The 288,358-nt window shown below is 39.5% G+C and overlaps 1 protein-coding gene across 2 annotated transcripts; it reads right to left on the bottom strand.

Annotated features, from left to right (window-relative positions):
- Positions 1–22,842: 22,842 nt before the first annotated feature.
- Positions 22,843–199,844, bottom strand: ADAM23 (ADAM metallopeptidase domain 23). 2 transcript variants are annotated; one of them, XM_059168274.1, is made up of 26 exons: positions 199,275–199,842; positions 197,883–198,100; positions 156,834–156,910; positions 110,972–111,035; positions 100,702–100,784; positions 99,601–99,664; positions 95,333–95,405; positions 91,333–91,409; positions 89,507–89,572; positions 75,783–75,854; positions 73,579–73,742; positions 72,608–72,692; positions 71,568–71,658; positions 69,095–69,143; positions 66,888–66,987; positions 63,528–63,599; positions 62,719–62,808; positions 61,338–61,418; positions 55,575–55,625; positions 54,554–54,617; positions 52,750–52,855; positions 49,754–49,873; positions 48,245–48,413; positions 46,155–46,266; positions 34,107–34,197; positions 22,844–27,133 (listed from the first exon to the last, which is right to left on the bottom strand). In XM_059168274.1, exons 1-26 carry the CDS (start codon positions 199,486–199,488, stop codon positions 27,085–27,087), a joined length of 2,502 nt encoding a protein of 833 aa, XP_059024257.1. In that variant the 5' UTR covers positions 199,489–199,842; the 3' UTR covers positions 22,844–27,084. The 2 variants fall into 2 exon arrangements, with proteins under 2 accessions (XP_059024256.1, XP_059024257.1); XM_059168273.1 differs by lacking the exon at positions 34,107–34,197 and having other exon boundaries at positions 22,843–27,133; positions 199,275–199,844.
- Positions 199,845–288,358: the final 88,514 nt, after the last annotated feature.

The raw sequence follows: 288,358 nt of genomic DNA on the forward strand, positions 1-288,358 counted from the left end.
GCCTGCTGTAATAAAATTAAACCATATAGGGGCCCCTGGAAGGCTCAGTCGGTTGGTTGGGACTCCCACTCTTTATTTCTGCTCAGGTCATGATCTCATGGGTTGTGGGATCAAGCCCTGCCCCCCACTGTTTGAAGATTCTGTCCCTCTGCCCCATCACCCCAACTCTGTCTCTCTATTAAAGAAATAAATCCTTAAAAAATTAAGCTACATAACACTTTGAAATTATGATGTTACACTTCAAACAAGTGCAATGAGAAATAATGTCCTTAAAATAATACTAATCTAAATTTTCTTTTTTCCGAGGAAAAAAGCTTATCTGACTCTTTAAGACCACACAAAATCACACTTAAACAACTCTAACATAAAGAAAAAACAGGAGGACATACACAGCTCCCTTTCGGTTTTATCTTGTATTTCCAAACCTCTTAGATGTGAGTATCACGAAGGCAAGCAAGGCACAGCTCATAGGAATACGTCTATCCTGGAACATTTAAGGATACCACCGTAGGATTGAATCCTTCTCTTCTACACAGCAGCAGAACATACCGAGGCACCCTTAAATCAGTATTTCAGAAATGCCTTTGAACATGCTCTTTCCCATTTGGAAAAGACAAGTTGAGATTCAAGGCTATTCAAAAATATTTCAGATCACTTACACAGGATCTCTCCCTGAACAAAACTGTATCCAATACGTCCTCTTCTGAACTAAAATATCAAAGTCAAGTTGCCCCAAAGGCTGTTTATCCTTCGGGGACACTTCCAAGTCGTCAGAGGTTATTGGAAGACAGAGCGCGGGACGCTGTCCACTGTGCTGAAGTTAGTGTAGTCCGGGACTCCCTGTCTGCTCGCACCACAGCACTCATCTTACTGGCTCTTTTAGGTTCCCTTCTCAGGACAGTTTTTCCCCCCGACCCTGGAAGTTCTCAACCCTGGGGTCCTTCGTGCGTCCCGCTACCAGCCCCGCGCTGGGCTCCCTGCGTCCCGATCCCACACCTGGTTCAATGGCCTAATAATCCTCTTTAGGGCGGAGATACCAAGGACCGGCTGTGTCTTTTGTGCCCCATTATATTCTTTACACCGATGCTCAACTCCCAGGTTGTAGGAGGGCACCCCTTCGCACTTACCTGCTCAACCCTCCCCGGATTCCCTGGAGTGTGTGAAGAGGAAAAGCGCAGGCTGCTTCCCGAGCGAGTGACGGTCCCCAGCCCCGGCGTCCTGAAGGATACCGTGCCTCTTAAGCAGTGGGAGTGTTCGGCGCCTCTCCAAGTCTACGTCAAAGCGCCGGGAACTGCCGCCACCTCTCGCCCCCAAGTCCATCTCCGGAACCCTCTTCCTCCGCACCCCCTTCCCCTGGAGATCTCACTTCAGGTAACCAGCAGGCTTAGGCGCACTGACCCTGACGCACACCTACCCTCCACCCAGTGGAACTGAGTCTATATGCGGTTTGGCTTCCCGGTCTTACCTCGGAAGGCGCGGAGCTCCCGGCAGGAACTGGAAAGTTGGGACTTAGCTCCGAGACAGTCTAGACGCAAGTGGGGCTCCCCAGATCCCCACGCTTCAGGCGTGCCTTGTTTGAGAATAAAAAGGGAAACCCCGGGACTCATGGGGTCCGAAAGGGCTCTGAGGAAATAGGGCGCCTCCTAAAGACATCTGGGTGTGAATTTCTCCTGCCTACCTGGAGTCCTCGGCTGGGAGGAGAAAAACGCACCTGGGGCAAAGACGGAGGGAGGAAAGGACATGGCCTTGCTGGCGGCTCTCCCTGTCTGGGGACAGGAGACTCCATTACCTCCAGGCTCTGTGGCCTGGATCCCCTCAGGAGTCCGTGTTGTTGCGGGCATCACTTAGGTCAGTCCACCCCTCCAGATTCACAGCCGGGGCCCTGCTTTCCGCCTGGGACTCCGTTTTGGTGTTCCACTCACAGTTAAGATCTTACTGTGGGGCTAAACACTGTCAAGAGTCCAGGGCCCTGTAGAACATTTGTTTCCAATTCAACTGAAACACACCCAGCCTGGGGGCCTGAAGCAAAAGTTCTACGTTTGCTTTCTATGTTTGCTTTCTACGTTTGTTTCCAGGGTTTGCCCCTCACCTCAAAACCTTCTAAGTGTCCTAAAAACCGCTTGTAGTCTCCATTAACTGAAGGCTTTTGTGCCTGTTCAGTAGTATCCATGGTTACCTTCCAGAAGGGCACAGGGAGGAGCACAGGCTTGTGGCAAGGTTTACTAAAGACAAGAACTGACCAGCTACCCAGGGGATAGAAACAGAGCTCCAAAAAGGACTCCTGAGGGGTTCTGGGTTTTTCTCCTGCTGTGAAACTAGATGGAGTGTACTTCAGTTTCTCAATCTATGAACTGAGCATGCTAACGCCTGCTTCTAATTATACCCTAAAGATGGGGGGAAGATAATAGGTGAGGTCTTGAACTTGCTTCCTGGACTTCAACATGCTCTCAGCCTTCTGGAGAAGTTCCTGAGAGAAACGCAGGGGTGGGAGCACAGGGAGAACCTTGTGGAGAGGAAAGGGAAAAGAGAGGGAAGAGCAGTTATTTTTGAGGAAGTGACCAATGAACTTCTTGAAGAAGAAATTATATAGGTGTCCTGGGCCAAGAGGAGAGGGGCTAGTCTCCTCTGGGCAAGGAGATCAGCATGAGCAAAGACGCGGAGGGAGCATCCAGCAGTTCTGTGTTTCTGGGAAGAAAAGGAAAGGAAAGAAGTATGGAGAGAGAAGGAAGAACAGAAGTAAGGTTTAAGGATTTAATTCTGGTTTGGGGCATGTTGACATTTCCTTTGAAAATACTGGTATATAAATATGCAGTGCTTACTTTTTATCCAGTGCCTATGTGCCAGGTGCTATTCTAGATGCTATGTATGCAGAAGGAACAAAACAAAGTCCCTTCACTCATGGAGTTTACATTCTAGAAGGAGTGGGGAAAGAACATTTATATTTTAAGTTAAAAATTACACAAACACACACACACACACACTTGGATGGCTCAGTTGGTTGAGCATCTGACTTTTTTTTTTTAAGATGTTATTTACTTATGAGAGAGAGCGAGAGTAAGGGCAAGTGAGCTGGAGATTGGGGGTGGGGGGAGAAGCAGAGGGAGAGGAACAAACAGATTCCAAACCCAGCACAGACCCTGTGGCCAACTCCAGGCTTGATCTCAACACCCTGGGATTATGATCTGAGCAGAAACCAAGAGTCTAGCCTTTAGCCACCTGAACCACCCAGGTTCCCCTAGCATCTGACTCTTAATTTCAGCTCAGGTGCTGGTCTCAGGTCCTGGGGTTGAGCCCCTCTTGGGGCTCAATGCTTAGTGGGGAGTCTGCTTCTCTCTCTCTCTCCCTCTCCCTCTCCCTTTGCCCCTCCCTTGCTCATGCTTCTCTTTCTTTCTAAAATAAGTGGATAACTCTTTTAAAGAATTACATATATTTATAATGATTTGTGTTTCCAGTTTCTGTGTCGAACATTGAGTTTACAGCTATATGTCAAATACACTTCACTAGCTAATTTAATAAACAAACAGTGCCACGTATGAGTCCATAATGAGAGTCTATCATTCCGAGGCCCTCCAAAATGTACATTTGGTGAAATGTGTCAGATATGGTAAGAAAAAGGAAAAGATCATGAAAAACTAAAGCAGGATTGGAAAAGGATGTGGAGAAGAGCTATTCTATATAGAATGCTGAGAAGCCCTTCCTGGTGAGGAAATATTGAATAAATTCTATTAAGGTGAAAGAGTGAGTCATACATAAACATAGGAACAAATGCTCCACGTGAGGTACAGGGGAAGAATGGAACAAGTGTGTTGTGAGGAGTGTTTTCTGGGTATAGTGGTAGGAAGTGAGGCCAGAAAGGTGGTCAAAAACTGATTCTGACTGCTCAATAAAGAATTGACTATATGGGATAGGGCAGAGGCAGGGAGTACGGTTGGGAGCTGCTACGAAAATTTAGACCAGATATGGCAAATTCAATAAAAGTGTAGCAATGGAGTTGATGAAAATAAGTGGATTCTGAATATATTTTGATGATTTTAAAAAACCAAAAAACAGGACTTATTGATGTCCTGGATACAGAGTGCAAGAAAAAAAGAGAAACTGAAGATGACTTCAACTTTTGAGAGCTAACCAACTGGAAGTTTGCAATTACCCCAGCCAAGAGAGGAAAAGTGTTTTACGGAATAAGTTGGGGGGAAAAAATCAAGAATTTGGTTTTCAAGATGTCAGGTTTGAAACGACTGTCATCCAAAGGGAGATGCTGAATAGGCAGGGCAAATATGGAGACTATAAACACTTGGGATACAGCATTCAAGAAAAAAGTCTAGACTTGGGATTTAGGTTTACCTGTAGACAATAGTTAAAAGTTCACAGAAAAGTATGTAAAGTAGGTAAAATAGTAGCCAGAGGATCGAAAGTGAGATATGCCCACATTTAAATGATTAAGAAACAGAGTTAAGGAAACCAGAAATGTGTGGTGCCTTAACAAGCCGAAGAGATAGAGATTTTTCACAAAGAAGTAAGACATCAGCCATATCACACAGATTCAGAAAAGGGGTCAATAAAATGAAGACCAAGAATTTTCCATTGGATCTGCAAAATAGGAGGCTGCCAAGTTTGCTCCTAAGGAGAAAATTTCAAAGGAGTGTTCAGGGAGGAGCAGTGGGCTGAGGAGAAATGGAAATGAAGAAATGCGGACAGCCCCTATGAAGCGCTCTGTGAAGTTTAGAAAAGAAGAGAAAGAAGGGTTGGAACGGAAGATTAGGCATTAGATCTTCATTGTATTCATAGGCTGAGGGAGATAAACCATTAGAGAGAAGGGAAATTGAAATTCAGGGGAGAAGGACGACTAAAAATCTCAGAGGAAATAAGAAGCAAGGGGAATAAGAAATTTTTTTTAAAAAGTGGTTAACGGAAAAGGGCATCACTTGCTCTATGAACAAGGAAGGGGGGGGCTATCTCTGGATATGGATATGTCTGTAGGTAGTATGGGGGGGGAGAGGTGCAGGAGTTGAAAGAGATGGTGAGAGATGGTCTCAATTCTCTTAATTAACTAAGATGCATAGTCATCCACAAGAATGAATGAGGGGAGCTGTTTAGGAGTGAATTGAAGAGTGAAAAGACTTCGGAATAATTATTGAAGAGAAGAGAGGAGATAAGACAGAAAGGGAGACTAATAAAGTACTAAAAGCTCAGGCAAAGTTTGAGACCATAAATTTGTAACAAACAATTTTGTATGCATCCCTGGTTTTTATGAAGTGAAATAACTTAACAATGAAGACTTTAATGCTCTGTATCCAAATTGCCTGGGTTTATACTGTATCTTTCTCACTTGCCATATTTCATTGATGCTTTTTTTTTTTCCACATTTAACACTGCTGAAATCAGAATGTATCTATCAGCTGATGGTATCTTGCAATTAGAATTGCAGCATTTTCTTTTGCTTTTTCAAAATAATGGGATGTCTACAGCTGATTGTATCTTTGATTTGATGTAAAATTGTGGGCAACTTAACCCCTGTGAAACAGTTTTCCTGCCTGTAAATGGGCAAAAATCTCTCTTATGGCTCGTGGAAGTAAAATTAGATCATACATGGAAAATAGTTAAAATGCGGCTACATGTAGCAAATAATTGAAAAATGCTGGTTAATACTTTTTCTCCTGCTGTGTTCATCCAGCTGAACGGAGAAGAAAAGAATGGTCATGATCACATTGATTTAGTGTCAGAATTTTGTGGAGCAAATGCTGATGAAGAAGGATGCAAAGGACTGACCGTCCTGAAAGCGAGTTAGCGGAGGAGCAGAGGCTGGGACGGCGGAAGAAACACTAGAAAGTGGAGGAACCTGGAGGTCTGGTGAGAAGGGGGAAAAGGGCAGCTGTGAGAGGCATAAAGAAGGTTCTAGTCGGGGAGAGGGACGTTTATGTTTCACACTTTAGAGGTGGAACAGCTCTGAATTCTGAGCACAACCACTGAAGTGAGGGACTGAAATGGAGTAAAAGTAGAGACACTATAGAGGAGCTCCACCTTCCCTTCAGTCTGAAGATAATGAACTGAAACGGTCCCCTATTTAGAGAAGCTGAGGGTGTGCAACACTGCTGTCCCAATGAGGTGGCCTGTACCACTTTTACAATGAGAGGAACCGATTTAAAAATATATTGTTTAGAAGTCTAGCTTGTGCCTATTCATATACTTTTTTTTAAAAGATATAATTACCTGGGACTAGATGTTTTGACCTTCAGTAAAACTTTCACAGTACCACACTGGAAAACATCGCCCTGATGAAACATTTCTCATAAACACAATTTGCCACCGTGCACTCGAAAATTAGTCATCTTATTGAATACTTTTATTTAGAAAGGGATCCTAAGGACTACATACTTTGTTGTAACATCTATTTAGTATTCCTTCGTTAACAGAGAAATCTGGAGAGATTCTTGGGAAGAAACATATGTCTTTCATCTGAACCTTATAATCAGCTCCATAATTGCAGGAGAAAAACAGCAGACTAATTCTCGAATTTAGATAAAACAAAAGCTGCCACCAAATGATTTGAATTAAACACTTTATACTCTGTTTAACCTGTACAAATGTTTCGTTGGGTATCTTACCCTTGTGGCGTCATTTTCATAAACTAAACTCTCCCTAACAACGCTGACTTCTTGTCAGCAATTACATTTTACAAAACATCATTTTCATATAGTTGGTTTCACGTGACCCTAAGGAAAACATATCTTATCCCCTTCTTTCCCCATTTGCTGTTAAGATAAGGGGTTTTCTCTGGGTGACATAGTTGGTAAAAGTTAGAACATGATCTGTTCCAAAACTTAGCCTTATTCATTGTCATTTATCTGTCTTACATAGCGCGCTTGCACAAACACACGCACTATCTGTCACTCTCCGTCCTCTTCATTGGATAGTCTATCCTTCTCCCCTACTTGTTCCCCAGTACCAATTTGGGGGGGAGCATATGGCAGGTCCAACGTAGAGAATCATTTTAATAAGCTTACATCTGGAATCACTCTATAACATCATCATTCTAACTTGTTACAAATATTCAGGAAACCAACGGGTCATTTAAAATTACATGATGCCAAAAAATTAAAAAAAAAAATTGGTTTGACTACCATTTGTCATCCAAAGAGTTATTTCCGTTTGATGCGGTTGCCGCCTAAGGGCCAAAGAATGACTCCTTGAGACGTGAATCGCAATTAGCTGAATGAGCCCCATGGGTCGATTTCCTGATTTTTGCCACTTGAAGCAATTCTCAAAGACATTAAAGGGACTTCCGATTAATTTTAATGAAATTCGAGAGCTGTTATATGGTAGTTTGCATCTTCAACGGTACATTAATTTGCAAATGATGGGGACAGCCTTTAAGAATTGGATGCTTCTTTAACATTTAGGATCAGATAGTAAAAATAATTACTTTCTCTCATTCTTTTATGCTTTTCCATAATTTGAAGATGGCCATAAACAAGGACCATTTCCTGGAATGCCCAGGAAATGGGTGGGTGAGTCATTCTTTAAGTGTTATCAGATTCATAAGGACCCATTGCAGTGAAGTAGTCAGATGATATTGGACATTGATTCTAAAATGTGCAGAAAAGGAAAGTTACTCAGCATGCAGGAATAGTTCATTCATGTTTTTCCTGCTTGTCCAAATAAAGATACAAGTTGTGATCCTGGGCATGGTGGTGGTTTTTTCCAAAGGTACCTCTCAAGATACATCTATCCTTTGCTCATCCTTTCCATTAGGTTGTAAAGCCCCTAGGGATTCTTATGGCTTTGTCAGGAGTTGAGCTTCTCTTGCAATAACCCTAGTCATTCAAAAGTGACCATAGCAAGGCCTGTCTTTTGGGCAACTCATTTCCAAAGGAGACGACAATACCAGTGACTTGTTTTCAGTTTGGTTTATCACCAAAGCAACAATAATAAAAGTCTAAGGTTTTAATGATCGTAAGCTTCTTTTTCTAAGGCTTCAATCATGGCAGAGTAGCAAAAAAACAACATAAAAATGCTACTTCACACATAGGGGCAATAGAGGGGTTCACAACCAGAAAGTCAAGGGCCCAGTAACAATCATGCATTTTTGCCAAGAAGAAAACTTCTGTGAAAAGATCAAATAAGTACATAGACCTACATGTTGAAGGCATAAAATATTTCACTCTCATGGTATGAGCAGGGCTCCTGGGATGCGGAACTTTTCCTAAACTCATGTGCCTCTAAGTTAGCTTTTCTCTGCACCAGATTTTGTTCATACTTTGTTCTGCCACAATTTTTTTTCATACCTTGATGATGCACTTACCATCTTTTAATTGACATACATGCTTATCTGTTTCTCCTCACCTTCCTACTCCTACCCTAACCATTCCTTCAGAATGGGAATCAGGTCTAACTACTCTCGCTTCAGAGCCCAATTCACACATAATAACTTCTTAATCAATGTGGGTTTAATTTATTTATGAGAATAGTCTCATTTTGAACCTGAGACTACAGCAGCGAGTATCATTAATCAACTTTGGGTTGGTCAAATTTCTTTTTTTTTTTTTAAGGTTTTATGTATTTAGGATAGAGAAATAGCAGGAGAGAGAACACAAGCACAGGGGAGGTGGAGAGGGAGAAGCAGGCTCCCCACTAAGCAGGGAGCCCGACATGGGGTCAGTCCCAAGATGCTGGTATCATGACCCGAGTCAAAGGCAGACAGACACTTAACGACTGAGCCACCAAGGTGCCCAGCACTGGTCAAATTTCTTATGTCTGGACAAAGAAATTAAAATGTCAAGCAGCCAATTTTTTTTTCCTTTATCCAGAGCCTCAAGTTTTTTATCATGCTTTTGCTGAATGGAGTTATTACTTTGAGATGATTATGAATACATCCTCTGAAATGAAGTTTTTGCTTGAAAGACTATAATCTAAAGGTAAATGCTAAGGATGAAAGTACAAAATCATTTTCCCTGAGGAAAAAACATCTCCCATTCAATCATAAGATTTTAATTTTTAGTCATTAGAAAATGAGAAACATTAAACCTAGTTTGAGACCATTTTTGTAACATGCTGTATTAGCTAGAAATACCTTTAACTACAAGTAACAGAAAGCCTGACTATAGTAGCTTAAATTAATAGGGATTTATTTTTCTTATCCAGTAGGAAGCCTAGAGTGGTCCAAAATATCGGGTCCTACATTTCTTATTCCCTTAACCTTCCCTTAGACTCTCAGGTTGGCTACCACAGCTCCAGGCATCACATCTACATTTAAGGTAGGATGTCAGTAGAAGGATTGTTCCAGCCTACTTTTTAATCAAGAAATTATCGGCTCGGGTCATGGTCTCAGGGTCCTGGGATCGAGTCCCGCATCGGGCTCTCTGCTCAGCGGGGAGCCTGCTTCCTCCTCCCTCTCTGCCTGCCTCTCTGCCTACTTGTGATCTCCGTCTGTCAAATAAATAAATAAAATCTTTTAAAAAAAGAAAATGAAAATGAAAACATTTCTAAAGCATTTATCAACAGACTTAGACCTCAATTCATGAGCTTCACCTAGGTCATATGGTCATTTATGAATGCAGGTAAGTTTGGGAGAAAGAACTCCAGTGGAAGGGGGTAAAGTACTTTGTCCAGGGAGTTGGGAATGGCTTTGGGGGAAGCAATCAGCAAAGGCAGCCCCAGAAGACGACATGAGCTGATGGAAAATCATGCAATCTTAACCCTACATTGGGATAACTCTTTGGCTGCTTATTTTTTATTTTCTTAGGTCTTAATGTCTTTATCTTAAACAAGGAGTTCTTATTATTATTCACCAAACATTACATATTTGAGAAAGAGAAGATGTTAGTAAGAATGCAGTGATGGTAATATAAACTATTTGGGGATGTATATGAAAGCCCCTTCTTCTAGGACTTTTGAGCTAACCATTTCAGCTGTCCTATGCATCAATGTTTTCTGAAAATTATATGAGTCCAATTAGATAATCCCAAAATTCTTTTCTGTTTTATCAATTACCTATGATTTGTGGTAATAATCCATTTATTAAATAAGTATCTAGAAATCTTGGGGCTTAGAACATTATTGAAATCAAAAAATTTGAAGTGGTATAATCATTGTAGAAAGGAGTTACAGATTTCTATACCGCATGAGTAAGTATATACTTTTCAACATAAACACCAGAGAAATGCTTGCACTTGTACACTAATAAATATGTATAAGAATGTTCACAGACACACTGTTCATATAGCAAGTACCCAGAAACAACTCAAATGTCTAAAGAGTAGGGAATAAATAAATTGTAGTGCTACTTCAATTACTACTTCACAGTAGTTACAATGAATGAAGTACGTCTAGTTGGAACACTATGGATGGTTTTATAAATAAAATACTGGGAATGAAAAGATAAGTCCTGAAAGTTTATATACAAAATGTCAATACCATATTTATAAAGTTAAGACAACTAAAACCAAACAACACATTATTAAGACTATGTAAAAGAATATAACTACATGCTTCAAATGGCAATGGAATTATTATTATAGGAATCAAGGTAGTAATTACATTAGGAGGGAAGAGTTCAATGTACAAGATGGAGGAGTTATCACAAACAATATTAGTTATCACATTGGAAGGTAGATTTATGGATATTTATTATAGGATTTTAAATAAATATGTAGGTAAGTAAATAGATATGTACATGCATACAAAAGTCCAGTGGACTAATGATAAAGTATATCAAGAATTGATTCAGATTATTTATATTTCAAGTAAAAAAATTTTTTCCTTTTTAAAGACTTTATTTATTTATTTTTGAGAGAGAGAGAGAGAGAATGAGAGAGAGAGAACATGAGTGGAGAAAGGTCAGCAGGAGAAACAGGCTCCCTGCCAAGCAGGGAGCCCAATGTGGGACTCGATCCCAGGACTCCAGGATCACGACCTGAGCTGAAGACAATCAAGTAACCAACTGAGTCACCCAGGAGCCCTCAAGCAAAAAAAAAAAAAAATTTTAAGTCCATACCACTTATAGGAGGTCTTTAAGATAAAGACCTTATTAAGCTATGTTCTTCCTTTCTCCTATAAAACAAATGATACAGAACTTCATTCACCAAAAATAGAATTTCTTTGTTATTTAGAATGTCTTCTACTAGAGCACCTACTCATTTAACCAGTGCTAATAAAACAAGGTGGGAAACCAGAAATGTACCGTAACAACCTGCCCTGAACCCTAGTCCCTCTTGGGATGACCACATTCTATTCTCTTTGACCACCAGTCTCATCCCTGTGCTCCTTCAGGAGGGAAGTCAGGACGATGAAATGTGAGGGTCCATCCATGGCATCTTCCTGAGCAGAAAGCAGATTGTTGAGATGAATACTTGCTGTTTCAAAGCACGTCCTCTACTGGGTGCAATCAGGCTGTCAAGATATGCTTTAAACTACTCATAAATCCACAAGTTAATGAGGAATACGGTAGATGAGGAAAAGGACAAGGAATTGAAATTTACTAACACATATACCCAAACCCAAGCAATTCATTTATTTGTTCAATATAACACACACACACACACACACACAGTGCCATTCACTGTTATGGGCATGGGGATATATATATCTATATATCGCTAAACAGGATAAGAAGAATCTTTGCTTTTGTGGAAACTCCATTCTACTGGAGAACACTAACCATACTAAAGTAAACACGTAAACAAGATCATTTGAGCACAAGAGTGAAATGAAGGAAATGAAATCATGTATTGTAATAGAGATTGAGAAGAAAAACATGGCTTTAACGCACAATTGACTTCAGTCTTCTAACCTTTTTAGGTCTTCGATCTACAGAAACTTTGAGATTGCGTTAGTATTCATTAGAACAAAATCATGGCCCCTTAGGCTTGTAAAATTGGCTAGTATCAATCAACCAAATTTAAGTGTTATTAGGCAAACACACGTGAAACTATTGAAATCTATCAAGATATGTGGAGAGCATATGCCTCTTTGCCAGTCGGCCACTCTGCAATCAGGCCTCCGTTTAACCCTTTCCCTACCTCTTCCTTGAAAACCTTTCACATGAGAGGAGAACCACCCTTTCTGTAATGACCAGCAGCTCCTGAAGAATGAATTTCTTTTAACAGGACCCATGCTTCTGACATAGCTAATCTTTTTATTCTAAGGGAATTTAAATTTGTGCATAATTTATATAGGCACAGATTTGGAAAAGCATGTTACATATTCAAATATATATGCATATATAGTTGCTTGGTTATATGTGTGTATATGTATACATATATCCATCTCATCTTGGGATTCCCTATCCAGATGAAGTTTCATACCTAACTGACACCCTCCAACTCCCATTCCTACACGGTTTTGAATTAGCACCCATGTAGAAAACTTCTAGACTCTAACGAAAGTGTGACATCAGCCAAGACATCAATTAAATCTTAGCAAAAAGTTTACCGATTCCCATGTGTACGTTTGTGATTGTTTTCAACATGTAAACCTGACCCAGAGTTGCTATCAGAAAAATGACCAACTCTGCTCTCAAATATGACATCTACATTTGATATCTAACATAACTTGTCATCCCCAGCTGCAAATTTTGATTTTGGAACAAATTTCTTGAGCTTTTAATTCAACATCTGTTATTCACTAGGTAACAGGAGTGAGAGAATTTTCTAGAAGATCTGTTATACGACCATTGCATTGACCCATTTCAAAACCAGAAAGATGTCAGGCAACAACTCACATACAAGCAACATTCCTATTGAACATTTCATCAACTACCTGGCAGTTGTTTTTTCTTTTCTTTTTTTTTTTTTTAAGATTTTATTTATTTATTTGACAGACAGAGATCACAAGTAGGCAGAAAGGCAGGCGGAGAGAGGAGGAAGCAGACTCCCCACTGAGCAGAGACCCCCGATGCAGGGTTCGATCCCAGGACCCTGGGATCCTGACCTGAGCTGAAGGCAGAGACTCAACCCACTGAGCCACCCAGGCGCCCCCTGGTTGGCAGTTTTTGAAACACTGTGGTGAGCTGCTGGTCATAAAGACTATAGAACTGGGGTGCCTGGGTGGCTCAGTTAGTTAAGTGTCCGCCTCTTGATTTTGGCTCAGGTCATGATCTCAGGGTTGTGAGATTGATCCCTACATTGGGATATGTGCCCAGTGTGGAGCCTGCTTAAGATTCTCTCCTTCTTTCTCTGCCCCTCTGTTCTCTTAAAAAAATAAAAAATAAAACAACTATTGAACCTGTTCTTTACCTGCCTCAGATGTAAATGTTTCAGACATCAAAAAAGAAACAAACAAAACAAAAAACCCCAGTAAAATAGAGGAGGAAATCAAAACAGCAAACAAAGTTAAAGCCATTCTCATCTGCTAAGAGACTCATGCCCTGTCTCTCTGGACATTTTTGAAAAGTCCTATTTATAAACATGGCCCCCCTCATTTCTAAATAACCATAGTTCAACCATACTCTGTCCAGAACCATGATCCCAGTAGATTGTTTACACCGCACTTCTACCTTTTTCTAAAATGGTTCCCATGAGAAGCGTTAACCCCAGAACACATTCTATATAATAGCCTCCCTCACAGTGAAAAGGGAGATGGAGTCATTCTCAGGCTCTCATGAAATCTAGATGGGGAAAAGAGTATTAGGAGGGGTTGGGACTATTCTGTTAGGAGTGTTTCCAGGCTTTAGTTTTTCTATGATGGGAAAAAATTACTTGTTTCAAAAGCAAGATGTCAATGTTATTTTTAGCTATCAATCACATTTTGTGCAAGGAACTCAGTTTTAGATATCGATCACTTTTTGTGCAAGGAATTCAAAATTTATCTTTCTCTTTTACTATAATAAAAGTAAATATACACAAAGTGTTCCAACCAAACTAATTTCAGAGCTATTTAACTAACCTTCAAAATAAGGTTTTTCCAAACAAAGAGACGATCTATGTTATAGCCCAACAAAGGGAAAGTCAGCCAAACAAAGAGATGATCTATGTTATAAAATATTTGTAATAGTCCACTAATATAAGTGATATGTGAAATGTGGATATATGAATTGTTTGCCTTTCCGGGTAACTAACTGGAAATTGTACAAACTTTGATAGTCAAAGGACTTCTTCCAGGGACATTCATCTGTAATTCATTCATCTGTAAAAAGTGAAAGGCTTTTTATTTTATATGGACAGCTACCTACTCGGTATCTATGTCCTGAGAACAAAGCCAAAATGGACTGAATTGACTACATTCTCCTCCATCCATCGGAGTGTTTGGTCTCATATAAATATTTGAGTACAAGGCCTTCTCAGAGTTTTTTTTAACATTAATAAAGAAAAATTTATTTCTTCATTTCTAACCATTGCTAATGAAATGTGGCTCTGGGCAATACATCACCAGGAAAGGAGGGGTTGTACAACTTTCTGAGAACTCAATGAAACATAGAGCCATTTTGATGATCTGTAACCATGATTCCCTACTTAGATTGGCTTCTTTTATTTCCTTTGTCCAAATCACATTTCTCAAAATGTCTGATGAAATGTCTAAATATCTTACCTCTCCTCTGTGTGGTACTGAGAATGTAATTTGAGGAGTCAAGAACAATTGCCACCTTGCTGTGTTCCATCTTGTACCACTTGCTCTTAAATCATTGTGGCCCAGAAGTAATACTTTCCTGTGAAGAGTCACCATGGTGTTATTAATAAACAGCTACTCTGCTGATAAATCAATATCTGGCTTCTAATAAGTAGGGGAGTGTCATGCTCATCTCTTGTTCCTGGAATGCCAAATGTTTATAATTTCAGTTTTGGACTCAAGAAAGTATAATTACGGTTATAGTAATGGAAATGAAAGGATTTTTTTTTTTTAAACCCATTCTCTTGTTATACAGAGATATTGTCAAAAGTTTCTTCAGGTTTGGATATCCCAGTTTAAATATATCCCAGTGAATGGGATGCCTCAGTGGCTCAGTTGGTTAGTGGCTACCTTCGGCTCAGGTCATGATCCCAGTGTCCTGGGATCGAGTCCTATATCGGGCTCCTTGCTCGGCAGGGAGCCTGCTTTTCCCTCTGCCTCTGCCTGCCTCTCTGTCTGCCTGTGCGTGCTCGCTCTCTCTCCCTCTCTCCCTGACAAATTAAAAAATAAATAAATAAATAAACAAATACATCCTCGTGAAGAATTTAAATATATTCAAATATATCCTAGTGAAGCTCCCAGAATTTGGGGAGATTGATGTTGCCCTTTATGGAAAGCCACTATTGATTTCTTGGGGGTTGGGATCATGGCCACAGCAGGAAGACTGGATTCACGTTTTCTTGCTAAGTTCTGACTTGGGACCAACAGAATTCAGTTCCTCTGCCAGTATTATCTTCGAGCACATGGTGCCAAACTCACAGAAGCAATCTTCTCCCTCTGCTACATTTACTCCATATTTCAGCCCAGTTTCATCAGGTCTTCTTCTCTCCTGCTCTTTCCCTTTCCCTTTCCCTCTCCGTGGTACCTCTTCAAGAATCTGCCTTGAACTTCATGGCTTGAATTATTACATCTATAGATGGTTCTGAAGTAAATATTTCCGTCCTAAACCCTCCAAGGTATTCTATATCTTTGTTTCAAATAACATGCTGGACATCTTCACCTGATTTCTTTCAAGCACCTCAAATTCAACAGATCCAAAATGGAATACCTCTTTGCCTCCCAAATCAGGATTTCCTCAGGCTGTCCCCATCCTCCCAACTACTAGGTATCAAACCTGGCCTTCATTTTTTACGCTTCCTTCTCTCTTGCTTCCCACAACAAGCTGCTCACTTTTGTTGATCCTACCTGTGTGAATCTGTCCCTTTCATTCTTTTTTGCCTTGCCAGAGCCCTATTTCAATTCCTTCTGATCCTAGACCTGTGGTAGGGGCCTGGTGTCCTAACTGGTTTGGATACTACCTCCTGGCTCTCTGGCCCACACTCCGTCTTATAGACTGCCGGACTGCTTCCACTACTCTGGTCCTCAGAAAACTGCTTCCTGCAGTTGCCTAAGAATTGAGCCCACACACCACAGTTTGTAATTGACAGCTTTACCCAAGGCTACAGGTCATTCCTCACTTCCTTCCTTTCTGTATACTCTATTCTCTGATAAAACCAAGCTGCTTGGCGAATGTTCCAGATGGAGTCTCCTGGGACGCAGACTCTGAGGCAAAGAATAGGGACAAGTGGTTTACTAGGGAGGGAAGGAAGTAGGGTTGGGCAGATGAGTTTCCTCGCAGGCCTTGGAGGAGGAGGTTTGGGAGGTGGTCAGGCCCTGAGAGATGTCCTGAGTTAGGGCTAGAGGTCTGGGCCTTGATAAGCCCTCACTAATCTACCACTGGACATGGCCCACCTCAGCAAAGGCAGTTTTCTTCTGTTGAGGCAAACCCCAAAACAGCCAACAGCTGATACCCATCTTCTGGTGGCATTCCCAGCAGTTAGAGGAACAAATCCTTTCTACTCCCTTTACTCCTCAAAGTGGATGTGAGCAACACATCACACACACACAACTGAGGGGCTGCCATCCACTCTCATGACTCACCAACCTGTTTCTTTAGGGATAATAGGCCCGGCCCATTACATTCTCCAGTCTCCTTTGCAAAGGGCTGTGACTAAGTTCTAACCAGTGCCTGTGAAAAAAAGTGATCTGTGCAACTGCCAGATTGGTATCCGGAACGGGTACTCTGTCCATGTCTCCATCTTCCTTCCTGCTTCCTGGAAGGTGGGGGACGGGTGGCACAGGGCACGTGTTTCATGGGACACAAGCTATGTACTAAGGATGGCACGCGGGAGGATGCACTGGGTTTGGAGTTAACATACCATCTCCGGACTGCTCATGGAAGGGAAAAAAAAAAAAAAATTCCCATCTTGCTTAAGCCACTGGTATTTTTAGTCTTTGTTATTTTAGCTGAACTTGTACATCCTATCTAGTTCAAGCAATGACACTTCTCTTCCTCATTTCCATGTGTCCATAGTGCACCAATTGTTCAAAACCAGTTCAAATGCTACTCTACCCCGAGAAGTGTGTGGATCTCCTTTCTTCACCTCTGTAGCAGGAAGGAGCATTTTCCTCTGCTGATCTTCCATAGTCATCACAAATAGTCATTCTTTCCCTAGTTCTCAACTCCTCTATAAACTGTGATATACTGCAGAGCAACATCTGAGCATTGGAATTCCTGATCCACCATAATTTTAACCAAAGGTCTTTCACTGGGAGATGTTCATAGTACTCATGGACTCAATGGAGTTCTTTTTCATATCGGATTGAGCATGGCATTCCTATAATCTTTCACTCACCAGTTTTGTAACAGAAAGCTGTTACACTTGTCAGAAGTAACAAAGAATCCCATTTTTTTTCTCTCACTCAATGCCCCACACATACTTCAAGCTGGTTTACATATTCCCTCTTAGGTGGAGTGCCATAGGAATACGTTCTCAGTCCTGCTGCTATCTTCTCTCTCTCTAGTTCTAACAAGAGGTTAATATTTACATTTAGAGAAGAGAAGATTTTACCAAACAGGTTCTCTGAACTGGGATACTCCCTCTCTCCCAGGGGTGGGAGTGAGTAGTGGAGTAGTTAGTTGTTCCAGCAGCTCTGCTGGTTGGCTCAGCCCACAGAGGTAGGCAGCAAGTGATTCTCTCTGAGGATCTCCTGTTAACACCCTCCTCCTCCTTTTCTTGTGTTACAAGTGCTTTATTCCATGCTTTCTTGGGTTCAGGGAAAGATCCAGAACTGGACTGCCTGTGTCCTGAGTCTGGCCTTGTCATTTACTATAGAATGGTGATCTTTAATGAAGGTGTTCAACCTCTTCAACATAGAGGGGTTTTTTAACCATAAAATGGGAATAAAAGAGGGACAATAAAATGTGATTAGACCATGGGCTCTGAAGCTTAGAGTGCCTAGAAGTTTCATTCCAGCTCCACCAGTAGGTGTGCATGTCCATGCATACCTTGAAAGCAGTGGAAGGAAGAGGAAAGACTTCATTAAGAAGGTGACACTTGAGGTGATGCTTGGGGGTGCATAGGAATTTGATTGGGCTGTGGGAGGAAGGAGAAGTCTTCTTAGCAGAAGACTTCCCAAGAGATTAGAAAGGACTACCTTGTCCTAATGATCTGACTGTCTCATCCTTTTCTGGAGCCCACAGGATACAAAACATGGTAGTAGTGGGCATGCAAGCGTGCACACACACACACACACACACACACACACACGAATGCACACATGCACACGAGCAGGAGAATGAAAACACAGATCCTCAGAGAGACCCACTTGCTGCCTATCTTTGTGGGCTGATTCTGTAGCAGCGAGAGAAAATGAAAGATTCAAGAAATTAACAAAATATAGATGGAGCTATAGCTTGCTGATTAGATTATGATTATTTTAATTTTCTTTAAATTTTTGTTTGTTTTTCAATTTTTCTGTACTAGACAGGTAAATTTTCATAATTAATCAGAAAAAAAATTTAAGTTGTTTCTTCCTGCTGAATTTTTCAGCTTCTGCATTTCTTTGCTCAAAAAAAATCTTTTTCATGGGGCACCTGGGTGGTTCAGTGCATTAAGCATCTGCCTTTGCCTCAGGTCATGATCCTAAGGTCCTGGGATAGGTCCTGGGACTGGCCCCCAAATAGGGCTCCCTGCTCAGCAGAGAATCTGCTTCTCCCTCTCCCTCTGTCCCTCCCCTCTGCTAGTGCTCTCTCCTTCCCTTCCTCCCCCCTTCCATCCTTCTCTCTTTCTAATAAATAAAAATCTTTAAAAATATCCTCTTAAAAAATATTTTTCTTATTCCCCTGGATCCAGAAAATTACGTAGGACCTCTGAATTAACTCGATTGGCTGATTCACCCCTAAATTCAATTGGTTTTGAGAGTCAAAGACTGAAAGAAAGACTGTCTTAAGATTTGTGCGGCTCTAGTCTGGTACTTCGGGTTGCCAGGTAGCAGACATTCATCATCAATCACAGCACTGTCTCTAACAGATTGGCACACATTGCTTAGCATCCAGGCAGCCACTAAGCTGCCTTAGTGAGCATTGAGACAAAGCCTATTTGCGGATGTATTATTAGTTAGTTGCTCACAAACAGGCACATCTGCATAAGCTTAGCTCACAAAACACCACCAAAAGGAAGGACCCCTGGACAGGCCACTTTCTGTAAGTCAACACTGCAAGTAGCAACTCATGTGATCCCTTGCCTGACTTCCACTTGGCAACTTGCTGCCCGGACTGGAAGCAAGGCCATGTCTGGATACTCCCTGGAGTGATCAGGCGATTTCAGGGGGCCACACGTGAAAATGTCTTACTAATTAGGGAGAAGTTCCATACTGGGGGCCAAGAGGTTCAATCCTACACCAAGATAGTTTCTGCCTGTACCACCTGGATCCACTCAATATTTTTAAAGTATGAATTGGCTGCACCATGTAAAAAATAGGAAATTTTGTATATATGTCTGGATTTCTAGCTCCTCTGGAAAAATAAATGGAAAGGGCAATCAGGAGCCAATTTTCCACCTGTAATAAATGGCTAGAACTGAGGAGAGATAGGGCACGTGCTCTCCAGACCAGCTCCGTTTCCCCACCCCTCTGGTTTCCTAGGCTGCACTGTTCTGCTCATTTGGGTAATTTCCCGAAAAAAAGCCCTTGCTTTATGGCCATTTCATCACCATAGAAAACCTACTGCATATGGTCTATGCGCTATCTCTGTGGGACTTACAATGGCCCTATAGTCTTGCAAAACCTACTGCATATGGTCCATGCGCTATCTCTGTGGGACTTACAATGGCCCCATAGTCTTGCTGCAGACTAGAGGCGGCTCTGATGTTATTTACAATCCAAGTTACCTTGAGGCCTGGGCCTGAAGAAGCAAGGAGCTTTGCTGCTAGCTCATTTACCCCCTGAAGACTAGAAGCTATTTAAAGCTCCAAAGAGATCTGAAGAACCCTTGAAATACTCCTGATTGTTCAGGACAAAGATTTTTTGTTTTGTTTTATTTTGCTTTGTTTGCTTTGTTTTGCAATGTTTTTATAGGACCAATTGATTGACTCAGCTAATTCGGCTTTCAATGATCATCACAGTCAGATAAATGTTTTCCTAAGAGTGGACTCTGTAGGGTCACAAGTGTAGTCTTTGCAGCCACACCAGGGCAAGTATGAATGCACAGAATCCTCTGACAAAAGAGTATCAGTAAACCCCAGCAGGACAATTTTCTGGTAATGAGAGATCATGGCATTTGCTTTCTCTCCAGAAGTCACATCTAGAACTTATTCTAGTCAAGGAGCCAGACCTGCTGACAGGTTTCAGAAAAGCTCAAGGAATGGCAATCTCTCCAAAGCATAAAAGACGGATAAACACGAACTTTACTGGACCGGAAATGCACCCACACTTAGAAAATGATTTTGACCCTTCATTAATCGGAGGACCCACTAAATGATGCATTAAAAATATTAGTGGTTTTTATCCATCCCCTGCTCCAGACTAAAATTAAGCCAGGGATCTTTATGTGAAGAAAATATTAGAAATTTACAGGTCAGGTCAAAAAGCCCTCATTGTCATCACTGACAGCCCCAAACATTTAAGACTGAGCCATGGTGAGCAAGCACACAGTGGGAAAATATTTAAAGAATACAAGATTCTGGCAGAGAATCTTATAGTCATTATCTCCACACAAGCTGGAAGAATTCAGATAGCTTCAAGTTAGACTCAATGTTATAGGTTGTTCTTCTTCAAGGAATTTATGAGTGGACTTCCACCAACCAAAATGAGTGCTGGTTAACCTAACAATAAGTTATGATGACATTAGGTCCAATGGCTCAGCTTTTTTCTCAAATGCTGAAGGAGCAGGAGGCTGGCTGAGGACAAAGCAAAGGCTGGCGCCTTGCACCCCCCCTTCACCCGCTCCCCTCCATATGTGTAGCATTCCTCAGGCACCCCTGACTGTACCACCTGGATCCACTCAATATTTTTAAAGTATGAATTGGCTGCACCATGTAAAAAATAGTTACGATAAATAGTTAACTTGCAGAGATCACAGTCCTGCAAGGTAGGAGTCTCCCTTGGTTTGCAAATGTCCTTGAGATTTACAACAAAGAAGTTACCTTATCAATAGCCCTAATGTCACCCTCCCCTCCATGAAAAACCGAAGGAGGTGGAGGTAGAAGGAAAAGTAAATACTTCTAAACCTAAATCTCATTAACAAGGATGCTTGATAGCAGGAATGTAACATTCCACCAGGAGACTTCCAATTGTCTTTACTTGATAGTAACCAGGCCTTCAATATCCTGATAGTGCTTTTCTCGCATGCGTGGGCTAACCGGCCAGTTCTGCTTCTGTAAGATTGCTTTGTCTGCTTTCGCATGCGGGTCCCCTGACCCAATCCACTGACGCCAAGTATGCCTGTTCAAACTATCAATCAATCAGCTCAGCCCCACCCGAAACTTGTTTGTATCTGTCTATAAAAATCCTGCACCGACCCAGCTCCGGACCTCTCGGCGTTATCGGCAACGAGCGGCGCAGGGGTCCAGGTTCGAACCTGCAATAAACGACCCTTGCTGATTGGCTTTGACTCACATCTCTGGTGGTCTTTTAAGGTGGGGGTAATACTCTATTGGCATTTCGACGCCACCTCCCCTGTGAAGCCCTTCTTGATCTCAAGGGCAGCGATAGAGTCTCCCTCCTCTCTTCTGCTGACGTACCTAATACTTAACATCTGCCAGGACACTTAGCACATTGTATTTACATGTTGCATTTTATTTCCAAGATTAAGAGCTCATCGTTGCGTCCCTGAGACCTGGCACAACACTGTACGATTTTTAGAGACCAAGTGTTCGTGAAACATAGGAGGCAAAGAAGGAAAAAGGGAAGGAGCAAGAATGGAAGGAGACATGGACACGTAGCATTCCTTAACCAAAGTGTGAGCAGCTCTTGCTGGGTCTTGACCCATTGCTTCCTGTGCCTTGCGCATGCCTCCCACTTTCTTAGACGAGTAGTTCAAAAGTCACTTCTTTCGGGAAGCCTTCCTGCATCCCTCTCCCACCTGCCCCGCATCAGTTCTCAGCTCCCCCAATCATGATATTTTGCATCACGTTAATCCTGTCTCTCTCTCTTCTAAATTGTGAGCAACTTTAGACCAAGAATTTCCTATTGTTCCTTCAATTCCCTCGAGGAGTTCCTGGCATAGAGGCTTCCGAAATAGTTCCTGAATGAGTAAATTGACAAATGGAAGTCCCCAACCCTTGCACATTAACCTAAAGGGTGCCTATCTTAAATTTCAAGTGACTTAAGAATTCCATTTTAAGGGGTGCTTGGGTGGCTCAGTCAGTTAAGTGTCTGCCTTCTGCTCAGGTTACGATCCCAGAGTCCTGGGATCCAGCCATACGTGGGGCTCCCCACTCTGTGGCGAGTTCACTTCTCCCCCTCCCTCTCTCTTGGCACCTCCCTCTCCCTCTTCCTCCCACTCGAATGTGCACACACACGCTCTATCTCAAATAAATCAATAAAATCTTAAAAAAAGAATTCTATTGTAAGCATATGGATCATCTACTTAATTATTCACATCAAACTTTTCACTCCAGGGCTGCTGTTCTGTGTCTAGGAAGTTTCTGGTTTCAGACCTCCTTTCTCAGTCAGCATCCAAGGGAGCATGGGGTAGAACTCATTTCAATGTCAACCTCAAAAACAGAACGATTTAAAGGAAAACACATCAAAAAAATCAGATAACTTTTCTAAAGTCAAACTTAAAATGATACTCTAAAATTTCTTCTGGTTTAAAGTATGATACTTGTGTTATTTTAAAGTGTTACTATATTTTTTATTACATGAAATGACATAGAAACAAAGAGATTATGGTGAATGGACATAAAATTTCCAACAGATTATTCAGCTTGGGTAGCAGAGGCTCTTGGAGGGGAATCTTAAGTTAGGGGACTGAGAGGATAAGCCAATAGAAAAATAAACAAGGTTGAGGCTGTGAAAGGCAGGCAGATGTTTTAGTTACACTATTAAGTTTGAACTTCATCCTAGAGGATATGAAGAACCCCTCCCTGCAAACTTTCAGCAGAACGATGTGATCAGATCAGCCTCTCTGCACGTCAGTGTGGTAGATATACGTTGAGTTACCTGAGTCAGCTGAGGTCAAACCAAGAATGGAGGAGACAGACTGAAAGACACTTGTAAAGAAGGAGTATCATTTGGTAACCAATTTCATGTAAGGTGTGAGGAAATTTCTTTCTTTGAATGTTTTTGATAAAACTATTTGTATAACCAAATACTTCTATTTTCTTTGTAGCTTGTTTGTAAATTCTGTACCAGGTCAGAAGTGTGGATCTTATCCCTAGTTACCCCCTTTAGATGAAGAAGAGAGAAACTAAAGAAAAAAAAATTGATAATTGTATGATCCTGAAGTGAGCTCCCCCCATTTATAAGAGGTAGAGCATTTCCAATAACTCCAATGAAACTGATCTAATCAGGAATATGTTTGTCATGAATCAGAGATTTTATTTGGCTCCATTGACTGCTTTAATTTTCAGTGAGCCTTTGATTGAGAAGCCCGTGCTAAGAAAAAACTCTTGATATCAGGCATGTGGCCATTTCATCAACACCACAAGATAACACAAAAAAGGGGGCCTAAGAAAACTGGTCAAAGCATAAAGCTACAACAATCTATCTTAGCAACGATTTTAATACACACTGGACTAAAAGATGCGTACAATGACCACTGAATCTCCATTCATAGGCAGCCAACGAGATTATGAATGAATTTATTAACTTCAAACAAAACTTCAGGTTGTACACTTAAAAAATTACAAACCATTTAAAAACAAAAGTTAACAATGGAAGCAACCATGACTATAAAATATGATGGGATGACTTTAAAGAAAGGTTCAAGTATTATTTGTTAAGTTCTTCAGACACTGGAGTCTTTGAGAAGTTTGTGCATTTCCCATCTTTGCATAGTGGAAACAAAAATGAAAACAAAAAACACACTACTTGGTAAAACTCCACAGCTCTATGTGATTCATGTTTCATAACATGCACCTATGTGTACTGCTCATTTATCTAATAGGAGTAGCACTAATTCAGTGGGCTCATGCAGGATCCCAGGTGAGCAATGAAGTTAGCGCACACCTCCTCATCCAGGTGTCGTTAATTAATGCGGCAAAGAAGAGCGGATGAAACGGGAACTTGTCATCACTGAACACTAACTCTTGTTGGGTAACAGTAAGACAGTGACACATTTGGACTTTGAGCTCAAATTAATAAAAAGGACTATTCTTACCACAAAAATCAGCAAATGAATGGCATGTGCAAGAGAAAAAACAGCAAAGAGTTTGGAACGACATAACCGAATACCACCCAAAGTAAGTATAATCCATTGTTTACGGTTGGTATGGTTGCATTATCTTTCATCTTCATACACAGGTAGCTTAAAGCTTGTGTATTTTACATATACACACAGATAATTGAACATTGGAACATAGGTGTGGTTACCTATGAAACTGCCAGTGTAACAAAAAGTTACACTGACATTTGCCATTATGTACATAATATTTGGGGACCACTGTGGTCTGATTTAAAACGTAACATCGCACACTTACAATGTTGTCTGTGAAATGCTCAAAAGTTAATAATAGAGATTTAACTTGTTTTGTAACCACTATGGTTTGGTTCTGTGAAGTCACATGTGGTGCCTCCCAAAGAGCAGTGAAATGTGCGTGGTGTAGTCAGTAACAGATGGATTCCGCCAGCAAGTAGGATCCAGCAACAAAGACATAAACAATACGGTGACAGGAAGAGATGCCAAGTAATCTGAGTTTTCTCTGGACTGAAAGAGCCATCGCCACTAGGTGGAGGGATACAGCCCGTGTCTCATGAAGCTGAGGATAAGGCTGATAAACCTTGGAGATAGCCCTGTTGTTAGGACATAAATGTACAGCTAGTTCTAGAGAAAGACTGCTGACCTGGGTAGCACCTATTACTCAGAAAGCAGTAACAGGATTGAGGTTAGGTATTGATCTCCTGGAGCATACTGAAAGTAAGGTTTCTGCTCTGAGACTGTGATATGGCCACAATTCAATATACCAGAAGAAAAAAACTCACAGTTTTAAGCAGTACATTTTTAGCACGTTATCCTTTCCAAAATCGAAGCAAAAATTGTGAGACTGGTGTCATGAATCTTGCTGAAAAGGGGCTGAAAGCCAAATCTAGCAATTCATTTGGTTGTCATGAAACGAACAGACGATGGCGTGTCCTGTTCCTGAAAAGAGGGTGTGAGAGAAGTGCAGGCTCTTGGGCTGGGGAGGGGGTGCTTCAGGAAAGCTCATCTGCAAGTGTCTAAGTGGGTGCTGAGTGAAGGACTCACGTACAAGTTTCTACATTCAAAACCAAGTCAGGACCAGATTTCTTCATTCACTGTATATACTATGCCCTTGAACGGACACTATCTTGACCCTAAATGGAAGAAAGCGGTGTCAGTGAAGGAAACTCAAGAGGGACTTGGGAACCCAGATTACATTGGCACATCTGCCTGGAGGCCAAAGAAGATGGACAAATTTGTGAACAGCAGAATCCCATCGCAATCCAGAACATTCCACAGACCGGTAACACACTACGGGCTCCTGACAAGATTCATCTGAAAACACACCACACAGACGTAAAGCCCACGATAGCAACACTCACAAGAAGGCAGCCCCTGCTGTGTGTCCATTACCAGCTTGCCAGTGGGGTTCTACCACGTCTTTCGAGGCGGGGAGAGGAAGCATGGATGAGATATGGACAACAACAGCTGTGAACGAAATGGAAAGTGTAACTTTCCCCCCCAGTTTTTTAACCTTGAAAAGTTATTTTTTAATTTAAGGCTTTAAGTTCATTCTCCTTTCACATTAAAGACAGGGAAAGAAAAACTGTCAAAACCAAAAATGCAAATCATGAGCTTGGCACTTTTGTGATTCCTTTGAGAGGGTGTCTACTTTCTTACATTATATACATACATGTATAATGACATCACAAAATGTTAGACTGGTCAGTACATATATTTGCATTTACATAATTTTTGTATTTTTAGTATGGGTTATTTAGTTGTTTGTGTCCCCCCCCCCCCGCCCCGCTTTTGCTCATTTTTGGTTTCAAGCATTTCATTTTGTTCACGCATTTCCTTGTTCACTTGTACCTGCTTTGTGCCCAAACTCCCTGCATCTGTGGCTACATCTGTCTTTTTTGAAGCAAGCCCCCAAATCACTGAACAACACGTTACCAGAGAAGAGAGAGAGAAAACAGCGAAAAGAACCCAAAAGATGGGGAGCAAACAATAAACTCCAATCTACAGAGAACTTTTACAAGAAAAATATTCCAGTACAGACAAGTGAAAATGATGTCAAAATCTCTTATTTCCATATTTACATTTATAAAAGAACTATACAATAGCATCATTGTTCAAATTCCAGCTCCCATTTCCAAAGGATGCTTGGTCCAGGCGAGCACACGGGGAAAAGGACTCAACATGAGCAGGGGTCCGTGGGGTCTCTCGTGGCTGGCCTAGACAAGGGGGTGAGGGCCGGACAGCACCCCCCTGTTCCCCGGCCGGTTCACCTCGGGAATTCAGCTGCAGGTTTTGCTGTGGATGGCTTGCTAGCTGCTTGTTGTAGATAGGCCATGCGGATTTTACCCTTTCGAAAATTAGATCTTCATGCCACTGGAGTGTGTCATTGGTAGGAAAAGAAAAGAAAATCATGCCAAATCATTTAGAAGGTAGTAAGTGCCAGCAGGCTGAGGAAAGAAAAAAAATCTTTTGCTATTTTTTAATGGTTCTTTTATTGCACTTAATTTTCCGTTATTGTTCCTTCTTCCTTCAGTTAGAAAAAAAAAAAGATTCTGAAATAGTTCTTTTTATAACATTGTCTTTGATCCCCTTTTCTTGACAGGTGGTAAGAGGGGTTCTTTGAAATGATTTCCCCAAAGGACAGTTTCCTGTTCCCCCATCCCTGTCCCCCAACTTCAGTGCTGTGGTCGTTACCACCCAGTGGTCTTGCTTACAGATGCAACAGCTCCAGCAACGGTGCAGCGGGTCTGTCGCACCCAGAATCCACCGGTGCGAGGCACCGCTCACCCGCTGCCGCTGCAGACTCAGATGGGGCCCTGCTGGGTGGGATCGAATCTCCTCTTCTTGACATTTCTTCCAGAGATGCAGGCAGAGAGGGAAAAATCCACAATATTAATCAGATCATGATGAGAGCAGGATGATGAGAATGACAACAACGCTAGTTCCAGAGCAAAGTAATCAACTCACACGGGGGGGCGGCCTTCCCAAAATAACTGGAGATGTGGGGCAGCTCACATGTCTGAGTGTCTTTACAACATCTCTGCTAGAGTCCTTCCATTTGTAAAGACCCAAAGAAGCTTCGAGTTGTGCATTTTAAATCATTGGAAGCCTCCGCAGCCCAATCAGTCTCTTATTTCAGAAGTAAAGGCTACGGGCTAATTTTAACCAGATGAACATAACAGGAAGTGCTCTTCCCACATTCTAGGGGCTTATTAGGGGAGCTACATGAAACTCCGAAGGGCTTTTAGCTGCCTCCTTCCAGGACTTGAGAGTTCTCCATCAGTGGACTGGCCTTTGCCAAGAGGGCCAAGAGCCTTGTTATCGTGTTAGAGATAGCGTGATAGAGAACCAGTTATCATGCTGCCTTGATGTGTGAGCTCTTACCCCACCATGGAACAAGCATTTTTCATATCTAGAAAGTTGAAAACCAGAGTGCACGGTAAGACAGTACACTCCAAGGAGAATGGACACAGGCTCGGGTTAGTTAAGCAAATGCAGCAGTTAAGCCTAGTGGAAATAAGCAAGTTAAAACGCCTCGCTCACAGTGTCCAGTCTCCTAAAAAGTGGTTCCTACGTTGAAAAAGAGAAAAAGAAAAGAACTGGCAAGACACTACAAGGCAACAACAGAAGTTGGTTGCAACCTCCCCATGGTCTGGCTTCATGTGGGGCATCAAGCAAGGGGCTCATGCATTTAGTCTGCGCACTGGGCGGGTGCAGCGCTGCCATCGGGGCTTCATGCAAGACTGGAGCCCGGGGAGGCCCCGAGATTCCTCTCCCCTCTGCCCTCTCAGGGCCAGCCGGATCTCCTTTCATTCCTAAGTGCCAAAAAATTACAGCATGTTCCTCCTCCTCCCCGCCACGTAATTCAAAATAAAAACAATACCAAAGCTCAAAATATGTATAAAGGCAGCCCACAAAGTTCTCATTTCTCCCAAGAGGACCACTTTGATACTTCTCTTTTGAAAGAACAAAAATTTTAAAAAATGAAACTTGAAAGAAAAATCTCCCTTTGCTTTTAGAAGGTTTCATTAAAATGGCTTCATTAATGGCCTAAGCCTGCGGTCTGTTGGCTAGCCGGTATTTCCAACAGTGCCACTTCCTTTTTTCCCCAGTCCCCGTCACCTTCAACAACCTTCTTTTGAGTCAATGTTCTTGATTGCTGCTGCTTGGGGTTCCAAAAGGGACCTCTCCCATAATGTATCTGGCAGAGTGTGTTTGCTTCAGAGCACTGGACCTGTGCCTACTACCCACACTCACAGCCCTTAAGGGTAGGTGTATGGTGTATAAGGAACAGCTCTACCCGTGAATCACATGGGGAAAAGCAAGCACTGCTTGACCTTGCCAAAGGACCCTGAAGGACCAGGGGTTCCAGCCAATTTAGCTATCTATTGTTGGAAATGAAGAGAAATGTGAAACTCATGCCCCCTCAATTAAAAACGAATACAGAGGAAAGCTCAAGCCAGCTAGTGCTGTGTGCGTAAATGACTGCACTGTTCGTGTCTAAATTCCCTTATTCAAATTCAGGGAATGGCAGATAACTAGCCATGTCCAAGGTCTTAACTGCAATCCAGCTCATTTTTAAAGGGAGATACGAATTCCCAGTTCAGCCCGGCACACAGTCAACCTCCAGTGTCCAAAAGCTTGTGCTCCTTTTCAAAGTCAGTGTTGGAAGTTCAGATTGCATTATTTTAAAGAAAATCTATTATACGGGGTGAATGAGTTCCCAGGTCAGACCAGGAGGCCATGCCACCCTGTAGAACCATGTATTTATATGGGAAAATGGACCCTGACTACCAACAGGGCACTGTATTTCCCCTACAGACGTCCCAGAGGGAGGAAGGCAGGGCCTTGTGATGAGCACAGAGAGGAACCCTCCTCTAGCAGGCTGACCGTGAGGGCTCCTCCCGTATCAACGGCAAAACTACTAAGGTGAGTTGTAAGAATTCACCATATATTGAGAACTGCCTGCTCTGAATTTTCTATATGAAAAAAATCTTTTTTTTTTCCATTTTAATGTGAAAGTGCAACTATCACGGGTAGATAATTGCTGTCTCCCTTACACACTGTTTCAACTGAATTCCCTCCGCTCACTAGGATTGGGAAGGCAACAAACTTTCTCATCATAACCCTTAAGGTATTTCAGAATCATTGTATAATATTAACATAATCCATAAGTTTTGCTTTGACCCAGTTTTCACCAATCTTGATGATGTCTGAAAAACCTGTACTTTTTTCTACAACATATGTTATATACCTATATAGCTATACAACATCAAAACAAAGCTCTTTAAGTAACAACAGCCATCTCTGGTCTGTAAAGCCTCTAGTTCTTTCAAAGTTATTTACCCACTGCTATCACCTTTTTATCTTTCCACAATGAGTTATCACTGCTCACCAAGAATCCATCACTCACGACCCCTCCTAGGGGACCGTTGTAAGCTACCTTTGACAGCGCTCACTTCCCCAGAGGGCTGAGTCAGGGCGCTGATCTTGGATCTTCCTGGCCAGGCCACTAAGTCTGAGTGAGAAAGTGCCTAACCCAGGAGCTGCAGGGTTTAAGAAATTAGGTTCCTTGTTCCCCACTGGGATATGGTCATGGGATTCAGATACGCAGCAGCTTGGTTTTCCTCATAGGAAGACTACCTACAATTAATTCCATTTCCTAATTCTATAAAAATAAAAAAACAAAAGATATTTACTCTTTTGAGAAAAGAGAATGAGCAATATTAAATTCCTTCCGAGTTTCATCCAATTTGATATTCAGAATTTCAACTTTCCTTGTGACAAACCCAGATATGATCCTTTACATATCATTCCTGTGAATACCTTCTTTTTAACCTGTTCTTTAGCACATCCTCTGAAATGATCACAGAACAAACAGAATTGCTTATGGTCGAGATCAGGCTCAGTAAGAACTTGTAACCCAAGTAACTTCTCATAGAGAGGAAATCACGGTTACTATACAGATTTAGTAAAGTAACACTTTTAACATCAAGAGCAGCTCTGCCAAACGTATGACCACTACTGCCACTGAATTACATTGAGAGAGCCAGTGGTAGAAAAGGGACATGGTAGCAGGTCTCCATAGTCTGAGGCGTGGTAACATGGTTGCAAGAGCTCAAGGCTCATCCTCAAATCCAATCAACAAGCTGTCTCTGTTACCTTCACGTTCCTTTCCTATTATCACCTAGAATTTCTCTTTCTAAGCACCGTGGTTTATGGTGTTCACATACTTCCTTGGCATGTAAATAGCTATATCGCTCACATCTCATTCCTATATTCAAATTTAGGGAATATCCAATAAAAAGCCAGGTCCAAGGTGGCAATGGCAATTCTGTTCATTTTCAAATAGAAACTTCAAGTTGTCTTTTCATGTATTTTTTACCTTTCCTAAGATTTAGAGAAGATGCTACAGAATGGCCCTTCATCTACTTGTCTACATCTAGTGTCTAGTAAAAGCAACAACCCTAAAAATCGAATCAGGCAGCATTACTATTCAAAACTGAACAGAGGCCATGAGTCTTTGTGAGTCAACCAGGACCAAGGTTTGCAATACTCTGCAGCACAACCCTTAGCTTTAGTCTGTGTGTATAGGTGATGGAGAGGAAAAGGAACATGGAGGCACTGAGCTTGTAAAAAGATGCAAATTTGGGAGAAAAGTTGGACAATTCAGTGTGCCAAGAAGCTACCTTCATTTTTCACAGGATTTCTCAGAGAAATGAACTAATGCTCTGAAGACTGGGAATCCATAAAAACTACTTCCAGAGTATGTGTTACTACACATTACCCTATGTATCAGGATGTGTTCAATAAAATAGCCTACCAAATAAAGTTTTTTTTTTTTTTTCATTCTTGGGAGTTTTACAACATTGCTTATGGAAATCTTTTTTGCATTAAGCAAAGCTTGCAAACTATTATTCTGCTAGAAAAAAGTCATCTAGATGTGTATTGGTTTTTATCACAATTATCCTGACCAAACTTCATTATCACTTATTCACACAAAGGTGCACACCGTCACACGTGCATGCACACTCACAGAGACTCATGCTTTTTACCACCTATTTCAGAGGAAATATGGCTTAAGAAAAAGTCTGTAGAGAATGGCAGACATTGTCAGGGGTCAGAGCAAAGCTGTTTTCTCCCTTACACTTGAACGGGACAGGTATGGTATGACACTTCTTCTACATTTTAATGACTCACGGTGTTCCAGCCTAAGAAACGTGACTTCAGGAAAAAGCAATACTTCCGTTGAGCAGTTAACATGCTTTCCCTTGACCTAAAAGTTTAAGGACCCTCCAATTCTTCAGGCAACTTTGCTACTTGCTTTGCTTTTCTCTTTTAGTAAAACACGATTCCAGGAAAGATTACCAATGGCCAGATTTAGAGCAATCTCTTTTACAAACTATTTTCTATTTCTGATCCTAAATGACCTTCTTTTGTATTTACACTGAACTCAGTGAAAATCTCAAAGACTTTCAGTTCAATTAGCAAATAACTTCTAGACCAAGAGTCTCCAAAATCCCCAAGTGGGGGTAAAACCTAACCTGCATCATCGGGCACCCAAAGCCTTTTCTTGCAAAGTGGAAGTAGTGGTTTAACGTTTAATGTAAACCATGTGGCGACTGTTAAAATCTAAAGCTAATTCAGATAGCAATCAATAGTCATCACAAAGAGCAGTGGCTCCTCCAAGTTTAAACTTCTAAAATTAAAGCATTATTCTGGTTTTGCTTTTTCTTTGCTTTAGGTAAAGATACTTCACATTATCGTGTGCCTCCCTATAATGGTTTCCTTTACAGTAACTGTTAGGGTCGTAGGGCACGGGAAGGGGTATTGGCTTAGCACAGCAGTATGCATGTCTGCATGGTAGTCCCCACTCGGCGGTCAGCAGGGGCTGTTTCTCACCTCACTAGGTGTCCATCTCCCTTTCCTTTTCTCTGTTCTTCTGATGATCAGACTTATTTCTCACATGTAAATAATGTGCACAGGGCCTAATCCACTTATATACACAGTGATGAAGGCTTTTCCATTTTTCCCCAAAGAAACATGCAATTCAAGCTGTGCGCTAGGCCAGGCCACTGTTTTGAGGTCCTGCTACAGAACAGTGCTCTTGTCTCCAAAGGCCGAGATCGTCAATTTGGTGTTGTGTGTGGCTGGAGAGCAAAAGATGCATAGGACTGTTTTCCAGCTCTTGAAACTGAGGCTTCCTGATGCCAAGAAGGCTTAAGTTTGGGCACAAGCCAAATTTATTTTTCTTGAAGCATATTTATAAAAAGTTCAAGGGAGCATTATAAAATAATAACAGATCATGGAACTACCATAATATGCAATGACTTTTTAACAGGAATATGGCACTAAGAAAAAATTTTTGCTTGAATTAGGTTAGCCAAAACCAAAGAACAACAACAACATATATGTCTTTTGTTGTTGTTGTTAGGTATCATGACTGACTCATTATCTGGGCAACGTTTTGTTAATACCACAAGGAGAAATTCAAGTTTGAGCTGCCCATTTTGTGTGTGTTTTTGAAAACACAATGATGCCAAAACTACAGTTTCAGCAAACAAGTTCAAGTTTAAAAATATCTCTGTAAAAAGGAAGTGCCATTTGGTAACTACTTTCCAAGTTGAAGCCATTCAACAACTTGTAGGCTTACTCATTAAATGTTAATGTAACAAAATTAGCAGAAAATGTTGAATGTATTGAGATCATCATGTGGTTTGTTTCATATTCATATTCATATTCAGTTTCTAATAACATTTTACCTGGCTTCAATATTTTGAATTCAGGATTCAAAATGTAAAATAGCATAAAGTTCATAATTGATGCAATTATTCAGATAATTCAAGTAAAAAACTTCCTCTATTGAGTAACCAGATGGAGGCAGAGTGGGCTTTGAATTTAGGTAATGGTCTTATTTCCCACTTAAATTTGTTCCTATAGATCTGGTTGGGACTTAATTTATCACAGGGAGTATTTGACACAGGAATTTTTATCTATAAATCATAGTAACCAAGCCACCAAAGTATGAAAAGACATAAAAAGTAATTATCCAATGAATCTGAGCTATGAAAACACCTAAACTTGATAAGATAGCTTTACAGATTTTGATCATAATTAAGATTGATTTATAAATTTCTGCCATGTGTATTTGAACAAACTTAGTTCAGTGATCCATGCACAGTCTGAACTAAAAGGTTACTATGGAAACATACCAGTTAATTTGCAGTTATTTAGAAAATATTCAGGTATCACCACACCACACATTTTAAATTCCAATGTGAAACCAATTCAGTTGGTTAGGGAATTAGTAAAATTTTTAAATCTGTATTTTATAAAATAAGGAAGCTTTTCAAATCACAAAGTTATGTATAATGTTATGTGTGAAAAATAATGAACAAATAGTTACTTCGATTGTGAAAACCTCAAAATGTCAGTGGACTCTAAACCAGTTTTAAACAAATGCAAAGGATTTATATCCACTTAGTTCCGACTATCTAGTTTCCTAATCATCATGTATAAAAAACTTTATCTCAGGATGCTTACTCCTAAAAGTTGGAGTGTCTTCTCCTGAAGAACCTCTCCTTTGTTCTCCTGAAGCTTATGCATGTGGAATGCCTTCTACATTTCCTGTCCTCCTACGAGCCTGAAGACGACATCTGTGGATCCATGTTTCTTCTTTCCTAACCCATTTCTCAATAAAAATATTTACTTGTAGCAGTTTAGTGTTAAACCTGGCAATCTTGTAGCAGGAACTCAAAACTTGGTTATGTAAGCAGAAAAGAGAAGTGCCAGAGCCACTGAGAAGCAGACATGCGCTGTTGCTTACTTAAATCCCCATCCTGTGCCCCCAAGGACAATAGCTGCTACCAGGATGGCACCAGCGATGGAGCCTATTATGAGATTGGTGGCACTAGGACCTGTGACAAAGGATCATGGGAAGAAAGTCATATGAGCCAACGCCTGTCGTTACCACAAGGGAAAGGCAGTTAAGTGGTTTCAGGAAGTAAATACCCTGCATAAAAAAAAAAAAAATTGCTAAACACGTCAATCACCTTTATTGACTTAGCTTAATTGCCCTTCTGCTGTTACAGAGAGCTACTGCTTGGAGAGGAATGGCCTCCACATCTAGAGTGTCCGCACTGCTGACACTGAGCTTCCTTTAAATTCACCTGCCACCAAACTGGAAGCAAATGCCCCCCAACAGCCGGCACTGCCCGTCTTTCTTCTCCTTCTCCTTCCCAGTATCATGAATCAAACAAGCAAAAGAGCACATCAAGAACACAGATGGGTGTGGATTAGCCTGACTTGACTGGCCCATGAGGGCAGGAAAAGAGGGGCAAATATTCTAATCAAGTGCTCTTTCAAGCCCCGCACCAAGTGGTCCAAAGGCTACTTTTTTTTTTTTTTTTAAATCCCCCATGTGGAAACAGTTCACATTTAAAATTTAGAAGGAGGTTACTAATAAAGATCTGACTTTGAAGCCTTGCTCTCAGAGAGGCATTTCTTCACTGTAGGGATCCACACAGTATTGAAACAACAATGGCGGGTGGTTCCAAAGGCAAGACAGGGAGGAACCCTAAAATTCCTCTGGGGGATTCTGTGGGAAAAGGAAATGAGATTCTGCAGGTTCAGTGGAGACTGTCTTTCGAGTCCCCATTTGCAAGTTGAGGCTTGGAGATAAAAGGGAGCAGAAAGGAGAGTAAGACAGAAAACCCAAGGTGGAGTTTCCATCAGCCGTTGGAGTCAGAGGTGATACACAGGACAGCACATCCTCTCCACTCACAGGGGAAAATGCCTTACCTCGAGTTCTCAATGTAAGTGACTTTGACTTTATTACAAGAATTATTTTGAATATCACATCCTTCGGGATGCTGATACATGGGTACAGGGCCCCCATCGGCAGCATACTTCCAGGCCTGACTGAATATCCTGTTCCCGGAAGTCATAAAGCCCCTTTTGGTATTTTCCCTAAACCCCTCGACTTTGTGACTATATTCATTTCTGTGTGAAAAAAAAAAATTCTCTTTTCTGCTCACATTGGTGCCCTCAACTGTGTACATAAATGGATGCCACTTTGAGCAGCACTAAAATCGTGTGATCACACATTTTTGATTCAGAGACCACCCAGTGCTTGTCCGAGTGAGGGGAAAGGTAGGAGGAGAGCTCCGATGGGGGTTTGAGGATGTGGTCTCTTCAGGATTGCGGGCTCGTGACACCTTCTTAAGACTAACCGCTGAAGTCCTACAAAACACACATCTCAGTGGCCTTCAGCAATGCACAAATAATAATAACTAGTAATAAGAGAGCAAGAAAGGTAGGCTGGTCACTGTGCACTGAGCACTTACTATGTGTCAGGTGTGGTTCTAAGCACGTGACAAATATTAGCTCACTGGATCCTCACAAAAACCGTACGAGGTAGGAATGATGACTATCCCTGTTTAATAGAAGAAGAAACCGTGCCTTCTAGAACGTAGTGACAGAGGCAAGATTTGAAGACTGATTTGTCTGACTCTAAAGCTTATGCTATAAATCAAGGGTCAGCAAGCTATAGCCCACTGCCCAAATCTGGCCCCACTTCCTGTTTTTGTGAAGAAATTTGATTGGAAGACAGCCACACTCATTCCTTTTCATGTTGTTTACAAGTAGCTTTTGTGCGAAGACAGCAGAGTCACAGGTTGTGGCAAACATCCTGTGGCCTGCAAAGTCAAAACTATTTACCCCCTGGCCTCTTATGGAAAGTTCGAGAACCCCTGCTCTAACAAAACATTCCATTTATATGTATTTCCTTCCCACCCTTTTATACGGAAACACATTTTGAAACAAACACGGAGAAAATATTTATATTTCCGCGTACATTATGCTTTAGGCATGATCTGCCCTTTACTAGCTCAGAAAACAGGCTGGGTTAGAATCAATACATAATTCATGAGAAATGATTCCTGATTTACAGTTCTAAACTACAGAGTAGAAAAAAAAGCCCCCCATCCCCGCCCCCCAAGAAAATCCCAAACACACAAAAAACCCCAAACCTCTGTCCATGGAATCCTTAGCGAGTGAATGAACATGACACTATCAGCTAAGCCAGGAAGTTTTAAAACAATTTGTACTGTACCATTGTGGATTTTTAAAAATTTACATCTGTGATTTAGCAATTATGGCAAAATTTAGATATAGAAGGAAAACAATCAGCTAATAAAAATAGTGCATCAACCAAGGATAATAAATAACAAATCTATTTTTAGGAAAAAAATACACTCATATGGACTTACCTGTCACAACCAAAAATAGGCTCAAACCAACAAGACTGGAAGGGAGGATGAGAACAAAGGCTGGTGACAAGGGCCCTGCTTTACAACAAATGCCTTGGGGTTTGCCTATCTCTAAGGCTCAAAGGGAAAATTATTAAAATGCATCCCTTAGTTGGTACACTGCAGTACATCACAATTATGGTCAATAAATAATCTAAAAAACACCACTGGAAAGTTTGGGGTTTGTTTGTTTGTTTATTTGTTTGTTTTAGAAAACTACCTTTCTTTAAGGAGGAATTTCACATAAATGTATATAGAAAATTTCCCCTGGAAAAGGAAAGTTACTTCTATATATAATCCAGTCTGCAGATCCAAGGTGAGATTATACAATACAGGGTTTGTTTTCTCTAAAGGTATTCCCTCTGCCATACTACTTTCTTTTCTAACAAGTAGAGAGAAACAAAATATCTTTCCCAGTGTTTCTAGCTGTTCTGAGTTAACTACCTCACAGTCCCCAGCAGAAGGATGTGAGTGAGCAGGTTACAAGTCTAGTCAAAGTTCTTTAAACCAGGCAAGAGAAAGTTCAGGTACTCTTTAACACAGAGCAGGACCTTACTGATGTGCAGTGCCCGGCTCTCCTCGGCCCTGAATGGAAGAGCACCCGTGGGCTGTCATTACTGGGACTAAGGAGGAAACTGTGTAATAGGATCAACATGCCCGTAGTTTGGACCAGTTGAGTAGAGGGTATCCAGTGATTCCTTAAGACACTAGTACTTCATCCCTGGGCCACTGAGAAGTGTTACCACTGCCCACGTGAACACAAAGACAGCACATGAAGGGGTATTTCTGTCGTCTGTAAGTGTTCTCTAGAATTAGAGAGAGAGGGGGAAAAAATCACAATAATCTTTTAGTCTGCAGATTAGCAACCTCATGAAGGCAATATCCCATGGAGAACTGACACCTATTTTGAGGCTGTAGATCAAGTACAGAGTAACCTAAATGAAGGCACCAAAAGAGCTTATATTTCTGTCAGAGATCGACAGGCAAGTGACACACAATTTACTAGTTAATGCACTGGCTACTTTGAAGACAAAACCACCAGATAATTGGCAACTTTTCACTGAAGGTTTTGCAGGTTTGGATAAATACCTCTTTCTTCTTCATACTCTTAGGTCCCAAATATTTATGTAAATTTCTAATTTGAATTATCTATTTTATATAAAAAAAATGAAGGCAATATGTAGGATATGTAGGATATCTTCTTTGAAAAAATTAAGCCAAAGCCTCCCCTATCACTTTAATTAAATGGAAAATATTGACTATCATTCAGATTATCTTAAAAAGAAGCTACAGCTGTTGATAATTCTTATTTAGATACGTGGATCTATTTGATTGGTGAAGATCACATTCATTAAAGGAATCCTAATCAAACACTCATATAAAAGCATTTTTTTTTTTGCCAATAAAAAATAATGACAATAAAAGGTCTGTATCTTGAAATGGCTTTTGGTAAGTAGAGGAGCAATGAAAGCTTTTGGACCATCATCTTAATTCTGAAGACATCATAAGCACCCCGGTATTATTTTATGCCCCACATTGTTCCAGACAGGAGAAGGTTCTTCACTGCACAAGAAAACCACACGACACAAACATATCCAAACCACACCACAAGTTGCACTAGCATGGGAATCACGTCAACGAGACAACACACAGTAGGGGTCAGGTACCAAGGGTCAGCTCACACACCAGGAACCAAAGAGAAACACTCTGAAACTCACAAAGATGCTTACTCTATTCCCCACCCTGTGCCTCCAAAAATCACCCCCAGGGCCAGAATGGTGCCTGCCACAGCACCTATCAGCCTGCTTGTGGCCATGTTCACTGTGTGGAGGGAAAACGGAGATTTTTTTTAACATAGGAAATTAATTACACACTGATTTTGTTAATACACAAAATACTCTATTTAGTAAATCCTTTGAGTGTCACTTAAATACTGACATCTTTCCTTTAAGATTTGAGACGAAGGTCTACGTACACACTGAAAATACTTGAAAATAATTTCGGTGATTTTGAGGATAATTAAACCTCAAACTCCACAAACCCTTCTTAAAAACATCATCTCTTATAAATACTTTTAAACACATAAATAACCTAACTGGAATTAGAGTTCCTACAAGGAATGAGTTGGAATTAAAATGTTACTTAAATTGCATAACAGCAAGTCTGGATTTTAATTACAAAGTAACAAACCATTAATATACTTTATAAATTTCTCAAACTGCAAAATAAGCCTAAAGAGCTATGCATTTTTAAAATTCAGAACTTTTTACCCAATTTTGTGAAAATCCTTACAAATTTAAAACAGAATTATCTTTAAAATTAGGCGTATTTTCATATAGAAGAATGTATTTCACCTAACTCTGTGATGTTTGGGTTTCTGTCCCATTAGTTGGGCATTTAGGTTTTTTGTTTACAGTTTCCAGTGCATAAACTATTCACTGAGAGTAAGTTAGGGTCACTGGGAAGCTTGGGATGGCCCAGCGGTAGATGACTGAGTGGAGACACTCCATCCCCGCACATCACCCCTTCCACGCAGAGATTTTGGATACTGCAAAAAGGGTCCCCAAGATGCTCTCCACACAGGCAAGATGAAGCTTCGTGTTCAGGCAGGAAGCTGACTAGTTAAGATTGAGTGTGTGTGTGGGCGGGGGGGGGGGGGTGGGCGCAGGGAGATGGAAGCATGTGGACATACACACACTCTACCTCTTCTCCATGTGAATCAAAAGTACTGGCTTCAGATCACTTTACTAATGAAAAGAGAGGCAGCATCACACAGACCATGTGCCATGAGACAGTGAAGCAAAACAAAGAACCACAATCTGAACTCACAGTTTTTTTAAGGCGTAATACTGGTATCATTGACCTTTTTGTCTAACTGTGCTCCCACAGAAGAAAGAGAACCTTGGATCTCCAACTCTGGTGGGCAGCTGTACTTCAATTTATCAACTTCAATTTATCACAGGGCAAACAGTATGAGGGAGAGATTCTAGTTGGGTAGGCATGAGCTGAGTTGTTCTTAAAAAGCAAAAAAAAAAAAAAAGGGAAACACAACAACAACAAAAAAAAGAGAAAGTCTACAAGTCTACGGAGGGCACTGAGGGGAAAGTTAAGAAAACCAACATATAAGGTGGTGATGGTATTTTCCTACTATGACAATACATTATAATCCAAAATAACCTAAACTATATCTCAGATTTCTAAATTGTGGAGGCTAATACTGGAATGAAAGGTATTACAGATATAAATACTCATTTTTTTTTAAGATCATAAAAATCACTGCCTTCAGAATACTAAATTAACAAGGATATATTATTTTGTAATTGATTGATTGAATGATTGATTTTGCTTAAGATTTGGACATTGGCCCTCAGAGCCAAAAGGCGTGAAAGTCCTATTACCTCTTCAGTTTTTATATAAGCTACAACTCTTTATAATGCTGAATTGTAGAACACACACACACACACACACACACACACCAGCAAAATGTGGAGCTAAATGAATATTTATTAAATTTTAAAAACTATAACTGCATGAATGATGAATAGAATAGCAATTTAAGGAGGCTTTTGTGTTTGCTCTGGATGTAATTGCTCACTGTAGAATCAAGATGAGGCGATCTGTCCTGCGGGTTTTAGAAACCAACCAGAGGAGCAAGGCATTGCTAAGTTGCTTCAAATATGCATTCCACATAAACAGATACAGTCTATAGTCTCTGCCAAACAAGAATGATGATCTCCAAATTCTTAACTGATAGCCACTCTTAAGAGCAAAGCAAGATAAAATAAGTGGGAAAAAAGAACTTTTTCAAAAGTATCCCCTCCCGTTTGCTTGCCTTCTCTCCCACACTACCTTTCATTCTGGTATACTGAAAACGTATGTTAAGTACACTTGACTCTGTATCATGATACTTCACAGCCCTATCTTTTCCAGTGGGTCGTGACTCAAGCTGTGTTTAAGCTGACATGAATTAATCAAGTGGCTTGCAAGTGGGTAGATTTTTACAGGGGACAACTTTGAAAACTGAGGGTTCGGCTGCTCCTCATAGCTACAAAGGAGATAACTTCTCATTAAAACAAACCAACAAACCAACCCTTGAGCCTTCAGGGGCCTCTGCTGTCATTCTGCTTCTGTACTAATTTATTAATGACTTAACTGTCACTGTTCATTCATTTACTCCTTCATTTATTTGTCTATTAACAGTCCTTTTGTGTTCCAGGAGCTCCGGCAGGCACATGATGACACAGCTTATTTTTCTCTGCATCCCACCAAACCTGGAGATGGAACTTGGAAAGACTCCAGCCGCTAACGCAATTCCCCCATTAGGGATTTGACTCTGTTCCCTAACTCTTTAACGTACTTACCTTCACATTATAAGTTGTTTGTGGAAATTCTTTATTACCTAGCAGTATGTCTTCATTTTTGTTTCCTCATTAATCTCTGTTGTTTGTGGTTTATTATTATCACTGTTTTTCATTTGGGTTCCCTGCTATCTAGGATCACTCATGCTAAAAAGGCAGAATTTTTAGTAAGCATGTAATATTAAGGTACAAACTATATCCTTCCTCCTTTCCATGAGACTCTCTACATTATATGTAGAATTCTTCCACAGACAAGTCATGCTTCAGATAGTGTGAAACTGTGCTTTTGAAAATGAAGAGTTGGGTTTTTTTTTTCCATACTTTTAGAGAGTTTCTTAAACAAAAATGTGCATTATCTCATCCATGTGATTCTAAAGAGCCAAAGGGGCTACAATCCTGCATCCCTTAATACTTCAAAGGCAGGAGGCATCAAAGCCATCATTTGTACTCTATAAGCCAAAATTCTTTCTGCAGGGATTTATGATTTTGCCTAAAATTTAAGATTAGAAATAAATACTAAATACACTCTTTATACTTAAGAGTATAATATTGGCATGATGAGCAGATGTGTTTTCTAGCTCCGTATTTCAATGTTAAACACACAATCAGATCTCTTTACTCTTCTCCATAAAATTAAAAAAACAATTAAGTTCTTTTTCAGGTACATTGGGACAAATGTCTAAAAAAGATGAAAAACAAATTATTTCATATAAGAACATTATTTCAGTCAGTTCACATTGTCACTGAGAATGTCATGGAGTTTTTCTGAACTCAAACTCAGCTACTAAAAAAATTTTAAACCTGGTAAATTTTTAGGTTATTGAGGAGGCCATTATTAATGAAAAGAATACATAAGTGATATATAATTATACATGGGCATAACCATATATGGTAACATAATATCTAATGGTCTGAACTACAAAATCAAATATCTGTGCATTCACAAAGGAAGTTATCAACAAGATATATGGAAAAGGTACATGGAAACACTAAATAATATCCTTCAAGGTATTAACACTTATTAATAATTTCTAAGTATTAACACTTAGAAATTATTGTTCTCAAAATACTAAATGCTAATAACATAATACTCCCTTGGCAGGTAATGGATCAGCTAGCCAGCTTAATCATTACCTGGTTACTGTTTCACTTCTTCTACTTATTGCTATGCTGTGAGAACCAGCAGAATAACTGAATACTCAGCTTTAAATGAGGCAGAAAAACAGAAACAGAAAAAGCAATCAGCTCAAGATTAGGTGATCTATGTTTGATTCTTGGCTCTGTCCCCATCTAGCAGTTAACCTGGATTAAGGGTAGTTTTCTCCTTTGCAGAGCAATGGGTCTGGACTGAATGGCCACTAAGGCCCTTCTATCTCTGATTTGATGACTATGGACATAATGAGAGGGGCTGACCAAAACTTGCAGGAATGGTCTCTGCCCTTCCTTATCAATGACAACATGCGATATGTTTCAGTTTCTTCTCTTCCCTCCCATAATAGTGATGTGAATCATCCAATGAGAGATGTTCCATTGTATTGCATAAAAGCACCGTGCAAAGATGTCCATAAATTGTCAAAAATTACCAGTACTTCTACTGGTTCTCCCTGTAGCAGGTGGGACTTCCAGGCCCTTTAAAGGGTGCAAACTTGTACCCCATGAGGACAAACCAAAATAATTTCTCTCCATGAATTCAGTGGACACACGTCAGGAGAAGCACCAGAAGAGTTCTTCATATGTGAAATAAATGACAATGTGGAGAAGATGAGTGAAGTAATATGCAATAGAAAATATTTAAAAAAAAAAATCCCTGCTCACATGGTTTGTGCTTTGAAATGCTATTTCCTGTCTTTAATAATTTTGGTTTGAGAAATTGGAGGAAATAAACCAGTGTGCTTTAAACGGTGGGTCAACAAGTGCAGAGTGACTTCAATGGCATTATTTTTATGTGCTTTTTTTGTCCCTACTCAGATGGAGAGGTTGAATTTTTATTCTTCCAGAAACTTACTGTTAAAATAAAACACGCAAACCACATTGGCTCATTTCTGATGCCCCCAAATCAACTGAAGCAATGTCACAGAGTTCTCCTTGATTCTTACTAATTAGGCTTTGAGCCAGAGGCCTGCAGTTGGAGACAATTTATCCTTTATGCCCACGTTAGGAATAAAAAAGGCAACATTTTCAATTTTCCTTTTGAATTTTTTTCCTCCCTAACAAGAAAGCACACTAAACTAATTATTTTTTAATATGCTGTCACTGTATCTATACAGAAAACCTTCATTTATGGATAGGACTGTGGCCAGTCCTATCCACAGTCCACAGTGCAATTGAGAAGCACCTACTGTCATCAGTAAGATAAGTGCCACCCAAACTAATTCCATCATGAGAAAGAATATATGGCATTTAGAGGAAACCCGAGGTACTTCACAAGTTACTGAACCTACAGTCAAGAAAGTACAGATTGTTTCAATATCTGGGGTTCATGACCTCCTCCTCTTCAACAAGGCAATATGACATGATTACTGATAAACTGAAAATCAGCCCAAACGTGCACCATTTTATTTCCTTCACATGTTCCCAATGGAAAAGGATGTAATGTTTATTGAGAGCCTACAGCATGCCAACGATATGTGGTCGTTTGATTGTAGAGAGTCAATAAATATTTGCTATCTAGATAAAATTAGAGATAAAGTTCAGTTTCTCTATTACCATTTTCTTTTAACCAGAGTATCAAAAATAAAATCATAAACTCACTACAAGGTGTTAAACTTTCATTTCTGTTGTTTCTCGCTTTACTAGAGTATTAATGGAGTTTTCTATAGAGACTAGAAAGATATTAGTAACCATTATAGACAGAGCTATTATTTAGTCATACTAAAATTGTTTGCCTTTTCCAGAAATCTAATAATTTACAATAAGGACTGTTCTTCATTTATAGTAATTAATGGCTTTTTTCAATTTAATCAAGATTACCAGAGTCACGAGGATTTTAACAATTTTAGAACCAGTGGGGACCTTTATTTCCCCTAGTGACTCCACTGTCTTCATTAAAAATGAGAAAAGAAAACATGCAACAGAAAAGAAACATACCAGGGTGTGTATATGGATAACCTCTCAGTTGTGGAATTAAGCATGATTTTTATTTTCTTTTTAATCTTTTCTGTATTTTCAAACTTCTCTACAATAAGCATGTATTCCTTGAATGGTCTTAAGAGTTACTTTTAAAATATAGAAGAGTACCACAGAGACAAGGAAAATAAGACAGAAGCCAACTGTGAATCTCTTCTTCAGATGGCAGCTGTTGACGCCTCCAACTAAGCTTTCTAGGCATGGGTGGGCGAGGGAATGGGGAACAGACAGAAGTAGACACCTGATAAAACCCCCGCCTCACCTAATGAAAGAGGACAGAGGCTAAGCCAGTTGAGCTCTGATCATCTTTTCAGGCATCTTTATATATCACTTGAAGAGACAGCATCTAGAGCTTTAGGAGAATAAAGAGAAACTAACATGCCATGGAGAGAAATTCTGGAAAGCGTGAACATCTGCTTCCCTTGTAAGAGCCTTAAATCTGCTCTAAATCTAACTTCTGAAGGTGGATCCAAGAATTTTTTGTTCCAGTTCTAAAGTAACTAAAGACTGAATTTAAAAGTGGAACTGGTTCCTTTTTACAAATAGAAGAAGGAGAACAGAAATAGACTGTGAGGGCGTGACTATGATTCCTACAGAATTTTAATTTCATGGCCATATTCTGCAAATGCACGGAGAATGTTAAACACACCCACTATTACTGAACATTACACATGCACCCGGACCAGCTACATCTCTTCAGGAATCAAGGACCATGGAGCTTCATACATTTTTAAAGTCATATTTTCGCATATGGACAATGATACCATTCAGAGAGTTTAAATGAGTTTCATGCAAAAGTAAGCAGATCAAATGATACTATTTCTATATGTGTTTTTCCTACCTACAGGGAAAGCATCATGATAATTATTTATAAAATGCCATTAGTGGTACCATGTAAGAGAAGAAGACATCATACATCGTGATGTATGATGTCACTGGGATCTACCTTTTGTACTAGCGACTGCGGTTTCTCAGGTACAATGCTGTAGATGCTGTAGTAAGCCTATTGTAACGGATGCCTTTTTTAGATCTTTGAAAATCATATGAGGGATCGTGAATAGAAGGAATAATGAGAAAGTGATTACCATGTTCATGATGGCAAAGACTACACTATAACACAACGTAAAGGAAGACAATGAGCCTGATACTGGGCCCTTGGGTCCTGGTCCCAGACCTGTGTCTGGTTACCTGGGTAATTATAGAATGTCACCTGACTTCAAGGTCTGGGTTTTCTCATCCACAAAACGAGGGTGGTTCTCATGGCCATTGAGACGCCTTCCAATTCTAAAATTTTAAGGGGCACCCGGATGGCTCAGTTATCTGAGCATCTGACTCTTGACTCTGGCGCAGGTCATGATCTCAAGGTCATGGGATTGAGTCCTGAGTAGAGGGCAGTACAAAGTCTGCTTGAGAGTCTTTCTCTCTCCCTCTGCCCCTCCCCCTGCTCACTCTCCCTAAATAAATAAATAAGAAATAAATCAATTCTTTTTAAAAAATAAAAATTAAAAAAAAATAAAATTCTAATTTCTTTCCGTCTGATGGCTGATTAAGACAAAGTCCAGATCTTTCATGTTCTCTTTGAAGAATGAAAGTTCTGTGAAGATTTTCAACTTCTTTCTAATCAAAGCTGTGTTTAAACAGAGCACAGAAAACTGCCATCTCCCTCTGGAGGGAGGAATGAGTAGTCTCACGTCAGCCAAAAGACTCTATCTATTAGAAAACTGGCATAGCATAGATAAACTATAAAATGATTAACATATGTAATTATGGAAAAAGAAGGTTTAAAAGAAAGAAAGGAAATTGGAAGGAAGAAAACCGGTATACTTACTTCTTCCTCATCTCAGTTCTAAACTAAGAGGAAATTTAAATTTTTTTGTATTTTGTATTGGTATTTGTATTGAAAGCAACACATCATTCTAGAATCCTTAATTCTGCAGTAACATGAATTATATATTTGATTGGCAAAAAACCAAGATATTCTGATGTGTCTCCTTTCACATCTATTAAGTTGTTATACTGGCACCATTGGAAGAGTACCAACAAATTCAGTACGCAATGAATTGAAACCGAAATCACACAAACCCTTGGGTCCTTCATCCTTGGGAGGGTGAAGGTTCCTGACTGGATCCCGGATGCTGCAGTCTGTCCCTGCCCAGGTGAAATCACAGATGCAGGTGGCTTCGTTACTGCACACCTGTGAAGAACAAAGAACACAGAGAGCACATTTTTGCTGTGCTTTTCTGAATAATGGCAATAACAGTAAAAGAGACATGGGGCAGGGGGGCAGAAACTTTTAAAAACCATTTTGAATTTTTTAAGTCCCCCATGGTTGAGAAGGAGAGATGATGGATACATTAAATTGTTGGTGTTTTCTTGTTAATGAGAGAGAGAGAGATCCATTAAAAAGAAGAAACTTTCAACTAAATGTTAATTGTTGATGTTGAAAAATTATTTAAATGCACAAATGTCTGATGATGTAGTTTTTTTCAGAAGTCGTTGTTTCTAAGGAACATACTTTAAAAACATAAGCTTAATTCAAGAAATTAATAGATCCTGGGCTCCAGTGGCAAGGCCAGTGATTAAAGACCAGAAGACATAAATCACCAATGCCCTGTTTTACCTCACTGTGTCCAATATCACATTTGTTTGGTGGCACTGTCCCAACCAAATGAGCACCCCGCCCACCACCCTTCTCTCAGTCAGCCAGGCTGAAGACCCTCTAGCATGATCTTTGTCTCCTTTTGCTTGTCCTGGAGACCAAGCAGCATGCTGGAAGAGGCCTGTAATTTAGATGAAATAAATCACCATCTGCAAACCAGAGACAGAGGGGCTTAAACTCTTCTCTGTCTGTGATATACATTCAGAGACCAATCATTAGAGGTGGTAAATTGAACATAAGCTTATTGCTATAAGAAGCTTTTTAATCTGAAATGTTATAATATCACAATTATGATTAACGAGGCTGAATTTGAACTTTTATTTAACAGGACGAAAAAGTGGGAGGGGTAGTAGAGAATGAAGGGCCTTTTAGGGGTTAAGTGTTATGATGTGTTCAGAACAGTAACTGGAAAGTCTCTCTGGGGCTTTTATTTTGACAGAGTGATTGCTGCACATTGACGATGCTGAGCGCTTTATGGAAGGCATCTGATTCAATCCTCACTCTAGCAGCCCAGTGGCTGAGAGAGGGTAAGTGACTTACCCAAAGTCAACAGGAGAACAAGAAGCAGAGCCAGGACTCAAACCCACGGCTCCATCTAGCCTCCGAATCCATGCTCTAAATCACTAAGCTACCCTGTCCTCCCTCCGTCCCACAAGCCTAGTATTCAACCAAACGTGAAACTCTAAATAGTCACTGGGCATGTCCTCCTTAGGCCTTCTGCCTCTTTATCCTCCACATTGTCTGCTAGCTATATTCTGAATTATGTTTACCTTCATTCCAGCATCTTCCTTTTACATCAGCACTCTCAAAATTTCTTCATGTCCCTTTTTTTTTTTTTCCATTTCTAAAGTCTGTATTAATTTTTTGGAAATATCTTTCTTTGATTAAGCCACTTTAAATAATTATTAAAATTTGTTTCTAGATATTAAGCCTAGGTTTGCCAGGAAGTGTCTGCCCAACCGCTCCATAGAATTACAAATATAACTCATTCATAGTTCACGGAATTAGAAATACATGCAGGTTTGAGTAGAGACAGCCTCTTCTCTTCAGCTGGTAATGGTCTGAGCATAACTATTTGACTTGAAACATGTGAATTCTATCAGTGATCCAAGCTCTAGTCTATGCTATCTGGCATACAGGATACAGGCTGAGTAGCTAAAAGGGAATTACTGGGAGGAATGAAGTTATTTTGAATGGTACAAAGTAATGCACATGGGGGCTACAGCTCTTTTAGGAACTGTATCAATTTTCTTCCAACTCTTTAGATGTCAAGCTATAGACAATGTGGTAAATACAAATAGCCAGTGATAAAAGAAACAACAAGATAAAATCATATCAACACATATGGGTATTATCCTTAGCAGATAAGGATATGAAGGAAATCATTATAGTCAGAGCATAGAGACTGGCAACACTCACAAAGGGAGAATGGCTAGAATGAAAGTCTAACCACTGTGAACTGTGAGGATGCCAGCCCATAAAGGTTTGAACCGGAATAGAGATGCTTACTTACCCCATGGCCTGAACAGACTTTACCCTTGGAATCGAGTGGGCAGCTACTCATATTTAGGGCCTGAATCTGTAGGCACTTCCGATCTAAACACATCATGGATGGACCACATGGCGTTCCATCTTCTACATAGCCCACATCTGTATCATCATCTAAAATCACATGGGCACCACTAAAAGGAGAGAGATAGTCATACAACCATTAGCACCATAGCTAGAAAGAGAAAGTCAACATGAATGAGGGCTTGCTCTTCAGGAAACTAAAGAGGCTGTCAGCCGACACGAATGGCTCCTAGTATTTCTCCACTTTTCGTTTTATTTCTCTTGTCCCCACTTCCCCTTAATAAAAGAGCACATTGACATGAAACACTTCTCATTATCATTATTACACTATATGCCATCAGGAAAAAAAAATGACATTTATTCCAGGAAGGATCTTATTGTCTAAGACTGGTTATAATGGTGTTCAGAACAATTTTAAAGAAAAAAACAGGGGCGCCTGAGTGGCTCAGTTGGTTGTGTCTGACTCTTGGTTTCAGCTCAGGGCATCAGCGGGCTCCACACCCAGTGGGGAGTCTGCGTGAAGATTCTCTCCTTGTGCCCCCCCCACTGCCCACAAGCTCCTGCACACCCATGTGTGCTATCTTTCAAATAAATAAATGTTAAAAAAAAAAAAAGAAAAGAAAAAAAAAGCAGTCATTACACCAAGAGAATTTTATTCATTTTGTTTACCTAATCAATTTCCTAAATTTTATTTAGAAAAATTTTTGCATGTTTCCAAATTTTACATTCACTCACATAAGGTGAAGGTTTGCTACTCTAAGGATACTACAGATAAAAGTTTGCAGATGCTAAAGGCAGTTCTGTAGGGGAATCCCAATAGTGTTTTGGGCAACAACAATACCATCTGAATGAAAGCATAGCATCTTAGAATTATGACTACTTTGAAGGGAACTATACTTACTTGGAACATGATATGACTTCCTGGTTTTAAAAAAAGCTTCATACACCCTGTGTCTTGTTCTCACAGATATTTGGATATCAAATGTTTGCCTACAGTATAAATAGTATTTTAATAAATGCGTTCTGTGATTGACTACTCATTAAGCCATCATCTAAACCAGAAATATGTTATATGAAGTACAGCTTAAACTGCCTTTTTTGTCATAAAAAATAAAATACACATAGTGTTCAAATAGTGACCTATTCCAATGCTCAAAGCTTTAATCATGGGTCAAAATGGGTACTGTTAAGTCTACTTGATGACCATAATCACTGAGCGTCCCACTACTAAAAGTGGTCTGATTTGGGGGCAAATGTAATTTGCAAATCAATATGCAACTTTGTTGTTGTTGTTGTTGTTGTTGTTGTTTTTTAAATAACTCTAAAGGTGAAAGGCGATCATAAAATCAAAGTCAACATTCCTCTTGTGTGAAATGGAAAAATTTCACCGGATTTTTCTGAATTTGTAATTCTTGGGATTCATTAGGTTTTCAAACATTTAACATATTACCTGCAGTCAATCACTCGGCCTTGATGGTAGAAGGAAGTTGGGATGATCTCACCCTGAAGCTGACCAATACGCGGAGCTCGAGTAAGATTGGTACAGAGTAAAAACCCACAGAACACATCACTGAGCATGTTAAATAAAAACAAACAGAACAGGACAGGAAGAATCAAGCTCAAAATAATCATAACTATTCAGTCTGCATATATTCAAAAATTGAAAATATTTTCTCTCCTTCTAAATAAAAATGTGTGTTCAGATTTTGTTGGTTGGCTATGACTCCCCTCCTTCCTTGCTAACAGGATCACAGTTTTGTCTGGGCAGCAACATACACAGCCTCAAAGGACGGATCATGGCTGGTTGAAGCTAGTCATGGCAGCCCGGACTCCTACACCCGCTGTCCTTGCCGTCCTACTCTCCCTGCCCTAATAGAGCTAAAAGTGGCCTCTGGATGTTGAGATGTGAGAAGAAGCCAGCTAGGAAGTTGCTAGGGGAGAATGTTGCTTCTGGACAAGAGGTTAAAGCATGACAGGGAGAAAGACCTTTTGTTCTGACTCCCACGCTACCAGCCTTTGGATGTGCGGCCTTGGCATCCACCTTGCTATAGTGAGCTCACAGCCCAAGAATACACACTCAACATGCTAAGCATTCCAGAGCAGAGGGGAGAAATCATCTGCATCTTTAGTGACATCGTTAAATGACTCAGCCCACCTGAGAGCAGCTAAGTCCAGCCTCTCTGCTAAGTAAACAATGAACTCCCTCTTAAAAAAGGGCAAGAAATTGAAATGACACATTAAAAAAAGAGAGAGAGAGAGAGAAAGAGAGAGGTCCATATCCAATAAATGCATGAAAATGTACTAAATTCCATTGGTCATCAGAAAAATGCAATAAAACCACAATAATGTAGCAGTTTATACCCACCAGGATAGAGGGAAACTAGAAAGTTTGATGATACCGAGTGCTGGTTCAGTATGTAACTCCACAACATTCTCATGTACATATTATTGATGGTCAGGTTTACTATCAAGCCCATTTTAGAAAACTGTGACATCATACAGTGACACGGAAAATACACATATCCTTTGACTTAGCAAATTTTATTCTAGATGTAGGCATTAGAAGAATGTCTACAAATGTGCACTAAGTTACATGTACAAAAATACCCATGGCTGCGTGGTTCCTAACAGCTAACACATGGACACAACCTAAATGCCTGTTTTTGCAGAGTGGGGACTACATCATGGTATGTGAGCATGAATACAAATGATAATAAAACCAATGAACAATAAATATGAATAGTGACACACACCATGCCAGATGCTTAAAATGCTCAACTTAAGAGGCAAATTACAAAATAATACATGAAGTATGATTCCCAAACGTTATACCAAACTTTTAGGCAAAATACATCGTTTAGGGAGGAAAACTGAGGCAGCCAAACTCTAAAAGGCAAGAAAATAATTGTCATAAAAGTCAGGATGAGTAGTACCTCCCGGAGCAAAATAAGGGCACCTTGTGGGGAAGGATACATTTTCTGCAATGCTGTGAGTTCTATTTCTTGATCCAGGAAGGGATGACATGGGAGCTCATGTGATAATTATTTGGCAGACTGTCCATTTGTGTATTATTCACTTTCTCCTTCTATGTTCTATTTCCCAACTTTTGAACATTTCAGAAAACACACATTCATTTTCTTCAACTCAGTGGTGGTTGGATATTCTGTTAATAGCTAGTCAAAAGCTATCTTTACAACAATGACCCAATCCAGTGCCTTCCAAGCTTTTTGAAGGAACAAAGATACAGAGAAATGGTCAGGTTTGTTTAGGACATTAAGCTAATGAACGAAGCTAATGAAATCCAGGTGTTCAACCACATGGATTTTTACGACTTTAGGCCCCACTTCCTCCTAGTCTCTGGCACCTCAGAAAGAGGAGCAATATTTTGGAACATCTGTGCCTCACTCGTGAGACATGAGGTGTCCTATTATTTTTGTTTAATTTTTAAGAAACTATGGTCAAAGATTTATTGCCTCGTCAGACCTCATCCACCATCAAGGACTGCCTAGAAGAGCAAAGTTTCGCAAAGTTTCATGAAGCACAATAGACAGATCATTAACTAAAAAAATAAACCTTCCTTAAATCCTTCCTCGGCCTCCGAATTAGAAGAATCCTCACTGCTAGGGAAGGATAATGAAGGAAATTTGGCCCATAACTTGATGGTCCCATAGCTCCATGCCATTGAGGTAACCTTAATAAACTACTAAATCACAATCTTAATGTTCCTCAACTAATCCGGGGAAAATATTACCAATGTACTCTGAAAATATCTCATTTTCTCATTTCCTGAATATCTCATTTCCTGAAAAAAAAGATTCCTCTGGAATGCACTAACTAGATGATTTTTAGAAGGGGAAAAAAATTTGATATGGACATTAGATGTTTAATGAAATCAAATGGTGTTGCACTCATGGAATGATCAAAAATATATATTACTTTGGACTGTCCCCCAAATAGATACATAGTCTACATATTTTGCTTGTAGAGCTCTGTGCATACTAGGACATTCATAGGCCATATCTTCCAGCAAAAGTAGAAAATTAAGACCTGACAGCATTGCATAATACCTTAGCAAAGTGTCTTTTCAAAACAAGCATCAAGTAAAATATGACATATGAGAAATGTTCTGAAGTTTACAGAAATGTTGTTGAGTCTATGCTATGGTTAACAGCTTGGACCACAGCCATTTGCTTCTAGATATACTAATGTGTTTTTTGAAATATATACCTGGGAACAAGTCCCACTTCAGACTCCTTTGCTCATTGGAGAGTCTGCTTCTCCCTTTCACCTTCCCCCTACTTGTACTTTCTCTCTCTCTCTCTCTCTCTCTGTCAAGTGAATAAATAAAGTCTTTTTAAAAAATCATTAACATTTATTTTGTGCTCAAGTCACATTTGAATCAGGGCTTCCAAATCACTCCTCGTGCCCCCAAAGCTGAGCACTCACTGTTTGCTGCACTGGATCCAGCGGTCTCCGTCCCTCCCACAGTTCCCCTTCTCTGTGCCTTCTGTGTTCAGCTTCTCATAACAGAACTTGTCAGACCCGGAAGCCTCTTGGAGAAGAACACACAAAGACCATGTGTTTTAGTGGCCTTTGTTATGCACAACCAGCAGCGTGCATGTAAATGTTTAACAACTGATTCTCCAGACAAAGAAAAAAAAAAATCCGGACATATAGCATTTGCCAATTTCCATGGTGTAAATACCATCTTGTCAATTTCCATGATGTAACATATGGCTAATTTTAAGCTATCAATGGGATGGTGACAGGTTTCTGAAATTCCTCAGAATTTAACACTTGGCTCTTGCAAGCTACTCCAAGACAGCTCCAACAGGCTGCTGTTTTTAACTTGAGACACAAACTGATTCTGAATTCTTGATGGTGGGTTTGAGGGAGGGAAGGAGAAATGGTCATCAGCAGGAATTAGGGAGGTGGCAGGTAGAAAACGAAGAAAGATTCTTAGGCCTGTTTTATACAAGTATTAAAAGATATTATAAAGTCTTAGGCAATTAAGATTTTATGTCAACACTTGGGTTTTGGTATTTAAACATTTTAAAAGACAAATGCGCCTCTATTATCTTTCCTCTGTCAAAACTGAAGCACTGAAAGTAAATCTTTCAGTTAAATGATATTTGCCAAACACGGAAATCACTCCTGCAGGGGTTCTGTTCTCCTTTTGCGTGCTTTATTTTCCTTTGAGGGTGACCTAGTCTTAGCCAATCAGACAGACCCATTCCTCTCTGTAATCTGGTCCCCATGAACCGAAGTTCACAGGTCAGGCACTATAAATGTCAGGAAGAGAGTACACTGGGATGCCTGGGTGGTTCAGTCAGTTAAGCATCTGCCTTCAGCTCAGATCATGATCCTGGGGTCCTGGGATCAAGACCCATGTAGTCAAGGCTCCCTGCTCAGTGGAGAGCCTGTTTCCCCCTCTCTTTCCCCTCACCCTACTCCCATTCATGCTCTTTCTCTCTCTCTCAAATAAATTATTTTTTGTAAATCTTAAAAAAGAGAGAGAGAGAGAGAATGTGCATTAACATTCACGGAACATACTGAGAGCAAGGACCACGTATGCAAATCTCTGGGTCTGCACCCAAGGAAGGACCTGCATTTCTTCTCTTCAAAGTGAGACGATACAACTACAGAATTTAAAAAATAAGTCTGGTACTTCCCGGGGTAAAGGAACAGAAGGCTAATCTGAGGGGTAATGGTTAAATCCAAGGTACAGAGTGAATAACACAAGTGGTTGGATAATGAATGTGACCGCCACACTGAATTCAATCTTTGCATGTGCATGTGACATCCCCGTCACAGTGTGACATGGCTTTTTTTGGATGACCAGTCCCCAGCTTCAACAGATGTTTTCTGTGGTTCCGTGACTGAGATTCGCAGTTCTCTTTATTCTCACCCTTTCCTAGAGTTTTTAAAAAAATCATCACTTCAGGGGCACCTGGATGGCACAGTCAGTTAAGCATCCAACCGTTAGTTTCAGCTCAGGTCATGGTTGGGGGTTGTGGAATTGAGCCCTCCATTGGGATCTGCACTTAGCATGGAATCTGCTTGAGACTTTCTTTCCCTCTCTCTCTGCTCCCACCTTCTCTCTCTCTAAAATAAATAGATCTTAATAAAATAAAATAAAATAAAATAAAATAAAAACTCCTCTCCAAGCTATGTCTTCAGCAAGATTGGTAGAGCAGGATAACATCAGAGAAGCCCGTGTGTCATCACCAAGCAGGAAAATGCAACTTACTTGTCCCCCAGACATGCTGGCACTGGTTGTCCCGGGTCTTGCATTCCCCATTGTAACAGCGGCCCTGGGGACAGGGACACACATTAGGAGGCCCACACAGCCAGTTTCCTTGCCCCCAGATTTGGACTGCAAGGTCTCCTTTTGTTGTTTTTAGATAAGTTGATTCGTTTTTCACTCCATACCCCAATATTTTCACAGTGAGAATAAAAATCACAAACATCTTAAGGGAAGCAGAGTAGACAGTTAAATTCTAAAACTCAGAACAGATCTCGTAGTACAGCTCTTTAAGTCAAAATTAACTATCTGAAATTTTAAATTTTACAGAAAACAAACAATGGTATACTTCCTTGGCCGATTCCAAAATGATTTTTGCTTCTTTTGGGTATGAATGTTCTATCAGAACATGGCTTCGGAAAAGACAAAACCCATAAGATCACATATGATAACACATTCTAACAGTCATATTTTCCCACAATAGGCTGACATTACTGAAAGATGGTCGTAACTCAATAAATTAGATTCTTAATTCTTTAGTCATTATATTTTTTCCCTTGCCTTCTGGACAATTTGTCACCAGAACTTAATATCATTCTATATTTAGTAACCAGAATTTAATATCATTCTATATTTAGTCACCAGAATTTAATATCATACTCTATTTAGTATTTGATATGTCATGAAGTCACCTCGAATTGGAAGTCCATGACAATAATGTATGGTTCTCTGAGATGTCATTTCCCTTCAAAAATATATTCATCAGAAGGAAAAAAAAAACCCTCACAAACTAGTCCTTTTAAAATTACATCGAAAACTTATAGCCTGGCATGCCTGGGTGGCTCAGTTGGTTAAGCAACTGCCTTTGGCTCAGGTCATGATCTTGGGGTCCTGGGATCGAGTCCCACATCAGTCTCCCTGCTCATGGGGGAGCCTGCTTCTCCCTCTTCCCTGCTATGCTCTCTCCTTCTCTCTCAAATAAATAAATAAAATCTTAAAAAAAGAAAAAACTTATAGCTCAGCATACCTGATTTTGATTGCATGCGTATCCATCTTGCTTATGAAGGTTTGGTGGGCACTGAAAAAATAGAATGTTTTTTGTTAATGTTCAACATAAGTACTTTCACATTATGTGTATAATTTATGAAAATGCAAAAAAAAAAAAAGGAAGCATGGTGAATATATAATTGGGAATGTTTAGAAAAACATAAGTAACCTCTTAAACAGATTATCCAAACAATTTCTTCTACTATTGGTAAAAATAATAAATTCATCCATACAGTGAGTACTTTTTATTTCTCTGTCTTCCTTGAGGTGGACTAGAATAGGAGCTTGCATTCACTTGGCTACAGAGTCAAAAGCAGAAGGAATTAAAATGGACAACGAAGGGCATGAATCAGCTTGTTATGTAGGAGTAGACACATTTGGGTTCTAACTCACAGGACCTTTCTCGGACCTGGGAAATGTCAAATCTGCATTTGACACCCCTGACGCTCACTTCTAGGTCACATTACTGAAAAAGAAGAAACACTCTTTCAACTCAATGTGAGTGCTCATCTCTGTTACATCTCTGACCTCTCTGATGTGCTACTAAAACAATTGTGATGGGATGGTTATTTCTCTTTCCAGGTCCACTTATCGAGTCTTTGTTTAAAAGTACACTTCATTTTCCCAAACATCATCCTGAATGAATTAAAATTTTTGCTCCCCATGCACTTAATTTGCCACATTTGAGAGAATTGGAGATGGTTCAAGTCAAAGGCTCTGTAGTACAGTGTTCAAAGCAAATATGCAAAGAAAAAGCAATATACAGGGAAAGCAAGTGAGGAAGAAACACAGTAATATGCACCACAGTCTCTCCCAGAGTCTTTGCCTTCTCAGTAAAGGACAGTTCTGCTTTTCCCGTTGGTCAGACCCCAAACCATGAAGCCTCTGTGTCTCTCCTTCCCTCACACCCTTCTTGTAGTCGGCCAACAAATCCTACGAAGTCTACCTTCCAACCAGAATCACATCTGACTACTTTTCTCCGTTTTCACTGCCAACCCCCAGTCCAATCCGCCATCATTCCTCACCTGAATCGTGCATCAACCTTCAGCTGATGACCCTGCTTCTGCCCTCATCTGTTTCAGTGACTGGAGCGTCCTTCTAAAAACATAAATCACATCACACTGCCCCTCTGCTTGATGGCTTTCCAAAGTCCTCAATGGACGTCAGAGTTCAACATGATAGGCATATTTCCGTCCCAATCCATCCTCTCTCTGACCCCATCCATGCTCTGCCATGACCGAGCTGACTCTCTGGGAATGTGCCACGCATGCTTCTACCCTATGGTTTTGCCCTGCTCTTCCTTCAATCTTCCCCCAGGTTTCCACATGGTTTGCTCTCAAAACTGGAACTCTTCCCATGTTGGCCTTCTCTGTTCCCCATTGCCTGGGTGTTTTTCTTCTCCATAGGACTTACCACCTCTTACTCATATATGTTACTTATTTGTTTGTCTATGGTCCGCATCCCGATGTGAGTTCCACACACTCAGGGATGGTATGTGTTGTTCCCTGCTGCCCCCATCGCATCTAGAACAAATCTGGGCTCCATGGCTATGGAGGAGGTGCTCATTTACTGTTGGCTAACTGGATAAATAAATGAATGACCCACACAGACACAATTAAAGCTCCTCTGTTCTGGGGTGCCTGGGTGGCTTAGTTGGTTAATTGCCTGCCTTTGGCTCAGGTCATGATCTCGAGGTCCTGAAATCGAGCCCTGCATCAGGCTCCCTGCACAGAGGGGAGTCTACTTCTCCCTTTCCCTTTGGCCCTCCCTGCAACTTGTGCTCTCTCAAATAAATAAATAAATAAAATCTTCTTTAAAAATGTTACTCTGTTCGGCACATATCAAACTGTTTATCAGGTTCACTACAGAAAGGTAATAGAACTAATTTAGAATTTGTAATTGCTAAGAAGCACTAACTCACAAAAGAACACTTTGAGATAAAATGCTTTAGTTCTACATCTTTCTAAAGACTTTCATATAAGCTTTCATTGACAGCTTTTCAATCAATCTGATGGTGACTATTCAAAGACATAATTATCAGTACCAAAACCTGGCCTACTGGGCCAACAGCACAGAAACACAGATCCTTGTGGCCTTCTTCATCCAACCAAATCTACTCCAAATGCAATCAGTATCTTATTCATCAACTAACAGTAATTATTCACTTACTCCAAGACCGATACAATCACACTCAACAAAAATTCAAAAGAAATGTTGCTACTGGAATAGGTATATCAGGGTCTAAAATTAATTGATCACAGTTGGCTTTTGTGATGTTTCAATAAAAAAGTCATTTGTAGAACTTTTATTAATTAAAAAAAAGCCCCAATTATAAACTGTTGTAGCAACATGCAAGATTTCTAATCCATTTATTTTTTGTATAGGATAATAAAAGCAAGTTGCTTATCACTGAAATATTTAACATGGGAAATTATGGAATGTCTTACATTCTCTGGGGACATTTAAAACAGAAGAACCATAAATTTGTGTGCTTTATTCTGCCTGTGAGTAGAGCTCTTGATTCAGTCTCTAAATGCCATTCCAGCCCCCGGTTTCAGGCTGTGCAGGAAAGTTCACGGGAGGCAGGCTTCAACAGTGCAGTAGCATTTAAATGTGCTTATTTTTAATTGTGTTATGTCACCATATATCGCAGCAAAGACACATTTCCCACAGCTTTCAAAAATACCTTTATTATATCATCCAGTATCATTTGCCAAGGATTTCTCTCAGTTGCACAAGTACTGTTTATTCTGTGATAAACTGTGAATTTAAAAAGTAGCTCAGAGACCTCAGTAAAGGCTAATATCAAAATAAAGCAAAGACGTGAGATACAAGGCAAAAAGCCATAGTGTTGCCAATGGTGCCGATTCTCAAAGATGCAGATAGTCTCTGAGATCCCCTTCTTCCTAATCATAATTAGTATCATTAAATTCAAGGCTCACTGTCTATTACAAAGCAGAAGAATTCTGGGGAATCTTAACTCCCTCTACTCCAATTATCTATTTCAGGCACATTCTGGTCCTATAAGGAAATTACTGCTAAAAGAACATGTTATTCTAATATACCACTGAGAAATTCATTTAACAGCTCAATTTCCACCTTACATACATGAAGCAAAAAACATTTGGGGCGCCTGGGTGGTTCAGTTGATTAAGCATCCAACTCTCAATTTCGGCTCAGGTCATGACCTCAAGGCCTTGAGATCGAGCCCCACTTTGGGCTCACGCTCAGTGCGGAGCCTGCTTGTCCCTTTCCCTCTCTGAGCCTGCTCGCTCTTGCTCTCACTCCCACTCTCTCTCTCCAATAAATAAGATCTTTAAAAAAATGTTTTAAAAATTTAGACAGTAGACTATTAAGTTGAACACAGAGCCCTCATTATAAAAAAAACCTCACTTCCAGTCAGGAATGAAAGGCTGAAATGAAAAAACTGTACTTCGAAAATAGCTGAACACACAGAACCCAAACCATATATGATGGGTATAAGAATAGTAGTATTCTACAAAACGAAAAATAGAACTCAGTGAAACAGCACACCAGGATTGTCACAAAACATAAAACTTGGCACAAAACACAGAACCCACAATTCTAACACTTTTACTATATTCTAGGAAAACGCAAAGAAACCTATTTACATATCTAAATAGAAGAAACAGATATGCATAAAAATCAATACAGAACAGTGTGAACATATTTCACTGTATCACATCCTTAAAAGTGTCCCGGAGAATTGAATCTCAGAAAATATATCAAGAATGTTCAAAAAGGTTAGTGAGAAACCTTTGTCTCCCCCTAATCTTGTTCCTTCCCAGTGAAGGGAACTCAGCCTCCCTCCAGCTACTCCGCCCCCCGCCGACCCGAGCCAGGTAGAGTGACTGAATGACTGACCAACCTGGGAAGAATTACTAGCCCTTTGGCTCGCTTCTGCCATTCTCCTCTTGCCTAGCGACATAAATCATACTACCCTCACTGCTCCTCCAAGACATGTAAGACAAGGGCCCATCCCTGCAAGGAGAAGTCATTCAAGACCTACTTTTGTCAATAAGCTTTTCCTACAGCCTGAATCTAGGATCTATAAAGAAGCTCACTTAGCTCTCACACCAAGTTACAGCTTTCAACTTGGCCACATTCAAAATGAAAGATGGTATTTTGACCTCCAACCGTATTCTATTATGGGGAGCCCCTTGGAAACCATAATACCCGGCAAAAGACAACTCCATTTCTGGGCCATTTACCCTAAGGAGAAAACCCTGAACAAGAAATACTCGTAAAGATCTTCACTGCCATATGAATCATAATAATGAAAAACCGCCAACAACCTAAATATCCCCCAATGAATAACAAGTCCCAAGTCAACTAATGAATCCACATGACAGACTCATGCAATTGTAAAAAGCGTATTTATAAAAACTGTGGAATGGTACAGGAACATGTTTTTGAAGTCATAAAAAATAAAAGTAGAATGAAATTCAAAATTCTTACCTATTCCCTAACTGCCATGATTCCCGACTTCCTCTTGATTTTTTCCCCCACTACTCTTCAGTAATTCCTGCTCTCATTCCATTTCTTGAAGAAGCCAAGCTTCCTTACTTGCTGTTTTCAGACTAGATCTTCCTTCTGTGCCTTTCTATTTAAATACCAAGTCCTGGGGCGCCTGGGTGGCTCATTGGGTTTAAGCCTCTGCCTTCGGCTCAGGTCATGGTCTCAGGGTCCTGGGATCGAGCCCCGCATCAGGCTCTCTGCTCAGCGGGGAGCTTGCCTCCCCCTCTCTCTCTGCCTGCCTCTCTGCCTGCCTCTCTGCCTACTTGTGATCTCTGTCTGTCAAATAAATAAATAAAATCTTTAAAATTAATAAATAAAAATAAAAATAAATAAATAAATAAATACCAAGTCCTCCAGGAAAATACACCTGCGCACCCCAACTAAAGCCCCCCACCCCACATCCCACACTACCTTACGTTACACTTAGCACCACCAGATGTTTTTGTTAACTTACTTCTCCACCCAGCAGAATGTAAGCTCCACAAGTGCAAGGCCTTGACTATCTCGTTCCCTTCCGTATCCCAACATTTACAGCAGTGCTTGCCTGGCACGCAGCAGGTGCTCAGCAAAAGTCCATTTGAATGAAAAATGAAGACTCAAAAATAATGTGATTTAAATTTCTAAAACATAAGAATTATATAAAGAAGGAATGCTAGTAGACAACATTAATTATGTTATAGTAATAGGGGGCATGATGCTAGGACCTTGCCAGTGGGGGAGAGTTGGTGACAGAACCAAGAGAGGTGGACACCTGCTCCCGGTCCCTTCTTTAATCAGAGCAGTATTCCTTGTTCTCTGCTTTCTACAGTGGGCATCCAACCAATTTTTTTTCTTAAAAGAAAGGGTTTGGTGGCTTAAAAATGTTTGAAAACAGTACATTAATTTCTTCATCAGTGTGAATATGCTATTTTAGATGTGGGGACAGAAAAAAAAATCAATTCATTGGGTAGAAACAATATAAAGAAACTAATTATGAAGCGGAAATTTGGAGGAAAAAAGAGATCTAGGTCCAGGAAACACAATAAATATTCCTAAAATAAAGACATTTTGAAGATCTAGAAATTACTAGAAAATAAAGTAAAACAAAACAAAAAACAAAGAAACCAAATAATCATATTCACACATGTAGCCCAACTGAAAGCTTTCCAATGTGTACAAAACTTGCAAGTAAAATGTATTATTTAAAAACTCAAGTTTGTCATACCTGGCCAGAGTCTCCAGTACAATATTCAGTAATATCACACCCGTTGACAGCGTCCCGACATTCATACCCTCGTGGCTGAAACTGCACATCAAAATTCAATATTAGGAGCTACTGTTAATTGGTATTTCAAATACCCAGCATTGTTATATTCACCAATAATTCACATACTATCCCAAAGCCATTACCACACTCTTTTTATGAATTAGCAAGCTGGTTGCAGAACAGAGTCAAGGCCCAGATACCACTCTTTGTAGTAAATATGAGTCATTAACCAAGGCATTAAATGTTCATATTTTAAAACCCATGGTCTCAGAGTATTACTTTTGGAAAACAAGGTAACAGCAATTCTGTAAAGAAGATAGAGCAGTATGGCTTAAAACAGAAGAGCAAATCACTAAAATATAGACATTTAAGATCTCTCTGAAGATTGACAGAGACACCCAACCTTCACTAATTGTCCCTATTAGCTTGGATCTTAATTGTGCTTTAGCTAAATACATACAATCAAATTTCAGAGAATTCATATGAACTTCTTTCAGTGACACCAGTCACACTGAGGGAATGGGTGGAAGATGAAGAAAAGAGATCACTGATGTCAAGCAATTTATAATCTGGGGGGGGGGGCATAAGGCAACTAATCTAGAATTTCTTAAAGTACCATAATGCCTAATACCTCTTGGTACAGAATAAAATAATAAAATCATGTAACTTTATGATTATAAGGATAAAATAATGTAACATTATGGTTATAAGGAATACCAGAGATTTTGTAAATGAGAAAAAGGAAGATTTAATGAACGACTTCTTAAGAATTGACTAGAGGTTCTACCGATAAAAGCAAACTATGTCCATACACACATAAGATGCATATATATGCATATAAATATACACATGTAGATTACTTCTTTATGTAGCTTTATTGCCTTTATAGGGGATTTAAAAAATCAAGCATAAAAAATGTGAGCACTAGGTTTGAGGTTCATGGTCCAAAATAAATGTACATATACATAGCAGTAAATTTAAAGAAAAATGTTGTAAGTAGGTCATATTATTAAAAAGACCGCAGGAATTGCACCTCTTCTATTCAACCATTTATTCCGTCATTCAATGAGGTTTTTATCTGCCTTAGCAGGACAACTCTCAATGTTTATTTTGGAAGGAGTTTACGTATATTTTCTTAAGGGGGCGCTGAAGGACAGGATAGTTGACAGTGCATCCTGGTAAAGGTAAAGGGTTTGACCCACAGAATTTAGGTAGCTTTACTGATGCTACACAATTGCGAAAGCACAGGCCAATCAACAAATGTTTGGCAAGCTCTACAAATGCTCTGTGTACACTGTGAGAGATTTAGCCAACAAGACGGAAGTGTCCGGGGACTCACGAGACATGAGGTATTGTTACAGCACGGCCCGTCGCTGCAGTGGGCCCCGTTGGAGAGAGAGCACTTCTTACAGCACAGTCCATAGCACTCCTAGAGGGAACATTCACGTGCGTAAGTGAGAAAGCTTACAGGCTGGTCTTTCAGCCCACTCTCCACACGGGATGTACGTATAATCCACATGAGGAGACTTAAACAATAACAAGCAAATATTTTCAGGAAGTCATCACTTTAAACAATGATAATATTCCTTCCTGCCACATTTTTCAGCCAAGTATGATCTTCTGTGAAAGGGCTTCCCTACCAAAAAGTTAGCTTATTTCTTAGCAGGCGCCTCACCTTCAGTCAGTTCCAATATACTCTTAAGACTCTTTTTTAAAAATATTTTATTTTTAAATAATTGCTACACCCAACATGGGGCTTGGACTCATAAACCCAAAACCACGAGTCATGTGCTCTACTGACTGAGCCAGGCAGGGGCTCCCAAACTCATCTAGTTTCATAAAGACAAAAATAATACACACCACAGAAAGACTATTTTGTGATTTGATAATAGTTGAATGGGATGAATATGGACTATGAATTTTTAAGAGGTAGGAGATTTGATTAGAAGAATCTATTAGGTTTTTTTTCAAACTAGGTCATAGGGACATGATGAATTCTAACATGTCTGAGCTGGGATTAAGCACTGATGAGAGACATGAGAAAGATAGACAGTAAGACCCCAGAGAAGCACCCTGTAGACTTCTTGCTATTCTTGCTTGCTCTGGGGAGGAGCTGCGCTAAAGGCGGGAAGGATCTCTTATACCTACCACGTGTAAACCACAGTCACATTCCTCTCCAGCCTCCACATATCCATTTCCACATTCCGTGGGCTCAAATAGCTAAAAGAGATTAGGAAGAGAAAGGAAAAACATTTTAATTTATCACAGAAAATCAACACGCAAATAGGGCTACATACAGGGTCCTGTAATCATGTGCCATTTTTCTGTGATCTGTTGTTAACGGCATCTTACAAATGATGTCTGTGTGGTAACACTGTTCACTTATTAATAACACTTCGAATAACCCTATGGGTAGTATTTCTGGGAGGATTCTCTGGAGGTGGGCTCCAGAGATGACCTCTACCATTAGAATTACTTATTAATGGAAATGAGCTATCAAAAGGAATAGATCATTTATTACATTTGCTAATGGAGCTCAGATGCGATGCTAAGACTCACAGATACCTAATTTACTGACTTCTCTCCAGGCAGCTGAGAAAACATAAAAATTGTCAAACAGATAAAATGGTTCAGTCATAGCCACATGTAATGAATACAGTCAAGGAAATGCAAATAATTGTAGAAGAGGTGCCGCTGGAAATCCATGCCCATCATTCTCATTGAAAAGAAATCTATCCTGTCTAAAGTATATTAAATAAATGTGCAGACATATTCACGGAGGTATAGAAATCTTTCAATCATTCCTGGAACACTGGAGGAGTCGAATTTCTAGAATAATGCACTCCACTAGAGCTATGAACTTCCCTGCCAGACAACCTATATTGCAGCCAATTGTGGAGGCAGCTGAGCATTTATGAGAAACATTCCTTTTTCCCTCAGCTGGGGCAAGATCTCCCTCTGCATGCCCATTACTCTTACATGAGGACTGGAACAGCACATTCCAACCCAAACGCTCAAAGACAGGAATATGAGAGGGCAAGAGAGACTTCTCATCTAGAAGCCCCAAGGAAGGGTTGCCTTCCACCGAGGCCAACCCGATTATCCGTCCACTTCCAGGAAAGAAAACTCTTATTCAAAGCAAGAAAGTTCTCCAGGGTACTTGGGTGAGACTCCTCCATAGGAAAGTCCAATGAGTGAAATCAACAGTCCTAATCTCTGTGGTATTGGATCAGCAGGCAGGAGAAAATAGAAATGGGAAGCTCGGACTGGAACAGGGCTAGCACTTCCTTCAGGCCTCCCGTGGAACCAACTGCGAGATCTCGCTCTTAGGAGCCTTCTTCCAACCAGCAGCAGGCCTTGATCACAAACTGGGTGGAAAACACAGCAGGTGGGAAGGATCCCACGGCACAGAAAAAAGAGGCATGCAGATAATGTGGAAAATAACACGTGAGTCACACATGCGCACATTCATTGATGAAAAGCACTTAGAAAAAAAATGTCAGTTCTTTGATACATACGTACAAATTATTCCACTGGAATACACAGGGGCCTTTAAAAAAAATTCATTCTACCACGTAGCTTAAAAAAAAATCCGTATTTACTAACTTTTAAAATTGAAGATGTATCATTATTTTTATTTAGTTTTCAAGTTACCTGAACAGTTTTCTTTCTACTGACAGGCAGTTTCAGAAATCTAATGATGGATCCTTCCACACACACACTTAGAAACCTTAGGACTCACTGTTGTGCTCTCAGGCACAATACTTCTGATTGGCTGGTGAGACACGAGGCAGGTGAGATGAGTCGTGGAAACTTCAACTCGTTAATGCCAGCAGCTCCCATCAATTCATTACTACTCCTTTCCCCCATTGTGAACACTTGGAAGTTTTCAGATTTCTGTTCTGAGGGTCAATGCCATGAAAGGCAGACAGCTGAATTTAATGATTGCAAGGTCACTTTATTCCCGTTTCTTTTTCCTGCAGACTCACTGAGATTTTATACAGATGTCAGGCATCCAACTAACATCGCCTGACTACAGAAGTATCACTTAATTATGAGGATAGGAGTAAATTATTCTGTCATTTACACGCATTAGTCAGTGATTATTTTTCCTTAAGGTTAACATGATTTCATTACTCTCTCAATTTATAAAGGATTACACATTTTGTATAGCAAAAGGACTATATTTGACTTACGAAGAAGTATTTTCAAAAGAAACATGAAATGTGCAATGTTAGAATTTCTATATTGTCTGCTAATTAGCAGCAATCCTGCTTTTTCTGCCTGTTGAATAATTCATTTCCAAATATGTTACTAGAGTTCTACAGTGCCTTATGCAAAAGCTTTGTAGCCAGTGAGTTTGAAAATTCTGGCTTTGCTAGATTGTAGAAAGGTATGATGCACATTCTATGTAATAGCCCTGAGGAGCCTGGTGCATACCCTTTAATCACAAACATTTATATTTCTGCAGCAATACTTACGAATATTTATACTATGAGGGGTAATAAAGGTTTTTAGTCTAAGAGAAGTTTTACTGCCTGATGTGTTTTCTGCAAACTCATAAAAGAGACTTCAATTTTCAGAGCTTTTTGAGTTAAGGAATTAATGGATAAGGATTGTAACAATGCATATATGAATTTTGATGAGATGACAGTTGATACCATGGACCTTCCCACATAAAGAGACAATATATAATAAATAATAAATATGCATATGCATTTATGAGATCCATAAATACTTTGGACCGTCTTTTGGCTAGCTTCTGTGGGTATTTCCTATATCTATATCTATATCTATAATCTAGATATCCTAGATAGGAGAATAGACCACTCAAAAAGAAAAGAAAAAAAGCCAAGGAACTAGTTGTATTCTTTGAGAGAATGTCAATGGAAAATGGAATTTTCGTCAGGGAAACAGATTAAAGCGATATATGTTAATCTAACCCACAATCTCTAAGCAGCAGGTTGAAAATCCTAACATGTAAATTTCAAAGATACTTTGATTGAAGTATGTTTGTTTCTTTGTTTGGAGGATGAAATGGGAGGGGTACAACTAGCGCTGAAAAATCAGAGACTCACGGCAGCAAAACTATGGTTTTGTCACTCATTTACACAGGATCAGATTTCACATGATAATGGCTTTTATGACTAAATACTAATCAGACTGACAAATCCCCTTCTTCCCCAAAAGACCTGTTTTCCAAGACAAGTATCTGGCATTTTCCAGTGTTCCACTGTAAAAAGATATGTGAAGACATATAAAAAGATATTTGCATCTCATTTATTAAGGCATGAGCTACTTTTCAACATTTCCCACTGAGTAAAATGCAAACATGGCTTTTCAATCTTTTCCCGTAAGAGATATGTGACTGATGATTGTGAGCAGATCTGAGGTGTATATGATTTCTAGGGCTATGTTGCTTTCATGAATATTATGTACATTAAACAAATTTCTTAGTAGTAAAAAAAAAAAAATTAAAGAAATAATTACACTTCCTGAGTTACTAACCTTTGTTGGCCTGTTGAAAAGACAGGCTCCACCTCCTCTCTGTAAAAAGTCTCTATATTCCAAAATGCTGCACTTTGAGAACTTTCGGGAATGAGACACCCTGAGGAAATAAAAAATCAATTATGTAAATAATTTTCCAAAAGCAGTCATCAGAGAAGAAAATTAGAACCCGTGAATTAGAGCAACATGTTCACTCTGGACCTAGACGATTCTGCACGGGTTCATTTATGTTCAAATTTGCCAAATAAGTATGTGTGGTAGAATTTGCAAAAACAGATCGTCAAAGAAAACCACAGATTGGGAGCCAGGTTATAAGCTCCTCAGCAGCCTGGGCTTCTATTAGAAGGGTTTTGGAAAGCTTTTCACAAAGCTTCGCCACCTAGGCTATATTGTAAAGTGTGGTCATTTTTATTTGCTCTCTGTCAGTAAAGCAAGCACTTTTTTTTGCCTCTGTCCTGAATAAAAGATGCAAAGGAACCTATTAGATTTTACTTTGGAGGAAGGAATTGTGACAATCTAGTAAAGATTACATAATGCAGCTGCAGCACCACCCATGAGACCACAAGTTCTAAAGTATTATACTACACACACACACACACATATACATGCATGAATATACATATACATATATATGTATGCGTGTTTTTAGCGCATATACACTTAGTACAAACAGAATGAGGGTCAGCTCCTTCTGAATTAGAATTAGGTTATAGCTTCTCGGGCACAACTTCAAATATATTCATGACTTAGGAATATGATATGAGCCTTTTTGTGATTTAATTGATCCAATTACTATCTCTACGTCAGTATATAGGGAAATATTATACACATGATTAAGACGAAGCTGAGTCATACACACTGATTCTTCGGGCATATTTTTCATAGTACTTGATTTGAGAGTAACAACAGGCCACTGATTTTAGGATGCAATCCAAAAGTTTTTTGTATCCTGATGCATGAGGGTAGTATATGCAAGTAGGAAAAAGTTTTGCCATTGTTGACAGTGATCTCTTAAAGGGACTATGTAGAAATGTGTACTCAAGAAAATATATATATATTAACTTTAGTTTTTTTTTTTTCTATCCTCCAGTGGCCAGTCCAAAAATTCATTCAGAAATCAGGAGTTTAGAAGACAGAAAATGCCTCCTTCTAGAAGCAACACTATAAATGGCATTACCTTCCTATAATAGTCCTCAAAAATGCTGTTTAAGCCATAATTTTACCAAACTATGGCAGAACAGTAGGGGAGCATGAAAGTTAACGGTTTCAGGTTTAAAGTGCATTTCTAGAAACATATATTCTAAAGCAACAGGCAGAATTGTTGACATCTCTGCAAATCCTCATTTTCACACTCCTCTTTTCCCCATGAGCCCGACTCCTGGTGGGAACGTAGAGAAGGGACTCTGTACAAGTAGGTCAGGGCCTCCGGCCACTGGGATCGCTCAGGAAAGAAGGACCAGAAATGGGCCATATATTGAGCAGATCTCTGGCATGGGCAGAAGAAGCAGGACAGACACGGGTGAAACAATGTCTTCCATCTAGTAGGAGTGGGCTCTAGCTTGGGAGCCTTGGATTAGTGGCTCTCATGGGGGCAGAAGCCAGGTTGGGGGAGGGCGATGTTTCCAGGCCCTGGCTCCCAACCCCTCCCGGGCATGACTCTAGTTCTCAAAGTCTCCTCACAAGAAGAGAGAAGATAGGTGTGAAAATGTTCAAATGTCTATCAATAGATGATACCTATTTCAGACACAATAATTCTGTCTCAATAAGAAAAAAGCTCTATCGATTATATAAGCAGTATGGCACCATTTTTACTACACCACATATGTTTATTTGTGAGTTCCTTAAAATATGAATTGATGAAGAAATTGATTTTCACGACTGCTTCAGGCAGACAACAAGCTTGTATTCTAAGTGCACTAAAAAAATCAATGCCTCTACTAAACTTAGAAGCATTTAAGAATGGGCTTCTTCTAAAGGTTAATAGAAACAGAAGTTGTTATTATACTTTACTGTTATCAACAACTTTAAATAAAAAATTAAAATATAAGGTGAATCAGTCCTTTCATTTTTAAAATGTCAGAAAATTATGATTGAACTTCCACTGAGTGCTGAGCCTAAAAGACCAGTACCCAAGAGACTGGGTAGCACTTACATGTGGCAATGTCAGTGAAAGGCATAAATCAAATGCATGTATAATGAAAACTTACCCTGTTTCCTCCATGATGCAGCCGCCCCAGGATTCTGTGCAGTCACATTCTAGTCCAATGAAATAATAAAAAGCAACAGAAGAAAAGAAAAACAACAAAAGTCACATCTTTAATGTGCATTTCCACTTTTGAGGTAAGTCCTTATTACCAATTCCATGTCACGTAAATACAGAATGTGAAATCTCACCAAACAAAATCTATTTCCATTCAATCAATGTTTCTTTACATCCTTTCCAGAAGTATAGGTTATTTCCTAAGACAACAACTGGCGAGATATCAAACTGTCACTCTCTTCATTTTTGTAACTCAGAAAACACAACTGAGTTCCTAGTTCTAATGTTTAATGAAAAGTAGCCTGATCTGGAAATGAAAAGCCTGAGTTCTAGACCAAGGTCTACCTGAGTTCTAGTTCAAGGTCTCCCTGATAGGCAAGTCCTGCAGGCAAATGACCTAGTATTTCTTGGGTTTTAGTGTTTCCACCTTGAAAATGGAGAACAGCCTCTTTGCCTATCGCCCAGAGTGGTTCGAGGGCTCACTCAAGATGAGCGCCAGCACGCACTCTGTGAGCAGTCAAGCTCTACTGCACACATGTCGTGAATCATTCCTGAAACCTCCCCCAACAGAGCACATTGGAAGTTACAGGGGAGAAATCACTTGATAGATTCAAAGCGAGGTTTGGCCAGGGACTTGCAGAACACTATGCTCAAAGCTTTAGGAAAAGAGAATTCTTTTCTAAAATATAAGTGTAAATTGTCACTGAAACTAAACAACAATCGCCAACTCAACCGAGATGCCAGAGACTGACATACTGATACTGTTAATGGGCTGTTCATTTATTTTTTTTTCCTATTCTCTTTTCTATCATAGACAAAGATATTTTCAAAGAAAGGCTTCCAGATAGATTTTTTAAAAGTCAAAGTTCAGAACTAAAGAACTATCCACCTAAACAAACAAGTCACGAAGGAATGAAACATCTTAGGAAGGACCTTCTCCAGGCATTGGTCCTGAACCCCTACTTCTCACCCCATCCCCTCACCCAACTCCATAACATCTCCCAGCTGACCCCAGCGCTGGCCTCTTTCAGGCTCCAGGGGGTTCCCAATCAAGGTCATAAACCTGGCCCTACTCCCTTCTGATTTTAAGGCCATCTATCTCAGCTGATGAAACACAAAACACCTCCTTTAATGTGTACTATGTGATTCCTTGGAAAGCAAATACTCTGAGCAAGATTCCAATAAATGAAAGTTTGTGGATATTTGCTAAATGCCACCAGACTTAATATACACATCAAATGATGACTTAATATACCCATAAAGGGAATTGAGAAGCCCCGGAAATGTATTTTGTTTCAAATTTCCCTAACACTATGCATTAATGATAATTATTTGATAGTCACCAAGAAGGTATAAAATAAATGTAGGATAATGTTACAGAAGGTTTTTGTCCTTTTCTTCCTTGGGGAGCTGAGGTGGGCAGGGAGACCTTTACTTTTAGCATCTGATATTTTCACAGAGGGGAGCAGACTTCCACTTAAGAGAATAATTTGAGGGAATACCTTGGTCCTTCCGTCCACAGCACCCCATTATGACTTTTTTGGGTCTGAGGCACTTTTGCCCCATGCCACAAGAAATGTATTAGAAATTGTATTTTACTCCTTTGTTGGTCTAAAGAGAAATATAATCCAGGTTGGATTTTATTCTGATTTTTAAAGAAATTGAAATTTTTCATGGATTCCTAAAACTATTGTGGGCTTTGGATACTTGGCCACTGGAAGCTCAGCCCTGTCTTTCCATCTTCCTGTCTCTGATTAACGAAGAAAGTGCCATGAGCACTCACTCCTGCATTTCCCTACTGGATGGGATCTGAGGCCCTGTTTGGATTTCCCCTTGGCATGACTTGCCCATGAGAGGGGTATCCTCTACCACCTGTTTCCAGGCTTAAAGGGCCCTCAAAGCAGGGCTGCCTATAGGGGAGCCTTCTTCCTGAAACTTCCTGATGGGACCATGTGGGTGAGTTCCGAGATAGGTAGGTGGGAAAGTTTAATTAGAATTGGAGGTCCTCTTTGACACTAGATCTAAGCTATTTCCAGATCCAGCTGCATTATTATTATTATTATTTTTATTTCTTTTCAGCGTAACAGTATTCAGCTGCTTTCTTATCGACTCCCAAAGGAACTTTTTTGACACCTAGTGTCTACACTCCACTGCTTAGAGCACAGAGGGTGACAGCTCACCCTCTCCCTTAAAAAAAGCGAGTATGATTTTATGAATTTCAAAGGGGAATATCTACAACCCAAACAGATTGCGAATTACCTGCAGTTGCTCATTTGATCACCTTTTTGAAGAGGAAGGAGGTACACTACAATTAAGCTCTAATGACTTAGGAATGAAAATCATTTATTTATTAATGACTGGACATGCACTATACAGACAGAATGGCACATGAAAGTGAGTAAGAAGGTCAATGTACATACTTGGCTTTCTGCTAGAAGGTTCCCATTGGATTCCAAGGTTTTGAGCCAGGCTCTGCGATAATACTTGTGCCACTGCCATTGGAAGACCATACTGTTTTTCAGAGTTGAAAGTGTGTGGGAGACATTTGAGAGAGTGCACAAAGCTAGTTATTATTTCTTAATCATCACCACATATCATCTCAGTTCCCTAAGTAGAGCCTCACAGCATCAAAAGATGGCATATGCTCCTTATCACTTCTTCCTTGCAACTGGGCCCAAGAAGCAGAAAGCCTCTCTTCCTATGTGACGTCTCTCAGAACTTGATGCTCTCACATGGAAACATAAAATATAAGCCATAAAAGGCCATGCCCTGATTCAACTCATACCAAACCAAGAATAAACTCAACTTACTACAGGTACGCCAAGAAAGGTCTCGACTGAATGTTGGCTTTTGGGATTAGCTGGTATAATATATTCTGGCATTGATCAGGGTTTAGATACAGTTGGTTTGGCTTTTTGGGTGCTGTTGCCAGCTGGTGTAAGCATTTCCTTGATATAAATGAGGGTACTAGAATCCAAACAAAGAGACTAAGGAAATATTTGTTTCAATGAATTCTACAGAGGGATAGGTAGAAGGCATAAAGATGGAAAATTTATATAGAGAGAAAACAAAAATACTGATTAAACATAATCATAAACTCTTTGATTTAATTGAGTTAAATCCAACATGCGTAGGAGAGCATTATAGCTTAAAATTATCAGGAAAGGAATAATAAGTTTATAAAAGTTTATCCACAGAGGTGAAAAAAATATCTGGACCAATCTTTGGCATGCATTTGCCTGATAAACATGAAAAGCCATAATTATGAAATGAAGCAATACCTCTCTTCTAACACCAAAGACCACTTTGGGTTCCAGTTACTAATATAAATCACTCTATACTTTATTCTTATGTCATTGTTATTTTAAACAAGCCTAAGAGGGATAGAAACTAGGCCACAGGGAAGAAAGAGGTCAGATGCAAAGATAAAGCTCTACTTTAAGAAATTGATCAAATTTACCTCATTCACACCAACTCCCCGTGTGCGAGAACAGACACCTCCAAAGAAACTCAGACTGCTTCTCTTATAGTGGAATGTCATACGCCTAAAGAAAAAAAAGAAATGCTCCAGGAAACCAATGTAATGACCATCATATATACCCTCCCAAGACATGCCTACTCACTCTTCTACACTGAACACCCCAAAGCCATTCTCCCTCAAGAAACTGAAAATTATATTTTAAATACCTTTAGATTTATGTTATGTGAAGAAATCTCAGTTGAGATTAATTGAGCACCTACTAAGCACTGGCTGATTATTATAAATTACGATACATTTCTAAATCATTATACATTGCTGACTATCCACTGAGAGACAAGGAAGTAGGGAAATAAGGTGAGGCAAGGAAGGAAGAATCTGGTGGGTTTGATTCCAGGACAGAACACTGGACGACTGTCTGAAAATAGCTTTGCTGTGAATGGAGAAGAAATCCATCTAATATATCGAAAGACAGTATGGTCATCCTTTTCCTCACTGATAAAATCTCAATTTTATTCAATGGTTCACTTCCAAAGACTGTATTTCCTGAATGGTCTTGCAGCTCTGTGTGGCATGTGACTACGAGCCAGCAAATGATTCGTTGGTAAAATGGATATGTGCATGCTTTAAAAGACCTGACTCAGCTGGAAAGAGAGCTCTTTTGCACTCCTCCCTGCCTGTATTCCTGGTGCCTGTAATAAAGGCTGGTACACCAGCAGCCACCTTGAATCATGAGTTGACCCGGAGGATGGAAAGTGTTAGAGTAAGAACATGTTCCGAAAGTAAATCTTACGACCATGGAACCACCATGCCAGCACCAGACAGCTTACCTCCCTGCTACTTATATAACCAGAGAGAGGAAATCAATTCAAGATCCGTACACTGACGTATAACTTAACAGATTCAGTAAGGGGATAAAGGCCAATGTCAACCTAAAGACTGCAGGTACGTACGAGATGAGGTGCACGGCATCGGCGTGCTGTTTCATACGCTGCCGGTATTTGGAGAACTCATGGAGCATCTGCACAGGGTTGGTGGTGATCTCAATATGATCCTTCTCAGTCCAGGTCTCTACTGCTACCAGGACAACCCTGGTATTGAGCTGCTCCTTGTAAATCTGAGGGTATACAGGACAGGTGCAGGAGGAAAACACTGGGTCAAACATGCACAATCAGTGATTCAGAATCAGTGGAAGGACAGGAGGGGAGGTGAGAGGAGAACATGAGGCCACAATTAGCTCCTCATAAAGAATGTTCTTAACTTTCTCATTTCCAAGAAAAAAATAAAGACAAAAAAAAAAAGAAAAAACAATCACAAAATTCAGCTTCTCCTACAAGACTATTTTAATCCCAAATCAGCATATTCATTGGCCAGGCATCTCACTAGGGGATGGACAGTAGGGATGTCAAGATTCTACAGTCTGGATATAAATTCCGAGCAGGCGTTAGTAAAATCACCCGCAAAGAGTGGCTTGAGCCTGACCTATTGGCTCTGAGTAAGTGCAGTACCACCAGTCAGTCCTGCAGGATTGAAACAGACCATCAAACCCTTGCACCAGTACCCAGGAACATGGCTGGCTTGTCCTTGGAGGCCCTCTGCCATGACATGTAAAAGAACACTGGGAGGAAATCCTAGATTTGGGCCAAAAGAGGAAAAGCAGATTCATATCACCCACTTCCCCCTCACTGGTGGCCTTACTCCCAATATTTAAACTGTTTTTCTGTTCTCTTTCTTGACTTTTGGTCCAGTAGCTAAACAATTCACACAATTAAGCAATTTCAAAGACTGCTGTCATGCTGTCCTATTTTCAAGCTAATTAAGAAAATAATGGGTGATCTTTGAACACACTGAAGAAAAGGAATATCATCATGCCTAAATCAACCTGAGGCTATAATGATTTTACAACAAGCTAGTTAAATGTAATATCTTTTTAAAAATTAGTTGGCCAGCTTCAGAACCTTGCATGGCAACCCAAAATAAAAATTCCACTTTGCAAGAGGTGGTTCTGTTCAATCACGGTAGAATGACCAACACAGAGATGTTACCAAGTCATCAGCTTTGGCAACTTCTCTTTTCCATATTCACTTATAGCCTCCTCTGAGAAGACTGCTGACAAGAGCTGAAATTACAGAAGATTAATAAACCAGGTGTAAACTGGCTTTCAGAATTTCAGTCCCAACTCTATATGGTAGACTCTGCCCATCCGCCTGTATTACACCTTTACTCAACTGTGCCTACAGGTATGACATGTTGTGAGTATTTACATGATGAAAGGTTTGGGGACTATTTCGAAGGCAGTTCTTTGGAGGAGATAAGTATCATTTAGACAGTTGGCAATTCATAAAAAGTTGTGGTTTTTTCCCAGTTAAGAGGGAACATACCATAAATATCAGGTAAAAATAGACTTAACTGAACAAAATAGCACTTTACATTAGAAAACAAAGTAGTGTGCTGTATTTAATCTAGGACCAGCCAAACTGAACTATTCACTGGAACACAACAAATAATGTTCACATCTACGTAATTCTACCTAAATCATGGAACAGGAAGAAAATCTTAACCATTATTCTCTGTAGCTTAAAAATGAGAAAGAAAAAAATACCAGTATGAATGATTTATAGAGCTAGAAGTCTTTGTAAGGAGATATAGAACTTACTCTTCCAAATTAATTTTATTTGGGGGACTGCGCTTAATTGTCCTCTAGACATAAAATCTGAAGCCTTCACTACTAAGAAAATAAATCTCAGTTCTTAAAAAAAACCTACTCCACTTGAATCAATTAGCTCTCTTATACTTAAGACAATAAGCTCAATTGGTCATCAGTAACAAAGTCTCTAGATCAAGTATAAATTATGCTCTTTTTAGCAGTTAATTTTCTCTAGTGTCTTTGTCCTTTGTCACCTTCTAGGTGACAAAGAGGTCTAGACATCACTTAGAAGCAAAACTAATGCATCTTTTGGATACCAAGAATGACCATCCCCCAAACTCTGTTAATACTATTTTTTGTGAAGCAGAACACTCTATAATTTCTTAGCCAGATGAGCTTAAGGATGGTGTTTTTACTTTTGCCCAAGAAAGAACTAAAGTAAAAAGTAAACAAAGAAATATAAGCCATCCCATCTTGGAAAAGTATGTTCAAGAAAACTGGGATACTTACAGAATCCACAAGGTTGACCACGGACTTTGCAAAGTTATTGGTGTGTGCATGAGAAGAACGATACTTCTTATACTGGCGGGGGAAAGGATAAACCAGTCACTGCCAAATCATCATTTAATGGTAAATTTCACATATCAAAAAGCAGACATTTCAAAGAAAGCAATAGTACATATGGGGATTAAAAAGAGACAATTCGAAGTCCACCATATTGGATATGGTGGTGTTTATTAGGCAGCAAAACTCCATCTAAAACACCTGTACCAGTTCCAAGTATGGAGAGAATCTGTAGAAATCTGTGTGAGAACCTTTACACCTGAGAAATGAGTTGTTCACTCAGTCTTAATGACTACAAATGCAATCTTCTTGTGTTCACTGAAACAACCTTCACAGTTTACAAGGGGCTTAGCTAAGAAATTTAGTCCCAAGTGGACACGCTTCTCCCTTTAAACTCAAGACCAGACACAGATCACGAAAATATCTTGGGCAACACTTTAGATACTAATCATGATATAGATTGCATTTCTTATACACATTCATATATTCTTTCAGAAGAATGTCTCCTCCAAGGAGGCCAAACAGAGCCTTTGCCTTTCAACTGTTCCAAGTCAGAACAAAGGAGGGACCAAAGTAAAAATGAAGGGCATGGATACTTTAAGACTGTTTATGGTTATTTATGATTATTTAAGAAAATAAATAAAAATAAATCAATAAAATAATGCCATAACAAGATCTGGAGGGCTACGGTTTTAGCAAAGAATACTGAACAGTATGTCTTCGAGAGGACAATCGGAAACTGATTTGAATACTGATTGAAAACCATAGGGGGATCACGCCCTCTACTGAGGAAAAAGGAAAACATACTCAAAACTACTGAATCAGATTTGCACCATAGATCTTTAAAATCTGTCTTTAATCATAATCTCTAAAATAACACATCTTTCATAAAGAATAAAAACAGTTCTACACTGGGAAATCCAAGAAATCCTTTTTTTTCCTCCTCTGCCCACTTTCACACTATGAGTTTGTCAGGCTCCCTGCATTTCATTCTCTCTCTACCCCTGGTAGTAGGTTTTTAAAACAAATATTATATGTCTTCATGCTTACATACCTGGTATTTATTTTTTATGATACTTTATACACTGACAACCCATAACAGATATGCAATAAAATCCGTACTCTTATTGGTAGTATTCACTAATTTATCACCATTTTTAATTTATAAGATTTACTATAATGTGAATGTTTATATCCCCCCAAATTCATATGCTGAAATCCTAACTCCTGAAATGATGGTATTAAGAGGTGGCACCTTTGGGAGATACTTTGATCATAAGGTGGAATTCTAATGACGGGGATGAGTGCCTCAAAGGAAACTCCAGGGAGCTCCCTTGCTCCTTGTAGCAGAGGGAGTGGGCACAGAGCAAGGTACTACCTATGAATCAGGAAGCAGGTCCTCGCTGCCTGCTGGTACCATGATCTTGGGCTTCTCAGCCCCTAGAGTGGTGAGAAATAAACTTCTGTCATTCACAAGCCACCTAGTCTGCAGTGTTCTATTATCAAGGCCTGAATGGACTTGGACTCAGAATGAACTCAAACTTGATGTTACTGCTGTCTCCATGCATCATAATCTGATCCAAACTGTCTCCATGTGTTCTTTTATAGTAAACATCAATCTGTGCATGTAACTGGGCCAAAAACATCATATTGATCTAAGTATCTTCGGGCACTTTAACAGGGTTTTCAAACCTTGCACAAAGAAGTTGCTATAAAGAGCTAAGTGTTTTAAGTTGTCCAGCAAATTCCACATGCTAAAAAATTTCAAAGATATTTTTTAAAGTAAAAGCAAAAGCCTCAACATTAAGTCCCTTTGGGGTGATGAAAATAATATAAAAACATTAAGAAGCACACATTACAAAAAGATAGGAAAAATATCAACTGACCCCTATTCTAAGGCTGTGGTATTATATATCTAATGACAATTAACTTTACTGTGCTTCGGAACATTAATTTGTCCATTTTGGAGACTTCTTTTTGTAGAATAATGATCATGGGAAAATAGGACATGCAAGTTAAAAATTAATAAAATGAAGTCTTTTTTGCTGTTGTGATGTTTTTCACTTATTTCATATTTGTAATCTCCATGCCTCTGATTTCCTTTATAGAAAGCTCCCTCTGCTGTGGGGTAAGAGAATGAGAAAGGTCAAGCATGGAAGCAAGAGTCCAGGTAAAAGATTATGAAGGCTGGACAGCTGCAGAGAGAAGTGAGTGGGTTCACAGGACGTGCTGATGTTATAGGATGTGAAAAATAGGAAAGAGAAGAATTAAAGATGACTCCTAGGCCTTGAACTTGAATAGCTGGGGGAGTAGAGGTGTCATTTAAAATAATAAGAAAGACTAGGCAAACAGAAGCTTAGGACTAAGGAATCAAGAATGCTGATTTAGGGAGGAGTCAAGATGGCGGAGAAGTAGCAAGCTGAGACTGCTTCAGCTAGCCGGAGATCAGCTAGATAGCTTATCTAAAGATTGCAAACACCTGAAAATCCATCGGCAGATCGAAGAGAAGAAGAACAGCAATTCTGGAAACAGAAAAACAACCACTTTCTGAAAGGTAGGACCGGCGGAGAAGTGAATCCAAAGCGACGGGAAGATAGACCCCGGGGGGAGGGGCCGGCTCCCGGCAAGCGGCGGAGCAACCGCGCACAAAATCAGGACTTTTAAAAGTCTGTTCCGCGGAGGGACATCGCTCCAGAGGCTAAACCGGAGCGAAGCCCACGCGGGGTCAGCGTGGCCTCAGGTCCCGCAGGGTCACAGAAGGATCGGGGGTGTCTGAGTGTCGCAGAGCTTGCGGGTATTGGAACGGGAAAGCCGGCTACAGAGACAGAGCCGACAGTAAGCTCGCAGCTCCGTGTTACCTTGAACCGGTCGCAGGCTCGGTGAGCTCGGAGCGCGGCCGGAGGTCAGGCAGACGGGAGTAACTGGGCGCTGTTCTCTGAGGGCGCACTGAGGAGTGGGGCCCTGGGCTCTCGGCTCCTCCGGGCCGGAGACCAGGAGGCCGCCATTTGTATTCCCGTCCTCTGGAACTCTACGGAAAGCGCTCAGGGAACAAAAGCTCCTGAAAGCAAACCCGAGCTGATTACTCACCCCGGCCCCGGGTAAGGGCGGTGTAATTCCGCCTGGGGCAAAGACACTTGAAAATCACTACAACAGGCCCCTCCCCCAGAAGATCAACAAGAAATCCAGCCGAGACCAAGCTCACCTACCAAGGAGTGCGGTTTCAATACCAAGGAGAGCAGCAGAATTCCAGAGGAGGAGAAAGCCAAGCACGGAACTCATGGCTTTTTTCCTGTGATTTTTTTTAGTCTTGCAGTTAATTTAATTTTTTCTTTTTCATTTTTTTTTTTTTTTTTCTCGCCTTCGGGTAAAACTTTTTTTTTTTTTAACTGTTACCTTTTTCTTTTTTAACGATTTTTTACTAGTTTATCTAATATATATATATATTTTTTTACATTTTTCTTAGGTGTTTTCTTTTTTAAAAAAAAATTCTTTTCTTTTTTTTTTTTTCTTTTTTCTTTCTTCCTTTTTGAACCTCTTTTTATCCCCTTTCTCCCCACTCACGATTTTGGATCTCTTCTAATTTGGCTAAAGCATATTTTCCTGGGGTTGTTGCCACCCTTTTAGTATTTTACTTGCCCCTTCATTTACTCTTATCTGGACAAAATGACAAGACGTAAAAATTCACCACAAAAAAAAGAACAAGAGGCAGTACCGAAGGCTAGGGACCTAATCAATACAGACATCGGTAATATGTCAGATCTAGAGTTCAGAATGACAATTCTCAAGGTTCTAGCCGGGCTCGAAAAAGGCATGGAAGATATTAGAGAAACCCTCTCGAGAGATATAAAAGCCCTTTCTGGAGAAATAAAAGAACTAAAATCTAACCAAGTTGAAATCAAAAAAGCTATTAATGAGGTGCAATCAAAAATGGAGGCTCTCACTGCTAGGATAAATGAGGCAGAAGAAAGAATTAGTGATATAGAAGACCAAATGACAGAGAATAAAGAAGCTGATCAAAAGAGGGACAAACAGCTACTGGACCACGAGGGGAGAATTCGAGAAATAAGTGACACCATAAGACGAAACAACATTAGAATAATTGGGATTCCAGAAGAAGAAGAAAGTGAGAGGGGAGCAGAAGGTATACTGGAGAGAATTATTGGGGAGAATTTCCCCAATATGGCAAAGGGAACAAGCATCAAAATTCAGGAGGTTCAGAGAATGCCCCTCAAAATAAATAAGAATAGGCCCACACCCCGTCACATAATAGTAAAATTTACAAGTCTCAATGACAAAGAGAAAATCCTGAAAGCAGCCCGGGAAAAGAAGTCTGTAACATACAATGGTAAAAATATTAGATTGGCAGCTGACTTATCCACAGAGACCTGGCAGGCCAGAAAGAGCTGGCATGATATTTTCAGAGCACTAAACGAGAAAAACATGCAGCCAAGAATACTATATCCAGCTAGGCTATCATTGAAAATAGAAGGAGAGATTAAAAGCTTCCAGGACAAACAACAACTGAAAGAATTTGCAAATACCAAACCAGCTCTACAGGAAATATTGAAAGGGGTCCTTTAAGCAAAGAGAGAGCCTACAAGTGGTAGATCAGAAAGGAACAGAGACCATATACAGTAACAGTCACCTTACAGGCAATACAATGGCACTAAATTCATATCTCTCAATAGTTACCCTGAATGTGAATGGGCTAAATGCCCCTGTCAAAAGACACAGGGTATCAGAATGGATAAAAAAACAAAACCCATCTATATGTTGCCTCCAAGAAACACATTTTAAGCCCGAAGACACCTCCAGATTTAAAGTGAGGGGGTGGAAAAGAATTTACCATGCTAATGGACATCAGAAGAAAGCAGGAGTGGCAATCCTTATATCAGATCAATTAGATTTTAAGCCAAAGACTGTAATAAGAGATGAGGAAGGACACTATATCATACTCAAAGGGTCTGTCCAACAAGAAGATTTAACAATTTTAAATATCTATGCCCCCAACGTGGGAGCAGCCAACTATATAAACCAATTAATAACAAAATCAAAGAAACACATAAACAACAATACAATAATAGTAGGGGACTTTAATATTCCCCTCACTGAAATGGACAGGTCATCCAAGCAAAAGATCAGCAAGGAAATAAAGGCCTTAAATGACACACTGGACCAGATGGACATCACAGATATATTCAGAATATTTCATCCCAAAGCAACAGAATACACATTCTTCTCTAGTGCACATGGTACATTCTCCAGAATAGATCACATCCTCGGTCCTAAATCAGGACTCAACCGGTATCAAAAGATTGGGATCATTCCCTGCATATTTTCAGACCACAATGCTCTAAAGCTAGAACTCAACCACAAAAGGAAGTTTGGAAAGAACCCAAATACATGGAGACTAAACAGTATCCTTCTAAAGAATGAATGGGTCAACCGGGAAATTAAAGAAGAATTGAAAAAAATCATGGAAACAAATGATAATGAAAATACAACGGTTCAAAATCTGTGGGACACAACAAAGGCAGTCCTGAGAGGAAAATATATAGCGGTACAAGCCTTTCTCAAGAAACAAGAAAGGTCTCAGGTACACAACCTAACCCTACACCTAAAGGAGCTGGAGAAGGAACAAGAAAGAAACCCTAAGCCCAGCAGGAGAAGAGAAATCATAAAGATCAGAGCAGAAATCAATGAAATAGAAACCAAAAAAACAATAGAACAAATCAACGAAACTAGGAGCTGGTTCTTTGAAAGAATTAATAAAATTGATAAACCCCTGGCCCGACTTATCAAAAAGAAAAGAGAAAGGACCCAAATAAATAAAATAATGAATGAAAGAGGAGAGATCACAACTAACACCAAGGAAATACAAACTATTATAAGAACATACTATGAGCAACTCTACGGCAATAAATTTGACAATCTGGAAGAAATGGATGCATTCCTAGAAACATATAAACTACCACAACTGAACCATGAAGAAATAGAAAGCCTGAACAGACCCATAACCAGTAAGGAGATTGAAACAGTCATTAAAAATCTCCAAACAAACAAAAGCCCAGGGCCAGACGGCTTCCCCGGGGAATTCTACCAAACATTTAAAGAAGAACTAATTCCTATTCTCCTGAAACTGTTCCAAAAAATAGAAATGGAAGGAAAACTTCCAAACTCATTTTATGAGGCCAGCATCACCTTGATCCCAAAACCAGACAAGGATCCCACCAAAAAAGAGAGCTATAGACCGATATCCTTGATGAACACAGATGCGAAAATACTCAACAAAATACTAGCCAATCGGATTCAACAGTACATTAAAAAGATTATTCACCACGACCAAGTGGGATTTATTCCAGGGCTGCAAGGTTGGTTCAACATCCGCAAATCAGTCAATGTGATACAACACATCAATAAAAGTAAGAACAAGAACCATATGATACTCTCAATAGATGCTGAAAAAGCATTTGACAAAGTACAACATCCCTTCCTGATCAAAACTCTTCAAAGTGTAGGGATAGAGGGCACATACCTCAATATCATCAAAGCCATCTATGAAAAACCCACCGCAAATATCATTCTCAATGGAGAAAAACTGAAAGCTTTTCCGCTAAGGTCAGGAACACGGCAGGGATGTCCATTATCACCACTGCTATTCAACATCGTACTAGAGGTCCTAGCCTCAGCAATCAGACAACAAAAGGAAATTAAAGGCATCCAAATCGGCAAAGAAGAAGTCAAATTATCACTCTTCGCAGATGATATGATACTATATGTGGAAAACCCAAAAGACTCCACTCCAAAACTGCTAGAACTTATACAGGAATTCAGTAAAGTGTCAGGATATAAAATCAATGCACAGAAATCAGTTGCATTTCTCTACACCAACAGCAAGACAGAAGAAAGAGATATTAAGGAGTCAATCCCATTTACAATTGCATCCAAAACCATAAGATACCTAGGAATAAACCTAACCAAAGAGACACAGAATCTATACTCAGAAAACTATAAAGTACTCATGAAAGAAATTGAGGAAGACACAAAGAAATGGAAAAATGTTCCATGCTCCTGGATTGGAAGAATAAATATTGTGAAAATGTCTATGCTACCTAAAGCAATCTACACATTTAATGCAATTCCTATCAAAGTACCATCCATCTTTTTCAAAGAAATGGAACAAATAATTCTAAAATTTATATGGAACCAGAAAAGACCTCGAATAGCCAAAGGGATATTGAAAAAGAAAGCCAACGTTGGTGGCATCACAATTCCGGACTTCAAGCTCTATTACAAAGCTGTCATCATCAAGACAGCATGGTACTGGCACAAAAACAGACACATAGATCAATGGAACAGAATAGAGAGCCCAGAAATAGACCCTCAACTCTATGGTCAACTAATCTTCGACAAAGCAGGAAAGAATGTCCAATGGAAAAAAGACAGCCTTTTCAATAAATGGTGCTGGGAAAATTGGACAGCCACATGCAGAAAAATGAAATTGGACCATTTCCTTACACCACACACAAAAATAGACTCAAAATGGATGAAGGACCTCAATGTACGAAAGGAATCCATCAAAATCCTTGAGGAGAACACGGGCAGCAACCTCTTCGACCTCTGCCGCAGCAACATCTTCCTAGGAACAACGCAAAAGGCAAGGGAAGCAAGGGAAAAAATGAACTACTGGGATTTCATCAAGATCAAAAGCTTTTGCACAGCAAAGGAAACAGTTAACAAAATCAAAAGACAACTGACAGAATGGGAGAAGATATTTGCAAACGACATATCAGATAAAGGACTAGTGTCCAGAATCTATAAAGAACTTAGCAAACTCAACACCCAAAGAACAAATAATCCAATCAAGAAATGGGCAGAAGACATGAACAGACATTTCTGCAAAGAAGACATCCAGATGGCCAACAGACACATGAAAAAGTGCTCCATATCACTTGGCATCAGGGAAATACAAATCAAAACCACAATGAGATATCACCTCACACCAGTCAGAATGGCTAAAATCAACAAGTCAGGAAATGACAGATGCTGGCGAGGATGCGGAGAAAGGGGAACCCTCCTACACTGTTGGTGGGAATGCAAGCTGGTGCAGCCACTCTGGAAAACAGCATGGAGGTTCCTCAAAATGTTGAAAATAGAACTGCCCTATGACCCAGCAATTGCACTATTGGGTATTTACCCTAAAGATACAAATGTAGTGATCCAAAGGGACACATGCACCCGAATGTTTATAGCAGCAATGTCCACAATAGCCAAACTATGGAAAGAACCTAGATGTCCATCAACAGATGAATGGATCAAGAAGATGTGGTATATATACACAATGGAATACTATGCAGCCATCAAAAGAAATGAAATCTTGCCATTTGCAACAACATGGATGGAACTAGAGCGTATCATGCTTAGCGAAATAAGTCAAGCAGAGAAAGACAACTATCATATGATCTCCCTGATATGAGGAAGTGGTGATGCAACATGGAGGCTTAAGTGGGTAGAAGAATAAATGAAACAAGATGGGATTGGGAGGGAGACAAACCATAAGTGACTCTTAATTTCACAAAACAAACTGAGGGTTGCCGGGGGGAGGGGGTTGGGGAGAAGGGGGTGGGATTATGGACATTGGGGAGGGTATGTGATTTGGTGAGTGCTGTGAAGTGTGTAAACCTGGTGATTCACAGACCTGGGGATAAAAATATATGTATATAAAAAATATATGTTTATAAAAAATAAAAAATAAAAAAAAAATAATAATAAATAAAAAAAAAAAAAAAAAAAAAAAAAAAAAAAAGAATGCTGATTTAGAAATGTTAGAGATGTTAGGTTCAATACTGAACCTAGCAAGCAAGTAGACAGTTGGTTACGTAAGTATGGATTCAGGAGGCTAGAGGCATAAAGTAGAGAGCGATGAATTTAAAGTCATGATATATTTTTAAAGATTTTATTTATTTATTTATTTATTTATTTACTTATTTATTTTGAGGGCGGAGGGGCAGAGGCCAAGGGAGAGAGAGAGAATCCCCAGCATACTCCCTGCTCCCAATGTGGGGCTCTATCTCACGTCCCTGAGATCATGACCGGAGACCAAACCAAGAGTTGGACACTTAACTGACTGAGCCATGCAGGTACCCCTAATGTCATGATATTACTTAAAGGTTGAAACTGGAAGTGTTCACATTGGCACGAGTTATAGAGAGAAAAGAGAGCCCAAAACCAAGCTATGAGCACTCCCCTAATCTAGAGGCCAGATACAAAAGCCTAAGAAGGAAGGGCCAGTGAGGTAAGAAGAGCTGTTGTGTTAACAGAAGCCGAAAATATTTCACACAGGACAGCGTAATCAACTGTGCTGCTGAGATAGCACAAAAGACGACACCCAGGATACTCACAAGGTTTGTTCACTTGAACTTCCACTTAACTGAGCAGCTAGGATTTAGCAGGATCTATAGGTGTTTCTTCTACAGCAAATATTTCTCCTCACAACTCTTTGAGGTGGGTGTTATTAGACCATGTTAGAAAGGTGGACAGTGAAGTTCAGAGAAGACAAGGAACTTATCCAAGGTCACACAGCTGGAATTCAATGCCTACTTTGGGTTGAGATAGGAGATCAACTTTTTCAGTTAACAATTCTGATAAAATAGTTGATGTATATTCCCAAGAAATCAGGGTTCTTGATGAGAGCTCATAATTTGTTAATGTGCCCATAAAGGATAGTGGTTTTTTAAATAGGGTTTAAATTGAGGCTTAAATTGAAAAATATTTGAGCTATAACATACTTGCACTTGGACTTATATGTATGGATACAGCAAAATGTAAGCAAAACTTTTTTCATGCACTTTAAGATATTTCAACCAATTTTCTATTAGAATAAGGCTTTTCATATTTATATTTAGTTCAAGTGACTCAAAGAAATATTTGCAGACCCTTATCAAGGCTATAATTGGCTCACAAATTGGGTTCCACCAGCCAACTACCAAGATGCTTTCTACAAAATTGAGGGATTTTCCTTTCCTAATTGAAAGCCACTGATAACATGATGCTTGTTCAAAATAAGGTGTCTGCATTTTTTCAGAAAGCCAATATTAGGTTACTCTGAATTAAAGAGATTAGCTTCAATGTGAATGTAGGCAAAATGTTTCTATTTCCTGCATGAATAAGAAATAATTTTGCATACAAAGAAAGATGTGCAATCTCCATTTATGATAAAACTTACTTTTGCAATTTGTGATCACTGAAAATAATTTACATTTAAAGTGCCAAATTTTACTTTGCCTTCCCGAACAATTACAACCCTTAAAGAAATTTGTTTTTTGAAAAAAAAATAAAATAAAATTAGTGCTTGATTTTCCATCTGAGGGTGACAGTTATCAAAACAACTGTGCTGCCTCATTTAGCACAAAGAGTGTATAATGAGTCATTTCAAGGATGATCACTCTAAAACCCAACAGTAAATCTACAGGTATTAAAAAAACAGATGTTAATTATTCTAGTTCAGTTTTACTTTAAAAATGTGAACTTCAGGATTCCAATCCATGTTCTGATTTACTACTTCTTTGTGGTAATCAAATTCAAAAACAACCTTCATTTTCTTCATTTCATATAAAGCACACCTTAAAAAAACTTTTTTTCTCGCGTCTCAAAAGAAAAAATCCTTATAAAACGACATACTTATGTGGGCGTTGGATGCATCCTGGCCTCAAAGCAAAAGGAATATGTTGTCTTGTTACTCCAGATATAATATTTATTTAAATAGTAGAAATCACCTTAGGTAATTTCTTTCTACTTTAGGTATTATTACTACTCAAAATTAAAACTTTTTATTTCATTTCTCACTATGTATTTCTTCCAAGTTTATCAGTGAAAATTACAGTTCTTTTCTTCTAGTTTCAAAGACAGATAACATATCATGACTAGTTCTCACTCAATTTTAATAACAATAATAATAAAACAATTACCAAGGTTTATCGTGAACAAAGCTGGTAGTATAAAGAAAGTACCTTTATCACAGAATATATGGTATAATGTGCAGAAAATTTCCACATATGAAAATGATATTATAATGGGAAGGTGCTATTTTATATTCATAAGATAATGACAAGATTATTTAAATACTTCCATTTAAAAGGATTAAAAAATAAATCCAAAGTATATAATATTTATAAAAAATTGATGTTTCCAATTTATACAGTTACTTATACCTAATCTGACTGATAGCTTTATGTACCTTCCTACCAGAGTATGGTGGAACAGGAGATGCGGAGATACAAGTCATGGGTTGGAGAAGTGTTCTATTCATTCCCAGCTTTCTGTGAATGTACTTTGTGAATTTAAAGGCATTGCATGAATCATAATTATTCCTTCCACGACTTTAAAAAGTATTTGCATAATGGATATTAGAAAAAGGGGATGTGTCTAATGTCATAGTTTCACAACATGCCACAACGCTAAGGACTGAGAAGTACCTACAAGAAATCTCAATGTCCCAATCAACAAAAATAGTTCAGATGAAAAATTTTCTTGGGGTTTCAAGCAAATTAATGTCCTTCTGAAACTCTTAGTTTAGCCTTTATTATCTAAAATGGTTGTCTATATATTTGGTTTTCCTTCTGACCAGAGAGGACCTCTCCTCTCCTTCTGCTAACATATATCAAGCAATATATTTAAAAGCTACTGGTAGGGGCGCCTGGGTGGCTCAGTGGGTTAAAGCCTCTGCCTTCGGCTCAGGTCATGATCCCAAGGTCCTGGGATCGAGCCCCACATCGGTCTCTCTGCTCAGCGGGGAGCTGCTTCCTCCTCTCTCTCTGCCTGCCTCTCCCCCTACTTGTGATCTCTTCCTGTCAAATAAATAAATGAAATCTTTAAAAAATAAAAAAAAATAAAAAAAAATAAAAGCTACTGGTAAATAAAATAAATCTACATATATAATTAACAGGTATTCCACTTAATAATATTCAGCATAACTAAACCAGTACTTAGCAAGTAATAGAAAATGTCTGCTAATGTAGAGAGACAAGTACAAGTTTAAAAATAAATTAAGTCATATTTTTTAAATTTATGGTTCCAAGGCCTTTTCTTGAGTAGTGTCTACTAATTAGAATTGCATACTGTCATTTTACCCTAACACTTACTAACCTAATTTTGTCTCCTTAAAGTAAAACAAGGACTTAAGGATATATGCAAAGCAATGTGAATTCTTATTGCAATCTTTTACAAGTTTTTAACCCATAGCTGACTTTAAATATTTCTTAAAATATTCTCATCTTTCCAGAAATATAACTCAGTTTTCATAAAAACAGCTACACTCTTAGTTTATATAATTTCTTACATTAAATTATACAGTTACAAGAAGTATAACAAGCTTACACAGTCTGGAAGGCTCAGCAATGGGGTGGTGGAGTCAGCTCCCAAAAGTTCACAAGAGCCAAATGGATGCAACTTCTCCCACCTCCTCATTTAGTAACCTTACTCCAGTAGCTTGAAATCAGCCATGATGGTAGTATTTACACTACAGCTATCAGCAAACATTATAAACCAAGGCTGTTTTCCCCACAGAGCTAGGTGTTAAACATTTAATCACACCCCAAGTGTTGGCTATACTAGCAAACAGCCTATTGGACAAGACTCTTTAGAAAGCTCTAGGCTTCAGTCAACCTGTTTTACAAGGGATACAATTAACTAAAACACGAGTAAGAAGGTTTCTGCTCAGGGCACCTGAGTGGCTCAGTCACTTAAGCATCTGCCTTCAACTCTGGTCATGATCCCTGGGCTCACTTCTCCCTCTCTTTCTGCCCCCTCTCCCTGGCTCATGCTTGCTTTTTCTCTCTCAAATAAATAAATGAAACCTTTTAAAAAAGAAACTTTCTACTCCATTTTCAAGAACAGCCAATGGAGGCAGTAATTATTTTTCATGTCTCTTAAATGTTATTGAGATGACATATTAAATCACAGTTTACTTTGACATTAAGTAACACAATAGTACTCATCTTTCCAAAATTTAAAGGAGATAAGTCATCAAAGACTGTCTCTTTGGACATGCTTTTATTATACATCTTTACTTCCTATAATTACATCTGCCACAAGTCATAATAATTTGTAAGAAAAAAATGTTCTCAGAACAAAGACATGGAATCAAGTTAGAAAGTAGTGACCAAATACACAGATAAAGAAAAGTACAGCATAAGAATTTTAAATGAAGGTACGTAAAAGATGTCAAACAAATAGTTAAATCCATTCATTATAACCACTAAATATTCATCTGTTTATTTGAGTTGTGAAAATTCTATAAAGCCCAGTGTTTCCAAACACATGAAATAAATCAAGGCATTCAATAGTTCCAAAGAAATAAAGCATCTAAATATATTGGCCTTAATAAGTAACAAATAATGATTCAATATAAAGTGAAATGTATTCTTTCTTAAGCAAGCTTCTAGGTCTAAAACTCACTGGTTTGTTTGTTTGGTTTTTTTAAGATTTTTGTATTTCTTTGTAAGAGAGAGCATGAGAAGGGAGAGGGTTAGAGGGAGAAGCAGACCCCTGCTGCGCAGGGAGCCCAGGGTGAGACTCCATCCTGGTACTTCCAGATCATGACCTGAGCCAAGGACAGTCACCCAGCCAACCGAGCCACCCACGCGCCCCTCACTGATTCTTCATATTCTTACCGTTTTGTGATCATTAACAATCATAAGTTCCAAATATTTCATTTCTTCAAACACACCACGAGATGGCTGTGAAAAATAAAAATAATGTCAGAATGGTGGTGGATGTATCTATGATGCTATTAACTTGTGGACTGACTTTGAATTTCAAAAGAACTCTTTGTTGCCTGCTTTATAAACACCCTGGAAAAAGTTTGGTAAGCAAAATCAAAAACAGTGACTATAAAATGTGGATAAATGTTCAAGTATTCAGAAAAGAATTGTATTTAATTATCATTAAAATACTCATTAAGATAAAAGCCTATTTTTTTTAAGATTTTTTTTTTTATTTTTAAGTAATCTTTATTCCCAACATGGGGCTCGAACTCACGACTCCAAGATCAAGAGTTGCACCCTCTGCAACTCTGAGACAGCCAGGCACCCCCAGGTCATGTTATTTTTATATGATTTTCATATATAAAAATACTCTAGAGAAAAGTATACAGTATAATTCTGCTAAAATAAAACTTCCTGCCTACTTAAAACTTCAAAGGAAATCTACTTAAAACTCATTTAATAAGAATGGCACAGTACATGTGGAATAACTATCAATATAGTCAAAAGAAGCATTAACTCACTAGAGTGAAATTTTAATAACGTACTAAATCTTAACCACACGACTTCTCAAAGGAGCAAACATTGACAATTACTATTTTCTAAATGCTTCTAAATTTTGATTAATCCTTGGTAATTTTAAGAGCAAGTACTAAGCATTTTAATTCTTTTTTCACAGTTGAAAAACCAATAATGACTCTATTTCTTTACGCACAAGGTTACCAATCAGTTTATATTTGATAGGGGTGGAATGTAGTGAAATGTCAGTACTCTATATAAAACTTATTATTACCAACCACATCTTCAAGACTAAGAAAAAAAAAAAGATCTCTAGGTAAAAAAACAAAATTTGTATTCATAAGCATAAAAAGAGGATAATTTCACCTGTAACTAAGTTTCTGACGACTGGTGGTCTAATTTTTTCACAAAAAAATACATGCAGCAAAACATTATCTAAAATGTGCAATTTTCAGTATAATTACTCATTAAGTTATCTAGTAAATTACCATGTAATCTATATGCGGTAGAATTAATTCTCGGTTACATAGCATTCACTATGTAATTACGAAACAGTCCCCATCATTACAGCTTTCTAATCTATTATGAAAAAGACTAGGAACATAATTCCAGTTACAAAGCTCCTATACATTTATCAATACATGGGAGCTATACTACAGTCGCTGATTATATAATTACACGATTCTTATTTAGTAACTGTCATGACACTAATGGTCAAATAGATCCTCAGGAAAACATATCCAGCTTCAAATTTTGGTAAAACAGAGCTTTCAGTTTGAAAGAACTGCAAGCAAGCATCATTAGCCAACATTTCAAAACCTAACACTTCCCCTTACCCTTCTGGCTGAACAAAAATGTTTCAAACAATGTTATATAAGCCATATGAAAAAATCTGCTGTACTTTTAACAGAAAACAAAATGCACTGTAATTTTCATAAGAAAATGCTTTGAAAATGAAGCTAAAACAATACATTCCTTAGATGACATCAGGGTTCACAGGACGCTGTAACCAGTTTATATCAAATAGAAAAAGCTGACTAAAATGCAATATGCCTGTAAGACTCAAACCACAGGAAGAGTTTGGTTTGTCGTTTTGGTTTGTGAGAAGATGTTGTCCAAATATAAACTGTTTTAGATATGCTCAGATACCATGTGATTTCAGGCAAACAATTTCACCGTGTGAAGTGGCCCCCTCCGTGGTTCAACGCCACACTCACGTTCACGGCTCTCTTCCTTCTCCTTTTCAACCATTGCAATTCAGACAGAAAGGGCCACTGGCCACTGCTTTCCATACCTGTATAAAGGAAAAGGGAATACAGAAATTTATACTTGACTGCAGTCCAATGGGAGTTATGTTTTTAAAATAAGTGAAAACTATATGTATTTATATATTTATATATATATTTAAATACATATATATGTGTGTATTTAAAATATATGAAAAAAAAAACGAAGGCAGGAAAAAAGAGAAAACTTGAACAGACCAATTACCAGCATTGAAATTTAATCAGAAATCAAAAAACTCCCCCAAAATAAAAGCCCAGGACCAGATGGCTTCACAGGCAAATTTTACCAAACATTTAAAGAAGAGGTAATACCTATTCTTCTCAAACAATTACAAAACAGTAGTCAGAAGGAAAACTTCCATATTGGTTCTATGAGGCCAGTACCACTCTTGATACCAAAATCAAATAAAGACACCACACAAGAGAGCTACAAATCAATATTCCTGATGAATACAGAAGCAAAACTCCCTAACAAAATACTAGCAAACTGAATCCAACAATACATTTTAAAAATGCATTTAAACTCATTTTAAAAACTCATTTTAAAAACCCACAATCAAGTGCGATTTCTTTCCAGGACACCAGTGTGGTTCATTCAATATTCACAAAACAAGCAACATGATACATCACATCAATAAAAGGAAGGATAAAAACCATATGATCATTTCGATAGAGGCAGAAAAAGCATTAGACAAAGTACAACATCCACTGATGAGAAAAGCCCTCAACAAAGTAGGATTGGAGGGAACAGACCTCAACATAATGAAAGCATTATGTGAAAAACCCACAGCCAACATCACACTCAAGAGGGAAACACTGAGAACTTCTCTCTTAAGATCAGGAACAGGACAGGGATGTCCACTCTCACCACTTTTATTCAACATAGTGCTGGAAATCCTAGCCACAGCAATCAGAAAACAAAAAGAAATAAAAGGCATCTATCTTGGTAAGGAAGTAGTAAAACTCTCACTATCTGCAGATGACATGATACTACATATAGAAAACCTGAAACACTTCACAAAAAAATACTAAAACTGATCAATGAATTCTGTAAAGTCGCAGGACACACAATCAATGTACAGGAATCTATTGTTTCCCTACACACTAATAATGAAGCAGCAGAAAGTGAAATTAAGAAATAAATCCCATTTACAATTCCACCGAAAACAATGAAATATCTAGGAATAAACTCAACCAAAGGGGTGAAAGACCTGTACTCTGAAAACTATGAAACACTGATGAAAAAAATTCAAGATGATACCAAAAAATAGAAAGACATTCCATGCGCATGGACTGGAAGAACATATATTGTTAAAACATCTATACTACCCAAAGTAATCTACAGGTTTACAGCAATCCCTATCAAAATATCAAAGCATTTTCCACAAAACTAGAAACAACCAATCCTAAAATTTGTGTGGAACCACAAAAGACCTCAAATAGCCAAAGAAATCCTGAAAAAGAAAAACAAAACTCGAGGTATCATAATTCCAGACTTCAAGTTATATTACAAAGTGGTAGTAATTAAAACAGTATGGTATTAGCATAAAAGCACACACACAGATCAACAGACCAGAATAGAAAACCCAGAAATAAACCCACAATTATACGATGAATTAATCTTCAACAAAGGAGGAATGAACATAAAATGGAAAAAAGAAAATCTCTTCAACAACCGCTCCATGTAAAAGAAGGAAACTGGACCACTTTCTTCTGCCACACACAAAAATAAACTCAAAATGGATTAAAGACCTAAATGTGAGGGCGCCTGGGTGGCTCAGTGGGTTTAGCCGCTGCCTTCGGCTCAGGTCATGATCTCAGGGTCCTGGGATGGAGCCCCGCATCGGGCTCTCTGCTCAGCAGGGAGCCTGCTTCCTCCTCTCCTCTCTCTGCCTGCCTCTCTGCCTACTTGTGATCTCTCTCTGTCAAATAAATAAATAAATAATCTTAAAAAAAAGAAAAAAAAAGACCTAAATGTGAGGCCTAAAAACCATAAAAATCCTTAAGAGAGCACAGGCAGTAATTTCTCTGACATCAGCTGTGATGTCTAGATCTGTCTCCTGAGACAAGGGAAACAAAAGCAAAAATAAACTATTAGGACTCTCTCAAAATAAAATGCTTTTGCCCAGGAAAGGAAAAAATCACCAAACTAAAAGGCAACCTACTGACTGGGGGAACATATTTGCAAATGACATATCCAATAAAGGGCTAGTATCCAAAATATATAAAGAACTGATACAACTCAATACCCCCAAACCAAATAATCCAATTAAAAAATGGACAGAAGAGGGACAGGTGCCTCTCCCCTGTTTGTACATGCATGCACTCACTCTCTCTTTCTCTCCCTAAAAAAATAAATTTTTTAAAAAGGATAAAAGATATGAACAGACAGTTCTCCAAAGAAAACATCCAGATGCCCAAGAGACACATGAAAAGATGATCAATATCACTCATCATCAGGGAAATGTAAATCAAAACTATCACCTCACACTTGTCAGAATGGATAAAATAAAAAACCCAAGAAACCACAAGTGTTGGCGAGGCTGTGGAGAAACAGGAACTCTCCTGCACTATTGACAGGAATGCAAACTGGTACGGCCACTGTGGGAAACAGTATGGAGATTCCTCAAAAAGTTAAAAACAGAACTACCCTAAAATCCAGCAATCAGACCACAGGTATTTACCAAAAAAGTACAAAAACACTAATTCAAAGGGATACATACACCGCTATGATTATTGCAGCATTACTGACAATGACCACACTATGGAAGGAGCCCAGATATCCATCAACAGATGAAAGGACAAAGAAGATGTGGTACACACACACACACACACACACACACACAGGAATATTACTCAGCCATAAAAAAGAATGAGTTCTTGTCATTTATAAGAACAGAGATTGGAGCTAGAAAGTATAATGCTAAGCAAAATAAGTCAGTTAGAGAAAAACAGATACCATAAGATCTGAGTCCTCTGTGGAATTTAAGAAACAAAGCAAATGAGCAAAGGAAAAAAAAAAGAGAGAAAAAGAGACAAACCAGGAAACTCTGAACTATGGTGAACAAACTGATGTCTACTATAAGGGAGGTAAAGGGTGGGGGAATGGGTAAAATAGGTGATGGGGATTAAAGAATATACTTATCATGATGCAAACAATAAAATAAAATAAAATAAAATAAAATAAAAATATTATGTGAAGAAACAGCAACATCGATAGCATATATTATCTCAAAATCAAAATAAACTAAGGTGAAAAAAGTATTCCGATCACTAAACATTTCACATTCTCATGGTCACAAATCTAATTCTATCTGTAATGTACAAATTCTAATCTATAATTCAAATAATATTTTCTTCCAAACATCATCAAAAATGTAACGAGCCATTCAAGAGTCATTAGAATATGCATATTTGACCTAATACCTCTTGACCCTCAATATCTAAAATTCACTATGCTTAATTCATTTTAGGGTTAAAAATAATGTATGGCATAAGACTTTGAATGAATTTTTAAGACTTCTGGCATTAACGTACAGAAGCAATATCACATACCCCAGTAATCCAAAAGAAGCTTTGTCAACATCAATATGCTTAAGATGCCTCAGAACCAGAGCATAAGAATGAGAAAATACAAATTGTCTGAAAAGCAGGAAACTGCCAGAGAAATCTAAGCATGAGCCTCATTGCAAAACACCATTAAATTTAGCCACACTGTCTGGTTCCTAACAGTTTACTCCTGGGTTTCATATTTCAGTATTTCCATCGGCAAGGACTCTCCAGGCCTCATTCTACACCAGCCACAGTTCACGCCACTGCCCACCCACGTGGCTCCCTGCAGAGAACTTTTACCTCCTGCATGTGCATAGAGTTCCACCAAGGCCCGGCTCCTACTACATAAAACAAAATGGCCGTCTTAATTCAAACTTACTGAGATTCTTCATTTGCTTAGAATATTGTCCTGCCAAGGTTTTCTGGATTATATGTGGTTGACCGGTGCTTTTCTGAAACAAAAGCAGTTGTGGGCCATTAAAAAGCAAGATGTGATCAAGCTTATATGGAAGAGTATTAGAACTTTCTCCAATATCCTTCTTAAAATGGGAACATTTATATGTTAATGTTTTAGCTATCAAAAATGATGAGTATGTCTTATCGGAACCTTAATTTTTTTTTTTTTTAAAAAGAGAGCACTATCCAATTGCTCCAGTGTAGATAAAAACGTAGTTTTATTAGCTACTCTGAAACCTTAGCTTTCTTCAAAGCCATGAATAGGAAATTCACAAGAAAGAAACACAAACGGTCAATGAACATATTAAAAAATGATGAATGCTTTAATACTCCTTCAAAAGGCAAATTAAAAAAAAAAAGATATACCAATTTTGCCATCCAGTTGGCAAAGGTTTTAAAATTATGATAACCATAGTTAATTATGGTTGCAAAGTAAAAAGCACTCTCATACTCTGCGATAAGAATAAATTGGGAGCATAGTTCAAAGAGAAATTTAGCAATGTCTATCAATGACCTTGAAAATATTCATATCCTTTGCCCTAGAAGCCACACTTCTAGAAACATCTTATTTCCATTATTATTATTATTTACTATTAGCTTCCATTACTGAGCGCATAGTATGAGACAGACACCATTAATGTACTACACATTACCTGATTTAATCCTCACAAGAACTCTATATAATGCATATTTTATCTTTATTTTACATATAAAAATACTGTGATTCAGAGAGATCCACCATTGAGCTAAAATTCTATTACAGAATAATGATTCAATTTATTTTAAAAATATAGAAGAACATATCATTGAAAAACTGGAAGAATGTATATTGAAAGGTGAAGAGAAGTTCTCTCTCCAGGATGGGATCATGAAAACTTAAAATGTGGTGAAGTATTTGCTTATTTTGCTTTTCCAAATTTCCTATGCTGTATTAGTTTCATAAGCAGAAAACTAGTTATCAAAAAAGTGTTCTTAATAGATTACATATGAAACTCAAAATAATTAAGAGTTCTGCTATTCACTACTTGAGAGATAACATGAATTTATTAGAAATATTCCATCCATATTACTTGACTGGCTGTAAAGCATAATAAAACCAGTAATAATAAACTAAAAATCAACAAATCTAAATTCAACTTCAGTAAATTCTTAATTCTGATAACAGGTAAAATGATACTCAGAGCAATGAAACTCACAACTGGATTAGAAATACAATTTTAAAAGCTACTAAAGTTTCAAGCCCTGTTCCTTCTCCTCTCCCCATGGTGAAGATGAAGACAGATTGTTACATGAACAAAAAGGTAGGGAGCGAGGAGGAAAGTAAGAAAAAAGGGAGTAGGCATGGAACAGTCAGCCCCTGAAGAACATGATTATGGGTATAACAATATAAAACTGATGCTTTAAATACTATGACAGTAACAGTTTGTACTTATAAATTTCTTTAACAGTTTATTAAACATAGTCACATACATTTCTTAATTCATCAAACCTGCAAAACTGCCCTATTGGGGATGCATTGAAAAAAATCTTATTTTACATAGTTACATATTTTGCATATTTAAAAACTCTGAGTCTTAGGGAGTCATTATTTGGGGGTTTTGTTTTGTTCTTTTTTTTTTCTTTTTTAGCATAATCAGCACAAGAAATCAAAGTCAATTGTTTGCTGACCGAGTCAAATAATCTTGCTGTATACAAGTTATTTATCTATCACTAAAGTAGAGGAAAAACATTTTACTGAATCAAAATATCTTTATCTAGGGGTGGTTGTCTTTGTCATCCAGTAATTTTCACATTTACTGGTTGAAAAATGATACAGGTTTAAGCAAACATTAAACATTAAAATTTAATCACACCTCTGTCTCAAATTTGAAACTTACACTGTGTGTGTGTGTGTGCATACACACACATTGCAACAGTAAAAAAAAAAAAAAAAAAAAAGTGTGTTCAACTGTGACGATCAATAGTCTAAATGGCTCATGCCCAGGTCAAAATTTATCTATAAGTGAAAAAAGATAAAAGATCCTTTAAAAGTTTTCTGCACCCCATCAAATGATTGCAATATTCTGACTCAATCACTGTCAAAATACTATTTTCCCATTAGCAGATCTTCTCACTGATATGACTTCCCTATTGCTACCTCTCAGAGCCTTCATCTCCTACAACTCTCCCCTTTAGCTACTACTGTCCAACCTAGCTGGACTCCTCAAAGTTCCTATAACACACACTCCTACCTCAGGGCCTTTGCATTTTCTCTTCTCCTAGAAGGCTCTTCCAGCTCCCTAATTTCTTGAAAGTCCTCCTTCAAAAGTACCACCTCATTTTGCCCTTCCTTGTAATTCTTCCTCCTTGGCTTCATTTTTTTTCTCCTTAGCATGCTAGCTAACAATCAGTATGCAATTATTTACTCATCCTGGTTTTTTTCCCATCTACCTTTGTAGACTATAAGCTCCATAAAGGTCAGGCTCTATGTCTTATTCACCACTTTATCCCTAGCACCTAAAATAGTGCCCAGCATGCAGTAAGCCTCATTACAATACCTAACGAATACAAATCAAATTTCAGATTTGTTTCGATTCTATTAGTGAGCAACAGTAGTAGAGTATACGATTCCTTTTTTGTGCAATTTTATTGGGATATAGTAACATGTAATATTGTATAAGTTTAAGGTGTGAAATATAATGATCTATGTATATATTGCAAAATATGTAAGTGTAGTTAACACCCATAACACCACAATTACTCTTTTTGTTTGTGATGAGGACTTATAAGATCTACTGTCTTGGGTGATGGACACTGGGAAGGGTATGTATTGGGGTGAGCACTGTGTATTGTGTAAGACTGATGAATCACAGACCTGTACCCCTGAAACAAATAATACGTTACATGTTAATTTTTTAAAAATCTACTTTCTAAGCAACTTTCAAATATACAAAGATACTATGGTCACAAAGTTGTACATTACATCCCAGAATTTATTTATGTTATACCTGAAAGTTTGTACCTTTTGACCACCTTCATGAATTGCCCCCACTGGCTTCTGGTAACCACTAATCTGTTCTCTGTCTCTGAGTTCAGTACTTTTAGATTCCACATATAGGCAAGATCATAGAGCATTTGTCTTCCATTGTCTGCCTTCCTTCATTTAGCATAATGCCCTTATGGTTTCTTATCTAGGTTGCTGGCCTTTGCACGATTCTAAACATTATTTTTTTTCTCTATCTCTAAAAAAACTAAATGCTGTCTGATGTAATCGCAGTTCAACTACAAATTTTCCCACTGAAGATTCCCATAAAAGTTAAGCATAAGTCACATAATTATCTAAAGAAGAAATGAGCATAAAAGCTAGTTTAAAGGGAAAGAAGTGGGTCGGTACAAAACACAATGTCCTCTTTGCTCTGTAGACTGGAGAGAACTGCCTTTACTACCCAAAACCTAGATTTCTTGCCTCTTATCATTCCTTACTGGTGCGTGGTCTGGTGTGATGAGAAAAACAACTTGTATTTTTTCTGAGCTGCTGCCCAGGTATTTTACAGCATGATAACCTTGCTCACATCCAGGGTCTGGACATTTCGATTAAGAACTTGAGTTTAGGATTCCTGCTCTAAGTTCCCTCTTTGCTTTTCCCAAGGTATCTTGTTTTAAAAACCACTTAGAATTAAGCCCACTATACGTTAGAGCCTTCCATTCTAACCCTCTTTCAAGTAATAGGTTCTTGCTACCTGCTCTCTATCTCCTGCTCCCTCATGACCTAGAATGGAGGACTGCCTTCCTCTGGCTTACGGATCCCCACCCTAGATTCTGGAATCTGTATGTAATAAATCCCGTGACTTCACTTTCCCTGTGTGAGTGTGCTGAAACTGCACATTCAGTCAAAAGAACCATGGGCTTCACTTCCCCAACGTGGGAGTTTGGATGCTGACAGAGCCAACTGCCGAGCCCATCCATGTAGGTGGCTGATGTTCCCCCATGCAGCAGTTCATAGCCTGCACATTTCTAAATTCAATACACAAGCACCAGCTTCTCAACACACCTGGGATGTGCCATTTAAACTTCAAAATTCACAGTGTCATTCTACACTTGAAATAAGGTACATCTAATGTACGCTGACATCTACATTATGTTCCTTATGGCTCAAAGGCAAAGATGCTAAAAGAATGAAACACCATAAGGAAATTGAGGTCACAGACTTACCTCATTGTGAATCAGCTCCAGCGGTTCTATCATATATACAAAGGTATCATCTTCAAACATACCACTACAAGACAAGAAACCGCACAAGGAGAAAATTAACAAAATAAGGCAAAGAGGAAGAACCAGCAAATGAGCTTCCCACTACATCCTTAAAAATGAACACTATACCTGAACAAATTATCTTTATACTGCCCAAAACCCAATTCATCTACCTATGTGGAATCCCATTGTGGTCTCAGCATTGTCCTAGACAACAGCTAAGCTATAAAAGGTGTTAAAGGGTATACCATGAGCATATAAATTATAAATGTTATCATTAATTTTTGAAACAAAATGGAAATGTTAGAAGATGAACTTGGAAAGGACTATTCATGCAGTTCCAATGTGTCCCGTTATAATTCCAAGACACTCCCCAACTAGTACGAATTTCTTGTTACACAAATCCAGTACCACCTATAAGAAAATGGTTTCTTTGCTCGTTACCATCATCTCAAACCATCTTATTCTGCAAAGGCAAACAAGCATATTTGTGGCTTCCACCTCTGAATTTCCATTAAGCGGTATGACTCTGTGTTGCAAATAATTTTGAGAGATATAGGAAGATAAGATTTTCAAGATCCTTTTGCATCACATGGCCACAACCAGGTCTTTACATTGAGGGTTACCATTTGGGTCTCAAAGGTGCTTAGAGAGGTTTTTCTAGAGCCTGCCTTGATGCCAATATATAAGCTCCTTTCTTTGGCCCTCCCAACCCCCCATGGCCCATACCACCTGTCTGCGAAATTCTCGGGTGTACATCTTTGGGAAATCTCCCTAGACGAGATTTGGTCACCCCCATAAGTCCCTGACACTCCCCTTCACAGTTCCTACCAAAAGGGTAATTCAATATTAATCTCTGCAATCATGTGTTTAATCCCTGAGTCTCTTGCAGACTGTAAATGTTAAGACAGCAGAGACTATGCCCTCCTTGTTCATGACTCCATAGTCCCTAAGGTGCGACTGGCACAGCAGAGTCCCCACAACAAACGTCTGGGGAAGAAAAGATGGGAACAGCGCATGGCCGAAAGCAAGTCCGCGCTCCCACGGGAGACTCGCACGTACTGAAGTCCATTGCAGGTCGACAGAGCAGCCCTCGAGTCCTTGACTCCTCTGATGCTGCCGTGGTAGTAACAGTGCTCTCCGCCCTACAACACAGAAGAAGGTTTTGCTGATGAACAATGCTCTCTGTGTCCTCATTCACTATATTACCGACGCTCCTAGAAGCCAAAAAGAATTGCAAAGATGGTCCTACAAACTCCTCCTGGTTGGCAGGACGTCTCAAAGGGCACGAGGCCATTTTTCAACTTTTCAACAATGACACTGTGTTATTAAATTTAATGAAGGAGAAAAGGCTATTAACAAGAGTAAGCCACCAATGTAACTGGTACCACCTACATACCTTTCTTAAACATGTAAGGGAGTAGACACTTACCAGATATTGCTATGGAATAAGGTCTTCTATCAAACTGAGGAGAAACCCCAGAAGCATTGTTAATAACTGTGTTTGATGGGGGTCCCTGGGTGGCTCAGGCGGCTAAACATCTGCTTTTGGCTCAGGTCATGATCCTGGGGTCCTGGGATCGAGTCCTGGTTTGGGCTCCCTGCTCAGTTGGGGAGCCTGCTTCTCCCTCTCTCCCCACCAGCTCAAGCTCTGTCTCATTATGGCTCTCTTTCACACACACACACACACACACACACACACACACACACTAATAAAATGTTAAAATTTTTTAAAATGTTAAAAAATTTTAAAATTTTTAAAAAAATAATTGTTTAATAGAAAACTACCTAAAATCTTATGGTTTGCTTCCCTACCTTTTAAAATTCCTTTTAAAAATTTCTTAGAAGTATTACATGAACTTAATTTTCAAAGTCAAGTAGTAACTCTAAGTCCTATTTTAAAAACACAAGGGTGCCTGTGTGGCTCAGTCCGCTAAGTGTCCTACTTTTATTTTCTACTCAGGTCATGATCTCAGGGTCGTGAGATCCCCGCAATGGGCTCCCAAACACCTGGGATTCTGTTTGAGGACTGTCTCCCTCTTCCTCTGGCCCTCCCCTTGCTCACGCACCCGTGAACACCCTTGCTCGCTCTCTCCCTCCCTGCCTCTCTCAAATAAATGAATCTTTTTTTTTTTAAAGATTTTATTTATTTATTTGACAGAGGGAAATCACAAGTAGGCAGAGAGGCAGGCAGAGAGAGAGGAAGGGAAGCAGGCCCCCTGCTGAGCAGAGAGCCCGATGTGGGACTCGATCCCAGGACCCTGGAATCATGACCTGAGCCGAAGGCAGCGGCTTAACCCACTGAGCCACCCAGGCGTCTCTAAATGAATCTTTAAACACATGCACACAGCACTTACTTTCTCCCTTTCTCCTCACATCCATGACAATCATTTTTAACTCTTTTAACTGTTTCTTTCGCTGTTCACCTATGTATTTCTGAATGGAATATCGATACTGCTACATCCTGGTTAAACATATCAGGTAATTTATCACATCTATTTTATTCCAGGAGACAGTCCTCTTGTCCCCCTTCAGCCTCCCACGGGGCCTGACACAGAGCCACCAGCCAGGAGTTCTGTTTAGGGCCATCCTGGGAACTCTTCTGCTCCCTTCCATACATAATCCTACACCCCACATCTTTTCCCTTCATGATCTCATGATCTCTCCCCTGTTTTGAAGGTACACATCTTGCAGTACTTTCTTGGAAGAGTCACCATGGAATATAATTTGGTGAACACTTGTATATATAAAAATTTCTTTTTCTATCGTCACACTAGATCAACCATTTGGTGGATCGAAAATTCTAGATTAGAAATTATTTTCTCTCAGCATTTCAACACCATTGTGCACAGCTTCTAATGTTACTGCTGAGAAATGGCAGCTATTCTGATGCTAGTTATTGCCTATAAAATATAATTTTTCTCTTTTAGGAAAACTTTTTATTCATCTCCATTTTCATGAAATTTCAAGACATGCGTTAATGTGCGTCTTGGCTTATTCACTGGGCTGGCCACCCAGACAAAGCTTTTGATTAAGAAAATGTACACAGTTCATTGCTAGGAAACTTATTTCTCTGAAAATCCCCTCCTTTCCATTTTTGTCTATAAACAGAGCTCTTCTACTACAAAAGGGACGGCTGCCGGGCTATATGGGGTATGAAATGCATCAGGGATGTAAAAGCCCTCCATGTAGACTTTCAACCAACCTCTCTGTTTTCATGTGCCTTCAATTCCTGAATCTTCAATTGGCTTGCTTCTTGGGTTTCCCCTAACGGCACTTAGCAGAACAGGAAAAGCTCAAACTTGACAGTGACTCCTCATCCCTTTTCTTTCTCTCTCCTAAAATTGTATGAATACCTCTCCTCTGTAGTCTTTTCTTCTGTCTTTGTCCCTTGTGGGTTTATATCCTTTTTCTATTCTTTGGTATTTGACTAGGTTATTGGGAAGGAATAGAGATAAATATAATCATTGAATCTACACTATTTAACCAGAAGCTTCTTATTTGTTTTTTGAAATAGAATATACTGATCACTTTTCATTGATGGTTTACAGTCATTTTGATTGCTGTTCATTATAGTGTATTAAAATAGCCTCAGAGGTTATTTACAGTGCTAAGGACATCTACCCATATATCAAAGAACACTCCCCAACCAATTCAGTTTTTTCCCTCTTAGAAAGTATAATAGTACACATTTTCAGTGGTGGCAGTCTAAATTTGGTATTATAACTTTGTTAGTATTTTGTGAAAGTTTGCTTTTGTATGGGGCTTGATTCTCAAAAGGCAATCCTTTACAAAAATATTGACTTGTATGCAACATGAGAAGTTTTATTTGCATATTAACTCTGGAACTTATAAGGACAAATGGTATCACACGTCTCAGCGATTTGCAAATCCAGGTCAATACTCCGCAATTAAATTCGAGACTCTTCACGTGATTCTAAAAACAGCCATAGGTAACTGTAAATTCCATCAAACTGGTTATTTAGCACTTTGTATCACACCAAGAAGTTCTTTTAAGTCAGGTGATTATTATTAGTGCATAGCAAACAAGGTCATATTTACTTTACCTTTCTAAAAAAAAAAAAAAAAAAAAAGTTATATTTTCCTAAAAATATTTTTTCCCAGAAAATACTTCCAAGTCGTTTCTTAGATTTTATTTTAATTCACATTAGAAATTGAAGATTGATGGCCTCTCAGTATAAATGTCATCATTAGTTGTTTTAATTAAGGTAGGATATTATCTAAAGAAACCATTTCAATTTTCTGCATATTTGAAGGTAAACCACTGTATTTTCTGAACCTTAAGTAAGACTTGAGGTAACATGCAATCCCTAATCTATTATCATAACAAAGCTTGACTATCTGGATTATGTGGTTATAATTAAGCACTCTGAGAAATTCAGCAGGCTCTAATTTAGTTTTAGTATCTTGTAGTATTAGAGGATTTTCTGAGTTTCTTATTACTAAATTTATAACAAGTTTTTAAGAAAGCATGACCAGAAAAATACTATTTGGAATTCTCCAGATGTATGCTGCATTTTATAAATATTACTTGCAAAATAAACTCTCAAAGTATTTCGTATTCAAAAAATCCTAGTCGAAAAGGGTTATGGAGGGGAGGGGGGTGGGGGGCTGGGGGAGCCTGGTGCTGGGTATCAAGGAGGGCACGGATTGCATGGAGCACTGGGTATGGTGCATAAACAATGAATCTTGGGACATGAAAAAAAAAATTAAGATGTTAAAAAAAAAGGAATGGGAAAAAAAACAACCTAAGCTATGGATATGCTAAATAAAAGTCCAGCAAGTAATACATTTAAAAAAAAAAAAAAAAAAAAAAAAAGGAGGAGAAAGAAAGAAAAGAGGCATTCGCCCTTGGGTAACAGGGATAATGCGAGAGGACCAGTGCAGAACGGCCACTCCTAGACGGCGCTGTGAGCACTGACGGTGGAGAGTCCGCTCTGGGGGTGCCTTCCACCTAAGGATCTAACCATCTGCAACACTCAGTCACTGTCTCATAGTAACTACTACCTCCATGTACAGAGAAGGAAACAGTGACAAAGTGCGAAAAGGCTCTGATAAGGACAGCAAAAAGCCAAACTGAATGACACATTTTCAGTCTCCCCAGTTAGAGTTTCTTTCCCCAACAGGGAAGGCCACAGACAGTTCAGGAGCCCTGGCCAGCCACTTCGCAATCAAGGAGTGCATCACAGATCTGTGACCAGGCAAGTGGCAGGCAGAAGAACAAAAGGGGCTCATTCAGCACATGACACGCGTCGATGCGTGTCCACACAGGCATCAGTGTTTTGGGATTCATTACTGTCAGTGAGTTACTTAAAATGCAACAGAATGGAGCATCCAATAAGCAGAAGTTTTTGGTTAGTTATAGGAACTTAAAAATCCTGGTAATCTACCTCGTAATCCTACCACTTCCCCATATCCGAACTCTCCACAAGCCAGATGATGTTCAAATAATGGTAACCCTGTTCCATGAGGTTGCGGAGCTCAGAATCCTACTGAAAACCACTAGGCCACCCCTGCAAATGACGGAACCCTGACTGAATGTGCATCTTTGCAAACACTTCCTGATCAGAAGCGGCTTGGGAATACCCCTGTCTGCGTCCAGTGCCAATGACCTAAAGAGGAAAACAGATTTGGTTCCCTGGTATCATTGATCGATTGACAGAATCAGTTTGATTCTTTCTACTCAATTTCAATACAACCTGTTGGAAAACAGAAACTACTGTTTCAATTTGATTTATTTTAAAACTGCCCCACCTTTGTGTCTGTTTAATTATCTCATCTGCTCTTCAGTGAAGTTCAACCAGCCAGTCCTTATTGTATTCATCATTTAAGAACCCCCATAAACTCCTGGGGCACTGAGTAGCACAGATGGTTAAGCATCCAACTCTTGGTTTCCGCTCAGGTCACGATCTCAGAGTCATGATCTCAGAGTTGTGAGATCGAGCTCTGCAGTGGGCTCCATGTTCAGCATGGCATCTTCTTAAGACTCTCTCTCCCTCTACCCCTTCCCCACTCTAGCTCTCTCTCTCTCTCAAATACATAGATAAATCATTAAAAAAATAAAAAAGTCTCATAAACTCCTGAACATCTGGATAAACATTTGAAAAGAAAATACACAGGCCTTAGCTCATAAATGTGTACATATATTTTGATATTACAGCTTCTGAATGTAATAATAAAATAGAACACTATATTCAAATGATTATTCTACATGCATATCTTTAAATTCAAACTTTTCAATCATCTGGTTCTATTAACCTATTTACTACATCAGTAGGCTGATAGCAAAAGAGAAAAAGATCTCTTTAACCAGACACATATACCTGAATTTGAATACGGCAGCATAAGGAAATGAAAAAAATATATCAGACAATCAGGGAATTTGAGACCCCCAATACCAGTTTAATTATTTACCTTCATTAGACTTAATAGGAAAAAAATGTTCAAGTGTTAGAACAGTTTAGCTGTACCAATACTATATAAATTTTTAATAGTTCATACAAAATTATCCTATTCAAAATTAAAATAGCTTTGTGAGGAACCAGTGTTGTCTGCTCTCTTGATTTTTTTTTTTTTTAATTTCCCAGCCAGGAGTCATACCCACAGAGGCCCATTTCCTCCAATAGCAACCCTGCCAAGAACACTTCATGGAAGGAATGAGCTTCAACTGAGCCATGGTGATGATTCGATTTAAAAAAAAAAAAAAAAAAGTACAGAAACTTCTAGGAGAGTGATGTGATTACAGTGATAAAGCAAAGAATAAAGGTAGGTTATTTTTTTCTGCTTGGTTCACTGATGTACACCCAGTACCTCGAACAGGGACTAGATCACAGTAAGCTCAATCAGTTATCTGTTTAATGAATACGAATGACTTATTCATGAGCCTGAGTAACAAAACCAATCTGAAAGGAGCAAAGGATTCATGTTTGTTGAGAAGATGGGTAAATAAACCCACCTGTGGGTTTATTTTTCCTTTAGGATATAAGTGACAAGCCATAAAATTCACCCTTGTCAAAAGTGCAATGCAGTGGTTTTTAGTCCACTCACAGAGGTGTGCTACCATCACCACTAATTCCGGAATACTTTCATCACCTCAAAAGGAAATTCTGAACCCATGAGCAGTCATTTCCCACTCCTCCTCACCTCCAGCCCTGGAAACCATACCCTGCTTTTGGTCTTCATGGATTTGTCTATTCTGGACATTTTCAACAAATGGAATCATACAATATATGGTTCTTTGTGACTGGCTTCTCTGACTTAGCATAATGTTTACAAGGTTTATCCATGTTGTATCATGTACTTCCTTACTTGTTATGACTGAATAATATTCCCTTGTGTGGATATATCACATCTTATTTATACATCAATTGATGGCCATTTGGATTGTTTCCACTTTTTTGAATAATTACGAATAATGCCGCTATGAACATCTATGTACAAGTTTTTGCTTAAACATATGTTGGATACCTGCCCAGGAGTAGAACACCTGGGTCATAAGGTAACTGTGTGCTTAACTTTTTGAGGAACTGCCAAAGCGTTTTCGAAGCAGTTCCGCCATTTTACATTTCCTACCAGAAGTCTGTGAGGGTTCTAGTTCTCCACATCCTCACTAGCACTTACTGTTGTCCGTTGTTCAGATTAACAGGCATCCTGGAGCATGTGAGGCGGTGGCCACACAAGTTTAAAACCAAATGAGAGAGTGACCCAGGACTGAAACAGATTAAAGCTTCACCTTCATTTCTGCTAGTACTATACCAAAGGAGACGATCCACTGAGAATCCTGCAGGCCCGCTAATGCCGCACCCTGCGTTGGCTACATTGACCCACCCGAGGACAGACAACATGGAACGAGAACCACCCCCAACAACACACACACACCAGGCTGCCCCCGTGCAACTTAGATTACAGAAGAGTACAGAGAACGAGCTCTTCCTGTAGGAGGTGGATCTCATAAGAGAAGAGTATAATAACAACAACACAAACATACCCAACTCCTTCCCATCAGGTAAGTGGCTCTTCCTTCCCGAGAGAAAGTGAGCAAGGGGACAGGAAGAAGCCAAAGTGAGAAAACAGAGCTGAGAACGGGCATGTTCCCTGCCCAATAATGATAAAGAGGAATAAAGTAGAGGGAAGTAGGGATGGGAGCATAGCATCTATCCGTTCAGTTTCCCCCGATGGCCAGCTGAGACTTCTTTTCATAAGCAGAACTGAAACCAAAGTACTAGGAAGCAGTCCAAGTTATTGGTTCATCTCAAAGGAACTTAATAGAAATGATTTAAGTTGAAAAGGATTTTTACACTGTCCTATTGATACCTAGGTCATTTATACAAGAACTAAAATACCAAAAATTAACTCATTTTTAATAGGTTCATCAACAAAGTCAATCAACAAGTCACCAAAGTTGTTTCATTGCATGTTGTGTGCAGAGCACCATGTTGGAACGCTAACAAAAGCAACTGCTCTGCAGAATGCAGAACAAAAGTCCTTCCACACTCATTCACTGATACCTGGCCCCTGTCCTATATTGATTACTTAATTCATTGACCTCTCCAGTTCCTATCTTTGCTTCACAAGGAAAGAAGTCCTTCTAACCCACTTTCAGCCAATAAAAATAAAAGCCTAAGACACTGGCCTCTCTTGGGAAGACGTGGGAACCAGATAGGGGCTTGGTGGTGGGAAAGAGGGAAAACTCTGACAAGCTTCTTCAAAGTGTGGACTCATCATTCTGTTTGAAACTAACTCTCGGGATACTTTAAATATCTGCACTTAACGTTAAAGCCAAATAGGCCCGGAATAATTCTTTTCCTCTCTAATGAATAACACAGCGTGTGTGCACGTACTTTTGTCTAAGCAGTGTGAAATCTCTGGAGGATAGTCTGCACACTGGGTTGAACAGGTTTAATTAGCCTAAGCATCCTTACACGTTAATTTCCTTCACTGGTACTCTGTACAAAGATTTTGCTAACGTGGAAGGCAATCTGAAGTTCAAAAAAAAGGTTTTACAAAATATGTGTGTAATGGTAGGAAGAGTGTGGATCTAAACAAACCTTCAGAAAGAAAAACTACCAATATGTCCCAAACCCTTTAAAGTACCAATTCTTTGACTCAGAAAAATCCCATTCTCAGAATTAATCCTTAAGCAATTATTAAAGATGTGTTCAAAATGCATCAGGAGGGGCACCCAGGCGGCTCAGGCGGTTGGGTGTCCCACTTTTGGTTTCGGCTCAGGCCACGATCTCGGGGTCATGAAATCAAATCCCACATCAACTCTGTGAAGTCTGCTTCGGATTCTCTCTCCTTCTCCTTCTGCCCCTCCCCAACCTCCCCCGCCCCCTTGCTCTCAAATTAATTAATTGATTAATTAATTAAATCTTTTTAAAAAAATGTATTAGGAAGGCCTTTCCTTACAAATTATTTGTATAGTAATAGACTGGAAGCAATCTAATGTCTATTACTATGGGATTTTAAAATAAATTATAGCAAATGAATAGGAAAGGCTATTATGCATTTTTAGAAATAAAAGCTTAGCAGATTATTTAAGACATTTTAAAATGCTCATAATGTTACTAGGTTAAAAAATTTCTGCTTCAACATAATGTGCACCATGTCATCTTGGTTTTGAGGGGCGTATATACAAATACAGACGCATATAAAACAGACTGCTACCATGAATTCATTATATATGAAGTAGTAAGTTTGGGTCTATGACCTATTTGGAGAAAATGAGGAATAAATAAGGGAAAAACAATGAACACAAGAACAAACTACAATAAACACTTCCTTTGCCACAGCTGAAATACCTTTTGTTTTAAATTCTAGTTGTAACTGATAGGAGTTTTGATGGGCCTTATTTATAAGGCTTCCTTCTGGGACCTCAAATGACCTCTGGAGGCCAATTAGCTATTCTGCTTCTAAAAAAAAAAAAAAAAACCTGACTGAATTTGTTAGTGAGAAGTTTGACTCAGGTTACTGAGGCCCGCAAAGGTGACTCCTTTGCTGAGTCTGTCAAATTCTCATGGCATCGTCTCTCCTTGAGACTCATGATTCAGCCTCTGCAGTGCTCAGGGCACTGGCGCGGCGAACTGAAGCTTTGGTTTGTGCAAATGCCAGAAAGCACCGTTCCCAGGCCTGATTTTGCATTTCTGCTCATTTTCCACAGCATTCACTGTTAGGCAGCTTCAACAACCCCCAAGACCTAGCCTGAGGCAAGAACCGATAGAAGAGTAAGGACAATATCTGAAGTTCTTAACCTGTGGCATACAGTTCCAAGGTTTAAAACACGCACCGAATTACAAATGTGCCCACTGTTAACTGGACAGTTATAAATCCTGAGAAATCCCATAACCCCCTGGGCAGTATTTACCATGAAGGCCACCCATAAATATTTGGCAAGAAGCTATCCCCCTGAAAAATCCTAGTTCTCTGTGCCACACAGCCCAGCAAACCCACACACGAAAGGCCCACTTCTGTGCCCATACTCATTAGCAACATAGGAAAAACAACGTTTCCCATTATATTGTGTGTTCCTGTTTGCTCTCCTGTGCCCGTGGACCCTGCTTAGGTTCAGTGGCACTCTGTGGACGTCCTACAAATCAGACTCTCTGAATGTAGCCATCCTAAGGATTTTCATTCTGACAGGCAGAGTTCACTGTCTTCCTTACATGCAAATAATCTTATTTGCATCTAAACCCACTGGTTCCTAACTGACACTCAGTTAAGAGGATAGTTAATCTCCATGGAAGGAAATCAAGTACCCAATTAGCTTTCTATGACAATGCATGGTGGGCTTAAGCAAGTTTATTGGCCCTCTCTCTCTGCCTCAATGTCTTCCTTCCTTTGCATAACACAAATCATAATATCCATCTCCCAGAACTCTGGTGAAGATTAAGAACAATGTTCCTGAATCTCCCTTCCCTCACCTGTCCCCTGTCCTTCTTGGACACCAAAGTCTCTCAGACTAAATAGCCATTCTAGTCTCATCATTCAGACTCTATGACCATGAGCTGGTGATCTCCTACTTGAAGGTATTGCTATGGAGTTATAAAGCTCTTTATACCTTTCATTTACAGAAGATACTGTATGTATAACCAAAACAATAAACATTTCTTCATTGACCTGAATATCAGACTCTCTAACGTGATCCTGAACATTTATAAGTTTTAATAAGTTTCTCTAAATTTAAAATAGGACCATAGTACAAGAGAACAGTTAATTTTATTGAGAGAGACATCAAAACAAAGCAGTGTGCAATGAAGAATTCTACGAGCAAGTATGTTTATGCTACAGGATTTCCAGATGTTCTTAACTGTACCTTGGAGTGCTGTGGCTTCCCATTTTCGTAGTGGATCTCCACATAATCAGAAGACAGCAAACCACTACAGGGGAAAGAAAATAGAGTGATTTTAGCATCCGAGACACTTAGAGGTTTTAAAAATAATCAGCTCAGTAGATGTTGCCCGGGGCGTGTAGACCACAGAGCAACCTTCCACGGCAAGCACAAATGGGTTCTCATCAAGAGGCCTACACGTTCTCCAATAACAAATCATGCCTGTTAAACAAATTATGACTCTGAGAAAAAGACAAAAATATAGATACTATAAGGGTGAACTCTGTTTATACACATTATGTATCATTTGACTGATAGGTTAATTAATATGGAACCAACGGAAAAGGCAGGCAGGGAAAGGAGGAGACAGACCCTACAAAAATCCCACAATTATGCTCTAAGTAACTGGAATCTCAAAAACATTATCACTGAGGAAAAAAACAGCATAAAAGCCAGACAGTAAATATTTTAGGCTTTTTGGGCTACATGGACCCTGCCACGACTTCTCAACTCTAGACACAGACACAGGTGATACAAGCAAACGAGTGAAACTGTGTTCCTGTTCCAGTTAAGACTTCATTTATGGACACTGAAATTTGAATTTCACCTAATCTTCATGTGTCATGACATTTTTTCTTCTTCGATTTTTTCAACGATTTAAAAATGTAAAACACACTCTTAGCTTGAGGACTATGCAAAACCAGGTATGCTCGGTTTGGCCTGGGGGCCACAGTTTGCCAACCCCTGGAATAAAATAATAGTCAACAATAAAGACTTTGAAATCAGACAAAGTCGGAATGAAAGCCTAGCCCAGCCCCTCCTTAGTGCTGTGATCATAGGCCAGTTACCAAACTCGGATTTTACTTGAGTCAAACAAAGGCGACAGAGAGCATGAATCTCATGGGACATTGGAGGCGACATGAAAGCACAGGCCAGGCATAGCCCAGAACTTGGCACTAAGTCCGTCCTCAGCAATGAGAATGAGGCGCCACTGCTTTTATTTTAATTCAGTTTCTCCAAACACATTTCTCCCTATACAATGTGGAGAATGCAAACTATGAGCCTTGGAAAGAGCAGGCAACTACTGGGGCATCTGAGTTGCTGTTGGGCTCTGCCACTAGAAATAGTGATGACAAACGGTAAGCTTCATGTGTTGAACATTTACTAGGTCGCAGGCACTGTGCAGGGATTAGAATGAGGTTAACTCATTTCATCCTAATGGTAAGAGGAGGACAAAAGTAGGTTCTACTATGTATAAGCCAGATGTGTGCCCTAAATTTAGGCCTCCACGTCCTCTTCTGCAAAAGGAAGGGCTGGAGAAGATGACTCCTTGGGTCCCTTCCTGCTCTGACATTCTAGTTTCTCCACGTCTGCCTAAGTGTAGGTTTTCTTGTTAGGAAATCTTGACACTACTGCTTTAACAGAAGTATGGAAGAACTCATCATTTTGAGAGCTGCATCTGATGCAGGTCTAACATGCTCCAGTGAGGAAGGCTGGAGGTGGCTTGGGGCCAGTCAGCAGAGGCAGAGACACATGCGCACCTCCGGCCTGGTCTCCTGCACCAGCTGAAGGTCAAGCTTTACAACACACAAGTAAGGCAGATGCTGGTACCTTGGACAACTTATTCTATGGAAATTACTCATCAAATATATGTCTACTGATGTTTCTACATCTGAAACTAAATTGAGGTGCATCTACTCATTTTAAAAATCTAAGTAATACTCCAAGTAACGACAATTCTTAACTCTATATACTTGAAAATACCTGACAGGGTACAGAAACGTCTCTTTTCTCCTAGTTAATTAAGGCAGCAACTAGCACTGTGAATAGACATAAACAGGGCTGTTGATGGTAATATTTCTCTGAGGAACACTTCCACAACACCAAGGCAGAGAGAGGTTTCACTAACTACCTTCTAATTACCTCTCTCTACAGGTAATTCATTATTTTCAAAATTCTCAACCACACAATCACTGGAGTACGTCTAAGAATTGAAAACAAATTTATTTGCTTGTGATGACAAGGGCATATAATAGCTTTCTAATCATTAATTGCCAAATCTGATAAAGGTCACTTTAATTATCCTACTTACGCCTTTTAAAGGGCTTCCCTTCACCAACCGCCAACCATGGACATGACTGTTTCTAACATATGCTGCATTTGAAGATGTCTTAAAGAAGAAAAACAGCGACTTTTCCAGTCATGTGTGACAGACACTGAGCTGGACATAACACTGCATGCTCCTTTATCTGACCATTCCACCCTCCACCTCCGATAAAAAACCACCACCTCGGGCGCCTGGGTGGCTCAGTGGGTTGGAGCCTCTGCCTTCAGCTCAGGTAGTGATCCCAGGGTCCTGGGATCAAGCCCCGCATTGGGCTCTCTGCTTGGCAGGGAGCCTGCTCCCCGCGTCGCCCCCCGCCCCCCACCCCCCGCCTGCCTGTCTGCTTACTTGTGATCTCTGTCTGTCAAATAAATAAAATCTTAAAAAAAAAAAAACAAAATACCACCTTCCCCATTTGCTCCAGCCTTTCCTCCAGTCTGACCATGGCACACCCTCCCTTAACACTGTTGCTGTCACTCACCACAACATCCCAAAACCTGGCATAATCCCTAGTGCAAAGCAAGCACTTAATAAACACCCACCAAGTGTGCAAACATCTACTAACATCTACTGTGTGCTGGGATGAAGGACACAACTTTCTGAAACTGAAACTAAGCCAAATCAGCACACATGTATGAGATTGTTCATCTCACTCTAAAGCACCCTAAAGTATTATTTGTAATCTCCCTGAAAGTGAATTAATAACAAAATGTAACCTAATTAACTATAGTAGTCTTAAAGAATTATGAAATGAGATCTTTCAGTGACAGACAAGTAACAGTGGAAAGAAGAGTTATGCAAGTAGTGTGTCTCTGGCCCCACCCAGAGGGGAAGGAGTCAGTAATCTCCATCTCTGGATGCCTAAGGATGGGTTGTCCGGCAGTCTCTGCTTGCAGATGCTCTTCAAGGCCTTCCCCCACCTCTGTTTCTACTGGTTGCCCCAGAAGAACTTCTTGTTGCAAATGCTGATCTATCTGGCAATTGTGGTCCCAAGCATAAATGATCAAGTTGCTTTTTTGATCAGCCAACCGGGTGCCTGACCACCTCTAGAAACTGATAAAAAGTTTTGGAACACCCTAAATTCTGAAATAAACATCCTTTTTCCAATCATTTAAGTACCAAAAAGCTATTATAGGGCTACTACAATGCTTCTCGTCCTAGTTATCTGGTGAAAGGGGTGATTCTTGGAAGTAAAGGAATAACTGTAGGATGGAAATTCAAAGCAAGGTGGAAGAGAGAGGAAGACTTGGAGTCAGGAAATTCTCTTGAACCCCCCTACCCGCTGCTGCACTTGATGGTGAATCCATACCTCTGAGGTACAGTAAAAAGAACATGAATTCTAGAGTCAGACTAAATGTGATTTTACTCAAATATGAAGAACAACGGTAAACACCTTGAAGATCCTGAACTCTAAGAGCAAGAGAATGTAAGACTATTAAAACATGGCAAGGACGCCGAGAATCAAACCAAGGAAGGGAGCTGTGCTAAAAACGATGCTATGCAGCTACCATATCCTACTTCACTTTCCCCTTCTTAGCACGGTAAGACTACATTTCAAAGCTTCAAAGCTTCTCCAGCAGTGAGGTTAAGGCCAAGAGATTGAATTATGGCTCATAAGATATGGTGGGAAGTGATGTCTACCCTTCTAGTGTGGACATTATACTCCATGCATGATTATCCAAGCTCTCTCTTCCATGGCAACTCTGGAAGCCCCGTGCCCCAGATGGCATGGCTACAAGATGGGTGCAGCCTAGGTTCCTACATCATGATCTGGAGAAGAGCTTCTCAGGAAAACCACTCAACTTGTATTGGACCATAAGGTGGGTAAGAGATAAAATTCTATAGTGTTAAATCTCAAATTTCATCTTCATTACAGAGACATGGTTTCAACTACCCTAACTCCAAGCTTTATCACAGAGAAGAATTTAGAAATTTAATATTCAAAGAATTCCAGAATCATCAGCAGATATACAAAAAAAGCCACCACAAGATCTAAGCATTGGAAATTCAAACAAAGAGAGAAATATGCTTTGGGGAGATTTTTTCCTATATAAATAAATATATGTATATTTATATATATGTATATACATAAATAATTTGTTGGAGTCCTCAAGTTTGAAATTTATGTGTCTCACGAAAATAAGCCCACAAATAGCCAAGTGGTCAAAACTCCCAAAGGTTTGTATCTTCCACTTAGACTCATTATGGAGAAGCCAAGCATCCTAGTAACTAGGAAAAGTTACTTAATAGGAATCCCTTATGACTAAAAATCTTATTAACCAAAAAGGGTGGATGACTCCTAAGTTGTTTTTTTGGGGGGGGGAGGAGTTTGGTTTTTTGTTTTGTTTTGAAAATAATTTGAATCTCTTCCTTTAAAAAAAGGATGGTGGGGCGCCTGGGTGGCTTGGTGGGTTAAAGCCTTTGCCTTCGGCTCAGGTCATGATCCCAGGGTCCTGGGATCGAGCCCCGCATCGGGCTGTCCGCTCTGCGGGGAGCCTGCTTCCTCCTCTCTCTCTCTCTGCCTACTTCTGATCTCTGTCTGTCAAATAAATAAATAAAATCTTTAAAAAAAAAAAAAAAAAAAAGAATGGTATGCTTTCTTTTGGGTAACCCTGTCATGAAAGGCTGAATAGGCTAAATCAACCAAACTGTTTGGTTATGAGGGAAATGCTAGGAAAGACAAAGGCTGGACCACAAGGACACAATCTGGTCTACAGGAGTTCAAAGGCATTTACTTCCTTATAAAAAACGTCAAACTATCAGTCTCCAGAAGTGCACATCTGAAATCCATGTTCCCTGAAACTGAAAGACACTGAAATCTGTTGAATCCTCACAGTTCATACCCCTGACTAAAAAATTGTGTGGGTTACTAGGAGAAGAATGAGCTCTTCTAAAAGGACCTAGAGGCCAACAGGGCATCAGCAGATTTAAGGAAAAGTTGAGAACAATAGTAGCAAGCACCAAGGCTTACCAACTGAGTGGTCATATAATTTGTCATCCAAATCTGGCCATTTTGGCTCGTTAATAATTATGCCAGGACAACAGATGTAAAACCAAGAAGTTCTGGGACATATGGTTACCCTATCTCAAAGTCAAATTTTAGGTATGTACATCAAGTTCTATATGGAAAGTCAGGCTAGTCTATGAAATGAACATTATCCTAAAGCTGAGATGCTAGTAAGCAAGCAGTCTGTGAGTATGTCTCCTTCTCCAGTTGCTTTTGGCCTCTGTGATTATGTTTAGATGGCCAACATTTTAGGGCAACCTTGGGTAGTGCCGTTGGGTTCCGTCTCTGAGTGCGTAATATCAGGAGAGAGCCAGTAATCGGAGATAGGTGAAGTCAGGAAGCTACAAATCCACATTCACCACAGCACCCTGGGCTTGTCAGATCTCGACCAGCCATGCTTCTTGTCACCTGAGGTCTTCATTCTTAAGAGTGTGATAGCACAAATATTTTAATTCAGTCCTTAGTAGGCAAACCCAGAAGTTACTTCCATGTGTGTTCAAGACTGGGATTGGCACAGAAGCCAACATTTATATGAACAAAGAGTAAAAAACTGTGTGTAGAAAAACAAGACAGCCACTAATGTCTAGTTCTGTAATGTATGTTCACTCATCTGATTATCATCTGTTTGACAAGGCTTAGCTTCTCGGTGTTGTGAGCGCTGATCATGCCCAGGGACACCCTGATAGATCTACCTGAGAAGTCTCCTGCTGCCCTCTCCACCCAGTCTCATTCATTCATTTAATAACCAACGCTGGTCACTATGGAGATGAGCACCTGATTCATGGGGCTTCAAGCACAATAGCATTGTACAATGAAGCACCCTGCCTGTTCCCTCTTTACACTAGAAGCTTCTCTTTTCTCCTTGTATATACATACATGTTTTTAATTCATCAAATAATTACTATAACTTGTAATGAAGAGAGACACAGAATTTAAACTCAGTACATTCATACAAGCGTTAAGTTTGTAACCTTGTAATTATCCTCTGTCCTTATGTTGCTTTCCTTTTTTGAAAACAATAGGCTTAAAAGTCAAATGGTTTTTAAATAGCCACTTTTCTCAGGGTTTAGGAAAAAATTAATCATCCCACCTAAAATAATTTTTATACCGACAGTGTTTCAGCTAGAAAATGTATAATCCTTTGAATGTAAACAATACAATAAGACTTTTAAGCTGTGCTGAAAGATTAGACGCATGAAGAGGTTGGAATTTAAAAGAGTAGAAATGATATGTTAAGTGGGTAAAAGTAATTACAGATTGAATAGAAGCTTTGTGTTAAGTCAAACAAAGACAGCCTGCCAGGCGAGGGCTGGGAATGTGGGCATATTTCATAGGAGGGGAGCTGCAGGTGGAGAAAAGTCCGAGCAGAAGCAGGATGTAGGGGTGTAAACCTCTTTGAGGGTCACAACAGGAATTTAATGAGTTTCTAAGTCACATAAGAGGTTGTGGCCAAAATTTTAATGTGGAGGTGCTCTTGCATCTCTTAGGTGATGGGCCCGTGCACCATAATACTTACCTAATATAACAGGGAACAGCATGGGCAGGACTGCAAGTTAGCAGACACGGAAGCAGACAAAGGAGAAGCCAGGAGAGAAAGGAGGAATGAACTTGAGATGTAAACGCTGATGACCACCGACCAAGCTCGCTTGATCGACCAATGAGAGTAGCCAATTAAGAGTTCCCTTCTAAGGAGATGGCATCGACAGATATCTTTAATTAGATAAAAATTAATTTTTCCTCCTTGGCTTTGAAGCCAGACCATATGAAGGGGCTAACACGTTCTGAGGTGTGGCTGCCAATATTTCTGCAAGTATAGACCACTGATTCTGAGATTCCTCCATAATAGAGTCCCAAGTATTCTCACATACATGGTTTTACCCCCATATATCATTTAAAAAAAAAAAAATTTTTTTAAACACCGGGAAAACTGAATCCAAATAAAAATGGCACACCTTTTCATACCTCTTGAACACAATTACACGTAACTGAAATGCTTTGATGCGTAATTTAAGCTAATGATGAATACTACAGTGTGCTGAATATTGCTAATGCAAGTTCTCTTCCAACATGCCCCACACTTCTTTTTACAGCTATTAAACATGGCATCACACACAGTGAAATCGTGCAGAATGGGTATGGACCTGTGATCCGCCTTGCCTTCCTGTAACCTTGTCCAGGACAGAAAGCGTCCAACTCCTGCCATGTCGTAAGATAAGAACTCCCCGCTTCTTCCATTTTTCAGTTTATCAGAAAAACTGCACATCTGTTTACACAGTGTTCCATTCTTTCCAAGTATGCATGAAATGGTCAAAAGAATAAAAAAGAAACTAACAGAAAATCTACCAGAAATAATAGGCATTAAATAAGGTAGCTGGTCACAAGATTAGAATGCAAAAATAAAATATCCAGTTTTATGTGCACCAGCAAAAATCAACTAGAAGGGGGCGCCTGGGTGGCTCAGTGGGTTAAGCCGCTGCCTTCGGCTCAGGTCATGATCTCAGGATCCTGGGATCGAGTCCCGCATCGGGCTCTCTGCTCAGCAGGGAGCCTGCTTCCTCCTCCTCTCTCTCTCTCTCTCTCTCTGCCTGCCTCTCTGCCTACTTGTGATCTCTCTCTGTCAAATAAACAAATAAAATCTTTAAAAAAAAAAAAAAATCAACTAGAAGTAGTCTAGGGGAGAAGATTCTACCAATAACGATGAAAAGAGAAATGAATTTCATATATGTGTTGTGCCTGTAGATATATAGACATACATGTATATATGCATAGATGTACATATACTCAATAACTTTAATGTTAATTCTATGCAAGATCCAGTAAATTTTTGTAACTTGACAAAATTATTCCAAAGTTCATCTTAAAGAACAAATGCTTATGACTACCCAAAATTTTTCTTAAAAAGGGAGTTACAATAGGATATTATTATTTTATTTATATTACAAATATAATAACCAAGATACAGAGCACTGACCTGATGATACAGATGGCCCGAATGGGAGAAAAGGAATTCACGTTTATATAAAAATAATGGCATTTTAAGTTGGTTTAAAAAAAAATAATAAAGAATAAATATGCACAGGACAAGTGACTTAACATTTTTGGGAATGTTAAATCCCTAATCATATCTCACACCAAAGTAAAAATATATACATTAAAGATTTATATTTTTTAAAAGAAAGTTACAAAAATACAGTTGAATGTTAGGAACGAAAGGCCTTTTTAAGCATGATATTAAGACCAGAAATTATAAAGAACAACAGATAGGACTATAAAAAAATTTTTAAACTTCCATGAGTTAAAAAATACCACAAAATTTCAAGAAAAACTTAAGAAAAAACATATGTAAAACATGAAAAACAAAGGATTGCCATCCTTTACATAAGAAGCCAAAATTAAAACCACGTAAAAACAGATAAACAACTCAATAGAAAATAGGCAAGGATGTGGGCAGGCAATTAACAAAACAGAATGTGCGAAATGCAGTTCACAGAAAAAGAAAACAAGAAATACGAATGGTTCTCAATTATATACAATTGCACTAGTAATAAAAGACCTGTAAATTAAAACGACCATAAGAGACCAATTTTTCCCATCAGTTCAGAAAGTAAAAATGAATAATAACAGCCAGAGCTGGCAAGAGTTAGAAAAACGAGCACTCTACGCATTACTGTTGGGAATGTGTTATTAGTGTATCTTGCTGGGGACAATTTGGCAACAGCTATCAAAGTCCTAAAAACACACTCACCATTTAAATCCATAAGTTTTCATAATCTCCTAAGTGCTACTTAGTTAAAGGTTTCCTGAGGAAATAACTAAATAAGAGCACACACACACAGAAACAGACACACACACACACACACACACACACACACGCATGCGCAGGGATTCCCTGAAGATGATGTAGGTATGAGCTGGTTTTTTAATATGTGGTTTTAGAGACAATTAGAAAGATGTTTACAACATTGTTCAGAGAAAAAAAGCAAATAAATGAGTATTATTATGTTTGGTAACTTTTTAAAAATATGTTTCATTTACAGAAAGCAAAAAGTCTGCAAAGATAGACACTCAAATAGAACAGAGAGCTATTGTTTTCTGAGGAACTTTGAACGGTTTTTATTTTCTTTCTTTGGCTCACCCATGAATTCCTGGGTTTTTAACCTTGAATATATATTACCTTTTAATATGAGAAGCCACAATACAAGCTATATTTTTTTTTTTAAAGAAGAGGAACACAGTGCCTTTAGGAAGAATTTAATGAAGGGCTCATTTTAGGCTCGGGACAGGAAAGGAATCACAGCAACTGGCAAGGCCACCAGCCACCGTGTGGGGAATATCAGCCGGGCTGTCTGCCTCTGTCCCCCAACTCAGTGCTCCCACTGTTCTGTGAACAACTGGGGGTTATTCATGCTAGACCAACTGTGTGAGGACACAAGGGGGAAAAAAAAAAAACAACCCAGTCCTTACCCTGGAGGTGTTTATCATCTCATACCTAAAATAAGACAAAGCCACAGGTCGCCTGGGATGAATAACAAAGCATCAAGTGGCCCCCACTCCCACCCCCAAGGAGGAAATTCATTTCAACACTGATGATCAGGAACTTTTCAATAAGAAAGCAAGGCCAAGGCCCCTTCGTTACCCACAGGGAAACAGAGGCGGTAAAGAGCAGGTCTTACAGACAGAGGGACATGTCAGACATGCAGACATGTCAGACATGACATGTTAGGCCATGCAGACAGGGAGGCATATTCTGCTGAAAGTCCAGCTGGGCTAGGGCATCCATCATGGAAGAGGTTTGGGCCCAGGAAGGACACCGGGTTCAGCAAGGAGCTGTGACCTGGGGAAGAAGGGCGCGCTAGAATCGGGAACGCACCACTTCAGAGGCCAAACTCGGTTTTCTGTCCAAACGGAAAGCACGCGGTACATTCTGTGTCCTCAGAAGCTGCAAAGACTGTAGGGCCTAGGAAGGGCTGAATACAGATAAGGTTCTTTTACTGGGTCAATTAGAGCCATCTGCAAAGTAATTAATGTTAGCAGCAGGAGAGAACAGCAAAAGCCCAGCAGAAACGCTAAGAAAAGGCCTTCCACAGATGAAAACCTGTAGCCTTCACTTTCCTTCACTCATTCAATTAACGGCTGAAGATGGAGGGAGAAACAAATAAAACAGGCGGGGGACAACTAAAGGTTTCACGAAGACTATGTGATCTATACCTAAATGTTTCCATTTCTTTAAATGGTTTTACTGTAAATTGTAGCTATCTGTCCTATCCAAATGCTAGTGCGAACTCGCAATTTTATGTTCTTTTAATCGTTCAAGAAATAACACCGAGGATATTAGGAGATGGAGAGGAGAAGGGAGTTGGGGGAAATTGGTGGGGGAGACAAACCATGAGAGACTGTGGACTCTGAGAGACAATCTGAGGGTTTTGGAGGGGTGGGGGGTGGGGGGTTGGGTGAGCCTGGTGGTGGGTGTGTATTGCATGGAGCACTGGGTGTGGTGCCTAAACAATGAATTCTGGAACACTGAAAAACATTTAAAAAATAAAAATTAAAAGAATTACAAATAAAGAAATAGTTCAAGGACAATGAGATTTTTGTAGAAGAGCCGCAGTTATTTTTCCTATGCTTTCTTCCTCTTCCTGCTCTGTCTAGGAGGAGTCTAACCCTTTGTCTCGCTGGTGCTGCTCTATGCTGAGGCTGGATGGTGTCTTGCTGGCCAGACCGAGCCCCAAGCCGCAGAGCAGGTCCCACGGGAAAGGCTGACAACAGGGCTGCAGGGCCCTCCCTATAAAGGAAAGGTATTTGAAACTGTCATCTTAGATTTCTCTGTACTAAGCTGGAAACAACATTCTATGCAATAGTGGATCCTTCATACATAATATAAAGGGGATGTTTAGAGATCATAACCATAGCCTTTCCTAAATAGTACATGCTTTAAAGAAACTATCACAACGTAGCACCTAGAAACATACTTCTGCAGTAATATCAAACCAAGATGGCAGAAAAGAACACAGAACAGGGGCACCTGAGTGGCTCAGTGGGTTAAGCATCTGCCTTCAACTCGGGTCGTGATCCCAGAACCAAGCCCCACATTGGGCTCTCTGCTCAGTGCTTCCTCCCTCTCTCTCTGCCTGCTTCTGCCTACTTGTGATCTCTCTCTCTGTCAAATACATAAATAAAATCTTTAAAAAAAAAAAAAAAAAAGAACACAGAATGGCAACAAGAGGAGGAAAACAAGAACTTTTTAAGGGTTTCTTCAGGTACAAAATGACTAGTATACAAAATAGCACCCATTTTTAAAATTACCTCTTAAAAAAACAATCTTCAAATTCATCCCATACTTCATGGCATTGAAAACTGACCCTCTGGACCTTTGATTGTTTAAAAAAAAAAAAAAAAATCATGAGTTCCTAAGGTCCAACTAATGGCTCTGGCCAGAGAATTTTTCATACTTCCAAACTATATGCCATTTTGACATAATAGCGAGATCATGGGCCTCTGAGGAGTATAGAATTTACCAGAAAAACTATTTGTAGCTTCTGTGGAAATGGGATTCCACCCAACTGGTGTAGACTTTCAGATTCAGTGTAAGTCACTGTAGTGCTAACTTGGCCTTTTTCACTTTGCTCAGGGTTCTACCCTGAGTTATGAAAGAATGCCTGAACTAAACAAGCACCCAGATGTATGTATTGTAGACTGAATTAACGTCAATGAATGAACGAGTGAGTAAACGGGAATCCAGAGATCCAGTTCCTAGCCTGACTCTGACACTGACTGTCTCTGAGACCTTGGAGAAGTTCCTAATATTGTGGAACAATATTGGGTGAGTTTTCTTACAAAAAAACAAGAATGTTGGGTTATAGGATCCCAAAGGACTCTTCTGAATTTAAAGTAGTGATGTGAGTATGACTACCATCATCTTCTACCCTAAAAATATACCTGTGCTAAGCTGGGACTTGGGGGTCATTAACGCACATGTCTCATCTATGCGGTACACACTTTGTGAAATAATCAGCTGCCACGTACTGGAATGACTTCGGCCAACATTTTCAAGAATGGTGCTAGAAGAAAAGTTCCACCCATATTCCATATGTACTGTAAAAAACCTCTTTACAGTTTTCTTGTTAATTCTACATGTTCCTATGGACCTCAGCCAAAAAAGAACAAACACCTCAATTTCCAAGATGTAAACTTCTCTACAGATTAGATTAGTTTCTATGGGAAAGTTGTTTTTTTATTCATTACTAATCTAAGAGCTAATATTTAAGAAGCTGAAGCTATTATAAGTAGAAAAATGAAACTCGACCATTCTTTACACCATACACAAAGATAAACTCAAAATGAATAAAAGACCTCAACGTGAGACAGGAATCCATCAGAATCCTAGAGGAGAACATAGGCAGTAATCTCTTCGATATCAGCCACAGCAACTTCTTTCAAGACATGTCTCCAAAGGCAAAGGAAACAAAAGCGAAAATAAACTTTTGGGACTTCATCAAAATCAAAAGCTTCTGCACAGCAAAGGAAACAGTCAAGAAAACAAAGAGGCAACCCACGGAATAGGAGAAGATATTTGCAAATGACAGTACAGACAAAAGGTTGATAATCCAGGATCTATAATGAACTCCTCAAACTCAACACACACGAAACAGGCAAACATATCAAAACATGGGCAGAAGATATGAACAGACACTTCTCCAATCAAGACATACAAATGGCTATCAGACACATGAAAAAATGTTCATCATCACTAGCCCTCAGGGAGATTCAAATTAAAACCACAGTGAGATATCACCTTACACCAGTTAGAATGGCCAAAATTAACAAAACAGGAAACAACATGTGTTGGAGAGGATGCGGAGAAAGGGGAACCCTCTTACACTGTTGGTGGGAATGCAAGTTGGTGCAGCCTCTTTGGAGAACAATGTGGAGATTCCTCAAGAAATTAAAAATAGAACTTCCCTATGACCCTGCAACTGCACTCCTGGGTATTTACCCCAAAGATACAGATGTAGTGAAAAGAAGGGCCATCTGTACCCCAATGTTTATAGCAGCAATGGCCACGGTCACCAAACTATGGAAAGAACCAAGATGCCCTTCAACGGATGAATGGATAAGGAAGATGTGGTCCATATACACTATGGAGTATTATGCCTCCATCAGAAAGGATGAATACCCAACTTTTGTAGCAACATGGACAGAACTGGAAGAGATTATGCTGAGTGAAATAAGTCAAGCAGAGAGAGTCAACTATCATATGGCTTCACTTATTTGTGGAGCATAACAAATAACATGGAGGACAAGGGGTGTTAGAGAGAAGGGAGTTGGGGTAAATGGGAAGGGGAGGTGAACCATGAGAGACTGTGGACTCTGAAAAACAATCTGAGGGGTTTGAAGTGGCGGGGGGGTGGGAAATTGGCGTACCAGGTGGTGGGTATTATAGAGGGCACAGATTGCATGGAGCACTGGGTGTGGTGAAAAAATAATGAATACTGTTTTTCTGAAAATAAATAAATTAATTTAATTTTTAAAAAAAGAAGCTGAAGCTATATCTGTGTTAACACCAACCTATTTAAGTGGTATGCTAAAAACCAGATAATAATTACAAAATCATTACTTAATTGTAACTAAAAAAACCTCAAAGTCATACTAACATGCTTTGTTGTAAAGATACTGAAAAACGGGGCACCTGGGTGGCTCAGTGGGTTAAAGCCTCTGCCTTCGGCTCAGGTCATGATCCAGGGTCCTGGGATCAAGCCCCGTGTCCGGAGCTTTGCTCATCAGGGAGCCTGCTTCCCCACCCCCCACACCCGCCCCACCTGCCTCTCTGCCTACTTGTGGTCTCTGTCTGTCAAATAAATAAATAAAATCTTTAAAAAAAAAAAAAGATACTGAAAAAACAAAGATAACAGGGAATACTAAGTATCCTGCTTAAGTAGCTTTTGGTAAGCAAATCTGATGAAATTTCATGTCACTTTGAAGGATAGGTATAAAATAGTGATCACAGGTGAGCAATCTATTCCAGTCTAACTGCATAGTCTGAACATTTTGCATAAAGCTGAAACTGAATTTTTATCTCTTAAAAGCTACTCAAATCATTAACTATTGACACTTGATTCTCTAAATATATGCCTTTAAAGTCACTTTAAATAATTTATGGGAAGACACATTCCTTCTATTTTAATGTACATAATGTGTCAGTGCCAAAATCAAATCGGTGATAGAAAAAAGCAGAACAGATATCTAAAATAACAGAGTTTTAAAACAATTTCTATAAATGGGCTTTTCCTCTAGCCAGACAACTTCCATTAAATTGTCTTAAAATGTTAAGTCCATGTCGACAATCTTACCCACATTCACAATTAAAGTGCCCTTCAATGTTTGGATCAAAAGCAAAACCTTTATAAGATTCTAGAACCAGCCAAATCCCAGGGAGACTGACACAGAAAAAAGGAGAAACTATGCTATTTAGGTCCTTTCGGAGAAACTATTTTTAGTTTTATCTTAAAAACAGGCATTTTTAGAACCCTCATGAAAATTCTAACAGTTAACTATGGCTCCATAGTGGCAAATTCACTAAGTATCAACAGTAAGTTCTAGAATCACGAGTTGGAAATGATAGGGAACGAGAAAGATCCTGAATGAACTGATTCATACCCAGGTTTGGTAATTCACAATAGGGGTAGAAAATGGAGTAGACTACACTCAGAGAAAAATCCAAAAGCTACTAATCCAGGAGAGTCAAAACTCTGGGCCAAGAGAATATTCAGGAGTTGAAATGAATAGAGTCTAGAGATTATGCCAGCATGTGAACACCAGATAAGCAAAGAGACTCTTCAAACTACCATCCCATAGAAATGGCAGGTGCCATGTTATATCACAGTTTTTGGTACTATCACCTACACAGAAGAGGTATCCTGACAAAGCTCTGTGGATGATGAGTCCACAAGCCAGGAAGTTCAGAAGAAATAAAAAAGACAAAATGGTACATCACACCCCAGTCTGAGGAATCCACAGGCACTGAGGGTCCTACAAGCAGAGCTCAGCCCCACGTAAGGAAGGTGAGGCCTGAGATAATGCATGGCAGCAAGAAAACTGAGACTCGGGCTACTTTCTGTCCCTGTCTTTAGGTAAATATCCATAAGTCCAAAGCCAATCCCAGGCAGTCTGCCCACAAAGAGTGAGAATGTATGGCTAAAAGAAGGAGGAAGGGGGCGCCTGGGTGGCTCAGGCGAGTAGGGGCCGGGACTCTTGATTTCACTTCAGGTCATGATCTCAGGGTCGTGAGAGATGGAGCCCCTGTCAGGCTCCATACGGTGTGGGGTCTGCTAAACATCCTCCCTCTGCCCTTCCTCACCACCCCCCAAATGCTGCTCATGCTCTCTTCTCTCAGAAAGAAGGAAGGAAGGAAGGAAGGAAAAGAAAGAGAAGGAGGAAAGATGAGAACAGATGTGATAGTAAGATCACTCTAAGAGCACACATCTACTATTTCAACTGTTACCTGGAGATTAATGAAAGGAGTGTGTGTGTGTGTGTGTGTGTGTGTGTGTGCGCGCGCGCGCGCACACACACACATGTACACACAACTTCTTAATGGGCTCTCTATAACAAATTGTAAGACATGGAAATGTTACTAGTATGTATCCTTAAGGACCAGGAGTCAACGAGGTAAACAGAAGTTATGTGTTCTCTAGCTGAGCGCCCAATATAGGAAATTTCTAATCACTCCTTAGAACATCAGACAAAGGTATGCCGGGTGTCAGTCCACTGAATACTTTCATCGTATCCATCTGAAATCTTCATTTTACTCTATTTCTAATTTCAGTAAGTCAGCATCAACAGCTGAACCCTTTCAGTACTAATCCTCCTTACCATCCTACACAGCTTTCTTTTTTTTTTTTTTTTACGAAATGCAAGGAATAAACGAGCATCCACATTTTTTCATTTTCTTCTGAAAATTCCATTGTTATTACTTATTACTATTTTTCTGGTTTTCTCTTTGGTTTTGTTTTTAGGTAAACAAATAATCAAGCAAACAAACAAACAAAAAACAACTCCCAAATCTCCTATACAAACTTAGACACTAGGAATGTTCTCTTTCTCAACCTGCATGCTGAGTATATATGAAGGTCCATTTTATAATTATTCCTTAAATTGTAAAAACATGTTTTCATTCTTTTATGTATGATATTTCACAACTTTAATAGATTAGAGGAGTCCAAAATATCTGTCAATAATAGAAAGAGAAGAGCCCAGTCCAATTCTGACATTAAATATTTTTAATATGAGACAAAGGGAGCCAGAAGGGACCAAGGAAAACGTATCTGGAATTAGAAAGCTCTCACTACCAAGACCAGAGGGGGGAAATGTCTAAAGAACATGTGGGAAGTGAAAAGCACAGAGAGAACAAAAGACAACTTTCTCCTTCCCTAAAAATAGCAGGCTTATTAGGCCATTTTTAGATTCCAGTGTTCTGTAGGAGTCCATTTCTATTAAAGGAGTAAAACTTAGAAAGGAAAAAGAAGTTCTTGGAGAACACCAAAGTACAGAAAAGAAAAGTTCAGAAATATAACAAACTATAATAGACCACACAGGATTTGAAATATCTATGACTTTATTACCAAAATATTTAACCCTCGAACTAGACAGCTAATAGAACAGGAGATTAAAGGCATGAGACAAACAAAATTCTCCCATGCACCAATTTTCTGTGGAGCTACATAAGGACAGAGAAAGATGTATGTGGCTCAAGGTTAAGCAGACCCCACAGGGAGCTGCCGTGGCTGATAACTGGTTTCAAAGAGCATGGTAAGTGATACCAGCCCACACCCTTCACTGTAACAATCTACAAATATAAATTTGATTTAAAAAAATACTGGTTTTTTCAATCACTCTCGAAACTGCCTTGGCTGGAAAAAAATCACTCTCCATTGTTTTGATAGTTATTTTAAAGCACATTTCTGAATTCACAATGAATTTCTGATTTCTGAATTAACAATGCCAACAAACGTCTTCGCTTTCTCACTCCCACCTTCTCCTATTGTTTAAGAAATTTATTTGCACTATTGGGTATTTACCCTAAAGATACAAACGTAGTGATCCAAAGGGGCACGTGCACCCAAATGTTTATAGCAGCAATGTCCACAATAGCCAAACTATGGAAAGAACCTAGATGTCCATCAACAGATGCATGGATCAAGAAGATGTGGTATATATACACAATGGAATACTATGCAGCCATCAAAAGAAATGAAATCTTGCCATTTGCGACAACATGGATGGAACTAGAGCGTATCATGCTTAGCGAAATAAGTCAAGCAGAGAAAGACAACTATCATATGATCTCCCTGATATGAGGAAGTGGTGATGCAACATGGGGGCTTAAGTGGGTAGGAGAAGAATCAATGAAACAAGATGGGATTGGGAGGGAGACAAACCATAAGTGACTCTTAATCTCACAAAACAAACTGAGGGTTGCTGGGGGGAGGGGGTTTGGCAGAAGGGGGTGGGATTATGGACATTCGGGAGGGTATGTGCTTTGGTGAGTGATGTGAAGTGTGTAAACCTGGTGATTCACAGACCTGTACCCCTGGGGATAAAAATATATGTTTATAAAAAATAAAAAATTAATTAAAAAAAAATTTATTTGCACACAGGAAGGTGGAACTCCGGAGCAGTAACACCAACAATGGATCTAAGGAAAAGCAAGACCAGTATCACACAGTAATATACTCATATTATAAAGCCACTTCCAGATATTTTTTTGCTCAAAAAGATAAAATCTTTCTCAGAGTTCTTATTTTTTCATCAAAGAAAATACATTACAGTGCTAGAATATTTAGAACATCCAATAATTCTGGAATAGGTTATTCTACGTTTTTTTTTCACATGCATACTCAGAGGATCAGGTATTATCAATCCTCTATTTTTTATGCACAATTTTAAAAATCCTGAGGCCATGTAATGACACTCAGCCTTTTGCATGACTAATAATATCTAAAACCACAGGATGTTTTTGAGATGACTAATAATTTGAATACACACACTAAACTATCAGAAAGGATGAGTGAAATAATAGCATAATGAGGCTTTTTCCTTCTTTCTGTGCCTTACGCCTGATCATCCTATAATTCTTAACTAAAAAATAATTTTAGTTTGCTTATTCTTTAAGAGGATATTAAAGAGCTTGTTTTAAAAATGAAAGATAATCCTAATATTTTTAATCCCATAACTTCAGATAACAAGCACATGAATATCAGTTCTCTTCAGCTCTTTTATCTGCATTCCAGGCATTGCACTATTTTCTAATTGCCCAAATTTTAGCACAGGTGTCACTGAAGCAATGATCCTAACAGCCCCACCCCAGGCATTTTCACCCAGCATTGGATAACTCGGTGAAGGTTCCCAGCGAATAGATCCTCACTGTTACCAACTCATCCACTCTACAAATCCAAGGTTACTGCCATGATCACAATACCCAAGAGGAATGCATAATGGTCAAAATACTTCCAAGAATGAAAATATTTCCCTCCCTCTCATTTTCTTTCTTTTTTTTTTTTTAAAGATTTTATTTATTTATTTATTTGACAGACAGAGATCACAAATAGGCAGAGAGACAGGTGGAGAGAGGGGAGGAAGCAGGCTGCCTGCCGAGCAGAGAGCCCGATGCGGGGCTCCATCCCAGGACCCTGAGATCATGACCTGAGCTGAAGGCAGAGGCTTAACCCACTGAGCCCCTCAGGCGACCCTCCCTCTCCTTTTCTGTCTTAAGGCTATCATTGTTTTTTTTTTCCATGTCCCATTCCTTACACAGATTTTAAACCCCTCATACACAACAACTGAAGAATAAAGAAATAGAGGGAAAAAAAAAACACTACTCCACGTTCCCTATGAAAAGAAATGGTCTTATTTTTCAAATTACCAAAAACCATGAAGCTAAATACTGAAAACTCTGAGCCAACACGTATGTCCCCAGAATCTGAACTGCTCAAAGAACTTTTCAGATGTGAAATAAAGGAGTCAAAGGAAGGTAACAGGGCAAACTTCTGTTGAACACACAGAGCTCCCAGGAGCTCTGAAATGAGCTCAGCTAACCCCCTCCTGCCTCCAGGAAGATGGCCTCTCCCAAGGAGAGGAACCGACTGTGAAGCGTGAATAGGGCAACAAACCCCAACAGGCTGCGGGTCCCTGGGTCCCTCCCTGTTGCCACTCCCTCTCCTCCCCCACGACGATGCTTCAACAAACAGTTGGTCTCAAGCATGGAGTCATGAAAACCAAAAAGAAAGGAACAGGCGACTAGAGCATAAATACGGAAGAAGGAAAAGTACCGAAGCCAGGAGAGGTGAAGGATCTGCGTCACAAGGAAACAGAGGAAAAGCTCACATAAACACTTCCTTATGACCTCAAAGAAATTGTAGACATGGCCTCTTTTTTAAAAGGCTCTCAAAGAAACATCATAAAAAAAAAAACTGAAAAAGATAAAAAAGGAAGCTTGGCGAAGATCAGGATGAAAAAAATGAAATAAAAATAAATAAGTGTTCTAAAGATGCAAATCAAGCTGAAAACCAGAACAGAAAAAGCACAGTCAGGAATCAAGGAGAAAAATGCCATAGATCTGACAGATACAGAAGACCACTCCTACACACTGTTATTATTCCTGAAGAAGAGAATAAATAAAATGGAAGAGAAAGAAAAGACAAAAATGGAACATAGATTTCCTAAAATCAAAGAAAGCCTTGAGTTTGAAGCTCAGACAAATCAGTTTTCAGTTCCTGGAAAACTTGATAAAACACCATTTATACTGAATAGTGTTATTAATCTTGGGGAAGCTACGAATATGGGAAAATCATATAATCATGTTAAGCCAGAAGAAGCAGTCTCTCTAAGGACAGAAGATGAGGTTGCCTCTGATTCATCCATCCACGGCACTTCTCAACGTCCAGAGATGGTGGGGCCAGCCCCATATGGTGCCAGGGGAAGTACGCTCCAAAAATTTTATATCCAGCCAAGTTATTCTTCAAGTATAATGGCAATAAACAAACATTTTTGCACATTCAAGAAATCACGAGCTACAACACTCAAAAATCTATCCCGAACAACAAACATTTCAGTTAATGCCAGTCAAGCAAAATACAAATAGTTCAGGAGGAATGGAGAAGCCATGATAAAAAAAAGGACTCAAGTTGGGCGCTGAACCCCTTAAGTTTAAGTTAGGGGAATTGTAAGGTTTGAAAAAAATACAAGTGTTATAAACTGTGACTATGTAAAAAAATATATTATGACTAACAGGTAAGGAAGAAAGTGGAAGAAGAATAAATATATTAATTTCTTCTTCATTCTAATATACAATCCAGTTGAAACCTTTTTTTGTGTGTGTGTGTGTGTGTGTGTTTCTTTTTTTTTTTTTTTATTTTTTTTTATCTTTAATTTTTTATTTTTTATAAACATATATTTTTATCCCCAGGGGTACAGGTCTGTGAATCAGGTTTACACACTTCACAGCACTCACCAAATCACATACCCTCCCCAATGTCCATAATCCCACCCCCTTCTCCCAAACCCCCTCCCCCCAGCAACCCTCAGTTTGTTTCGTGAGATTAAGAGTCACTTATGGTTTGTCTCCCTCCCAATCCCATCTTGTTTCATTTATTCTTCTTCTACCCACTTAAGCCTCCATGTTGTATCACCACTTCCTCATATCAGGGAGATCATATGATAGTTGTCTTTCTCTGCTTGACTTATTTCGCTAAGCATGATACGCTCTAGTTCCATCCATGTTGTCGCAAATGGCAAGATTTCATTTCTTTTGATGGCTGCATAGTATTCCATTGTGTATATATACCACATCTTCTTGATCCATTCATCTGTTGATGGACATCTAGGTTCTTTCCATAGTTTGGCTATTGTGGACATTGCTGCTATAAACATTCGGGTGCATGTGCCCCTTTGGATCACTACATTTGTATCTTTAGGGTAAATACCCAATAGTGCAATTGCTGGGTCATAGGGCAGTTCTATTTTCAACATTTTGAGGAACCTCCATGCTGTTTTCCAGAGTGGCTGCACCAGCTTGCATTCCCACCAACAGTGTAGGAGGGTTCCCCTTTCCAGTTGAAACCTTTTTTTAATCACTTTAAACAATGTTCTTCACTGTTTAGCAAGTAACATTTCATTGTGAAGAAATATTCACCTGACTTTCATCAATTTCTTTCATTTCACTTCTTCTTTCATTAAATTTAATACTTATTAAATTCTAAGTTTGTTAAATTTAATCACTTATGTTTAAAATATCATTATGGGGTCCCTGGGTGGCTCAGTGGGTTAAAGCCTCTGCCTTTGGCTCAGGTCATGATCCCAGGGTCCTGGGATCGAGCCCCACATCAGGCTCTCTGCCCAGCGGGAGCCTGCCTCCTCCTCTCTCTGACTGCCTCTCTGCCTACTGTGATATCTGTCTGTCAAATAAATAAATAAAATCTTTTTAAAAAAATAAAATAAAATGTCATTATAGAATAACCTCTCGTTTGTAAATGATCTACCAAAACTTCCATCTGTATGCATAGAGAGTTCTCTGAATTAAATTTACTAATGTTAATAATGGTGACTTCTGAATGGTAATTTTTAACTTTTTCTTCTGTACTTTCTTGCCCTGACTTTGAATTTATAATAAGCAGTATCACTTTTTAAAAAAAAACAACAAAATATTTCCTTCAGAAAATTGCTGTCGATGTAATAACAGCTACTCTTCCATGGCTCAGAAGCACAAAAATTTTTGACAATTATAAAGAAACTAATCTAAACATCCTCCATTAGCTCCTTTTTATATTCAGTAACAACAGGTCTGCACCTTCAATTGAGGATAGAAGTAACTTGGAATATCCATGATTTTGTCACGGCAAGTGGCCCTTCTAATGAGCGTCTGCTTTTGGAAAGAAATCACTAAGACTGACCTTTGCCAGTGACCTCGGAGAGAAAAGCTAAGAGAATGATATATCAAGCTACTAAGGTGCTTTGTTACAAGTCCAATGCTGTTCCTAACTTCTCAGAAATAAGAAAAGATTTTTATACCTCAAAGGTACTTGAAACTTGGTAGGCGTTCAATGCATGCTCACACCTACTGTAAGAAGTAATACCTGAAAAGCAGAGGACTTTGTTGAGTCCTTTACTTTTCTAACTACTATTGGGAAAGCAATTTAAAATGAACTACGCAATGAAAGAAAAAAGACAGGAAAGTTACCTTTTTTATCTCTTCTTCACCCATTCTCTTCATATCCTTATTTCTATTGGAAAACAGACCTAAAAGTGAAGGCATTCCAAGCAGGCTACACAGTGATGCCTGCCCTATAGATTTGTGCTCTGTGATCACCAGCTCCTCCTAGCCTAGATATCAAGGGCTTGAATAAGTCTATCATGAAATAAAGGACATTCCTGCAAAGTTTAAAGACACCTACAAACTGAAAATCACGTTTGCATTTTTCTATCAGCAAGACCAAGCACAAGTGTAACATTATGACTTGAAAATACACAACATTGGACATTCAGACAAAATCTCCCTAAGAAAAGAAAACACACTTTTGAATGAAGCTCTTGGTGAAACTCCATAAAGTAAATCCCATCAGACAAGGATCTCACTCCATTTGTTACCTAGAATGTCATGACTTTATCAACTGTCAAAGCTTTCAATATGCTTTCTTTGTGTTAAAGAACAAACAAACAAAAAACCCTGTATTTATTTCTAACTATGTCAGTGTTAAAAAGCAAAATGCCCTTAAATAGATATGAATCTCCTTTTATGGCAAGATCATATAGAATCCACAATGTTTCTCAGATTCTGCACACTTTCTTACATTGTTGAAAATTATTTCGGCCAAGTCACCTCTTGCATTTATACTTCTAGGTTTAGCAGATTGTTAATTCAGGCAAATGTCTACTGTTCAAGGTCTAAATACAAGTATGGCAAACTGGAAAATAAGATTTTTTTCATTCCACATAGACAAAGCTTAGAGTCATAATATGCACTTGGGTTAAGAAATTAAATGTCTTGTCAGCAACAAAGAAATTAAATTTTTTTCCAGTTGATTAGAAAGCATAGAAGGCTTTATCTTTCCAACAGCAAACACCCATAAAAATAAAAAGATTGAATCTGCAACAATGAAGGTAAAATTCAAATGAAGATAGCCTTTTTACCTGAACAAGCAAATATGGATGTCAAGTTGTAATGGAGGAAAAGTCTGACAGAGTGAAGGCCAGAGTGGAAACATAGGAATATTAAGGTGCATGATGACTTATATTGTAAACCGGTGGAAGAGCCCAGGAGAAAGACTACCAAATTGAGATTTTCCTCTACCTAGCAAAAAAACATCATCCACTGCTTGCTGCACCTTGGGAACAGAAGTTTAAGACCACTACATCTTACTTTTCAGCGGAAGTTGCTACTGCTCGCAACCCTACCCTGTTCCCTCTTTATTCCCCCCCCATCATCCTGCCTTCGCCAGAGCCAGCACATGGTAACACATTCCTCCCTAGAAACCCTTTCCTCTGCAAAACTTGCTCAAATAGGACAAGGGATAACTGGGAACATGAAGATTCCCTTTTGTCTGTAGAGACCATAGTGATGAAAAATAATGCATGGCTTATCTAGAGCCTTGATAAGAAATTCCAAGGAATTTTTGGTGGCCTCTGAAAGGCATACGTTAACTTGGAAAGAAACAATGCAGTCTTGTGAGAGAACGCAAAACGTTTAAATCTAACCCTTCTTAATATGATGATCCACTTTGGGTCAACACCCAACTAGGCTAGACCCTCCTAGGAATCAATGTGAGTCTGCATTGCCTCAGAGATACCAAACTCTCTCTCTCGAGAGGAAAAGCTGGATGAAAACCTGGATTTCCCTGCAGATAGATGGGACTACCTCTTTAGAGAAACCATGTAGCTCTAGAGCTAATATATTGATTAAATCTCGGCTACCACTAACTAGATGTGTGTTCTTGACATGAAAAATTCTCTGTGCCTCGGTTTCATCATCTGGGTTCATCATCTCCTGGGTTGTAGTAAGGATTAAATGAGTCACTTCAGGGGCGCCTGGATGGCTCAGTGAGCTAAGCCCCTGCTTTTAGCTCAGGTCATGATCCCAGGGTCCTGGGATCGAGCCCCGCATCAGGCTCTCTGCTCAGTGGGGAGCCTGCTATCCCCTCTCTCTCTGCCTGCCTCTTTGCCTGCTCATAATCTCTCTCTCTGTCAAATAAATGAATAAAATCTTAAAAAAAAAATGAGTCAGTTCACATAAAGCACTTTTTTTTTTTAAAGATTTTATTTATTTATTTGTCAAAGAGAGAGCGAGCGAGAGCGAGCACAGGCAGACAGAGTGGAAGGCAGAGTCAGAGGGAGAAGCATGCTCCCTGCGGAGCAAGGAGCCCGATGTGGGACTCGATCCCAGGACGCTGGGATCATGACCTGAGCCGAAGGCAGCTGCTTAACCAACTGAGCCACCCAGGTGTCCCCACATAAAGCACTTTGAACTGTGTCCCACACTGGAAGTTCTCAGTAAGTCAATTATTATTGTCATTTTTGCCTGAATCCCAAATCTCACTAAGTTCATCTGTCCGAGTTAAAATTTTTATCCTTTTGCTGATAGTTCCGGAGGTGAAAACCAGATCTAAACTGTTGTTGCTAGAAGCCTATGGTTGCAAATATACCCACCTGAAATTTAAGTGCTAGTAGGTTTGATAGCCCTTCTTGATCTGCAAGCCACCTGGTTCTACCAAGTCAGGAGAAGAAACCTTATGGGAATCAAGTCTGGTATTTATTTAATACCTTGAAATCTACATTCTTAGTCCCAGAACCCTCATCAAATTTCTGATACACTCACTTTTCCTTCTATTTAATCTTCACTATTTAAATAACTTAAAAGATTTATTACAGGTGCACTTGGGTGGCTCAGTCAGTTAAGTCCCCGAATTTTGATTTCGGCTCGGGTCATGATCTCTGGGTTTTGAGACGGAGTCCCACATTAGGCTCTGTGCTCAATGCAGAGCCTGCCTGAGATTGTCTCTCTCCCTCTCCCTCTGTTCCTCCCCTGACTCATGCATGCATGCTTTCTCTAAATAAATAAATAAAATCTTTAGAAATAAATAAATAAAATAAAAGATTGATTACACAGTGTACAGTTTAATAATTCCAAGCACATAATCTATAATCACATACATAAGAGCCCTCCAGGCAATATACTCCATACTGGGAAAGGAAAATGACAAGAGCTATCAGCTGGAAATTCTAGGTTCTAGGACTCAACACATACCAGAGTCACCTTGGGCAAGAGTCTATTACTGAATTTCAGGGTATTCATCTGTAAATGGTAAAATTTGGTGCAAATTCTATAAATAACAGAGGATGTAACAGACTGATAGTTATGTTTCTAAAGTTATTCTGTTATCTGTTATCAAGTAAAATAATACCCCTTATTTTCCAGACCTCAGATTCCTGATCCTCTTAACCACCTGGAAAGTGGCCTTTGAAATCATTATTTTAAAGGCGGGGTATCTCTTACACTTGGCTAGAGAAGACTTCAGGTCTTTATTCAAGGTTATTAACTCTTGATTTACCTAAAATGCTAATAATTTTGGTTATTTCTTATTCTGGCTATAACATATTAAAAAGCAAAGGGGCTGGGATGACACAGCAGGTTCACTGGGAGCCAAAATTACAGCCCACAGCACAAAAACAGCCACGATGTGTAGTCCACTGCTGGTCTAGAAAGCAAACAATCTTGTATGTCAAAAAAAAAAAAAAAGTGAAAATACATCTAACATATATTCTATCAAAGAAACAAAAAATACCCATTTTGGAAGGATTCTTTCAAAAATAACTCATTTTTTTAAGGTTAGCATTTTAAGGAATAAACTAGTTATCTTCAAAACCGCCTTAATGTGAAACAATCCTGTCCCAGCAACCTTATATTTTCTAAGTTTCACAATACCAGACCTTTAAAAATAGCCCTTTCTAGGTTTTAGGCAATGGGAAAAGATAGGTGAAAATTTACATCATTTCAGTATACACAACTGGGTAAGTGAAGCTGTGATAATTTTGAGCGGTTTTAAAATAGAACCTTACTACAGCTTTCAATCAAGTGCTTCCATGAATAGAAAAATAGAAAACAAGAGACTGTTAGGAAATCCTTACACCAAGCAAACCCAGAATCAACTGATGACACAACATCGGGCAAGAGATTATGAAGCGTCAGGAAGGAGAAAGTGTACTTTGTTGGAGGAACGGAACACCTGTTACAGGTCTGCTCCACATGCCGGTCTCCCCCACACTGCCCCTTGGCTGGTTCTCCATGTACCATTTGATAAGCTAAGGCTCAGAGTAGTGCCATGATTTCCCCAAGTGACAGAATCAGAATGCAAATTGAAACCTTTCGCTCTAACCTAAAGCATACTTTCCACCATGCCACACTATTACTTTGCTCATTGCACAAATCCTGACTGCACCTCTCCCTTGCGTCCAGCAGTTCTCGATGCTGATGGGCCATGCATTCCTTCATCCCTCTTAGCATTCCCACTTCTTACCATCCAAACTTTTCTTTTTATCCCACAGTTACCAAAGGCTCTCTTGGCATATGGTATAACACTTCAAGTAAGTATGAATCCAAGGGTTTCTGGGTGGCGTAGTGGGTTGAGCCACCAACTCTTGATTTCAACTCAGGTCATGATCCCAGGGTGGTGAGACTAAGCCCCAAGTGGGGCTCCATGCTCAGCAGGGAGTCTGCTCTAGGATTCTCCCTCTCCCTTTCCCTCTGCCCCCACCACTCACTTGTACATGTGCACACTCCCACTCTCTCTAAATCTTCAAAATAAGTAAATAAATATGAATCCAATTCTCTAAAGGGAATATGCTTCTCCTCTGTAATTATGCAAACTTTTCAAATTAACACCGTGACAACACCAAACAACACAGTGCACTAGAAGAGTAAAATTTCCATTACCCTAAGGCTCAGGGCGGCCTGACCAAATTAATGCAATTCCAAGGGAACCAATTTATACCAAAGGAGATATGGATTTACCTTATAAGGTTTAATCTTACATTTCTGAAATCATTAACCAATAAAAATAAGCAATAGCTCCCCAACATACAGAAAATAATTATGCTTAGAGGAAAAAAAAAACACTCAGCCCACCCTACAAATGAATGGGATTTAAACACTCTACTGAGCATTATGCTTTGCTCAAGAGGACTATGGCAGACTTTCTGTAGGGCACTTCTGCAGTATTACATCAAACTATGTATACACATGTCCTATGACCCAGCAATCCTGCTACTAGGTTTATGCCCCTAAGAAACTCTTACACAGGAAGAGGGTCCACAGGTCCATTACAATATGGCTTGTGTTGTAGAGACCTGAAGGAAATCTAGATGTTGTCCCATGAGGAAATGAAAGAGTGTTAGATACCCTCCACGGGATACTCTCCAACAGTTAGCTAGATGGGAGAGATATACGCAGTTACAGGCATAGGTTTTTAAACATTGTTTTGAGTAGAGATCTGTGGTAAAACATTATTTATAAAATAAAATTAAATGCCATTAAAACTGTAATATCTGGGGCGCCTGGGTGGCTCAGTGGTTTAAGCCTCTGCCTTCGGCTCAGGTCATGATCTCAGGGTCCTGGGATCGAGCCCCACATCGGGCTCTCTGCTCAGCGGGGAGCCTGCTTCCCCCTGCCTCTCTGCCTACTTGTGATCTCTCTCTGTCTATCAAATAGATAAATAAAAATCTTTAAAAAAAAAAACTGTAATATCTATGTTTATAAGAACACATGCAAATTGGGGCACTGGGTGGCTTAGATGGTTAAGCATCTGCCTTCGGCTCAGGTCATAATCCCAGGGTCCTGGGATGGAGCCCCACATCGGGTTCCCTCCTTGGTGGAGAGTCTACTTCTCCCTCTGCCCTTCCCCCTGCTTGTGCTCATACTCTCTCTCTCTCTCTCTCTGTCATTCAGCTCTCTCTCAAGTAAATAATTTTTAAAAGAATTATTAAAAAAAAAAACAACTCATACAAATAAAGACCATGTCAAACACTTTAGGATGATTGCCTCATTAGGATAGGTGTGGGGAGAGTAAGATGACAGAAGAGGGACAAGAATGAAAACATTCTACAGTACTGGGCCTCATCCAGGCCAATGATGCAGTGTGCCATGAATGAGAAAGATGATTAACGGCATGAATGGCATGTGTGTACCTGAAGTTATGTGAAAATTAAGGGATATTGGTCATAATCACCAAAGCATGCTATTTATGAAAGCATGACTTCTTTTCTACTATTCTTCAAGTCAATGTGAAATACTGATTTTTACCACTAATATTTGTTGTACATAGTAAAGATTCAATAAATAGCATGTTATTGAAAAGAATACATGCATTCAAAAAATACTTATTTCATAAACACAGAGGAAATATCTTTGCTGGCTCACAGGTAACACAGAAGAAAATTACTAGTTATTGATGAAAGGTTTTTACATGAATTTATCAGAAGTTGGCCTGTTTTGAACAAAGACAAATGATCAAAAACTTGGCCAATTTAAAGTGCACACCCTTAAACACAAGGGGCTTGCTGTGTGCATGTAAAAAGAAAATATTCAATCAGATTTGGATACTATATCTGTTAAGAATAATAAATATAGGGGCACCTAGGTGGATCAGTCATTTAAGCATTGACTCAATTTCAGCTCAGGTCTTGATCTCAGAGTAATGAGTTTAAGCCCGATGTTGGGCTCTATGCTTGGCATGGAGCCTACTTTAAAAAGTAGTAATAATAAATATAAAAAATAATAAATATGAAAATATGTTCTTTATATATTTTGGATATTAAACCCTTCTCAGATACATTATTCACAAACATCCTCTCCCATTTGGTGGGCTGTTTGTTTTGTCGATGGTTTCCTTCAGGGTGCAAAAGCTTTTTATTTTGGTGTAGTCCCCAGTAGTTGAATTTTGCTTTTGTTTAGAGTACATTTATCGTGATGATACATTACACTGAGTAATGTAGAGAACTGTTGTATCATTATATTATAGACCTAAAACTAATATAATACTGTATGTTAATTATGCTATAATTAGGGGAGGGGTTAGGGAAAGGGTGGTAGAGTTATGGACCTTGGGGAGGGTATGTGCTATGGTGAGTGCTGTGAAGTGTGTAAACCTGGCGATTCACAGACCTGTACCCCTGGGGCTAATAATACATTATATGTTCATTAAAAATTTTTAAAAATTATTTTAAAAATTATGCTATAATTAAAAATATACTAGGGGCATCTGGGTGGCTTAGTCAGTTAAGCATCTGACTCTTGATCTCAGCTCAGGTCTTGATCTCAGGGTCATAAGTTTGAGCCTCACCCTGGGCTCTATGCTGGCTGTGGAGTCAACTCAAAAATATATTTATATCTATCTATCTATCTATCTAGAAGGAACTCAGTGTGCTTTTGATATTGTTCTCCCCAATATAATGGAATAAGATACCAATTAATTTGGGGGCATCAAGTTTGATTTTTAAAATAACCTACTATTATCTCCAAAGAAGACACTAAAAATATTTTTAAGTTACTGCATTTCAATTTTAACCACAACACTAAATCATTTTAACATATTTCAATGCAATTTTAGGGAAAAAAAAAAAACCTAAATTACACTTAACACATTGGGTCTTATGTCTACTAATGGGTAGTTACTAACTGTTCTCTTAATAGACTGATTAAGTTCAAGTCATCTGTAAAACACACTGAGACAAAAAATCTGGCAGAATTCATCCTCAGATTGCTTTCACCTTGCAGAAAGTTCTTCCAGACTTCAAAATACCATTTTCTTAAACTGCAAAAGGCTCCTGCTATTTAATAGTACTGAGCACTGGCAGGGAAAAACTATAAATAACTTCTTACACGTTTAAAAAAATAATACTTTCCAAGTATTACAAAAATTCTTTTTATAACTTTCCAATCTTTTCTTCTTGAAAAATTATCTGTATTCTTAGTTCATTTTCTAGGGAATACCTACAAGCAGACCCTTGGTTATTTTGAAGGGACAATAGCAATCTCATGACCAATTTCTAGACACTGCTGTCTAATTGAAGTAGACTAATACTCAGTCTCTATGATTGAGAGGCTTTTAAGTGCAAAGAGTGAAACTGGGAGGTAAAAAATGACAGAGAGATTGAAGAAAAGGGCTTCATCAGGCAGCCACAGTCTAAGAATGAGCTACCTCAGGCCTGGGGGTGTTCTGGAACATACTAGAAGACAACTCAGTGGGATAAGAAGGGATGTGAAAATCAGCTGGGGAGTTGGACTACATGCCTCTCAATGTATGTAAGTCCCATCTCTCATGATTCAAAGGAAGTTCAAGAAGAAGCTCTAAGTTGTTCTTGGAAACCAAATATACAAATATACCTGAAATCTCGCTCAAGAGTCACAATTACAGCCTTTGTAAATCCCTCCAATTTCAAAGTGGAGACTGAAAAGTAGCACACTTTAGCCAAATCAGCAAAGGCAGAAAGCTCACCTAACTCTCTCTCCTTTAATACAAGAAATAAGACCCTTCAAGGGGCATTTATTTTATTTTGTGTTTATTTCCAGTTTTTATTTAAATTCTATTAACATAGAGTGTAATATTAGTTTGGGGAGTAGAATTTAGTGGTTCATCCCTTACATATAACACCCAGTGCCCATCACAAGTGCTCTCCTTAACACCCAATACCCATTTAACTCATATCCCCACCCACCTCCCTCCGTCAACCCTCAGTCTGTTTCTCAGTAGTTAAGAGTCTGTTTTATGGTTTGCTTCTCTCTCTCTCTCTCTCTCTCTCTCTCCCACTCTTTCCCCGGCTCTGTCCATCAACTGATAAATGGATGAAGTTATGGCACACACACACACACAAAATGGAATATTAGGCATAAAAAAAATGTAATCTTGTCATTTGCAATGACGTGGATGGAGGTAGCGTGTATTATGCTAAGCTAAATAAATCAGTCAGAGAAAGACAAATACCATATGATTCATTCATATGTGGAATTTAAGAATTAAAAGGACATTTGTATCTTGACTTTAGACTCTGAAGAACAACCAGAATGGAAAATATTCTGTAATTAAATCCAAGTCTCAAAAGATAATTTGGACTACACTTTCTTCAAGTGTCAAGAAAACACCTCTATTTAAATTTATTTAAAATAAATAAATAAAAGCATGAGGGTGATACATTCAAAGCCCTAAGTGAGAATTGGAAGATGACCCAGGGGTCAATGGATGGAGAAGCATGGCAGGAAAGTATCCCCCACCTACCCAGATCCCCCTCCCAGGTGAAGGCAGATGACGGTGCATTCAGCTCAAAGACACACGTGCTTAACTTCTTGGTCTTGCCTTAGTGCCAAGAATGGAGTAAAGACTGACTCTCTGAATTTCACACAAAGGGAAGGAGACGGACTTCAACGATGCTCTAGGAAAAGCACTTTTACAGTGCTGTTGGTCAAATCATACTGAGAAAAACATTTGGATTCGAGGGTCTGTACTATCCGCTGCTGTGGTAGAGATTAAGTCTTTGCACCAAGTGAATGCAGTAATTATCATCCATTAGGACGGCTAACCACCCACATACCTGTGCATCACACCTGCTCAGTAACACCTAAGGATCTGTGGCTTTTTTTTTTTTTTTTTTTTTACTTTGAGAGCCATGTAATTTAATTATTACTGATCAGGAAGTGGACTTCAAAGAAAAAGCCAAAAATATCGGTTCTCTTTTGGCTTTCTATACAGCTTTGCTATAGGACAATGGGCAAAACATTATGAAATTCTCTACACTGACATTGATATCTCCTAATCAGTATAACTAGGCATTAAGCAACCTTCTAGACTGGGCCTTATAGGACGAAAAAAGAATTTCCTTCATATAAAACACCCCAAAAATAACTTTTTAAACAAGTTAGGCAATTTTTAACCATAAAGAGTACCTCCACACAGCAGCTCTTGAGGAGAGCTATCAAGTGAAAACAAGGAAAATGCAGTCTGGGCACAGTGGTGATGGTGCTGGGTGCAGAGATGCCTGCTGCCTTCAATCCACACACCTGAAAACCCTGACTCAAACTGCTCTTATCAAAATAATATCTAATCATGTCTTAGAGTTTGTTCCTTTTTTTTTATAGTTCACCAAATCAAAAGGACACAAAGAGCCCAGGTATTCAAAGCTGGTGAAAAGACAGATATAGCAGCGCTGTCACTAAATGTTTACATTCAGTCACGAGTACCTTAGTGATTATACAGGAACAAAGTTAACTAAACAAAGGGAAACATGCACATCTGCATTGCTAACCTTGGTGAAATATCAGTTCTCCATCTTTATAGTTCATGAAACTGCTCCTAGCTGGAAAGCTGGATCAGGTAGAGATACCAGTGAGAGAAGGATGCAAAATAACTCCCTGTATCAACAGTCCGTCACTCATATGTACCTGGTAAAGACTGTTCCTTAACAAACATTGACTCGTTGGCAAGAAAAAATGAGTGCTCAGAAGAGTTCCTGCCCCCACACCCAACCAAAAGCTTTATCTACTCATCCTTGAATTAGTCCTTCAAAATTCAGCTCAACCATCTCTTCCCACCCTGAATTATAAGAAGTTATATCTCATTCTTCTTTGTTTCCCCATAATGTAATAAAGCACAGTGGGACTGAGTGAGGGCTGGCGAGGCTAATAGTCACATAAAGAAACCCTTTACCATCATCTGAATAGCTTTAAAGAGCAAAGCATCTCCTCGGGGTCAAGTACCAGGTCAGTCAGTGCTTAATGAATAAATACTAACAGTGATGAGGAAGAGCCTCAGACGCAATTAAGTCTCTAAGAAATTCTAGGGATTTATAAGAGACATAGTCTTGTCCTTATGCTGCGAGATCCTGCCTGTCACATAGCTTAGCCTGATTTATTGCATGTGTGAAGTCATTTGGGCAAAAAATAAAGGAAGAAGAAATGATATGTGCACTCTACAATGTGTTAGAGATTTTCTGCCTCTTACTTGAAAAAATATGCCTGTAAGAAAGATAAATACATTTTTCATTTAAAAATTATCTTAATTGAAATAAGGACTTGAAACTACTGCAGAAATGGTCTTATGGAAAAGCTGTTATAGATTGGTTTTTAAATATAGCTGAAACATAAACCACATGGATATCATCATGGAAGATGAATTAGGTTGACTGTTTACAAAGATCACTTTTATAAGCAAATCATAATAAACAATAGTTAGGATTCTAATACTGGGGATTCTAATATTACAATTAATTTTAAAGGATTAGTGAAAATTACTCTAAATGATGATTCTAGCCTATGAATCATCAAAAATAATGGTTCTAGAAATAACACACTTCTTATTGGTATCAGATGGCCAAGAATCTTAATGAGCCCTTTTATCTGATGTCAAGCTCTTACTTTATATAAATCTATACTGTAGTAAGAGGAAATTTTAATATAGTATTGTTTAAGGCTAGATATACACAAAGTATAACAGTACTGAAAATAGAGATGTAAAAGACAAGTGATGCAGAATTTATTTATCTGAGTTCACCTTTGTAGTTTTTTTCAAACATAATTCCAGTGGGATTCCTTCATCACTAACAAGTGTCTCAACTCTCAAAGGCTGTGATAGTGGGCACCACTGAGTTCTGATGCCGGCTGTCACTTACTAGCTGTGCGATTTTGTTTCTTTCTCTAAGCCTGCTTTTTCTCTCACTCCATCTCTCACCTCTCTTGCTTACCTTCAGACCCTTACATTCTAACCCTCAAACCTTTGGCCAACTCCTAAGTCTCAGATCTGAGCTTAGACATCTAAGCTTCCCATCCATTCCCACCCCTACTACGTACGAAAAAAGCATCCTTTCTTCCTCCCCTCAAACCCTGCCCTGTCCCCGAACCCCACCATGGCACAATTCAGACTGTCACTTAAACAGCTATAAACCCCACCATGGCACAATTCAGACTGTCACTTAAACAGCTATAAAAAGGCAAGGACTTTTCTTTGATGGCTTCAACAATGTCTGGCACTTAGCAGGTACTACATACGCATTTCTGAAATAAGAAGTGCTCAGAATAGCACTTTATAAAAGGTTTCAATCCATGGAAATCTACTGATAAATCTGCCAAGGCTAGAAAGAACTTCATGCACTTGGCTAATAGAGAACGTCAACATGAAATGTCCATTTAAGTGTAATATTTCTTGTCATTCACAAAACCATGGTTGCAGATATTAACGATTATACAATCTAACATCGTGGCAACATCAGAGCAAAAGGGATGTTCCTCCATGACAGGAAAAAGTTTATATCTCGAGACAGACAGATAAACTTCTTTTATCAGATAATAGTAATTATACCCCCCAGAATGCGGCTTTTCTCACCTGTCAGAAAAATAAGATCTACATTCAGTAACTACCATGATTAACTCATCTCAGATGCCTAGTATCATCTAATCCTCTCTGCTTTTCAATTTTTTGTCAAGATTAACTTCTGCCACAATTTTTATAAATTTATCTGTCTTCAAAAGACCAAGAAGTGAAGTGCCCGGTTGGTTCAGGCAGGAGAACATGCAAATCGTGATCTCAGGGTCATGAATTCAAGTCCTACTCTGGGTGTGGAGCCTACTTAAAAAAAATAAAAAATAAAAAAGACCAAGAAGTGGCCAAAGAATTAATCAGATTCAAGTTTTACTTGCCCACACTGTGCCTTAGGGTGGATACCTGGGAAGGGTCTTTTTTAATCATTAGTGAAGACACAGTCTCTTAATTCATTAGATATGTCTTCTATTTCCTCAATTAAATAAATAGTGCAATATGATCCCACTGACAGTTAGATCCCTTTGATTTTGCTAGAAATTCTTAGATGACTTTTTTTTTTCTCTGTGGGACTAGAGGGTATAGCCACAGATTTCTCTTTTCTGGCCAATCACAGTATTATCTCTGGGAACTTAGAGTCTAAATCTAGCCCTTATGACCCTCCTTATTTCCTCAGCCTGGTGTTGCATTTCCCTGGGTTCCAACACCTATAACAATTATTGTCAATACGCAAGAAGGTATGGGATAAGAAAGTCTCATAATTACCACAGGCAGAGAGCAAACATCCACTGTCTTTAACCACCCAAGAGTTATACTAAATCTCATCTACCTATGGAAATAAAGAATCAGTACATAAATACCAGTGGCTTAACTCAAATTTTATTTTTAATGTTTCTGTTATTATGTTTAAATATGGGGGCACCTGGGTGGCTCAGTGGGTTAAAGCCTCTGCCTTCGGCTCAGGTCATGATCTCGGGGTCCTGGGATCGAGACCCGCATTGGGCTCGCGGGGAGCCTGCTTCCTCCTCTCTCTACCTGCCTCTCTGACTGCTTGTAATCTCTGTCTATCAGATAGGTAAATAAAATCTTTAAAAAAAAAATATGAAAGTCATTTCTCAAACTATTTTGAAATTAGGTCAGATACACATCCTAAAAACTGGTACTAGAACCTATTAATATGCAGGCAATATTTACTTTATTATACATTTTTCAAGTTTCTGGACCCGATCTACCAGCATATAGATGTGTCATCCAAAGCATCCAAAGTAATATGGGGTTAACTCTCCAACCAGAAATGCCAAGAGAGACCCAAAATGTACTCACCTCCTCAGAGAAAATATGGCAAAATGAAGAGCTACCCAGCACTACAGAATCAAAATGTTCAGACCTAGACAGGAAAAGATGCCTGCAGGAGAGGAAACCCTGCAGCAGCTCATCCCTGACAGCAATGGGAAACTTAGAACACTCAAAGGCTTCTAGGACATATGAAAATCAATATTCATCCGCATCATACTACACATGACACAGCGGCAATCAATACTTAGAGCAACTTTGAGGACCTCTACCTGTTAAGATTCCTCAGCATCACAGAAATGTCTTCAAAGCCACCAAAATAGTTTGGCCCTTCCTAAAGTACATAAATGCAAAAGAGACCAAAATCTCTCAAAACAGTACTTGGAAATTATAGTAGGAATATTAGCTAGGAAAGATCTACCAATTAATAAGTGGAAGCTTAATGCTGAATGTCTCACTGCAATAATAAAAGAATTAGGATGTGTGCTCATTTTTTAAGGCCACCATAACAAAGTACCATAGCCTGGCGACTGAAACAACAGAAACTTATTTCCTCCTGGTCCTGGAGATTGGAAGTACAAGATCAAGGAGTGCACAGGGTTGGTTTCCTCTAAGATCTCTCTCCTTGGCTTGCAGATGGCCACCTTCCCACCGTGTCTTCACATGGTCTTTCCTCTGTGCACACAGAACTCTATGTCCAAATTTCTTCTTCTTATAGGAACACTGGTCATATTGAGTTAGCACCTACCCTAAAGACTTCATTTTAACTTAATCACCTCTTTAAAGTCCTTTTTTCCAGTAGCCCGTGAGTTGCTCAGTCAGTTAAGCATCTGATTTCAGCTCAGGTCATGATTTCAGGGTCCTGGGATCAAGTCCCACACATCTGGTTCCCCACCCAGCCAGGAGACTCCTTGTCCCTCTGTCTCTCCACCAACTCATGCACATGCTCGCTCGCTCTGTCTCTCTCTCAAATAAATAAAATCTTAAAAAAATAATAATAAAGTCCTTTTCTCCAAATATGATTACATTCTGAGGTACTAAGGGTTAGGACTTCAACATATGAATTCAGGAGGGACATAGTTCAGCCCACACAGATGGTCTGCTCAACAAATGGGATTATTTGAAATCCTACTGGGGACGTCTGGGTTTTCTTTACATTGTTAAATTTGACTAAAATAGTTCAATTCTTTTTTCCTACTTAATGTGAACAGATGAGCAATCATTAGCATTATGCCCAGCTCATTTGTAATTTAACAGTCCAGTGCTGTGATCAAAGCAGAACTGAGTAAGACTCCAGACTGAATCCCATGCTGAATCCCAACACAGGACTAAATCTCACCAGTCCTCAAGCTGCTCAACTGTAAAATGGGGATTTTCACATCTTCCTCACAGGGGTCTAAAGGTATTTAAATAGGAGAAAATGGGTAAAAGCCTTAGCGGAGGGTCCATCAACATCATTGCTACTGTAGCAGAAAGCCTTCCTTCTGCAGACGTCAGAAGTCAGGAAATAGAGGATTTAACCTATGCATTAGGACCGACGGGCAGAAAATAAGATGGAAGTGGGGGGTCATCACTGGCGCACTTCACCAGCCAATTTTGGTTCAGAAGTCTTACAAATCCACAAGCTGAGATAGAAGACAGAACAGTTCAGTCTTGCACTAGCATACAGGCCATCTGCCTCATACTCTTCTTTAGCCACTCACTCCTGGTCCTAACTCCTGGTCCTATTCACTCATGAAAGGAAAATGGGGCAGGAAGCCTGTCTCTTCTCTACATGTTCCTTCTTACAAACCAAATTTAAGTTCAAATCTCCAAATCTGCAGAGCTGAAAGAGACTAAATTTTCCACTTAGAATCCAATGAATCCAAAAGGACAGTTTGCCTTCCATCTACTCCTTGATAGTTTCAGCTTCTTCGAGTGAAGGGGTTCGCCAGTCTTCACTCCCTACAGGAATCTGATGCTTTCCTGCTCCCCACACCTTTGCTCCTCCACTTCCCTGTGTGCAATGTGCTTTTCTCCCTCCCGTATCTCCCCAGCTGGAAAGCATGTGCATGTAGCAGACTCTGCCCTGCCCCACTCTGCCCTGGCCCATGGGGCAGTGTGGGGAGTCAGGGGATTGGGGGCTAGCTGCAAGCAGCTGACTGGGAAGACCCAGATCCTGGACCCAGGACATGTTCTCTATCTAAGAGGAGGCAACAGAAGTATTCGAGAATTATTGCCCCCAGAAACAGCCCTCAACCAACAACAGACTGGCAGTTGTTGGACAAAACTGCTGGTTTCTCACCCCTCAGTTAGATGACATCCTAGGGAAGAATTCCCAACTGCCAGGATTCCCTCAGCAGGAATGAGGCCCCAGTGGGAAATCAGCTTCTCTTCCACATCTCACTTCCCCACTCTCTGAAGGTATTCCTGGAATGTTTCCCTCAGGTTCTGCTACCAAGGCACCTGAAGCCAAGACAGCATCCTTTAAGATGAACCATCGAATCCCACCTTCCCAATAAAACCTCCCCTTGGCACCAAGGCCTCACTTCCTATCATGTTTTAATACTATTTGTATATATTTTAATCCCATTTTTCCTACTGTGGTTTCCCAAAGAGGAGAATTCTTTTACACAGCTCTGAATTTCCTGGGTCGCTCAGCACAGTATCTTATGCAAACAAGATGCTCAGTAAATGTTTGTTGACTGAATGAAGAATAAATTAACCATAATAATCAACACAAAAGTCAGGCACTTTATTTAACCTAACTGAAACTACATCAGTGTGGCTCTTTTCTTCTTTCAAAAGCATTGCATGAACTACTTTTAATGAGCAAATTACTGTGTGCATATATTTCTTTAAATAAGCATTTTCTAAATATTCATCTTAAATCAAACACCCCTGATTCCCAGAAAAAAATCAGAACAAAGACTTTTTCCTAAATCCAGAACTACCTTACTGAATGCATTACTTTGAGTTTTTCATCATGCCATTACACTTATCATTTCTTTGAGTGCCTCCCTTTCCATGTGGTGACACTAAAACTACTTTAACCATCTGCATCCTTACAGCACCCCAACATTCTGCACACACTCATCAGTACACATACCCCATCCCTGAGTGAAGGGAAACATCACCTAGCTCCACATAGAAGAGCATCATAGTTGAGGTCTGGGTACTTCTCTCAGCTGGGCATGCTACACTGATTTTTCTGAGATTCGGGGTGGCCCAATGTCAAATGTCACCACTACCTATGTATGTATCTCAAGGCCAAATCTCATCATGATCCAGGTCTGCAGTGTCTCTCATAGGTTTGTTGGAGGATACAGAAGGCTTAACCTTTGTTGGGGGGCCAGTTACCACGCCATGTTCTAACCAACAGAGTATGTACATAAAAGAATGGGGCTGTATGGGACGAGCTTTGAACCCCAAATACAATTTTCCTAATAAGTGACATTGGAGAATGTGGCTGTAGCCTTGGATTAAGGGGCTTTCCCATGAGCCCACAGAGGTAGACTGACTCAGCCTAGCTACCTGGTTCCACACAGAAGAGCTACCATAACAAGTACCTGAATATTTGTTCTCACTACTGAGTGGAATCTAGAAGCACCAAGCGATTCCCCACCTTTTCCAAAAATAGATATGCTGGTGTGAGACACTCTCAAAGCCTAGTTCCATCATTTTAGAAAAAGCAACCCTGTTAATACCCAGATTATGGCCCAGTGGATGTCAGGTTCTGCACACCCATGCTCACTACCTTCAGTGCGTACCAACCACAGGCTCAACTGTCTCTAATTTTTTCTTCAGTCCTCTTTCAGCATGGAAAAGATCATATGGTATACCACCCTCTTCTCATCTACAAAGTCAGAAAAAATGCTGACTGAAACAAAAATGGACTTAATGCTGTTCTCATCAGGTCAGAAGCTCGATGAGATCAATGACTCTTTTCTTTAATGCTGAATCCCCCAACACACACACACACACACACACACAGGCGCACGCACAGTGGGTGGGGGGGACTTTCTGATGTCTCTTCTTATAAGAACACTAATCCTATCAGATTAGGGATCTACCCTATAACTTCACTTAAACTAATTAACTCCTTATAGGCTCTATTTCCAAAGATAGTCATGTTGGGGGTTAAGACTTCAATACAGGAATTTTTGAGAGGCACAATTCAGTCCACAGCATTGGATGCACCCTTTCCAATTAGAAGACATGTAAGTACCACACATGATCTCATTTAATCCTTACAACAACCTGCAGCTTAAGAAGAAAACTAAAGCTTAAGAAGTTAATAATATACCCACACAATATAATATTATGTATTTCTTTATTTAGTTTTAGGAACTTCCTTCTCCTTATTTATTTGTTTGTTTGTTTGTTTGTTTGAGAGAGAGAGAGAACATACATATACACAAGGGGGCAGAGGAAGAGAGAGAATCTAAGCAGGATCCACAGGCAGTATGGAGCCAACTCGGATCTTGATCCCACAACCTTGAGATCATGACTGGAGCTAAAATCTAGAGTCAGACACTGAACTGACTGAGCCACTTAAGTGCGCCACAATGTCGTATTATTTGATGCAACATAGATGAACCTTGAAAACATTATGCTAAGTAAGAGGGGCGTCACAAAAGGCTACAAGTTGTATGAATTCATTTATATGAAATGCCCAGAACAGGCAAATGCACAGAGACAAAAAGTAGATGAGTGGTCGCCAAGGGCTTAGAGAAGAGGGGAAAGGAAAGGTATAGGATTTCTTTGTAGAGAAACAAAAATGTTCTGGAATTAGATGGTGATATAACTGCACAAGTCTATGAATATAACACAAACCACTGGATGGTACACTTTAAATGAGTGAATTTTATGGCATGGGAGTTATTTAAACTGTTACTAAAAAGAAGAAACTTGCCCAAGGTCACACGGCTGGTAAATGGCAGCCCCCAGATTCAAACTCAGGTTGTCTGATTCTAGAACCTGTGCTCTCAACCTTTATGTAGCTCTGATTACTGTTATTCCCTAAAACAGGTGAAGACACCAGCAAATTAAATGGTAGGTAATCGGTTTGGGCATAATTCCAATCACAAGTATGAAGGAGACAATCATTGGAATCCCCCGGACTTCCAGGATCAATATACACTAAGCACGGTTAATCTAGTAAAACTTCTTAAAAGATTCTGAACTTGTTAAACCAGTTAATCTAGAAGGGAAACAAAACAAAATTGAAAGGGGGAATATCCTAAAAGGAAAATGACCAAAAGTCCTGTGAGGCCGCAGCAAGGACTTTTTGGGGCTAAGTAACATGTAAATCCAACGGTGTGACATCCATGCTTACTGCCCGCCTATGGCTTTCCACCAAACACATCTCTGTAGATGCTCTGTGGGTGATGGCCCTCCATGACCTGGCTACATGGCTTCCTCTCGGCCTCGTCTCCTCATTCCACCCCACTGCACTTGCCCTCCCCACTGTCCTCAGCTTTCTAGCTTTGGGGGTGACTCATATTTGACAATCAGGTTTCAACTCAATGTCCCTCCTCTGACAGACCTTCTGGCTTCTGGGACATCCAAATCATGTTGGCCACCTCCACGTGTGGCTCCTCTGATCACATATGATCTGTCTTTAGTGAGTGAGTAAAGCTCTATGGTGGGAGATGGGGACCCTCCCCATCCTATTCCCAGCAGCATCAGCACCACTGTGGTCCCAGGCATACAATGGATGCTTGCTCAACATTTGCTGAACAAACACATCTCTGCCAAGATATGTCTCAGCAAGTCGGGGCCTTACTTGTCCACACTATAAAAGCACAGAGTCAGCAAGTCCCCCCTGTCAGGAACCCACCTCAGGTAGTCTTCATAAGCTGGCAGCACAGGCCTGGCAAACGCATGAACCATTTAGATTCCGTGGCCACCGCTTTGATTAGTTTGTGTTGATATCCATATGCTCTCATTCCTTCACTGAGCCCACATACTTACCATATACATTTTTCTTTCCTATTCTTCAACAATTTAAAATTGTTGTAAATAGCACGGCCATTCCATGGTAGAAATGGGATCCCTCTTTCCTCAAAAGCTCTTTCAGTTCCTCTGTGACTGATTAATTTAGTTTACTCTAACATGGATCAGACTTTTTAGTTAACCCCAGCCATTGAAAGTCACTTAAACTAGAGACATACCCAGTCCACACACATCATACTTTTATACAATTCCCCATCTCTGGGTCGCACCAGAATCGCACAATCATGCTGAGCTCAGAAGACCCGAGACTCTGCACCAGGGAGATATCACACAAGTACAGACAGCTCTCATGCCTCCTTTCCACTGCATTTACTTTTCCCTATAAAGACCTCCATTTTCTCCCAGCTCAGTCTCTAATCTCCACCTGACCTCATCTCTATTCTTGCCCAGCCCGAATACGGATACTTAACTACCCAAGTAATTCATCAGTATTCAAAGAGCTGTGTCTCCACTCTTCTTCCCCTATGCTACCACCAGAAAACCTGATCCACAATCTGCTTCCTTTTTTTCTTTCACATGCTTAACTGATGGAGCACACCAGGTTAAGGAGGAAAAAAAAACAAAACAAAACACCATCAGGAAGAATAACTCAAAGACTGACATGTAACACATCATTTCTGATGACGGTTGCTCATACATTGTTCAACACAACCTTGTTCACCCATCCCTCCAGCAATTAGCCTAAATTTTCATCATTTTCCTCACCCTCAACCCATCCTCCCTGACCATCAAATCCCCACGGCAGATAAGGCTATCCTCAGGAAGGAAATCTCAAGAGGCATTTCCCAAATGCCATTCCTTCACCTCCAAACCAATCTCTACGTGCATTTACCCATAGGTTGGGAATGCACTGTCCCTCCTGGTTCAAAACCACATTCTGCCCTTGTGCTGTTGGGTCTCGTGACTTTTTGTCCTCACCCAGATCTGGCTCCGTAAATTAACTCCTGTCTCTTCTGCATCTTCACCTCTCCCTCTTTCTAGCTCCCATTGCTCAGCCTGTTAACTTGCTGTGTTACACCTACCAGCCCATTGCTTGGCCCCAGTGTCTTCTACTGGCCACTGCCCTCCTCCTCTTTCCCTCTCACCCAAACCTCTTCGGTGGACACCTGCTGTCTTCACATCACCTCCTCTCAGTCACTGCCAGCCTACTGGGATGTGGCTTCTGCCCCCAGAGCTTCACCGAAACTTACTGCCTTCAGACCTGTCATAACTTAATGGATAAATACAAAGGGCATCTTGGCTCCTTATCTCATTAGATCCTTTTGGATGTGAGGCCATAAATCACATCTTTTTTTGTGAACTTCTCGATTTATTCCTTCTCCTGATTCTCCCCCCGCCATTTCTCTGAGCACTCAGTCTCTGTCTCTTCATGGGTTTCTCTTCCTCTCCTCAACTCTTTTTTTATTTTTTAAAGATTTTATTTATTTATTTGACAGAGAGAGATCACAAGTAGGCAGAGAGGCAGGCAGAGAGAGAGAGAGAGGAGGAAGCAGGCTCCCCGCCGAGCAGAGAGCCCGATGCGGAACTCGATCCCAAGACCCTGAGATCATGACCCGAGCCGAAGGCAGCAGCCCAAACCACTGAGCCACCCAGGCGCCCCCCGTCCTGGTCATTATTAACATTATATGGGAATAACTCCCTAAAGTCTCCAGCCCCCATCTTTCTCTCTCTTTTATTTAAAAATTTTATTTATTTGTTTGTTTGTTTGTTTGTTTGAGAGACCGAGTGAGTGAGAGAGAGAGGAGAGAGAGAGTGTGCTCACAAGCCACAAAAGAGGGAGAGGGAGAGAGAAGCAGACTCCCCACTGACCAGGGAGCTCAATGTGGAGCTCGATCCCAGGACCCTGAGATGTGATTTGAGCTTAACCAACTGAGCAACCCATGTGCCACTCCAGTCCCCAACTCTTCCCTGAGCTTCAGAGTATTTCACCACCGATCTCCTAAACATGGCCTCATGTATGTCCCAAACCCTTCAAATCAATTCCAATTTCACAGCTTTTTCTCTTTATCATTTAGCCAGTTGTTCCCTGTGTGCCCATTTCATCTGGATACAACCTTCTGCCTAGCTATCCAAACAAGGCACCTGCCAACTTTAACTCTTCATTTTGCTGTGTTATCTACATCCAAGTTTTCCTAATGATTTTTATCAATTGAAGATTTCTTGAGAGCATTTCCTTTCCGTGCCTCTTAGCACTTTCTGAGAGCAGAACTTCTGTTTATTCCCCTTACTTCATTTTTCAGACTCCAGAGGATAATGACCAAGATCTTAAGCATGACATACAAGATCTTCCATGAGTTGAGATGTCCCTGGGCCTACCTATCCTGACTCATGTCCCTCTGCCTCCGCCTTGTAATTTACCAAAAAGTTCAACAAAAATCTCATGCTTCCTGAACATGCCACACAACAAGATGCCCCTGCCTCCTTAGCACACACTCTTTCCTCTGTCTACATACAGCTCTCCATTTCCTCTCCCCCTTCCACCCACCCCCAACACTTCTCCCTCATGAACTCCTGCCCTCCAAGATTTAGCTCAACCATCACCATTTCCAGGATGACTTTTGACACTCCTCCTGCCTGCAGAGCTGCCTCTTTGGTGCTTGCATAGCACACCATGCTTATCTCTAGCACAGCAAATCTCACACTCTTCTAAAATTATGTATTTATCTATCAGTGTTTCCCAACTAGACTATAAGCTCTCCAAGACAAGGACCACTCAGAGTATGTACTCAACTTGATTCCTCTGCATGTTAATACTAGAGATCAATAATGTTCTGAGGTGTCTTCAGACCTCTATGTCCAATGGACACCCCAAGTGAGCTTTCCTTGGTCATGGGGGGCTCTGTTGTGGCCATGATGTCTTCATGTTCAAAACACATGGCAATGTTGGTTGCTATCACCACCCTTCAGCCTGGAATGGCAGTCTCCATTGCAGTACAAGTTAAAGGAATAGAGGGCCTTAAACAAACTAAAATTAGCCATTCCTTGCTACTCAACATAGTTTAAGATTTGGCAAGACAAATCTCTTGGGCAGGTACAGTGCTGACACAGCAGGATGAAAGACACTCAACCAATGCCCAGCAGACTCAAAGAGGAAAACCTGCAACACCTTTACCACAGGAAATTCTGAGTTCTGCTGATTCATTCTGACTTAAAGCTGCAATAACACTTGAGTAAGGAGCACCCATGCTGACTCTGCACTTTTTTCTGCAGAGCTCACAGAATTTGGCATACAAGAAATTTAATAGTTGTTCTTTATACTCTTTTGCAATTTCTCAGATATTGACTGTGGTCACCTACATTATAGTGTCTGATAGCATTATGTGGTGTCTTTCTGGCAAAGATGCCGTCCTGGTCAAAATACTGCTAAGAATGTAAAATAATGATTGGAGCTCCCTCAGTTACAGAAAATCATACAGGACATATCTTTCACCAAAGAAAGTCTCACTGCTAGCTCAATTAGAAGCTAAAGAGTCCTGCTTAAGTAAATAGCTCTTGTTCAGGCTTTGTACAAAGGTATCTGTACAACTGGTTCTAACCTGGGAAACAGCATTTAAATATCAACATAAACTCATGTTCAGAGAAAAGCTAAGTAAATTTTCATTAGGAACAAATCCTTAAGAAACTGTACTAGAGAAAATTATAAAGCAAAGAACCTTCTCAACATCAGCATTGCAAGTTATCACTGTCTTTGTTCTTTGTACGAAAGCCATGCAAACTGCATAATGAAAAGTAAAATGGAAGAAATTTCTAGACTTACATCTAATTATACTTGAGTCAGTGATTTATCATGCTTCCTATATATAGTAATCATTATAGTTAACATTTAATTAACTAGCATTACTTCAATATTTATTCCATCGAAAATCATACTAAGTACTCTATCTGAGATATTTAACAAGTTAAATGTTAAATGCCTTTTCTTTCAGGAAAAGAAAAAAAAGAATTAACCTCAGGCTTTTATATTTTTCTTTAAGTGCAATATGACATAATCGCTAGAAAATATCAATTGCTTCAACAAAGGCACTATTTTGACTAAAGCATCATTAGGAAGTAAAGTTTTATTGCACTTGCTTCTTAGCAGGATTATTATAACTAAATACTTACTTGTTCAGTGTGAGGTCAAGAATGAATTTAGAGCCAAAGGCTTCAATCTGGAAGCTTGCCTGGGCCAGATGGACAGCCTATGGATTCAAAGAGACAGAAAGAACTTTAGCTTCCTTTCCTGTCTTTAAAGCTGATTGTATGGATATCAATGATACTAAATAAGAAAAACATTTTTATGGATTGATGCACTTCTTCTGAGATTCTTGGGTAACAATCCATTTCTTTAAAAAGATACTAGGTACATTGTCGTGGCTTCACTTGGAAGACATAAATACCTGTGTAGCAAAGAACTAATAAAAGACAATCAGTCCTTTAAAATGAACCCATTGTGATAAAAATCAAAAGCATATTCAGCTGGACTTTCAAAGTGACTATGATGAATTATGCAAAAGGCTGACTAATTAAGGCTTGATTTCAGCCTATTTTTGTGCACAAAGCTAATAAATTCTTTCTGCACACCTAAGTGAAAAATCATGTCAGTGCTCGGCTCTTCATCAGAAACTGGAACTTTCTCTAAATGGTGTATCAGCAGAATGTGTCAGTAAAATGCAACCTTTTCCCTTTGGAAAGCACTTAGAACCATGCCCCTTGTGAATATTCAGAGTTTCTGTCCCCTTTAAGGGTCACACATTTACAAATACTGCTGTTATTGTGCCTTAGCTCTATATACAAAGATTATCTCATCTAAACATGAGTCATATGTACTAAATGTTGAAGATTAATTTAGTTCATGGAAGTATCTTTAAAAAATGCAAATTAATGAATCAATGTAGTTTTGTTAAAGTACCACCCAAGATAAAATTCTCCTTTATCTCCCATCAGATAAAAACAAAAACAACAACAACAACAACCAAACAAAGAAGGATAAATGCAACACCTACAGTCGCTCCCTCTCCCTAATCACAAACATCCTTCCTGCAGACTTCATTCCTAAGGCTCAGTGGTGTCACAAATCATCTATGACGTGGTCCCTAGTCAAGCACAACTGCTGATGGGATAATCACTATAATAACCAAAATACAAAATAAAAAGGAAATTAACAAATATTAAATTTTAAATACAAAGCAATAAGAAAGAAGGAGCCCAAATCCCTGACACCTTGGCACACCACACCAAACCCCAAAGAACCATGTAGAACAGGGTCATCGCACTTGATCTGGGCTTCCTGCATGCAGACAACTACATGACAGAGAAAGAAATTACTGTCTTGTTAAATGAGGTCTCCATCAGCAGTAGCAGAACCTCTATTTTCTGACACAAATATCATATACCCTTTAATCTAAATTCATTCTGTGTCTTGAAGCCTTAATTTTTACATGAAGATTTTGATGAATAATTTGTACAGGGGGAAATTTTTCCATTTCTGAGTCCCAAAAGTTTAAAAAAAAAAAAAGAAAACTTACTTCCTGAGGAATAAGATAAGCCCTTGGGCCTATTTTCTTTTAAGAATATTAAAGAGGGGTGCCTGGGTGGCGCGGTTGGTTAAATGACTGCCTTCGGCTCAGGTCATGATCCTGGGTCCTGGGTTCGAGTCCCACATTGGGATACCCCTGCTGGCCCTGTGGAGAGCCTGCTTCTCTTTCTCCCTCTGCCTGCCACTCTCCAGGCTTGTGTACTCTCTCTCTCTATCTCTCTCTCTCTCTGTGTCAAAGAAATAAATTAAATCTTTTAAAAAATATATTAAACAGCTAATTAGAGTTCATTAATGTCACCCTGGCCCTAAAAAGGTGATAAATGTACCTCCTTGAGTAACTTTATAAACACTAAAAAGACCTGACAGTAACCACTAAAAGGCTGACCTTACATCAAATAAGCAATGAGACAAATACGAACCCCAACAAAAGCCTGTTGTAAAATAAAGTAGCTTGTGGGAACCACTTACCCCATGTTCTAGACTTGGTGGGAGTAACACAATTTGACTGTCATTAAATAAGTTGATTATGAGTCAATGTGACAAGATTCAGTTTAATAGAATTTAACGAAGGTGCTACCAAATAACATTAATATTGGGATTTTCCTTTTGTTTTTTATCTATTAAGTCCCACTGTGTGCATAAAGAGGTCTAGGACACAGCCCCTGCCCTCAAGGGCTGTCTTCGGGGAAGCAGGGAGAGCTGCCAGCCTCAGTAGGCTTCAGGGGCCACAGGAACCATTCACTGACAAGGTGAAGTTTAAAAAAAATTTCCAAAAGATGACTAAGAATCCACCTGCCAGGAGAAGAAGAGATGTTCAGGGCACAGTGGAAAACATTTGCAAAAATAGTTTTAAAAATGAAGATGGGAAAAAAGCCTTTTCAAAAAAAATTTTTTAAATTAATGTGGCCCATAAAGAAAATAACTTTTAGAGGAAATGTCAAACACTGAATCTGAAAAGGTGGGCTTTGTGTGATGTGCTCAATGACATGCCTGATCTCACAGACAGATGTGTGGCCAAGATAGCAAGCTCACCTCGAAATGTGCCCCATGCTTACTCTGCACAGTGTGTGGCACACGACTTAGCATCACCACCATCACCAGCATCAGCACCGGCACCACCATCTTCACCACCAACAGCAGCGGCAGCACCACCACCACTGGCACCATACCCACCAGCACCAGCATCGCCACCATCACCACCACCACTACCACCACCAGCAATAGCACCATTACCATCAACACCAGCACCAGCACCAGCACCACCACCACCAGCACCAGCACCAGCACCACCACCATCAGCACCATTAACAACAACATTATGATACAAACATATTGACAGACTATTCTCTACAACAACTGAAACAATCACAATGCCATCAACATCCCTGTTTCTCCATAGGGAAAGAAAAAAATCCGATTGTAGTACCTTAATCAGTAAGAAGGTTTTAACATTTTAACTTATTGTAATGCAAAGAGGCAGCACATTTTCCTATAAAAAGACTGAAGATTTCCTCAAGCGTTCATCCTCCTGCATATACCTCAAAGAGAATTGGTATACTCGTCTGATATCTGTATCCATGTTTAAAAATTTCAATAAATACAATGGTGTACGTTATGTTTCTTATGTTGCCTTCTCTTTCCATTGTTATATGAGCATTTGTACAGAGTATAGATTCTTCCCTATATCAAAATAAGTACCCGACAAATGCTACTTTTCTCTATCATTCTTTTATTTCTCCTCTGTCTTAGACATGACTAAAATAGCTTTTAACTTCTGGAATCTCTGCATTCCATACCAACTGATCATGTTTTATTTAACAAAATAGTATGCAGTTTTGACAATTGTCAAATTTAAATATGTTTCAAATCAGGTAAAATAAGTCCTCCTCATTATTGTTTTCCAAATCACATTTTTGGATATTCTTCATTTTTACTTCATATTAACCTACTTCTTCCAAATGACCAAAAAAATTAGAAGAATGGCCAAGATGAGTAGAAAGCTTTATAATACGCAGCCACATCACTTAGTTTATTAAATATTTTAGAGATGACTAACTGACCAGGACCACTAAAACCCCTGAAAATACAAAGGCTACCTCAAGTATTGCTCTTCTTTTACAAAGAAGGTACCGTCCAGTGAGGGTTAGAAACGTGTTCAGTAGCACACAACTGGATCATAGGAATACTTCAGAGAAAAGTTCACAAACCACACATAAGGTCATAATGAGTTATTTTCTCCTTTGGTATATCTGTTAAACAGACTTGATGACTAATACTTGTTTTTACAAGGACAGTCACTGTAATTGCACTGGGGTAAGAATGCTGGGTTTTACAGTCAAAGAGCATCATTTCCCGACAAGAATAAGCACATCCCTGGGCTCAGAATTACCACCCTGAAGGGCTGAGAACAGCTGTTGCCTAAGCACCTTGATATTTTTCTTTTGACTCAGAATCTGGCACAGGGAAATTACAGGAGTTCTATAAACAAAAACAACTAAACTCAATTATATACACAAACCTCCTTCACTAAAGAGCAATTTACACATTCAACAATGTGCTTTTGTTTTTCTAGTCCCCCCCCCTTTTAGGAAATGGCACCTCATGGTATCATATTAAATAACTTTGGAAGATGGTCAGGTTCCCAGTGAAGACTGGCTTTACAGCTTATCATCAAGCAATGTTATGATATTGAGCAATCGTGTATATTACATAAGCTGAAGAGACATGGTTACATTTCCTTGGGACTTAATATTCTAAAACAGTTGACGTGAATATGGACACGAAGACAAGAGAAAATGATGACCCTCTCTACTTACAGAAATAGAAATCAGGCATTTCCCAAGTACATATGTTTTCGTGCAAAAATGCCTCACACATAATGAGTGTTCAATCGGTATTTTTTACTACTTGGCAAGGATTCGTGTGTTCTACAGAGTGCACACATAACTGAAACTAAATATAGGGGTGGAAAGTTTACACTTTCCCAGAATACAGAAAATATTATGAGACTAAATGTCATAATTCAGTAGAAAGTGAGCAACTAGAATTAAGGTATCGATGCAATCAATCACAACGTCATCTGAGCAAGTGATGTGCTTTAGTACACTCTATTCTGTGCATGGTGTGGGAAACAGAAGAAACTTTGGAAGAAGTTCTCCTGCTCTTAACATATATTCAGTTTATTTAGGGAGACACTTATTTAAGTAATGAAGAAAACTTATCTGGAGTAGCATAACAATAAAACAAGCAAATGTTTTACAAATGGACTGCAGAAGCCCTGAAGAGAATGAAGCAGGCCTAAGCACACACTAGTGGGAAGATTCCAGCTCTGCCTCCTAAAGAAGAGGGTTGTGGGCTTCTAGGAAAGAAGGTGCTAGAAAGAACAAAATGCTGTCATTAGAGTTAGAACACAGGATTAATAAACTGTCTTTCCTAGTGGACAGATTCATGGAAAAAGTAAAACAGCAAAGTAGCTGATTATTAGTGAGACTGTAGGTAATTTTTTTCTTTGTTCTTTCCCTCACTGCAACAATATTGTTCATTCTATGTTCATTAAAATAGTTTACTTAGAGTGTGTGTTTGCATCTGTGTATATAAACCATAACCTTTTCAGGAACTGTTTTCCTCTTCCTTTATCTTTTTTGCTTCTGGTTTTTTGCCCCTACTCTTGACTTTTCAACAGACCCTCCAAGAGTTTCGACTCCCTTTCCTTCAAATATAGTGGGGAAACTTCATAGACTCTCAAACACCACTTTCTTTTGAGGTTCAGGACATGAGATGGTGTTTCAGAGAAGGTGGATTTGGAAATTCACCAACTAAGTAGGATGAGAGCAGCTACTCTCATCCTAGAAGGAGCCTGCTTTGTTGTAATGGGTTGAGTTGCTGAAGGAAGAAGCTTCATTATGGAGCCTTGTACCAACGTGGTTATACAGAGTGATTTTCTCCGCTTTCTGCGTCACAGGAGACACAGAATCCAGTGACCTGAATAATTAAATTAAAATAAGAAATAATCAAGTTTAAACTGGAATAAACTTGAGGAAAAGGCATCCCTTTCTTTAGATCATAGAGGCTTTCCCATAAATAACTAATCTGGGTCTATCCTCCACAGCTCAAGAAACACAGAAATCTAGCTTGTGGAACTTTTTCCTGTACAGTGTAAAAACTCAAATACGTAAATATACCTTAGGAGTTTGAAAGTCCAAAAGGAAACATCAACTGACCATTTTTAATTATACCTAGTTCCAATCCCTTATCCTAAGTTAGCACATTGGTGATCACCAGGATGATCGAGACTCTTATATATAATAATAAAAATAATAATGCCCTAGGGGAGGCTGGGTGGCTCAGTCAGTTGAGTGTCCAACTCTTGATTTCAGCTCCGTGCATGATCTCGGGGTAGTGAGATCGAGCCCCACGCCTGGGGCTGTGCTGAGCATGAAGCCTGCTTGAGATTCTCTCTCTGTCTCCCTCTGCCCCTCCCCCTGCTTGTGCAGGCACTTGCTCTCTCAATAACTAAAAAAATAATGCCCTATATTTCTTGTGTTTTAATTATCTCAACCAATCAGAATAATATGGTACCCTGTGCAGTTGAGGTAGTAAACGGATATTTGATTGCCTTTTTATAGAAGAAAAACATTTTTAGAGAAGGAGAGAAGTTAAATGACTTTTTGTTCAAGGTCACACATCAAAAGAAGAAAGATGAAGTGTCTGCTTCAGTTCAGTGAGAAAAAGTGCCAAGTTCACACCAAAAGTCCGCATCCCTCCAAACCTCAGTGTTTTCTGTTATTAAAACATAAATAATAATAATAGCTTGCCAATAGGATGAGGATGAGGATCAAATTATATACTAATGTAACAGAAAGTTCCAAGAAAAGTTTGGCCACATGGAAAGAGCTCAGTAATTTAGGAAGAAGTGGGCAAAGTAGGAGGAGAAAGAGAAAGAAGAAGAAAACTATATTACCGTTTTGGAAAGGTTACCAGTCAGCTCCACCTTAAAAGTTCCCTCCCAAAAAGAGCTGGCCACCTTCTAGAAAATCCAATGTGCATTTATACTCTGCAAAATTTGCCAATTTTATATTTATTATTGCTAATTACCATTAGGCATTATGCTTTGACTTTGTTCACGTTGTCATGTCTTTAAAATAATATGAATCATTTTCCTGTGATGTGGAACAGCTGCAAATGTTACACGAAGGCAATTTTACAAATTAAGGTAATTTGCTCAAAATTCTTCCCAAGATGCATTTAAATAGGTAGCTTGTGGGAGAGAATATCATCATGTTTCCTTCTAGCATGTTCCAATTCACAGGATTACAGGTTAACCCATTAACAAATCTGCACTGAATCCCAACCTGGTGTGAGATAATGGGGCCAAGGTAAAGATCAAGAAGAATTAGTATTTATATCAAAGTTTACAATGCAGTAAGGAGAAGGAGATGAGAAACCACAAAGAATAAGAAACATAATACTTCAATTAAATAATATAATAATGAATATTATTTGTAAAGATGCCATGTAAAACTCAGGAATGATTACTTGCCCAATGTACAGTCTGGGTAACAAGCACATTAAATTCAAGGGGCCAGAACACTGAAAGTTGCAGACAGCTGAGAAAAGTTTCCTGTGAAGTCTTTCTCAGCATTTAAAGATAGGTAGAGTTCAGATAGCCTTAAAATTGATTTCATAGGATGAAATTTCAGAGTGTGTCTAAGTGTTTGCTAACAAACAGAGACTTAAGTAACATGTTTTTTAAGTCAAACCCAGGAGAACTTCCATTCTGGAACACTAAACTGCAGTCCGAATTGTGGTGGGAATTAAAACACGGCAGTTTATTATAAATTACAGCATTTCATGAGATCAGTAAGTCATGTGAGCACATACAAGTGCAAAAGAATACTAGTGTATTTTGTTACCCAAGCTATCTTTAGCCTTACACTAGGAAGCTGGAGCCCCCACCATGATGGACATTTCAGAAACATCACCAAAACAGCAGCAATACACAATGTTCTCACAAGACACGGACAGATCAACATCTCCCAGTGATGGAAGCATGTCACTGCTTGACCTTGTTCTCTGAGCCAACCTAGCCAAGAAAGATAGAACTTTAGTTCCGAGGGAAATCCAGCCAACATTCAATTATCCAATCTGATGATACAGAAAAAAAGGACAGCATGTTGAGTTTTAACTTCTGACCAAATCTTTCCCAAGAGTGCTTTACTAAATAAACCAGTTTTAAAGAGATTCCAGTTTCACCTTCTTCCCTCTTCTTACCTATCCTCACTGGGTTTGAAGTGATAAAACAGATCCTGAAGAGAAAGAGGAAAATGGGCATTGATAATCCAAACAGATACTCCAGTGAATAAATCATGAGTTAGGTGCAATAAAAATTTATTTTTAAAATTCCTTGTGGCCAGGCAAAGAAGAGAAGCTAATAATATTTGAGAGGGGGGCTCTTTTTAGCCCTAAAGAGACACACTAAGATCTTCCTTAGTGATCATTTCGTAACTCAGAAGAACTCTGGAAAAATATATCTTCAGTGACAAAACATCTTTGGACACGTCTATGAGTTGTCTCCTATACATTTATCCCTAGTAATTAATGTTTGCTGGATACTGAGCTGACAGTGCCAACTCGTGAGAAAGACGAAATCATAAGCCACTAGAGCTCTTGCTCTTTGAATATGGACAAATCATTAAAAGTATCACTACAGCTATGTTATTTAGCTTTCATATATTTTCTGAAAGATGAGTAAAATACAACTATGACAACAGTTACCATGGAAACCGTTTCTTGCTGCTGCCTTCCTGAATAGTAACATTTAATTTGATGCATTAATCTAGTAGCTGAGGTATGATTCACCTTTTTTTCTCATCAGTTCCTACATCACCAAACCACACAACCCCAAGGAGTGATTCTCTCTCTGCTAACGCTCTTTGTCATAAAGTAAGAACATATTTTGTCTTTCCAGCCAGAATTATTGAACACCCACTAAATAATCTAAATAAAAGAATAGAAATAGAGTATAAGTTTTAAAAAACAAACAACACCAAGCTCCACGCTGAATGTCAGTGACTCATTACATGACAGATTTTTTAATTTGCTTATATAACATCAATACTACCCTGAAAGAAGAAAAGCTTCTGTAAGACAGCCCTCCATGAGGAGGCTTATTTTCCTGTCTATCGACTCTGGTCCTTGGAATGCTAGCTACAAGAGCCCAGTGGGCTCAAATATCTATCCAGAGAAAGAAAATTCTTTAACTGAGATCTTTATAATGACCACACAAGGATTAGTTAACAATGAATGAATCTGAAATACAAAAAGAAAATTATGATAGAGTAATTACACAGTTCACTTGAGCATTTTTAAATCCAGCAAATCACGAATGATATAAATTCAAGTACGAATTACCAGTTTTCCTAAGAAACTACTGAAAATGTAGAACCAAAGGAAGCTAAACAGACCTATCCAGACCAGATTTCTAGTCCCTTAAGATATTTTTATTCTATTGATCCTCATTGGTGTGTCTCCCACTATTCTTGCTCAGAGCTGATTTGTGTTTGGATCTCTACCAACCCCATTATTTCTAGTTGAAGAAATTCCTCAGGCTACACTTATGAGTTCGTCAGAAATACACAGCTCTGTGACAATGGTATTCCTAAGCAGTCTTTGTTTTCCTTAACTATTCTCTGCAAGATATGTGTCACAAGTTGTATGCTACTGGGTTGATCCTCCTTATGTCTATAAGGACCCAGCTCCTTCTACATTTATGGATTAGAGAGAGTTTTGTGTTTTCTGGTTATCAGTTGTGTCTGGTTCTTTTCCTTTGTTCTGAATTCTGACCTTAGCTATGGCCATAGATGGGTTGCATTCTGCTCTTTTGGATGGTAAGAGTAACTATCAAATGAGGGGCCAACCCAAAAATGGATTTTCCCATTTTACAAACATGTGGGTGCTGTTAGACTTCCTAAGTAACACTACTAAGAACTATTCCTGGACATAGAATCTCAGTTGTCAAGCACCACAGTTTTACTCAAAACAGGCATAAGTATGATACACATACTTTACTCAAAGCTAGATATGAAAACACTAATATTGATGTGACCTCATTTTCTCTAACATTCATCTTTCACAGAATTCTGAAAAACGCCAACAATTCAATAATTCAGCATGTAGCCACGTAATTTTTAAAACTATAATATTTAGAATAGTAACAGTAACACAGAATATCATGCCCATTTTAGTAAGCAAATGATAGATTTCACCATGTCTACAGAATGTTTTAGGTTCATTAAAACTCCATTTTAATTTCCAAATAAGAATCCAAAATTACATGGAATCTTGAAAACATATGAAAATAGAAGTAGTACTTTGGAATATATCTTTGTCTCAGATCAAGTGCTACCTCATTAGCATCTACATCATATATGAAATAATTTACTGATTCAACAAATAATTATTGTATCTACCACATTTCAAGCAGAGTTTGCATTTTTGTGTGTGTTGGGGAGCAGTGGGGAGTAATACAATCAACAAATAAATTAGATGATAAATTAGATGATAAATTCTATAGGTAAAAAGAACTGACAACAATACAACAATAGTAAGGGACATTAACATCCCATTTATATCAATAGATAGATCATTCAGATAGAAGAGATCAACAAGGAAACAATGGGTTGAACAACACATTAGACCAGATGGACTTAACAGATATATACAGAACATTCCATCCAAAAACAGCAGAATACATATTTTTCAAGTGCACATGGAGCATTCTCCAGGATAGATCACATGTGAGGCTACAAAACAAATCTCAATAAATTTAAGAATAAATTAAGAAATTTAATAAATCATATTGAGCATCTTTTCCAACAGTCTAAAACTTCAAAATCAATTATAAGAAAAAAACTGGAAAAACACAAACACATGGAGGCTAAACAACATGATACTGAAAACCAATAGGTCAATGAAGAAATCAAGTTAAAAAATCAAAAAATACATGGAGACAAATGAAAATGAAAACAGAACAGTCCAATCTTTGGGACACAACAAAAGCAATTTTAAGAAAGAAATTTATAGTGATTCAGATCTACCTCAAGAAACCAGAAAAGTCTGAAATAAATAGTCTAAACTTATACCTAAATGAACTAGAAAAAGAACAAACAAAACCTAAAGTTAGTAGAGAAAATAAAGATAATAATAAGAATCAGAGCAGAGGGCACCTGTCTGGCTCTGTCGGTAAAGCATGTGACTCTCAAGCTTAGGGTCATGAGTTCAAGACCCAAAATAGGTGCAGAGCCTACTTTAAAAAAAAAAAAAAAAAAGAAAAGAAAAGAAAAAAAGATTAGAGTAGAAATACATGAGACAGAGAATGAAAAAAAGCAATGGAAAAGATAAATGAAATCTAGAGCTGCTTTGTCTAAAAGAAAAAAAACTGATAAACCTTTAGCTAGACTCATCAAGAAAAAACAGAGAGAGGTCTCAAATAAAATCAGAAATGAAGGAAGAGAAATAGCAACTGACATCACAAAAATATAAAGAATTCTAAGAGAATACTATTAAAAATTATATGCCAACTAATTGGACAACCTAGAATAAATGGGTAAATTCCCAGAAATATACAATTTTCCAAAACTGAATCAGAAAGAAACAGAAAACTTGAACAGAGTGATTACTAGTAATAAAATTGAACCAGTAATCAAAAAATTCCCAAAAACAAAAATCAGGACCAGATGGAGCCACATGTGAATCCTATCAAACATTTAAAGAAGAATTAACGCCTTTTCTTCTCAAACTATTTCAAAAAATAGAAGAGAAGAGAAAACTTCCAAAATCATTCTATAAAACCAGACCTAGGGGACCTGGGTGGTTCAGTGGGTTAAAGCCTCTGCTTTCGGCTCAGGTTATGATCCCAGGGTCCTGGGATCGAGCCCTACATCAGGTTCTCTGCTCAGCAGGGAGCCTGCTTCCCCTCTCTCTCTCTGCCTGCTTGTGATCTCTGTCAAATAAATAAATAAAATCTTTTAAAAATAAACAAAAACAAACAAAAAAACCAGACCTACCCCGCAGCCAAAACCAGACAAAATCATGACCAAAAAAGAGAACTACAGGTCAATATCCCTAATGAACACAGATGCAAAAATCGTCAACAAAATATTAGCAAGCTGAATTCAACAATACATTAAAAGGATCACACACCACAATCAGAGGGGATTTATTCCAGGGATACAAGGATGGTTCAATATTTCAAAAATCAATGTGATACATCACATTAATGAGAGGAAAGATAAAAACCATATGATCATCTCAACAGACACAAAAAAGCATTTGACCAGATTCAACATCCATTCATGATAAAAACTCTCAACAAGGTAGGTCTAGAGGGAACATACTTCAACATAATAAAGGACATATGTGAAAAACCCACAGCTAATATCATACTCAATTGTGAAAAATGGAGAGCTTTTCCTCTAAAATCAAGAGCAAGACAAAGATATTTACTTTAACCCCTTTTATTCCACATAGTATTGGAAGTCCTACCCACAGCAACCAAACAAGAAAATCACCCCTTTTATTCAACATAGTATTGGAAGTCCTACCCACAGCAATCAAACAAGAAAAAGAAATAAAAGCATCCAAATTGTTAAGGAAGAAGTAAAATTGCCAGTACTTGTAGATGGCATGATACTCTATAGGAAATCCTAAAGATTCTGTAAGAAAGGAAGAAAGAAAGAAATAGACAAAAAGAAACTATTAGTAGTAATGAATTCAATAAAGTTTCAGAATACAAAATCAATATACAGAAATCTGTTGCATTTCTACATAGTAATAAAAAAGCAGAAAAAGAAATTAAGAAAATAATTCCATTTACAACTTCACCAAAAAGAATAAAATATCTAGGAATAAATTTAACCAAGTAGGCAAAAAGAATAAAGTAGGTAAGAGGTACAAAAATTTAGATCTGTATATTATGGAGATGTGATAATATTAAGTGGGGGGGAGGACAAAGGAGGATTTTGAAAGGTGACATTTGGGCAAAGTTTAGGAGGTGAAGAAATAATCCACATGGATAGCTGGGGAAAGAGAAGTCCAGGCAGAGGGAACAGTTAGTTGCAAAAGCCCTGAGGCAGGAGCATATCTGGTATGTTGAAGACTAAGCCAATTTGGGTCAAGTGGAGCAACTTAAGGGGAGTATCACAGGCATGAATAAGAGAAGCAATGAGGTGTCAGTTGTGCAGGGCCTTCTAGCCACTGTTAAGAACTCTGCCTTTTACTCTTCATGAAAGAGGAAATCACTGAGGATTTTAAGCTAAGGAGTGACATGATCTCCTTTCCATTTTTTAAAGTTCACTCGGACTATTGTGTTGACAATCACCCAGTGGCTGAGGGTTGGAGGGTCAAAGGAACAAGGAGAAGATCTAGTTAAGAGACTGTTGCAATAATCCAGGTAGGAGGTGATGGCAGACTTGGGAGTAACATCAGAATTGACAGGAAGAGGTCAGATTCTGGGTATGCAGTGAAAGCGAAGTCAATGGGAGTTGGTTACAGATGAGATGTGGTTAGAGGAGACATGAAATAGAGGAGAGAAGGAAAACCCCAGGATTTTTGGCCTGAAAAACCAGAAGACATAAGCAGTGTATCAACATGGGGAACACTTTCTGGAGAAGGTGGGGATGAGAATTCAAGACTTCCGTTCAGGACCACTAAGTTTGATATGCACCTTATACATACATGCAAGTGGAGATACGGAGAAGGCAGATAGATACAAGGCACAAAGACAGACCTTTCAATTAATGTTTATTGAGTGATTAAGTGAATTAAGAAGTAATAAATGAGGGGCACCTGGGTGGCTCAGTAGGTTAAAGCCTCTGCCTTCAGCTTACGTCATGATCCCAGGGTCCTGGGATTGAGCCCCACATCGGGCTCTCTGCTCAGCAGGGAGCTTGCTTCCCCCTCACTCTGCCTGCCTCTCTGCCTACTTGTGATCTCTGTATGTCAAATAAATAAATAAAATCTTTTTTAAAAAAAGAAGTAATAAATAAGTAAGTGAATAAGCACTAAATGAATGAGTGAATAAGTGAATGAATATTGGGGACACAAGGGACGCCTGGGTGGCTCAGTTGGTTAGGCAGCTGCCTTCAGCTCAGGTCATGATCCCAGCATCCTGGGATCGAGTCCCACATCGGGCTCCTTGCTGGGCAGGGAGCCAGCTTCTCCCTCTGCCTCTGCCTGCCATTCTGTCTGCCTGTGCTTGCTCTCTCTCCCTCTCTCTCTGATAAAAAAAAAAAAATATTGGGGACACAAAAATATTCCAGTAAAAGAACTAGTGAGGAGTGTATAATTCACCAGATAACTTACTGTCTGAAACAGCAAGTGCTTAAAGGAGAAAAATAAGATATCTTGGGGGGGGGGGGGTATTGTAGAGATCCGTACAAAGCAACCCACTCACTGGGTTTTAAAATAACATTTTCAATTAAAACAGTGCCACTTTGGAACCCAAGAGGTATATTATGCACCACAAACTTCCTCAAAAGAATTCAAGTCCAAGAGCATCACTTTTATATGTCTTGTATGTATGTGCTAAAATTATAAAAGAATGATCAGCAAATGAAGAGGGTAGTTCACTAACAAACCACACAGATTGCATGCATGGATGTATATAAATACATATTAAGTATTCTTAAGAAACAACACAATGCTGATCTTTGATTTCCCACAAAACGATTTCCATATTCTGGAAGTCATTCTATCTTAACTTCTTTTAATATCTTAAATGTGTCACTGCTTTTAGGTATACAATTGTTGTTGCACCTCATTTTAGAGATTTTTAAAGGTACGCATTTATTGATTTTAATTTACTAACTATATCTACCACCTTAGGGGCCTGACCTTAAGTCACAGAAATTAAGGTATATCCCATGCCCTACTAGATAACGCACATTTCTCAAAGTCTCTAGTCAATTTGGCATTAAAGTTTATATTACAAAATTTAGAAATAAGAAGTAAGAGCATTGTATAAATCTCTTCATTCCTACATCTGCTCTTTGGGCTGCTACTTATATTACCAAATGACAGGAAAAAAATTTCTCTTCAATATTTTCTTAAAATCACAATGTTTTTAATTTCAATAGTTTCAAAGAATAAGAAAGAGATAAAGCAATTTTTTAAATTTCATTTTATTTCAATCATAGTTATTTTACGTCATTTTCTTTTACCTAAAATAAGCAAATAACTCTACCAAGAAAGTATCTAATTAATCATGACTAGAGAGAGCATGATGTTAGGAATACCTGATAAATAGTCTTAAAAAAAAAAAAAACTTCTTTTAGAATATGAAAATCTTTCCACAAATCTAAGACTGTAACATTTAACACTGTTTTATCTTAGCCAAGAAAGAAAAGAGCCATTTAAATTAAAACTTCAAGCAAACTCTTTTCTTTCTGCTTTCCATTCCAGGTAACACTAAATTAGCTAGTTTCTCATAAAATAGAAAATACAGAGTCTGCAAGAATATTGTAGTAGTTATGTCACGGCAACAAAAGATAAAGTCTCAGCACACAACTAGATTTATGTAGGAAGCAGTGTTTATGTTAAAGGATAGAAAGAACATTGTTCCCATTTTCCTAGCCTAGAGCTTACAAAAGTTCTAGAACACGGTTTCTCAACCTCAGCACTATTGACATTTGAGGTTGCATGAATCTGTGCTGCCAGATGTTTACCAACATCCCTGTCCTCCAATCACTAGACGTCAGTATCATCCCACCCCAAGTATGACAACCAAGTCTATCTCCGGACATTGCCAGATGTGCTCTGGAGAGAGCAAAACTGCCCCTGGTTGAGAAACCTTGATCGGTCTGTTCAGGAAATACATGCATTTATGTAGATTCCTCTAGATGCATTGCCTTTATACAAAATTTAACCTTGATTTCAAAGTTCATTTTCAGTTGCCACCAAAGCCCTTGAAACAAAACAGCAGGAAGCAGCTGATACCAACAGAAAAGGGGAGTTTGGCTCTTTCAAAAGTTAAATGTTATGTAACCAAGAAGCAAATTCTTAAAATTGATACCATAGAAATCCCCCCAAATTAAACTTAGGTTTAAATCTGTTAAATGAGCTCACTTGTATTCTTCCAAAAATAATGAAGAAATACTGCAACTATCTACACAGTCCAGAAACTTGATCTTCTAGAAGGATGCTTAATGTGGCTTTTTTTTTTTTTTTTTCCCTCTCAAAGTGGCAGCTTCTTATTATCATTTGAAATGTCATTTGGTGACTCAAAAGAAAACAACTGTAATTTAAACAGCAAGAAATGAGGGGGAATAAGTCAGTATGTGGCTTCCGTTTAGAAGTTACTAAGCCGTCTTGCCATGATTAATGTAATGTGCTTTCTCCATGGGCATAAAACCCCAGGTCTCTAAATATCATTTAGATACTGGTGGCTCCCATATTGACATCTCATTCCAAACTGTCCCTGAGACCATGGCCAATTTACTCTTCAGCATATCCACAGAGATGACCAAGTCTTCCAGAAGGGCAGACTTTTCTCTTAGCCTTCTTTTCAACTTCCCTCCAGCCCTTTCCTTATTGGAAAATAATAACAATCATCCCAGGAAAAAACTTTACAGTCATTCTTGATTTCTGTATTAATTTCCTATTACTGCTATAACAGATTTCCATAATTTTGTGACTTAAAACAACAAAAATTATTATCTTACACTTCTGTAGATCCAAAGTTCAAAATCAAAGTCTAGAGTCTAAAGGTAAGGTGTCAGCAAGGCAGTTCCTTTTGGAGGCTCACGGGGAGGATCTGTTTCCTGACCTGTGCAGCTTCTAGAGGATACCTGTTTTCCTTGGCCCCTGGGTCTTTCCTCACATGGCTCCAACCTCTGCCTCCATCATGACCTCTCCTTCTCTGACTCTGACTTTTGGGACCCTTGGGAATACATTGGGTCCACACAGATATTCCAGGATGATCTTCCAGTATCAAAATCCTTAACTTAGTCACACCTACAAGGTCTCTTTCTATCATGACTTATAAGAAGTACATACATTTAGTCATTTAGATGAACAAAAGATATTTCTCATATACATTTGGTCTTCATCCACAGTTCCTGGCTCACATCTCCAAAAACCCTTGGAACTTCCTGAGATAAAAGCAAATGGAACACCATTTGTCATAATATTTGGTCTCTTGTCCTCAGTCCCTAAAATCACTTCAGAGCCATAAAGGTGCAATGATGTCTTGTTATTCATGACAGGCTCCTTTCTACCACAACTGGGTTTATGTTAATGAGATGACTTTTGGAAAGCATCTAAGGATAGGGGCTTGTTCCAGGGGAACCAACCACATACAGGGGTTTGGAAATTTCCACCCCTTGATCTCTCAGGAGGACAGAGAGGTTGGAGGTTAACTGATAGCTAATGATTTCATCAATAATACCTATGTAATGAAACCTCAGTAAAAACCCAAAAGGAGAGAGAGAGTTCAGAGAGCCTTCAGGTTGGTGAACACATGAGGATTTGGAAAGAGTGACCCAGGATGTGAAGCCGTCTTGTAGAACAGATCCTTTAACCTGTGGGATCTGATGTTACCTCCAGGTAAATAGTGTCAGAATTGCTGGTGTCCTGAGAATTGCTTGTTGGTGTGAGGAATCCCTCCACACACTGGAATTTGGTAATTAGAGCCACCTTTGACCATGTGAGGTAATTATATTCACTGGTTCTGGGGATAAGGATGTGGGCATCTTTGGGGGGCCATTATTCTGTCTACCACAACTCCTCCCTTCTACTAGCCTACCCACCTTCAAATCATCAACAAGCTGGAAGCTTACTTCTAATATACACCCCAAACCAACTACTTCCTTGTAACTCCTCTGCAACCATCCCAGTGCTGGCCACAGAAACTCTATCCTGGACAACTGTGACATCTCCTAACTGGTCTCCTTGCTGCCACGCTTGCCCCTCTATAGCCCATTGTCTTTGATGCAGCCAGAATAATCTTTTTAAAAAACAAATCAGATAATGTTATTTCTTTGTTTAAAATTCACTTTAATGGCTTCCCATTACAACCAGAACAAAATCCTAATAGACCTTTCATCCTCTGGCCCCTTTTTACCTTTAGAAAATAATGGCGGAGGAAATACCCAATCCTTCCTCCACAGAATTTCTCCCCTTCCCTCTCCATCAACCTTCCAAGGCTGAGAAAGAACTTCCAGCAGTTCACTGAAGGAGGGCACTTGTGTTTCCCTGTCCTTCCACTGTCCCCCGGGTCTCTCCAGAGGCAGAAGGCAGCAACTTACTACTGATTCTGATCTTAAACCCTGCCTCTCAGAGTCCATCTTGACTGTAAAATCACTGCTAAAACTACCAGAAAATTAAAAATATGTAAGAAATAAAAATCAAGAGGTAAGGGAAAGAAAGGAAGGAGCATAACATAGTGTGATATATTCTTCACATTTCACAGCAAGCAGAGAAAAGATAATATCTTAGGTTGATGGGTCCAAAAATGGGGCAGAAATAAATTATTCAACGTTAAAAGAACTAAAAATAAAAATTTAGCAGCCCTTGGGGAGTGCTGGGAGAGAGAGAGTTTTACTCTTCATTTTATTCTTTTATGAACTCTGAATTCTTAAATCATGTCAATAGAGTAGAGTAACTACTAATTTTTCACATATATTTACACTAATTTTACAAGTGAAGGTGTATGTGTTTATATATGCAAATTTGTCATCTGTCTTTCACCTACGGTAACATTCCTTTCCCTCTGATTCCTAAGACTGTTCTTTGGAACACCCCCCCACCCCCGACCAGAAACTCCCACCAAGGACTTCTTGGTGATAAATCAGAGGGCACCAAGCATGATCTCACCAGCAGCAATAATCTCTCTGGAACATCATTCTTAGGCCCTTCCCTGACTCTATTTTTCAAAAACTCTTTTCTCCTGGAATCACCTCACACCAACTATTTCTGGATAATTCTTACTCATCTTCCAACATGCCAGAATCTCAGAATTCTGAGAAACGCTAGCAGCATGAAACACGCACATATGCGTGCGCGCGCGCGCACACACACACACACACACACACACACCCCTACTAAAACTAATAAATGAATTCAGCAAAGTTAGAAAATACAAAATCACACAAAAATTAGCTTCATTTTTATACATGAACAATGTAAGTTCCTACAATGATATTAAGAAAACAGTTCCATTTACAATAGCATCAGAAAGAATAAATACTTAGGAATAAACTTAACCAAGGAGGTAAAAAACTTGGGACACTGAAAAACTACAAAAGCACAGATGAAGGAAATAAAACACAAACAAATGGAAAAACACGCTGGGTCCATGGATTGGAAGTCTCAATATTATTAAGATGACAATACGACCCAAAGCAATCTACGGATTCAGTGCAATCTCTATCAAAAACAGTGACTTTTTTTTGCAGAAATTGAAAAGTCCATCTTAAGATTCATATGGAATTTCAGGGGTCTATACGTAAGCAAAACAATCTTGAAAAAGCTAATATCAAGCTACAGTCATCAAAATAGTGTGGTACTAAATATAAACATATAGACCAATGCACTCAAGAGCCCAGGAATAGATCCTCATGCTATGATCAAATGGTTTTGGTAAAGGATGCCAAGACCATTCAATGGGAAAAAAAAAACAGTTTTTACAGCAAATGGTAAAGGGAAAATTAGATATCCATATGTAAAAAATAAAGTTAGACCCTTAACTTACTCCATATGCAAAAATTAACTAAAAATGAATCAAAGGCCTAAGTGTAAGAACTGAAACTGTAAAACTCTTGGGAAGAAAATATGGGGGAAAGCTTAATGACCTTGGATTTTGCAATGAGTTCTTGGATACAACATGGAAATCAGAGGCAACCACAACAACAAAATAATTTGAACTTCATCAAAATTAAAAACTTTTGTGCATTCAAGTACACTATCAGTAGAAAGCTCAACTCATGGAATAAGAGAAAATATATCTGATAAAAAATTAATATCCAGGATATATAAAGAACTCCTGCAACGCATCAATAGGAAAACAACCCAGTTAAGAAATGGGCAAAGGATTGAGCAGATATTTCTCCAAAGAAGATAGACAAAGAGTCAATAAGCAAATGAAAAAGGGCTCAACATCATTAATCATCAGAAAAATGCAAATAAAAACCACTATGAAATACCTCTTTACAACCACTAGGATTAAAATGGTTGATATCAAAAAGAACAAGAACAGGAAACAAGTGTTGACAAAGATGTAAAAAGAACTGGAATATCCTGCAGTGCTGGTAAAACTATAAAACAATGAAGCTATTGGGGTCCCTGGGTGGCTCAGTGGGTTAAAGCCTCTGCCTTTGGCTCAGGTCATGATCCCAGGGTCCTGGGATCGAGTCCCGCATCGGGCTCTCTGCTTAGCGGGGAGCCTGCTTCCTCCTCTCTCTCTCTCTCTGCCTGCCTCTCTGCCTACTTGTTTTATCTCTGTCTGCCAAATAAATAAATAAAATCTAAAAAAAAAAAAAAAATACAAAAACAAAAAAAAAAACAATGTAGCTGCTGTGCAACATGTGGTGATTCCTCAAGAAATTAAAAACAGAATTACTGTAACCTCCAGCAATTCCACTTCTGGGTATCACCCCATAGAACTGAAAGCAGAGACTCAAAAAGGTATTTATACATCCATGTTCATAGCAGCATCATTCACAAAAGCCAAAAGATTGAACATTCCAAGCATCCATCAACAGACGATGGGATAAACAAAATGTGGTAAAGACATACAAAGGAATATTATCCAGCCTTAAAACAGAAGTAAATTTCGATATATGGTACACAACATGGATGAACTTTGAAGACATTATGTTAAGTGAAATAAGCTGATCACAAAAGGATAAATATTGTGTGATTTTCCTTCTATAAGGTACCTGGGATAGTCAAATTCACAGAGAGAAAAAGTAGAATGGTAGTTGCCAGGGCCTGGGGAAAGATGGGGGTGGGGAATTAGTATTTAATGGGGACAGGGTTACAGCTGAAGAAGCTGAAAACAGGCTGGAGAAGAATGGTGGTGCTGGTGTGCAATAATGTGAATTTGCTTAATGCCACAGAAATATACACCCAAAATGGTTAAAATGGTTCACTGTTTTTAGCCATAATTTATAAGAGAAAGGAGTCAGGTATGTGAATTCTTCTTGGTTAAAGGCAGTTAAGATGCAGGGCCCCTGGGTGGTTCAGACATTAAGTGTCTGCCTTAGGCTCAGGTCATGATCCCAGGGTCCTGGAATCGAGCCCCACATACATGTGCCTCCCTGATCAGTGGGGAAGCCTGCTTCTCCTTCTCCCACTTTCCCTGCTGTGTTCCCTCCCTCTCTGTGTCTCTCTGTGTCAAAAAATAAAAATCTTTAAAAAAAAGAAAAGGCAGCTAAGATGCAAAGCTCACATTTCCTGGTGATAGCATGTTAAGGAATATCGCAGCATCAAAAAAAAAGAAAAAAGAAAAAAGAAAAGAAAGAAAGAAAGGAAAAGAAAAAAATAAGAACCAGAACTGTACTTCTGATATTCTCACCCAGCTAAATGCTTCTGGTTCGGAGGTCTATATACTATTCCGTTTGACATGGTTTTATAATTATTACATTTCATTCTAAAGCCAAGAAAACTATCAATTGCAGATGAAAGTACTTCTGGGGTTCTGTTTTGTGTGGAGACTTGACTTGGGAAGTGAGGAGAAGGAGGAGAAGGATGTGGATGTTTATCTAATTGGGACATTCCTTAGGGAAATTATCATACAAATTCATGCTATTTATAGTATGTGGAGCCACACCATCCCCACCTTGGTAATTAGCTCCACAAGGAAAACAGTTGACCTTACAACAAAATGCCTGATTGTAGCCAGCTCTGACCAGGCCTGATTGTTAGCAGAGGTTTAGGGAAGACTCCTCTATCCCCTAGAGTACAAACACCATGCTGACATAATACTGCTTCAACCTGGCTTAGAGGACTGTAGCCCTAAGGCACCACCCCACATCTTCGGGTATTCACTCCTGCCTAAGTATGCTGCTCACATTAGAGATGACTCAGTCATGGTCACCTGCAGCCATGATACCAGGGACACCCAGAATGTCACCCTTCCCCACAAATGTCCTTACAATGACTTCTAAGCCACCTTCTTTTGACTAAAACAATCTTTATTCATAAAAGAGCAGTTCATAGCTTGGGTTCCCTAGACATGTACTTAGTAATAAATGAGTATCATTTACTGAGTAAATGATATACTTCCTATATACCAACTACTATGCCAACCACTTTACATGGGCATCCCACTTCAGTCAGGCACAACCTCTGGGGCGAACACTATCATTATGCCCATGTTATTGATAAGTATTGATGATATCAGCAGACGTGACCCTTGACTCCCCAACCACTCTACCCTCAGGACATTGCAAATGAGTTAGTAAAGAAAGTCAATATCTGACATTCTAAACAGCCTAGCAGAAATCATATTTATCCCACAAATAAATGCCTACCCTGTATCATTAAAGTGCCAATTTTCCTGCTTTGCACTGACATAACATCATGTCTGTGTAGGAACACTGGTTACCACATGCTGACAAATAGTTTAAATTGGATGTTAGTAAAAAAAAAAAAAAAAAAAAAAAAAGGGTAAGTGAACCAGTTCTTGTTAAATTCAACTTGTTTCAAAGACCTGTTTCTTCAGGCTGAAGACTCCTATGCTGGAGAATATTTTTCCAAAAAAATAAAAGCTTTTCTAAAATGGTCAAATGTCTAACTTATAATTGGGGAGCACCGGAACACCCTTGGTTCAGTTAACAAGATGGAAGGAAATCTGAGAGAGGAAAAAACGAAAGTCAAGGAAGTATAACAAGAAAAGGTAAGCAGGTAAGCAACATAGTGTAAAAAATGTCAGGATTTTAAACAAGATTATTTATCTAGAGTTCTCATTTGTGGGGGAGCCAAAAAAAAGGACAAAAAAAACCACAATTGGTTACAGAAGAAGGCCAGGGTATGTGTGATTGTGTACTAGGGTGTAATTAGTTCATAGATCCCTTTTATAGAGAGGAAAGTTGTCTAAAAGGGACAGAAACTTCCCTGTTCAACCCACAAATACTGTGTAATAAAAGAATAAGAGACTGGAAGTTCAAGCCATTCTGGTCACACCAACAATTACCAAGACCCAGAGCAACTGACCTGACTTCTTTGGACTTGGTTTTCTCATCTAGAACACAGAAATAATAATCACTAATAATATAACCTGTTCTGTTGTTGTGAGGGCTATGTGAGATAATAGATATGAAAATGACTTTAAGAAACTGTTTAGATTCGCTACAAAGGTAATATATTTTCTTTGCTATTACCAGTGTGTTGCAGCATGAGTTGCAAGTTGATTTAGTGCCTTCTACTTAGCTGAAACAGTAAAGAGGGAGAAGACACATGGAAGATGAGGGACTCCCCTAAGTGTTGATTGATTTATATTATTAATGGAGCCCATCTGCAAGACTCAAATATCCATGTATTCGTGGCACTGGAATATTTTTTATGAAATGCCTCTAGGTGCACTTAGATTTGACTTCTAAAATTAATCTTTAGCCCTACTGAGGGCAAAAGGAAGTGATGTAAAAGCATGTGATTAGCCTGTTCTCACTACCTCCCGAGGGTTAAAAATGGGCTGGGTTGAGTCCCTCAAGTAAACACACCATGTAGATAAGAAAGAAGTGAACGTTCTCAACTATATAAAAATAGATCAAATTAAAGAGCAGTAGAGGGTGTCTGGGTCGCTCAGTTGGTCAAGCATCGCTGAGCATTGATTTCAGCTCAGGACATGATCACAGGATTGTGAGACTGAGCCCTGGGAGGGCCTCCGTGCTGGGGGTGGAGCCTGCTTGATTAAGCTTGATTCTCTCTCTCTCCCTCTCTCTGCCCCCCGCCTCCCACTGTGTGCGTGTACTCTCTCCCCTCTACCCTAAATAAATAAATAAATAACAATTTTAAAAGAACAATATAGTCATTAGTTATAGGGAGTTATTTATACTTCTGTTCATTGGTTTCTTTGAACTTAACTCTCTATAATTAGTGTCTATCAGTAGAGGATACTTACTTGAATTTCCATCCTTTTCATTTTTAAATAGAGAACATTTTGTGTTCTCTAAATATCTTTCAAAACAGAATTGAAAGTAGACCTTCAATTCATTAATTCATTAATTCATCAATTCATTAATTTGTTATGTTCCAGATGGGGAAAGTAGCCTCTGTCTACTCTATAGCCAGAAGAAGCACCTATATATAAAAACAAAAATAAAAACAAAACAAAAACAAGAAAACCTTATTCGGAGCACCAAGCCAGGTTTGGCTCCGTCCCAGAATGGGTGTCCCATGTTGGAGAATGCACTTTTCATGTTATTCTATAAAAAGCAAAAACTATCCTAATTGGCTATGAATAAACATAATTGTTCTTAACTTTTCATTATTCTGAGTAAAACATAGTAACTGGAGCTATCCTTTTTATAATAGAATCCCTAGCATTAGCTTTGATTAAAATTGTACCAAATTTATACAAATTCTAAACACAAAGCCTCTTTTATAAAACTACAAAATTCAGATGCTGATTGGATTTTGAATGAATGAATTATGTGAATGAATGAGTCTTTCATAAGGTTAAAGGGTACCCCCGTCATTTGTCAATTGAATACTTTGTGTGAATAAAGCCTTATGACTATGTACATTTTGGAGAGGAATAAAAAATTTTTATTCAGAAAACCTTATACTCTAGGAACAATTCATTACTCAGATCTTAAAGACAGAGAAGACAGGGTCTTCTTAAGCAGGAATTTAACAGTATTTGAACCTACAACAAAAGCCTGAGACACATCACGGACAGATTCAGTTGTGGCCACTGATCACAAGGATTTTCCCTAACTAGCCCTGGAGTTTGGACAGATACAAGTGGAACCATCCAGACAAAACTACCTCCTGCCATGGGCTGACCTTTGCATAAACAGGCCTGGAAAAATGCCAAAGGACTGCAGAACAGCAAACGTGTGTACAGTATACAGAAGGGAAGCTCTTCTCTAGAAAGCTTCATGTTCTCTCCTTCACTGAGCAAGTCAAATCCCCCAAGCTAAAACCATGCTTGTTGAGTGTCGGTAAAGGGAGTCACAGAATGAAGTCAGTGTTCCGAGATTCATCTGTCAGCAGTGGGACTGATAGACTGACAGAGAGAGACAAGAGGTAATGACAAGAACACAATACAGAGAGAGGAGGAAGAATGTATTCAAAGGAGAAACGTCAAGACTTAATAAGTGACTATTTATAGACAGAAGATGAAGGAGAGAAAAAGTCAAAGATGACTCCCCAGAATCACTGTCAGATGGCTAGAAAAACAAAGGTTCCACGGAGGAAAATGAGGGAGGCAGGTGGACAGCTCTCTTCCTGCCTGACTGGACTCCCAGACTGGGGGGTGGTGCCACCACCCCTGGGCAACTGCATGGGGCAATTACATGGTCCTGGATCATCTTTTGACTGGCTCCAGAGAGAAGGACAGAGGCCGGATCTGTTAAAGAAACCTGAGAACAAGTGAAGACAGGATGACATAGTAGTTTCATAGTTCACAGGAATGAGTCAAGCCCTGAGCAGAAAGAGCAGGAAGACTTCTGAGAAACATGCACTGAAGACAGACCTGGGACGTACACGTTAGCTCAGACTGCTAAAGAGCCAGTGGCCGCCCCATCAGTCCAGGGTGAAGTGACCAAATACGGTCCAGACTTCACAGGACAGAAGAATCCAAGAAACACCTCCTGGGGCCAGGCAAGGAGCAGAACAAGGAAGGCTGAGTGGGCAGTGAGGGAGGGGGAGGGGAACGAAGTCAACAGTAGAAGAGGGACGGTAGGTGGGTCACTCCCACCTGAGACAACGGGCCCAGTCTTTCGACTTGTCAAGGGAATCATCACACTCACCATCTTCTAACACATACATTATTTCATCCTCAAGCACTTGTCAGTGCCTGACATCTTTGTGTCACTGGCGCTGGTGTTGCTCTCGTTGTGTTGAAGGTCTGTCTCATCCCACAAGGTAAGAGAAGGTAAGTTCCCTGAGGAGCCACAGAAGTGGCCCTTAATCAACACCGGAAAAATAATGCACTCACCTCCTGACTTCTCGGGGCTTCACCCTCTGAGATCTAATCTCTAATATCAGAATATCTAAACCCCTTAGCTCTTCACACTCTTCACGGGCTTGCACACTTACCCCCACCACTCCCATGGACCGTCGTCTCTCCTGCATGGGCTTTGCAAAGGATGAGACCTGGGTTTAAATCCAGGCTCTGTCTGCCACTGACCAGCTGTTCATCCTTCTTGAAGACACCAATTAAATAAATCTCAACTGTCTCATCTATAAACATGTCCATTACTGGGCTTCTGGAGGATTTAGTTTATTTATTTATTTATTTATTTTTTATTTTTCTGAGAAAGAGCATAAGGGGGGATGGGAGGGGCAGGGCAGAGGCAGAAAGAGACTTCAAGGAGGCTCCACACTCAGTGCAAAGCCTAATGTGGGGCTTGATCTCACAACTCTGAGATCATGACCTGAGCCAAAATCAAGAGTCGTCGCTTAACTGACTGAGCCACACAGGCGCCCCTAGGTTTTTTTTGTTTGTTTTTTTAACTGACTACAGATGTAACACTAATGCCCAATTTTTTTAGATTTCCCACCCTTGGCTTTCCCTTCTCACACTGACCACACTGAACTCCTTACTGTTTCTCAGCCGGCTGGAGGCTTCGGCTGCTCATTCTGGAAGTCTCCTTCCCTCCTTCACCCAGTACCCTCTCCCCACCTCCCGAAAACTCACCTCCTAACTGGTCCTTTGGGCCAGCTCAATTGTTTCTCCCTCCACAACATTTTCTTTGACTTTCCTGGGTACCCACATATTTTTGTTCTTACAACTACCAACTGCACTGACATGAACCACACACCACCAATTGCGTTGTTTCTGAAGCCCATTCAATTATGAGCAAAGGTAGGGACTCAGTAATACTCTTTGCCACTTTTCCCAGAGTCTGGCACAGTGCCTGATTCAAAAGGCATTCAATAAACGTTTAGTGAACCAAGCAGAACTAATGTACCACAGACGTAAATCTGATTTATCCGGAACTATATAGGTGGATACACCTCTTGTTCCACCATTGAGAATTAACCCATGGCAATAAAAAAAAAAAAAAGCACAAAACTGTCACATGGTCAGCTCCACATTAATGATGAATAGTGGGTGACAGTGATAGGAATGATCTAAGAACTGTCAATACAGATATTTTCACTATTTTAGGTAATGTAAACATACAGTGCAATTTATGCAGCACTCAAAACTCAAGATCAAAATTATCTCTCCTACTGATCTGTCACTGTGCCAAAAATTCTCAACAGTAACTTGAGGCTCTTTTGAATTGTCAATTTGATTATAACACAGAATTTCACAGGAAGCACTGTGCTCTTTCTATCATACGAGTGCTCAATCATCAATTCATTCAACAGCTATTTACTGACAGCCTCCTATATACCAGGCATTACAAGCAAAACCATTACAAGCCTGTATTCTACACACTACAATTTTGTAATGACTGCTTCAGAACACCTGGAAAGCCTGGGAAGAAAGTTGAGGCCAATGTAAAAGTTTGTATTACCGTATAACCATATAATCACCACTCTATCAGTTCTGAGAAAAGACCCTGTAACTCTTCCAACTGCCCTACACCAAGAACAAGGGAGTAGCTGGATGGTCAGGAAATGTGAAACCAATCTTGTTCTGATGTTGAGTAGGGTGCAATAATAATCACCGTGATCTAAATTCATTTAAACACCTCTTTTCTCTCCCTTCAGTCTGGGGTGGTAGAGAGTAGATTTGATGAAGAAAACAATTTTTGTTTTTTCTGAATTGCTGCCAGGCATTTGCATCGAGTCTGGACATTAGGTAAGGACTTGAGTGTAGGATTTCCAATTGGAGATGAGGTTGGGATTGTGAGCAATTTTTGCCCCTCCCCCCGCCCAAAAAAAACAATGCCACTGAGGGGCAATTGACTGATTTCCTCTCCCAGACTACTCAGCGTCTCCAGAAAAGAAGCACTCCTTTGCTTGTGGTCTGTGCTGTTGCTTTGTGCCGTTGTGTACTGCTCCTGCCAGGTATTGCCTCAAATCCCCAACCGAGATTGTTGGTGCAGTCAAAGGTCAGACCCCCCTGCACAGACCAACAAGCAGGACTCAGTCTGAGGTGGGCGAGTTGCCCACTAGTCTCTAAACAAGACCTTCAGGGCTTCGGGTCTGGAGGTGATTGGCTATAATTACATGGAAAGTTCTAGGATTGAGCCAAGGTGAGATAACTAAGGATGATAGGGCTCTGATCCTCTCCCTCAGGCAGGAACCAGGGGCTCCAGCTATCAAGTCTTGGGAACCAAGGAGAGATTCCCTAGGTCAGTGTCCAAAGGGAAGGCCAGCTCCTGAACCCACTGCATCAAGTGATCAGGACCAGGTACTGAGCTTGGGAAACCAGCCCTATCCCGTGACAGCTCTACCAGGGGGATCATGGCACCATGGTGGGCAAACACTGCTGAGGCAAACTTCTTCTACGTTGCTGCATTCCTTGCTGCCGTCACAGATTGTCCCTCAACTCCATGGGATACCAGAAGTACCACCCTTGCCATGGTATGTGAAAACAATTCTTTTTTAAGATTTTATTTATTTGTATGACAGAGAGAAACAGTGAGAGAGAGAACACAAGCAGGGTAAGCAGAAGAAGGAGAAGCAGGTACCCTGCTGAGCAAGGAGTCTATGTGAGGCTCGATCCCAGGACCCTGGGATTATGACCTGAGCCGAAGGGAGATGCTTAATGACTGAGCCACCTAAGTGCCCCACAAAACAAATTCTTAATAAAATTCTTAATAAAAGCAGGGCCCCCAAGCACATGGTACCAGCTCTTCCTAAGTTCCCAGAGGAGGTCAAAAAACTACCAGATACTTGTAAGATGTAAGATGACTTGGGCTTTACTCAGCACAGTGGCATACCTACATTCCTAATTACTAGAGCTACATTCTTGGGTTTGGGGGCATTCCCAAATATACTAGCTAATATTACCCTAGTGGAGGAGAACCCCAACCCCACAGAAGTTGATTGAGACACCCTAGAAAAGGAAGCAGCAACTATGAGCCCGGGAAGAGACAGCCTCTGTCCTAGCATCCTAACAAAACATCCAATGACAACCAGCATGAATGAAAAACAAAGACACCTAACTATGCCATGATACAAATGCAACATTTTCTAGAAAAATATGTCCAAAGGGAAGGGAGGAAGGGCACTGATTGGCTTCAAGCTTTTGCTTGCAGAAGCTCAGATGCACAAGAGAGCTGCACAAGAAAGCCCCCAGATTTGTCACCCCAACAAGGGCACTCCCAAATACATCAAGCCAGACAAGAGGGGATGAATCTGAGGAAGAGACCACCCCACACCTCCAGAGCCCCCAGGGATAAGAAGAATGACACTCTGCCTCTCCTGACTTCAATGTTTATGGCTTGGCACTGGGCCCGTCAGTCTGTCGTATTATTATTGAGTGAGTCTGGGCTCACCGTAAGTGGACAGCTCCAGATAAAGTGCACCTCCTCTTGTGTAAAGTTGAGATGGTTTAATGAGTATATCATTTTGCTGAACATCATGCTCCAGAGAGCCCCTGACCATTTCCAACCCAGAGGAGATGCCCTTGGAGCCAGGACCTAAGTTCTTCTTAAAGGGCACTCCCCTTCATTATAAGGCCATGCTGTTATAACCCATAAAAATGTTAGATACAGGACAACAGGCTTAAGATTTCATCAGTGTTGTAGCTAGACAGGAAAATGAGTGTTCCTGAAGCCCAAATCTTTTGCTGGGAAAGGCAAATGGAACCCATTATTACCCCCTCAGCCAGGAACCCAATGAAGGTGCCCTTTGGGAATTTGGGAGTTTCTAGGCCCCTCTTCAGTCCCTACTGACCAGTGTTGCCTTGACCCAGCTCCCTCCCTCTCAAGGTCACCAAGAGGCCTCACTGTATTGGCAACTCTGGAGATCTGGTGTCCGTAATGACTTCATCTCTGGACAGCCCAAAAACAAGTTAGAAGCCTTTGCTTGGGCACTGAGGGCACCTCAAGGGACTGTCAGCTCCTCCCCAAAAATTCCACCAAGGGCAGATGCCATCACCTCTCGGAACATTCCAGCCCCTGCAGTAGGATCTGGAATCCCATATCCTTATCTCTGAAACTTGCTGCCAAGGCCCCTGCCCTCGGCAGTTCTCTGAACTTAACCCTCTAATAACATCTGTAATTATCCATTGTGACACACGTAATAGGCAACATTTTACTATTCTCACTGACACTGGAGCCCAAATTACAGTGCTACCTAAGAACCCCTCCAAACATAAAGCCAGGGGCATCCTTCAAACTATAAGGCATAACAGAAGAGTAGAAGGCATTCAATTTCCATTGGATGTCACTATTGGAACAATCTTTATGAAAAATCTTTTAGTGCTAAAGGCTTCTTTGGTCCTACCCTATCCCATTACAGGTATGGTTGCCTTGACATGCCGTGGTTCCATCTGGAACAATCCCAAATTCCTGAACTTTCTAGTGGGAGCTGTACATTGGGAGTCCATATGACTGCCAGCTCCCGATTAAGATGGTAAATAGTCCCCAAATATCACTTGTGACAAGGGACTGGGAGATTGTAGTCTATAATGCAAAATTTACTAAAGGAAAAGTCATTAAACACACCATTTCTCCTATCAATTCTCCCTTTTGGCCAATATTAAATCCCACTACTAATGAGTAGCACCCTACAGTTGACTACTAAAATTTAAGTGCTCAGGTACTCCTATTGTGGAAGCTCAGAATCCTATCCCCACCATTTTTCAGTTAAGTAAGGACATGCAGAGGGCTCCAGGAGACTACTTTGGCCTTGATGGATCTAGCTAGTAGGTTCTATTCAGTATCAATCACCAAGGAATCCCAAAAGCAGTTCACCTTCATGTTCGAAGGCATCCAATATACCTTCACCTGGCTGCCTATGGGCTCTCTTAACAGTCTACTATTGCCCATAGTCTTTGCCAGCAAGACCTGAATACCCTTACAATGGTCTGCTTGCACTATGTGGTGCTGGATTGATGACCTTCTAATGCACGGCCCCTCAGAGGATGGGGTGAGAGAGGCCCCAACAAGGCTGGTGATCCACCTACAACATAGGGTGGGCTACTGCCCCACTTAAGATTCAAGAGCCAGCCACAACTGTGTAGTTTCTGAGTATTTATTGGTCCTCTAAAGCCTGGAAAATTCCACTTGTGGTTAAACATCAGTTGGTAACTATCTGGCCCCCCCACCAAACTATAGCAAGCTCAACATGTCATATTTTGGAAACAACACATACCATGCTTACCCATCATTTTTAAATACATTTACGCAACCACATGCAAATCCTCCACATTTGGGGGGAGGAGCTCAACAGCCTTACAGCTGACATAAAGATCAAGTCCATCAGTTGACCTCCAGATCCCCAGGGGTTGAGGCACTGGCCACCATGCACTATGCATCTCGGATTCTACCCATGGACTAAACATGGCACCTCCTAGCCGCTTTACAGGCTTCTGCACTGTACAGCTGCCCTTCATAGCTGCTCACTGCCCCCTTAGAAGATCAATTTTGTTCACTTATTGCCTTTCTTAGAAACAGAGGCCTTCGTGGTAATGGAGTCCATTCTCCTGTGTACCCAACTTACCATCATGCTATGGACAAGGGATGCTTCCCGACGATGGCTCACACAGCGACAAATGCCTCTTTGATAAAATGGGCATGGTACCTTCAGGAACAGGCTAAACCCGATGTGATGTTTCTTTCCAAATTACAGGAGGATATGGCTTTCCCACTCCTCAGTCCCCTGCCCACAGACCTTGAAGAACTGATGGACAATGTCTTCATTGCCTAAGTCTCTGGTAGCCCCTGGAAGAGCTGATGGAATGAGAAGGAGAGTCTGTGTATTTTCCCAATGGCGGCACCATCACCGTACCCAGTGGAGCACCATCACCGTACCCAGTGGAGCACCATCACTGTACCCAGTGGAGCCCACTGGAGAGCAGCAGTGTACCATTTTGCCAGTGTACCATTTTGCCAGTGGCACCATGTTTATCAAAGATGGCCAATTGAGTTAGTGCAGCTCACTGAGCTTGTAGCAATACAAACGGTTGTGCAGAGCACCACTGCCGATGACAAGCCTCTTGTCCATATTTTTACTGACTCATGGGAAGTTGCTAACAGAATAAAGTTATTGATCAAGCCAACAGCAGCAGAATAATTTTCTCATTCAACACCATGCCATTCGGGCTGCCCCAATTTGAAGAGACACTGGCCAGGCACTAGTTATAGTTAAGGTTACTGCCTTTCAGCACATTCAAAGGCTATGATTCCAGGGACTACCTTTACCTGAAAGTGGCAGGCCTGGTGCAAATCCAGGTCACCACCAGTTGGGGCTCTCTGCCACCAATTCTCAACCAAAGCCTCCGTTGCTCCACCTACCACCGCCACCACCGAACCACCGAACCACAGCCCTCCTCTGGCCCTCCGCACACATGCATCAATCAATCCTTGGCTCTACCATTCTGACCTTTCTTAGTCACCACTTCCCTGTTCCTTATTCCCTGGCCAAATGGTCCCATATTCTCTTTAGCTTATGGGGGAGCTGCTGCCCCAGTGACCTGGACCCACCATAGGGCATTCTGCTTATTCTGAGCAAATTATGCTCCCAAACCAAACACTGCACACTGTCCTGTCATGCTTCAGGTCTATGCCCTGTAGTCTCTGATAGGTGGCTTTCACTGGGGCCATTTCCTCTATCAGTGGGCACTATCCACTTTACAACCGCATGTGTGGATCCCTTTACTGGCCTATTGCTTGCTACACCCACCAGGAACATCGCTATGGAGCAGATAATCTCTTTCTTTTCTAAATACATCCTGTCCCATTCATCCCTACAGACATCATTGACTCAGATCAAGGATTTCATTGACTTCTCGTGAATCAGAGCACTGGGCTAGCTCTGGGCTCTCCTACAGGGCTGCAGTGGTACTTCCATCTCTCAAGTTGCTCCTTATGTTACAAGGCGGTAATCAGACTCCTAAATGGGCTTTCTGGCTGCCAGGGGCATTTACCACTTTAGACTCTAGGCCACATGGCCACCATGATCCTCACACCAAGTGGACTCATTGGGCCATGCTGCCTGTGATTGTGATCAAGGGGGAATCTGATGCTTTCATCTTACAGGACAATATTATCTACATTTTCCACAACTGTTTTTGAGTCTCTTTACAGATTTAAAATGTTGATCATCTCTCCTTCCAGTACTCATTGATGACCTAATCAGGGACAAGTGGTCAGCTATAACACCCTAGTCATAGTCCTGGCCCATTAGAAAAACACAGACCCGCCATACTGCTCCTGGCGCACACTTACAAGCTTGATATGCAAATTCCTCCTGAAAGTCCAATGTATAGTGGCTTTATTGGATGGTTCATTTCTCCTAACCATACCTCCCCAAAGGAGGTAAAAATAATTGCAACTGGACCCACAGAAGGGATGGTGTGGAGCTCTACAAGGGCAAGAGGCACTCAGGCTGGTTGACACCAGCAACATCAGAAGATGACAGCATGGCGATACAATTACACCACTCGGCCCTGCCGCACTTTGAAGGAAGCTACCTCTGAACTGTTGACCGACAATAAATCTTTACTATGGGGCAGTCAATGGACAGGTGCACAATGATAAAATACAGATGCTCACTACTGCTGGCCTTACTCTGCGCCTTGTGTGCCACCTGGATCACGGGGCTTCTCTTCCACCCAGAGAAAGTTGCTGGACCATACAGCACTCGCTCACTTGCACCCTAGTGCGGCATTGGGGGGTGGACAGCAAGACTTGGAAGCCAGCCCTTAGAGGGGCTGTACTCAAAAGCTTCTAGGTATGGATTCTAGCTTTATTAAAGCCCACCAGCCTTGCGTACATACTCACCAGCATCCTGACCTCTGGGCGCTGATCAGGACATGGCCCTAATTTCAAACCTAATTGGCTGACTGGCTTATGTAGTTCAGACACTTCTCTAGTAATATAGAGCCAAACGTTAAGTTGTCAGGAGCATATAACTAAATTTTCTTTAAACCAAGCTACATAGGTGCCTCCAACCCTTACTATTTTTTTTAAAGGTTTGTTTGTTTATTGAATGAGAAAGCATCCATGAGCAGGAGGGGTAGAGGGAGAAGGAAAGAGAGAAAAGCAGACTCCACGCTGAGTGCAGAGCCCAATGCGAGGCTTGATCTCACACCCTGAGATCACAACCTGAGCCAAAACCCAAGAGTCAGACGCTTAACTGAATGAACCACCCAGGTGCCCCTCCAACCCTTACTATCTATGGATGGAGACCTCCTTAGAGAACAGTACTGCCTCATTATTTATGAGGTGCACCCCAGGGATCCCCAAAATTTATTGAGAATTTGTGATACCAATAAATGCTCCTGATGGTTCAAGCAGAACTTAATCTGGGCACCCCAAATATATGCAACCTTACTAGACCCCTTGACCCTTCAGTTCCCCTCCTGAGAGGGGCACCCATCTCCAGATGGCTCCCTCCACCTGTGACAATGCTGGAGGTGACAATGCCCAAACCTACAACCTCATCCCAAACACTGCAACATTCCACTATAGCAGAGATGAAACCCAGGAAGTCGCAGCAGCTGCTGAGGGCAAGCACTCCCCAGGACTTGGTTGCTGAACCAGATACCTGTTTATATGAATTCCCTGCCACTGACCCCTTTGAGCGACATTTCACACTTAACTGTATGTTTACCCCGAACCCTTTGCTTATCGCTATGCTTGCTGCTCAGGTGTGAGGCGAAGTTGTGGCTGCCAAGTTGTTGTCCGTTGCACCTTTGAGCTTGGGAAGGCCAAGGTACGTGGACATCTCACACCCTTCTGGAGGCCCCTTTAAACCCTTCGCTCAGATGCTTGCCTTCACCACACCCATTAGATCGGCCCACACTATGCATCCTCCTGGGAGTCTGTGAAGTTAATTTCCACTGAGAGGACCCCTTCCCGGCTGCAGATCCTGCCGCTGCCACCGCAGACCCCTCTACACCCTCTGGAAGATGTACACTTAGAGGGTACCTCTCTACGGCCCCCACTCACAGCTCCCATTCAAGCCCTCCAATAGTCTTAATACTGTTATACAATGGGCAGAAGGTAAAGCTCACTTTGAAGGGCCGCTGTAACTGCTGGGCATGTCACTGGACTCCACAAAGGCTCTTTCCCATTAGCGGTCTACACAGCTGATTTATTGACTCCGCCCCCATTTGGCCACAGAAGCCACTTTACCGGTCCCTGTAGCCTGTCCTGCAGCTCTGTGCAGTGCTCAGCTTCTCCCATGCGGGACACTTTGCAAGGCAGCATGTGGCACCTGGCAGGAGCCCTCACACGTCCTTTCCTAATCCTCCCACCTCCCCGGGGACCGGTGCCCTGTGGATGAATACGAACCAGACTGTGTCCCCAGGAACACGATATCCATGGTCTTGGGCTTCAAGGCCCCGCCATTCAGGGGAAACCTCAACTTATTCCAGGTACCCTGATCAAGCAGTTGATGTCCACTGTGGGCGTAAGGCCCTGAGGCATCTCACACATACGTGGTTCTCCGTATATGCACTTCTCTTTCCCTCCACTTCCAACGCATTTGCATGCCCGCTGGCCCCTGGGAAATCCCATCCGTCTTTAGTCTCCCTGGGACTACCCTTTCAAACCACTGGATGGAAACCTTACTTTGTCTTTCTGCCTCCCTGACATCAAAAGTGTACAGCATTCACCCACATTTTGTCAGGCGCAGACATGGTAATAACCATCACAAGGACTGAGAGCTAGGCGCCGTTGCATTAGGCACCCAAAAGCAAATGACTGAGGTAAACACCAGCCTGTCAGCCACCCTGCCAGAACACACTGGGCTCCTACACCAAAGCCTAATTTTTTTTTTAAGATTTTATTTATTTATCAGACAGAGATCACAAGTAGGCAGAGAGGCAGGCAGAGAAAGAGGAGGAAGCAGGCTCAGAGCAGAGAGCCCGATGCGGGGCTCGATCCCAGGACCCTGGGATCATGACCTGAGCCGAAGGCAGAGGCTTTAACCCACTGAGCCACCCAGGTGCCCCAAAGCCTAATTTTAATGCAGTGACAACGTGGTTCTTGAGCAGAGACGGTTTGGGGTAACCGTTTAGCCTCAGATTACTTACTGGCCAAGGAAGGTATATGCGCTGTAAAGGGGACCACCTGCTGCATGTATATTGATAATTCTGGACAAATTCAGAGAAACTTATGAAAGACAGCCCAACACATGTTTCATAACCTCACCCAAGTCTGTAACTGAACAACTACCTTAACCTTACCCAAGGGCTTTATTTTCTTGGCCAGATCTCAACAAAAGAAGGGAATGGTATATGGACAGGATTTCGAACCTTCATTTGTCCGCTGATATCGCAGACTGGCATTTTTGCTCTGCTCAGATGTTTTATGTGCTGGGTGACCAAAACTCTGACAGTGGTTTTCACTATCCACCATCCTGACAGTGCCTAGAATTTTCCCTCAAGTTTAATATCCTAAAGATTAACACCGGATCAACTGGGATGAGAAAAATAACATTTTTTTGTTGTTTCTGAGTCGCTGCTTAGGCGTTTTTCAGCATGATAAGCAAACTCACACCCAGAGTCTGGACAAATATTTAGATAAGACCTTGAGTTTAGGATTCCCACGCTTAGTTCCTGCTTTGCTTTTCCCGGAGCACCTTTTAAAATAACCACTGAGGGGGGTGCCTGGCTGGCTCAGTCAGTGGAACAGATGACTCTCGATCTCGGGGTTGTGAGTTCAAGCCTCACTTTGGGTGCAGAGATTACTTAAAAATAAAAATAATAAAATAAATAAATAAATAAATAAAAATCTTTTGGGGCACCTCAGTGGCTCAGTCGGTTGGGCATCCAACTCTTGCTTTTGGCTCGGGTCATGATCTCCGGGTCGTGAGATGGAGCCACATACTCAATCTGGGAGTCTGCTTGAGTTTCTCTTTCCCTCTCCCTCTGCCCCCCCACAACTCATTCACTTTCTCTCTCTAAAATAAATAAGTATCTTTAAAATAGCCACTTAGGAGGTAAGACCTGGAAAAGTTAAAAACCTCAGCTGCAACCGCCTCATAAGTGGTAGAAGTTTGCTACTCTGCTCTCTATCTCCTGTTCATCCACGACCTGGGGTGGAGGACTGCTCAGGTACTAAAGGATCCCTATTCGGGTGGTTGGTGCGCCCTCATTCTGCAGGTCAGAATCTGCATATTCTTAATTCCATTAAGAATTAAGAATTGGGGCGCCTGGGTGGCTCAGTGGGTTAAAGCCTCTGCTTTCGGCTCAGGTCTACCCCTATGATCCTGGGGTCCTGGGATCGAGCCCCACATAGGGGCTCTCTGCTTAGCAGGGAGCCTGCTTCCTCCTCTCTCTCTCTCTCTGCCTGCTTCTCTGCCTACTTGTGATCTGTCTGTCAAATAAATAAAATCTTAAAAAAAAAAAAGAATTAAGAATTGTCTTAATTAATTAAGAATTAATTAATTCATCGTCCCCCCCGACCCGCACAGTAGGGAAGCTCTGTGTGCAGGGCAACTAAAGTCAAAGGAGATGACTTCTGTCTTTCCTAGACCCCGTGCTGTGCATAGGGTACATCTTCCATCCCTTCCCTACAGGAAGAGAAAAGAATCCTAAGGGAGTAGGATGCAAAGCAAGTAATTTTTGACTAAAGAAAAGTTTCAGGAAAAGGTTTGAGGGGGAGAGAATATACCATCCTAAAATAAGCTTCTTTGGCATAAGGATTATTTTAGGCTGATTATTTCTAAGAAACAGCCGACACAGGAGAAGTTTTGAAAACGGGAGTAGAAGTCCTTCTGTAAGAGTCATTTACATTTTATAAGAAATCTCCATTTGTAAGGGTCTCTCTATTTCACTCCCTCTCTCTCTCTATCAAGAAGACAATGATTCTAAATCTCTAGGAACCCTCAGCAGTGGAGAAGGCGAAGACTTACCTTGCCATTGCTTATGGTCCTTTTCATGACAGCATCCCACACCTGGGCCCCCACCTCTCACCCCAACATCCTCTTTTGTCTCTAGCTGGAGATGTTATCTAAACTAGTGTTGTGGGCCTTTCTGGAGAGAGACTCAGTTTTCCTGGGTCTCTCCCAAGTAAATAGAGGAGATACACGTTAGAAACTTCTGTTTGTTTTCCTCCTGTTAATCTTTTATTGCACGGTGCAGGTTCAGCCAAGAATTTAGAAGGGTCAAAGGAAAATTATTTTTCCTCCACTACAAGCTCATTAACTTCCTTAGAAACAGACCTCATAGGATTATCTCTGAATGGATGAATGAATGAGTGAATGAATAAATGAATAAATCTAAATCGTCTCTCCCTCTTTTTAAAATGTCTAGCCCACTGCATTAACACATTGCATTAGTGGTTCAAAAATGCTTACATTCAGCAATCATAAGTTTCCATTTTTGCTTATACAAATCTCTACACATAAAAAAGACAAGTCTTGGTAACAAAATAAAACTGAATTTTTCCATTTCATATCCTTATACATCTACAAGGTGGTAAACTGACTTCCCAGCAAGTTAAAAAAAAAAAATTACAATAATTCATCAGTAAACAAAACTGTCTACAAAGAAACCTGAATTGCGGTAAGCTCCAAAACTCAGGGAACACAACCATCTAGCTCCGAGGTGACCACATGCCCCATCTGCAATGGAGCATCTTGGTTTATGCCTATTATCCCAGCAGGATTATTAAGCATGCTTACTGTCACTCTCCACAGTGGCTATTTGGACAGTAAGTTATACATCACCCTGCCTAGAGATAAAAAGGTTCCTCCTGACAATCTCTGACAAAGAGAACTTTCAGATTTTCAGAAACACTGGTATTACATAGGTGCTCTGCACAATCTGTTTTTAAACTCACAAATTTTGAAAGAGTTAATAACATTTTCACTTTCACAGCTGTAAAGTAATAAGGACCGATCAACCCTGAATATTTATGAAATAAATACAAAGTCCTGCCTTGCAACCTAGATCTGGGAACTTCTCCCTTCACCTCTACCCCCCAATCTAAGGATCCAGGAGAATGGCACAGTGATTCAGCATTTCTAAGGCATTCATTAAAATATGCTGGAGTGCAATGAAATCAGGAGAGGAAAAAAGGTACCTAATACACAGATATTAAAATCAAAACTTCTTTTATAAAACCAAAAATGACGACATTCTATAGATTCTCTCTTGCTGAAACATTTGTAAAGCAGCTAAACCGACAAGTATCTCTCATCACTATTATTAGGCAAGTCATCCTAAGATACAGCAGAAAACATATGGCATACTTTTTGTCAACTAGTTCCAGAGAGGCTTAAAAACAAAACAAAACAAAAAAACAAAAACAACAAAAAAAAGGAAATCACAATACAAAGGGAAATTGCAGGGCCTCCTGACAAGATACTGTTTATACCTGTATGGAAGCACCTTTTAGAATCTTGCTTATCTCATTTTTGTGTCACCTGAAGGACAGACCATGTCTTGTTCATCCTTGTACTCCTTATCTCGTATCTCTGAATCTTTAGCTTACTCCTTTGCACAAATGTGCAACAATTGTTTGTTCAATTAAACTCATAAGAAAAGGAGAAAAATGCTCTCATATATCATTTCCATGTAAACATTTTTTTTCTGAGATAAAAGAACAGCCCCCCCCCCTCCCCATGGAGGGTGGAAATGGAGAAGAATCATTTCAACTGCAAGTATGTGTTTCACAGTGAGAAATTTATATGAGTGGCCGGAGAAAGTTTAACAAAACTTATTACCATAAAAATTAAGTGTAGAGTAGTCAAACCGTGTTCCACCCAACAAACCACATAAGTTTCCACCAGTAGGCAGGCATCAGCCATTGCCTCCACAATTTGAGTTATAAAAATATTCCACTGAGATTTTTTTTTTTTTAGTCTCAGCTCAGGAGGGCTTGAACATTCTTTGAATGGGCTTTAAGGAAGTTTTTGGTTTTGTTTGTTTTTTATTCCTCCAGCACCCGATGCAAAGGCACTGGGGTTTGAGAACCTGCCATTCAACCGTAGAAGATCTCCTTAATTAGGAAAGCCATAAAATGGGTCCCAATGCATTTATCAAAAGGCTTTTCAATTCTTCCTCCTTAAAGTCACCACCCACTCCTCCTATCGACAAGACAAATGGGCAGGCAGGATCCAGGAGTCAACCCATGAAGTTACGTAGGAGCTGATGTCATAGATGGGTAACAGCCACTTCATAATACTATGAAACAAAATTAACTGCTCCCATAATAGTCAATACAAAGGAAGCATTTTCTCAGAAACCTGACTTGTAGAAAATAATAAAAGTGAAATACTCGGGCTTCTTGAACTTCATATTAGCTGTTTTACAATCTTGGGAAACACACCCAAGAGCCTTAAATTTCTAATTTCCCATTTGCAAAATGGGAGTAAATACCATTACAACTTATCTATATTTCAGAAGACTAACAAAAACAGTGATATAAACCACAGATATTTCTCTTAAATTCTAGATCTTAGACAATACTTTTCACCATTGGACAGGTTTAGCCCAGAGTAAATTCTTGACATACAGACTCTATTCTCTGGTCCTGATGAAGAAAAGAGGCACTGATGATTGACCTATTGTGTAAATCTGTCCAAAATACTACTAACTCAAATAAAGAACAGTAAGCAAGACAAAAAGATCCTTCAAACTCTTTGAACATGAAGCCCCTTCATCTTCCATTGAATGCCTTTTTAAAAATCAGTGCCACTTTCTGAACCATCTTCAAAGTAAAGCAACCACTTGCAATGAATGCAGATAAAGTCCTGAAAGACTATGCTGGCCCCAACTGGTCTCTACATTATTTACACAGTTTGCCATTATCTTTTCAAATGTCAAATTGTTTGCCTACTGAAAACACATCAGGAAAAAAAAAAAAAAAAAAAAAAAAGAGCATTATTTCCTACTGATCAATTAAAGAAATTTAAAATTAAATTTAAACACTCAATTTCTAAGTGAGGAACTGATAGGGAATCTGCAAACAGCCTGTTACAGCAATCTTGTGTGTGCGACCTGAAAGCAGTTTTCATCATGGGAGGAAGAACACTGCACCCTTATATAAAGCCTCACAGATATAAGTCAGGACCATCAACATGCTCACTCAACTCCTGCTCAGTGCCCAATGCAACTGAAAGACACCTGAACCACATTCCAGCTAGGAATTTTAAAAGCCATGAGAAAATTTAAGTTCCACAGGAGAGTCAGAGAGAAAAAAACAAACAGCAATCCTGTCACAGGAGATCCCAGGTTTATTTCCTCCAGTTTCTTCCCTACCGTAATATTAATTGATTTACCAATAAAATGCTGCAGTAAAATCTGTGACATCAGATTCTGGCAGAAAATCAATTCAAAGGAAAACTCTTCATGGCAGCTCCTTTTGCATACCCAGACCCATGCCTACCTGGTTATGTTTTTGCTGGTGTCTTGTCTTTGTGTCCAGAACATGATAAGGACTTTCTGAGTCTTGGTTGATGTAATAGATGAGTCTTGAAGGCAATGTGATTTCTTTCTGCATTGCATTGCTGTAACTGATATTACTGCTGTTATGCTGTTGCAATGTGCTGTCTTTATCTGCCAGGACTCCCAAATTTTTTTCTGCAGTTTCATTCCAATGCGGAGCTGGGGGGAGGAGGTAGAGGGAGCGCACAAAGATACACAAATACACACATATACCCTTTAAGTACATAAGTACTACGATGTGTTTTTCCATTAATTGCAAAAACAAAGTTCTCTGTGTATAAGCAGGTAAGAAGTAGAGAAACAGCAAAGCAAGTTACCGCAACAGTGAAATGGCCTGGATAGGTTAACAGCCAATGAGGCTTAGACAGTAATGTACTATTTCTTTTTATTTGTGTTTTATATGTACATTTCTAACCAGTCTTATACTTCTAAATATGGGGGATGGGGGTGGTGGGCGGCATGGACTTGAAGAAGACATTAAATGAACATGCCCAGAGGTTCTGACCCTCATCTCCACCCCTTCTCTAAGTCTACAGGAGCTCCATGGGACTCTGACTAGGAGTATCCCATCCGAGAGCTAAGAACTCTCGCTCCTGAGGTAACTTGAGTGCTGAATTCATGGATATGGGTTGTTAATTGATTTATTAAACAAAACAGGCAATTCCTTTTGCTTTAAACTTTGAGATGAGCAAAAATCTTTTGCCATAGAGGGAAGGAGATCCTGGCAGCTTTCCAATTCCTTATTTTTCTGCCAAGGCCAGCTCTCTGCTTCCAGTGATTTCCAATCATCAATGTATTGACTATCATTTTATCTTAACTGTTCATTATAATGACAAGCATTTTGAGAATTACAAACCAAAGGTTTATACCTCCAAAGTTTCCCTCCCCCACCTTAATTCCTACGGCAGTGAATAAACCCAGTAGGCGATTTGAGGAAACAACGCATTACCCCTAATTATCATTAGGTCCTCCCGCATTCGCATTCAGGCTCTCCACCCAAGAAGCAACTTGCTCCCTCGCTGCATTTCCCGGCCACTGGTTTCCCCTCTGCCAAGTTGCAGAGATCGCTGAGGGACCCCGCATCCACTAAATACCTTCCAGTGGAACCGGCAGTAATTGGAACGGGTTTTTAGTGAATGCAACAGAAATGGACTTCAGAAAGTGAACTGGCATGAACCGGGGCTTGGGGAAAGCGGGGTGGAGAGGCAGGCAGGGTGGCTGGGAAAGGCCGAGCCCGGGACGTGTCCGGAGCGCACGGACCCGCGTGCCCTTCGCTTTCCTCTGCAGGGCCCCGCGGGCAAGGCAATGCACAGGGCACCGGGGCCATACCCACCGCTGGGTGCAGCAGTCCCCCAGGCCCGGGGCCGGGACGAGGTGGCGAGAGGAGGCAGCAGAAGAAGGACGAGGAGCAGGCGGCAGGGCGGCGCGCGGGCCGGGGCGCGGAGAGGCGCCGGGCCGGCGGGGCCGCCGGAGGGGCCGCGAGAGGCTCGGGAAAGGCTGTACCCCGCCAGGGGCGGCCGCAGGGAGCTGCTGCCGGGCGGCTTCATGGCTCATAGCTCCCGGGCGCCGCTCAGTGTGGCGGGCGAGAGCGCCGGGCTAGGCTGCGGGGAGGCTGCGGGCGGAGCCGATCACGCCGACCCGGCGCGCATGGTGCGGCCGCGGGCAGGGGGTCGGGGCTCGGGGCTCGGGACTAGAGGCTCGGCGGCGCCCCCTCCCCTGCTCGCCTCTCAGCCCCTCCCGGGCGGCCGCTGAAGAGTCCGGGGGTCCTAGTCGCTCCGCCAACTTGGAGCCTCCCCAGATGCTCCTCCCTCCCTGCGGCGGGCGCGGCCGCTCCAGCGACTGCGGGGGCTGCTGCTGGGGCTGAGGACGCTGAGACGGCGCGTGAGAGCGAGCGGCGCGGGGGCGCGCGGAGCGGGCGTGCGCCCCGCCCTCGAGAGCGCGCCCGAGCGCGCCTTCGGGTCCTGATGCTGATGCTGATGCTGATGCTGATACTGATGCTGTTGCTATTGCCAGGCACAGGACGCATTGCGCATGCTTTATCGTGGAGGGAAGGGGGGGCGGGGGGAGCGAAGGGGGAAAGCAGCAGAGTGATGCAGCATCCCAGGCAGCATCAGAGGTGACGGTGGCATCTTCAGAGGTGGGGGCAGGAGAGGAGGAAGGCTGGCAATCAGAGATTAGCCAGAGGGGAAGAAAAAGAATGAGAGGGTTTCCTGGCCAGAGACAAAGATGCTCTGGAGAAAACAACCAGCCAGAGAAATCTACCTACTTCTACCACCGCAAATCTTACATACTCCACTCCCCCTCCTACTCCAACCCCCTCCTCCGGGAGAAAGTAAGGCCAAGCATTTCCTTCTTAATCTTTTATGTCCTTTCTTCAAATAAATATAAAGGATTGCGTCCAGGGAGGTAAAAATAGCGCTGCTTCTCACTCAGCTCACTCCTAGCGGGTGAAGCGAGGGCTTTGAGGCACGTTTGCTGGCTGCAGGCTGGCGGGGGCTGGAGGGCGCGCTGAGCTGGGCTGCTTCGCAGAGAGCCAGACCTCCTGCGCAGGAATCCCCAGAGCTGGGGCGCTCCACCCCCGCCTGTCCCCTGTGCCTGTGCCTAGGGGTTTTGCAGAAAGCAGAAATTACCAGAAGATGTTTGCTCAAAAGTTCAGAAAGCGTGACTGGGTTTATCTGGGAAGACTCAGAAATTCTGTAGGCAAGAAATACGGAGATTAGAAACTGTGTGGCAGCTATTTGGGCAAATCCATCGTTTGAGAACCATGTGGGTGGATATGCATTGGAGAGGACACATTTCAAATTTTGAGATCTAGTCCTAACTTCTGCAAAGAAAGGAGGAGCTTTTTCTCTTGCTGCTAGGAAAAAAAAAAAAAAAAAAAAAGTACATCGAAAGTCCCTGAGTTAGGTAAGTTAGCAGGCACTAACTACCATGGTTGGTTTCAAATTAGGGCCTGTGGCATAGTTCTGTCCCCAAATTCCCACAATGCAAGCATTTGTTTATTCATCCATCCAATGACAGCAAGTGACAATATTGTCTTGCTCCATTATTTGTCTTTAAAATGGAGACTATAACATATGCTGTGGCGGAGCCAGAATTCCACAAGTAGAAAAAAATTGTGTGTGTGCGTGTGTGTGTATCTCACCATAGAGATGACAGGGCTTAGTGTTGTTAGCCATATTCTCCACACTAAAAGGGTCAGAACAAGTCTTCTCAAAATGTGCCACTTTGGCATGTGGACTATTTTGGAAAACCGGTGGGTTCAAGAGAAAGTTGTGCATTTTCCTTAGCTGCCTAGAAGAATTTAAGTTGGCGGTCCTTCCCAGAATAAGATTTATTACCAGGGATAACTTTTTTCCTGAGTGACCCCTTGTACAGCAGTGCAAACAACTCATTACCAAATATCTGCTCTTACTCTTATTGCCTTGAGAACTGCTCTCTTCCCTCTGAATGCCCAGAACCCATCCCATTCCTTAGCCCAGGAGAGCACATATATCTCATTTTACCTTTCTGTCTTTAGAACTCTCATGTATGTGGAGTTCCTGTATGTATGAAATTAAATCTATTTTTCTCCTTTAATCTGTCTCATGTCAATGTACCTCTTAGACCTGCCAGAGGAACCTTTGAAGTACATGGGAAAAATTTTCCACCCAACAACCCCCACTAAACAAAGAAGGAAGAGGGAGGGAGGAAAGAGATAGCAAAAGGGAGAGAGAAAGGCAGACACATATACAGAGATCAAAGATCACAGAGTTGGCGGGGGTTAAACACTAGTATTACTTTTTCCTCTCTGTATCAGAGCGAAGACATTAACTATTACACGTTTATTAATGTAAGCTTGTAACTGATGCTTCTTCCCCCAAATGAAGGCAACAATAATGTTCCTTTTAGCTCAGTCTTGTGTCCCTTGCACCTAGCATAGTATTTGTGGCACAGAGAAAGCTCTCAGAAAATATGTCATGAATGAATAAACAAAAAGTGTGTGGTAACTTGCAGCAGTCACAGTGTAGCAGGCTGGTGAACACTCCCATTTTCCTATAGTTCCTACTTATACATCAGTGTTCTTGGGAGTGTCTCAAGACAAGCATGTCCTGGCTTATATCTGATATAATGACATATATAATATAATAATTATATATATTACATATATATAATACAATAATTATATATATATTACATATGTATAATAGTAAAATCTTGAACAAGGGCTTGGGAGAAAGGAGGTATACAAGGAATGAGAAGAAAGAAGGAAATGAAAGGAGAAAGATGCTGAGATCCTGTTTTTTTAAAGGACTATCTCGCAATTGAGTGCATCTCAAAGCCAATTCCGATAAATAAAGCTACATGTCAACCTGGACCAACCGAACACCCACCAGTTGAAGCCACCCTTCCATGTACTTGGGGAAGAGCATTAGGACTCATTTCAGTTTCAAATAAGGAGCAGGAGTTATCACAAAGCAGGATGTTGTCTTTTGCACTGTAATCAAACGACTGCATTTATTTGTAGAACTTGAATGTTTGCAGACATGTCTGGAGGCAAGATAATGTATCAGCAAATGAGATCGGGAGTTAGAGAAAGAGTAAATTCCTCAGAAAAATTTACCAGAGGTTTGATCCTTAAACCATACATTTAAGGGAAGGTTAAAAACAGAATCAAATATTCTTTAAGTAGATAGTATGTTAGATTTAGTAACAGTTTCATTACGTAGCTCGGAATATTTATGGTTATACAGTTTTGTTCCAAATACTTTCTGTGCTCTCCCGATATTTAATAACTTTGTTAATTGCCACCTGCTTCTTTGCTCTATATTCCTGTTTGTGCATACTACCCTTCCCCTGTCAAAAAAAAAAAAAAATGCTTAACTGGGCTGCATCTTAGTCATCCTTGATCCCCAGAGCCTAAGACATAGTACCCAGAATGGAGTCAGCATTTGATGAATGTGTGTTGAGTAGAGGGACAAGTCACAGGCAGGAGAGGGAAGGATTCGGCAAGCTGGACTCGAATGCAGATAGCAGTATACCAGAAGTTTGAGTGCTGGGACATCTCTGGTTAGATATGTGTGCAGTATCCACTGGCATCAGGGACCACTGGACTGGCTAGGTCCATGTGGCAGACATGAGAAACTGCCGCAGTTGTAGGTGAAGGCAACAGGCCAGAAGGTCCAAAGGAAGGAAATTACTCCAGAGGATGTGGACGCCAAGTGAACACAAACAAGGGTGTGTGTGACCAGTGCCCAGAAAGAACAGCCATACTGCTCACAAACATGGTTCTGCTCATCTGGTACTGGAAGACACCAAAAGTCCTCTCTTTGCTACAATCTGTTGCAGGGGCAAAAATGGACCCACTTTGTAACCAGTGAGAAAACTGGGCCTGGTTTGGAGCACATAAAACGTAGGGGTGGGGGGCACCCACATAGCTCAGTAGGTTAAGCACCTGCCTCCAGCTCAGGTCATGATCCCAGGGTCCTGCTCAGCAGGGAGCCTGCTTCTCCCTCTCCCCACTGCTCACGTGTGCTTTCTCTCGCTCTCTCGCTCTCTCTCAAATAGATAAATAATGTTTTTTTTTTTTTTTAAAAAAGAAAGAGGTAGAAATATTAGATTTGGAAGGCACCTGCCCCTAAAGGGCTGAGACTGAGGGAGAAGGCAGATAAAAGAATCACATAAAAGGGGCCTCGGAGGGCGAAAGCTGGAAAAAAAGAAAAAGAAAAAGAAGAAGAGGGCGATGGAACAGAGCAGATTTACAAGAGCAAGTAGAGTGGAATAATCATGTGGCCAAAAAGCCAAGGTCGAAGAAGGCACGCAGCAAACTGGTGGCTGGCACTGAGGCCAAGGGGTGGTCCATGGAGTGAAGCCACAATGAGAACACAGATGAGGCGTGGCACAGCTCCCATTTGACAGAGCTGGCTGGGGGCAGATCCTGAGACAGATTCCGCTCTGGAAGGTTTCTCCTTCTCTTTTTAGAATGCCTGTGAATACTGATCTTACCAGTAGAAATGACTGTCCCCAAGGACAGAAGACAATGTGCTTCTCAGGGAAAGTGAAAAAAGAGGGAGATCTATTATGAGTGCTTTGCACATGGTTCAAGGGTCAGCAAACATTTTCTATAAAGGGCCAGATAGTAAATATTTTAGGCCTTGTGTGCCATATGGTCTCTGACGCATATTCTTTTTTTTTTTTTTTTACAACCCTCTTAAAAATGTAAAAAGCATGCAGCCTGCAGGCTCTCGTTTGTCAACCTACCATTTTTAACTACATGTGTGTATAAATATCTATCTTAAGCTTAACATTTTTCATCAACTGCATTATCTCGTCTGCTTGGGAGCAGAAAAGCATGTGTAATAATAGACATGGTTCTAACTCCCAAAAAGCCACCTCTTCACTGAATTTAGCTATTCATCTCATCAGCAATGCAATTGTTTAATTCTTAATACACACGCATCCCTTGAAGGGATTCCTAAGGAGAGAAGCAATCCTCCGTCTAGAGATAATTCCTAGACTTAGACAATGGAGGGGACACCAGAAATCACTTCCCCCACCCCCACAAAAAAAAAAAAAATACAGATACTGAAAGATCCCAGACTGCTCTCTTGTTTTGCCAAGATGTATTTTCTGGTGAGCAGGGAAATGCTGAATAAATGCTACAGCCATGACAGGTCAGGGGACGGGGGAACACACACAGTAACAGCCCTTCCTGGAGCCTGTTACCATCCGTGACCTGCCTGTACTCCTCAAAAGTCGGTCCTGAGGAGGCTCTGACGTAGCAAGTACAGTCTCCAGACACAGGGTCACGCCTGATGTCTCAGGCAACCTTCAAGTGCATGAAAAGTAAGCCCACAATTCTATGTTAAATATGCCTCGGCTCATTCTGAAGGATGGACCACAGTAGGACAACTTCAGGAGTCAAGATGTGACTTATTCCAACAGTCCTGGAGCAGGGAGGAAAGGATGTATTACCAAAGCTGCAATGGCCACAGGCATTCCTGGTGGCGTAGTTGAACAAAAATGTATCAGATTGTCGAAGCATGAACATACCTAAAGAAAAGTAACCACTGTTAGAAACCTAAAATTAAGTTCTTCACAGATTTGACATTAAAATGAAGGATGATTAGGACTTCCTGACAGAACAGGATACATTTGAAAAACAGATTAATTTTTTTCCCCACCACACAAACACTGGGCTAGTTTATCCCACAGTTTGGAGCATTTACCAGCTGTAGCACAAAGGGATAAACAACCAAGTCCTGATGATTCGTGGTGATGACAGACGCCATGCAAAACTTGGAAGAATTATGTTTATTAGGAATAATCTGAGTCAACAGGTAATCATTAAGCCCTCACTGTGTCACAGAGCAAAACAGTGGAAGGAAATTGCCACATACTAATTGAGTAGGTAGGCGGAAACCTCAACTACTTCTAGAGACAGCAAGTGAATTTTATCTGAAAAGGTTAGAACTCCAGCAGCAGAATTAATATACCAATGATAATCCCTAACATTTGCATAATAACAATAGCTATGTCTGCTTTAATAATTACTATGCATTTACACATCACAAAGTGCTTTCATCTGTTTTATTTTATTTGATCTTCAATTCTGTGACATAGTGAAGGCAATTACTACTATTTTTTTAGACACTCCATCTTAGGTGTGAGGACACTAAGGCTCACTGGTTTTGCAGTGAGTCTCCCTCCTGGCTGCACATCCAAATTACCTAGAGAGCTTTAACGACTTATCGATGCCTGACCATTTAGAACCTTCAAGAGTGGAATCCAACATCAGTATTTTTAAAATCCTCCTAGATTAATTCAATGTGCAGCCAGGGTTAAAATGCAGTGGGTCAAGGGATTTCCCAAGATCACATCAGAACTGGAATTAGAACCCTGATTTCAAGTCTTGTATTGTTCCCAAGGTCTTTTTCCCTACATCTGCTCTTTTCCCAAGTTAACCTTGAACAAGAAGGGATACAAAAAAAAAAGAAGAAGAAGAAGTAGAAGTCTAGTATAATTGCCACAGAACCTAAGAAAATATAGAATTAGAAAACATTTGAGTCAGAAGTTATGTTTGAGATCTTTTAGGAATTCAAAGGTATTATCGTACAATTGTAGAAACAAAGGAGCAAGGTTTCAGCTTGTTGCCAACACCACACCAATCTGTGGCAGAGCCGGGACTGAATTCAGGTTTCCTTTCTCCAGGCTTTCCAGTACTTTCCATCATGCTTTGTATGTGGTTTGTTTTAAAAAATGAAAAACAAAAAACAAAACAAAACAAAAACTGGCAAAAATCCTGGTCATTCGACAATGTAATTCATTTCTTATCTCCCACATGACATTGCTTTGTAAAGGCAAAGAAGGTTTAGCTACGAGGTCTGGGTCCCAGTATGATCAGTCCCTCTACACACAGTTCCATAGCTCGGCTGCATAGAAGAGCCTTGCGCTGCAGCTTGGGAGTGCCCAATAGGAAGGAAAAGTACTGCGGAGGGTGGTCCCACACATGTCTGGAGGTAATCCATCCAAATAAAATAGCTATTGTTCTCCTACTTCTCATGTCTTTCATGTCTCAAATATTTCCAAAATATATCAAAAAATATTTCAAAAATATTTTCTCATCTAGTGAATTTCTTATAGTACCTTCAGTATATCTTCAGAATTCAGCAGCTGCAGCTTCTTAAATCCTATTTTAGAGAGTCCCAAATTTGGTGAGAAACAGACAGGAACACAGGAAAGAATAAAAACAAAATAATAACAAAATAACAAGGAGGAGGAAGGAGAAGAAATATCTATACAACACCTACTATGTGCCACATACTGAGTTAAGCACTTCATCTGGATGATCTCATTTAATTTCATACAATTCTATGAAGGATCTACTGTTATGACCCCCATTTTGACTGATGAGGGAACTGAGACTCACTTGCCTGCCGCATGTGACTACTGGGAAGCAGAGCTGGGTCAGGAGCCATGTTTGCCTGACTCCAAAGCAGAAATTGCCAACCATACCAGAATGATTCACCAATACTATCAACCTATCAAGTGTAATAATAAAATTCACCAAAAATATTACTAAAATTCAATCTTCTACCTGTTCCACATTTAATTAACAACTGGTTTGTTTAAAATGAAACTGAAAAACATGGTACTGCATAATCTATTCCACAACTGCCACAAAACAAAAAACCTGCAACAGTCTCTTGAAAGAATCTATAATATTTTTAAGTCATGGCACTTGGCTACAAATGCAATTTTAGACTTTATTTTGTCTGTTTAAAACCACTGACATAGGGGCACCTGGCTGGCTCAATCCATTAAGCGTCTGCCTTCGGCCCAGGTCATGATCCCAGGATCCTGGGATCAAGCCCTGGATCGGGCTCCCAGCTCAACAGGAAGTCTGCTTCTCCCTCTGCCCCTCCTCCCACTCGTTCTCTCAATCTCCCTCTCTCACTCTCTCAAATAAATAAATAATCATAAAAAAAAAAACACTGACATATTGATCCGCACACAGAACTATTCTGAATTATGTCTGTAACTCTGCATTAGAGATTTCTGAATATAGACATTCTATACAATTATTTGCATAATTCCAAAACAAAACCTAATTATGGTCTAGACATCGGTTACTGACATTGAAGTAGCACTTCACAAGAGAGGGCCAAGATCCTCACTTACAAGAGAATTTAATTTTTTCTAAATTTTAAATTAACCGCATAGTCTCCCATTAGACTTAATCTGATCAATATTACAATTAGCAACAGTTATTAATCTACCCTATTAACAATATTAGATTTTGCCAACATATTAAAATTTTGAGGTTTCTAAAGATATAACTATAAAAGCTTAAACCTTGATCAGGAGTCATTACATATTTGTTTTCTGTTATTTATCCTAAGGCGAAAAGAACAGCTAACATTTATAGAGCTCCTTAGATCACAAAACATGTTTTGCTCACCTTTTGCCATTTACTATACTGCAGCATATAAATTAAAACCTAGCTGGTTGGATTATCTCTGTTAGCTTGTCATGGGGCTTGACTATTCATGTCATGGATACAGACGTGGTCAGAGACGGAGAACAAATGATAGACACAATCACTTCTCCAGAACGAAAAGAGAAACTCAAGGATTCTCCAGAAACAAGTTTTAAGGCTTTTTTATTTGCTATTTTGATAAATTATCTGTGGGATAGATTGCATGCTGAAATGCCCTATCATGCAGAAAACACTGAGTTCTTCCATGTAAGAAAATATTTGGGCGAACAGAGATAACTATAAACAAATTTCCTGCGGCTGTGTGACATGGCCAAAAAAACTAATAAAAGGATTTTATTATCAACAAGTAAGTTTTGGAATAAATAACCTAAACTATTTATATATCTAAATAGCTATACATCCTACCATCAAATATCCCCCCACACATGGAATATTATCCAAATTATAGCTGGCAATAACACCCAGATCCATGCACGCACTCTCACACACATACACAAACTCCTTTAACTCCAATGTGGGAAACAGACTGAAATTGACTGTCCCCTGAATAAAACGATTTCATCTAAAAAAATGACAACAGGGGTGCCTGGGTGGCTCAGTGGGTTAAAGCCCCTGCCTTTGGCTCAGGTCATGATCTCAGGGTCCTGGGATCGAGCCCCACATCGGGCTCTCCGCTCAGCGGGGAGCCTGCTTCCTCCTCTCTCTCTCTGCCTGCCTCTCTGCCTACTTGTGATCTCTGTCTGTCAAATAAATAAATAAAATCTTTAAAAAAATGACAACAAAACAAAATTGATAAACAAGTAGAAAATATTGTCAAAATTACAACAAACTATAGTGTACAAACCCTCAAAAGGAATTAAATGTGATCCACGAATAGATTTTAAATTACCAAGCTGCTGCCAGAGAAAACACCTTAAAAAATAAGGACCGTACCATCTGGCAAGATAAAGAATGAGCGAGGATGTATTCAAAGACTCTAACGTCATAAGCAATGTGGATAAGGTGAACATAACTTCCAAGTCCTAAAATATCTTCATGAAGGGGTAGCATCTGAAATTTGATAAATAAATTCTGTGCAAATAACAAGCAGCACATCACATAGTGTTAAATTAATTTTTAGTGGGCCCTCTGAGGATATGTTCCCTGCTCAGAGATCTCCCCACTTATCAAAGTTTTCTAGGAAATCAGTTCCCAAGATTATGTCCACACTTCATCGTCTTGCTCCCAAAGTTCCTCTCCAAATCCAGCCATAGTTTGTTCATTTAGAGTCAGGTACCTGCCCTAAGATGGACCACTCAAAGTGTTTCACCTTCCAGGCACACTTGATTAGTTTACTATGGCTCATCAAATCCTTACTTGAGATTTTTTTTTATTAAGACATTTTTAGGGAAAAAAAAATAAAAGCTTTTTTAGAGCAGCTTAAGGTTTGCAGCAAAATTGAGGGGAAGGTACCGAAATTTCCCATACTCCCCCTCCCTACACATGCATACCACATGCAGTCCAATATCACATCCCCCTACCAGAGGTACATTTGTTAGAAGTGATGAACCTACATTGACACCAAGTCACCAAAGGTCCATAGTTTACATAACTATCCCTCTTGGTTGTTGTACATCCTATGGATATGGACAAATGTATGACATATATCCATCATTATGATATCATATAGAGTATTTTCACTGCCCTAAAAATACTCAGTGCTTTGCCTATTCACCCCTTCTCGCCCCAGCTCTGGACAAGTACTGAATTTTTTACTATTTCCATACATTTGGCTTTCCCAGAATGACATGTAGTTGGAATCCTGTATTGTGTTTCCCTTTCAAATTGGCTTCTTTCACTTGTTAGTATGCATTTTACAGTTCCTTCATGTTTTTTCATAGCTTGATAGCTCATTTATTTTTAGTGTTGTATAATATTCCATCATCTGAAAACACAAGTTTATTTAGCCGTTCACCTACTGAAGTACATCTTAGTTGCTTCCAAGTTCTGGCAATCATGAATAAAGCTGCTATAAACATCTGTGTGCAGGTTTTTGTGTGAACATAAGTTTTCAATTCTTTTGGGTAAATACCAAGAAGCATGCTTGCTGGATTGTATGGTAAAAATATGTTTAGTTTTGTAAGAAACCACCAAACTGCCTTCCAAAGTGTATGTTCCATTTTGCATTACCACCAGCAATGGACGAGAGCTTCTGTTGTTCCATGTCATCACCAGCATTTGGTGCTATCAGTACTCTAGATTTTGGTCATTCTAATTGGTGTGTAATGGTATTTCATTGTTGCTTTAATCTGTATTTCCCTGATGGTATACCGTATGGAGCATCTTTTCATACATTTATTTCCATCTGTATATCTTCTTTGGAGAGATGATTGTTCATGTCTTTGACTCATTTTTAAATTCAGTTGTTTGTTTTCTTTTTGTTGCATTTCAAGCATTCTTTGTGTATTTGGAATAACAGTCCTTTATCAAATGCGTCTTTCCCAAAATATTTTCTTCCATCTGTGGCTTGTCTTTTTCTTCTCTTGACACTGATTGTTTTCTGCAGAGCGAAGTTCTTAATTTTAATAAAGTCTAGCTTATCATATTTCTTTCTTGGATTACACCTTTGTCAATATCCACAAAATAACCAACTGAGATTTTGATTGGAATTGCACTGAATCTACAGACCAAACTGGGAAGAATTAACATCTTAACAATACTAAGTCTTTTTATCCATAAACACGAAATATCTTTCTTTTGTTTTTGTTCATTAGGGTTTTGTAGTTTGTCTCAGATAGATATTGTATATTTTGTTAGGCAGACTTACATGTAAGTATTTTACTTTTGAAGGTACTAATATAAAAGGTATTGTGTTTTTTTATTTCAAGTTCCACTTATTCATTGCTAGTATATCAGAAAGCTGTTGACTTTTGTATATTCACTTTGTGTCTTGCAACTTTGCTATACTTGCTTCCAGAATTTTTTTGGTTAATGCTTTTGTATTTTCTACATAGATGATCATATCATGTGTGAACAAACACTGTATTACTTCTTCCTTCCCTATCCATATATCTTTTATTTCCTTTTCCTGTGTTACTGCATTAGCTAGAACTTCTAGTATAATGTTTAAAAGGAGTGGGGAGAGGAGACCTCCTTGCCTTGTATGAACTTTTTTTTAACTGGAACTAATAAAAGAGAGCGGGTCCCTCTATAGGGATATAAATCTCGGCATTTTTGTTTCCCATTGTAAAGAAGTTGAGAATAGGGGCACCTGGGTGGCTCAGTGGGTTGAGCCGCTGCCTTCGGCTCAGGTCATGATCTCAGGGTCCTGGGATCGAGTCCCGCATCGGGCTCTCTGCTCAGTGGGGAGCCTGCTTCCCTCTCTTTCTCTCTGCCTGCCTCTCCATCTACTTGTGATTTCTCTCTGTCAAATAAATAAATAAAATCTTTAAAAAAAAAAAAAAAGAAGAAGTTGAGAATAGTGCCCATTTGCAGTGAGAAGCACTAAGAGGATCTTAATAAGGAGAACAGAAAAGTTATTTTCCAAACTGAGAAACTTTTGAGAGTGAAACAGTTGCTATTAATATTTAAGCCAAGAAAGGAGGCTTAAACCAGAAATGTCTTGGAAAAAAACAAATATATCATCCTCCTAGTTCTTACTAATAAACAGGCAACAATGAAAGAAATGAACAAGATCTATTCTTACATGTTTACTTTTGTATGCAGAATTTGAATATTGCAGAGGCTGGTTTTGAAAAAGAAAATAACCTTCACCTTAATTGTAGTACTAAAGTTAACTAAACTAATTTTCTATGATTCTGATTGCTATAGAGCAACATTAAAAACAACAAAAATAGGGACACCTGATTGGATCATTTGGTAGAGCATGCAACTTTCAATCTCACAGTTTGAGCATAGAACTTACTTTAAAAAACAAAAATAGCAAAAAGATAGTATAATTCACATGAAACTGGGATGTCCAGAATTCCCCTTAAATAAGGGCTTTTTGTCCTAGTTGTTGGGAATGGTGTCAGCAGATACCCTCGGATGTCAGTCCATTTAGGGATTGTTTCAGTGGCAGAGAGTATTATCATTACCAGGGATGCCCAAGATCACACTATTCCATGGATGATCCACATTCAACTGGTTGAGGGAGGGATATCAAAGGTCTAACCATTTTGAAAAAAAGAGGAAGGACTCAAATAAACAAAATCATTAGTGAAAGAGGAGGAATAGCAACTAACACCACAGAAATACAAACAGTTGTAAGAAAATATTATGAAAAATTATATGTTAAAAAATTGGACAACCTAGGAGAAATGGATACATTCCTAGAAACATATAACATACCAAAACTGAACCAGGAAGAAACAGAAAATTTGAACAGACCAATTACCAGCAATGAAACTAAATCAGTAATTAAAAACTCCCAACAAACAAAAGTGCAGGACCAGATAGCATTATAGGCAAATTCCACCATTTACTTATTTATTTTTATTAATATATAATGTATTATTTGCCCCAGGGGTACAGGTCTGTGAATCATCAGGCTTACACATTCCACAGCATTCACCATAGCACATACCCTCCCCAATGTCCATAACCTAGCCACCCTCTCCCTACTCCTCCACCCTCCAGCAGCCCTCCATTTGTTTTGTGAGATTAAGAGTCTCTTATGGTTTGTCTCCCTCACAATCCCATCTTGTTTCATTTTTTCCTTGCCTACCCCCCACAGCCCCCACCTTGCTTCTCAAATTCACCAAACATTTAAAGAAGAGTTAGTACTTATTCTTCTCAAACTATTCCAAAAATAGAAAAGGAAGGAAAACTTCAAAAATCCATTCTGTGAGACCAGTACTACCCTGATATCAAAATCAGATAAAGACACCACAAAAATGAGAACTGCAGGCCAATATCCCTGACGAACATAGATACAAAAATTCTCCACAAAATATTAGCAAACCAAATCCAACAATACATTTTAAAAAATCATTCACCACAATCAAGTAGGATTTATTACCAGAACGGAAGTGTGGTTCAAGAATCACAAAGCAGTAAGTGTGATACATCACAACAATAAGAGAAAGGATAAAACCATATGATCATTTTTTAAAATATTTTATTTATTTATGTGTGAGAGAGAGAGCAAGAGAAAGCAGGGAGGGAGAAGCTGACTCCCCACTGAGCAGGGAGCCTGATGTTATGTGGGGCTTTGTCCCAGCACTCTGGGATCATGACCTGAGTGGAAGTCAGACATTAACCAACTGAGGCACCCAGGCACCCCGATCATTTTAATAGACGCAGAAAAAGCATTAGACAATGTACAACATCCACTCATGAGAAAAGCCCTCAACAAAGTAGGGTAGAGAGAACATACCTCAACATAATAAAAGGTTTATATGAGAAACTCACAACCAACAGCATACTCAAGAGGGAAACACTGAGAACTTCTCCCCCAAAGTCAGGAATAAGACAAGGATGTCCACTCTTACCACTTTTATTCAATATAGTACTGCAAGCCCTAGCCACTGCAATCAGAGAACAAAAAGAAATAAAAGCCATTCAAACTGGTAAGAAAGGAATAAAACTTACACTATTTGCAGATAATAGGATATTATATATAATACTCCTAAAGACTCCACAAAAAAACTACTATAACTGGTAGACAAATTCAGCAAAGTTACAGGATATGAAATCAATGTACAGAAATCTGTTACAATTCTACACACTAATAATGAAGCAACAGAGAGAGAAATTAAGAAAACAATCTTATCTATAAGTGCACCAAAAAATAATGAAATATGTAGGAATAAACTTAACCAACGAGATTAAAGATTTGTACTCTGAAAATTAGAAAACATTGATGAAAGAAATTAAAGACAACACAAATTAAAGAACAGAAAGACATTCCATGTACGTGGATTGGAAAAACAAGTATTGCTAAAATGTCTATACTACCCAAAGCAATCTACACATTCAATGCAATCCCTATCAAAACATCAAACCATTTTTCACAAAACTCGATAGAACAATCCTAAAATTCATATGGAACTACTAAGACCCCAAATAGTTAAAATAATCCTGAAAAAGAAAAACAAATCTTGAGGTATCACAATTCCAAATTTCAGGTTATATTATAAAGCTGTAGTAAGCAAAACAAAAATACACACTGGAACAAAAATACACACATAGATCAATAGAACAGAATAGAAAACCCAGAAATAAACCTACAATTATATGGTCAATTAATCTTCAACAAGGAGGCAAGAATATCCAATGGGAAAAAGACAGTGTCTTCAACAAATGGTGTTGAGAAAACTGAACAGCTACATGCAAAAGAATGAAACTGGACCATTTACTTATACCATAAGCAAAAATAAACTCTAAATGTGTTAAAGACCTACATTTTGAGTTTATTTTATTGAGTTGAGTTTATTCAGGTGAGATCTGAAACAGTAAAAACCCTAAACAAGAGCACAGGTAGTGATCTCCCTGACATCAGCCATAGAAACTTCTTTCTAGATATGTCTCCTGAGGCAAGGGTAAAAATAGCAAAAATTAACTATCAAAATAAAGCTTCTGCGTGGTGAAAAAAACAATCAACAAAACTAAAAAACAACCTACTGAATTGGAGAAGATATTTGCAAATGACATATCTGATAAAGGGCTAGTATCCAAAATATAATAAAGCACTGATACAACTCAACACCCAAAAACAATCCAATTTAAAAATGGGCAGAAGACACGAACAGACATTTCTCCAGAGAAGACATACAGATGGCCAACAGACACATAAAAAGATGTTCAATATCACTTATCATCAGGGAAATGCAAATCAAAACCACAATGAGATATCACTTCACACTTGTCAGAATGGCTAAAATCAAAAGTACAAGAAACAAGTGTTGGCCAGGATGTGGAGAGAAAGGAATCTTCATGCACTCCTAGCAGGAATGAAAAAGGATGCAGTCATTGTGGAAGACAGTATGGAGGTTCCTCAAAAAGTTAAAAATAGAACTATCTTACAATCCAACAATCACACTACTGGGTATTTACTCAAAAAATACAAAAACACTAATCTAAAGAGATACATCCACCCCTATGTTTACTGTAGTATTATTTAGAATAGCCAAACTATGGAAGCAGCACAAGTGTCCATCAATAGATAAATGGATAAAAATGTGGGGTGTGTGTGTGTGTGTGTGTGTGTGTATAATAGAATATTATGCAGCCATCAAAAAGAATGAAACCTTGCCATTTGCAACAACATGGATCAAGCTAGAAAGTATAATGCTAAGTGAAATAAATCAGAGAAAGGCAAATACCATATGATTTCACTCATACGTGGAATTTAAGAAACAAAACAAAGAAGGAAAAGAAAAAAGAGAGAGAGACAAACCGATAAACAGACTCTTAACTATGGGGAACAAATTGATGGGTACCAGAAAGGGGGGGGGATGAAATGGGTGAAATAGGTGATAGGGATTATGAGCACACTTACATGATGAACACGAACATACAGAATTGTTGAATGACCATACTGTACAGCTGAAACTAATATACCACTATATGTTGACTATGCTGGAATTAAAATTAAAAACTTAATAATAAACAAATAAATAAATACATAAATCCTTGACCATTCTGGCTTTCACAGTCAAATGTAGCAAATGGAAAATACAAGACACCCAGTTAAACTGGAATGTCAGAGAAATAGTAATTTTTAATGTAAGTATGCCTCATTCATGCTTTGATACCATACTTTAATACATTCATACTTTAATATCAAAGAATTAGTATTAGTATTCTTTGATACTAATCTAAAACTACACAAGTGGTAGTTCCTGAAAGGTTGGTTGCAATGTAGAATTTAAAACCCTATCACTGAATATTTTGTACTCTGTCACATTAAATACATAGGGCTATGTAGCTGATGGCTACTTCACCCAATGTGTTTGCTTTAGATGGGGCATATTTATAATACAGTAGAGCTAGGATTGTTCTGGTCTTTGTATCAACTTTATGGTATATCTGAGCATAATCTGAGTATATGTATGGTATATCTGAGTGTAATCAAAATGTATACATGTTCATTTCCGTTTTTGTTATCTTTTAAAGAGAAATACTGGTAGTTATTCTTTGATTTACTGACCATGATATTTCAGGGTCTAAGTCAAGAAGGCAACCCTCCATCATGACATTAGTCTTTCCATTTGGTGGTGGTTTGTCTTGCTGAAGGGTTAATAGGAAATGCACTTCAGCATAACTCAGGAACTGCTGAGAACAGCAGAATGACAGTACTTTGCAGTGGCAGAAGCATGTTATTCAAAACTGAAGAAGGATCAAAGGTCATATCTCAGCCTTATGAGGAACTTAAAAAGTGGTACATGTGGAAATCCTTTTAAGCTCTAACATACTGCAAGTTTGTCAATCATATTTTGGAATTTACACTATTGCTGATTGATATAAATTATTATAGTGAAGTATACAGGTTTGGTTTATGCCTCCAATATTTAATATTTATATTACGGAAGAAAACGATGCTTTATTGCAGCATGAACCTTGGGAAAAATCACGAGTTGTAATTTGGCAATACCCAAGAACATGTACTCTATTTCATTTTCTGAGACAATTCCCTCAGAATGGGACAATGTTTGTGAGTGAACAGCCACCCTACAGGGTAAAGTACTGAAACACATGTTATAATATAGTGACTTTATTATTATAAATATACATATGCCTTAGAATCTAGGGTTTCTTTTCCCTTTATCACCTTATGTTTTATTGGCTGTCAATCACTATAAAGAAATAAGATGCTCACTCAACCAGGTGAGACAAACACTAATGGAAACCGCCTCTGCTCCAGTACCCATGATGCACAGAGGTAACAGCAGTAATTAAAATCTCTACTCAACGAAGTTTACCTTACACCCACTCTGTCATGCACCCACATTTTGTTCAGTCCCTGCCCTACTACTTCCCCTTGGCCATCTCACTTCCCATTGCTTCTGTCTCCTCACTCTCCTTTCCATCTCTTCCTAGCTTCTCTAGAATCATTTCCTCATTCATCTACTTCCCTGGGATCAGTACTCCTTAGGCTGTCTATGGAACATATAACCTTGCTCTCTTGGCTTTGAAATCACTTCTCAGAAATTAAGCCATGCTAAATAGTCCAACAGGCTAACCAGAACCATGTGTGGGGGTGCTGTGGGGCTTTGTTAAGCAATGCCTAGCGAGGGCAAGCTGAAAGAAGGCACCCAGAACAGTGAGGGAGCACTCCAAAGGGGGAGAAGCGATGCCGCTAACAAATTTGGCTGTGTGCCCACTTTGCTGGGATCAAGCCTCTCTGCAGATCCTGTTGGCTGTTTTTTGTTTGTTTGTTTGTTTGCTTATTGCAGATGAAAAGCTCACATAGTTGTTCCAAAGCAAAAAGAAATATTACTGGAATAATGGAAATAGCACATCACAGAAGGAAGCTGGCCACACTTAAAATGGAATAAAGTAAGACAAAATGGCACCAAATCATGAATTCAGAGAAGTTATGGGTCAAAAGTTGTTAAATTCATCCTCCCTCCCAGAGCCGAGATTCCCAGTACAACAAGGGTAGAAAAGTCAAATGCCTATAGAAACCAGGTAGGCAAGGGAAAAAGTGAAGGTACTGTCCCATTAGAAGTGGTACAGACCATGGCAAAAAGGGGAACACATGCCATATCTACATGGGGCAGCCCCTACACAGCTCTGTCCAACTGTGACCTTTAGATAAATGGGCCCACTGCTGCTAGATCTTCCAATTTTTCCAGAGGAATTGGAAATCCAGATTTTTGGTGACTTTTAAAAGTGATTAACTACTAAGTCTTAATGTTAACTACTTACTCAAATGTTTTTAAATACCTCCTGAAGTCAAAGACAATATGAAAGTGGACCAGATTTGGCCCACAAGAATGACTCTTGCTCTATGAAAAACTATCTGATGCCAAAACCATAAGATACCTAGGAATAAACCTAACCAAAGAGACACAGAATCTATACTCAGAAAACTATAAAGTACTCATGAAAGAAATTGAGGAAGACACAAAGAAATGGAAAAATGTGCCATGCTCCTGGATTGGAAGAATAAATATTGTGAAAATGTCTATGCTACCTAAAGCAATTTACACATTTAATGCAATTCCTATCAAAGTACCATCCATCTTTTTCAAAGAAATGGAACAAATAATGCTAAAATTTATATGGAACCAGAAAAGACCTCGAATAGCCAAAGGGATATTGAAAAAGAAAGCCAACGTTGGTGGCATCACAATTCCGGACTTCAGGCTCTATTACAAAGCTGTCATCATCAAGACAGCATGGTACTGGCACAAAAACAGACACATAGATCAATGGAACAGAATAGAGAGCCCAGAAATAGACCCTCAAATCTATGGTCAACTAATCTTCGACAAAGCAGGAAAGAATGTCCAGTGGAAAAAAGACAGCCTTTTCAATAAATGGTGCTGGGAAAATTGGACAGCCACATGCAGAAAAATGAAATTGGACAATTTCCTTACACCACACACAAAAATAGACTCAAAATGGATGAAGGACCTCAATGTACGAAAGGAATCCATCAAAATCCTTGAGGAGAACACGGGCAGCAACCTCTTCGACCTCTGCCGCAGCAACATCTTCCTAGGAACAACGCAAAAGGCAAGGGAAGCAAGGGAAAAAATGAACTACTGGGATTTCATCAAGATCAAAAGCTTTTGCACAGCAAAGGAAACAGTTAACAAAATCAAAAGACAACTGACAGAATGGGAGAAGATATTTGCAAACGACATATCAGATAAAGGACTAGTGTCCAGAATCTATAAAGAACTTAGCAAACTCAACACCCAAAGAACAAATAATCCAATCAAGAAATGGGCAGAGGACATGAACAGACATTTCTGCAAAGAAGACATCCAGATGGCGAACAGACACATGAAAAAGTGCTCCATATCACTCGGCATCAGGGAAATACAAATCAAAACCACAATGAGATATCACCTCACACCAGTCAGAATGGCTAAAATCAACAAGTCAGGAAATGACAGATGCTGGCGAGGATGCGGAGAAAGGGGAACCCTCCTACACTGTTGGTGGGAATGCAAGCTGGTGCAGCCACTCTGGAAAACAGCATGGAGGTTCCTCAAAATGTTGAAAATAGAACTGCCCTATGACCCAGCAATTGCACTATTGGGTATTTACCCTAAAGATACAAATGTAGTGATCCAAAGGAGCACATGCACCCGAATGTTTATAGCAGCAATGTCCACGATAGCCAAACTATGGAAAGAACCTAGATGTCCATCAACAGATGAATGGATCAAGAAGATGTGGTATATATACACAATGGAATACTATGCAGCCATCAAAAGAAATGAAATCTTGCCATTTGCAACAACATGGATGGAACTAGAGCGTATCATGCTTAGTGAAATAAGTCAAGCAGAGAAAGACAACTATCATATGATCTCCCTGATATGAGGAAGTGGTGATGCAACATGGAGGCTTAAGTGGGTAGAAGAAGAATAAATGAAACAAGATGGGATTGGGAGGGAGACAAACCATAAGTGACTCTTAATCTCACAAAACAAACTGAGGGTTGCCGAGGGGAGGGGTTTGGGAGAAGGGGTTGGGATTATGGACATTGGGGAGGGCATGTGATTTGGTGAGTGCTGTGAAGTGTGTAAACCTGGTGATTCACAGACCTGTACCCCTGGGGATAAAAATATATGTTTATAAAAAATAAAAAAAGTATAAAAAAAAAAAAAAAACTATCTGATGGCCCAACACACATTTCAATAGCTCTAGTCCTGAGCTCGCTCTTACCTTCAACCAAAGACCATGTTGGCATAACTTTGACACTACATGTTATTAATTCTGTCCTCTGGATCAAGACAGAACAACCCTGCTCCTTGTATCTCCTTTCTGTTCTTGAAATATGTTCTTCAAAACCAAAATGCCTTTGCCTTTATAACCTCCTTTCTTATCCATCCAATCCCTTTTTGCTCTCCAAACTACTTTTTTTTTTTTTAATTTGTGACTGGGTTATGCTTTTCTTTAAATTTTGTTTTGTTTTCATCCTTTTCATCTTTTTCCTTCTTGAGTACCTTCAGAGACCCCTTTTCTAAGGGAGTGGAAGTCTATTGCATTCTACTCCTGGCTTCTCTCTATCCCTTCACTGTCTCCACCCCTGGGGTACAAAAGAGATCTATCTCATGAGTAAATTTGAAATGAATAAACCGGGCATGCTCAGATCAACTTGCTTTTCTTCTTCTGGGACTGACCTATCCACAGAGAAAAGAAGTCCTCCAACACTAACAGACTGATGTTTCAACTTCCAACTTTCTTTCAATTTGTACAGAACCTGTTTAGATAACTGGGGCGTATCTATTGGGCCCTCTGAAAAATACAATCTACCTGGTCCCAGGAATTCAGGTTGATAGCCATCAAATCATTCTGAACATCTGCAAACTCAACCAGAGACCTAAGAAAAGAACTGCACTACAAATAGAAAAGCAACCACTTTCTGCAAGGTAAGAGGTGTGGAGAAATGAATCAGAGGCAATATATGGGGAGATAAACCGTGGGAGGAGGGGGCCTCCATCAGCCAGGTATCACAAAGTGATACAGCAGTGGTGTACAGAATCAGAACTTTTAGAAGTCTGCTCCAGGGAGGGATGGCCTTGCCTAAAAGGTTCTTAGGTGGCAAAGCGGGGTGGAGTCGAAGATGGGATACTGTGGTTTCCCAGGATCCCCATGGTCATAGAAAGAATGGGAGTGCTGGAGTGCAGCAGAGCTCAGGGCAGCCAGCTGCAAACAGTGAGCCCAGGAACTCAGGTTTGCCATAAACCATGAAGAATGTCCCAGCTGGGCAACTACTCTCCAAGCAGGGACCCAGCAGGCAGCAGAGTCTGGGAGAGACTCTCCTGCTTCCCCTGGGAAGAGCTGTGTGGGTACATGTAGGATCTGGCAACTTCTCCTGGAGCAGGGGCGTAGGAAATGACAGAGCCCCAAACAAGACTCCCTCCCCAGAAGGAACAGTATGGATGCCCACCAAAGGAGTCTGCAGGGTTAGGAGACTCCAAGCAGGATTACGTACCTAAGATAGAAATGCTCAGTCACAGGCTGAGTGAGCACAGAGTGCTGACGGAGACCAGGGAGAGAGGAGTAATTAACTGCTTTTCCCTGAGGGCTCAATGAAGAGTGTGGGGGATGTGAGCTCTTGGCTTCAGGGCTGGAGACTGAGAGGACACCATTTTCATGCTCATCTTCTAGGGCTGTGCAGAAAGGCTTCAGGGAACAAAAGCCACATACAACCATCCAGACAGCTTACTTAGCCTGGCCCCATGGCAAGGGCAATGCAGTCCCCCGTAGCCAAAAACACTTGAGAATCAGTGCACCAGGCACTTCCCTGAGAAGATCAGCAAGAACATCCACCTAAGATCAAGTTTACGGATTACCCAGAACTGCTAAACTCTAGTTCTAGGGGAAGATAGTGTATAGAATTCATGGTTTTTTCCTCATGAGTCCTTAGCCTTTCAATTTTAATTTTTTTCTCTTTCCTTTTCAAACAGTTTTTTATTTCAACTCTTTTTTTTAGTCTTTTAATCTTCATTTTTACAGTTACATTCTATTCTTTCATTGTATTTAATTTTTATATAGATATATAAGTTTCTCTTTCTTTATAATTTTGGGATGTAGTTTCTTCTAACAGACCAAAATACATACAGAATCTAGTATATTTCTCTGTTCTCTTCACCTGTCTGATTATATTCTCTCTTTTTTTGAATCTTTTTTAAGGGGTGCCTGGGTGGCTCAGTCAGTTAAAATATTTTTTTAATTTTCATCTTTACACTTACATTCTATCCTTTCAATGCATTTAATTTTATTTTTGTATATATATATGTGTGTGTGTGTGTGTGTGTGTGTATAAGCTTCTTCTAACAAACATACCCAACTACACCCAGGATATTGTGTATTGCTCTGTTCTATTCACCTGTTTTTATTCTTTCTTTTTGTTGTTGTTGTTGTTTTGTCTTTTAAGTTTCATTTTTACAGTTACATTCTATCCTTTCATTTCCTTAATTTTATTTTTGTACATATATAAGTTTTTCTTTCCTTACAATTTTGGGATCTAGTTTTCTATCAAACAGGCCAAAATACACACAGGACCAGTGTATTGTTCTGGTCCATTCACCTGTCTGATTACATTCTCTCTCTCTCTCTCTCTTTTTAAAATATTTATTTCTTTTTCAGTTTCCAGTGTATTCTGAATCGTCTAGACTATATTTCTCTGGGGCCATTGTTGCCATTTTAGTATTTTGTTCTCTCATTCATCTATTCTTCTCTGGGCAGAAGATGAAAAACTCACCTCAAAAAAGATGGGAAAACTCACCTCAAAAAAGAGAACAAGAGGCAGTACTGACTGCCAGGCACCTCATCAGTATGGATATAAGTAAGATGTCAGAACCAGAGTTCAGAATAACAATTGTAAAGATAGTCCATGAGCTTAAAAAAAGCATAGAAAACACTAAAGAATCCCTTTCTGGAGAAACAAAAAGAAGTAAAATCTAACCAAGTCAAATCAAAAAGGCTATTAATGAGATACAATAAAAAATGGAGGCTCTAACTGCTATCCTCTAACTGGGGATAAATGAGGCAAAGGAGAGAATTAGAAGACAAATTGATGGAGAATAAAGAAACTGAGAAAAAGAGAGATAAACAACTCCTGGATCACAAAGGGAGATAATTGATACCATAAACTTGAACAATTTTAAAGTAAGTGGAGTCCCAGAAGAAGAGGAAGGGGGTGGAGCAGAAGATATATTACAGCAAATTATACCAGAGAATTTCCCTAATGTAGGGAAGGAAACAGGCATTAAGGTCCTCTGCTGCAAGGGTGGCTCAACATCCTCAAATCAATCAATATGGTACACTATATTAATAAAAGAAAAAGCAAGAAACATATGATTCTTACAATACATGCAGAAAAAAAAATTTGATAAAGTATAGCATCCTTTCCTGATTAAAACTATTCACAGTGTAGGGATAGAGGGAACACATCTCAATATCATAAAAGCCATATACAAAAAGTCCACAGCAAATATCATTATCAATGGGGGAAAAATAGAGCTTTTCCCCTAAGGCCAGGAACATGATAGAGAAGTCCACTATCACCACTGTTGTTCAACATAGTACTAAAAGTCCTATCCTCAGCAATCAGACAGAAAAAGAAACAAAATGTATCCAAATCAGCAAAGAAAAAGTCAAACTCTCTCTTTCTCTTTGCAGATGACATGTTATTCTATGTGGAAAACCCAAAAGACTGTACCCCAAAATTGCTAGAACTCATACAGGAACTCAGCAATGTGGCAGGAAATGAAACCAATACACAGAAATTAGTTGCATTTCTATACAGTAACAATGAGACAGAAGACGAGAAACTAAGGAGTCGATCCCATTTACAATTGAACCCAAAACCGTAAGACACCTAGGAATAAACCTAACCAAAGAGGCAAGGATCTATACTCAGAAAACTAGAGAACACTCTTGAAAGAAACTGAGGAAAACACAAAGAAATGGAAAAACACTCCATGCTTATGGATTGGAAGAAAAAATATTGTGAAAATGTCTATACTACCTAGAGCAATCTACACATTCAATGCAATCCCTATCAAAATACCATCCACTTTTTTCACAGAGCTGGAACAAATAATCCTAAAATTCATATGGAACCAGAAAGGACACTGAATAGTCAAAGAATGTTGAAAAAGAAAACCAAAGATGGGGCATCATGATTCCAAAGTTCAAGCTCTATTACAAAGCTGTAATCATCATGACAATATGGGACTGGCACAAAAACAGACACATGATCAATGGAACAGGATAGAGAATCCAGAAATGAAGCCTCAACCCTAATCTTTTACAAAGCAGGAAAGAATGTCCAATGGAAAAAAAGACAGTCTCTTCAATAAATGGTGTTGGGAAAATTGGACAGCCCCATGCAGAAGAATGAAACTGGACCATTTCCTTACACCATACACAAATATAGACTCAAAATGGATGAAAGACAAATATGAGACAGGAATCCATCAAAATCCTGGAGGAGAACACAGGCAGGAACCTCTGTAACCTCAGCCACAGCAACTTTTTGCTATACATGTCTCCAAAGACAAGGGAAACAAAGGCAAAAATGGACTATTGGGACTTCAACAAGAAGATTTGCACTGCCAAGGAAACAATCAGCAAAACCAAAAGACAACTGACAGAATGGGAGAAGATATTTGCAAATGTCTTATCAGGCTAGTATCCAAAATCTATAAAGAACTAAGCAAACTCAACACCCAAAGAATCCAATCAAGAAATGGGCAGAAGACATGAACAGACATTTCTCCAAAGAATACAAATAAATGGCCAACAGACACATGAAAAAATGCTGAATATCACCTGGCATTAGGGAAATATAAATCAAAAGCACAATGAGATAGCACCTCACACCAGTCAGAATGTCTAAAATTAACAAATTAGGAAACAACAGATGTTGGCAAGGATATAGAGAAAGGGGAACCCTCTCACACTGTGGGTAGGAATCCAAACTGGTGCAGCCACTTTGGAAAACCGTATAGAGGTTCCTCAAAACGCCAAAAATAGAGGTACACTATTACTCAGCAACTGCACTACCAGGCATTTACCCCAATGACCCAAATGTAGTGCTCCAAAGGGGTACCTGCTCCCCAATGTTTCCAGCAGCAATGTCCACAATAGCCAAACTATGGAAAAATCCCAAGATGTCCATCAACAGATGAATGGGTAAAGAAAATGTGGTATATACACTCATATACATACAATGGACTACTACTCGACCATCAAAAAAATGGAATCTTACCATTTACAACAACTGGGATGGAACTAAAGGGTATTATGCTAAGTGAAATAAGTCAGCCAGAGAAAGATAATCATCATATGCTCTCACTCATATGTGGAATTTAAAAAACAAAACAGAGGATCATAGAGGAAGAGAGGGAAAAATAAAACAAGATGAAATCAGAGAGGGAGACAAACCATAAGAGATTCATTTTTTTTTTTTAATTTGACAGACAGAGATCACAATTAGGCAGAGAAGCAGGCAGAGAGAGAGGAGGAATCAGGCTCCCTACTGAGCAGAGAGCCCGATGCAGGGGTCAATCCCAGGACCCTGGGATCATGACCTGAGCCAAAGGCAGAGGCTTTATTTAACCCACTGAGCCACCCAGGTGCCCCAAGAGATTCTAATCATAGGAAACACACTGAAGGTTGCTTGAGGGGACAGGGGTAGGAGGAGGGGGTAATTGGGTGATAAACATTAAGGATGGCATGCGATGCAGGTTTGAGTCCCACACTGGGCTCTACACTGGGCACAGTGCCTACTAAACAAACCAACGAACAAGAAATAACAAGTGTTGGTGAAGATGTGGAGAAATTGGAACATTTGTCCACTGTTGGAGGAAATGTAAACTGATAGAGCTACAGTGAAAAACAGTATGGAGTTTCCTAAAAAAAAAAAATAAAATGAGGTTTACCATGCAGCAACTTCTAGGTAAATACCTGAAGGAAGTGAAATCACTATTTTGAAGAGATACCTGCACCTCCATATTAATTGCAGCATTATTCACAGTAAACAAGACATTAAAACAACCTAAGTATCCATCAACATATACATGGATAAAGAAAATGTGGTATATATGCACAGAATATCACTCACCCATAATTAGAAGGAAATCCCGCCATTCACAACAACATGGATGGGCTTTAAGGATATTGTGCTAATGAAGTAAGTCAGGCAGACAAAGACAAATCCTGTATAATCTCACTTCTGTGGAATCTAAAAATGCTGAACTCACAAAAACAGAGAGCAGAATAGTGACTGTTGAGGGCTGGGGTTGGGGGAAATGGAGAATGGTCAAAGGGCCAAAGTTCTGGTTATAAGGTGATTAAGGTCTGGGGATCTAATGTATGATACAATGATGATAGTTAACAATACTGTATTATATATGTGAAAGTTGCTAAGAGAGTAAATCATAAAAAGTAACTATGTGAGGTGATGGAGGTGTTAACTAATCTTACTGTGCTAATCATTTCTAATATGTACATGTATCAAATCATCACTTTATACACCTTAAACTTACAAATGTTATATGTCATTAAAGCTGGAAAGAAAAAAAGAGAGACACACCCGAAGGGATCTCCTGCATGCCAGACATACTCCTTGCCTCCATTGTGGAGTACTAGACCAATTTTCCTCTGATAGTCAGGATCATTCATCCCAGCCAGAACATTAACTCTCTTCTTTGCCTCCTGATTCAAAGGCCTAGGTACTTTTAAATGACTAGAAAGCAATCTTAACTTCCAGTTCAATGGAATCACCGGTATGCCTCCTGATGGAAGCATTCCTCCCTTTGGAGATAAGACCTCCAGGCAAACAGACCAATAAGGTCATGGGAACAGGAAACAGAATTTTGCCAGTAGGTTACTAGGGGTAATAGTGACTGTTGTCACTCCCATTTGCACCACTTGTTTCCTGGACCCATGATTTCTGGCTTTGGGAGAAACAGCATCATATATTAGATGCTGATTCAGAGCACATACAACCTTCTGCAGAACCTTGCCCCAGGTTGCAAAATATTGCGACCTAGATAGCACTGTGACAAAGTCTTCTTAAGGCCATATCACCATTCTATCAAACCAACTGCTTCAGGATAATGGGGAATATTGTAAGACCAAGGAATCCCATGAACATAGGCCACTGCACACTTCTGCTGTGAGGTAAGTTTCTCAATCCAAAGCAATCCTATGTGGAATACCATGCCACTGGGTACGCATTCTCTAAGTCCACAGATGGTAGTTTTGGCAGAAGCACTGCATACAGGAAGGCAAATCCATATCCAGAGTAAGTTTCCATTCCAGAAAGATCATGGGCATTTAAACCATATTTATTTGTGCCTTCAGGGCCTGCTCAGGCTCCATTACATATATAGTACTTTCATTTAATGATGGAGTATTGCTGTGCAAATCCAACTTGGTGGCTTAGTGGGAGATAACACCCAGCTCATGATGCGTAGTTCAGTGTGCAAGTTAACTTAGTTTCCCATAGTTAAGTCTTCACTCTACTAAGGCTCAGTAGCAGGTCAAAAGGTGTCTCAAAAGGGAAGTAGTTATCTGCAGAGGATGACAGGCACATGTCCTAGCAATGAGTCTCAAGTAGTTGCTACTTCCTGCTCACTAGATCCAACTAGAATAATGTCATCAATGTAATGCACCAGCATGATAGTCTGTGGAAGGGAAAAGGGATCAAACTAAAATGCTGTCAAACTAAATTATGACATAGGGCTGAAGGGTTGATATACCCTTAGGTAGGAGAATGAAGATATATTGGTGGCCTTGCCAGCTGAAAACAAACTGCTCCTAGTAGACCTTAGCAATAGGGATGGAGGAAAGGCATTTGCTGGATCAATAGCTACATACAGTACAGATATGAGGGGATGTGTTGATTTGCTCAAGCAATGGAACCACAGCTAGCACAGCAGTTGCAGCTGGAACCACCACTCAGTTAAGCGTTTGGTAATCTACTGTTATTCTCTAGGATTCATCTGTCCTCTGCACAGGCCAAATACGAAAGTTGAATGGGTATTTGATGAAAATCACCACCCCTACATCTTTCAGATCCTTGATGGTGACAGTAATCTCCACACTCCCCTTTGGACTGTAATATTGGTTTGGGTTTGCTAATTTCCTAGATAGAGGCAGCTCTAGTGTCTTCCACTTGGCCTTTACCACTATAATAGGCAATGGTGGAATATATGAGAATGGAGTTCATGGGTAAAGGATAAAATTGGGAGTCATGGGCACTTGGGTGGCTCAGTCTGTTATGTGCCTGCCTTCAGCTTGGGTCATGATCCCAGGCTGCTGGGATCAAGTCCCACATCGGGCTCCCAGGGAGCCCACTTCTCTCTCTCCCTCTGCCCCTCCTCCCTGCTCATTCTCTGTCTCTCTCTCTCTCTCTCTCTCCTAAATAAATAAAAACCTCTTAAAAATTTGGGAGTCATAAGGCAGATGATATTTAAAGCCTTTCAATCATCTCACTACGTGAGATCACCAAGGAAATGAGTGGAGATAGAGAAACTGAGGACCGGTCTTGGGACTACACCAACTATAAGAGGAGGGAAAGATGGGCAAGAAGACTGGAAAGGATCAGCTTGTGAGACATAAGGTAAACCAGAGCCATGTGGTGCCCGAAAGTCAAGTAAAAGTCATGTTTCCAGAAGGAAGGGATGATCAGTTGTGTCAATGCTTGATTTAAAAAAAGGAAGATTAGTATTGAGAATTTTCCATTGAATTTAACCAAAACTAAACTATATATATCTTGACAGTCTGCGTCTTTGTGTTTGTGGGTGTCTGTTAAATCTGGGAGCACCTGGGGACTGCAGAGCTGCTTCTACCCAGATGCTTTGCCTGCAAGTTGTAGCAATTTATTAGAAAATATTTACTGCTCTCCATGGTGTTATCAGAAGCATGTGTGATTAAAGGAAAGTTGTTAAAGACCTCTGAAAATGTGATCTTTTCCACTGTAACACAGAGTTTACAAACGCTGTCTAAACTTTCAAGAAAGAGAGATTTTCCTTGACCCAGGTAGTCCTGCAGCCCTGCAAAGAGCTTATTTCAGCCCTCAATAGGGGATATTGAGTTTTACCAAATACATTGTAGATCACAGAAAATGTGAGCATGCTCCACCACCATCAGCATCATGGGGTGTACGTATGATGGGGTCAATGAAAAAAGAATGGTAGACTCACAAAGTATTTTTCTTGCCCATTACTCCATAGTTATAAGGAAGACAAAGACCTAGAAAGATCAAGACAACTGGGAGACAGTGTTTCCCAATATTAATAACATTCAGACCTAAATTAAAATAATATTTAATAGTATTTGTTTAGCATACTGAGGTAAACAAACAGAAAGTTCCAATGTCTGCCAGTGACCATTCCAATGGTTCTGGTCACCTCAAACCCCACCTAGGTGCCCCAACATCCAAGAGACTCAATATCTTAGCACTGTATACTTAAAAATATCAGTTGGAAATCGTCCCTATGTTCATTTGGCTTATTTATCTCTATATCCCCAGAATCTAGCACATGGCCACAGAACTCAAAAATGTTACAGAATGATAGACATGAGTATACAAGCTCCTTTTGACCCCACGGAATGGAGGGTGCAAGATTCAAATGGCTGAAGTCACCAGGAAACTGTATGGACTATTCAGAATCAGCTTGATCAGAGGAAACTTATATTGATCCTCATCTATCATTTATATATACTTTTTTAGATATTAAAATGCAGGCCTGGGTGCCTGGGTGGCTTAGTTGGTTAAGCATCCAACTCCAGCTGTGAGATCAAGCCCCACATCAGGCTCTGCACTGAGCATGAAGCCTGCTTGCATTACTCTCTCTTCCTCTCTCTCTGCCCTTTCCCATTAATGTTCTATCACCCCCTCCTTAAATAAGTAAATAAATTAATAAATCAGACAACAGTGTGAGCCAAGCACACATTCATGGCTAATAGAAATGCAAAGAGGTGTGCCATTATGGAAATGTGACTGATACACCTTAATACTTTCAAACCCTGGACTTTTAGAAATCTCTCCTAAGGAAAATTTCAAAAATACAAACAAAATTTTATATTCAGAGAAACTCATCATAATATTTTTTTGCACAACAAGGTATTGATTAAATAATCATACGATAGAATTTTTAAAAACTTAAAACTTAATTTACAAAGAATTTTGATGACAGGAAAATGTTTATATTGCATGATCAGGTGAAAGAAACAATACAAAATGGTATATGATTTATAATGTCAATCATCTTAATATATACAATATCAATATTCAAAAAAGGTCTAAATAAATACTGATTGATGGGATTATGGGAATTTTTTGTTTTCTTCTCTTTATTTATTTTCTAAATTTTCTATAATAATAATACTGACATTTTTATAATTAAAAGTATTTTGGTAAAATCAAGTTTTTGGAATCTATAATGAGATGAAAAATGCTTATAATACTAAGTAAAAAATCAAGATGAACAGTATGATTACAACTGCTTAACTTTTATAAAAAGCATATCTATATTTAGAAAAGAAAACTCCAAGATAATAAATGTGGTTTCTCTGAGGAATGAGATTGGGGCAATTATCATTCTCCTTCCTACCTTTCTGCATTTTTCAATTTTGCACAATGGAAATATATTAACTTTATGTGATAACAGCAATATAATTCCTTAATTTTTATTCTAAATTTAATCATTAGGTGATAGTTGGTAGAATTTTCAAAGTAGATTAAGTACAACTAAGAAGGAGTATCTAATTAGTATGCAAAGAAAAAAATCTTTGGCAAAAATATTCGTGAGACTAAAACAGACTCTTTGTAAGCTTGAGAAAGACCCTATTCAACTCCATTTTCATAATCTAGTCTGCAGTCATTGTTGGACTTGAGAACAGCAGTTACACTTTGACATTTTCTGTACTATTACAGATAGTGACTTCTCTCTCCATCCCAAACAACTCCAGCTAGGTCAGTTTTAAATTTAAAGCATTTCTGGAAAGAAGATACTGTATAACAGACATAAAGACAATTAAAATGCAATGTTATTGTCTTTTTCACTTTCAATATGTCATTACCAACATTCACTTATCTTAGTGACAGATGTGGAGTGTTAACCAAAAAAAGACATGACCTTAGCATCTGGTGAGGGAATCTATCTTTCCACTGATCTGTGTTGACACAAACTAGCAATATGGCTGAGATTTCCTCCTTGGAAGTGAATTTTGCCCCATTACTAAAATACCTTTCTTCATAAATCTTTCATAAATCCGATAGTGTTAACACTGGGGAGCCCCATTACCAAAATACTAGCCAGTACTATCTTTAATGGGTTAGAAAGTGAGCAGTTCCATGCTTCTAATGACTGGCTATTTGGGGGCGACAACAGAAAGGAGCTGAAGGAGCTACCAAGATACAAAACTATTCAAAAGGTGAAATTTATTTCTTCTGTTCTTCAGACTATAACCTACCAATCACTTTGGATTTTAATGTGCTGGGAATTAAAGGAATTACTATAAAGCAAGACTTTAGCTGATAATGAGCTATCTGTTTTAAACTAAGACTTTTTTTTTCCTAATGGAACATTTAGTACATCAGAGAAAGTATTTACGAGGAAGCCTCCTTGCCATCATCTGACCCTCAAGCCATAACCCCACCCACTTTACCATAAATACAAAGGTTCATTGATACAGTAGGGGATCCTTTGAAACCTATCCAAACCTCTCTCTCCATTCCTTCTACTTACACATCTCGAATATTAAAGTGAAAAATAGAACATAAATATAGATAAATGAATGATTAAGGCCTGTAAAGTAAAATAGGAGTAGAAAAAATAAATAGGAATAGAAACAAATAAATAAATAGAAAAAAATAAATAGGAATAGAAAAAAGGACATGATTGGGCACATGGGTGGCTTTGATGGTTAAGTGCACACCTTTGGCTGAGGTCATGATCCCAGGACTCTAGGATCAAGCCCCACATGGGCTCCCTGCTCAGTGGGGAGCCTACTTCTCCATCTGCCCTCTGCTTGTGCTCTCTATCGCTCTCTCGCTCTCTTTTCTTTCTCTCTCAAATAAATAAAATCTGTTTAAAAAGAAAGAAAAAAGGACATGGTGGCATAGGGTACTAGTAGCTCACCAACCAACTAGTTGCTCACCAATCTAATTTCTCTTCTTTCTGGGCACACAGATCTACACTTCACACCTTCCCCTGCAATGAGGAGTCATGTGACTCCGTTTTGGCCAATGGGATGCAGACAGAAACAATGAACACTCCCAGAGCTGCAGCATAGAATCCTCCCACATGCAATCCTCCCTCAAGCCATAACCCCACCTCACTTGTCAAATGAATGGAAAAGCCCCCAAGGACACAAAGAAAAGTGAAGAAACATGGTAGAAAAGAACTGAAAGAAGAGAGCTTCTCAGGACTATAGGTCCTGGGAAGACCCATGTTGAACATCCATATTGCATCAGCAAAAACTAAACTTTCATTATGTTAAGCCACAAAAATACTGGGGTTGTTTGTTTTAGCAGTTAGCCTATCCCAGCTAAAACAGACAAGGTTACATATATTTACATAATGATTGCAACAGGCATATTCATAGAGATATTCACCTATGTTTTATATCCAGAAATTTAAAAAAGACAAATTTGATGTTTTCAGCCCATTTCTAAATAATTTTAATTGTGGTCTAATTTAGCAATTCACTTTTTCTATAAATGTAGTTAAACATTAAGACTCTCTGTATAATTTGGCTGGCTGCTATAAATCTGAGAACTTTATATCACTCTATGTAAGTCATGATTTAGATTTTGAGAGTGCATGACAAAGGAGGTAGTATTTCAGCTCAGTCTTGAGAGTAGTATTAGAGTGATCAGGTGATAAGAGTCCTAGAATCAGGTGATTAGAGACCTAGCATTTAAAACCCAGAAGGTTCTTACAGTTGAGGAAAGGAAGAGCCAGAAAAGTTTCAACCTGTCCAAAAATCACACTATTGTATTGCAACAATTCCTGGTTCAGAAGAGGAATTCCTTGACTTCTAACCTAGTGTTCACTGTATGTCACATTATCCTTCATATCTCCTCACTTAGCAAGATATAAATATTCTCTGAATAATCTGTTATTAGGCAATGACTGTATGCATTTACAAATATTCAAATGTCTATACACACACACACACATACACACACACGCAGGTTTCCACCTGAACTAGAATAAACCTCTAATGCAACTATGTCTATCATTAAGGAATATTACCTCATTTTTGCTTGTCTCCCAATAGGAAATATCTAGCCACACACACTGTGTGGTAGCTCGTCTTCAAAGATGGCCCCCAAAGTGCATGCCTCATGCTATCTATATCCTTGTATATAAGATCTCCTAATACACTGACTCCAGATTTCCAACAAAATGTGCCAGGAGTGATGCAGAATCACTTCAAGACTTTAGGAAGATCAGTTGCTTGTGCTTCCTCCTTCTTGGAACATGTAGTTTGGGGAATCTAGAACCACAGTATAAGAAGTCTAGCTACCCTACCAGAAAAACTATATGGAGAGGTCATGTAGAGATAAGAATTCTGAAACTACAAGGAGAGAGGCCCAGCTGTCCCAGGACTCCAGTAAGCATCTGACTGCAGCCACAAAAGAGACAACAAACACTACCAGATGTTCCCAGTCAACACACAGAGCAGTGAGAGATAATATAATAGCTGCTATTTTAAGCCACTAATTTTTTGTTTTGTTTTCCCTTCTGATTTCTCTTATTTAATTGAATTAGCCAGAATCTTCCGAATATGAAATAAAAATTTATTCATTTGCATAATTAAAATAATCTATATAAGTTGTCATTTTGTTGTATTTTAAAATTTATAATTGTGTAATTACTTTCAAGTTCTTCTTCCCTTGGGCAAAGATGTTTTCCATTTCTGTTGCAGATTTAACTCAGTTTTGTTTAAAAGTTTCATTATAGATATAAATTGTTGCATCTTCTTGGTGAATTGACCCTTTTATTATTATATAATGCCCTTCACTCTTCTGATGGTTTTGAGTTAAAGTCTATTTTGTCTGCTGTAAGTAGAACCACTCCTGCTCTTTTCTGGCAACCATTAACATGGAATATCTTTTTCTATTTCTTCACTTTCAGTCTATGTGTGTCTTTAAATCTAAAACACAACTCCTATACACAGCATACACAGACTTTCCTCAGCTTACGATGGGTTACATCACAAGAAACTTATTGTAAGTTGAAAATATCATAAATCAAAAAAGCATTTAATATATGTAACCTACTGAACATCATAGCTTAGCCTTGCCTACCTTAAACATACTCAGAACACTTAAATTAGCCATAGTTGGGCAAAATTATCTAACACAAAGCCTACTTCATAATAAAGTGTTGAATATCACATGTAATTTATTGAATACTGTACCAAAAATGAAAAACAAGATGTTTTTATAGGAATAGAATGATTGTAAGTGGAAAGGAGCAAGATGGCAGAGAAGTATGAGACCTAAATATCATCAAGTCCCAAGAGTTCAGCTGGATAGTCATCAAACCTTTCTGAAGAACTACAAACTCAACAGGAGAGAGAAGAGCAGCAGTTCTAGGAACAGGAAATCGACCACTTTCCAGAAGGTAGGACATTATGGAGAAGTGAATCCCAGGCAACATTCGGGAGGATAGACCATGAGGGGAGGGGTTGGCTCCCTGCAAGTGAGAGAGCTTCAGAGCACAAAATTGGAACTTTTAGAAGTCTGCTCCACTGAGGGACGTCACTCCAGAGGCTAAGCAGGGGGCTGGAGCCCTCATGGGGACAGTGTGGTCTCAGGATCCACAAGGTCACAGAAAAACTGAGGGTGCCTGAGGGTGGCAGAGCTCCCAGGTATTGAAGTGGGGAAACCAGCTGCAAAGACAGAGCCAAGGAGTATGCGCTCAGCTCAGGGTTACATTAAACCATGATCCAAGGTACAGTCAGGCCACTGCTCTTCAGACAGGGACCCAACAAGCAGTAGATCCAGGAGACTCACCTTCCTCCTCTGGGAGGAGTGGTGTGGGAGCATGCTGCAGGAATCTGCTGGGTTGGGAGACTCCAAACAGGGCTGTGTACCAGAGACAGAAATGCTTGGTCACAGGCCAGGTGAGCTCAGAGTATGGCTGGAGACCAGGGAGATGGAAGTGATTGACTGCTTTTCTCTGAAGGTGCACAGAGGAGTGGGGCCACCAGCTCTCAGCTCCTACATAACAAAATACACCCAAAACTAAGTGTGTGGCTATGTTCTATTCACCACTTTAATATATATATATGTTTCTTTTTTCTCCCCTTTCTTCCCCCCCCCACCCCCAGTTTCAGGTCTCTTCTGATTAGGTTAGTGTATATTTTTCTGGGGTCATTGCTAACTTTTCAGTATTTTGTTCTCTCATTCATCTACTCTTATCTGGATAGAATAACAAGGTGGGAAATACCACAGGGAAAAAAAAAAAGAACACGAGGCAGTACCGACGGCTAGGGACCTAATCAATACAGACATTAGTAATATGTCAGAACAAGAGTTCAGAATGACAATTATCAAGGTGCTAGCTGGGCTCAAAAAAAGCATGGAAGATATTAGAGAATCCCTTTCTAGAGAAATAAGAGAACTAAGATCTAACCAAGTTGAAATCAAAAAGCTATTATTGAGTTGCAATAAAAAACAGAGGCTCTTACTGCTAGGATAAATGAGGCAGAAGAGAGAATTCATGATATAGAAGACCAAATGATGGAGAATAAAGAAGCTGAGCAGAGGAGAGACAAACAACTACTGGACCACAAGGGGAGAATTTGAGAGATAAATGACTCTAAATAATAAGACTAAATAAGACTAAATAATATTAGAATAATTGGGATCCCAGAAGAAGAAGAAAGAGGGAGGCAGAAGGTATACTGGAGCAAATAAGAGCAGGGAATTTCCCTAATTTGGCAAAGGGAATAAGCATCAAAATCGAGGAGATAGAGAAACCCCCTCAAAATCAACAAAAATAGGTCTGCACCGCATCATCTAATAGTAAAACTTACAAGTCTCAATGACAAATAGAAATTCCTGAAAGCAGATCAGGACAAGAGGTCTGTGACATAAAATGGTAGAAATACTAGATTGGCAGCAGACCTATCCACAGAGACCTGGCAGGCCAGAAAGAACGGGCATGCTATATTCAGAACAATAAATGAGAAAAAGAGGCAGCCAAGAATACTATATCCAGCTAGGCTATCATTGAAAATAGAAGGAGAGATTTAAAAGCTTCCAGGACAAACAAAAACTGAAAGAATTTGCAAACACCAAACCAGCCCTACAGGAAATATTGAAAGGGGTCCTCTAAGCAAAGAAAAAGCCTAAAAGTAACACACCTGAAAGGAGCAAGACAATATACAGTAACAGTCACCTTATGGGCAATAAAATGGCACTAAATTCATATTTCAATAGTTACCTTAAATATAAATGGGCTAAATGCCCCAATCAAAAGATATAGGGTATCAGAATAGATTTTTTAAAAAAAGACCCATTGATATGCTGTCTTCAAGAAATTCATTTTAGACCTAAAGACACATCCAGACTTAAATTGAGGGGTTGGAAAAAAATTTACCATGCTAATGGTCATCAAAAGAAAGGTAGAATGGCAATGTTTATATCAGACAAATTAGATTTTAAGCCAAAGGCCATAATGAGAGATGAGGAAGGACACTATATCATACTTAAAGGGTCTGTCCAGCCACATGCAGAAAAATGGAATTGGACCATTTCCTTACACCACACACAAAAATAGACTCAAAATGGATGAAGGACCTCAATGTGAGAAAGGAATCTATCAAAATCCTTGAGGAGAACACAGGCAGCAACCTCCTCGACCTCAGCCACAGCAACTTCTTCCTAGGAACATCACCAAAGACAACAGAAGCAAGGGCAAAAATGAACTATTAGGATTTCATCATGATCAAAAGCTTTTGCACAGCAAAGGAAACAGTTAACAAAACCAAAAGACAACTGACAGAATGGGAGAAGATATTTGCAATGACATATCAGATAAAGGGCTAGTATCCAAAATCTATAAAGAGTTTAGCAAACTCAACACCCAAAGAACAAATAATCCAATCAAGAAATGGGCAGAGGACATGAACAGACATTTCTGCAAAGAAGACATCCAGATGGCCAAGAGACACATAAAAAAGTGCTCCACATCACTCGGTATTGGGAAATATATATCAAAACCACAATGAGATACCACCTCAAACCAGTCAGAATAGCTAAAATTAAGAAGTCAAGAAATGACAGATGCTGCCAAGGATGTGGAGAGGGGGAACCTTCCTACACTGTTGGTGGGAATGCAAACTGGTGCAACCACTCTGGAAAACAGCATGAAGTTCCTCAAAAAACTGAAAATAAAGCTACCCTATGACCCAGCGATTGCACTACTGGGTATATATCCTAAAGATACAAACATGGTGCTCCGAAGGGTCACGTGCATCCAAATGGTTATAGCAGCAATGTCCACAATATCCAAACTATGGAAAGAACCTAGATGTCCATCAATAGATGAATAGATAAAGAAGATATGGTATATATACACAATGGAATACTATGCAGCCATCAAAAGAAATGAAATCTTGCTATTGGTGATGACATGGAATGTTCTAAATATATCTGTGATGTCCATCTGGTCCATTGTGTCATTTAAAGTCTTTATTTCCTTGTTGATCTTCTGCTTAGATGATCTTTCCATTTCAGTGAGGTGGGTGTTTGTTTTGTGACATTAAGATTCTCTTGTGCTTTGTCTCCCTCTTGATCCCATCTTGTTTCATTTATTCTTTTCCTAGTCCCCAAACCCCCCACATTGCATCTCCACTTCTTCATATCAGGGAGATCATATGATAGTTGTCTTTCTCTGATTGACTTATTTCGCTAAGCATAATACCCTCTAGTTCCATCCATGTCGTTGCAAATGACAAGATTTCATTTCTTTTGATGGCTGCATAGTATTCCATTGTATATATATATCCCACATCTTCTTTATCCATTCATCTGTTGATGGACATCTAGGTTCTTTCCATAGTTTGGCTATTGTGGACATTGCTGCGACAAACATTCGGGTGCACATGCCCCTTTGGATCACTACGTTTGTATCTTTAGGGTAAACACCCAGTAGTGTGATTCCTGGGTCATAAAGTAGCTCTATTTCCAACTTTTTGAGGAACCTCCATGCTGTTTTCCAGAGTGGTTGCACCAGCTTGCATTCCCACCAACAGTGTCGGAAGGTTCCCCTTTCTCCGCATCCTCACCAGCATCTGTCATTTCTTGACTTCTTAATTTTAGCCATTCTGACTGGTTTGAGGTGGTATCTCATTGTGGTTTTGATATATATTTCCCTAATACCGAGTGATGTGGAGCATTTTTTTATGTGTCTCTTGGCCATCTGGATGTCTTCTTTGCAGAAATGTCTGTTCATGTCCTCTGCCCATTTCTTGATTGGATTATTTGTTCTTTGGGTGTTGAGTTTGCTAAACTCTTCATAGATTTTGGATACTAGCCCTTTATCTGATATGTCGTTGCAAATATCTTCTCCCATTCTGTCAGTTGTCTTTTGGTTTTGTTGACTGTTACCTTTGCTGTGCAAAAGCTTTGATCTTGATGAAGTCCCAATAGTTCATTTTTGCCCTTGCTTCTGTTGTCTTTGGCGACATTCCTAAGGAAGAAGTTGCTGTGGCTGAGGTCAAGGAGGTTGCTGCCTGTGTTCTCCTCAAGGATTTTAATAGATTCCTTTCTCACATTGAGGTCCTTCATCCATTTTGAGTCTATTTTTGTGTGTGGTGTAAGGAAATGGTCCAATTTCATTTTTGTGCATGTGGCTGTCCAATTTTCCCAACACCATTTGTTGAAGAGGCTGTCTTTTTTCCATGCGACATTCTTTCCTGCTTTGTCAAAGATTAGTTGACCATAGAGTTGAGGGTCTATTTCTGGGCTCTCTCTTCTGCTCCTTGATCTATGTGTCTGTTTTTGTGCCAGTACCATGCTGTCTTGATGATGACAGCTTTGTAATAGAGCTTCAAGTCTGGAATTGTGATACCACCAACTTTGGCTTTCTTTTTCAATATTCCTTTTGCTATTTGAGATCTTTTCTTGTTCCATATAAATTTTAGGACTATTTGTTCCATTTCTTTGAAAAAAATGGATGGGATTTTGATAGGAATTGTATTAAATGTGTAGATGGCTTTAGGTAGCATAGACATTTTCACAATATTTGTTCTTCCAATCCATGAGCATGGAACATTTTTCCATTTCTTGTGTCTTCCTCAATTTCTTTCATGAGTACTTTATAGTTTTCTGAGAACAGATTCTTTGCCTCTTTGGTCAGGTTTACTCCTAGGTATCTTATGGTTTTGGGTGCAATTGTAAATGGGATTGGCTCCTTAATTTCTCTTTCTTCTGTCTTGATGTTGGCATATAGAAATGCAACTGGTTTCTGTGCATTGGTTTTATATCCTGACACTTTACTGAATTCCTATACAAGTTCTAGCAGATTTGGAGTGGAGTCTTTTGGGTTTTCCACATATAGTCTCATATCATCTATAAATAGTGATAGTTTGACTTCTTCTTTGCCAATTTGGATGCCTTTAATTTCTTTTTGCTGAGGCTAGGACTTCGAGTACTATGTTGAATAGCAGTGTTGATAATGGACATCTCTGCTGTGTTCCTGACCTTAGCAGAGCTCTGTTTTTCTCCATTGAGAATATTTGTGGTGGGTTTTTTCATAGATGGCTTTGATACTATTGAGTATGTGCTCTCTATCCCTACACTTTGAAGACTTTTTATCAGGAAGGGATGCTGTACTTTGTCAAATGCTTTTTCGCCATCTATTGAGAGTATCATATGGTTCTTGTTCTTTCTTTTATTAATGTATTATATCACATTGATTTATTTGCAGATGTTGAACCAAACTTGCAGCCCTGGAATAAATCTCACTTGGTTGTGGTAAATAATCCTTTTAATGTACTGTTGGATCCTATTGCCTAGTATTTTGGTGAGAATTTTTGCATCTGTGTTCATCAAGGATATTGGTCTGTAATTCTCTTTTTTGATGGGATCCTTGTCTGGTTTTGGGATCAAGGTGATGCTGGCCTCATAAAATGAGTTTGGAAGTTTTCCTTCCATTTCTATTTTTTTGAACAGTTTCAGGAGAATAGGCATTAATTCTTCTTTAAATGTTTTGTAGAATTCCCCTGGGAAGCTGTCTGGCCCTGGGTTTTTGTTTGTTTGGAGATTTTTGATGATTGTTTCAATCTCCCTACTGGTTATGGGTCTGTTCAGGTTTTCTATTTCTTCCTGGTTCAGTTGTGGTAGTTTATATGTCTCTAGGAATGTGTCCCTTTCGTCCAGATTGTCAAATCTGTTGGTGTAGAGTTGCTCATAATATATTCTTATAATTGTTTTTATCTCTTTGGTGTTGGTTGGGATCTCTCCTCTTTCATTGATGATTTTTAATTTGGGTCTTTTCTCTTTTCTTTTTGATAAGTCTGGCCAGAAATATATCAATCTTATTAATTCTTTCAAAGAACCAGCTCCTAGTTTTGTTGATTTGTTCTATTGTTTTTTTGGTTTCTATTTCATTGATTTCTGGTCTGATCTTAATGATTTCTCTTCTCCTGCTGGGTTTAGGCTTTCTTTGTTTTTCTTTCTCCAGCTCCTTTAGGTGTACAGTTAGGTTGCATATTTGAGAACTTTCTTGTTTCTTAGAAAGGCTTGTATCTCTATATATTTTCCTATCAGGACTGCCTTTGCTGTGTCCCACAGATTTTGAACCGTTGTGTTTTCATTATCATTTGTTTCCATGAATTTTTTCAATTCTTTAATTTCCTAGTTAACCTATTCATTCTTTAGAAGAATGCTGTTTAGTCTCCATGTATTTGGGTTCTTTCCAAATTTCCTCTTGTGATTCAGTTCTAGCTTCAGAGCATTGTGGTCTGAATATATGCACTAGAGAAGGATGTGTATTCTGTTGCTTTGGGATAGAATGTTCTGAATATATCTGTGATGTCCATCTGGTCCAGTATGTCATTTAAGGCCTTTATTTCCTTGTTGATCTTTTGCTTGGATGATCTGTCCATTTCAGTGAGGGGGTGTTAAAGTCCCCTACTATTATTGTATTATTGTTGATGTGTTTCTTTGATTTTGTTATTAATTGGTTTATATAGTTGGCTGCTCCCATGTTAGGGGCATAGATATTTAAAATTGTTAGATCTTCTTGTTGGACAGACCCTTTGAGTATGATATAGTGTCCTTCCTCATCTCTTATTATAGTCTTTGGCTTAAAATCTAATTGATCTGATATAAGGATTGCCATGCCAGCTTTCTTTTGATGTCCATTAGCATGGTAAATTGTTTTCCACCCCCACTTTAAATCTGGGGGTGCCTTGGGTCTAAAATGAATTTCTTGTAGGCAGCATATTGATGGGTTTTAACCCATTCTGATACCCTGTGTCTTTTGATTGGGGCATTTAGCCCATTTACATTCAGGGTAACTATTGAGAGATACAAATTTAGTGCCATTGTATTGCCTGTAAGGTGACTGTTAACTGTATATTGTCTCTGTTCCTTTCTGATCTACTACTTTTAGGATCTCTCTTTGCTTAGAGGACCCCTTTCAATATTTCCTGTAGAGCTGGTTTGGTCTTTCAGTTTTTGTTTGTCCTGGAAACTTTTTATCTCTCCTTCTATTTTCAATGATAGCCTAGCTGGATATAGTACTCTTGGTTGTCTGTTTTTCTTGTTTAGTGTTCTGAATATATCATGCCAGTTCTTTCTGGCCTGCCAGGTCTCTGTGGCTAAGTCTGCTGCCAATCTAATATTTTTACCATTGTATGTTACAGCCTTCTTGTCCCAGGCTGCTTTCAAGATTTTCTCTTTGTTGCTAAGACTTGTAAATTTTACTATTAGATGATGGGGTGTGGACCTATTCTTACTGATTTTAAGGGAGTTCTCTGGACCTCCTGGATTTTGATCCTTGTTGCCTTTGGCATATTAGGGAAATTCCCTACAATAATTCTCTCCAATATACCTTCTGCTCCCCTCTCTTTCTTCTTCTTCTGGAATTCCAATTATTCTAATGTTTCATCTCATGGTATCACTTATCTCTTGAATTCTCCCCTCGTGGTCCCATAGCTGTTTGTCTCTCTTTTGCTCAGCTTCTTTATTCTCTGTCATTTGGTCTTCTATATCATGAATTCTTTCTTCTGCCTCATTTATCCTAGCAGTAAAAGCCTCCATTTTCGACTACACCCCATTAATAGCTTTTAATTTCAACTTGGTTAGAATTTTGCTCTTTTATTTCTCCAGAAAGGGCTTTTATTTCTCCAAACAGGGTTTCTCTAATATCTTCCATGCCTTTTTTGAACCTGGCTAGAACATTGAGAATCGTCATTCTGAACTCTAAATCTGATATATTACCAATGTCCATATTGATTAGGTCCCTAGCCTTTGGTACTGCCTCTTTTTCTTTTTTTGTGGTGAGTTTTTCTGCCTTGTCATTTTGTCCAGATAAGAATATATGAAGAAAAAAAAAGAAAGAAGGAAAAAAAAAGAATATATGAAGGAGCAAATAAAATACTAAAAGGGTGGCAAAAAAAAAAAAAAAAAAAAAACCAGGAAAATGTGCTTTAACCAAATCAGAAGAGACCCCAAATTGTGGGGAGAAGAAGGGGGGTAAAAGGACGTTCAGGGGAAAACATTTTTAAAAAGTAAACAAATAAAAAAATACAAAAAAGAAAAAAATATATTTATATATATATATATTAGACTGCTGACTAGAACAGAATCACCCACTTATTTGGGGAGTATTTTGGTCTCTTAGAAAAAACTACCTCCCAAAATTTTAAAGAATGAAAAACATATATAAGGGTAAACACAATGAAGGGATGGAATATGACTATAAAGATAAAAAATAATTTAATTTCTAAAAAAGGAGTTGATAAGTTGGTTGGAAGAATAAAGAAAAAGAAAGTGGAGAGTATTTGCTCAGGCTGTAGACTACAACAAGCCTGGTGCTAGATTTAGGGTGTATTTTGATCTATTAGAAGAAGCTGTACCCCAAATTTTTTAGAAGAAAAAAACCCTATGTGTATACAAAAAATAAAGTTAGATACAATGAAAGATAAAATTTGACTATAATAATGAAGTTTCAAAAAAGATTTTTTAATGAAAGGTATTGTTAAGATAAACTAGTTAAAAATGTTAAAAGAGAAAAGGGTAAAAGTTAAAAAAAATTAGCAGAAGAAAAAATAATTTAAAAAATTAATTAACATTGCAAGACAAAAGAATCATGGGGAGAAAGCCATGAATTACATGATTTGCTTTCTCCTCCTCTGGAATTCCGCTGTTCTCCTTGGTAAGTAAATTTGGTCTTGGCTGGATTTCTTGTTGATCTTCTGGGGGAGGGGCCTGTTGTACTGATTCTCAAGTGTCTTTGCCCAAGGCAGAATTGCACCACCCTTACCAGGGGCCAGGCTAAGTAATCCGCTCGGGTTCACTTTCAGGAGCTTTTTTTCCCTGAATGCTTTCCGTAGAGTTCCAGAGGACAGGAATGAAAATGGTGGCCTCCCAATCTCCAGTCCCAAGGAGCAAGAGCTCGCGGCCCCACTCCTCAGTGTGCCCTCAGAGAAAAGCACTCAATCACTCCCGTCTCCCTGGCCTCCGGCTGTGCTCGGAGAAAAGTGCTCAATCACTCCCATCTCCCTGGCCTCTGGCTGCACTCCGAGCTCACCCAGTCTGTGACTAAAGCACCTCTGCCATCTCTAGCACACAGCTCTGCCTGGAGTCTCCAAACCCCGCAGATCCCGGAGCTCTTCCAGGGGATTCTCCCTGGATCTTGTGGGGACCCTACTCACAGAGCAGTGGCCTGTGCCACATATTACGGTTCAAGATAACCCCGAGTTTAGAGTTCACTCCTCGGCTCTATCTCTGTAGCTGGCTTTCCCACTCTAATACCTGTGAGCTCTGCAACACTCAGACACCCCCGATCCTTCTATGACTCCATGGGACCTGAGGCCATGCTGTCCCTGTGTGGGCTTCACCCCGGTTTAGCCTCTGGAGCAATGTCCCTCAGTGGAGCAGACTTTTAAAAGTTCTGATTTTGTGCTCCCTTGCTTTGTCGCTTGCCAGAAGCTCGTCCCTCCCCCCGCAGTCTATCTTCCCCGTCACTTTGGATTCACTTCTCCGCCAGTCTTACCTCTCAGAAAGTGGTCAATGTTCTGTTTCTAGAATTGTTGCTCTTCTTCTCTTCGATCTCCTGTTTGTAGGTGTTCCGAATGGCTTGATAAGCTATCTAGCTGATCTCCCATCTAGCTGATGTCATCTCTGCCTGCTACTTCTCCACCATCTTGACTCCTCCTTAAAGAAGAACTTTTAAAAATTCTTGGAAATAAATGAAAATGATTTTCAAAATCAAGACAGCATGGTACTGGCACAAAAACAGACACATAGATCAAGGAGCAGAAGAGAGAGCCCAGAAATAGACCCTCAACTCTATGGTCAACTAATCTTTGACAAAGCAGGAAAGAAAGTTGCATGGAAAAAAGACAGCCTCTGCAACAAATGGTGTTGGGAAAATTGGACAGCCACATGCACAAAAATGAAATTGGACCATTTCCTTACACCACACACAAAAATAGACTCAAAATGGATGAAGGACCTCAATGTGAGAAAGGAATCTATTAAAATCCTTGAGGAGAACACAGGCAGCAACCTCCTTGACCTCAGCCACAGCAACTTCTTCCTCAGGAACGTCACCAAAGACAACAGAAGCAAGGGCAAAAATGAACTATTGGGACTTCATCAAGATCAAAGCTTTTGCACAGCAAAGGTAACAGTCAACAAAACCAAAAGACAACTGACAGAATGGGAGAAGATATTTGCAAATGATATATCAGATAAAGGGCTAGTAACTAAAATCTATAAAGAATTTGTCAAACTCAACAACCCAAGAACAAATAATCCAATCAAAAATGGACAGAAAACATGAACTGACATTTCGGCAAAGAAAACAAATTCTTTGATTCCAAATAAAAAAAGATGGCCAACAAACACATTAAAAAATGCTCAACATCACTTGGCATCAGGGAAATATAAATCAAAACCACAGTGAGATACCACCTCACATGAGTCAGAATGGCTAACATTAACAAGTCAGGAAATGACAGATGTTGGCAAGGATGTGGAGGAGAAAGGGGAACCCTTCTACCTTGTTGGTGGGAATGCAAGCTGGTGCAGCCACTTTGGAAAACAGTATGGAGGTTCCTCAAAAAGTTGGAAATAGAGATACCCTATGACCAGCAATCTCACTACTGGGTATTTAGATACAAATGTAGTGATACAAATATAGTGATAAAGATACAAATGTAGTGATCCAGAGGGGCACGTGCACCCAAATGTTTATAGCAGCAATGTCCACAACAGCCTAACCATGGAAAGAACTTAGATGTCCATCAACAGATAAATGGATAAAGAAGAGAGGTGGTGTGTACACACACACACACACACACACACACACACACAATGGAATACTATGCAGCCATCAAAAAATGAAATCTTGCCATTTGCAACACATGTGGATGGAACTAGAGGACATTATGCTAAGTGAAATAAGTCAATCAGAAAGACAATTACCATATGACCTCTCTGATATGAGGAATTTTAAAGGCAGGGGAGGGGGTCATGAGGGATAGGGAAGGAAAAAATGAAACAAGATGAGATCAGGAGAGAGACAAATCATTAGAGACTCTTAATCTCACGAAACAAACTGAAGGTTGCTGGGAGATGGGGGGTAGGGACAGAGTGGCTCGGTTATGGACATATGTGGTATGGTGAGTGCTGTGAAATGTGTAAGCCTTGAGAGTCACAGACCTGTACCCCTAGGGAAAATAATACATTATAATACAACAAATAAATAAATAAACAAATCATACCTTAAGACCAAAAAAAGAATGATTGTAAGTGCATCAGTCAGTTGTTTACCCTTGAGATCTTGTGCTGACTGGAAACAGCATCCTGATTGTACATAATACCATTATCACTAGCCTGCAAAAAGATCAAAATTCAGAATTCAAAGTATGGTTTCTTGGGACGCCTGCTTCGCTCAATGGGTTAAAGCCTCTGCCTTCAGCGCAGGTCATGGTCTCAGGGTCCTGGGATCGGGCCCCACATCGGACTCTCTGCTCAGTGGGAGCCTGCTTCCCCCTCTCTCTCTGCCTGCCTCTCTGCCTACTTGTGATCTCTCTCTGTTAAAATAAATAAATAAATAATTTTTTAAAACTATGGTTTCTACTAAATGTGCATTGCTTCACACCATCATAAAGTAAAAAAAATCATAAGTCAAACAGTTATAAGTCAGGGGCTATATGTAGTTAGATCTCATTTTTTTAAAAGATTTTATTTATTTATTTGTCAGAGAGAGAGAGCACAGGCAGGCACAGTGGCAGGCAGAGACAGAGAGAGAAGCAGGCTCCCTGCTAGACAAGGAGCCCAATGTGGGACTCGATCCCAGGACGCTGGGATCATGACCTGAGCTGAAGGCAGCGGCTTAACCCACTAAGCCACCCAGGCATCCCTAGATCTCATTTTTTTAACCATTCACCTACTCTGTGCTTTCTTTTTTTTTTTTTACATTTAAAGTAGTTATCAATAGATTAGGACTTACTGTTGGCCTTTTGTTCATCCTTTCTCCAGAGAGAAGCTGATATTTGGGATTTTTCTTCTGCTCACTCCACTTTGAGCCTGGGGAAGAGCTCTAGTGGGTAACTGTGCACTAATGCAAAACTTTGCCTTTGTTCCTGAGTGAGTCTCAGGAGTCTAGAGTATGCCAGGGCTATCAGTGCTCTCAAACAGGAGAGACAGACCTAAGTCTCCTAGGTAGCCCCCAGAAAAACTAAAACCTTGGCTGTGTAATCCAACCCTTTCCCTCCCCAGGGAAAAGCTGGAATTAGGGATTTTTCACCCAGTAACATAGCACTGAGACAAGAAGAAAGGCTATGGCAAATGCTTGGGTGATAGTCCAGACTGACAACTTCATTTTTAACAGCTCCCAACCTAGGAGCCTTTCCTATCACCATCCAGCTTTAGGCAAAGAATAAACTAGAACATGGCCCGAAATGTCAAAACATTGGACATGATTTTCATGCTTTCTTTCCCTCCTCAGAGAGAAACTAGGCACTGGGTGTTTTCTTCCCAATCATGTGGCACTGCACCAGGAAGGATTACGGTGAAAAAGAGCTTCAAATTCTCCAGCCCGCTTTGATACAGCTGGTTTTACTCTCCCCTTGATAGTATGATCCTCTGAACTGGTTTCTGGACCTCTCGCCAAGGATATTGATCCATGTATTGTTGTTGAATTGGTGTGTCCACGGGGGGTAAGGAGGATAAAGGACTTCCTACTCTGTCAACGTACTCCCACTTAACCATTTTTAAGTGCCATTAAGAACATGCACATTGTTTTGCTGCCTCACTGCAATCCAGAACTCTTCTTGTAGAACTGAAACTCTAGACCTATTAAACAATAACTTCCCATTACCAAACCCCCAGCCCATGGCAACCACAATTTTACTTTCTGTAAAATGTCTATGAATTTGGTTATTCTGGGTACCTCATATAAATAGAATCATATGGTATGGGGCACCCGGATGGCTTAGTGGATTAAGCCTCTGCCTTCGGCTCATGTCATGATCTTAGGGTCCTAAGATCGAGCCCCGCATTGGGCTGTCTGCTCAGCAGGGAGAGAGCTTCCTCCTCTCTCTCTCTCTCTCTCTCTCTCTCTCTCTGCCTGCCTCTCTGCCTACTTGGAATCTCTCTGTGTCAAATAAATAAATAAATAAAATGTTTTTTAATAACTAAATAAATAGAATCATATGGTATTTGTCCTTTTGTGACCGGCTTATTTCACTCAGGAAGATGTCCTCAAAGTTCACCCATGCTGTAGCATGTGTTATATCTCGTCTTTGAAAATGAGAACTAGGAAAGCTGAGTCAAAAGACAGCAGCAGAAACAGCAAAGACATGATTCGATCTAAACATTAGAACTGCCTATAAGCTCAAAAACCAATGATCAGAAAACTGTTGGAGTGAAAAAGAAAGAGAAAGACATAGAATTTAGGAAGGGGGGGTGTGACAAAGGAGAAAAGGTTTGAGAATGCTCAGAGTGAGGGTAAAGAGAGATGCCTGAGTGACAATGGATCTCAGAAAGAGAGGGGCAACTGCTCTAGATCAGAGAAGGTCAGGGGGCTCCAGGAGAGATTTTTGTCAAGGAGATGAGCTGATAAGAGACCTAACACAACTGAATACACTACAAAGATAGACAACTGGAGGAACTTGGCTTTGTATTCATGATATATACATAGAAAAATAAGCAAACATAAAAACAAGATAAATATTAAGTCCAAGGAAAGCAAATCTGGGTAGGAAAGGAAAAGTCATCAAAAGACATCAGCTGTCAGTAACATTTATAACAACAGAACAATATAAATAATATAAAGTCTAAGTACTCTCCTAACCAAAATTACGATATGACTATGTTGGAAGGTCAGGTATAAGGGTGAGTTCTCTCATCTGCTATAATGTCTTTCATAACAGGAAAACAATAGATTATGTATAATACCTCTTTTTAAAAGTAATAATATAAACATGTTATTTAGATATACAAAGGTAAATACTAAAAGAATCAGATAAAATAGTTTAACATATTTGCTTCTGAGAAAGGAGAAACAGAGAAGATAAAGTTGGGGTAGGGGCTGCTATTCTTTCATAAGAAACCTGTGGAATTATTTGACTCTTTAAACTACATGCATCTAAAATTTCAGTGCAGATTAAAAACTTATATAAGGATAATATCCACACTCTTAAAGTTACCTTCCTTAAGTCCCAGAATAATGAACTAGACAGAGAGTATAGATGATTGAACATGGCATTTCTTATTTTATAGTTGTTATGTACAGCCATCCAAGAAAATGGGCACATGGCATACTGAATTATAAAATTAGCAAGTTCGTGACAATTAAACACAATATGCAGTCTTGAATAGATCATGGACCAAAAGAAAGATCTCTGTTTATCTTTCTTAACTATTACATTGTTGGAACAATTGCCAAAATGAGACTAAGGTCTATAGATTATATAAAACTATTTTATCAATGTTATTTCTTGATTTTGATAACTGTACTATGGTTATGTAAGGGAACTTCCATCTTCTGTAGAAATACAAACTGAACAATTTATGGGTAAAGGAATATCAGGTCCCCACTTTATTCTCAAATAGTTCAGAAAAAATTTACCTCTATATCTATCTTTCAATATAGAAATAATGATAAAGCAATTAGTGAACCCATGTAAAGGGTGTATTGGAGTTCTTGGTACTAATGTTGCAACATTCCTGTAAAGTTGAATTATTTCAGAATAAAAATAATAGGCAAGCCAATAGACAACATGTGGCTAGGTGGATGGCTCCAAGACACTCACCCGTACTTCACCCCTCTAATGATGATATGCTACTCCCATTCTGAAAAACCCTTTTCTGTAAAGTATAGTGGTTTGAACATTTAAAAAACTCACTTCAAACTTCAATCAATCTAGTTTTCATCACGGTTCAGTGTTTATACTGATTGACACATCCATTCAAAAACTCCTCTAGCAATAGTTATGAGGGAAGCATCTCCTATGCTCTTTTCTGTGAGCATGTATTCTTACCTAGCGCTGAGGAGTTAATATGTACCTTTTTTTCATTCCCGCCTAGAATTGTTCTAGTCATTTTAGTCTTTCAAAATACAAATGAAAGGAACCAACTATTTTATTTCCACACTATATTAAGTGAGAACTACATATGGCCAAAAGTACATCGATCAAAAACTTATTTTTCTGACTTAACAAAATGTCAAGTGGTAGGCTAGTGCTAGCATTCACCCAGCTGCATGATGTCAGTGTTTCTGCGCTAGTGTTTCTGTGATTCTCCTGGCCTTTCCTTCATGGTCTTAAGACAGTTGCCCCATTCTCAAACATCAAGTTCAAGGCAGGAGGAAAGAAGGAAGAGCAGCACTAATTATATTTCCCCTCTTCCCAGCAGACTTCTGTTTACATCTTATTTACCCTTAAGGAGGGGTAGGGGAAAGCAGAGAAGAAGACTGTCACAATTGGCTTCTTGGACCAGGGATCTCACCCGGGCATCCTACATGCATAAGGCTGAGCACATTGCCACTCTGAACAAAATCGGGGTTCTCTTAGAAAATAAGGAGGAATTTTAGGGAGACTGGGAAAGCAACCAGAAGGATCTCCCAAACATTTCCACTTCCAGTCCTCAGACGATTGGTTACAGCCTCGTCGTTCCAAGAACTGCCATTCACTCCATTTGATACAAAACCCTACCTGTTAGCTGATTCCTCTTTCTTAATGCCGGGCATATACATGGTCCCATAAATAGCTTAGACTGGTCCTACTGGCACTGGGAATTTGCTTTCTGGGTTGTCCAGCAAATTTAACTCTTCGGGGTTGGGTCTACCTTCTTAATGGAATTCTGAAAATGAAGTGTCCTCAAAGTAGATATACATAAAGACCTTCCTGTCAGTTAAGACCTAAGTCTTATGGACAACTTTCAAAAATTTATGAAAGGAACATACTGGTAAAGAGAAGGTAAGCTTGTCAGATAATTCTATAAAAGTAACTTATGTGTCATATGAATACATGGAGCCCCTGCATTTATTCATCATAATGTCTATTACAGAAAGGCCAGGGAGATGTTGGAGCCAATTTGTGGCAAGTGTAACATTTATATTGGTTAAATAACAGCTTTACTATTCTAGCAAACTACTCAATAATAAAAGCTATAGCGGTCTGTGTATCATCTGCTGGGTTGGCAGTTGCACATAATTGTACAATTATTCTTGCGACTAATATTTTCATGTGCTCTGGCTGCAGGAGAAAATTGAAGCCAGAGGAGAAAACAAGTTGTGTAGGAAAAAACACATAAAAAGAGAAAGCTAAGAAACAGGGATCAGTCCAACAAGGGCCTTCATGGACAAGACTGTCAAAGGAAAAGGGAAAATGTAATATTAATTAGAGTATTACTCAGTTCCAGCTCACTAAAGTGCTCTTTTACTGTGTCCAATATAGTGTTGACTCAATAGAGTTTTTTGTTTCATTAATTTATTTTCACTCTCACGATTTTTTAAAGTAAACTCTACACCCAAAGTGGGGTTTGAACTCATGACTCTAAAATCAGGAATTGTGCACTCTACCGACTGAGCCAGCCAGGCAGCCCTCACTCTTACAATTTTAAATTGCTTTTTCTGTTTACAGTCCATCAGTTCTTTACTCAGATCTGCCTACTTCTATTTTGTAACTTCTGGTTCTTTATCTCTTTGAAGATTTGGAACATAATTTTTAAATTTTTTTTTCTTTAGGAGTGAATCCATCTGATTGATTTTATATATATATATATATATATATATATATATATATATATATATATATGTATTTTAACCAGTCCCTAATCCATGCAGTTAGTACAAGGTTTTCTTTTTTCTTTTTTTTTTTTAATTTTATTTATTTGTCAGACAGAGATCACAGGTAGGCAGAGAAGCAGGCAGAGAGAGAGGAGGAAGCAGGCTCCCTGCCGAGCAGAGAGCCTGATGCGGGGCTCGATCCCAGAACCCTGAGATCATGATCTGAGCCAAAGGCAGAGGCTTTAACCCACTGAGCCATCCAGGTGCCCCTGACTGATTATATTTTTTACTATCTTTTGTAGCAGTAGCTTCTCAAAAAGCTAATTTATATTTGGGGGGAGGGGCGGAAGACTAACCATAGGTGGGGTTGGTCTTTGTTGTTCTTGTTATTTTGTCTTGTTTTCTCTCTCTGTGATCACTCCTCTCTATCTGTAAGTTTTGTGGTTGCCTTCACTCAGCCCCCAAGGAGACCAACCACCAGAGTCCAGAACCAGGTCTTACACTAGAGGAACAGCTCCAAACACAGAATGACAGGGCTATTTTCGATTGAGTCACTAAGCCAAATGAGTCCCACTGCTGGGTTTGCTCTACTTCCTCCTGTCCCCTGCAGGGATTCAGCTTTGTAAGGCCACAGCTTCAAGCCGTGATCAGAACTGTCTCCACCTCCTTTCATGGTCCGGGAAGGCCCCCCTAGCCTTTGCTTTTACACAGTGATGCTTGCCCTGGTGCCCCACCACATGTGGGTCGCTTTGCTTTTCTTTCCGCTGCAGAAGAGACACTCCTAACGCTGCCTATTTCGAGACCTGCAGCCCAGCAGTCTGAGGCTGCGATCCCAGCTTACTGTGGAGTGTTTCCATTTCTGACCCCTGGAAATGTTTAGTTATTGCTTGGTTTGGCTTTTTTTTTGTTTTGGTTTGGTTTGGTTAGGTTTCAGTTTCAGTTTCAGTTTGGGGTTTTTTTCCACCCATAGCTATGTCTTCTAAGTTTGAAGCAAGGATACACTCAGAGCATCCCTTGGTGGGGAAGTCTGGAAAGAAAATAAAGACAGGTATAGCTTATATTGCCCACTGTCTCAGTTTCTTGCTCATTTCTATTTCTTTTTCTCCCACCAGATGTCATGTGTTTCTTTGGTTAGTCGGTTGGTTAGTTGCTTGAAACCAGGATGTCATCTATGCTGAAGACATGACTGGTTGAGGCTATGGAGTTTTGAGTCTTAACAGCCCTACAACCTGGGTTAGATTCCCTTCTGTCTCCATATGTTTACCAGTAGGAGAAGCTTCCATCGGTATATTCCTAAGCTGGAATTACCATGGGTGATGTTTCTTAAGCTTTTAGGGGTGCAGAAAATAGCTACGTATCTCCTCTGATGTGTTTTCTAGCCTTCTTTCAGGCCAGCAGAAATACTGCTTTCTCTACTACTTTTTCTGTGGTGGCACAACCTAATTCCTAATTCTTGCGTACTGTTTCCATTTCCCCCAAGAAATCCGTATTTCTTCAGGTAGTGTCAGCTGATTCTTTCCAAACTTGCCCTGTTCCCAGATTGGTCCCACTCCCCCTCTACAACACACTCACACTGTTTGTCCCACCGAAGGCATCCTTCCTGCTATGTTCTCTTTCCACTTGATCTCAAGACAAAAAATGTATTCTTAAGCTATTGCTCTTCCTTTCCACATCCCAGGTTTGCTGCCCCCAAAGCCCAAGCAATCTTTTACTGACCCTATATTATCCTGTATTGGATTTCGAGTCCTCCCTCTTGGTCTGCAGTGTTTTCTCTGCCTCTGAGCAAACATGTTATCTAGAGCCCAATTATTCTGCCACCACAGGCTAAGAAGATGACACAGCCCTATAGAGAAAGAGTTTACTTGGGGGGGGGCATAGAAAAACATATATACAGCTACAGATACAAATATATGGATATCCTTACAAACTTGTGGCAAAGAGGCTTTCTTAAATAGGATGCTTAAATAAAAAATCATTTTTAAAAAAACATGAATAAAAGGGGGTGCCTGTGTGGCTCAGGGGGTTAAAGCCTCTCCCTTTGGCTCAGGTCATGATCTCAGGGTCCTGGGATCAAGCCCCACATCAGGCTCTCTGCTCAGCCGGGAGCCTACTTCCTCCTCTCTCTCTGCCTGCCTCTCTGCCTACTTGTGATCTCTGTCAAATAAATAAATAAAATCATAAAAAAAAAAAACCATGAAAAAAGACTGGTCAGTTTGGTTACATCCAAATTTTGGTCCAAATGATCCAAGACTACATGAACAAAGCTAAAAAATAAGCAAAATTGATTAAGAAAAATTATTTCCACATACTTAATAAAAGATAATTTCACAAGTTCACTTGGGTGGCTCAGTCAGTTGAATATCCAACCCTAGGTTTCAGCTCAGGTCATGATCTTATGGGTTGTGAAATCAAGCTCTGGGTAGGGTTCCATAGTCGGTGGGGAATCCACTTGAAGTTTCTCTCCCTTCCTCCAACTTGTGCTGCTCTAGCTCTCTCTCTCAAAAGGAATAAATAAAATCTTAAAAAATAATAAAAATAAATTTCAAAAAGATTATTTTTTGGAGTAATAAGAAAAAGACTAACAGGGACACCTGGGTGGCTCAGTGGGTTGAGCCTCTACCTTTGGCTCAGGTCATGGTCTCAGGGTCCTGGGATCGAGCCCCGCATCAGGCTCTCTGCTCAGTGGGGAGCCTGCTTCCGCCTCTCTGCCTGCTGCTCTGCCTAATTGTGATCTCTCTCTCTGTCAAATAAATAAATAAAATCTTAAAAAAAAAATCTGAGAACTCTGGAAAACATTGTTTAAAGAAAAAGAAAAAGACTAACAACATGATAGAAATGCAAGTAAGTTTATAAACAAAAGATTTACAGAACAGAAAATACATATTGTCCAATACACATATGAAAAAAGTCTCAGTCTCACCAGAAACCATGAAAATACAAATGAAAACAATGTCATTAATAAAACTAAACATTTAAATAATATTTCTCTCCATTAGATTGGCAAAAGTGTTTAATTTTATTAATGAGCTTTTGCAAGGTTTTGAGGAAGTGAGTACTCAAATACTGCTAGAGGGAGTGTAAATTAATTCCACCCTACACCCCAGCAGTTCCACATATAGATTTCTAACTAGGAGAAACTCTGGCACATAAGCACAATACGGCACAGACACTTACGTGAAGGTTCCATGTGGCACTATTTGTCATAGACAAAAATTAATAACATTCTAACTGTCCATCAATGAGGAAATAGCTAAAGAAATTATAGATACATAATAGCACATTGTGTAGCAGTTAAAAGGAACATACATAAAAAACTGTATATTAACTAACTGTAATCAAAATAAAAACTTAAATAAAATTTTAGAAGGGGTACCTGAGTGGCTCAGTCATTAAGCATCTGCCTTCGACTCAGGTCATGATCCCAGGGTCCGGGAATCGAGCTCCACATCGGGCTCCCAGCTCCGTGGGGAGTCTGCTTCTCCCTCTCCCTCTGCTGCTCCCCCTGTTTGTGCTCTCTTTCTCTGTCAAATAAATAAATAAAATCTTTTTAAAAATAAATAAATAAGTAAATAAGTTAAAAAATAAAATAAAATAATAAATTTTAGAAATGGACTACACCAAATTTATTTGTGTCAGCATGGATAAATCACAAAATGTCATTGCTAATTGAAAAAGGCAAGTTGCAAAATACTATATACAATAGGATACCATTTTGTTGCACAAACACACAAAATGATATTCTGGAAGTTCATAATAGTGGTTATCACTGGAAACTGGGGAGAAGTATATATGTATCAATGGATGTGGCATAACAGCAGCACACATTAATTAAGCTTACTACGTGTGATATAGTATTTAAGAGTTTTACATCTATTATTATTACATTTAATCCTTCAAACAACCCTATGGAGTAGGTATTAGTAACATTTTCATTTTCCACATAAGGAAACTTGGGCACAGACTGGCTAAGTAACTCGCCTACTGGTGCCCAGTCAGCTCATCGGTAGAATTCAATGTGAGCCTGGGCAGTCTGGCTCCAGCCTTCCCTTAGTTACTCTGCAGCGATGCCCACGAGACAGCACAGCAGGGAACGGCGGGGCGGTGGCGCAGGGCGACGAGGGGCCTTCGCAGAAGCTTTAGCTGTAGTTTCCTGGCATTTTTAAAGAAAAATATATTATTCAGGGAGGACTTATATAGTTAAAATTTAATTTTAAATAGGAAAAGCAATTGTTGATGTAGCGTGGACGGAACCCGCCTCTAAAAGAAAAGGAAGGTTGGATGAACGGAAGGGAGGTAAAAAGAGAGAAAGACTTTTATCCCTTTTCATCTATTCAGTGATGAATTCCAGAGCTCCGGTCTATCAGACGCATCTCGTGCTCCGTGCCGTCGTCAAGATTTATCTCAGACCAAGCTGAGAATAAGGAGATAAAAAGAAAAACAAAAGCTTTAGATCGTGAAGACCCTCTCTTGTCCACAGATACCGACAGCATTCGTCCAAGGTTCTCGACGAAGAAGCTCTGCCGTGAGAAGAGCACCTCTTTGCCCTTGACATGAATTCCCAACCTGCTGCCCACTCCCCAGAGCACGTAGCTTGGTCTGCAATCATGCTCATGGTCTTGCTCCGACCAACAGAGAAGGACGATTCCAGTCAACCGCGATTAAAGCAAGGGAGGAAAGGCAAGTTCCTCCTAATTTCTGGAAAACATCCACTGTCCCCCAGCCCTCCCGGGGGCAGTGGCCACCTCCACCAAAGCAAGGCCCACTTTATCATCACAGCTGTGTGGGGAAACCGGTTTTCCTAGAAAGCCATTGGAAAGAGAAAAAAACCCTACAAAAGGAGGAACCAAGAAGATACTCGGCCACCAGGAACTGCATGTAACTTTTCCTTCAGCACGGAGTAACTTCAAAGCGCTAGCACAGGGTCCTAAGCTGTGTTCTTGGACTTGGCCAATGCGGTATCTGCGGTCAGCCTCTCCCGGTGGCCTGAGGGCTGAGGGAGGTGAGATGTGAGCTCCCCCACGTGGCCGAAGCTGTCCACTAACCCGGCTGGGGTGAATGGGTTTCTGTAGGGGATTCCAGATTTCTCAGGTCTGTGTGCAACCCATTTATTTTCTTTCCATGTGTTTTTACAGCGTTTTCAGAAATAGCCTCATTTTGTGATGAGTTCTTGTCCTGAAACACTGAATACTGCAGTGATTACGACTGGGGTTAGCCCAGAATATTTTTCTCAATAATAAACAGTGCAACAGACTTCTTCTCATCTCTTTTTGCCGACCCACACAGCACTTCGAACGTGAACTCGTTTTCTGAGCAAGTTGTTATTTTCAGGGCTGTGCTACAATTAATTTAGTATCGGACTTACCAAATACTCTATGGCCAAGGAGAAAAATAACTCTAGTGTGTCATGTACTCTAATGTAGTCCTCACCTATGATTAAAAACAAAACATACCAGACGGGGCTTGATACATGTTCTTCACCCAAAAATGCCTCAAGAACACAAAACACAGAGCCCCTTTGCCAAAGCTTGCAGTAGTTCCTTCCTCCTCTTAGGAACTCCTTCCAGATATAGAACAAGCCTTGAATTTGGCAATTCTTCTTGCTGCTACAGCATATTTTCTCTTTCCCAAGAAAATGTTCTTTCTCAAAGAGTAAAATGCCCAAAATTAAAAGGCAAGCTGGCGAACTAGGGAAATACTGCAATGACTATGATGGAACACTTATATAAAACTATCAGGGAAAGTCTTTTACCCCAATAGAATCAAAAACTATGAAAATGATTTCTAAAAGAGGAAATACAAGGGGACAAGAAAATTGTAAATACTTCGCCCTCTAAAGAAATCAAATAAACAAAATTTAAAGCAAGGAATATTTTTGCCTATCATATTAACGAAGATGTTTAAAATGCTAAAAATAGGGGCACCTGGGAGGCTCAGTTGGTTAAGCGTCTGCTTTCAGCTCAGGTCATGATCTTGGGATTCAGGAATCGAACCCCAAGTAGGGCTCCTTTATCACTGGGGAGTCTGCTTCTCTCCCTCTGCCCCTCCCCACCCTAGGTTTGTTCTCTCAAGTGCTCTCACTAAAATAAATGAAATATTTAAAAATAATTAAAAATTTTAAAAAATGCTAAAAATGGGGCGCCTGGGTAGCTCAGTGGGTTAAGCCGCTGCCTTCGGCTCAGGTCATGATCTCAGGGTCCTGGGATCGAGTCCCGCATCGGGCTCTCTGCTCAGCCGGGAGACTGCTTCCTCCTCTCTCTCTCTGCCTGCCTCTCTGCCTACTTGTGATCTATCTCTGTCAAATAAATAAATAAAATCTTTAAAAAAAAATGCTAAAAATGATGCATGTAGATATGATAAAATAGACACTGGGATATTCATTTTTAAAAAACAATTTGGGATAATATCAAAAGGAGCCTTAAAAAATTTGTACCCTTTAACTTCTGGGATTGATTTGAAGAACATAATACAAAGCTAGGGGAAAGCTTTATGTACAAAGATTCATACTGAACTATTGTGGATAGAAACCACCTAAATAGCGGCGCCTGGGTGGCTCAGTGGGTTATTAAAGACTCTGCCTTCCGCTCAGGTCATGATCCTAGGGTCCTGGGATCGAGCCCTACATCGGACCCTCTGCTCAGCAGGGAGTCTGCTTCCCCTTCTCTCTCTGCCTGCCTCTCTGCCTACTTGTGATCTCTGTCAAATAAATTAAACAAAATCTTTTTAAAAAAAAAAGAAAGAAAGAAAGAAAGAAACCATCTAAGTAGTCAATTTTAAGAGACTAGTTACTACCATAGTTTACTTGACCTAGGGGTTGTCAATTCTGGCTGCACATGAGAACCACTTGAGAAACTTTATTTTTACAATAATGATGCTTAGCCCTCATATCAGAACAACTGATTCAAAATCTCGGCGGGGGGGGGGGGAACCTGGGCATGTGTATATTTTTTAAAACCCTGTAAATGTTTCTCACATGCATCCATGGTTAAGACTGATCAGGCTAAGGAAACTATAGTAGTGTTATTAAGTAGTATATTATGCAACCAACAAAAATATGCTTTCAAATTTTGAAAAAAGTATTTTATTTCAAAACAGTTCTCGGGGAAAATGGGTGGCACAGTCAGTTAAGCATCTGCCTTTGGCTCAAGTTGTAATCTCGGGGTCCTGGGATTGAGTCCCACATCGGGCTCCCTGCTCAGCAGAGAGTCTGCTTCTCCCTTTCCCTTTGTGCTCTCTCTCCCTCCCTTTCTTTCAAATGAATAAATGAATCTTTTTTTTAAAAAGTTCATGGGGTGCCTGGGTGGCTCAGTGGGTTAAAGCCTCTGCCTTTGGCTCAGATCATGTTCCCAGGGTCCTGGGATCAAGCCCCACATCAGGCTCTCTGCTCAGCAGGGAGCCTGCTTTCTCTTCTCTCTCTCTCTGCCTGCCTCTCTGCCTACTTGTGATCTCTGTCAAGTAAATAAATTAAATCTTAAAAAAAAAAAAAGTTCTGCACTTAACAAAAAGTTGCAAGGTTGACACAGAGAATTCCTATATACCCATCACCCAGGGACCCCATTCACGTTTGGCCAATTATCCCAGAAATACACTTTTCAGTGAAGGATCCAGTCCAAGAGCTCATATTGTTCCCAACTGGTATGACTTTCTTGACTTCTATCATTCTGACATTTCCCCCCTGACTCTAACATTTTTTAAGATTATAGGACAGTCATTTTATGGAATGTCTTTCAGTGTGGGTGCATCAGAATGTTCCAAGATCATGTCCTGTTTGGATGATTCGCTAGGAGGAATCCCAGGGTGCCACATATTGTTCTCCTTACAGCTATGATTTATTACAGCCAAAGGCTACAAAGCAAAACCAGCAGAGGGAAACCGCACAATGGGCAAGGTCCAGAGGAAACCGGGCACAAGCTTCCAAAAAATCCTCTCCCCGTGGAGATACATAGGACACATTTCTCTCCCTCGGCTATGACTTGTGATAACACGTGTGAAATGTTACCTGCCCGGGGAGCTTATTAGGGACTCAGTGCCCCAAGTTTTGACTGAGGTCTGATCACATTAGACACCTCTGCCTAGCCAATTTCCAGACTCCCAGAAGGAAAACAGGTATTCAGCATCGACCACATTCTTCGTACAGCTCAGGCACTGGGAGCTACTCTCATCAGCTATTTAGTCAGTGGTGGGAACACTCCCGAAATCCAAGTTCCCAGATCGTAACCAAGAGCTAATCTTACAAGCAGGGCTTTCTAAGAAAAGGCCTTTTCGGGGCACCTGGGTGGCTCAGTGGATTAAAGCCTCTGCCTTCAGCTCAGGTCATGATCTCAGGGTCCTGGGATCGAGCCCCACATTGGGCTCTCCGCTCTGCGGGGAGCCTGCTTTCTCTTCTCTCTCTCTCTCTCTGCCTGCCTCTCTGCCTACTTGTGTTCTCTGTCTCTCAAATAAATAAATAAAATCTTTAAAAAAAAAGAAAAAGAAAGAAAGAAATAAAAAGAAAAGGCCTTTTCTAAAGTCTGCTACGTGAACTCTTTTCCACACAGATTTGTCTGATGTTTCTCATGATTAGACCCAAGTAATGTATTTTTGCTAGACTATCACAGATGTGTATTCTTCTCATTGTACTTCCTGGGTGGGACATGGCATCTACTGGACCCTGTGATAATGTGATTCCTGGGGATCCTGGGTATCTCACTCAGTTAAGCTTCCAACCCTTGATTCCAGCTCAGGTCATGATCTCAGGGTCCTATGATTGAGCCAGGCGTCGGGCTCCGCACTCTTTGAGATTCTCTCCCTCTCCCTCTGCTACTTGCCCTGTCAAATAAATTAAGTAAATAAAATTTGTTAAAAAGAGAGAAAAAAAAAAAAAAAGAATGATTCCATTTTAGGTGTTTGACTGCTGATAGCTTTCAAGTTCCAGCCCTCTTTCTTCTGCCCCGCAGCTGGGCAGGCTGATCCGAAAGCTCAGATGCGCCCTCTTTTGGTACAGGTGAGAAATTCAAAACACACAATCCCGGGTCCCTGTCTGGGAACCCCATGCCTTAAACAAAATGAAAGCCAAAAGCAGTCACCCTCCTTGCCCTCTCAAGACACTTTCAGACTGGTTGGGGTCCTGCCCTACTCTCCCCAAAAGCCTCTCTCATCTTGCAAAATGATGACCGCAATAAGGTACTTCCATCACTTCACACAATTACAATTTGTGCTGGTAAGAACATTTAAGGTCTACTCTCTCAGCAACTTCCAAGTATATATTACAGTATTAACTGTAGTTACCAGGCTGAATATTGGATCCCCAGAATTTGTTCATCTTATAACTGGAAGTCTGCATACTTTGACCAACATCTCCCCATTTCTCCCAACCCCCAGCCCCTGGCAACCACATCTTACTCTGTTTCTATGAATTCAGCATTTTCAGATGCCATGTATAAGCCAAGTCATCAGTATTTGTATTTCTCTAACTTATTTCGCTTAGCATAACGTCCTCAAGGTCCATCCATGTTGCTGTAAATAGCAGGATTTCCTTCTTTGTTACGGTTAAATAATATTCCATTGTGTACATACGTCACATCTTTTTTTTTAAGATTTTATTTATTTATTTATTTATTTATTTGAGAGAGCGAGAATGCACGCACACGAGCAAGGCGAAGTGCAGAGGGGGAGAAGGGAGACAAGCAGACTCTGCACTGAGCACAGGGCCCCACTTGGGGCCCAATCCCAGACCCTGAGATCATGACCCGAGCTGAAGCCAAGAGTCAGATGTTCAATCGACTGAGCCACCCAGGTGGCTCATAGCCACCCTATGCAACATCTTCTTTATCCATTTATGTCGATGGATACATAGGTTCATTCTACGATTTGGTTATTGTAATAATGCTGCAGAGAACATGGGGGTTACCTCTTCAAGATAATTTCATTTCCTTCATATATATATCAAGAAGTGGAATTGCTGAATCATGGTAAATCCAATTTTAATTTTCAGGAAACCTCATACTGTTTTCCATCGTGATTACCAATTTATATTCTCACCAACAACGTGCAAGTCTTCCAGTTTCTCCACATCATCATCAATACTTCTTATCTCTTGGGTTTTTTGTTTGTTGGTTGTTTGTTTCAAGAATAGCCATTCTAGTAGATATGAGGTGATTACAGTATTGATTTGCATTTCCCTGATGATCCTGTTGACCTTTAGTATTTGGGGAAAATGTCTCTTCAGTTTCTCTACTCATTTTTTATTGAATTACTTGGGGTTTTTTTATTGGTTTGTATGAGTTTCTTACATATTTTGTATATTAACACCTTATCGAGAAGATGGGTTTCCAAATATTTCCTCCCATCTGTAGGCAATGTTTTCACTTTTTTGACTGTTACTTTTGTTGTACAGAAGCTTTTTAGTTTGCCATAGTCCCACTTGCTTATTTTTGCTGTTTTCGTTCTTGTAATTTTGGTGTCATATCCAAAAGCTAGTTGCCAAGACCAATGTCAGGGAGTCCTTCCCTTTTTTTTTTTTTTTTCCCCCAAGATGTTTTATGGAACCAGAACCTGCTTTTAAATCTTTAATCCATTTTGAGTTCATTTTTATGGGGTCTAAGACAGGAATCAAATTCATTATATTGCATGTAGCTATCTAGTTTTACCATCACTATTTGTCGAAGAGACTGTCCTTACCCATTGAGTTTTCCTGGCTCCATTATAAAATATTAGTTGACTGTATATGTGTGGGTTTATTTCTGGGCTCTCTATTCTCTGTTCCACTGTTCTATATGGTTATTTTTATGACAGTACCATACTGTCTTAATTCACATAGCTTTTATTTCTGTGCAAGTGAGTCAGCCACTTGGTTGTGAGCCTGTCTTCTCAAGCAGCTCTCCTTGGTTTGGACTGCACTGGAGTTTCACCATCTTCTACCTGGTACTCAAAGTTCTCATGAAAACACTTTTGTCCATGGATTTTCACTTTTTTTCCAGTGCTATGCTGATAACACACTACCTTGACTACAGCATCTTTATAATAAGTCTTAAAAGTGAAGCATTAGAAGCCCCGGAACTTTCTTCTTCTTCACAGTTGTTTAGTTATTCCAGGCTTTTGGTATTTTCATATAAATTTGAAAATCAGGCTGCTAAAAATAAAAAGCCAAAAATCCTGTTGGCTCATATTTGGAGAGAATATACTTCTTAACAACACCTAATCTTTTAATTCACAAGCATGGCTAACTCTCTGTTTACTTAAGTCTTCTTTAATTGTATTGTTTCCTAGGTGAATTTTGTGGGGTTTTTTAACATGTCTTCTTTTTATGACTTTTCTTTTCATCACTGGTTTTAAGCAATTTGATTATGAGGTAACTTAGCATAGCTTTTTGCATGTTTCTTATGCTTGGAGTTCCTTGAGATTCTTGGATCTGCGGATTGAGTTTACATCAAATTTAGAAATTTTTTTAGCCACGATTTCTTTCAATGTTCTTTTCTGTTCCCATTCACTATGGGTAATCAGCTGAACTTGCCCTAAGTTTGCTAAAGCTGTGTTCAGTTTTCCTCAGTCTTTTTTGTTTTTTCCTGTATTTCATTTTAAGTAGTTTTTATTGCTGTTCTTTTTTTAAAAGATATTATTTATTTATTTGACAGAGATCACAAGTAGGCAGATAGGCGGGGGGGTGGAGAGAGCAGGCTCCCCGCTGAGCAGAGAGCCTGATGAGGGGCTTGATTTCAGGACCCTGAGATCATGACCTGAGCTGAAGGCAGAGGCCTTAACCCACTGAGCCACTCAGACACCCTATTGCTATTCTTTAAATTCATTGATCTTTCCTTCTTTGGTGATTCATTTGTTGTTAATTCCATCCAGTGTCTTTATTATTTCAGATATTGTATTCTCAACCTTTAAGAATTTTGTCCTGAGTTTTTTTAAAGAAAATCTCTTAAGTCTCTCCTTAATGTACTCATATTTTAATCTACCTTTTTGAACATATGAAATATAATTACAGTATCTGTTCTAATGTTCTTGTCTACTAATTCTATAATTTGAGTGATCTAAATCTATTGATTTTTTTCCCCATATAGTACGTATTTTCATGCTTTTTCAAGTACCTGGTAACTTTATTAGACCTTGCATTGTTGATCTGACCTTGTTGGGGGCTAGATTTTTTTCCCTGTTTCTACAAATATCCTTGAGCCTTGTTCTTGGAATAAACTTGGAAACAGTTTGGTCCTTTGAGGTTTGGTTCCATTCTTTTTTATGTAAGTTTAAAATACCTTTTAACCTAGGGCAAATTTTGTCCCGCTGTTACACAGCACATCCTTCTGAGTGCACTATCTGACTCCATAAGCTGTGAGATCTATCTACTCTGGCTGATGCGGAATGCAAACTCCTCCAAGCCCTGTGGAAACCCCTATCGTTTTTCTTTCTAATCCTTCTAGGCAGTCCTTTCCCAAAACTTGAGTCATTTCCTCACAGATGTATATTGTTATGTCCTCAGATGAAACTCAAAGGGGATGTTTTTCAGATGCTTAGAACTTTATTTCCATGAGGCTCATTCTTCTTTAGTACTATGCCCATAAACTAGCTGCCTCCTTAGACTGACATAGCCCTCTCCTCACAGGCTGTAGGGAAAAATCAGTCCCCATTAGGTTTTCTTGACCAAAAGCAAACATTTCCTTAACAGCCTTTTGACAAAGAAAGAATAAAGAAAGAAGTGAGCCAACAAATACTTTTTAAAGAGGAGAATGGAAGGAAGAGGTAGTAGATTTTTTACAGAATTTTTAAAATAACACTAGAGAAAGCTTATAAGAGTGTTAAATTTTTTAAGAATGCAAAATTATACATACAATATGGCCTCAATTATGAATACACACACAAACACACACACTCTCTCACACACACACACTCCTGGACCAAGACTAAGAGAGATACAACACATTCCCTTCAGGATAGGATTTTTCTTATTCTTAGTTTTTCTGTATTTTCCAAAGCTTTAAAAAATAATAATTAAGTGGCACTTTCATAATAAAGGAAAAAATATAACAAACTGGGGAGAGAAACTGTGTTCACCTTAAAATAAGAAGGAAAAGAAAAAGAGAGCAAAATGTCCCAAATTTTGTGACGATTTTGTTGAACAGAAGGAATCTATGAGTCTTCATATTAAGATTAGAAATTCTATTTATTTAACTTCCCAAAATGTCAGCACTCTCCATCACCACTACCACTAAAATATGTGGTGGTGGATCCAAGGACCCAAGATACTTCTAATTCCAAGTAAGATGCTCCACAATACTAAATAAAACTGCCTTCTCACTTACACTGACCTGAAGACTGATGATAGCCAGTGGCCAAAGGCTCTCTGGCATTTGATATGAATGCCAGAAATTTGGCTCCAGCTATCTAAATTCTTGACTTAATGCTATGATGCCACAAGTAAGTTTGGATCTTGAACTTTACAGTAACATTTAAACTCCATAAACTTCAAAGAAAAAAGGAAAAGGTTATTTTAAACAGCCCAAAGAACAAACAAATCTGTAGGGGTTACTGCACATAAAAACCTAATTCTCTTTGCTAGACTGGTATGTAGCATGTCCTCCACCATTTTTCCTCTGCAATCTTGCATTGATAAATTCTGTGTTTGTAGGATTTAAAGAAACTTTGTGTAAAGATAGTTTATCTAAATGAACATAAACAAAATAAAAATAGTCTTTCCCCAAAAAAGCAAACATTTTGCCCTTTGTTCACTAATTCCCCATTAAAATTCAGTGTTTCTTCTTCTATATAAACCTTGTATTTGCCATGGCTAACTCGGTTTTCCGCTATCCTGTTCATACATATTAAAGGACTCAATGACATAATTGGCTTTGTTTTTCACTCAGTTGCTTAGGGCTTATAAAAATAAGACACAAATACCCACAGCTGTTCTAGGCAATCACTCAGCTCTTTGAGAAAAAAATACAGATATAGGGACAGGTGGCCTCACTCTCGGCACAATGCTGAGAATCAAGGGAACAGGGACTGCAGCTGTGTTTCCAGGAGAAAACTAACAAACTCCCAGGCTTTCCAGGCTAACTGGAGTTATGTATGGACACCCAAGATGAAGAAAATGGTCTTTCTTGAGTCTTGTTTCTTCTGTAAGTTGACTAACTGATATCCAAGGTCTTTTTCTATGGGAATACCTTAGGGTCCCTGATTAAATCCCCAGTGGAGGTAGTTCAGGAGTCCAGAAAATAGAAAGTCAACAGCAAACCAACTGTCAGGTGATAAGGTTGTAATGAATTCAAAAAGAGAGGTACCTGCCCTTTCTACCTGCCTGTTCTAACCTGAGTGCAATAACTTGTTTTTCTAAGTACAATTGACCAAAGGCATAGAAACATAGCAAGGGAAGGTGTTAGTTGAGATGAATTTGAAGGAGATTAACTAAGTAAGTGATACAGTCTGATTCTATTCCTTTTTTTTTTTTTTTAAGATTTGTTTATTTATTTGAGAGAGAAAGGAGGGGTCGGCGGTGGGGAGAATCTCAAGCAGACTCCCCCACTGAGCACAGAGCCTGATATGGGGCTTGATCTCACGACCCTGAGATCATTACCTGAGCCAAAACCAAGAGCTGGATGTTCAACAGACTGAACCACCCAGGTGCCCCTGAGTCTACTCTTAATATGCTCACAGCACCCATACTAATCAAAGCTTCTTATGGCTACCTAGAGGATGTAAAATCACAGAAGTCATGATTCTTGTTTCAAACACTGGCTGTCCTAGCAGCCGCCAGCTCTTTCCAGGTGTGGTTGTCCCCAGAGCTTACCTAATGACCCACTGAATCTCAGAACTCCTACACAACTGTTTTCAGCTTTATTTACATCTTTGACTTCAGATTCACCATAGAATTGGACTGGGAGTTTCCACCCCATTTCTCAGCCCTATTAGGCACAGCCATGGCCCATCACCTTCTCCCAAGTGTTAAGTGAATCAAATAACAGCTTAAGTCTCTATTCCATGTTTCTTTTTTTTTTTTTTTAAGATTTTATTTATTTATTTGTCAGAGAGAGAGCACAGGCAGAGTGGCAGGCAGAGTCAGAAGGAGAGACAGGCTCCCTGCGGGGCAAGGAGCCCGATGTGGGACTCGATCCCAGGACGCTGGGATCATGACCTGAGCCGAAGGCAGCTGCTTAACCAACTGAGCCACCCAGGCGTCCCTCTATTCCATGTTTCTATCCTAACCTACCATCCAGCCTATATAAACCATCCACTGAGCTATACTGATGCTTCTCAAGCATTTCCTATGACAGCACATTTACTCCATCCAGTCCTAGTTTCCAGTGGAAGAAGATTTTGAGAATAGTCAAGATGATCATACGTGATGAAAAAATCTAACAAAGGGAAAACATAATGGTGATTTTCATATATATTGATAAATACTTATTAAATGAATAGAACAGAAAGCCATTACAACTCAAATCAACATATATGCTGCATTCATAAAGATCAGCCCTCTCCAACTTTACAAACATTCCTATTATTTCCTTTTATGAATTATAAATTTTTGTAAACCTTAAGAGGATAGAGAATTCTGGGAAGATGGCAGAGTAAGAAGCAGCAGGACTCAGTCTCCTTACCTAGATAATTGCACTGGCAGAATCTGACAAATGTAAAACTTTTGAAACTCTGTAGTCTACTGAGGGTTTGCAACTCCCAGGGTAAGGCTTGGACAGTAACTTGTCATAATTTCAGTCAATTTTATCTCTTGTCACAGTAGTAGCTACTCATCCCATACCCTACAGCAAGAAATGGGAAGCAAGATGGGTAAAAATGACCCTATACACCAAATATGAGGAATCTGTTCTCTGATAACTGATTGGTGCTTCTGATCACAGAAGCATAGACAAAAAGATAGCAGCATAGTTGTTGTACCTCCCTCAACTGTTAAAAGCCTCTCCCCTTGGTTGAAACAATGTCTATGACATTTAAAAGGCCAGCACCTTTCCTGCCCCTTTTTTTTCTTTTGTTCCCCTTTTGGAAACAAGATATTGAAGACTAGGACATAAAAAGCAACCATATATGCAGGAGGAATTAAAAAGTCTCCACACGTGCCAGGGAAAAGTACAGGTTCTGAAAAGAACTGAGAAGACTAAGTTTACACCTTGGACTAATACTTGGTATAAAGACAGCCTATAGCAATCAAAAGCAAAAATAGAAAAATAAAACAAAAACAACAAACCCTAAGGTAGGAGAAGAATGTGATTTCCAGAGCTATCATACAATTAGACTCAAATGACCAGTTTTTAACCAAAAAAATCAGAGGGCATATGAAGGAATAGGATAGTGTTGCCCATCCAAAGGACAAAAATAAACTAACAGAATCTGTCTCTGAAAAAGACCTAATAGCAGATCTATTAAACACATTAGAACTGTCTTTAAAACTAATGGAAGATGTAGAGAAAAATCAAGAAATTAATATGTAAGCAAAGTGGAACTATCAATGAAGGGAAACCTTTTTTTAAAGATTTTTTATTTATTCATTTGGAAGGGAGAGAGAGTGAGAGAGGGCAGGAACAGGGACAGAGTCATTGGGAGAGGGAGAAGCAGACTCCCCTGAGCGGGGAGCCCAACGTGGATCTCAATCCCAGGACCCTGAGATCATGACCTGAGCCCAAAGCAGATGCTTAACTGACTGAGTCACGCAGGAACCCCCATAAAAGGAAACAAAAGTTTTTCAAAAAATTCTTGAGCTGAAAAGTATAATTAAATTAAAAAATTAACTCAGTGGAGTTGAAGGCAGATCTGAGCAGGCAGAATAAAGAATCAGCAAACTTGAAGAAAGGACAATAGAAATTATAAAATCTAAGAAAGAAATGAGAGTGAAGAAAAGTGAAAGAGCCTAAGGGGTCTATAGGAAACCATCAAACAGACCAGCACAAGCACTGGAAGCCCCTGAAAAGAGAGAAAAAGGGGTAGAGAAAATAGTTGAATAACAGGTGAAAACTCCCCAAATTTGATGAAAAACTAGAATATAAACATTCAGGAAATTCAACAAACTCTTAGTAGAATGAACGCAAAGACACCCACACTGAGACATCTTAAATTCACACTGTCAAAAGACAAAGACAAAGAGAGAATTTTTAAATTGGTAAGAGAGAAGCAACTCATCACGTATAGGAGATCTTCAAGAAAATAGCCAGCAAATTTCTCATCAGAATCTTTGGAGACCGGAGAGCCATGTGCTGAAATACTCAAGTGCTAAAAGAAAAAAAAAGTCAACCAAGGTTCTTATGTCCATCAAAACTGCCCTTTAAAAGTGAGGTAGAAAGGAAGACATTTCAGATAACAAAATATGAGGGAGTTTCTTACCACTAAACTTGCTAAAGGGAGTCCTGCAGATTGAAGTGAAAAGATACTACACAGAAACTTGAAGCTGTATGAAGAAATAAAGGTATCAATAAAGGTAAACACATGAGAATTACAAAAGTTAGTATCACTGTAACAATGGTAACTCCATTTTTATTTTCTATGTGATTTAAAAGGATAACATTTTTAAAAACAATTGCTTATCTAAAAACTTAGTATTGTTTTAACTTTGGTTTGTAACTTCACATTGTTTTATATATAATTTAAAAGACTAGTGCATTTTTTTTAAAAAATGTTAATTAATGGGGCACCTGGATGGCTCAGGGGGTTAAAGCCTCTGCCTTCAGCTCAGGTCATGATCCCAGGGTCCTGGGATCAAACCCCGCATCGGGCTCTCTGCTCAGCAGGGAGCCTGCTTCCCCTTCTCTCTCTGCCTGCTGCTCTGCCTACTTGTCATCTCTCTCTCTGTGTCAAATAAATAAATAAAATCTTTTAAAAAATAAAGTTATTTCATGTTTTTGAACACACAACACATAATAATATAATTTTGTGATAAAACCTAAAAGGGACTGGAACAGGATGCAAAGGGACAGAGTTTTGTATGTTATTAAAGTTAAGCCATTATAAATTCTAATTAGAGTGTTATAACATTAAGATGTTAAATGTCATAGCTATGGTAATTAGACACACACACAAACACACTATAAAATATACACAGAAACAAATGAGACAATAATTTAAATGTTTTACAAAAAAATAAACTGAATATAAAAAAGACAGTAATTCATGAAATGAAAAACAAAAAGCTTTAAGGTATGGAGAAAACAAATAACAAGACAAAAGTAATTCTATCCTTATCAGTAATTACTTTAAATGTATATGGATTAAAATCGCTCAATCAAAGAATAAACTTAAAATGATCCAACCATATGCTATGTACAAAAGGCTAACTTTAGATACAAAGATACAAAGAGGTAGAAAATTAAAGGATGGGAAAAGATTTTCCATGCAAACAGTAACCCAAAGAAAGCAAGAGGAACTATATTGAGACAAATAGAACTTAAATTCATAAGTTTACAAGAGAAAAAGAATTTCTTATATATTAACAAAAGGTCCAATACAACAAATATATAATATATAATTATATATAATATATAATATAATATATAAATATTATATAATATATAATAATATAATTATGAGTGTACATATATATGTATATATAATAATAGACCATCAAAATACATGAAGCAAAAACTGACAACATTGAAAGGAAAAATAGTTCTGCAGTAATAGTTGGAAACTTCACTACCCCATTTCCATAATGGAAAGAACAACCAACAGAAGATAAATAGGAAAGAGAGTACTTGAAAACCACAATAAGCCAACAAGATCTAGAAGACACACAGCATAATCTATTCAACAACAGAATACACATTCCTTTCAAGTGCACATGGAACATTTTCCAAGTTAGACTACATGTTAACCCATAAATTAAGTTTCAATAGATTTAAAAAGATAGATAGCATACAAAGTACCTTCTCAGATAACAATGGGATGAAGTTAGAAATCAGTAACAAAAGAAAAATTTTTAAATTCACAATTCATGGAAATTAAACAACACAATCTTACACAACTAATAGATCAAAAGGACACACAAGAACATTAAAAAATAGAACTACCAAAAAAAAAAAAAAAATAGAACTACCCTATGATCCAGTAATTGCATTCCAGTAATTACATTCAAAAGAACTACCCTATGATCCAGTATTTACCCCCAAAACTACAAAAATTCTAATTCAAAGGGATACATGTACACTATGTTTACTGCAGCATTATTTACAAGAGCCAAGATATAGAAGCAGTCCAAGTGTCTATCAGTAGATGAATGGAATTTATATATAATGGAACATTATTCAGCCATAAAAATATTTTAAAAAACACACACACAACCTCTGCACAGCAAAGGAAACAGACAACAAAACTAAGAGGCAGCCCACAGAATTGGAGAAGGTATTTACAAATGACATTACAGATAAAGGGCTGATATCCAAGATCTATAAAGAACTTCTCAAACTCAATTCAAAAAACTTTTTTTATCTTGATGAAGTCCCAAAAGTTCATTTTTGCTTTTGTTTCCCTTGCCTTTGGAGACATGTCTTAAAAGAAGTTACTGTGGCCAATGTCGAAGAGGTTACTCCTTGTGTTCTCACCTAGGATTTTGGTGGATTCTTATCTCACACTGAGGTCTTACATTCATTTCTAGTTTATCTTTGTTTATGGTGTAAGGGAATGGTCCAGTTTCATTCCTCTATATGTAGCTGTCCAATTTTCCCAACACCATTTATTGAAGAGACTTGTCTTTTTTCCATTGGATATTTTTTCCTGATTTGTCAAAAGTTAGTTGACCATAGAACTGAGGGTCCATTTCTGGAGTCTCTATTTGTTCCATTGTGTCTCTATTCTGTTCTATGTGTCTGTTTTTGTGCCAATACTATGCTGTCTTGGTGATCACAGCTTTGTAATATAGCTTGAATTCAGGCAACGTGATGCCACCTGCTTTGTTTTTCTTTTTCATTATTCCCTTGGCAATTTGGGGTCTTTCCTGGTTCCATACAAATTTCAGTGTTTTTTTATTCTAGCTCGTTGAAAAATACCAGTGGTATTTTAGTGGGGATGGGAGTGAAAATGTAAATTTCTCTGAGAAAGGTAGACATTTTAACAATATTTATTCTGAAACTCAACACTCAAAAAACTAATAACTCAGTCAAAAATTGGACAAAAGACATGAAAAGATGCTTCTCCAAAAAAGACATACAAATGGCTAACAGACACATGAAAAAATGCTCAACAGCATACAAATCAAAACCACAATGAGATACCATCTTACATCAGTTAGAACGGCAAAAATCAACAAGGCAAGAAACAACAAGTGTTGGAGAGGTTCTGGAGAAAGGGGGGCACTTTTGCACTTTTGGTGAGAATGCAAGCTGGTAGAGCCACTCTGGAAAACAGTATGGAGTTTCCTCAAGATGTTAAGAATAGAGCTACCCTATGACCCAACACCTGCACTAAGTATTTACTCCAAAGATGCAGATGTGATGAAAAGAAGGGGCACATGCACCCCAATGTTCATAGCAGCAATGTCCACAATAATCAAACATGGAAGGAGCCAAGATGCCCTTCAACAGATGAATGGGTAAAGAAGATGTAGTACATATACTTAATGGAATATTATTCAGCCATCAGAAACAATGTATACCCACCATTTGCATCAACATGGATGGAACTGGAGGGGATTATGTTAAGTGAAGTAAGTCAAGCAGAGGAAGATAATTATAATATGGTTTCACTCATATGTGGAACATAAGCAATTGCACAGAGGACCACAGGGGAAAGGAGGGAAATCCAAAGGGCAAGAAATCAGACAGGGAGATGACCCATGAGAGACTGTGAATGCTGAGAAACAATCTGAGGGTTTCAGAGGAGAAGAGGGTAAGGAAATGGGTATTGAGGAGGGCACATGCTGTTATGAACACTGGGTGTTATACTTAACTGATAAGTTGTTGAACACTACATCAAAAAGTAATTACGAAAAAAAAGTAATTATGTACTATACAGTGGGTAACTGAATGTAACAACAAAAAAAAAAAGAATGAAATCTTGCCATTTCCAACAACATGGATGGAGCCAGAGAGTATAATGTGCAATGAAATACGTCATTCAGAGAAAGACAAATACCATATGATTTCATTCATATGTGGAATTTAAGAAACAAAACAAATGAGCAAAGGAACAAAAGAGAGAGAGACAAAGCAGAAAACAGATTCTTAACTATAGAAAACAAACTGGTGGTTACCAGTGAGGAGGATGGGTATGGGTGAAACAGGTGATGGGGTTTAAAGAGTATACTTATCATGATGAGCATTAAGTAATGTACAGACTTGTTGAATCACTATATTATACACTAATACAACACTGTATGTTAACTATACTGGGGTTAGAATTTTTAAAATTACTTTGAGATAAATAAAAATGAAAATACAACATACCAAAACATGTAGGACTCAATGATAGCAATACTAAAGAGAAAATTTATAACTATAATGCCTAAAAAAGAAGATCTCAAATCAACAACCTACCTTTATATCTCATTGAAATAGAGAAAAGCAAACTAAACCCAAAGCTAACGTAAGGAAGAAATGAATAAAATTAAAACAGAGATAAATGAAGTACAGAATAGAAGCATAATAGAAAAAAATCAATCAAATCAAAAATGGTTCCTCAAAAAGATCAACAAAATTTACAAACTTTTTGTTAGACTAAGAAGAAAAAAAAGAACCAAATTACAAAAATTGTAAATGAAAGTGAAGACATTACTATCAATTCCACAGAAGTAAATAGGATTTTTAAGAGAGTATTATGAACAATTGTAAGCCAACAACCTGGACAACCTAAAGGAAATGGGCAAATGCTAAGAAACACAAAACCTATCTAGACTAAACCATGAAGAAATAGAAAACCTATTTAGGAAGCGCCTGGTGGCTCAGTTAACCCTCTGCCTTAGGTCAGGTCATGACCCCAGGTTCCTGGGATTGAGCCCTGCATCAAGGTCCCCATTCAGCAGGAAGCCCTCTTCTCCCTCTCCTGCTCCCCTTGCTTGTGTTCCCTCTCTTGCTCTCTGTCAAATAAATAAATAGATTAAAATTTTTTAAAAAAGAAAGAAAGAAAACCTGGTTAGACCTATATCTAGTAAGGAAATTGAATCAGTAATAAACAATCTCCTAACAAAGAAAAGCCCTGAACCTGAAAAGTCCAAGAGTAGATGATTTCACTGGTGAGTTCTATCAAACATTTAAAAACTAATACCAATTCTTCTCAAACCATTACCAAAACATTAAAGAGGAAAGAATACTTTCTAACTCATTCTATGAGATCAGCATTACCCTGTAACCAAAGTCAAAGACACTATAAGAAAACCACAAATATCTCTTATGAACACTGATGCAAAAATCTTCAACAAAATACTAGCAAACTGAATTCAGCCACATATTGAAAGGATTATACACCATGACCAAGTGAGATTTATTGCTAGAATGCAAGGATGGTTCCATATATAAAAATTGGTCAGGGGCATCTGGACAGCTGAGTCAGGTAAGTGTCTGCCTTTGACTCAGGTCATGGTCCCAGAGTCCTTAGACGGAGCCCTGCATCAGGCTCCCTGTTCAGGCTCCCCTCCCCCTCTTCCCCTGCTCCTGTACTCTCTCCCTCTCTCACTCACTTTTTCAAATGAATAAATAAAATATTTGTTTTAAATCTGTCAGTGTAAAACGTCGTACTAACAGAATGAAAGATAAAAGCCACATGATTATCTCAACTGATGCAGAAAAGACATTTGATAAAATTCAACAACTTTTCATGATAAAAACTAAACACACTAGGAATAGATGACAATTACCTCAATGTAATAAAAGTCATATATGAAAAACTCACAGCAAACATCATCCTCAATAGTTAAATACCAAAAGCTTTTCCTTTAAGATGAGGAAAAAGGGAAGAATACCTACTTTCACCACTTCTAATTTAACATAGTATGGAAAACTCTGGCCAGAGCAATTAGGCAAAAAAATAATAGGCATCCAAATTAGAAAGGAAGAAGTAAAATTATCTCTGTTCACAGATGATAGCAATCCTTAATATCAGTGCTGTACAAGCCATACTGGAGCCTATGGCAAAAGGAAAACTCAGTAATACTTACTCTTTCTTTAGAATTTTGATATTTTGTTCATTGTTGATATTTTGATTTTTATATTAATTTTCATTTTTTAAATGTGATTTCTCTTGACTACTGAGCATTTTTGTGCTTCCTTAAATTTTGTGCCTGAGGAGAGTCCCTCACTTACCTTACCCTAGATTGAGCCTTGGTTAATATTTAGCAAGTTTCTAATAAGTAATCTTAATCATACCTGAAAATTATGTCATTGCCTATAAGAATGGAAGGAAAAATCTTACAACTGTGGATCATTTTCCAGCCCATCTTGAGGCTCTTCACCATCAAGGCCTTCGCACTTGCTGTTCCTTATGCCTGGATCTTCTCCCCATCTTCATGTGGTTGGCTACCTCTCACCTTTCTCAGATTATGTGTCTTATCAGAGAAAGCTTCCCCAAACCACTCCTACAACAGGTCTTTAAATAGGTTTCTTTATTATTTTGGACCACAAAATCCTTTTGTTTCTTTCATAACACTTAAAATATTATATTTGTTTACTTGTTTGCTGAGTTCTTCACCATGTGTACCCCCTGTCACTCTACAAGCTCCATGAGAACAGAGACCCTGTCTGTTCACTATTGCTCACCATTACCTCATCATCACCCAGAAGCAGGCCTAACACATAATAGGTACTCAATATATGATGATCGAATGGATTAAAAGGCTAAGAGGGACTTAGAAACACCCAGACAATTGGGGGATCTTTATGGGAAGAAGACTTGCTCTGCTTCATGTTGAAAGTCTGGAATACAATCAACCTTATCTACCAAGGACACAAACTCCTCAAAGTGAATCAAGAGGTGAGCATGGTTTGGGAGATGTGGCCTAGATGGGATTCAGTTATAGTTGAAAGCCTGGAGAGGGAGTTTCAAGGAAAAGTGCTAGTCGGGCAGAAGATGAATGTACAGTGGGAGGGAAGAGAGTTACTGGGCCAGACTCAAATGGAAGTCATAACTAGGCCTCAAGGGATTTCCACAAAACCTGCCAGAACTGGGGCAAGACCCAGTCATCCAGGAAACCACTAGGTCCAGACCAAACTAGAAAGGCCAGAACACAAATTACACTAGGAAATGATCTCAGGCTTCAATACTTTCAGGGCTGGCAGTAACCAGGGTAATGATTGTTATCACTAAGGAAGCAGAAGACACTGAACACAAGGACTCCCTCTATTCAATACCATAGGATTATATAAGCAAATACACCAAGACACAATCTTGGAGTGAAGCAACCAGGGAGAGGAAGGGTAAAAACTAAAAAATCAAAGATCAAGAAGATTATTTAATCATTTAATTAGGCCAGATATGTTTGTCCTTTCTCCTACTTTGCAGGAATTTGTAAATGAGATCACTTCAGTTTTGGAGAACTAGGGAATCTACATTTTCTTAATGCAGTCAAGCGATAGTGTAAGAAAACTGAACAATGGCACAGCAAATGGACAAAAGAACTCTGATGGGCTATGGTTTGGAAACATGGGTCTATATAGCTCATCTGAATACTACTTATTATTGCTTTTTGTCTGGTCCTAGAATGACTGACTTACAGACCACCAGAGCTGGGAAATACCCAGTGCTCGTGTGTTTCAACCTTCCTCATTTTATAAATAAGGAAAGAGATCTTATTATTTGTTCGTCCCAGTCTGGTCCCTTTAAGAACCATCCCACCTCAGTGAGGCATGCCAGAATTTATGTGAAAGAAATCCCCCACTGGGTTACACGGTTCTCCCACCTTCACTTGCCCTGCACCCCAGTCCTTGCCTCAGGCTCTCAGTCTCTGTTAATGCTTCATCCAAATGCTCCATCTGATGCATAACTCAGTGCAGTATCTCCCCCTTCAGTGATTTTGACTGCAGAAACAGCTCCATTTCTAAACACCTGTCCTTACTTTAGCTCTGTGATAAAACAATCTTAGAAGCAGCTTTATAAATAATCTTCCTCCTGGCTTGACCTGGCCCTGAAGGTCTCACACCAGTATAATGACCAGTAGGCAACATTCTCACATCCATTATGACCTTGAGATGAGAATAACTGCCTCTTTCATTTTTCTGCATCTCGATCTCTTTGATGAGATTATAATTTCCTTGAAACAAGGATTATTTATCTTTATATTCTTCCCCACATGACCTAATGCAGTTCCTGGCAAAGATATTGGCTAATTGATTTAAATCACTCCTCAAATCACCAATACAACCCCCACACCATCTTCTGAGTGAGCAGAGTAGGCAGCTGTTGGCTTGATACAAATTTAGAGTTTAGGAAAGCTCTCCCAGCCCAAGGACCGTTCCTCTCTGCCAGGATACTTAAAATAACCACATTACTCACTCCTTTGAGTCAAGGCCTTGAAAATTCTTGTTAAAATGCAAATGTCATCTGAGAGGGATAACATGAAGTTATCAATGCCTATTAATAACACAGAGTATTATTAGCTTAGCAAGGAATAAGAAAGATTCAGAATATGGAAGGGCAGACTTAAGTCAGCCCCAGTATTTAGGAGCTGGTAAAATCAGGAACATCTTGGCAGCGGGTGGATGCATATTGAAAGGAATAAGGATATCAGAAAACTCAAATGAAGTGACAATAAAAAAGCACCTGGTAAATGCAAAAGAATATTAATAATGATAACTATGGCTAATATTTTTAAGTACATGCTCTGTGCCAAACTGCATTCTAGGTGCTTTGCATATGTTTGCTCAGTTTTCATTTCCTCATGTATAAGACAGATAAAATCATTATGCCACACTTCCGTGATTTGCTCAATGTTACAAAGCTAGTGAGTGGTAGAGCGTCACTGGGTTCCATTGTTGGTTTCATTAACACGGTCATGATTTTAACCACAGGACAGGGCCGTGCATTCCTCTCGATCCTCCTCCTCTACATTCTACAAGTCTCTCAATATGCCTATCCCTTCCTATTTCTCCTATACCCCAGCCCAAGTTCTCTTTATTTCTTCTCTACAAAGCACCCTCTGTCTTCCAGGCCCATGTCTGCCAGTGCCTCAGCTCATGTAAGCCTTAGATACTAATAATTTCTACGTGAAGAAACTAAGGCACAGAAAAGTTCATTACCTATCTTCCACCGCAACTCAAGTCATTCTGTAAATGCTAGTCCTGGGATTTGAACCCTTCCTATTGCTCATGCTCTCTCTCTTGCATTCTTGTTCTTTCTCAAATAAATAAATAAAACTTTAAGAAAAAAAAAAAAAAAGACAACCTGGATGGGTATTAAGGAGGACATGTATTGTAATGAGCTCTGGGTGTTACCCACAAACAATGACTCAAGGCACACTACATCAAAAACTAATGAAGTACTGTGTGGTGAGTAACATAACACAATAACATTTTTTTTTTTAAATTTTTAAAAAGACAACCTTGGAAAATATTTATAGCATTCATGACAAAGGGCTAGTTTTCTTAATTTACACAGAGCTTTTAAAGATATGTCCCCAAAAAGGGGGTGGGGTGGGGATAACATATATAAACACACAATCCAGTGGCTTAAATCCAATTTAAAATGTTAGAACTGAATTGTAATTTTTAAAATGATATTTTAATATATCACAATATACTATTTCTCACCTATTATATTGGAGAAAATTTTATTTTTTGTTTTTTTCTTTTCTAAGTTGACATCCAGCATGGAGTCTAGTGTGGGGCTTAAATTCACAACCCTGAGATCAAGACCACAGCTGAGAACTAGAGTCAGATGCTTAACTGACTGAGGCTCCTAGGTGTCCAAAATTGGACAAAATTTTAAAGATTAATATCCAGTTTTACAGATAGTGTGGGAAAGAGGATCTTTATAGACTATCATTTGGAAAGTGAATTAGTGTAGTTTTTTGTAGGGCAATTTGGGAACAGCTACCAAAATGTAAAATGCATATGCTATTTGATTCAACACTACTACTACAAAATATTCACTTTACAGATATAGTGAAACAATTTAACAAGGAATTCTTTATTTTTTTATTAACATTTAATGTATTATTTCCCCCCAGAGTACTACTCTGTGAATCGCCAGGCTTACACATTTCACAGCACCCACCATATCCATCCCTCCCAATGTCCATAACCTAATCACCCTCTCCATACCTCCCTCCCCACAACAACCCTCAGTTTGTTTTTTCTCTTTAAGAATCTCTTGTGGTTTGTTTCCCTCCCAATCCCATATTTTTTCATTTTTTCCTTCCCTACCCCGCCAAACTCCCCACCCTGCCTCTCAAATTCATCATATCAGGAAGATCATATGATGATTGTCTTGCTCTGACTGATTTATTTCGCTCAGCATAATACCCTCTAGTTCCATCTGTGTCATTGCAAACGCAAGATTTCATTTCTTTTGATGGCTGCATAGTATTCCATTGTATGTATATGTATGTATACACACACACACACACACACACACACACACACCACATCTTTATCCACTCATCTGTTGATGGACTTCTAGGTTCTTTCCATAGCTTGGCTACTGTAGATATTGCTGCTACAAACATTCGGGTGCACATGTCCCTTCAATCACTATATTTGTATCTTTAGGGTAAATGCCCAGTAGTGAGATTGCTGGGTCATAGGTAGCTCTATTTTCAACTTTTTGAGGAACCTCCATACTGTTTTCCAGAGTGGCTACACTAGCTTTCATTCCTACCAACAGTGTAAGAGGGTTCCCCTTTCTCCGCATCCTCACCAACATCTGTCCTTTCTGACTTGTTAATGTTAGCCATTCTGACTGGTGTGAGGTGATATCTCATTGTGGTTTTGACTTATATTTCCCTGATGCCAAGTGACGTTGAGCATTTTTTTATGTGTCTGTTGCCCATCTGGATGTCTTCTTTGCCAAAATGTCTGTTCATGTCCTCTGCCCATCTCTTGATTGGATTATTTGTTCTTTGGGTGTTGAGTTTGACAAGTTCTTTATAGATTTTAGAAACTAGCCCTTTATCTGATATGTCATTTGCAAATATCTTCTCCCATTATGTCAGTTGTCTTTTGGTTTTGTCAACTGTTTCCTTTGCTGTGCAAAAGCTTTGATCTTAATGAAATCCCAGTAGTTCATTTTTACCCTTGTTTCCCTTGCCTTTGGCGATATTTCTAGGAAGAAGTTGCTACAGCTGAGGTTGAAGAGGTTGCTGCCTGTGTTCTCCTCAAGGATTTTGATGGATTCCTTTCTCACATTGAGGTCTTTCATCCTTTTTGAGTCTATTTTTGTTTGTGGTTTAAGGAAATAGTCCGGTTTCATTTTTCTGCATGTGGCTGCCCAACTTTCCCAATACCATTTGTTGAAGAGACTGTCTTTTTTCCATTGGACATTTTTTCCTGCTTTGTCAAAGTTTAGTTGACCATAGAGTTGAGGGTCTCTTTCTGGGCTTTCTATTCTGTTCCATTAATCTATGTGTCTGTTTTTGTGCCAGTACCATACTGTCTCGATGATTACAGCTTTTAACAATGATTTCTGTCCAAGAGTGTTCACTGAAGGATTTTTTCATAAGAGAGCCCAATTGCTGGTAAGTAGATCATAGAAAATAAATTATGATATCATGGACACATTTCCAAAGGTATCTATGCTAAACTGTAGTGGTCTCCAAATTGAGTTACATGTACCAAGGGTAAATAAAACAAGCTAGTACAAAAAGGAGAAGGAAATATTAGAATTAATATTAAATATGTATTTGTATATTTTATCTCATCTTTCTTCAATCTATTCTCATGTATGTTTTTAAATGTACATAATATGAGGTGCCTAGCTGGCTCAGTCAGTAGAGCAAGTGATTCTTGATCTCAGGGATGTGAGTTGAGTCTCTACACATTGGGTGGAGATTACTTAAAAATAATCTTTACAAAATAAATAAATGTACATAATGCATGAATGTAGTGGTTGAAGGGGTTCAGAGTATAACATCCCAAGATATGCCACTCTGGCATAAGGATTATTTTGAGCTGGGAAGAAATAGACACAAGAAAAATTCTCTGGGGCACCTGGCTGGCTCAGCTGAAGGAGCATGTGTCTCTTAATCTCAGGGTTTTAAATTTGAGCCCCATATTGGATAGAGAGAGCGCTTAGAAATTTAAAAAAGTCTTTTTTTAAAAAGCCTTTCTGTTCTTCCCCTCTCTCCCAGGAAGGGCAGTACCATTCTTAATCACCAGAGATCACTCTATACTCTTTATCAGCCCAGAGATGGCACCAGAGAAACCTACACACCTTGCTAAAACCTTGCTAAAATAACCTTTATCTTCCATTAGTTTTCTCCATATATTCACCTTCCCCCAATTCACCACCCTCTAGAATATTTCAAAGTCCTTTTCTTTTTTCATGACACAAATTTTTGTTCTTTATTAAGTTGCTATGTAAGTCCTGCTGGTTGCTTGATCCTGGACTTCCCAAACTCCAGAACTCTGAGAAGTAAATGATTGCTATTTCCACCACCTAGTCTTTGGTATTTTTGTTACATCAGTCATACAAAGGCCCTTAGCAGTGGGACTCCTAATTATTTTCCTTCTCCCTGCTCCTTCCCTACTCCTTTTCCTGATCTCCCACCCAATGCACTATACGGTCCAGCAAACCAACTTACTCCCAGATTCTCACTTCTATGTGTTGCTTCTATACCTTGCTGGGTATCCCAAGAATGCAAAGCCCTAGCCGATCTTTACCAGAAACATTTCTCAGAGTTGGAGATGAGGCAATGCCTCCCTCTGGGACAAAGCAAAGTTTGCTTACTGCCTGCTATAAAAGAACAGGCTCCCAGCTCTGTGTTCCTCTCCTGTAAAAACCTGCTGGCATGCAAACATTTATGTGGGTGTTCCTCTCCTGTAAAAACCTGCTGGCATGCAAACATTTATGTGGGTGCTCTGTGTCACTGTCATGGGGTTTAGGGAATCAGGGAACTGACATAATCTGATTGATGCTTATGCTACTTGCCAGGCTGTGAGTAATAAAGTCTTTTGTATCTTATCCAAGAATCTTGTGTCTTCTGCCAACATCCATGAATCCATAATAAACTAAGTTATTAGCATTTAAGTAGAGTAAAATCAAATTTCAGATCTGACAATAGAATGTCTTCACTTCTGTTCCATTGCCCACACATTCTCTTTGTTTGAAACATTCACTCACTCCTCCTGTCTTTGCTTCTTTGTTTCTCTGTATTTCCTTTCTTTTGTGGTTATCACAGTTTTCACAAGTTTTTCCTGCTGATTTCAAAATTATACCTTATAGCTTTATTCTCTTATTAGTTATCTTTAAGTCATGGTTATATGTCTCCAGCAAAAGTTTAATATTTCCTTTCTTCTCTCAGACTCTACAAAGTTTTCAGAATGTTTTAACACCAATCATATATCCTTGTTTTCCATGTTATGGTGGTCTTTTATTTTAATTTCCCCTCATTTAAATCACCCCCTTTTATTTTTTTATTTGCTATCGGCAATGATTCAGGTTTACCATATGCTCACTGATTGTATGCTCACTACTAACTCTTGCACTCCAATCCTTTCTTCTAGGTTTAATTCCTTTCTTAGCTTGAAGTGTATTCTGTAGTTCTCCCAGCAACAATTTGTGAGTGGTGATTTCTTTCAGCCACTTTATCTGGAATGTCCTTACTTCATTCTCTCTCTCTGGAGACTGCAAATAGCAAATGTTTTTTAAGATTGGTATACATAAGAGCTGGAGGAATTTGCCAATTGCAGATTTATGGGTCCCTTAAGAATTCTGTTTTAGTAGTTTTGAAAGGGGAGAAACAGAGATATACCTTTTCAATTAGCACTTAAAGTGATTCTGATGTAAATATGATCCTTTGAGAAGCAATGGGGCTATACACAGATGGATGCCATGGAAAAGATTTTTAGGGTTGTTTTTTTTTTTTTTTACATTTTTTCATTATAAAAGTAACACAAACACATTAAAGGAATTTTAGAAAAATAAACGAGGAAGAAAAAGTCACTTAGTTCTATTTAAATGCAATTGCTGTCAATATTAGTATATATAGTTGATCTGCATCATTAGCAGTTTCCGTATTTACATATTCACATACTTTCTAAGACTTATTTGTAGCTCCAAAATCAATGCTTGTGGAAATGCACAGGGCAATGGAGAATTTGAGTCCAGCTGGCGTTGAACAAAGCCATACTCTGCTTGTTTCAGCTCTCATGCTGAGATGACCAGAGGATGGAGTCAGTAGGGGGCAGTATAGTGTAGTACAAGAAGCTCCAGCTCAGGTCAGCTGGACCGGGTTTGAATCTCAGCTCTGGCACTTGTTACAGGAATGGTCTCAGACAAGTCACTTAACACCTCTGATCCTCGTTTTTTCTCTTTTGTAAAATGAAGAAAATAGAATTTACCAGGATCGCTTGTTTTTAGGATCTAAGATTATAATCTATATGAGATACATATATATATAAGTACATATTTCTCCCAGGATCAACAATTCCATATTTGTTAATTTGATGTTCCCAGACCTTAGGGATGTAATTACCATTGTGACAACTGACTGTATTTCCTTCCAGACTTTTTAGTGTTCTCAATTTTTTGCAATGTTGTTCTTGAGATTGATATACTGTATTTATTACAAGGTCAGCCTCTCCCATTCCGGATGACCTTCTATGAGGTCATGATTTCAACCTGCTACACATCAGGATCAGGTGGAGAGTTCTTTAAAAACACTGATGCTAGGCCCCACACCCAGAGATTCAGATGTAATTATTATGGTAGGGGGGAGGTGGCAGGTAGCAGTGACTTTTAAAAGCTCCCAGGTGGTTCCAGTGGACAGAGGAACCTCTTTTTAACCTATTTGGAGGAGAAGCTAATGGTCTCAGTGCACTTCAGAGCCACCTGTTTGGTAGCCCCGTGTCCCTGTGGAACACTACTCCACCATTCTCAGCTCTGCTCTGGCCATGACCCATTCTTCTGCCTGCCAGTACTTGGGACTCCCCGCTAGCACCTTTCCCTCGACAGTGCTGTGATTTGTACCAATGACCTCATTAGAAGGGTGAGGTAGAAAGTACTCAACAGTACCACACAAGGCAGGAAGAGAATACGAGGCTTTCTGGGAGATGAGAGGTAATGGAAGGGAATGCAGAGCCAAAGAATAAAAGCAGAGTATGCCCCAGATGTGAGTGCTCCAGTAGTCCAGGGGCAGGGAACCGTCACTACCACATGAGTCTGTGTGCAGAACCAAACCCTTGCCTTCCATCTCCTTCCTGCCTTAGGCAGTAAACAGGGCATTCCCAAAGCCTGAGTTTCTCAGGCTAGAATAATATTCCATAAAGATAGAAGGTGGGCACCCGGGTGGCTTAGTTAGTTAAGCGACTGCCTTCGGCTCAGGTCATGATCCTGAAGTCCTGGAATTGAGTCCTGCTTCAGGCTCCCTGTTCAGTAGGGAGTCAGCTTCTCCCTCGAACCCTTGCCCTTCTCATACTCTCTCTCATTCTCTCCCTCTCAAATAAATACATTTTTTTTTTAATTTAAGATAGAAAGGAGTCCTTGTGCCATTGTGACGTAAAAATACAAGTCTTCCTTCCTGATAGATCCAGCAGGTAACCAATGAGTCAAATGCACACACACATACACAGTCCCACGGAGACAAAAATTCTCAGACAGAGTACTGTCTCAGTTCACACCAAGGATTTAGAGAAACATTTCCTAACTGTGAGTTAACATGGTCCGCACATAAATTGACAGTAATGTTTTACCTTATTATGCAAAGCAATATCAACCTCCTCACCCAGTTTCTTAGCTCCCTGTTTATAACCCATTCCCAGAGGAGTCCTGGTGACTAACTGGGACACTTCTGCATGTTTTTCAAGCATCCCAGCCGCTTGCCTCCTGATGGCCACATTCTGGCTCCACAATGCAACAGCAAAGGTTTGAAATGCTGCTTTCTTTTCTATTATGTCAAATCATTTTCTTAGCATGTTTCCAAGACTAGCTTCTGGCAGTGGTCAAAGGCAGCATGAGGTTTATTACACTCCCAGGAAGACTACTTCTGAACCTCACCTCAGGGTGCAGTGGTAGAGACGGGAGGAGGGGAGAGAAGCTTTCAACATTTTCTCTGCATTTTATGTTTTTGGATTTTAATGTGTTTACTGAGCATTATTTCATGAGCACTTTCCCATGCTATAAAGTAATGCAATTAGGTATTTTTAATTGCTAAAAAATGTTTCCTTGACTGGATATACCATGGGCTACTTAACTCACTCCCTATGTATATGTACATTGTTTGTTTCCAATTTTTTCTTATCTTAAATAATGCTGCATGAAACATCTCTGCTTGTAAAGCACCTTGCTTAGTACTACTTGCTGACAATGGATGCCAAGAACCAGATACAGTTTTTAAATTCTTAACAAAGGGGCGCCTGGGTAGCTCAGGTGTTAAGCGGCTGCCTTCAGCTCAGGTCATGATCCCAGTGTCCTGGGATTGAGCCCCACATGGAGCCCCACATGGAGCCCCACATCTGGCTCTCTGCTCAGCAGGAAGCCTGATTCTCCCTCTCCCACTCCCCTTGCTTGTGTTCCCTCTCTTGCTGTGTCTCTCTCTGTCAAATAAATTAGAATCTTTTTAAAAATTTCTTAATAAATATTGGCAAACTCTTTTGCAAAAGACATGTATCAATTTACCCCTTTACCCCCTTAGCCAGGGATGCACCTGGCTTTTCAATGAGAAAATGAAATGGTCACATCTGCGTCTTATAAAGGTAAGTTTGGCTCATGTCTAGACCTAGTTTTAGGTGGGCTTCGGCAGCCCAGGTGTAAAATGACAGGAGCCTGGTAAAAACTAGAGGGAAGGTTTCATGAAGGAGATTCAAACACCAACCAGGAAAGAAGCAAGGTTCCTCTTGGCTTTAAAAATGCTGCAAATACGAGTTGAGTTGAAGAGGACATGGAGAGGTATTTCCATCTGTACCACAACTGAGACATCACATAGTGTCTGCTGTATTTAACTGCAGCATCCAAGGCCCCTTGAGGCTGTTTTCTGTCCACATAAAGTTGCATTATGCAGAAACGTCATGTACATGGATATTAGAGTTAACAGAAGCATACAAGTAGATATTTTTCATAGTCAAGCCTTCATGTTTAAAAAAAAAACTTTCCTTATTTTGTTTCTGATTGCAAAAATCAGACACGCTCACTCTGACTTCCAACTGTCATTCTGATTTATCTGTTCTAGAGAGCTGCCGTGCCTTTCTGATAGTCTATACAACTTTAGAACAAATTTCCCTCAAGACCATTTTAGAACCTAAAAATAGTAGCTATAGCACAACAGTTCCCCTTCACTTTGTAAAAAATGTAATTTTTATGAATCTTTTTAAATTGTCACTTACAAATAATTAGAACTTAAATCTCTATTTTAAAGTCACTGAAACTTGTCTTTTAAATTCAAATGCACAAAGTCTATTAATCTAAACCTTGAGTCTTGGATGTAATAACTCTAATTATCCACTACAGCAACAGTTTCAATCAAAAAGGATAATCATCATCATCAAAAAAAAATCATCAAAACAATAGTGATAATCAAAAAAATGCTCATTTCATGTAGCTTTACCTAATTTGGCTTATTCTTCACATCTATAGAAATATGCCTAAAGATTTTTTTTTAAAAATCCAAACTGCTTATGGGAAAACATGCAACATTTCTCCAGGACAAATCTTAGTTTTGCTCTATCTATCCATCTCTTATGTATGTCTAAGTCAGTTCTAGCACTTATGATGCTCTTTATAAAAATTGGAAATTACTTTTACAGCCAGCTACCTTGTTCTTGCTCTGCCCCTAATGCTACAGAATCTGCTCTACTTCCTTAAAATTGTCAGTTTCATTTAAGGATATATCAGAGCTATGGAGTGTCAGACATCTTCAAGAAAATAAACAGGGGCGCCTGGGTGGCTCCGTTGGTTAAGTGACTGCCTACGGCTCAGGTCATGATCAAGGAGTCCTGGGATCGAGTCTCGCATTACGCTCCCAGCTCCATGGGGAGTCTGCTTCTCCCTCTGACCTCCCCTCTCATGCTCTCTCACTCTCTCTCAAATAAATAAATAAATAAATAAATAAAATCTTAAAGAAAAGAACCAATTCTGGAGCACCTAGGTGACTCGGTCAGTTAAGCATCTGACTTTGGCTGAGGTGATCATCTCAGGATCCTGGGATTGAGCCCCAAGACCCATGGGCTCCGCGCTTAGCAGGGAGTTTGCTTGTCCCTCTCCTTCTGCCCTTCCCCTGCTCATCTTCATGCTCTCTCTTTCTCTCTCTCAAAGAAATAAATAAAATCTTTTTAAAAAGTAATCTATTTCTTCAGTTAATTTTCCACAGAGTATAACTGGCTTTCCCCTAATGCCAAATTGAATTTTTATTACATTGACAAAAAAGGTTTTTTTGACCGTTATTTTGATTGTCAAATACCAGGGAGGCAATGACCTATACTGTGTCAAAATTGTGAAATACAAAAATCGCTTTTCTTGCCCAAGTATATTAAGGGTCACACTTAACCAAATAGCAATGGATAATTGCCTAGGAGCCTGTGGAGAAAATTTCCCTTTAAAAAAAAAAAAAAAGTTTTTTTCTAAGACAGAAATAAAAGCAGAAATGGTCAGCTACTATTGAAAACTCTACCTGTAGCCCTAGATGCATAATTTGTCTGCTCCCTTTTATGGACCTCATCTAACCCTGTTGCTCTTCTGGAAAACTACCAATGCATAAATCATGTGTAGTACAAGCTTTAACTGCCCAGCACCACTCTGTTATCCTACTTGCTCCCCACTGGGACCTAGAAATGTCATTCCAAATGAAAATTACTTTCTAATTTAGCATAAAGAGAGAAGAATTGCACAAAATAGTTTTTTTTTTTTAGCAATTTTCAAAATTTAGCAGAAAGCATGGATTTAAAGGAAGAAAGACCTAATCCGTAGGCTTGCTCTCTATTATAAGTCTCCACTCCCTACACAATCCTCCATGTTCCCCCACCCTCAGGTCTTGAGAGACTGGCAGAGGTCAACAGGTGCCTTTATGACGCTGAGAGGAAAGGGGAGAGTAGTAGAGATGAGTTAATATATACATAAAGCCCTTTGCAAAGTGGCCAGCACAGTGTATTAGCTACTCTTGTCATCAGGATCATTATTGTTGGTCTTATTATTATTTGATGGATATGTCTTATTTCTTAATATTCTGCAAAGTCTGTGCCAATGGAGGAAACACCAGAGTGGCTCATCTCAAATGGATGTACAAGGTTCTTATGGGTCCCTAACCTTCCCTGTTGGCAAGATGGAATCTGGTGGTTTGTGTTTTCTCATAGGAGGCTATTACAGCTCTCTTGCACCAAAACCACCGGCTCTCTGCTTGACCACAGAGTAGTCATAACTAGCAGGTGTAGCTTCTACAACCACCACCTCTCCTCCCATGCTACTGATAGTGCCTTTGCCATTCCCATCACAATGGCTAAGGGTCCTCTCATCATCAGGATTACAGCCCTTCTCTATGATTCACTCAAGTGTCATCTGACTCTTAATTTACAGGTTATTGTCTAAAAGAACCAAAAACATATGTCCTTAAGGTTGGATCAGAAGACTTTTACATGACATCCTGTATGCCTCCCTCCCCACCAACCCCCAATCTTAACAATCTCTGGGTGGCTCAGTGGTTTAAGCCTCTGCCTTCAGCTCGGGTCATGATCTCGGGGTCCTGGGATCGAGCCCTGCATCAGGCTCTCTGCTCAGCGGGGAGCCTGCTTCCCCCTCTCTCTCTGCCTGCCTCTCTGCCTACTTGTGATCTCTCTCTGTCTATCAAATAAATAAATAAAAATCTTTAAAAAAAAAAAAAAGTCCCCAATCCCTAATGATTCTTTATGAGAATGAAAGTGCTGGTGGGTTGTTTATAAGATGATGACATTTCTTCCATTCTTACGCAAATTAGATTTCTCCCCTATTCTCAGGAATACTTCACTGCATTCCCAACCTGCTTCTAATCAAAGCGTCCAAGATGTCTGAGACAGAAACTCAATGGTTGTCTTAAATTACAAGCAAGGAAAAAGTGATACGGTGTGACAAATGAAAGCACACTTTTGAAATAGGCAGCTGCTATTTTTAAGAAAAATAGATTTGTGGAGATAAATGTAAAAGAAAACATAAAACAAAGAGAACTGATATATAAGTTTTAAGAATCTGGGAACATTCTGAGAAGTCAATAACAGATCATTCTTGCGATAAAGCAGTACTCAATAAGAGTCTTATAATTACAACCCAGCCTCCTTGATTATCACCCTCTACTAGACT

This window comes from Mustela lutreola, chromosome 3 (genome assembly GCF_030435805.1).
Source record: "Mustela lutreola isolate mMusLut2 chromosome 3, mMusLut2.pri, whole genome shotgun sequence".
Classification (NCBI taxonomy): Eukaryota; Metazoa; Chordata; class Mammalia; order Carnivora; family Mustelidae; genus Mustela; species Mustela lutreola.

Bases quoted from the DNA above. Each gene is read 5' to 3' on its own strand.
- ADAM23 (XM_059168273.1), bottom strand. From the start codon at position 199,488: ATGAAGCCGCCCGGCAGCAGCTCCCTGCGGCCGCCCCTGGCGGGGTAC. The intron at 111,036-156,833 runs GTAAGTATTTAG...TTTCCCCTGTAG, and splicing joins CTTGACCTCACACTGAACAA to TGGTTTGCTGTCTTCTGATT. The intron at 89,573-91,332 runs GTGAGTGTGGCG...TATTTTTCACAG, and splicing joins GAAGGAAGAGAGCCGTGAAC to CCATCTCGTGGTGTGTTTGA.